Source organism: Zootoca vivipara, chromosome 1 (genome assembly GCF_965207765.1).
Source record: "Zootoca vivipara chromosome 1, rZooViv2.hap1.1, whole genome shotgun sequence".
NCBI lineage: Eukaryota > Metazoa > Chordata > Lepidosauria > Squamata > Lacertidae > Zootoca > Zootoca vivipara.
In genome coordinates, this window is record NC_142582.1 from 24,945,012 (window position 1) to 25,182,680 (window position 237,669).

At 42.9% G+C, this 237,669-nt stretch overlaps 3 protein-coding genes across 6 annotated transcripts; 1 reads left to right on the plus strand and 2 right to left on the minus strand.

Moving 5' to 3' along the window:
• Positions 1-6,962: 6,962 nt before the first annotated feature.
• LOC118083386 (uncharacterized) lies at positions 6,963-47,568 on the minus strand. The gene is made up of 36 exons (XM_035111758.3): positions 47,412-47,568; positions 45,812-46,380; positions 44,035-44,055; positions 42,592-42,651; positions 40,896-40,949; positions 40,294-40,338; positions 38,907-38,933; positions 38,672-38,716; positions 37,977-38,021; positions 36,102-36,155; positions 34,070-34,138; positions 33,606-33,674; positions 31,660-31,728; positions 28,028-28,096; positions 27,381-27,449; positions 27,220-27,288; positions 25,944-26,012; positions 25,481-25,552; positions 24,654-24,722; positions 24,473-24,544; positions 23,034-23,102; positions 22,513-22,581; positions 22,316-22,384; positions 22,117-22,185; positions 21,386-21,454; positions 20,793-20,861; positions 19,696-19,764; positions 18,501-18,581; positions 17,600-17,635; positions 16,031-16,067; positions 14,743-15,300; positions 11,888-12,129; positions 10,531-10,609; positions 10,127-10,258; positions 8,552-8,743; positions 6,963-7,500 (listed from the first exon to the last, which is right to left on the minus strand). The coding sequence occupies exons 1-35, from the start codon at positions 47,566-47,568 to the stop codon at positions 8,553-8,555; spliced, it is 3,612 nt and encodes a 1,203-aa protein (XP_034967649.3). The 3' UTR covers positions 6,963-7,500; position 8,552.
• Positions 47,569-77,370: 29,802 nt separating this feature from the next.
• On the plus strand, positions 77,371-216,658 carry LRP2 (LDL receptor related protein 2). Of its 2 annotated transcripts, none has more exons than XM_035133370.3 (79): positions 77,371-77,724; positions 106,663-106,770; positions 108,606-108,728; positions 110,673-110,789; positions 117,150-117,260; positions 117,374-117,487; positions 118,326-118,442; positions 119,814-119,957; positions 120,612-120,731; positions 122,984-123,112; positions 125,053-125,222; positions 126,439-126,662; positions 127,551-127,757; positions 129,972-130,174; positions 132,223-132,363; positions 133,082-133,285; positions 134,341-134,533; positions 136,142-136,267; positions 137,175-137,305; positions 138,314-138,451; positions 138,694-138,975; positions 139,530-139,769; positions 140,528-140,647; positions 140,884-141,000; positions 142,377-142,754; positions 145,703-145,951; positions 147,240-147,451; positions 148,479-148,663; positions 150,078-150,306; positions 151,469-151,646; positions 152,569-152,697; positions 154,375-154,541; positions 155,395-155,538; positions 155,701-155,810; positions 156,547-156,724; positions 157,221-157,434; positions 158,292-158,531; positions 159,544-159,732; positions 160,527-161,447; positions 162,596-162,761; positions 163,232-163,390; positions 164,671-164,960; positions 166,608-166,811; positions 168,008-168,250; positions 171,513-171,638; positions 172,327-172,446; positions 173,357-173,488; positions 173,701-173,902; positions 175,524-175,819; positions 176,623-177,139; positions 178,267-178,419; positions 179,032-179,202; positions 181,504-181,727; positions 183,291-183,468; positions 185,679-185,875; positions 187,127-187,372; positions 188,176-188,304; positions 190,147-190,266; positions 191,133-191,249; positions 192,364-192,480; positions 193,118-193,255; positions 194,618-194,740; positions 195,994-196,122; positions 196,807-196,938; positions 197,852-197,983; positions 199,961-200,104; positions 200,707-200,872; positions 202,147-202,275; positions 203,829-204,049; positions 205,172-205,348; positions 207,034-207,153; positions 207,249-207,339; positions 208,731-208,798; positions 208,945-209,065; positions 210,052-210,181; positions 212,916-213,026; positions 214,089-214,196; positions 214,837-214,908; positions 215,153-216,658. In XM_035133370.3, the coding sequence occupies exons 1-79, from the start codon at positions 77,631-77,633 to the stop codon at positions 215,312-215,314; spliced, it is 13,977 nt and encodes a 4,658-aa protein (XP_034989261.3). In that variant the 5' UTR covers positions 77,371-77,630; the 3' UTR covers positions 215,315-216,658. The 2 variants fall into 2 exon arrangements, with proteins under 2 accessions (XP_034989261.3, XP_060136353.2); XM_060280370.2 differs by having other exon boundaries at positions 208,948-209,065.
• Positions 216,659-218,672: 2,014 nt separating this feature from the next.
• On the minus strand, positions 218,673-228,814 carry LOC118093706 (retinol dehydrogenase 5-like). 3 transcript variants are annotated; one of them, XM_088660761.1, is made up of 5 exons: positions 228,460-228,814; positions 222,908-223,225; positions 221,681-221,939; positions 220,470-220,633; positions 218,673-219,369 (listed from the first exon to the last, which is right to left on the minus strand). In XM_088660761.1, exons 1-5 carry the CDS (start codon positions 228,485-228,487, stop codon positions 219,119-219,121), a joined length of 1,020 nt encoding a protein of 339 aa, XP_088516887.1. In that variant the 5' UTR covers positions 228,488-228,814; the 3' UTR covers positions 218,673-219,118. The 3 variants fall into 3 exon arrangements, with proteins under 3 accessions (XP_088516887.1, XP_088516885.1, XP_034989226.3); XM_088660759.1 differs by having other exon boundaries at positions 218,673-219,372; positions 228,460-228,640; XM_035133335.3 differs by lacking the exon at positions 228,460-228,814 and having other exon boundaries at positions 222,908-223,388.
• Between the last annotated feature and the right edge of the window lie 8,855 nt (positions 228,815-237,669).

The window sequence follows — 237,669 nt, forward strand, 5'->3', positions numbered from 1 at the left end:
ATAGCTGTCAAGTTCTCCCTTTTTTTTTTAAGGGAAATTCTCTTATGCTGAATAGGCTTCCTCGCAAGAAAAGGGAAAACTTGACAGCTATGGTCAATAATAAACGTTCCATTGAGCCCCGTCTCAAGCAGGGGTGGGATTTGTGCGCGTTGCTTTCTAACAAGATTTCAAAACGTCCTCAGAAATTATGCCTGACTGGGAGGGACTAGGGATGACGCCCCTTTCGGAAGCTTCGTCCTAAGGGAGGGAGGCTTATCTCCCAACAGCCAGCCGGATGGTCAAAACCAGGGCCCTCTTAAGCATACCCGGCACCGTGGTGCAAATATCCTTCCGCCGCCTCCCCCCCCTTTCCCATAGTTGTCGACCTTTTGGCTGGGGGGGTGGCATGATGTGGGCCCAGGACTCCCGTGGTGCAGGGGGCAATAACCAGAGGCGTAGTAAGGTCAGGTGCAGGGCCTTCTTAAGCTGGGGTACAAAGATCCCTCTAGCGCCCCCCCCCCAATTTCCCACATCATACATTCAACACACATTTAAAACTGTAGCTTCCCACTCACAGAGCTACAGTTCCCAGGATTCTAGAGGAAGTCACGTGCTTTAAATGTGTGGTCTACTCTAGAACTGGTGTCAGCGGCTGAACACAGAAGGTCCCTGGTTCAGTCCCTAGCATCTCCAGGTATGCTGGGATAGGACCGTGTAACAATCCCAGAGGGCTGTTGTAAGTCAGTGTAGACACTTTGGAGTTAGGTAGGCCAGTGATCCAACTCTGGTTAAGTTATCCCTCTATAAAAGGAATATTTCATTTCCTCAGGTCATGTGTCCCCTGTTAAACTGGCATTTTGGAGGAGGTTGTCCCATATAATGGATGGGGGGAGGGGGGAGGATTCTCCTTTATGGAAAAAGAATAGGATTAAGCAAATAAGAGAGCCAGGGAAGTATAGCAGTTAAGAATGTTGGTCTAGGACCTGAGACCCAGGTTCAAATCCCCACTCAGCCAAGAAGCTCATTGCATGACCTCGGACCAGTTGTTCTCTCTCTTCAGAAGTTAGTCCTGTGGATGAGGACTGTATACTATGGGTTGCAGCTCCTACAAATCCTGCTCAGAGTAAACCCACTGAAGTTAATGGGCATGATTAATTTAGGCCCATTAATTTCAGTGGGTCTGTTCTGACTGGAATTTGGTTGGATACAACCCTAGGGCCTCTGCAATCCTAACCCCCCTTTCCTGCGAATAAACCCAGCTGAATGAAATGAGGTTTACCTCTGCAAAGATGTGGTTAGAATCTCCCTATAAGGCTGGCTTCAGTCTAATATCACAAATCCATATCCTGGGTTTGCATCATGAGGCACATGCCTAGGGTTGCCAGACGCAATAGAGGACAGGACTTCTGTGCCTTTAATTGCCCTGCTCTCTTTTGAGTCTGGAAACCTTAAAGAGAAGCCAGCAGACCCTTTGCTTGGAAATTAAACAAAGGGTCTTCTGGTTTCTCTTCAAGGTTTCCAGACTCAAAAGAGAGCAGGGCAATTAAAGGCACAGAAGTCCTGTCCACTATTGAGTCTGGCAACCCTACACATGCCAAACAGGGACTTCTTGATTCACAGAGCAATATTTTAGCCGCTGAATTGCACCAATATATACAACGATATGCTACCAAATTATTTTTTCTTTTGCAGGGAGAACCAGGATTACCTGGCCCCCGTGGTTCAGAAGGTGCTCCTGGAATTGGAATACAGGGTGAAAAGGCAAGAATTTATTTATAATTGGTCATGGAATTATGTGTGCTTTTTATTATCTTCTATGAGAAGCTTCTGGTTCCAGGTGAGCTCGCCAGCATCTCTCCTGTGAACACAGCTGCTCCCCAGAAGTCAACAGTGGCAAAACCTGGAGCCATCAATGAGACAGTCATCCCAGGTATTTCGTTTGTCAAGGAAAAACGAAGGAAGGAGAAGATGCCACAATTTGATGTATCACAGCTGGATGAATGGGGAGCCCAGATGAATGCGGAGTTTGAAGAAGCGGAGAGATTCAACCTCCTTGTGGAATAAAGGCTCCTCTTTCACTGGAGCACTGCCTGTCTGCTCCTTGAGTGCTCTTTGTTCACAGATTTTGGACTTGTCCTGTGGAGCACTTCCGGTTCTCCAAACCCAGAAAGCAGTACGTCTCTTTGCTGCCAGGTGGACTTGGTGGCAAGTTGCAAATTGGGTAATGATGTACAGGTCCAGCTGCTGGGTGATGACTTTCTCTTGAGTTTTGACAGTGGCGGAGGCAAGGACGACAGCTTCCGGCTGCATCCCATGTAATGCTTGCTAAATAGCCTGTCTTGTGCATTTGAAACATCACATCTGCGTGATCTGCCTGTGTTCATTCTGTTTTCATTCTGTATTTTTAAAAGGCTGTTTATCCTTTTCTTCATGGGTTGGCAGGTGAATAATAATTACTTGGACTATTCAAAATGTGCTAAGGTATCATTGCACCACTAGAACTTTGCTGTATTTAAAAATTCAGGGTCCCCCCCTAAAAACATATACCAGTATATTCTGTGTTGGCTTTCTAGACTCTAGATATTTGCAATTCCTACTTTGGAGCACAGAGTGAAATACCAGCTCTTCTTGATTTTTAGGGGCTGTACATTTTATTACTTTTTTTTTTTGCAGTGAAATGTCACCAACAGAGTGACATTAGTCCATGGTTGGTAATTCGCACCATGTACTTGTTAATGGTAAGCTGGGGTGGTTGTCTGTAGCTCTTTCACTGGTTTTCTCTGGCTGTTTTTCTGTTTCTCAGTGCACTTGTTTAAGAGGAAGTACAGAAGAAATAATGGCATTCCCTCACTTCATGCTGACATTTCCCTGTTGGAAAAAGAACTCCGCCATGTACACCTGCTCCATTGGTTGGTTCGGAGAGTTTCTTCATGTGTTGTATAAGCTAGCAGAAATATCGAAAAACACAAATTACTTGGAAGGTTGGGCAGTGAGGGAATCATGCCACGTTTGGGTTCAAAACATTTTATAGGAATAATATGTTGAATAATAAAAAAAATACTTCCATGTTCATCCTTTCCTGGGTTTCTTCTGTAGTTCTGCTGGCTGGCCTTGTCCAGAATGTTTATATTGATGTACCCATAATAAATGACTTAAATCATGAAGAAGAGGAAAATCGACCTCCTGACCTTGGACATGCTCAACGACCCCGACATGTTCCTCACTAACCCTCCCACAGTGGACACTTTCCAGATGGACCAGCTGTCGGGGAGAGGGGAAGAGGGGGTGCGTTGCCGAGAGTGAGAGAGCGCATGCCAAATCATAAACATAAGGTGTCCCATGTCTTGGCGCCGGCAGAGGCAGGGACCGGCCCACCTCAGTTCCGTCGCACCTGAGAGCCGGGCTCGTTCCACCCTCACAGAGCATTAACCTTACTTATAGGAAGGATTCTGGTGGTCCCTAAATGAATATTCCTTTATTGAAATGATTAAAAATGCTTTGCTTATATTTTTCTACGGTAATTGCATTTTTCTTCTTTTTGTTTTAGTGTTTGGTGGTTTTGTGGGTTTGGTTTCTTTTTAACTGTCAAGTTTATAAAATATTTTAATATGCTTTAAGCTCCCTTAGGCTACTTGAGGAAAGGCAGGGTATTAAATCTATATAATTAAAATTAATTAGATTCCATAGATGTCACACCTGTGACAGGTAAAAACATTTTTTTGAAAAAACAGCGTCATCTGTTGGATGTCAAAGCAACACGCACTATACTAAATACTTTACTCCCAGGATGCCTTGGGGTGTCGTCCTTCCAATGTGAGCGTGCAGAGACTGCTGGGAGTGGCTGGTCTGCGGCTCCTTCTGGGAGGGCAGGGTCCGGATCCTGCCCCTTCGTCACCTCGCCTCTCCCTGCCGCCCTCCCCATATCTGCCTTGGAGAAGCAACTGCAGCTGGCCACCTGCCCCCTCGCCAGGGGAAACCGCCAGGCCCTCCCCAAGATACGCATGGGGTATGTGAGGGAGAGACAGAGGGGTCGGGGTGGCAGATTACATCACTCGGGAGGAAGATGACGTCACACATCGGGGGGACCAAAGAGGGGTGTTGTGACGTCATGCTGCTGCCCTGGGAAATGGGGGCACTGAGTGGAGGAGGAGCATGCCTTTGGGGAGGAAGAATGGGGTGGGGTGGGGTTCTTCCACGGTTTATTTTGGGGGTGGGGGGATTTTCCAGAACACCTGTGGGTGGGGGAGTCTTTTTTGGGGGGAATAATTGTCTGCAAAATGAAGGGGACTCTGAAGGTGTGTGTGGGGGGTCCTCCCTGCTTTCAATGGAAGCCACAACAACGCGTGGCCAGGTACAGCTAGTGTGTTGAATAAAATTAAAAATGGTTAGGCTTTCAGAAATTACAGTGGTGCCTCGCAAGACGAATTTAATTCGTTCCGCAAGTCAATTTGTTTTGCGAAAAATTCATCTTGCAAATCGCGGTTTCCCATAGGAATGCATTGAAATTTCTTCTCTTTTTTTCCCCATAGGAACGCATTAATTAAATTTCAATGCATTCCTATGGGAAACCACGATTCGCAAGACTAATTTTTCGCAAAACGAATTCGTCTTGCGAGTCACCATCAGATCGCCGGACGCATTCGTCTTGCGGAAAATTCGTCTTGCAGGGCATTCGTCTTGCGAACTACCACTGTATTATCACTATGAAACATCACTATTTCATACCTATGAAATATCACTAAATACCAAAATTGTGACAACCAGTGTTCTGTTAGTTGGTGGAAAGGTGAGCATGCACATGAAATACAAGTCTGAGATGCCAGCAACTAAAATAACTTTAGACACATTGTACATAATTAAAAAATAAGATTTTTGTTAACCCCTTGTGTGCGTGGTTGATCAGAAATCCCACAGACTTCAAAAGGATTTACCTTAAGCATGCATAGATTGCAACAGTAACATTAAATCCACAAGGCACTTGAAAAAACCAAATAAATTTATGAATTGGACAGAGACAACAGCCTGTATATAAATCTATTTCGAAAGAAGAATATTATTTATTCTTGGTTACATTTTTCACAGAAGCAAACATTCAGTTCTAAATGTCTTCCTCATATGAAGTGATTGAAAGAAACAATGTGACTTTTAATTAACATAGTGAGATGAGAAGTTAGTTTTGCATCACCACTCAAATTTTCCCAATTAGCACAGAAATATACTTAGTGCAAAAAGTATTTTAGTATATTTTATGCATAAAGTACCTCTTGCACGTTTAATGCTGATATATGTATGCTAGTAAAAAACAACAACGAAAACAAACTGGAATGCAAATATTTATGGGCATATGCTGACAGAGGTAACAAATTACCAAACAACCCACTTTGAAACATGTATACCAGGCATAGGCAAACTCGGCCCGCCATTTGTTTTGGGACTACAACTCCCATCATCCCTAGCTAACAGGACCAGTGGTCAGGGATGATGGGAGTTGTAGTCCCAAAACATCTGGAGGGCTGAGTTTGCCTATGCCTGATGTAAACTGATCTATCTACCTGCAGTGCCAGTATTCTATTGAGCAAGCAGTAGTTTTGTGACGCCAGCATGGCATAGTGTTTGATATCCACCTTCTAATCCAGGCATGTCAAACATGCGGCCCTCCAGATGTTTTGGCCTACAACTCCCATGATCCCTAGCTAGCAGGACCAGTGGTTGGGGAAGATGGGAATTGTAGTCCAAAACATCTGGAGGGCCGCAAGTTTGACATGCCTGTATCTAATCTGTTATATTTTGGCTCAGCAGGTTTTAGGACTGAGCCATATTCACAATTTCTTTGGACACAATTTAATGTAGCTTTTACAGGTAATTTTGCCATGCTGCCTGCTTGTCAATATTCACTTTCAGCAGTATAATTGGAACGCTATGAGCTAGTTTGCATGTAACAATCTTAACTATGCTCTCCTGCTATATGCGCGAGCTGGAACCAACCATAGCAAAAGCCTCACACTTGTGTGCTCCCTACTCTCACACAGTCAGAAAAAAAAGACTTGTAACAGTTACTTTCACTTTTCACAAATCTTGGCTTATCATATATGAAGCAGAGATTGTGGCTTTCACCAAACAGGTTAAATAAACCAGCTCTGTAGCCTATGGTTTGAGGTTGGCTTGTTTAAAAACTAAGGAAGAGAGGAGGCTTCGATGAGGTTATTTCCCTGACTTAGCATTACATGTGAACTAGTCCAATGGGTGAAAAACCTCTAGCACATCATGAGACAAGTATAGTATCTGGAAGACATGATTTGAGGCAAAAAAGGGTCATGTATCAAGCCCAAAGTTACATAACTAGTTTATCAAGTGAAGCAAATGACCAAGGCATTTGTTACTGTAAAATAATGTTTTTAGGATTAACTTGTGCAACCCTAACCTGTGCAGGACTCCTTTCTCAGAAGTACGCTTCTATTTTGGGGTTAATTGCAAATAATTGTGCATAGGGTTGCAGTCTTAAAGAAGTATCTAATTTCTACCCCTGAGTAACATTTACCTGCAGATTCCAACAGATGGAAATCCTCATTTATTCCGGAATAGTCCACAGGCAAACTGAAAATTGTGGAGCAAGAATGTGTGTGTATAAGGAAAGGGGTAACCACTGGTTATAGTTCTGCTGGCCCTATTAGGTTCTTGGCTGCTAGCTCTTGGGAAAGTCCTATAAAGAGCCCTTATACAGGAATTCATAACATATCTTGGCAAATGTAGTACCATACAGCTTTCTAGGATTCTAAAAGTGAAACTACATATTACCAGGAAAAGAAAGAGTTCTTAACATCATGTTTCTACCATGAGTTAAATGAGACCCTTTTGAATTGGTAAATCACTCCTCTCCATTGTTTCCTGGTTATTTATTGCCTCGGCTGAGTTCCTAAATTAAAAGCAAACGTGGCAGGGTAAAATCAGCCCCAGTAGGACAGTTGGGAAGTTTATGTTCACAATATAAGACACAACCTTTATTTTTGTTTCGTTACTGTTTTACAATCTACAAAGCATGCACGATCATTTCAGATGTGAAGGGTGTTATCCATTGGTATGGTTTCTGTGACTAGAACAGAAAAGGAAGCAGCTTTCAGCAATCTCCCCTCCCCCAAACCGCCTAAATCAGCTCCAAATCCAACCATCTAAAGCAGATTTAAAGGCTGTTTTCTTTCCCATTCCCATGACACAAGGCCTTACTGTCAGCTGAGCAATGTGATGATACAATCTGAACATCTCTGTGGCCTCAGTATGTGTCTTAACATTGCACCTGCACATAAGCTCTGTTTTGGAAATAGAAGATAGACTGCTCCATTGACTTCAGTAGGACTACAGTGGAATAAGTGATTTGAGGATACCGGTTATCTTTCCTCTTGTTAATCAAGTACAAAATACAAAAAAGATCTTAATACATTTGCACAACATCTCCTCTCTCTTGGCTATCAATCTTTTCTGTTGAATTCTGCTCGGTGAGCGTCTCTGTTAATATCCTTCAGCCATCTGTAAAATAGGACAAGTGATATAATTTGTACTGATAAATAAGAATTTCTCTATTAAAGCAAAATTTCCAGTTATACTGTTTTCCCAGTGTAACCAAGTTGCTCATCAGAGCATCATCATTTATATCACATTGGAAAATATTCTGTGTACACATCATCCATCTAAAGCACATCCTCTCCAAGATCCTGGGAACTGTAGTTTGTTAACAGTGCTGGGAACTGTAGCCAGGATTTGTTCCCAGGATTCTTTGGCGGGGCTGTGCTTTAAATGTACTGTATGGTGGGTACACAGCAGACTGCGGTTCTCTTCTTTGCTAGAAGGTAAGGAGCTAGGACTTCTCCCTTGCTTGGAGAATCTGGTAAATAGGAAAGTGAAAGAGCTATTTATCCAGGCAGATGTGTGGGACAGGATTAGAAGAATGAAACAACACAGCTTCAGGATGCTGAAGCCTTTGATCTGAGAGGATGTGGCAGAACAGCTTCTTCCTCTAGCAGACTTGGAATTCATAGAGGGAGAAAGAAAAGAGAGACCCCCCTGAGACGCAGTGATCCCCAGCCGCTGCTTGCCTTCTGGCTAGGTCTAAGAGTCACAACCTTCCTCCACCCTCTTACAAATATTTTGCAGCTGATTTTTTTTGGGGGGGGGGGAGTGGGGTCCTGCCATGCAGTTTGAGAACATCAGGTTTAAGCCCACAAACCAGTGGGACTACTAACAGTATGGTATTGACAATGTGTGGCACAGGTCACACAATCTGTATTATGTTGAGAATTACTTTTTCATGTGCAACCTTGACTTTTCATATTTTATTTCTGAAGCTCTGATCTTGGGTGAGAGTCAAAGGACACACAAGTGTAACATGAACCTCTCCGTGATCATGAAACCCTTGATCCTATACAAGTCTATTCATAAGTAAATTCCAGTTTGTTCACTGAGGTTCCCTCGCACAGAAGCATGCATAGGAAAGCAGCATTCTTTGAAATGTTGGGGCAGTGTCAGCGCAGGCTCCTCCCAGAACTACAAGAGTCTGTAGAAAAGCCTTGTTGGTTCCTACCTCAAGAGGACAATACGCAGGTCTTTTTACAGTCTTCCTCGATATCAAAGCGGTTAGCATTTCCATCGCAGCCACCGTACCAAAACTGAGCACAAGAATTGGCTTGCTTATCGTAATACCATTTTATAATATACACCCGGCATGGTCCTTGATCTAATCTTAATTTACATTGTGGAGGGCGAAGGAGATTTTCTTTAAAAAAACGAAACAAAAACAAAACATAATTATTCTCGGCATAGTGCTTCACAAAAGTAATTGTGGTAATAAAGTTTAAATATTATTTACCATGTAAGAAGTTAAATTTATGAAGGTTGTGCCAATATACACTACCCTCTCACATGATGGATGGATAAATGGATAGCGTTCCTTCTTCTCAGTATTTCTCCAATCTTGCTTTATTCGCATCTCTGCTATTGTTTAAAACTTTTCCTCTTAATTTCTCTCTACCCTTATTAACACACACACACACACACACACACACACACACACACACACACACCTCTTTTCAGTGTCAATCCCTTTCTATATTCAAAGCTGTCCCTGCTCATTTTCTCAGCTGCCTCATGTGAGAGAAATAAAAGACGCGGAGCCCTCAAATATTCCACAGGACAGGTGTCTCCCCCACTCATGTGAAGGTGGCATTTCTGGGTACCACGTGTATACGTGAAATCACATATAAAAATCCTGTAATCACCCTCTAAACCTCTGGAAACCCACAAAAATCCATTGAGCTCCACCACAATTGCTCCCTCCAAACCTCCTTTCTCAAACCCCAACTCTCCACGGGCCTCAAAAGTCGGTGTAAAGACTCATGGGATTGCAGTTACAAAGGCTCATGGGATGGCCGTTTCCCCACTTTTTGCACCGTTTTTGCTGTTTTCTCTCTTTTTGCCCCTTTCACGCCCTTTTACAGTTTAAACGGGTTTATTTACTTTCAGGCGTCGCGTGTATGCGCAGTTGCGTGTAAGCCGAATGCATGTAAGCGGGGAGGTGCCTGTACCTTCGTTATATTTTACTCTTAACTTCAGCCATTGTTCAATAACCCAGTTTTCCTTGCAGCTCCCTCTCCCCCTGCTTTACTCAAACGTCTGCCTTCATTTTCCACACCCGCTGCCGCTTCATGTAATCCCGGATTGCGACGAGGCACAATGAGGGTTGCACAACGACATCCTTACATTTTTATTATATACTAGCTGGCCCTGCCATGCGTTGCTGTGGCTCAGTCTGTTAAATGGAGCCTCAGAGTCCCCCTTCATACTCCCCTCACCTTCAGAGTCCCTCTGTTTTACATCCCGGCCCCTCCTCCCCCACCCCCGGCTCATCCCTGTGATTGGCCCCACCCTGTCCCGACCCATTACCTATCCCACCCCTCCTCCCCCCACCACCACCCAGGCGAGCCCCCACCTCCACTCGGCCCAGTCTGTAAAGCCGAGCCAAGATGCAAAATTTCACCTCAATCGGCCAAGCGGATTTGGTGAAAAGTGGAGACACACCCACACCCCCTTTTTACATTTATATACATATATAGATAGGGGGGAAATGGAAGAATGTTAAAACTTTGATATATGTAACGACCTGGTTTGGGTGTAGGTGGCATGGAGGAAGTTGATGAATGAGGAGGTGGGAGCATTTTCTCTGTTGTTAGCGATGCCAACGGCGGTGATGACGATGGTGATGATGGCAAAGATGGCAGTGCTGAAGTAACTGCTGCAGAATATAATGTTATACACACACACACACACACACACACACACACACACACACACACACACAAAAACATTCAAGAGATGGGATGACATGTCATGTAGCTGATGAAGTAGATTTTAGTCCCTGAAGGTTTATGCCATAATAATACCTGCAGCGTCACAATTTATTCATTTTTTGCTGCAGCAGATTAAAATGGCTACCCCTCTAGGAAACTGTTTTTGTTTTGCCTATGAGACATATCCTGCTAAGATCTTGATTGCAAAAAGAATTACCTTTAACAGGAGACAAAGATGAGAGATCCTCAGGTTCCACATCGTAGTTCTCATGAGATGACCTGTGCAATTCTTTGGTCTGAAACAAATTCAGTTTTGTTAATTTTAAAATTTAGAGGGGACTTATCACCAGTGAACTTACATTTGCTGCCCTCAAATAACTTAGGCCCCAAATATCTGAAAGGCCACATCCTTCCCTCCAAACTCTCTTAAGTCTTATGATTAGCAAAGAAACTTCTTGGTACCGTTAGTTCCACCGCCTTCAAAAGTTCAGAGAGTGTTGGCCCCAGAGAGGACACTCTCTGTGCCCTAAGCTGAAGAATTCCCTCCCCACAAAGCTTCAACTGTCACTTGCATTGTTCAGTATTGTCATATGCTGAAGATGCAACTCTGGTCTTTTGATATCTGAGATATATATTTTTAGAACTCCACCTATTCTTCTGATTGTAAATTGTTTTAACTGATTTTAATATTGTATTTTTACATTGTTGTAACCCACCATGTCACCTTATAGGGAACAGCAGCTTAGATAGATAGATAGACAGACAGACAAACAAACAAATATTTGTTCAGTGATACAGAGAAGCCTAGTTAAACCACTGAGCCCAGGGCTTGCTGATCAGAAGGTCAGCGGTTTGAATCCCTGTGACGGGGTGAGCTCCCGTTGCTCGGTCCCAGCTCCTGCCAACCTAGCAGTTCGAAAGCACGTCAAAATGCAAGTAGATAAATAGGAACCACTACAGTGGGAAGGTAAACGACGTTTCCGTGTGCTGCTCTGGTTCGCCAGAAGCGGCTTTGTCATGCTGGCCACATGACCTGGAAGCTATACGCCGGCTCCCTCGGCCAATAATGCGAGATGAGCGCGCAACCCCAGAGTCCCTTTACCTTTTACAGAGAAGCCTAATAGAGACCAGCTTCATTTTACTTCTGACCACAAAGAACCACTTTTGTTGGTTCTTTGCACATGAAAGTCATATATACTTCAGGTTCAAGACTAAAAAGTAGGTTCTAGAGCCTTCAAATAGTCTTTTCCTGATTTATGGAAACATGAAGCATCAATCAGGTGACTGCAGGCTTATAGATAAAATTACCTTTGAATTAAAAGCATTGGAATTAGATCCTTCACTGAAATAACTTAATGGCTAACTAAGCTACTTATTGAAAATAAGTATTCAGGTATTCAAAATACTGAGCTGCAAAGGCAGTTCTTTACAATTAATTTTTAAAGACAACCTTAAGATTTTGTATTTTTCAGCTGTGAACTGTCCTGGGATTCGCATGAAGGGTGATATACAAATTTAATAAGTAATAATAATCACTACAAGTAAAAAGAGAGAATCCAGTAGCCAATGAGTACCGGGATTAATGGTTGAGAAGGCTGGCCAAGATTTATAGAACTCTCTTTTCCTGGTGTTTCATATTCATTTGATAAAACTGACTGTCCATTATTACTGTTTGTGTGCAATATGTATTGTGAAGAACGAGAAGATACTGAGTGGATAGATGGTCCATTTATGCTTCCTCCAGCTCCAATCCGATTATATATTAAGGCTCCATGTTCATCTTCACAAAACTGGTTAACAAGTTTGGACTCCAAAGCTTGAAACAGAAGAAAATAAAAACTCATTTGAAAATCCCAAATGTTGAAAAACAAACAAAAACATTTTGGTCAAGAAATAAGATTACTCATGTAATTTTCACCATGTTGAAACAATTTCTTTTTTAAAAAAAGAAGTAATTGTTTCTTAAGTCTTGGGATAGCCGTTGGAACATTATTTTCTTCACATATCGCAACCCCCAAAGCATAGCCATTTATGTCAAAGTAAATGGGTTGTGTCCACCTAAATTTTACTCAGCAAACCCATAAAAAAGCCCATTAATTTCAATGATTGTGCTCTGAGTATAAGCCTTTTCCTCTGATGGGACTCAAGGCAGCTTACAGATGTTAATAAGAACCACTAAAAACATAGAAAAAAACAAACCCCCCCCTAAAAACCATACAAATAATTACAATAAAAACAGCACCCCTCTGCAAAGCAAGAATTTGCACATCATATTTTATGTTTTTGTGCTTGCACAAGAGTTGGTATATTTTGCCCTAAGCATTTATTAACTGGTGCAGCAAACTATTAAGATAGGTCCACAATATGGAATTCTTATTTGTGTAATTTTAGGGAAATACATAAGAAAGTATACCTGAAGGAGTGTCTCCACCCCCATTGTTCTACCCGGACACTGAGGTCCAGCGCCGAGGGCCTTCTGGCAGTTCCCTCGCTACGAGAAGCCAAGTTACAGGGAACCAGGCAGAGGGCCTTCTTGGTAGTGGCGCCCGCCCTGTGGAATGCCCTCCCACTAGAGGTCAAAGAGAACAACAATTACCAGACCTTTAGAAGGCATCTTAAGGCAGCCCTGTTTAGGGAAGCTTTTAATGTTTGATGGATTTCTGTATTTTAATGTTTTGTTGGAAGCCGCCCAGAGTGGCTGGGAGAACCCAGCCAGATGGGCGGGGTATAAATTATTATTATTATTATTATTATTATTATTATTATTATTATTATTATTATTCCTACCCCCTTGCCCTGAGTGGAGAACAACAGAGGTCTTAGCAGAGTTCTCCCTTTGAGAACCTCAGCTTCTCATTCCTGTTTACTTATGTCCTGGGTCACAAAGGGACAAGAGAAAGATGGGTGATCAATTCTATTTCTGGTCCATGTTAGTGTTGTCTATATTCTTTCTTAAGTCTTTTCTGTCCTGTTTCCTTAGTGTGTGTGTGTGTGGTTTTTTTTATAAAAAAACCACCTATATATTACCCTTCAATTATGCATGCTTCAGCTATGGCCACACTTCAGCTATGGCCACTCTGACATGCAGACCCCAGAGCATTGAATGTGGGTCAATGCAGCCCTTGGCCTGAGAAAAGTTATCTATCTCTATAGCTTTGGGATAGAAAATCTATGGATGAACATAAGATTCCTACATGGCATGCTCTACATCCACACTGTTGTTCCAAGACCTTTAGTGAGGGATGTAGAGGGTATATAATAATAATAATTTATTATTTATACCCCACCCATCTGGCTGCTGAGTTTCCTCAGCCACTCTGGGCGGCTCCCAATCAAGTGTTAAAAACAATACAACATTAAATATTAAAAAACTTCCCTAAACAGGGCTGCCTTCAGATGTCTTCTAAAAGTCTGGTAGATGTTTTTCTCTTTGACATCTGGTGGGTGGGTGTTCCACAGGGCGGGCGCCACTACTGAAAAGGCCCTCTGGCTCCTTGTAACCTCACTTGTCACAATGAGGGAAACGACAAAAGGCCTTTGGAGCTGGATCTCAATATCCAGGCTGAACAATGGGGGGTGGGGGTGGAGATGCTTCTTCAGGTATACAGACCTTTAGGGCTTTAAAGGTCAGCACCAACACTTTGAATTGTGCTCAGAAATGTACTGGGAGCCAATGTAGATCTCTCAGGACCGGTGTTATGTGGTCCCTGTGGCCACTCCCAGTCACCAGTCTAGCTGCCGCATTCTGGATTAATTGCAGTTTCCTTCAAAGGTAGCCCCACGTAGAGCACACTGCAGTAGTCCAAGCAGGAGATAACTAGAGCATGCACCACTCTGGCGAGATAGTCTGTAGGCAGGTAGGGTCTCAGCCTGCCTACCAGATGGAGCTGGTAGACAGCCGCCCTGGACACAGAATTAACCTGCACCCCCATGGAAGTCCAAAATGACTCCCAGGCTGCACACCTGGTCCTTCAGGGGCACAGTTACCCTATTCAGGGCCAGGGAGTCCCCCACACCTGCCCACCCCGTTCCCCCAAAACAGTACTTCAGTCTTGTCATGATTCAACCTCAATCTGTTTGCCACCATCCATCCTCCAACTGCCTCCAGGCACTCACACAGGACCTTCACCGCCTTCACTGCTTCTGATTTGAAAGAGAGGTAGAGCTGGGTGTCATCTGCATACTGATTAACACCCAGCCCAAACCCCCTGATGATCTCTCCCAACGGCTGCATATAGATATTAATGGGGGAGAGGATGGAACCCTGAGGCACCCCAGAAGTGAGAGCCCAGGGGCCTGAACACTCATCCCCGAACACTACCTTCTCCAGGAGAAAGGAGCGGAACGACTGTATAATATTGATTGGAGGCACCCAAAAGCTTGAAGATGATCTGTGGGGACCAGTAATTCTTTTAAGAGCCATGCTCACCTGGAAGAGTATTAAAGTCATCAATGAGGTACATATGTTCTCTGTCAGGGTCTGATGCAATGAGATTCAGCTCCCGCAAGAATTCAACTTGCGTTGGGTCTGAAGTGTTCACAATTCCAATGGCATACATTTCAATGTTAGCTGCATGAGCCTCTCGGACAGCAATATCCAACTTGACGGCTTCTCTCTTATCTGCTTGGCCATCTGTGAGGACTATGGCAACTTTCCTCACGCCAGTTCGAGCCCCAAAAAATCCTTCCTGTGTTGCTTTACGGATGGCTGTGCCTGTGTAAGTACCTTCTCCCATATATAACATCTTCCTGATTGCTTGTTTCACATCCTGTTGAGTTGTGTACCTATTAAGTCCAAATTCTAGCCGAACCTCCAGGCTGTAGAGGACAAGGCCAATTCTGGTGGCATTTCTCCCTACGGTTACTCTGTCTACCAAAGCAGTGACAAAATCTTTGATTATTTCAAAGTTCTCTGGGCCCACACTTTCAGAGCTGTCAATCACAAACACAAGCTCCATAGGTATCTCCTTGCATTTGATACCGCAACCTGCAAAAAAAGAAAAACAACAAACCAAATCCATTCAGATAGACCATATGGCTTGCTTTAATTATATACTATATTCCCGATGTGTGATGTGTATGAGGATAAGTGCATTTTTTAATTTAAAAAGGGCAAACAATTGCAGCCTGCTATGAATTGACTTAACGGTTACACTTCTTCTTAGGATAGAAGTAAGATTGCAGATGAAACAGAACCAATTTAAATTACTTGATGGCTTTAATGGAGACCTTAGTATGACCGAGGTTTTCAAATTATCTATTGCTAATGTGAGATTCACAGTGCTCACAGTGATAGATGGAATCACAAGAACCTTCCCCCAGTGACAAACTCCCCATTAGGTCAGAATCTGGCCACTCCCCATTAGGCCAGAATCTAAGATTAGCCACAATAAGGCTGTGGACCGAGCACTGCTAATATTTGGGGACTGACTGAACACTTTCTCCTTTTGACTTAGACAAGCTATGTAGGCTAAATTTTAAATTGCCTGCCAAAGGCAGACATCTGTCAGTGTTCTAATTCTCACGGCTCTTTTTGGGTGCTAAACTATTTAAATGTGAATTTTTAAATATTAAATTGACATATCAAATTATTGGGCGACCTTTTCATTTTCCCTTGGAGTTGCAGATGTTTTGATAATCATTTTCTGGGAGGAGGAAATGATCTAAACAAACAAACAGGCATAGGATTGTAATGAGAAGGCTTGTTGAAAACTTACCACATATCTCTTTAATCAATTTAATTATATCTTCTCTCTAGGTTAGAAAAGACAAGAGGCACATATATATTATCTGACGTCTGCTTTATTCCGGCATACCTCAGATATCAGGCATTTTTCATTATCAGAGTTGTTGCCAATATTGTTCATGCAATGAAGCTTAAGCACTTAAGTACCGGACCGTTCAGTCAATGCTTAAGTGCTGCAATGCATTGTGTGGCGATACCCCGATCCTTCCCGGAATAAATAAAGACGGAGGACACATGGCATAAGGTTAATGGGCGTAAAAAGGCCACAACTTTATTGATTACGGATGTAGAGAGGTATTGGCTTAGGCATTGGATCTAACCGTCTATATCCGACTCCAGTCAGCTCTGCTGGCAGTCTGTGAAGGGTTAACCACCGTTGGGTGAGCCCTGCGATGCAGCTCAACTAGGAACTCACTCTGGGGCCACCGCCAGGGGGCGTGCCTTAGGCCCTCACCTACCACGGCTTCGGACATGGCCACGACCCCGAACTCCTTAAGGGAGTACCCTTCAGCATTTTGGGGGAGGTGATGGCAGCAACCCCCACACCCGTACCCTTTCAGAGATAATCCAATGCCTACTGCCAAAAACCAAAGTTGTGACGAGTTGCTACGAGGTAGGCGAAAACCACAAGGCCAGAGCCAATTTGCCAAGTGGGAAAATTCCTATCAGGCCCCTCAACGGCGACCGACCGAGTTCCATAGCAATGTCAAAAGGAGAGCCCTGCCTAAAGGGAGGGTGGGAGGTAAAACGAAGTGGCTGGGGGGGTCAAGGAAAGAGAGGCAGACTCCTGGCTGCGCTTGCTTAAATCAGCGAGCCACGCCCCCTTGGAATGTCTGGATTGGACGCACCAAGGGAGCGCCACGTCCGGGAGCCGGCCAATTGGGCTGGGGGGAATGGCAACCATTCCCCCAGCATGTGAATGCCTCAGGGTGCCCACAACCCCCCCTCCTTCTACGGCGGAAGGGGCTTTGTGGCTTAAGGAGCTTTAGCAGTAGACGTGAATGCCCTTGGAAGTTCATAGACTGCCTTTTGTGTGTGCAGGGGAATATTGTAATCCCAATCTGATGCTGCAGCACATTTCTTAAAATACAGGATTTATTTCCATCTACTCTCTGGAGAGAGCTCCAGAGACACCAACATCAGCACACCTGGAACTGAGATCTGCACCTCCTTCAGCCCAGGTCAGTTCACTCTACAGCACCACTTGGACAAATACACATTTAAAAGTTGGTAAGTTTCCTGCGAAAACACTCCTTTATTTTTGTGACTACTTCTTCTAGTGTTGTATGGCTACATTTAAAAAATATGTCTACAATGTCGTTTTTATTTCATTTGGCCTCCTTTATCCCCCTTTTCCTATTAGCCAGGAAATTATAAAGAAATACTCTGAACAACATTGGGTATTCAGTGAGCTTTCTCTATATATGCCTTCTTCAAATAAAGCATTAAAAAAAATCTTTCACAGCTGCTCAGTGACACATACAGAGATTGAGATAATATTGCATAAATGAATTTTCTTTCCAAAATATTAATTGCTTACTGTTAGACCTTGCTCGCCCTTCGCTCCGGTTCTGCCCTAAAAAGACAATCATTCATTAAATAACAATAGCATATTATTATTTATGCGCCATCCATCTGGCTAGATTTCCCCAGCCACTCTGGGCTGCTTACATCATATCTAAAAACATAAAGCGTTAAAAACCTCCCGATACAGGGCTGCCTTCAGATGTCTTCTGAAAGTTGACATCTGAAGGGAGGGCATTCCCCAGGGTGGGTGCCACTACCAAGAAGGCCCTCTGCCTGGTTCCCCGTAACTTTGCTTCTCACAGTGAGGGACCCAGCAGAAGACCCTTGGAGGAGGACCTCATGCTGAACGATGGGAGTGGAGACGCTCCTTCAGGTACACAGGGCCAAGGCTGTTTAGGGCTTTAAAGTTCAGCACCAACACTTTGAATTCTGCTCGGAAACGTACTAGGAGCCAGTGAAGATCCTTTAGGACTGGTGTTATATGGTCCCAGCGGCCACTCCCAGTCACCAGTCTCTTAGAACAATCTGTGGGATGATTTCCTTGCTACTGTTTTAAGGTTGAAAATGTTTTATGGTTTTTATTTTGCTGTGTTAAGTAAGTCACAGCATGATTATGAACAGTTCTGAGATTTTTTTAAAAATCAAGAGCAGTATATAAATGATTTTAATTTTTAACTAGCAAACAGCATAAGGAGAAAAGAAAAGAACCAGCAACAAATACTTGTGTGGGGAAAGTAATTTGGAGAGGAGAAATCTCCTGGGAGAAAGGAGTATTTAATGCTTTCCCTGCTCTAAATTGTTCACCTTCATGCCACTCCTCCCACTCCCATGGAGTTCAAACGTGTGTCATTTGTAGTTAGATGATTTTTTAAGTGAAAAAGTATCAATGATTTCTTATGCATATTATTACATACAGGTTCTCCAGCTGAACCAGGGTCACCCATGTTGCCCTTCTCTCCTTTTCTTCCTCTTTCACCAGCAGCTCCACGATCACCCTTGGAATTAATTACACAACGTCCGTAAGGCATCACATTAATCACCTCTGTTTGAAATAACATGCACTGATAGGAAGGACTAGATAGTATTATGTCGAAGTTCCCTACATTTTGCAGCAGAAACGGACTCTGCCATAGGAATTCCAAATGCATACATTAAAAATAATGATGCATGACTTGATAGGCCTGATCCATCCTAATTTCTTGACCGCTTAGCACATCAAGACATAATTAAAGACCCCAAACTAGCCTATCCACCAAACCAACTCCCCCCTCCACCCCCAGCAGACTTGGGTGTGGAAGGGAGAGTACTCTGGCACTTAGAGCATGATATTGTAGTCAGTGGCTGTATAACCGAGGTGATTTTCTGGAATAATCACAACCATTCTAAGTGGTCAAGGTATGAAGAAGCTCCTTTTGAGTGAATTGATTGGTGGAACCCGTCATGCAGGCAAAGAGGCAGCAGATGGTAGGGAGCCTAGATCTCTTTTGCTCACCAGCAACAGGGGTTCGGAGACAGACTGCCCCTGATATTAGAGCGGGTGGCGCTGTGGTCTAAACCACTGAGCCTCTTGGGCTTGTTGATCGGAAGGTCGGGGTGAGCGCCTGTTGCTCTGTCCCAGCTCCTGCCGACCTAGCAGTTCGAAAGCACACCAGTGCAAGGAGGTAATTAGATACTGCTGTGGCGGGAAGGTAAACGGTGTTTCCGTGCACTCTGGCTTCCGTGACAGTATTCCTTTGTGCCAGAAGCAGTTTAGTTATGCTGGCCACATGACCTAGAAAGCTGACTGTGGACAAACACCAGCTCCCTCAGCCTGAAGCAAGATGAGAGCCACAACCCCATAGTTGCCTTTGACTGGACTTAACCATCCAGGGGTCCTTTACCCTTTTACCTTAGAGGTAGTAAATAGTCATCATGACCCATAGCCATTAATGACTATATTTAATCCCTTTAATTTAAAATTGTGTAATCTTCTCATACTGTATAATATAATTCAAAATGCCCATAACATTAATTCCACTGCTTTTTTTTGTTTTAAATAGATTACGAGTAACTTCAAACAGCTAAACTGGGTAACAGGTAGAAACCTTTCTGCAGATTTTGATACCATACCTTGGGTCCAAGAAGCCCTTCTCCAGGAGCCCCACGGGGTCCTGGCATTCCTTGAATTCCTTGCTCACCCTGAAGGCAAGGCAGAATCGTTGACATTTATTGTCTACCCTAAATCAACCTTCATTGCTTACACCAATTTGATTAAAATTTTAGGAAATTGATTTTTATTTGAGCTGTCTGTTCATAAATAAGCTTACACTGAAAGACATTCCAGCAAATGTAGCACTTCACGCAGACTGAATTCTGCATATGTTCTCCTTCGTGCCACATATTAATATTTTCATCACTATGTATGTTAGTAGTGCAGATCCTGTGACCCACCTTGGATCATGACTCAGTAGTGAGCAGCAACCCACCAGCTGAAAACCAATGGAGTAGGCAGTGGCAAAGGGCTACAGCACCTTGTGGCCTTCAGTATGTTTTTGGATACTCAGGACCCATCAGCTCCACCTTCCATGATCAAAGATCAGAGATGATGCAGCTCCACAGATTCCTCACCATTAAACTGCAGGTTCCTCGCTCCTAAATCTCAGGTAGCTGAATGTCACTTGTCTGTGTAAGGTTCTGGATGCTGACGCTCAGGGGTTTGCATAACTAGTTGGCATGACAGAGTCTTCTCATTCATTATCAGAATTAACCAGACAAATTGTTCCACCACCATGCACCCCAGTCCCACAGAACAGGGAAAGAGATATCAATCTGTCAAACCTTTTCTGTATCAGGGCTGCGTCAAATTGGGTCAAATTAAGCCACAAGCTCCACTCCTGGTAGTGCCCTTCCATAAATTCCTTTTAGTTTCAGCTTTGCGATCATACTCCCCCTGGAACCCAAAGGCTGCCCAGTGGTTCATGGGAATGATGCCACCAGATTGCTAGTCATCATCATTTGTGGTTGGAACTATGATGGTATCTGATTGTCTTCAAACCTCTGATTTTCAGACTTGATTAACGACAACCTTCTTGGCAAATGCTTTTGGTCTGGTTTGTCTTTCCAGTCTATTTCAACCCATAACGAAGTTTTTAACTTCTCTAAATTGCCAAAAACTGAGCCCAACCACCCAAATTGCATGCAAAACTGAATGCAAGAAATGTTGATACCTTTGGTCCTTGGATACCTTCACCTGGAGGTCCCAAGGCTCCAGGTGGTCCTTGTTGCCCAACATTGCCCTGAATAGAGAAACAGCATAGCATCCTTAAACGTCTGCAAAATGTGATAATCATTGCTACATTTCACACCACTTCTACTTAAAATGTTTATGAGATACAAGTGGGTTCTTGAGAGTCCATGGCTGGCTGTCAATGTATGGTGCAGCTCGATCCTAACCATATATCTGCTAAGAAGTATCACTATCACTTGATTTCAGTGGTATTTACTTCCAAATAAATATGTTTAATGGTTGTCTTAAACGACAATCCATACACCACATATCCCAAATTACTCTAAATGGTCAATGGATGATGTGGTTTGTGAACTATTGACTTTGACCTGTGTTGATGATGATGTAAATTGGCAAATTAATTTAATTAGGACTTTGGATTAACTTTTTGTCTCTGTCAATGCCTGTTATTTATTATTATTTATTCCTAAATTAATGCAAAGATTATCACAGCTGCAGAGAGACAGGGAAAGAAGACAGTAATAATTATTCCTGAAAATATATGTTTCAATTTACGAAGTAATTATAACTTACTTTAGGCCCTGGTAGGCCTTCTCCTGCTGGACCTGGGGGACCAGCTGGTCCTCTGATACCGGGATCACCCTAAAAAAATTTTTTAATATAAATTTTCCCATTGTCCAGTTTTACTTTTTCATCCTTATTATTACTTCTATCATGCTAAGCAATCAATGTGGGAAGGGAACATTAAGGAGAACAAATTAAGCAGAATAAAAAATTCAAGGCTCGAAAAGGTTTAAAAGGCACCACAGAGGGAAAGGTAGATAGATGATAGAGAGAGAGAGAGAGAGAGAGATGGAAATGTGAAGTTTATATATCAGGGCAGTAATATTTAGCTAAGAACAATAATATACATTTTCCAACAGTATTAGATAAAAACACTACAATCATTTTTAATAGAATACAGTGGAACCTCGGTTTATGCCTACCTCCGTTTACAAACGCCTCCGTTTATGAACGCCGTGGACCCGGAAGTGTTTACTTCCAGGTTCCGCGGCATCGGATGCACAGAAGTGATCTGCACAGCTCACACATGCGCAGAAGCAATCTGCGCAGCGTGTGCAGAAGCGCTCTATCGGCACTTCACGCATGTGCAGAAGCATGTCTTTGGCGAGCGAACGCCTCCGCGGAATGGATTGCGTTCACAAACTGAGGTACCACTGTAAACCAAACTCCTGTTAAGAAGCCTTACAGCCTAACTGGGAAACTGTAATTTTATAATTTTACTTTAAATTACCAGATTTTACCTTTGGTCCAGGTAACCCAATCCCTTCAGGGCCTTGATCTCCTTGAGGTCCTGGAAGACCTGGAAGACCCTGAAATCAGAAAGTAAATCGGTTAACTATTAATTGCTTTGCAATGAAAAATGCCCCATATTCCCCAATATGGTGGCACACATTATTGAAAAATGTCCACAAGTAGTTTGTCAAAATGGCATTTGCTTACAGGTGGGCCAGGGTACCCATCTCCCTTTGGTCCAAATGGTCCTGGTGGTCCTGGATGTCCACGATCGCCCTATTTGCAAAAAAGAAGAACATATTCACATTTATCAACACTTATTATTGCCAGATGCTTATTTTCTATTTTTTAATTTGTTTGTGTTTTTTAAAAAATTTAAATGAGTATACCAATTTGGTTATTACCTTAGCCCCAGGAATCCCTATTCCCTGTTCTCCAACTGGGCCAGGAGGTCCTGGTAATCCAAAATCACCCTTCAATTAAAAAAAATTACACATATAACCAAAAATATACATATGCAACTGCAGAAGTGATTTTTGAATTTTATGTACTATCATTTTTAAAAATGAATTTAAGGGCTGCTACAAATGTCACAAAATTCCTATATGAAATAGATTACAAGTCATGCACAGGTGATGCTTGTAAACACACATTAATTCTATGATGTGGAGATGGTCTTTCGTTTGGCCAGCTCTGATTGGCTTTTTCCCCAGTGCATACACAGACCTGTGTATGTTCACGCATGATGATCCACATTCAGATTTTGCAACGGTTTTGACCAGACAGCGTTTTTCCAGTAGAAATCTTGCCATACTTGGTGCTCAGTAATATCTCTGATTCAAGGACTGTTGTAATTGCAACCGTTACTAGGCTCATTACTATATCCAGACTGAACATTATGAAGCAACAGAAATGAGGCTGTTACCTTTGGTCCCATAATGGCTCGTCCAGGGAGACCTGGCATTCCAAGACGCCCAGGTGTACCGGGTTCACCCTACCAATATAAAACAACAACAACAATAACAATGACTTTGTAAAGGAACAAAACAAAATTAATAGAAGATCACCGAGATGTGAAGCTTTTTTCAAAGCCTCACTCCTAAGAGCTCACCCACCCTTACTTTTTTGCCGTGCATGTTCTTGATGCAGGTCTGAGCTTTAAAGCTCTGTATCCAAGAGCTCTCACCTCCCTCCTGTTGCATTCCCCAGGAAAACCCATTCTTTAACCCCAATCAGAACAAACAGCAAATCAGGTTTTCTGCAGATTGCCATTAGTTCAATTCAGCAGTAAAGAGCAAGTTTTCCCAGGGGACGCATCAGGGTGGGGTGGGGGTGGGGCGAAGCACTCAGGCACAGAGCTTTAAAGAGCAGACCTATGCCTTGAAATGCCACATAAAATGAAGTCAGGATGAGTCCTTGGTTTAGTGAGGGCTGTGTTTTTACTGTGGGCCTTTCTAGATTGGTGGGTTATTTTTGTGAGTCTCTTCTGAAACTTCTCTTATTGGCACAATAATCCTGCATTAATGGCGGATTGATACTGAATCATCCACACACCATACCACTTAATCAGCTGTTCAGCAATGCTTCCCCAAGCCACACCACTGTTGCTTTCTTGCGGGGCATTTTTGCATTACAGTCCGACAAAAGCAGGATGAAAAAAAACAAGAAAACCCTGCATAACATTTGTAGTATGAAAAGTTGCAGAATTTTGCCTTCACCCCAGTGCAGTTCCCCTTTATTACATACACAGCACAACAGAACAATGATCTATCCCCTCCAACAGCATAGAAATCAATATGGCTCACCTGACCCAACAACCTAGCTCACCCCCCTCACACAAATCAGCCACACCGCAATCAACTAAACAGAACCAACCAACCAAGCTCAGGAACCCCTAACCTCTCGCAATATCAATAAAAATAAATAAATACATAAACAAAGAACTTACCCATGTGATGCTGACACCCCTCTCCCGCTACACTAAGAATAGGCAAAAGAGTGAAAGACCAATATCCCCATCTTTCTCCCCTCTATAGATGTACCATTCCCTGTTTGTCTGTTTGCTTTGTAACACAAACCCCCCAATAAAAAGTATTTTTATTTTTTATAAAAAAGAAAACTATGGAACAAGTACTGATAAAAAAGGAAGCACCACAAAACATTTGCAGTAGCAAACAGTACTGAAAGTGGCATCGTGGATGGCCATCCAGGTACTTTCATGAGCACAGATAATCACAAATGCATAATAAAAAGGACTTCTGGAGGGGCTGTTGCCTTTCCTCCCTTGGCAACTGCTCCACCACACCAACCTCTGACACCAGACATGGTAATAAATTAAATTAATAGGAATAAGAATAAGAATACTTTAGCCCCTGCAGGTCCTGGCACTCCAGTTGGTCCTGATAATCCACGTATACCTCTTTGACCTTGATCACCCTAGGAAAAAGTTGTAAAAGCTGCTTTATACAGAAGCTACTTTAACTTTCTCATAGAAGGTAATAAAAAGCACACATAATTCCATGACCAATTATAATTAAATCCTTGCCTTTTCACCCTGTATTCCAATTCCAGGAGCACCTTCTGAACCACGGGGGCCAGGTAATCCTGGTTCTCCCTGCAAAAGAAAAAATAATTTGGTAGCATATCGTTGTATATATTGGTGCAATTCAGCGGCTAAAATATTGCTCTGTGAATCAAGAAGTCCCTGTTTGGAATTCCCCCCTTCACCCAGGACTCATTGAAGGCCCCTCCAGACTGGTGGGTTTTTGTGTGTGGGTTTTTGCAGGTGTATTCTGCAATGTGTCATTCAAGCAATAATAGAGAATTAGCAGTGAATTTATACTGGGCCATTCACATATCATTCCATTTTATCTGCTGTTCTTCAATGCTTCCCCAGTGTTACCGCATTTTTGCTGTCAGGAGGGGCACTTTTGCACCACAGCGCAACAAAAGCAGGACGACAACAACAACAACTCTGCATATTATTAGGAGAATGTATATGTTAGGGAAACTAGCATACCAAAATTATTTATACGAAGAAAATTGCTTGCAAAAATTTGAGTGTTTTGCAAAATTGCATAAAAATGTGTCAATTAGGAGAAATTCACATTAAATGCTGAGGATTTTTGAAAATAATAATTTCACATTGCTGCAGGAATCTGGACAAGGGAATTGAAAATTGGAGGGGAAAAAAGAGGAAGTGAGAGAACTGAAATTGGCAAATACTTCCATCCCTATCTCTGTGTCCAACACATCACATCACACAAAACTAATCCCTTGGCTATAGATGAAACCAGCCTAGATTTGCCAAATGGCATTTACAGTAATTCTTTTAATTTTAGAAACAGACATGCTCAATTAAAAAAAGCAAACCTTTTGGCCTGGTGCTCCATCTTCTCCTGGCAGGCCAGGTAGACCTGCTAGTCCTGAAGAACCTGGTTCCCCCTAATGTCAATGAGAAATGGAAAGTTAAGAATCACAAATAGAGCCCAACTGGATCAGACCAAAGGCCCATCTAGTCCAGCCTTTTGCTTTCTCAGTGGCCAACCAGATGCCTCTTGGAAGCTCACGAGTAAGACACAAGCACAGCAGCATTCTCCTCACTTGTGATTCCCAGCAAATGTTGCCTCTGATATTTGAGGCAATATATAGCCATCATGACCAGTAGTTCTTGAAAGCCTTTCCCTCTCTCTCAGTTCTCCTAAACATACAATAGAATTAAGTCCTCGAACTTTAAATACACAGGGCTACTAATGCAATGCAACAATAATTAAATGCCTTTTTATAATGCAGTTTTATACAGTTTTAATATACAACTTTTAGAATGCTACTTTACCTTTGCTCCAGGTTCTCCAAGCCCTCTTTCTCCCGGAGCTCCAGTTTCTCCCGGTAAACCTTGATCACCCTTAAACAAAACAAAATGATTTGAAATGCTTGAGCAACATAAAAAAAAACATCTGCTCCAGGGGCGTACCCAGGATCAAAATGGGGGGGGGGCAAGCCATGGTCGTTCAGGGGTGAGGCTAAGGCACGGGGGGAGGGGCCATGAAGTGGGAACATGGGCGGGGCTACAGAGTCCAGTTGAAACAGACTCCAGGAAGAAGTTTCATCCTGGGCGCCACCCCGGGGGAGAGCACACATGTGCGGCGGTTTCTGTTCCCGAATGCCTCGGGCGTGTGCAGCCGTGGTGGGGCTGGGGAGGAGATAAGCTTGGCGAGCTGCTGCCTTGCAGGATTCAGCCAGGGAGGGAGGGGGCGGGGGAGCCACTTTGCAGGGAGCTGGCAGGACTCGCTGGGGCGCCCCCTAGAGGCCAGGCACCCTGGTAACCCCAAAGGAAATGACAGCTCTGCGATGTGTCTCCAGCTCTTCAAGGGCTTCATCAACTCCATGGCCACCGTGAAGCAGGATGATTTAATTATTATTATTTGTTTCTGGGGGGCAGCTGCCCCCCTGCCCCTCGCTGGGTACGCCCATGATCTGCTCGGCTTATTTCATCTTCAGAGAGAGACGGTGCGAGTTCATCAATAGAGAGCAGCACCATTTCAACCACTATATACTTGGCAAAATTGAAATGATAAAAACAAAATCCTGAACACCTTGACAGGGCTTCAATATCACACCAAGCTATGGTTTAGTTTTATGTGCATGAGCCCAGCATGGCTGAGAAGAGGAAAATCAGAGGCTACCACTTCGGTTTTCAAGTTTCTGTGGTTTCTTATTATGCCCAAACTCAACTCCCAACCACATTTGTTGTTGATTACACTGCCCACATGTGAGAAGTTTGCTTGGTGGGTATTTCTGCCAAAATCCCACATAGTTATTTAAAAATCAAGCAGTTGCAGTTCTGGTTGTCAGCAGAGTGACTGAAATAAAGAATACGGAACCTGGTGAGAAAAGAAACTGGAAACGCTCAATAATACATTATAGAAGGAGAAATAAAACACAGGGGGAACTCCTTCAGAGCTACTTTTTCCTTCAGCTTCTCCAGTTGTCAAATTTCAACTATCTTGCTCATCACAGCCAGCTCCCAGCTGACTAGAGTCTCCAGCCAATCAGAGTCTGCTGTCATGCAGACCAATCACAGGATCAAACCCAACACTGACTTGGCTCACCTTTGGTCCGGGCAATCCCTGTCCAGGTGGCCCTCTTGGCCCTGGTGGTCCTTTGGGGCCTTCCACTCCCTAGAGAAGATGTCAGAAAATGAATCCTGCAGAAAGAGTTCTCTCAGCAAGGCATAAGCAATTTTTAAATACCCGCAAGCACCAAAACTCACCTTCTCTCCTTGAAGTCCAACACCAGGTAATCCAAGAGGCCCAGGCAAACCAGGCGGGCCAATTTCACCCTTATAAACAAAGCATTGTTACTTAATACAAAATATAAATGCACGGAAGCCCTTACAAATTACTTAGGCTGCAATCCGATTCCCAGGAGTAAGCCCCACTGAACTACCGTAATTGAAACTTAGTTATAATAGACACATATGGGATTGTGCTGTAAATATTCACTGGGTACAATTTGAAGCAGCTCCTTCGAAGCCAATGGCATAGTCTCAGTACAGAGACGTTGACAAATGTATGCTATATTTTCTTAGGATGCATTAAATGCCAGCCTTTTATAGATGCTGTCTCAGGCACAGTAAGGAACATGTACAGTCTTTTCTTTTTGCACCCCAGAACTTAACTTTCCCACAGAATGAAACCCTTCTTATTTCATCTCACACTTTACTATGAAGAGATGTTAAAATGGGCTTTGGGTAGTTTATTGGGCATAAATCTATCTGCGAACTACAGTATTGTTCAATCGCCATTGAAAAAGCAAATTCTTTGTTTTGCTTCATTACACTCTTTGTGACTAGTATCAGTCACAGGTCATTCAGGTTTATTTAGACTTTGCAAATCCCCTGGCATATTTACTGCTCACCTTTTCACCCTTTATGCCAATGCCTGGTTGGCCCCGGGGTCCCTTTGGGCCGTCAAAGCCACGATCTCCCTGTATGGAAAGACAAAATTGCATAGAGGTTAGATAATGTGATCTGCGCTTTATCCTTAAAGTCCTGTTTAGTACAAATGGACTGATTGCTGGCAATGTAAGGATATAATTCTAACATACTAAGAATGCAAAAGGCAGTGCTTGAAGTTGATTTTCTCTTGTGCATCAAAGAGAGTTCCCCGCCCACCTGATGAGATCACTGTTGAATTTGAAAGTCATTACAAAGAGATGAATAAAATGATTTATCTTCTTTCCATTTCAAATGTTTATGTTCCGGTCTTGAATACTCCATATTGATGGGAAGAATTCAGCGCTTGCCATATAACAAATATGGCTTTCTTAATGTACATGATTCATCTACATAAAGATTCACCTATTGCACACTTTTTGGCAATGTTATGCTCTCTTATAGTGGAAAATATTGTTATTTATTTAAGGTGCTTAGACTCACCATTTTTGTGTGAAACCAGGGTGGTTTCCAGTAATTTAAAACTGCAGATGGCCAACAGCACTATCACCTGCCTAGGGAGGGGAGGAGCCTGAATTTTCTTCCGCTTCGACACCCTCCATAAGGGAGAAGAGTTAAAAGGTTTCAGACAGGTGATTAGTGCTGCTAAAACTGAAAGTACCAACTCTCTGTTAAGCATTGTGTATTGCAGACCCATGTGCAATGTGCTCCTGGGGAACAGGTGGAACAAATTGGCACAAAAACATTTTGGAGTTGAGAATTAGCCACAACTTTAGGCTTTGGCTTCAGATGTTGGGTGTGTATTCTGTATCAGCCTCCTACCAGATGGCTGGAGTTTTGAACAGGGTCACACCACCTCAAGATGCAGGTCAACTAAGCTGCCCCATTCCCAGGCCGCCATTGGAAGTTCTAAGGCCCGTCCACTCTCCATATGGCTTCAGGACATAAACTTCCACTCAGATCCATTTACCAGGGTACCCTGAGATATTGAACCTGCTCAAGGGCAGGGGTGATGTACCAACTCACCCCACCCCTGGAAACAGACTCAGGATTCAACCCAATGCCTCATCTACCACACAAGCCACTGGATACAGAGATCCACCACCGGGGAGTCCATCTTCCTATTCCTTTGCACACTGTGTTCTTGATGTAGCCAGAGATGCGGGTGGAGAAACCCCCTTTTTTTCTCAACCACATTACCGCAGCCGGATCAGGCTATTGGTATCGACAAGGAACAATCTTTTGCTTCTAATATTTCTTATATGCATTTTGAAACTTCTTGTTTTAAAATAGTACCCGTCAATCTTGAAAACAGGCCAGGTTCCTCCTTTTGATAGGTTTGATTTTGTTTAAAAACGGGAAATTATATAACGGTAACATTATAATTTCCCTAGATAAGAAAACACTTGAATGTACAAAGATGGATGAGAAGCCTTACATATATCTGTTGACATGTCATCCTTGCTTTTCTGAAGAATTAAGTTCTATTAACAGTGGAGTTCTGGCTAAATGCCAGATTGGTTAATTACATTTGTTCTGCCTGTTTAAATCTCCTTTTTGTAGTTTCAGTTTGTTAATGCATTCTTTACTTCACTAAGCTGTTGTGAAGTGTTGCTGTGCGTTCTCAGGGAAGCAATTGCTTCATGTCATCCCAGGAATGGTTTGATTTCTATAGGCATGTTCAGCTTTATATATAAAAAGAGAGATGAGCTGAATTTTTCTTTCTTCCTGCTACTGGCTGCATTCCTAATCATATTGATTTGAAAAAGTAATTGTTGGTTCTGGCTTTATACACTTTACTTGTGGTTTTAATGTGCAAGTGTACCCTGGCTTGGGACTTTGGGATGGAGGATGGGTCATAAATAGTTGACAAAAATAAAAACATACCAAAGATGCTATAAGATATGATAATAAAACCATTAGGGATGTGAGCATTCCTGCGGAACCACAGCACTCATGCAAAGGAAGGTTCCCATGGGTGGGCAAAAGGTAAAGGGACCCCTGACCATTAAGTCCAGTCGCGGACGACTCTGGGGTTGTGCGCTCATCTCGCTTTACTGGCCGAGGGAGCCGGCGGTTGTCCGCAGACAGTTTCCGGGTCATGTGGCCAGCATGACTAAGCTGCTTCTGGTGAACCAGAGCTGCACACAGAAACGCCGTTTACCTTCCCGCTGTAGCGGTACCTATTTATCTACTTGCACTTTGACGTGCTTTTGAACTGCTAGGTGGGCAGGAGCTGGGACCGAACAATGGGAGATCACCCCGTCGTGGGGATTTGAATTGCCGACCTTCTGATCAGCAAGCATAAAGCTCTGTGGTTTAGACCACAGCACCACCTGTGTCCTGGGCAAAAGGTAGATAGATCCTAATCTACTGGGGAATCTCAGGGTGATTTGTAACAGATCACTAGGAATTATAGTCTAACAATAGCAACAGGAAAAGAAAAAACCCAACTTCTCCCCACTGCCTAAATTAGGCTATGAAGATGAAGAAAGCTTGAAGGGGAAACCAGGACTAGATTGGGGGGGGGGGCAGGATTGTGAGCCCAGACTCAGCACTGAAAACAAATTCCTGGGTTGAACATGTGTTCCGAGGCACCTTGTTCCTTAATTCTATGTCCTCAAAGCCTCCACTCCAAACCACTACTTTGCACCCAGGTCTGATTGGTGGACCTTGAGGTTGTAGTAAAAAAACAAAGTAGATCCGTCAAGTCTGAAGACTGCCCAGCCTTACCATAATGCTCTTACCCTATCCTTGGAGCATGCCCCAGGCAGTGCACCAGGTCGTTCTAGGGAGTGGGGAGCTTGCAACTCTATCTTTTCATCCAGCTTCCTCCCTCCACTTTGTTAAGAAATGTAAGTCCAGATTGTTGTAACAATCTCAAAATTTATCTCCTGTACCATGAAAATAAATAAAAACAGTTGAAAAAGAAAAGATAAGAAATATAAGCCCAGAGCTGATGCAGCTTGACTGAATGGAGTGGGATGGCTCTTTTTTTTACTGTGGCTAATGTCTTGTGCAAGGGACCCAGGTGGCGAAGTGGTTAAACCACTGAGCCTAGGGCTTGCTGATCAGAAGGTCGGCGGTTCGAATCCCTGTGACGGGGTGAGCTCCCGTTGCTTGGCCCAGCTCCTGCCAACCTAGCAGTTCGAAAGCACGTCAAAATGCAAGTAGATAAATAGGAACCGCTACAGCGGGAAGGTAAACGGCGTTTCCATGTGCTGCTCTGGTTTGCCAGAAGCGGCTTTGTCATGCTGGCCACATGACCTGGAAGCTATACGCCGGCTCCCTCGGCCAATAATGCGAGATGAGCGTGCAACCCCAGAGTCGGTCACGACTGGACCTAATGGTCAGGGGTCCCTTTACCTTTACCTTTAATGTCTTGTGCACACGGCTTCCCAAAACTGTGGCGGGAGAGCACTGAATGCAGAATAAATGGGAGTGTGTCCACACCCTAAGTGCTAAAGTTGCTATTGATGTTGAACAGGTCTCCAGCCACAGTGTGCAGGTTCTGAGGACTGGGCTACAATGAAAAGCAACACATTTCTTTGTATGTTTTGATAATTCCAAGTTTGAAAGCAAAACTCTTTTGTACCTTTGGTCCTGGAAGCCCTTCTCCTGGAGACCCCCTTTCTCCCTGAATACCTTGTGGTCCTTGAGGCCCCTGTAAAAATGTTTTTGAAAGCAAAATTCTGTAAATCAATAGCAAATCAATCAAAGTAGGATCTTCATACATCTTTGTGGTTTGGAGCCTAGTCTCAACCTGCCCTAAATTGCTAAAGTAATGCTATATTTATGAAAAGCAAAAGTAGCTTTTTTCATGATACATCAAACAGCAGACAGCTATGAACTCCAGGTATAACAAGTTATACTGGATTATGCTAGGAGTTCCACCCCCACTCCCACCCCACTCCTGGCACCAGTAAAGAAAAGGCTTAAACATGTGAGCCTGCAAGGTTTACCCTGTAATAGCCTGAAAATGCAGTCAAGTATAAGCTCAACTTTAATAATACAGTAGATTCTTTATGGGCTCACTCAAGCTTAAAGTTAAGCAAGTCTTTTAAAACAGATGCAGTGGTTTGCACACATTCTAGGGAATTCTTTCCATATTGTCTTGTTTGCTGAGGAGATTGTGTGTGTGTTTGGCAGAACCCCTAGAGCAGGGTTTCCCAAACTTGTGTCTCCAGCTGTCTTGGGAGACTACAATTCCCATCATCCCTGACCACTGGTCCTGCTAGCTAGGGATGATGGGAGTTATAGCCTCAAAACAGATGGACACCCAAGTACGGGAAAACCTGCTCTAGATGCATTGCAGAGGATGCTAATGACATAGGCCTACACATGTTCTATGGTGGAAACTCACACAGAGTGTAGGCCAGATCTAGGAGGAAATATTATAGTTTTGCATAAGTTGAGACGAACCCCCTTCCTGAAACAAACTCAGTATTTCCCTGCAGATGAATGTTTAAAATTTATTTCATAAAATGTATATACTGTGTTGATTGTAAACAACACCCCCCCACCCCCACAAGTGGTATACAAAATGGGCGGTTGGCACTGCCATTATAACTAAAGAACTATCAGGATCCTTTTGCTAATTAGTATGTTTCATTCTCACTTCCAAAGTTATGTTTGTATTTACTGTGGCAAGTTAGAAAATATCTCAGAATGAAGCAGATAAGTCGATGTATAAATATGAACAAGAAATTTGGGGGTTGCCAATGTGGTGACCTCTGATATTGTTGGGAGTCCAGCTCCCATCAGCCTGTGTGGCCAATAATCAAGGGTGATGGGACTTGGAGACCAGCAGTATCTGGAGGTCCACATATTGGCTACTCCAGAAACTGGATGAGTAGAATGTAAACATTTGTAGACCACCCCACCCCCACCCCCCAAACAGGAGTTGAAAATGAACATGCTATAGAAAAAGAGAACAAACAAGACAAGAAGCAGAAGGTGGGAGGCAGGAAGCCACAACAGAGGGATCATCATAGTCAAAGAGACGTGATAGAAATAACACAGTGGTCATAGTTTCCATAGATGGAAGACAAAAACACAAATGGAAGATGGAAGGAAAGAACACAGCTCAGAGACATCAAGGACAAGAGGTGGTAGTTGCTTGGATAAAAGAATGAAAAGACCAAGAGGTATCTCTTATTCTTCTACAATCACACTCCCATTCCACCTGAGCCAAAGAAAGAGATGGAGGGATAATAGAAGGAAGACCACTAGCCAGAAACACAAATGGGGTGAGATTACACAGCGCAGAAGAAACAAGAAAGCAATCAGAAAGAGAACGAGGTGAAAGATCTGGAACAAAGAGTTGCAGATCATCTCCATTAAAGTGATAACTACTTTGAAAAGAACTTGTAAGAGAAGCTGAATAAGAAAGGCTGAAAAAAAGTAAAGAACCAGGAACCAAACCTTGAGTGGATCAGAGCCACTCTTTCTTTTTATGTGCATTGGTTTTTGCATATAAAGGTGCAATTATTTGTTACTAAGGGATTTCCCCCATGTGATCTCCCCTTGCACAGTACATACCGGTAAACCTGGTTCTCCAAATCCAGGTGGCCCAACAGGGCCTGGTCTTCCTGTTAAACCAATGTCACCCTTCAGAAAAAGATACACGTTGTTTGGATTTGAACAAAATTATAGACACTGAAATGAAGCAGCATTCTTTGATTTAATACAATGATATTAAGAAGACTAGAGGGAAGCAAAACAAATCTGATACCTGTGATAATAACTTCATTTGCCCCTCTGTCTCTCTATATATGTCAAATTTTATTACCAATAAACTACTGAGAGTTACACCATTCTTTGCGTTGCCTCCCCCCTTTTAATGGTATGAATGTATTTGAACTGCATCCAGAATACCTTTCAGGTATTACAAAGACATCATTTATCCTTGTTTTAAGTTGTTTTGGTTTCTTTTTTTAATCCAGCCATATATTATTTCAGCAGCTGTCCTTCTGCACAGCAGGCTATATGATTGGCATTTTTACCTTGGGGCCAGGCAACCCTACTCCCGTTTCTCCAGTCAGTCCAGCAGGGCCAGGCAGGCCTCTTTCACCCTTTAGAAAATTGCAAAACAAAAGAACTGATTTAAACTTTTTGATAGGGTTTCAGAGAGAAGAAAACCTGCTCCTCCTCTTCCCTCCTGCCCTTAAACTAAGGTAAAATAAGCACACAACTTATGCGGGGGTTACGTCCCAAAGCCAAAATTGTATATGGTCAATTGGGGTTCAATGTAAACTGGGATTGCCAAATTCATTTTTCCTGGAACCTCACCCCCTTTAAATTTTTTACCACACGTGTAAAGCTGAATGTGCGCAAGTTAAATGCTCGTAAGTTGCGGGGGCATCGTTTTCCCAATATATATATCATAATGCTTCTGCCATGATAAAACTAGCAGATTGCTTGGAGTGGGAGTAATAAATGAAACAAGACTGGGAAACACATCCCAACATAGAAGGAATTGGCAGAAGTAGAAAAGATGGGTGGATTGTCCCTGTTGTGCCCCTGCATTGAACATTGGTTTGCGCCGCCCTGTCTTGCCCTGCTTGTGAATTCCAGTTTAACAAGGTTAATTTCTAAAATCAATTTTGGAATCAGAGCGTGCCCACTATGTTGCAGCTTTCAGTTCCTTTGCATCTTTTGCCCCTTGAACAATGCCATGGCCACACTGATACACTGCCAAATAAAGAAAAAGAAAAGCAGTCTTGATGTGACTGAGGATATGATTGCACCAATATTTTTTTAGTGTGCTATTTCATCAATGCACAGCAGTGCTTTTCGGGGTAGGACTGCTCACAGTGGGAGGTGTTGCAGCTGGGCATCCTGGCCCTTGTGGTGATCCGGCTTGGGGGGGGGGAATTGATGCCCCCCTCATGCCAACTCTGGCCACATCAGAATATGACACTAAAATTTAATTGGGGATGAAAGTAATAGATGCAAAATTGGAAATTGCCCACATGGAAATTGACCCAACCACATGTGCCCAACTTGAAGAGGATTTTACAATCAATCCCCCTCTCCGTGAGACTCTCAAGAAAAGCACTTTCGAAAGAGTCTAATGTGATCTTCTGGGTTGCTACATGCACAGTAACCGGCTTGAAAGCCAAACGCAAGCTGAATTGCTATGAAGACTGTTTTCCTCACGGAATACAAAACAGCATGGTAACAAAAAATAATCTCAAAGTGGAAGAAAGCAGTTGCGTGTGGATCTATTTCTTACTAATTAATACTCATGTACTGTCCCATTGTTGGGAGAGATGGCCTGGAGAAAAAAATAGCTTTCTCTTTCTTTTGAGAATAAATTCAAGTGTCATAAAAAGCCTCAACAAGGTGTTATTTATGAGCTGTGCTTTAATGGTTCCCTGCGGCTTAAAGCCATACAAAGCTTTGAATGAGCTGAAGTGCCTTGAAGGGGATTTTTTGTGTGTGATGTGGAATGTCATATGACATCTCACTGTTAAACAACAACGGAGCTGATTCCTGCTTCTTAGATGTTCCATTTGGTGGTTTTGCAGACACGGCCGGAAAAGTCAGTTTCAGCACAGCTAAGATGGATAGAATTCATAGCAGAGGAAATATCTGAATAGTAGCAACTTTTCCCTCAGGGATGGGGAGCATGTGAGCCTTTCCAGATGTTACCAGATTACAATTCCTGTCATCCTTGATCATTGGCCATGGTGACTGAGGTTGATGGGAACTGGGAGTCCAACCACACCTGGAAGGCAATGGGTTTCCAAGCCATGGTTTACAGGGGTAGCCAGTGTGGAAACCTCCATTGGTTGTTGACCAACAATTCCCATCATCCCTGACCATTTGTCATGATGGCCGGGGCTGACAGGAGATGGAGTCCAACAACATCTGCAGGGTACCATGTTTCTTTTTAATAGTTTTTGGTTTTCCAGTTTCATATGACGCGTGAACTGGGCCAACATGAGTGAAAGCAAAAGTGGGCCCCAAAATTGCAAAGGAAGAGGCAATCTCTAACAGCATTTAGAATTAAATTAATGTTAAGAGTCCTGCCTTTGATCCTTGCATTCCTTCAGGTCCTTGGTCTCCAGGCTGTCCTTGGGAACCCTGTTAAACAGGAAGGCATTTTTTTAAATAATAAAAAAAGACCTTGGATGAGTGCATCGTTAAATAGGAACATGACTGCTTTACTTCAATCCACACAAAATTGTTTATTCAGTGTTCAAATAATTGTGATATTTGCCTATTACGTTCACTTACCATCTGTTTATCCTGGTTTGTTTTGCATTGGTAATGATTACACTGCCTTTTGTTTCATGGCCTTCAAAAACCTGTATCATATGCATTTATTTTTCCATTTGAAGCACTGATCCGTAAGTTTCTTTCAATCTGTTGTGCTTTTAGCTCATAAAACCTATTACTAGCAGACTGGCAACCCACAAGAAAGGTATTTCAGCCTGCTGGAGAATCCTGACTTGCTGGAGAATCCTGACTTGGGCAAGAAAATGGCTGTGAAAAGGCTTTCCCTTCTCTGTGTCACAAAAAAAGTCCTATGTGCCCCCCCCCCGGTTAAAGGTATGTGAGGACTATAGAGACTAGATCTCTAAATACAGGAAGAAACAGAAGGAGGTCAGTCATTCATCAGCTTGTTAACCATGGGTTACTGATTTATTTCATTTATTAAGCACATCCCATAAAACATCCTGAAGTGATTTAACTATGAGAACACCAACAATAAAAACATATTTCGAGTCCAATACAAACACAGAGAGACATAAAAATCTCCACTTAAAAGCCTTGTTGGAAAAGGAAGGTCTTCAATAGCCGCCTTAAAAACGTAATACTAGAGATGGTACCTGTCTGATACGTAACAGGAGGTAGTTTCAAAGGGTAGGTGCCACCACACTAAAGGTCTGATTCCTACACTGTGCAGAACAGACTTCTGGATAAGTATCTACAGGAAGTCCTCACCTGCAGAGTGCAGTGACCAGTTGGATATAGATAACCCACAGTTCCAGGGACACAAAAAGTGATGGGATGGGGAGTTGGCATCAGTGACTGACAGCCAAAATATAATTCAGAGGAGGGACAAAACCACTTCCGCGCCTGCGTCGGAGGTGGAGTTGTGGGCGTCACGACCCAATCACGCACACAGGGGCTGAGCTCCCATAGCAATTGGGGGTTCCCACCCACATCATTCGAGGGCTGACCAATCCTGTCGGCCGGGGGGGGCATGTCCTGCTTCCTTTAAGCAGGTGAAGGGCAGGAACCTGCCCTCTTTCACCCTACTCACCAGCTGCATCGGTTCACCCGCCCACTCACCCTTTCGGATAGCTTTGACCTTGCTATGGACTTCGGTTGGTTGCCTTGGTTGGCCAAGGGGCCTGGTAGGACTTTTTCCACTTGGGCTAGCCAAGGTGTTTTTTTTTTTTTGCCTACCTCGTAGCAATTCGTCACAACTATTGGTTTTAGGTTTGGCATTGGAAATTGCATTAGAGCTGAGGAGGGCAGGTAGCGCCATTACCTGCCCTGCAAATGGAGGAGTATTCCGTTAAAGGATTCCGGGGGTGTGGTCTGGTCCGAAGCCTAGGGAGGTTAGGGCCATAAGGCACGCCCCTAATAGTGATCACAGGAGGAGTTCCGGTTGATGTACATCACTGGGCTCCTTACTGGTGGTTAACTCTTCCCAGACGTCCAACACATGGGTTGGCGTCGGATATAGACGGTTAGGGTCCAATGCCTAAGCCAATACCGCTCAACATCCATATCCAATAAAGTTGAGGCCTTTTTGCCCCTTTAAATCTATCTGATGTGTTGTGTGTCTTTATTCTCACGGGGAGGGAGGGACATTGCCACACAATTTAGCTTCAGAAAGATGGCAGCTAGTAAAGTCTTGAAGCAAAGCACTTCCACTCTCTGTTCATTTACCTGAAGACCTCGGAGGCCTCTTGGTCCACCTGGGCCTTCTGGACCCTGAGTGATAAGAGGAGAAATTATATGTGAGCCCATATACAGTGCAAAATATTACAAATCATGCAGTGAATCGCCAGCAAGGGAAAAACAAAATGATTCAAATATGGTAAGGATAATTGAAACATGGGCAGAAATGCTAATGTCAAACTAGATATTTAAAAATTCAGTTTGTATTCTCATGCTCTCTGCAAATATGTACCTAGCATTTCAGGACTATTTTCTCTCCAGTAAGTCTCTCTTTCTCCACGCCCCTACCCATGACACCCAGTGTGGTGTAGTGGTTAGAATGCCAGACATGGACCTAGAAGAATAGGGTTCATATCCCCACTCAGACATGAAACTCACTGGGCGACCTTGGGCTAGTCCCAGCCTCTCAGCTTATCCTACCTCAAAGGGTTGTTGTGGGGATTAAATGAGGTGAGGGATAACCAAGTATGCTACCTTGAGTTCCTTGGAGGAAAAGGTGGGCTATAAGGGCTAATTATTATTATAATGGTGATGTTTACAGTACACATTGCTCACACTACTATTGCAGCACTGGGCCTAGAATTTCTATGAGGCCTAGAAGTTCTATGAGCGGTACAGTTTCTGATTATACAATACAGATTACATTGCAATCTGATGTAGTTGACCATCAGATAGTTACTTACTCTGTCTCCTTTTATTCCTGGTGTTCCACATTCGCCTCTTTCACCCTTAGATTGAGAAAAGCGCAATCATTAATCTCAGAACTTTTGAAATATGTGTCATATTCTTGTCAGTGCTTTATCCCCCACCCATTCCCATTCTATTTCAGATGCCAGATTCTTTGTCCTCAAATCCAGTAAATCAATATGGCTGTATTGGTCTTTAGCATGCAGCACCAAGAAGGCGAAAAATCCGTACCTTTTCTCCTTTGTATCCAGACTTTCCCTGATGGGAAAAAGAAGAAGAGCAGAATGCATATTGATTAATTACAGTGGTACCTCGCTAGACGAATGCCTCACAAGACGAAAAACTCGCAAAACGAAAGCGTTTTGCGATTTCAATGGAGACTCGCAAGGCGAAGTTTCCTATGGCGCGCTTCGCAAGATGAATTTTTTCCGTCCCATAGGGTGCCTCGCAAGATGAAATCTCCCCCCCCCATCTTGCGAGGCACCCTATGGGAAACTGCACTTCAATGCGTTCCTATGGGAGCCGCTTCACAAAATGAATTTTTCGCTATACGAAGCGACTCACGGAACGAATTAAATTTGTCTTGTGAGGCACCACTGTACTACTGACACTAAACAATAATTACTAATTCTGGTTCCTGCCCCCTCTCCGCCCACGCTATGTTTTTAGCTGCTCTTATTTTATCTGTAAGCCGCGTTGAGTCCCTGTCAAGGGAAAAGGTGGGGTATATATACCGGTACATATATCAGCAGCAGCAGCAAAATTTATGGGAAGTACTAGGAAAATAAATCTTACTTATTAGTCCAAAGTTTTAGAATGGGTAACAGAAATGACAAATTTATTGGCTGGCTCCATCCAGACTGCTTTGCTTGCATTTGGTGATTAGGGTCTCTTTGCCTTTGGGGTGGGGTGGGGAGGCACTGCCCTCTCCCTCTGTTTCATTAGAAATCAAACCCCTAGTAATGCTTCAGAAGTTGCTCTGCAAATTTCAGAAGGGCCGCTGCTTTCCATCACTAGAGCTGTGTGATGAAAAACACTCCAGAAACAGCCCAATGAGCTGTTGTGTGTAGAATGAGTATTGTTTTGATTTATGCTTCAGATAGGAAAATATGTAATAAGAGCTGGTACTGCAAATGCCATTGCGTAGCATTGTGAGTGCCAACCGCCAGCCATTTCCCGTGTCATTCTAGTCCTGGAAATACGGCAGAAATATTGCTGACATGATTTGGAAGCACATGGGCAACCTGAATCACATGGCAGAGGTTTTATGTGAGACTTTAGGACTTGGGCGTAGCAATGGCTCACATGTTGCGAAGTTATTGTTCAAATTGGATCTTACATAACCATGAGCAGAATGAGCAGTATTATTATTATTTTCCTTTTTTTGCCCTTTGACATTGCTGCTTGCAAATTATTTTCTTCACACCCTTCTTTATATTCTCTTGCATTTTAAGAAGGCATACCCAAAAAGTAAAAAGGAGATCAATATATCTAATATATTGTAATATATATGGGGCAGATGTGTTTTTAAATAACATTGGAGTTTCCCTCAAAGCAAATAAATGCATAATAGAATATATACTGTATATATATACACACATATATAATTTTTTTTTACCTCTGTTCCATCTCTTCCTGGAATTCCATTTAAGCCTGGCTCCCCCTAGAAGCATCAGGGTGTTGGGTTATTACTTTGCTTAACATTCTGTAGTCAGTGAAAATGTTGTCCATTTAAGTTAAGTTTACATTATCTATTGCTGAACACAGATAGGAAAAATGTACCCTGCTGTTCAAACTAGCTCCATCTTCAATGCGAAACATAATTCATATTCAGAAATGTGGATGTTTTAGAACCGTGGTTCCCACCGTGGGGCAAACACCCCACAGGGGGGCAATTTGATTTTTAAGGGGGGAAATTCGAGAATGAGTTATTCACAGTTAATGGCCCTTTAGGCTTCCTCCACATGAATAGGAGTTCAGTTTTTGAATAATAAGAATTATATGTCACGGGGCCCAGGGTGCATCAGGATTTCAGAGATGCTTAGGTGGGACATGGCAAAAAAAAAAAAAGATTGGGAACCACTGATTTAGAATGATTTATACCCCCTCAGTTGTAAACTGCCATGTGGTGACTGAGCATGCTTTTATTTCAACATGTGCGCGTCTTAAATTACTAATGTTAACCAATGAGCATTTCAATTAAATCAAATGTCATGTCACCTTCACGCCCTTTGGACCAGGGGCTCCATCATCACCAGGACGACCCTTTTTACCCTGGAAGCAGAAAAACAACAGAGGGATGTTAAATGGAAAGCCTTGTGTTTAAACTTCATTGGTTAATTGCATTTTTAAACATGCAAAGAAAGGGGGAGACCCCTCAGTCCAGTATACCTGAAGGAGCGTCTCCACCCCCATCGTTCTGCCCGGACACTGAGGTCCAGCGCCGAGGGCCTTCTGGTGGTTCCCTCGTTGCGAGAAGCCAAGTTACAGGGAACCAGGCAGAGGGCCTTCTCGGTAGTGGCACCCGCCCTGTGGAACGCCCTCCAACCAGATGTCAAAGAGAAAAACAACTACCAGATTTTTAGAAGACATCTGAAGGCAGCCCTGTTTAGGGAGGCTTTTAATGTTTAATAGATTATTGTATTGTGTTTTTCTGTTGGAAGCCACCCAGAGTTACTATTAAGAAAATGATTCTATGATTGCAGGAAATAAGTAAAGTTCTAACGATTTCCCTCTCACCTGAAGCTTAAAAGCAACTCATGCTCCAATCAGTGCAAGAGCTACATTGGTCAGAATGCATTTTTCCGGGTCATTCTCAGCTTTCAGACAGCTCACTGGCAGATAATAATGTTTTTATGAACATATGTTTTCTATTAGGGTGTTTCCAGGTGCCCCTTTTTAAAAAATTAAGCATTCGCCCTGGGCAATTAGATGATGTTATGCTAAAGCAAGTGTTGTTGTTGTTGATGTTAATTACATTCATATACCACCCTTCATCTGAGGATCACAGGGTGGTTTACAGTATAAAAGCACAAAAATACATAACAAAACCCTACACTTTCCAGTGCATTTTCCCACTACTTGTTACAAATGAATAAATAAATAAATACATCCAATCTTTTGGGGAAGCAAATTTGTTGCACAAGACCTCCCAAGCCACTTACAACTGCACAACATGAGACTGAACCCCATCCCAAAGAGTCTAAGAGCTGGAAGTGCTCTTAGACTCTTTAAGGGGGAGACGACGACCATGATTTGATTCTAAGGGTGCTTCAACACTTGGCATTTAGCGTGGAATTGTCATGCTTTGCTCAATTGCTTTTTGTTGGGCATCTTCATGGCACCATCATCCAATCACTGCCATGCTATATTTTTCCTGTGGTTCTTCTGTCTTTTGTCAGACCACAAAGCAGTCCCTTCCAGACAGGTGTTTATTGTGAGAATGGTGATTCTCACGCACACAGGGTTTCTGTAACGTTCACACATCATTGGCACCAACATGCCAGCTTATATGCACCCCATCATATACTGCTGATTTTCCCTTTCCAGCGGCAATCTCTTCATCGAAAGCCCTTACATTTTCACATTCACACTAAACCATGGTTTGGCTCAGCATTACATTTCATTATAGCTGTTATGTAGGTAGCCCTCATCTGTACAGTTGAATGTGAAGGCTCTCCACACAATCAAGGATCCTATCATTTATGAATGAACATCTTGTTCTCTCTGGATACTCAGCTGTTGTCTCTGAATATGTATTTAATGAAATAGATACTACTGGTAATTAATAAAATAATGCCACCGCAATGAAAAAATAAGCAGTTTTTGTAAACCACTCTGGGGTTGTTTACAATCAAGTGGTGCGTAATTTTTTAATAAAATTAGAAGAAAGTAAATGGGGGTGGAAGATACTTACAGCAGGGCCAGGAAGACCCCTTTCTCCCTTTTCACAGTTACATATTGGAGGCTGGGGACACTTTGAATAGAAATAACCATACAAATTAATCATCAGCTTCCACCTAAGCAGAAAATTCTACAGCTCTTTTATTTTCCTATAACTTATTTATTTAACCACAAGTAGGAAAGATCTAATCTTGAAACAGTACTGAAAATGGATGCTGCTTTACGGTACTGTTTTCTAATCAATATTTTCACAGTTCCCCCACAACATAGTCAAAAAATACATTTCTCATTTCATTATTCAACCCATGCTTCTTGTTCATGTTTCAGCTGGTGCTGAATTTTGCGTTCCCTATTGAAGTGATAAATTTACAAATATCTCCATTTCAGATTCTTCTAGTAGTCCTGGGTGAACTATAGCTGGACGGAATCTCAAACGTCTGTGTGGTATAGAAGTTCTCTGACAACTGTGATTCATTTCTTTTTCATATACAGCAGAGTTAAACCTTGGTCTTTGCTACCACAAGATGTTGTGACTGCCACCACCTTGGATGGCTTTTTTTTAAAAAAAGGGATGAGACAAACCCCTCTTTCAAGACTATCCATGTCTACTAGTCACGATGACTGTATTACATCCAGGATCGGAGGCAGCATGGTTTGGAAAGCCAATTTCTTGGCACCACAAGCAGGACATTATAATTGTGATTGTGTCCAGCTTGTACGTTTTTCATACGCATCTGGTTATCCACTGTGAGAAGACAATACTGGACTAAAAAAACCTAAAATGGCCTCTGGCATGATGGAGGAAGGATCTTCTTATTTTCTTATGTGACACCCTTGGGTGTTAGTATTAGGTATTTTCACTTATAGATTATAAAGGTAAAGGTAAAGGGACCCATGACCATTAGGTCCAGTCGCAGACGACTCTGGGGTTGTGGCGCTCATCTCGCTTTACTAGCCGAGGGAGCCGACGTACAGCTTCCAGGTCATGTGGCCAGCATGACAAAGCCACTTCCGGCGAACCAGAGCAGCGCACGGAAACGCCGTTTACCTTCCAGCTGGAGCGGTCCCTATTTATCTACTTGCACTTTGACGTGCTTTCGAACTGCTAGGTTGGCAGGAGCAGGGACCGAGCATCGGGAGCTCACCCCATTGTGGGGATTCGAACCGCCGACCTTCTGATAGGCAAGCCCTAGGCTCTGTGGTTTAACCCACAGCGCCACCTGCGCTATAGATTATAGCTATATTCAAACTATTGCTGGAACAAGAAACTACAAGATGCATCAAAGATGCATCAAAGACCAAACCAGATGCATCAAAGACCAAACAAATTTACATTTTCTTATTCTAATAATGAACATAGTTTTGGCAAGATAGTTTGTTGTTTCACCACCACTCTACAGTGATTTAAAATGTTGTAGATGTAATCCATCATCCCAAGTCTACAGTTAAGACTTACCCCTTCTTCTGCCAGTTCTTTCTGGGGAGACAAATAAGTGCAAACAAAATTAATTATTTTATAAGTAATAAGGCACACTGTGAGAAAAATGAAAAAGGGGACTTTGCTGGCTGGGAAGGTGCTGACATAGGGCCAGCATATACCTATGTCTTGTACACAAACACAACAAATCATAGGAAGAAGCAGAGTACTAGGTATTGCTGGTTGTTCACGGCCCAGGGAACAGGGCATAGATATGTGCTCCCTAGGGATTCAATTAAAACCCACAAATTAGGAATGCAGTGTAAAATGCCACTGTATAAAAGCCTATCGTCATGTAAGGAATGTGTCCCCCAGAGTTCAAGCACTGGGGAGAAGGATGCTTAATCCAAATTGGAGCATCCTATGCTGCAAACCAATTAATTTTGACGGGATTCTTTTATTGTGAATATTGATTATGAATGTTTACATGTAAATGTTTGTGTAACTGGTTTTGTACTTTGCAAACTACAGGAAGCCCGTAACTTAAGCGCAGTTATCTTGTGCGCATTGAGCTTTACAGGCATGACAATAGATAGATCGATACTGGAGAGAGAAAGAGAGAGATCTGGAGAAAACGGCTTTGGCAATCCCACCCGCCATTGAACCCAATGAGTTTTGACTGGACACAATATTGGCTTTAGGCAGGATCCTCGAAACATGACCCTTGTGTACGCTGTGGGCTTACCGTACTTAGAAGCAGTGATATTAAGTATATAAAATGAATTAATGACTGAATAAATGCCATGATAGAAAATATTGCTTCCACCCCCTAAACTAGCCTGCTGCCCTCAGGAGGATGTTTTCTTATGGTCAGTGTCCAATCCAGTCACCTTCTGTATATGAAATGCAAAGGGGTACATGCTCCATCTTGTCACTTACTTCGGGCAGCAAAATGCCTTGGGCTCAGTCCTAGTCAGCACCCATTAATATTGAATTGACGAACCTTTAAAGTTCAGAATTGATTATGTGGCCTTGTGAATAAAAGTTAAACCAAGTTGTGCAGCAGCAGCAACAACAAAATCCAGTAGAGTGTGTGTGTGTGTGTGTGTGTGTGTGTGTGTGTTTAATAAACTACCACAGCTGAGATAATGTTATGGCCCTCTTCAGTCATTCTTGTCCATGTGGAAAGGAGGGGAGAGGAAAGATATGTTGTGTGAGGGTGTGGCCTTCTGCTCATGCCAGCTTTTGGATACAACTCATTTGTGAAAGGACTGAGACAGATGCTGTCACTTCCTGCTTGAGCTCGAGAAACGCTGCAGTTGAGGCAACACACACAGTTGAGGAGCGGGATCTGGAAGTGGTGGTGGGGATCCTTCAAGAGATAAAAGGGGTCACAGCAGGGAGGAGGGGTATGGGAGAAACAGAGGAGAAACAGAGAAGAGAGATTTACGAGTAGGTAGAAGGAAAAGAGACGAACTGCAAGAGAGGCAATGAGGAGGGAATAGACGAAGAATAACAGGCAGGAGTGGACACTGTACAGGGGGTGTCAGGAGGAGAATAATGCAAGTGAAGATGGGCAAGAAAACACTGCATATAAAGCAAAACACAGCAGAGTCCTGTGATGATGAAAGGCAGGTAACAGAACTCTTTGAGTACGTTCCCCACCAGGGGCCTCTTTGAGAACAAGGACTCCTGGGGCGAAAAGCAGGGATAGAGGCGACACCATTATTACAACACTAGAAGTGCAGAGTACACTTATATTCTGATAAGTATAGTATATGCTTTATATAGGCCCCACTGAAATCTTTGTCCCTACCATTTCTTTGAGAATTCTCTCCACAACTCCTTTCTCTTGCAGATTGAAGACAAACCTGGATGCCGGGACACTGGCCAGGAGCCGAAGCTTGGCGGCATTGGCCACCTCCTCGGCCACTCTGGTCATCCCCACTGTGAAGAACACGATGCCTTGGTGTTTAGCATCGGCAGTGGCTGAGAAAATATCTGGGTTTCTCGGGTGGTCCACTCCGTCCGTCAGGAGCACAGCTACTTTCACGCTCCCGTGAGTCCCCTCGGTCATGTAGAGCTGCGTGAGGTTGGTGATGGCGTAAGTGGTGTAGGTGCCGTGGCCGATGTAGGTGATGGGGGCGATGCGGGATTTAAAGGCATCTGGGCCCTTCCAATCTCTGAAGGTTTGCTCTATGAGGACGGTGCTGCTGTACTGCAGCAAGGCCGTCCTCCAGCTGAGGGAACGTCCGGAGCTGAGCTGCAGCCCTTTCATCCTGTCCACTATCTCCAAGATAAACTTCTTCTGTTGTTCGTGATTGAAGTTTTTTGCACTCTCCGAACTGTCCAGAAGGAAAGCCATTTCCAGAATGCAGTCTTCATCTAGAAATAACACGTCGCCAGATAAATAGTTTACATTACAGCCACATTACGGGAGCTATGATTTGCTACAATTCTCAAAAGGGTCTACCCCATCAAACCCTCTCCATAGAAAATTGGGGCTCTGGGGCGGCAGGGGGGTGGGGTGGGGGAGAAGGACCTCCTAACAACTCTCTCAGCATTATTCACAAACCACAGCTACCAGAATTCGTTGGGGGGGGGGAGGCATGACTGTTTAAAATGGTACTGTAGTGCTTTATATATATATGGTGTGAAAGTGGCCTAGGTTAATCACTCATAGCTGCCAAGTTCCGGCCTGAGAAATAAGGGACTGGACCGGAAGTAGCAGACCGGAAGTAGCGCTGCCGCCATTTTGGAACTGGGCGGAGCATGCTCGGAAGCTACATTTGATGCTGCTCTGCCCTGTTCCAAAATGGCCGCCGCACCAGAAGTCGTGCTGCAGCCATTTTGGAACTGGGCAAAGCAGCATCAAAAGTTGCTTCTGAGCATGCTCCGCCCAGTTCCAAAATGGCTGCCGCGCCAGAATAAACCGGGGAAAAACAAAAAATCCATTTTTTTTGGCTGGGAACAGCTGGAAAAACGGGGGTTTCCCGGGGAATACGGGAGACTTGGCAGCTATGCATCACTTGATAAATGTAGAGAATGTTACTCCCATTAGAGTTGGGCTGAAGTGGCAAGAACAATTTCTCAGCAGTCCCACCTACATTGAAATCAACATTTTGCCAATATTTCTGGGGTGAGGTGAAATACAGTTTGGGGGAAAGTGAATCTGAGCAGCTGCCATTTTGTTGTGTTTTTTACCCCTGCCCCCATCCCAGTAAGTAGCAGCAACACCACTGTTGGGAAGTGGCCCCAACCCCATCACACTGGCCACTCCTGCCTGCCTACTTCACCAAGGTCCTTCCTCGCAGGTGTGTTCAGACTTTAATACATTTCAAAGCAATCCCATCCAGATAAACTTTGGGATCAGAACCGACCATTTCACAGAATCTATTAAAATTCAAAGTAGTCACCTTGGTCACTTGGACTGGGATACTTTTCTACTGCATTTGAGAGGAATGGTTTGGGCTTCTGTTTTCTCATTCCATTTCTTTTTTCTTCGTTGGTGTTTTGTGCCAAAAAGACTTGGTGGTCCAGCAGGAACAAAAGCCACCATAACCTAGAGGACATGGTTTGCTTTGTTGGCCAAAAAGACACAAGAAATTGTGATTGCGAAAGCAAAACAAAGCACACAATACAAAAATGGAAAGCAAACAAAGCTAGCTTTCTACATGCAAAATGGAGGTCACCTTGTTACCATCTTAGCGAAAAGATTTTATGGTGATTTTTAATTGTTCTTTGATGGCTTTTTATAATGCACCATAATGTAATTAATGTACATTGCTTACAAATGTCAATGATTTAACAGTACAGTATATAAATACCTCAAATAAACAAATAAAAGCACATGATCCATTCATCTAACATTTCCTAGGAAATGTCACTTGCAATGATACCACTGCATGCAGTAACAGGTTTTGCCATATTTACTATGTCTAAAAAAATACTATTTGGCAAATTTATATCTTCTCCTTCCTCCAAGGAATTCAAGCAACTTATAGTATTAAGTTATATTTCATTTCCACACATACACTAATAGTCTGTAGACTGCAAACATGTGGACAGATTGTTTATTTTAAATTCTATAATACTACAGCATCTAGATTAGAGGCACCGAATAGTCATAAGCAACAACAACAATAATCTAGAAAGTACTTTGCAGTAGCTCTTCAAGGTAGGCTGATTGATAATGACTTGCACTAGACCACCTGGAATGCTTTCTGGCAGATCAAGGATTTGAATTCCTACTCCAATGAGTACATTTTTTTTCTAGCCACTATGCCATATTGGGTTATTTCCATAGGTTTTATACCACTCCGCTCCAAGCAGTCAAAAGGTCTAGAGTGGAGCTGAAGGACAGGTAGGCAGCTTGCCTTCCATAGGCTGAGGTTGTGGCACAGCTTGAAACTTGAACAACTACAACAAAGAATGTGGCAGATTGTGCATCTACACTCACAAATTAATTTTTACCCGTATGTTTCTATTTAAGAGGGATGCATTACATATAGATCAGTATGTCTCATTCAGGAGGAATATGTTGCATAAAAACAGCTGCCCAAAGGCCTGGTGTTTGATGCCAAAATCAATGTCAAGTACCTGATTCTATAATAACTCGCATGCTGCAACAATTTCAATCCCCCCCCCGCCCCCAGAGCTGTTTCCAAACATGAAATTGGGATTTAAAAAGGAATAATACCCAAACCAGAGATAAAAACAAGCCCCTGTGCCTCTGTCCTTCAGTTAGTTTTACAGTTTCCTTTGCTGTCTCTTTTATGGCTTGCTGGTGGCAAAAACTGCCTTGATAAGAGCTTGTTGGGGAGTTTCAGCCTTCCTTGCAGAGATTTCACCGCCTGTATTCTACACACATAGTCCCAGCATAAACACAGAGAAAGTGCCAGTCACATGAATTTTTTTTTTGAGCGGTGATAAAGATCTCCCGACACATAAATCTACTTCATGTACCTTTTGTGTATTGGTTTCACACCGTCTGATCTCAAGGGTGAGAGGAACGAGCAAAAAAACAGCCTACAGCGATCCAACTCCCTGCTAAAAGGCTGGTGCCTATAAAAAATATATTAATCTCGCATGGTTTGTCCTTGCACAACACTGCAGTCGGCTGGGGGCGGGCAGGCAGGAGAGGATTCTTACCTCTGTCTTGTGGGATGCACCAAGTTCTGTGGTGATGAGTGCTGTGTCTGGGAGAAGAGACTTCTGCCTGATGTTGCTGCCTAGGCTATTACCGGCTCAGAGCCTTCCACTCTTGAAGTGAATTGCAGAGGGAGCAGGAGGGGGGAGCAGGAGGAGAAGAAGAAAGTTTGACAAAGGAAAGGGACCACTCCCCCAATCATCTAGTTCCACCGAAAGCTACAGCCACACTGACTCAAATTCCATCCAGGACACATTTATTCGCACTTGTTTATTCATCCCCAGGCTAAGTGCTGGTAAATCCATGTGTGGTAGTATGGTGAAGTTTATATCCCACCTACGTACTCACACACCTGGACTCAACAAAGTTGTTTAACACATTGGGGGCAAATGGTTTTCATTTTTTCCTTTCAGCTGCGGAGAAGAAACTGTTTCTCTGTGTGCGGTACCGTGGAAACCTCATTTATACAAATGCAATTGTCAAACATGCCTGCGTCTAGGTCTCATTATTCTGAGAAATATTTGTTCCATAGTTCAGGTTAATATGAGAGGCATCATAGCTCAGTTTTCATGAGATCTGGAAACTGGACATGAGTCTTGGGGGCAACACCAATTAATGTGGCCTCATGTGTCATCTACATAACTCATATTTTCCTTAATTGTTTTGTCAAAGTAGCTTACTTGCTTAGAATACACACTCACACTCACTCACTCACTCACTTATAGGCCCTGATGGGTAAACCCAGAATTGCTTCATCTACCTAACAGTAGAGCAAATATTTTAAAAATCTTAACATGCACCTGTATCAGGGCTAAAATAAATGTGATGTTATTCACATCTTTAGTCCATGTTTATTATCCCCCAATAATTAGCCAGTGTATCACCCCATTTCCCTTGAAATGTTGAGAGAGGAGTTTTCTGAGATAGCAAAATTACTGCAAAAATCACAGTTCAGTAGTCTATCTGGATCTGGGTTCAAGCCTAGGACAACCTTTAAAAAAACAAAAGAAAAATGGCACGACTGAATCCTTAAAGTTTTCAAAAGAAGTGCGCTTCTAAAAAGAGATCGATAGATACAGTGGTACCTCGGTTTATGAACACAATTGGTTCCGGAAGTCTGTTCATAAACTGAAGCGTTCATAAACTGAAGCGAACTTTCCCATTGAAAGTAATGGAAAGTGGATTAATCTGTTCCAGACAGTCCGCGGAGTACTTAAACTGAAGCGTTCATAAACTGAAGCGAACTTTCCCATTGAAAGTAATGGAAAATGGATTAATCCATTCCAGACGGGTCCGCGGAGTACACAACCTGAAGCGTACTTAACCCAAAGCATGGGTGTAATTGGTTCTGGAAGTCTGTTCATAAACTGAAGCGTTCATAAACTGAAGCGAACTTTCCCATTGAAAGTAATGGAAAGTGAATTAATCCGTTCCAGGTGGGTCCACGGCGTTCGTAAACCAAAAATTAGTAAAGCGAGGTGTTCATAAACCGAGGTTCCACTGTATAGAGAAATAAGTTCTGTTGCTGGCTAAAGAGGCACCAGACAGAACAAAGCAGCAACACTTTCCCCAAAAAGAAACATGTTAAACTCAAATACAGATCTGTAAGAAGCAAGAAATCCCCCCACCCAAATTATCATTTGTTACTCAAGCTTTTGTATGTGTGTGCGCGCGCATATTTCTTTAGTAGCAAATTCTTAGCTCATGGTGTTCTTATTATGAAGCAGTTCTGTTTTGCTTCGGGACAAAATTTTATTTTGCCCAGGTGCTTTCTTGCCTGGGTGGCTTAGCAGATTTCTCGCAAGCTTTATGGCCAACTGCGCATGACACATGACAACATTCTCACTAGAATTCTTGGTATGTGACATGTTGCATGCTACATCGGGCACTTACAGACTTGTAGCTGTCTGAAATGATAATATATAACCCACAACTCGAAATATATTTTTAAGTGCTGAAGTAAGGGGAATGCATGTGTAATTTTAAGATTTTCTGTAGTTACACAGAAAATTAAGTTGATATTTTTTTATTTGACCTAATGACTTCTTTTTACTTGTATCATTAATAGTAGTAGTAGTAGTAGTAGTAGTAATCATTTTAAATAGAGATTTTTATTCCAGTCTGCCTCTGTATTGAATTAAAAATGGGTTTTATATGAATTTGTTTTCATCGTTCTCTGAGACCATCCTATACATATATTTTGTTTACATTTTTATTCAAAAATCGCCTTGGGATTTTGATAGGAAGCAAATTAATGGAAATAAAATTGACAACGACGACGATGATAAAAAACACAGCACAATAAGGAAAAATCATAAAGAATGTCAGTTAGTTCCACACTGTGGACTCAACTTTTATTGGTGTTTGGCATCCATTTATTTATGTATTTATTTCATTCCGTCCTCTTCAATGGAAAGATTCGCAGAGCAGCTCATAATATAATGCTAAAACAAAACAAAAACAAAAAAATTAAACAACCCAGAACAGAAAGTTTGACAAAACACAACACAGAAACATTGGAAGATGCTATATATAACAAGGCAGACCATTGTTCCATCTAGCTCAGTACTGTCTACACTGACTGGCAGCCACTTTTCAGGATTTTCAGACTCAAGTTTCTCCCAGCTCTACTTGAAGAGGCTGGTTGATTGAAACTGGGACATTCTGCATGCAGCTCAGACGCTCTACCACTGAGTTGCAGCCAGAGCTTTTTTTCAGCCAGAATCCACCAGAACTCAGTCCCAGCACCTCTCAGGTGGGCACCATTGCCATTATATATATTTTTACCTATTTTTAAGAGAACAAGGAAGGCATTCATGATGAGTTCTGGCATTTCCTTTTCTAGAAAAACTAAACTGGTTGCAGCCTTTCCCCAGAAGCATCATAGGCAGATGAAAAAAAGAAATAAATCCACTGGTGAAAAACAACTGGAGAAACAAAAAGGATTTCAAGAAACTTGGTGCCAGATGGACGTCTCTGGGGATGAGCATGCTGTGAACTGTAAGCAAACAAAATGCTATTTGTAGTATTTCCTACCCTCGAGACAGTTTTTTGACCATTGATCCTGGCAATGATTTGCAGGGCAGATGGCAAAAAAATAATGACCCAGCCATGGCATTAAGTGTGCATTTTTTGTCCCTGCAGGCTGAGGTTAAAGCGTGCATGCAGTCGCTTGCCTTGCCCTCAGTGTTAACATACTTTGGAAATGATGTCTGGTGATTTAAATGGAGCAGGCTTCCAGGTAAGAATGATTGGAACGGTGGCCCAAGGCACACCTTTTTCGAACAACTCCTGTAACATGTACGTAACAGGCTATGCTGTTAAGGAATTTACATAAGAAGATCTCTGTTGGATCTGACCATGGGCCCATCCAGTACAGGGCTAGGCCAATATGGTGGCCTCCAGAAATCACTGGACTACAGCCCACATTGTTCCTGACCACTGGAATGCTTATTCTTGAATTGACTTTAGCTCTCCTATCTATATTTAGACTGGGTGTACTGTACCTAACTACTATAAACCGCTGGTCATGAAGTTCCTTGTGGCGATACGGCTAGAAATTCCCGGGAATTGGAGAGGAACAGAATGTCTCTCCCTTAAGTAAGAATAAGAATAAGAATTTTATTTATATGCGACCCATCTGACTGGGTTCCCCAGCCACACTGGGGGAGGCTCCCAACAAAATATTAAAAACACAATACAACATCAGCCATTAAAAAACTTCCAGAAACAAAACTGCCTCCAGATGTCTTCTAAAAGTCAAATAGTTGTTTATCTGCATACAATGGGGGTGTGGATCCGCTGCCTGATTGGTTTCCGCTGGAGGGAATCCTTGCCATTAGTTCTCGCCAAAATGTATCTTTCCCTTGCTAGTTCTCTGTTACTATATAAGCCCCAGTTTTCCCCAATCCCTGCGTTCTGGCTCTTACCTGTTCTTTGAAGTAAAGAGATTTTGAACCAGATCCTTGCCTCCTGTTTCTTATTTGCACTGAGCTGAAATCACTGAAGACCCACTACACAACAGGGGGAATCTGCTGTCGGCTCAGCAAAGCCCCACTGATGTGTGGGGAAGGAGCTCAATGATGTTTTCAGACCACCTCCTTAACTTTTGTTGCTTTTTGAATAATTATTATTAATAGTAATAATAATAATAATACCCCGCCCATCTGGCTGGGTTTTCCCAGCCACTCAGGGCGGCCCCCAACAGAATATTAAAAACACGATAAAACACCAAACATTAAAAACTTCCCCAAGCAGGGCTTCCTTCATATGTCTTCTAAAAGTCAGATAGTTGTTTATTTCCTTGACATCTGATGGGAGGGCGTTTCACAGGGCGGGCTCCACTGCTGAGAAGGCTCTCTGCCTGGTTCCCTGTAGCTTCACGTCTCACAGTGAGGGAACCACGAGAAAGCGCTTGGAGCCTCGGTGTCCAGGCTGGACAGTGGTAGTGGGATGCTCTTTCAGGTATACAGCTATAATATTGGAACAAAAGAGTTTGTCAACTAGCTTTGCATGAAAAGCTGACCCAGGAAAGGAGAAAGGCATGGGAGGAAATCGAAACTGGTAAATTGATGATGATTTGGTATCCTTTTATCCCATTTATTAACAAAAGTGATTCAATTGAACGATGCCCCCCCCCCGGTGCCCCAAGCTTCCTCTCTCTCTCTGTCTAGCCTAAGGTTGTGCCCTCCCCTATTTATTCCTCTGACATCCCACCTTAAAGTTTCTTTATACCGTTTTCATTCATTTCTTCTACTACTGTAAAAAGGGACACACTGCGGTAAATGACTCCTCTGATTGCTGAAAATGACTAGCTAGCTAGCTATCTTCCTAGGATACCCACCAATGCAGAATTGAGTAAGCACAGAAGTATTCATGAATGACTGCTGGTATGCAGCCATCAAGATTCAGAGCTTCATGGGGTCAAAAACTCTTCAGGTCTATAGGCTTTTTCTTACTCACACAGATGTGTTTACTCAACACAACCAAAGCGTTTGCGAAGAATATGCCGGTGGACCTGCAAAGGCCTGGAGCCTTTCCAAGCTACTCATCCATCTCTAATGATGTTGGGGAAAAACAAAAAAAATCAGGAATGCCAGAAGTCTGACATACTGATATGTTGCTACATGAAATGCATAATTCAACTGTAAGCAGCCTAAGGCATTGCTTCATAGTGAGGCACTCGATTAAATAACATTATAGCTAAAGCTAGGCAGCTATCCAAGCATTAGCAGCTATTCATATATGTGTATCTGCTGTCTTTTAATCATGTTGTACTTTCCGCACTGTTGCATTAAACACAGCAAATAATTCATTTTAATCGTTTTAACGCAAAATGAAGTACTGTATCAGAAAAGTCGCAGGGTGCACTGTAATTATTAGTCGTTTCACCCAAGCTTCCAGTGACAAGTGTTGAATCCAGGAGCACTCCCAAACCACTCCTTCCAAGGGGGTGCAATCCCATCCAGGGCAGAAGCACCATGACCAACTTGTGTATTTGGCAACCTAGAAAGGCAATTCTTGCTCGAGATATTTATGCTTACGATATACACATTGGTGTTTTTTTGTTGTTGTTGTTTTGCTTTTTTTACGTATAATGCTTTTAAAACACATCAAACTTCTTGTTACATCCCATCCTTTCATATTTTTTTTAAATTTAAGCATCTTTAACCCAACTCGCGTGAGACCTTTGTATAATAAAGCCTTGCAATTATGCTGGCAGTAACCTTGGAGATAACAGTTCAAGCCTTAGCAACTGCATGGCAACCCATACTGCAGAACTGATACTTTTGTATGTGTGTGCATGGGGGGGATGAATAGGCTTTTTGCTTACAGATTCTGGCAGCAAAGAAGCAGGTTGGAGCTAGTGGATGTGAGGTGTAAAAAAAGGCTGAAAACTATGATGTAAGAGGAAGTGGTGGGAATAAGGTGGGGGTGGAGTACCACTGAGGGGGGAAATGTGTGTGTGTGTGTGTGTGTGTGTGTGTGTGTGTTTTAAAAGGCAGAAGTTTGAGTAAAAAGGGACTGAGGGACACTTCAGTGTTGTTTTTAAAACACAAACAAACTAGTTTTAACATGGAGAAATAATAATAATAATAATAATAATAATAATAATAATATGCCGCCCATCTGACTGGGTTGCCCTAACTAAGCCTTTCCAAAATCCTTTCTTCCTGTACTCAAATCTTGTTTTAGTTGCCACTCCCCTCTTACCAATCATTGCTCGTTTTACTCCGAAGCCTGCCATTGTTTAAAACAGGCATGTTTCAGTGTCCAATCCTTCTCGTTATACTCTTAACTTCTCCCTCTTCCATTGCTCAGTTGCTTCATGTGTGAGATAAAGGATGCATAGCTCTCAAATACTTGTAGTACTTTACTCAAACGTCTGCCATTGTTTAAAACTGCCATACAGTATTCCTCTCAGTTCCTTCCATCCCTGCTTTATTCAACATACTCTTGTTAACTTTTGCTCTCCTAGCCTGCCCTGACTTCATGCAAATCAAAGATTGGGACGTGGCTCTACAAATACTCCAATGGGGGCTGTGCGATGACATCCTTATGTTTTTGTTATATAGATTCACATGAAGTAAATCCAGCCCTGACAATGAGGAAATATGCGGAAAGTAGGAATTTCTGCATCCATTTGAGTTTCTGTCAGAATTCTCCAACATTCCTAAAAGAGGGAGTTGGGTACGTTTAGCCTGGGAAAGAAGAGAACGAGAGGAGATACGGTAGCCATCTTCAAATATCTCAAGGGCTGACATGTGGAAGATGAGGCAAACTTGCTTTCTCCTGCTCTGGAGAGTGGGACATGAACTAAGGAATTCATTCAAGTTACAAGAAAGGAAATTCCGACTAAAAACCAGGAGTAACTTTCTGACAGAGTTGTTTGACATTGGAACAGGCTCCCTTGGGAGGTTGTAGACTCTCCTTTCTTGGAGGTTTTTAAACAAAGATTGGATGACACCTGTCATGGATACTTTAGTTGAGATACCTGCATTGCAGGGGGTCGGACTAGATCAGGGGTCCCCAGACTACGGTCCGGGGGCCAGATACGGCCCGAAGGCCTCATTTATCTGGCCCCGCTGCCCGCTCTTACCGCCGTGGTGCGGTGTGGCTGCCCACTTCCGGGTCGAAGGAGGACCGGAAATCATAGAATCATAGAATCATAGAGTTGGAAGAGTCCACAAGGGCCATCCAGTCCAACCCCCTGCCAAGCAGGAAACACCATCAAAGCATTCTTGACATATGCCTGTCAAGCCTCTGCTTAAAGACCTCCAAAGAAGGAGACTCCACCACACTCCTTGGTAGCAAATTCCACTGCTGAACAGCTCTTACTGTCAGGAAGTTCTTCCTAATGTTTAGGTGGAATCTTCTTTCTTGTAGTTTGAATCCATTGCTCTGTGTCCGCTTCTCTGGAGCAGCAGAAAACAACCTTTCTCCCTCCTCTATATGACATCCTTTGATATATTTGAACATGGCTATCATATCACCTCTTAACCTTCTCTTCTCCAGGCTAAACATACCCAGCTCCCTAAGCCGTTCCTCATAAGGCATCGTTTCCAGGCCTTTGACCATTTTGGTTGCCCTCTTCTGGACACGTTCCAGCTTGTCAGTATCCTTCTTGAACTGTGGTGCCCAGAACTGGACACAGTACTCCAGGTGAGGTCTGACCAGAGCAGAATACAGTGGTAGCTTGCAAGCATGTGCAAGTGTAATTTCTGGAGCACTTTTGGGTCAGAGGAGGCCCGTGCGCTATTTCTGGTGCTCCTGTGACCTGGAAGTGTGCCAGAAATAGCGTGTGCGCACACATTCCCACGCGCTCCCCCGCCCTCTGGCCCGCTGCACAATCGGTGCTTGAGGCACCGGCCCGAAGCGCGGTAAGTTTGGGTACCCCTGGACTAGATGACCCTCAAATTCCCTTCCAACTCTACAGTTCTGTGATTTTATGAGACCATAGCGCCATGAAGGACTCCATTAATTTCTTAACATCTCTGAAATGTATACATTTTATTATTTTTCCCGCTTTGCTTTGTCTCCGTTTTTTGTTTTGTTTGCAAACCTGTCAAAAGGGTTCCTCTCCTTTCCTTCAGTGTTTGGAACAAATGGGATTACAAAAAAACTCAGGTGGATAAGCAGTGATCCATTGGTAACTCTCCCCTTCCCAAAATGCCTTTTGCCCAGCTAAGATCACAACTGTTATCTAAGCTTAGGTGGGCGGGGAGTAAACTACTTGTAGAAAGAAGCTGTAGTGAAATAACAGAGAGTTCTGCACTCCTCACCTCTTCGTGCTTTTAAATCAAATCCCCTCGCTCCACACACCCCTTCATTTTCTAATCTACGTGATTTATGTGGAACTGCAAACAACACATCTAGTTTGGTCCTCTAACTGAGATAGCATTTTCCACATGTGGCCACTAGGTGCCAGACTTGATTCAAATTTAGATGATTTTAAGAAGGCTCTGACTGCAGCCAAGACAAGCAGTAGTCCTTTACACTAGCTTTGAGATGTCAAGAATAGCAGCTAGCAACCCAAGCTGTTCATGTGCTTTGCATTTTTGCATTTTTCCACCTCAGAAAAGGATAATATTAAGTGCTAGAAATCCCTCAGTTTGGTATATATTAAAAAATGTGCTTGTTCGGTCAGTTATGGAAACTGCGTTAGCTTGTGATTTAGGGTATATCCAAGGTGTAGCACAGGCATCCCCAAACTGCGGCCCTCCAGATATTTTGGCCTACAACTCCCATGATCCCTAGCTAACAGGAACAGTGGTCAGGGATGATGGGAATTGTAGTCCAAAACATCTGGAGGGCCAAAGTTTGGGGATGCCTGTAGCAGCTTTCTGCTGATTTCTTTTGATAAGCAACATGTCCTTTTCTAACGGATACAGCTCAGGACTGCAATACCTCAAGAACCGCCTCTCCCCATATGAACTGCCCCAGATTTCAGAATCATCATCTGAGGCACTTCTTCATGTGCCTCCTCTACAATAGGTCCAGAGAGCAGCAACACAATAACTGGCCTTTTCTGTGGTGGCTCCTTGCTTGTGGAATGCTCTCCCCAGGGAGGCTCCCCTGGCACCTTTGTTACATATCTTTAGGTGCCAGGCAAATACATTCCTCTTCTCCCAGGCCTTTGGCTAATTTAAAAATCTATGGTCTTTTAAACTGTGTGAGTGGGAGGAGTATTCTTTTTGTTTGTTACTATGGCATGTATTTTTGGGGTTTTGTTTTGTAAATTGCCCTGTGATCCTCAGATGAAGGGCAGTATAGAAATTTGATAAATAATCATAATGATATTCTGGAGTAGAATTGGTTCAGAGAGGGTACAAATGCCAGCCATCTTCTATTAGATCCACCTTACCTGGCTTACTTCAAAATTGCCTCAGCAAGTTAGTTATCCAGTCTCTCCAGCATAATGATGAGCCTGTGAGTCTATGATTTCTTTGGTCTTGTAATCCTTTAATTAAACTTTCAATCTATCCCCATTGAGTTATTCTTCTCCATTATCCCAATGTATCATTAGGTAACAACAAATGCCTTTTGTTTACAAGGCGTTTTTTTCTGTTGGAATTAAGTATCACAAGAAGCAGCTCATGTCTTGTGGCACTTTTACAGACTGGAACGTGAAGCAGCGAGATTATAGGCTGCTGAAGAATGGAGAGAAATCAATGTCTGTACTTGTGTGTTTGAGCCAGAATGTCACCCTTTCCCATTTCATATAAAGTGGGAGGAAAGGTTGGTAGCTCTCCATCCTTCATTTCTTCAAATTTCTTCCAGCCATGTTGTAATGAATCAGAGCAGGTTATTTTAAATGTTACATTTTAAAAAAATATTAAAATCTCCTTGCATTTCTTCAGATCAAGAAGGAGCAACAGGTGGCCTTCCAACTGTGTCTGGACTACAACTCCCATCAGCCAGAGCCAATATGACCGGCTGTAGTCAAACGAAATCTGTTTTGGGAAGGGGCTAAACTTCCCCATCCCTGGTTTAGATATTCATATGTGAAGACCAACATGAAATAATTACGGTAGTCTAGGACTTTCCTCCACAGCATGATGGTGGTGATCTCAGTATTGGATCAAAATTAATTTTATTTATATATGTACTGCAGCTGCTGTTGTTTCTCAATGGGTTTTATATATCTCGTTGCTTTTATAAATGCAGTTGTTCTGTAGGGGAGGTTTATTTATTTATGAATAAATAGTTATCTATTTTTTTTAATAAAGCACCTAATAAATATGCGCCAGACCCTGTACAGAAAATTTAAAAAATACAATCAAATTAGGCTTTTTATTATAGATTGCCTCCAGTGGCCTTCACCAACCTTGCCCCCTCAAAATGTTTTGGACAACTCCCCCCACCAGATGCAGTCAGCAGTGCCATTGCAATCCAAGTGAGAGTTGTAATCCAAAATATGTTGGCACCTGCAGGCTCACCTTCTAAAATTCACAAGATGGGGGAAAAGTAAGGGGAGTACAATATCAAACCAGGAGAGACTTTAAAAGTAAAGAAGGCAAGTTAAAGAATACAATAAGTAACCCAGGAATTTGGGAGAGGCTACCAAGTAAACAAAAAACCCAAGATGATTATCCAGAGAAAACAAGCGGAGGGGAATATGAGTTTTGAATAAGTTCCTTAAGTGAGACAAAGAAGAGGCCAGCCAATTATTTCAAGGAACAGAGTTTCATACTTCAGGGGCCCCAAGGATGGAGACAAGAAATAGCAGAGGAGAAGATTAGTGTTTGATCAGCAGAGGGACAGAAGAGGAGAGCAGAGAGAAAGCAATGGAGATTATAGATAAGAAGGGGATAAGGTCATGAAGAGATGTAAAGGTTAAGAGAAGAAATGTTTAACTTGATCCAAAGCAAGGGAGGAAAGCAGTGAAGGGAAACAGGTGTATATGCTTTACCTCCAACAACATACTTGCAAATGCAGTTGTGCTTCTTTGTGTGCATGGGATGGAAGATGGAAAGGGAGAAATTCCCCACCTGTGGAAGAATAATAATAATAAAAAGGACTGGATTGTACATAGACTTGGAAGGGACCCGAGGGCCATCTAGTCCAACCCCCTGCAATGCAGGAATCTCAGCTAAAGCATCCATGACAGATGGCCATCCAACCTCTGTTTAAAAACCTCCAAGTCCAGCACCCCTTGTGGGAGTCTTTTCACCTAAGACACAAATACAATAAAGCAATGCACAAATTCAAAACATACAAAAGTGAATGTTGCAACAGGCAATCAAAAATTGTATATAAGAGCTGAGAGATGCAATCTAATTCTTCTTCTTTTTTATTCTTAATAAAAGCACCTTCAACAGGCTTTTGCTTTTCAGCTAATACCCTCCGCTTTGAGAAATGTGGGCTTCATACACCTCACACATTGAAAGCATCCCCTCCCCGAATCCTGGTCACTGCAGTTTATAAAGGGTGCTAGGAATTATAGCTCTGCGACAGAGTAACTGCAGTTCCCAGGATTCTCTAGGGGAAGTCATGTGCTTTATGGTGTGCACATTCCCTAAAACTTTGCAGATGCAATTGTAACAGGCCTCCATTGACTTATTACAAAATCCCCAGAGAGCCACAAGTTGTAGGCAGAATCTAAAAATTGAAGAGCTGGACACTGGGGGCGGGAGTCAACTGAGTTGCTGTGTGTGTGGAACAATGTCAACTTGCACAATGGGACTTCCCGCTGCCTTCGCTCTGAGATTTCTCCAAGTGTACTTCAAGTCCCAGAACAAGTTTATAGGAAGTACAGGTAGAGGAGGGAGGGGGAAATCATGTTGTGAAAGGACACCTTGTACTCCATGCACATACTACACTTAGCACAATGTTGAATTCCACTCTGGGTTTCAAAATTTGCCCCTTGGAACCCTCTGGAATTGACTGATTTAGACCCACGCATGTTTTCAGAAGCTGCCTTTTTTTTCATTCATCTTTTCATTCCTTCCTTCATTTTCAGCCTTTCTACCCTGTACTTTCCACCTCAGCGAAGCTCTCATAGAAATGAGACAATGGAAAGGAAGAGAAAATTTAGCTGCCAACATTGTAATGCTGTTATACAAATCTATGGTGCCAAACCCTACGCCAAAGGATAAGGTAAAGGTAAAGGGACCCCTGACCATTAGGTCCAGTCGTGACCGACTCTGGGGTTGCGCGCTCATCTCGCATTATTGGCCGAGGGAGCCAGCGTATAGTTTCCAGGTCATGTGGCCAGCATGACAAAACCGCTTCTGGCAAACCAGAGCAGCACACGGAAACGCCGTTTACCTTCCCGCTGTAGCGGTTCCTATTTATCTACTTGCATTTTGACATGCTTTCGAACTGCTAGGTTGGCAGGAGCTGGGACCAAGCAACGGGAGCTCACCCCGTCACAGGGATTTGAACCGCCGACCTTCTGATCAGCAAGCCCTAGGCTCAGTGGTTTAACCACAGCGCCACCTGGATAAATGGACATAAATCTGACATCAGGAATCACAAGACAGAGAAACCAGTAGAACACTTCAATCTCCCAGGACACTTCAATCTCCCAGGACATTCTATACAAGATCTCAAAGTAGCTGTCTTATTACAGAAAATTTTCAGAAACAGACTGGAAAGAGAAGTTGCTGAATTGCAACTCATTACCAAGCTTAAAACCATGGAGAGACCTGGTCTGAATAAGGACATTGGATTCTTATCTCATTATACATGATAAAGCTTTCTTTAGCCATCTCACCCCTTGCTTTTTCCTGCAAGACCAATTGCAGTCGTTAACAGTCGTCAACAGGTTTACCACTCCTATCAGCAAATCACCATTCCCACCACCCTTCTGAGTAATACCCCTCTCCACCCTCTGTCTATACATAAGGGTCTGGTGACTTCTGTTTCAGTGTATCTGAAGAAGTGTGCATGCACACGAAAGCTCATACCTATGACAAACTTGGTCTCTAATATGTTACTGGAAGGAATTTTTTTTCTTTTTCTTTGCACTACTCATACGGTAGTTAAACGATGGAACTCGCTCCCAAGGGGAATGGGCAAACTCATGGAGGATCAGCCTGTCAATGTCTACTTAGGAAAAAAGGTAAAGGACCCTTGAATCGTTAATTCCAGTCAAAGGTGACTCTGGGGTTGCGCCGCTCATCTCGCTTTCAGGCCGAGGGAGCTGGCGTTTGTCCACAGACATCTTTCCGGGTCATGTGGCCAGCATGACTAAACTGCTTCTGGTGCAACAGAACACCGTGACGGAAACCAGAGCGCATGGAAATGCCGTTTAACTTCTTGCCGCAGCGGTACCTATGTATCTACTTGCACTGGTGTGCTCTCGGACTGCTAGGTTCGCAGGAGCTGGGACAGAGCAACGGGAACTCACCCTGTCGTGGGGATTCGAATTGCCGAGCTTCTGGTCGGCAAGCCCAAGAGGCTCAGTGGTTTAGACCACAGCACATCTTGCGATGTCTACTAGCCATGATGGGGCTATGCTCTTCTTCTGAATACCAGTTGCTGGAAACTGCAAGAGCAGAGAGAGTGCCCTTGCACTCAGATACTGCTTGCTGGGTTCCCATAGGCAGCTGCTTGGCTGCTGTGAGAACTGGATATTGAGTTAGAAGGATCAATGGCCTGATCCAGTAGGTTCTTCTTATGTTCCGACAAGTCCAACAACATCTGGAGGGCTTCCCACCACCATGCTCCGACAGACCTGTGTATAAGTCTAAAATTCTCCCCATGAACCTGCCCAGTTCCAGAAGCTCTATTCTTCTGGCAAAGCAAGGGATTCAATATACTACCAAAGGCACTTTTTTAAAAAATAAAATAAATCAAAAGAATCTCCAAAGAAGTTAATGCAATGGCTTCGGTGTAAGTGCAGTGTGAAAACAGAAATGGTACCTGTCTCCTTCCTGACAGTGCAGCTTTTAAGATAAGAGATTTTCTATTTATCAGCAGGTTCCCACCCACCCAGACATGATAAGCATAAAAGAACCAGACTCTCTTCTCTCAAGCACCATGTGGAGTAATCCATTAAGGGAAGGATGACCTCTACCTTCATTTAGGGAACTAAGTCACTTCCCCCCCCCTTTTAGATAACAAGATCTTCCACCAGCAAATCCTGCAAAACCCAGCTTTTTTTCCTGAGAAGACAAAAAAAAGAAGGTTTCAGGCAAATAAATGCCATTATCTCTTCCACCTTGAGATAATTAGGATGGTTTCTTAAAGGTCAACACATCCTTTTTTTTTTATCCAGTTGCTGGTGCAGGGGCTGAGGTTGGGGATTTTGTGTATGTGAGAGATAAATATTAAATATGTGTCCCTCAGACAAGGACACATATTTGAAGTACTTACCCATGAAGTACAATAGGTAATTTAAGCAAACAGACCTATAAACCTAGACCTAGTACTATCCTAGTACTATAGACCTAGTATCTGAAGAAGTGTGCATGCACACAAAAGCTCATACCAATGACAAACTTAGTTGGTCTCTAAGGTGCTACTGGAAGGATTTTTTAAAAAATTTTTAGACCTATAAACCTTCCTCTTCAAGATGGGAGAAATATCTTTCGAAACAAAGTGGGCTAGCTTCCCAATGAAATATTAACCTTTCTGGCATGGAGGCAGACATATAAGCTACGACATAAATATAGCCATTCTTTTGTGGTTAAATAGGAGCTGAGTTTACTCCCCATTTGTATTCTCGTATATTTTCAGCCTCCTATGTGAGCAAATAAAAATGTGAGTATCAATCACGTGTTGTAGGCACACACAATTTCCTAAACACTTTCTAAGGCATGCTTTACTCTAGCGGAGAGGCATGAATTAGTTACTGATGTAATAAATTGTTTGAATGGGTTTTCCAATCTGACAAATGTTTTCTTTCTTTCTTGCTGGCTCACACATTGCTAATAACCCTTTTTAAAGCATCATCATTTTTGAGCACTTTGACAGTAGTGGATTAAAATTACCATGCTATAGTAAGTGTTGTGATAGCAGAACAGCTCTGTCATAAATCTAAACAAGCAGATGTAAGAATATTAACTTTCCCCCACTTTTGCTTAATGTCTTCAGCAAAGATAGAGAGTAGCATCTTCACAAGCCCCACAAAAATCTTTGGAATATCTGCTATCTAATTTGGTGCCTTCCTCAAAATGGCAACAAATTAATGAGCCCTACAGTAATTATTCGTCTGCTTGATAGGAAACTAAGGCACACCCTTAATTTCCGTGTCAGGATTGGGTCTCATTTAAATATTTTGTCTGACTAGGCCCCAAGGAACAGCTCCAGTTCACTACATCCATCCTTCAATTTCAACCTTTCCTTCATAGCAGTGCTACGCCAATACTGCCCATAATAAGAATATAAGAAAAGCCTGCCGGATCAGGCCAATGGCCCATCTAGTGCCGCATCCTGTTCTCACAGTGGCCAACCAGAAACCTATGGGATGTGCATAAACAGGACCAAAGCGCAACAAAACTCTTCCTTCCTGTGGTTTCCAGCAACTGGAATTCAGAAGGCTATGTTTGTCATGTTTGGATGATAGAGAAAATGTGGTTTGAGACAAACCAGGAACAGAAGTGTCAAATCTTTCCTAGGGGTGTGCGGGTGGGTTTGAGGAATGCGGGGATTTGATTAAATGATTTGTGCCAGGAAGGGTGCCATATGACATGAACGTTAACTTCACCCTCCGAAAGAACCATAGAGATTCATGAAGGATATGAATATTCGTTGTGGGGAACTGAGTCTGGTCTTCAGATTTATCGTGCCCCTAAACAAGGGGTCGGCAACCTAAGGCCCATGGGCCACAAGCGGCCCATGGGGGTCGTTTAACTGGCCCATAGACCCCCACCGCCCGCTCGGGGACCCCCGCCACCCACTCGGTCGGCTCCCATGCGCCACGCTAAAAAGACACGGAACAGAGCAGGGACCGCCTTCCACGACGCTGTTTGGCTTCCTATTGGCTGCAGGAAGCTCCTGCACCCAATGGGAAGATGCGCACGTCTCCTCTGCACTGGAAGGAGCACCGGAAATAGCGTTTGCGCGTGCGCACACTGGCCCACTGCGGCGCCTGTGGGACCATGAACCGTCCCAAGCCACAAAAACTTTGCTGACCCCTGCCCTAAACTTTAGGCCAGACTTCCTCAAACTCAGCCCTCCATATGTTTTGAGACTACAGTTCCCATCATCCCTGACTACTGGTCCTGCTAGCTAGGGATCATGGGAGTTGTAGGCCAAAACATCTGGAGGGCCGCAGTTTGGGGATGCCTGCTCTAAGCTTAGTTAAAGCTGGACAATATATGGGATTGCGCCATTATTTACGGGTTGCACTGTCGTTTTTTGATTTGTGAAAACCTTCAGAACTGCAATGGGGCAAAGAACCTCCTTTTCCACCTTACTGTCATAGGAATGTAACGTTAACTATTTTATTGTTGTTGTTGTTGTTGTCGTTTACTCGTTTAGTCGTGTCCGACTCTTCGTGACCCCATGGACCAGAGCACGCCAGGCACTCCTGGCTTGCACTGCCTCCCGCAGTTTGGTCAGACTCATGTTCTTAGCTTTGAGAACACTGTCCAACCATCTCATCCTCTGTCGTCCCCTTCTCCTTGTGCCCTCAATCTTTACCAACATCAGGGTCTTTTCCAGGCAGTCTTCTCTTCTCATGAGGTGGCCAAAGTATTGGAGCCTCAGCTTCACGATCTGTCCTTCTAGTGAGCACTCAGGGCTGATTTCCTTCAGAATGGATGGGTTTGATCTTCTTGCAGTCCATGGGACTCTCAAAAGTCTCCTCCAGCACCATAATTCAAAAGCATCAATTCTTCGGCGATCAGCCTTATTTATGGTCCAGCTCTCACTTCCATACATCATTACTGGGAAAACCATAGCTTTAACTATACGGACCTTTGTTGGCAAGGTGATGTCTCTGCTTTTTAAGATGCTGTCAAGGTTTGTCATTGCTTTACTCCCAAGAAGCAGGCGTCTTTTAATTTCATGACTGCTGTCACCATCTGCAGTAATCATGGAACCCAAAAAAGTAAAATCTCTCACTGCCTCCATTTCTTCCCCTTCTATTTTTTTGATTTTTTTTTCTATTTTTTTGATGTTGAGCTTCAGACCATATTTTGCGCTCTCCTCTTTCACCCTCATTGAAAGGTTATTTAATTCCTCCTCACTTTCTGCCATCAAGGTTGTGTCATCAGCATATCTGAGGTTGTTGACATTTCTTCTGGCAATCTTAATTCTGTCTTGGGATTCATCCAGTCCAGCCTTTTGCATGATGAACTCAGTATGTTTTTTAATTATGTTTTTAAAATTGATGTTCTGTAATGAGGTTTTAATGTTGTACACTGCCCTGGGATCTTTTGATAAAGTGTGGTATATAAATTGAAATAATGATAATGATAATAACAATAATAGCAACAATAACAATAACAATTATTATTATTATTATTATTATTATTATTATTATTATTATTAATTTCATAGCCTGTATAATGTGAACAGCACCTGCAACAATTACCTCTGCTGCAATAGTTGGAATATCCAAATGAACTAGACAGATTATCACTGACAGGACAGGCAAGTTCAGAGAATCAAGATTACATAGTCTTACTTTTTTTTACCATTTCCTGAATGAAATAACCATAAATCATAGCGTAATCTGAAGCCTCCACTTCATGAACTTTGGACTAATATAACAGATCTACTGCACCTAGTCATTAACAAAGGATTATGGGGAACAGGGCTATTTTCAATGGTGCCCCTTATAAACTGCCTGATACTTTGAGTTAGGGTTACAAAGAAATGTTCACCGCTCAGGATTAAAGTCATGCTGAATGGGGCAGAGTGGAGTGCACGTTGCCTGCGACTTGCTTCAGCCTGGGCACTTCACGGTTCCAACTTCTGCACCAGCGGCTCTAGAGAGGGCGTGTTTGCCTTTCTCTGCTCTTGCTCCCCATGAATCTTAAAAGCATCTTTCCAAGTGGAGTTCAATCAGAGAGAATGTGGTGGAGCACGTGGCTTGCGTGAATAGCTTGGCTTCGATCCCTGGCGCCTCCCGTTATAAAGGGTCAGGCGGCAGGTACAAAGCCCTCAGCCAGAGACACCCTGGAAGGCTTCTGTCACTCCCAGGGCACGATGTTGCTGAGCTACGGTGCCCAACAGAACACATTACAAGGTGAACAGAGGGCTTCCAACACTGTGCCGGCCTTGTAGGGCTGAAGTAGGAAACGATCAACAACATGGGGTGCTTCTCTTTGCCCCTCGCCCACGGATTCCCCTGGGCAAGTCTCATCTCCAAAGGTCACACCTCCAAATTTCAGAACCTGGTCAGAGGATCCCCTGCTCCAACTGTACCTCTCCTGCTTGGAGCTGCAGTGGGAGGCAAGGACGGACCACCTCTGCAGTTGTGCCCTAGGATCTCCAGGCATTCCTCAAGCATAGAACAAGTGCTGGGGAGATCCCCTATTCCCTCTGCAGCCCCAGGCTTGAGAGGGAAGCCTGTCACATTGTGCTACTCAGAAGCACGAGTGCTGGTTCCCCCATCCCATCAATGTCTTCATGTTCCTCCAGCAAGTGAATGTTGGAGTTATGAGCATAAGTAAATAAGGGAATAGCCCCTTTGTGGCTTTCTTTATCTATTTTCTGCCCAGTATTCCGGAATTCCAACTCTGTGGGAGTAGAGGAGATTAGAAGGGGTACCCTGTGTCTGTCTGAGCTCTGGCAAACCTGGTTATTGTGATGGAAGTTTGTCGGTAGCTAATGATTGCTGTCATGGCCAGAACTTTGACTCAGTACCCGTGTCTCTATCTGTCATCTCTCTCCTGTGAAGTGAGCTCGCAAACTGACAGCTCACACCTGTCAGGGGAAAGTGGAGCAAAACAGATGTCTCTCAAGCCATACCCAAACCCAAACCCCTCCACACAGAAAGAATATTGAGGGTCCTTTCCAGATCTTTCACAAGTCACCATTTTTCTACCATAATAAAAAGGTTTTCTTTTCCTCTTTTTTTTAAGTACGTGATTTCAGAAAACTAACTGAATAATCATGATGGATAATAATAATAATAATAATAATAATAATAATAATAATAATAATAAAAAGCAATTATACCACTATAAATTGTAAGTGTCAGAAAGGTCACTTTAAGGCAGAGCATTGTGTGGGACTGTTCAGAAATCCAACCGCAAATGCAAATTGTCAATGGCATGTTGCATTACATATAGGGGGGGAACGACAATCTGAAGGGACCCCCCAGTAGTTTGCAACTGATACAAAAATGTACTGCTTCCTAACACCAGATGAAATGGTATTGGGTTCACAGATGTTTTATCTGCCGCTATTATTCCGCACATAAAATAATTACTTAGAAAATACATTATAAAAGTACAGTGGTACCTCGACTTACGAATTTAATCCGTTCTGAACGGACCTTCGTAAGTCGAAAAATTCATAAGTCGAAGCCAATGGGGGAATTTTTTTTTTAAAAAAATCGGAAGTCGAAAAAATCTAAAAATTTGTAAGTCGAAAAAATCCTATCTAAACCGCATGCAAAATGGCGAATGTTTGTAACTCGAAACATTCGTAAGTTGAGTCATTTGTAAGTCGAGGTACCACTGTAATAGGAAAATAATACTAGCCATGCCTCAGTGCTCAAATGGACTGCCGCACAAGGTTTTGTTGCACTCAGTAATCCTGAAATGGGAGTGCATGATATTAATGAGAAAATTCCCTGATATGTTAGCATCATTACATCATCAATATATGTGACGCTTTACAAAGTAACGTAAGCAAAACAGAACATTGTTTGGGTGGCCATTCTGTGAGTTTGCAATGGAGAGAAATAAAGCTTGGGCACTGCTGCTAATTGGCAGCAAACCATATTGTGCATTTTTACATGAGAGCGTCTGGTCAAACCAGGGTCCCAAATGACAGTCTGCTCCAGGTTTGGGGTCCTGGCTTTTGGATAAACAATAGCCCTCTTCTGAAGTATTGCTCACACATTGATACAATGCAGGATATGGGCCACACAAATTACCTTGTCCCCCCGTGTTGCATACTTCACTTTCCCCTACTACCCAGGGAATAGTGCGAGGACTTCCCTGGGGCAAATTTTTGTACTATAGCTACAGGTGCCGAGGGGGAAGCTGGAGGGTGCAATGTTAATGAGTCTAACTGGCACAACCCCACTCCCACACTGTATCATTTATTGATTTATTGCATCTATATCCCACTTTTTCCCGCCAAGGAACTCAAAGTCCTAGTCCGACACATTAACCTCTGAAGGGAGACTTGTAGTTTCCCCAAACCAATATTTGAATGAGAGAGAAAATGTGGTTTGAGACAAACAGAAGCATCAAATCTTTCCTAGGGCATAAAGGAAAGGGAGGAGGGCATAAAGGAAAGGCCAAGGCTTGCTGCTGCTTATTCTCATTATGGCAAAGGACCACTGTGCATTCCCAAAGAAAAATTTTGGGGAGAAATATGCACTGTTGTGTGGCACTGATTCTTTGCTATAGAAAAATGGATGAATAACTCTTCAGCTACTCTGTTGCATTGTCAGGCCACCAGTTGTGTTAATGGTTCAGGATGCTGCCTCTACTTTATCTTTGAACTTTCTGTATTTCGAATCATAGGAGCACAGAGAGTTGCCTCATACTGAGCAAGACTGCTGTTCTATCTAGTTCAGAACTATCTGTACTGCCTGGCAGCACCGCTCTGGGATTTCAGAGAGCAGAATTTTAATTTATACAGCCTTACCTAGGGTGCTAGTGGGCAGCTCAGTAGGTTAGAGTGTGGTGCTGATAATGCCAAGGTTGCAGGTTTGATCCCCATTTGGGAGAGCTGCATATTCCTGCGTTGCAGGGGGTTGGACTAGATGATCCTTGAGGTCCCTTCCAACTCTACAATTCTACGATTCTATGAAATGGTGGGGATTGAACCTGGGATCTTTTGTGTCCAAAGCTGGTGTTGTACCACTAAGTGAAGGTTTATGTTAGCGGTCAGGTAAGGTGCTCAAAAAAAGTTTCATTATCATAAAAGCTTTGAGTTTTCCCAAGACTAGACTGTGGATGCAGTTTATTGCAACAAGTAACAATTATCTCCACCACCACCCCCTTTTCCATTTGTACAGTTTACCTATTTAGGAAACTGGAGTTTGGCTTTTGCCATAAGTTTCTGTCCCTCTTTAATCATTTATCCTCTCTGAATTTCAAGACACCTCTATCTCAAGAGTTTGATTCGTTTTGACACACAAAGTGAACTCTGGTCCGAATTCAAATTTTTAAACTTAGTGGCCAGGTCAAGTGTTTGATTTACCAGCAGACTGCGCAACTCCTCTGAACAGGAAGGCACTATCAGCTTTTCTGATAACTAACGAAGTGCAAAAACAAACATTTCCCAATCTGGGAAAACAGTTCAAATCATTTCACATCTTCTCAAATTATCAGAAGCATCATTTCCCTTCCCAATACACTTCACTGAGGTCAGATTTTTGGCAAAGGTCCGTTGACCCCACAGAACAATTGGGGCAATACATTTATCGGACCAATTCATGTTCACCATGGTATTAAAGGTGAAGATGCTATTAAATTATTTGAGGTTGTGTGTTTTTTTTAATGATGAATTAAGACCCAGATTGTTGTTAACTTAATGTTGAATGTTTCTTCTTCTTTTTTTTTTATAAAGAAAGAAGTAAGAAAATTGTAAGTAGCCATGTATCCATTAATTTTGTAGCTGGTGTCTTCATTAAATAGATTATAGTGTGTTTTAATGCACAGGTATATATATTTTAAATTTTTATTTTATCAAATTGTATACTACCCTATGCAATATAATGTTGCTTGTTCTCTCAAAGAGGTACCCTGAATCACAGTTCCATCCCTGTTCCCTTCCAATACAGGTTTATTCCAGAAGACAGGAGCGATTGGTATCTGGATAAAATCATTCCTAGAAAACCATCCTCTTCTTGACTGTACTAACAAGCTATTTTCATACAATTATAGAACTGTAGAATTGGAAGGGACCCTGAGGGTCATCTAATCCAATAGATGTGTTCGCCTGCTGAAATAAAACTGGAGCACATTTTCTGCATCTTTCTACTGCGAAAAAATGGCATTACACTTGTATGCTTATTTGATTACCGCCAAAGAATATTTACACTGCCTTTTAATTTGCCTTTGAGTGACATAAGCTCAGAGGAAGCCACACAGTACAGGGCCAGGGAACATTCCATTTCCTTTCAACAGCCTGCAAAGGAGAAGGGGGAGAAATCTTTTTTCCTTTTTCAACGTGGCCTTCAGATGTTGCAGAAAAGCTAGCAAGCAGGCATCACATTCCTAAACACACAGCATGCTCCTCAATGGAAAAGATGGCTCTCACTACCGTCTTCGGAATCCTGGGCACCTCTCTTGTCCTAAAAAGGTAAAGGTAAAGGGACCCCTGACCGTTAAGTCCAGTCGCAAACGACTCTGAGGTTGTGGCGTTCATCTCGCTTTACAGGCCGAGGGAGCCGACGTTTGTCCACAGACAGTTTTTCTAGGTCACCTAAAGACAGCCTTCCCCATTTCCCAGGTAAGTTCACCAGCTCCCATAGAGGCTTCAATGGCTTCAAGTTACATCGAAAGGATATTCTGGGATATTCTGACTAAACACCAGGAAAAACTTTCTGACAGCAAGAGCTGTTTGACACTGGAAAGGTCTCCCTAGGAAGGTTGTGCATTCTCCTTCCTTGGAGGTTTTAAAGCAGAGGTTGGATAGCACCTGTCACAGATAATTTAGTTGGGATTCCTGCATTGCAGGGGGTTGGACTAGATGACCCTCAGGGTCCCTTCCAACTCTACAGTTCTTTGATTTTATGAGACTATACTGGCATAAAATTATATGATTCTTAATGGCGAGTCTTTCAAGACTTCAGGTCTTCAATTTCCCAGGTCGTGTCAAAATAATAATAACCCCTTTCTTAAAACCCACATGCTTGTGCAAAGTGGGCAACTCGGGACACGTCTGGCCATGCTCACCTGCCGGTCTCCACGTAGCCAACCTGTGACTATTGCAACTTTTTTCTGTGGGGGTCAGAGGGGTGGGCCAGATCAGCTGCTGTCAATGGATTCCTGCCTCTCCCCACCCCTGATTTAGGGGTTTGTTCCCCCCCCCCGTTAAGACTCGCATTGCAGCTGGTTTGGTCTGGCCAGCTTACTCCTCCAGCCGCCTGTGCCTTGCTGTGAAACCATGACAAGAATTCCAGTGGCAACCCTGCAAGACACAGCAAAGAACAATAGCAGGGAGAATAAAGCCCTTCGGGGCAGAAAGGAATGTTTCAGGAGCTGTTCGCCTGTAGAGAATGGAGACAGGCTGGCAGGCAGGCAGAAAGAGAGAGAGAGAGATTTGGAGAGCCCCTCCCTCCTCCTCCCCTCTCAGCTGCTCTAGATCTTGTGATGGAGAGATCTGATCCCTTCTTTGTGATTCAGAGGTGCCAGGAAGCTCATTGAATATTCTGATCTGCCCCCAGTGTTTCTTGTGGCTTGACCCCGGTGCTGTGTCGTACCACTACCCAAGCAGCCCTAAACCTGCATAAATCACAACCCCCTGCCGAAACCTTGCACACTCTTGCTCTCTTCCCTTCTGCTTTCCCTTCTCCCTGCTGCAACTCTAATGGAAACGCCTGAGAGGTTATTTAGAGAGCCCTTGAGTGTGTGATCAAGGCAGAAAGAAGAGGGAGCCTGGGGGTTTGAGAGACAAGGGCCCTCCAGTAAATAACCAACAGTTCCCAGCTGTCTGACATTGGAAAGGGTATAATTTCGCATGGGCTCTTCCTTGCGGTTGGGATCTTTGACATCCAGAAGGGAAGTTCGATCTGTGAACCTTCCCCCCCCCCCACCGCACAATTTAACAGCCCTGGATATGGCCCGAGAGCATAAGGAATCATAAAAAGTAATATAACCATGTACGTATTACTCTTTGGAGCACATATTAGCAGAGGCATCCTATTTCAGGCAAGGAGTTATCAGATTTAGGTTAAAAATGCACAAAACTCAGCAATTTTTAAGGTTTCAGCAAGTTTGAGTCGCTGTAAAGGCGGCATTGTTGTTGTTGATTAATAAATATACCACTTATGTGCCAAAATTTATGCATACCCAAATTGTGACGTTCTAGAACACATCTGCCCTTTATTTTCCTGGGGTAGGAGGTCTGTCTTCCACGTGGCGACATCATCTGCAACGGTTTCCTTCATAGAACAGACCTTATTCCTGTGCATTGAACTGCAGGTTTGGAGTGTCCAGCTCAGTTAACCAAAATACAAAACAAAAACTCCTAAATTGTATATGCATTTAACCAGAAGAATTAAGAATGTTTAAATAATATTTACCATCCAAGGCTTCTGTATTTAGATGTGCATGTAAAAAAGGAAGAGAAATAATTAACTGTCTTGTGCTTCGCTGAATATGGGCAGGTTCACACATGCGTGCTAATCACTTGATAGGCTGGAACCAGACTAGGTTAGTTGAATGAGGTTAGTAACAACTAGGTCAAGTCCTATAGATTTCAACCAGAACTAAATTCAGTTCAGTTTTATTTATTGTGTTTAGCGAGCAGCCAGTACACACACAATAATAATAATAATAATAATAATACTGCTAATAATAGAAAACTTGATGCCTCAGCTGATGAGCATTTCTACTCCCTGACCTTTACAGAATAAATCATTTCCCATTTCCCCTTTAAGTTTTATTACATGAATTTTTAAAGCCTTGGTAAGAAATTTGGATGCTCTAAAGCAGGCATCCCCAAACTGCGGCCCTCCAGATGTTTTGGCCTACAACTCCCATTATCCCTAGCTAAGAGGACCAGTGGTCAGGGATGATGGGAATTGTAGTCCAAAACATCTGGAGAGCCGAAGTTTGGGGGTGCCTGCTCTAAAGAATATATACCTCTCTACATCAGACAACAAAAAGCAGGTCTTGGCAACAGACGCCCTTCCCTTCTGCGATCTTAACCATGGGAAAACGTAATTGTTTAAGAACTAAATTCAGCTAAGATTAGATGCAACCTGATAGCTGTGACATTGCATGTATAGATGGGTCACCAAAGAAGAGCAACATTTGTCATGCTTGTGGCTGGGGCTGGCAGGTATAAAGAGCTTTATGGAGGGTGGGAGTGTATAGAAAACTTGATGCCTCAGCTGATGAACATGCCTTTCTCCTGCAACTAGTGGGATAAGAAGAGATGGGGCAGGGCAGGGGGGACGGACGGACGGAAAAAACACACAGCAGAGTTGTGCAGAACTTTCCTAATGCTGCACATAGGATAGAGCTGCCAATCAACAAGCGTACAGTAATCATGCAGAGAAGAACTAGGCATGAACCAGGTTGACAGCCATAATATAGATCTCATCCACTTGCTCATCCTAGCTGCAGTCTAGGTAAAGGTAAAGGGACCCCTGACAGTTAAGTCCAGTCGCGAACGACTCTGGGGTTGCAGCGCTTATCTAGCTTTACTGGCCGAGGGAGCCGACGTTTATCCGCAGACAGCTTCCGGGTCATGTGGCCAGCATGACTAAGCCGCTTCTGGCGAAACCAGAGCAGCGCACGGAAACGCCGTTTACCTTCCCGCCAGAGCGGTACCTACTTGCACTTTGACATGCTTTCAAACTGCTAGGTGGGCAGGAGCAGGGACCGAACAACGGGAGCTCGCCCCGTTGCGGGGATTCGAACTGGCAATCTTCTGATCGGCAAGCCCTAGGCTCTGTGGTTTAGACCACAGCGCCACCCACTGCAGTCTACGATCTACTTAATTTGGGTGTGATTTTGGAGTAATCTAATGAGTAACAAACTCCAGGGGAAAGGGTTTCTGGGCTGGAAATTAGTTTCTAGTTTTCACACCTTGTATTAACTGGAAACACCTGAGACTCGAAAGGAATGTTTTCCATTGTGTTTGATACTCTGTGGGTGATGCACACTCTGTTGTATCACACCCTTCTTCACAAGCGAGCCCAGGGTGGCTAACAAGCTCCATAAATTACAACATACAAGCACCACTGACATTACAATTCTAAAATCACGACAACACATTACAGTACAATAGCAAAAACAGCCAGCAATAAGAGTTCGGTAAGACCATTTCCATTATGTTCTGAAGACCTGCATAAATCATTAAGATTTTAACTGATGGCTGCAGGGGGGGGACGCCGACAACCAAATATCCACTGAGACAGAGATCCATTTTTAATGACTGTAGTTATTTGTTTTATTTACATAGTAAACTAATCTGATTTAGTAGTAGTTATCAGGGTGCATTCATTCTTTTGATGTGCTACCGTATATATTAAGTATGGGCCACAATCTACAATTGAGAGTTTAGAATCCTACCCTCTGGGTTGATGTATATCAGCTAAGCCTCTAAAAGTGTCTGACAGAGGTCTCTCTGGAAGTGCAAGGGATTGAACCTTGAACCATCTGCAGACAAAGCACTGTTCTACCACTAAGCTCCATCCCCACCCTCCACAGTAATCCCTGAATTTTTTTGCAAACACCTGAGGATCACTAATGAAAAACTGTCAGTGACATGAGCATAGTGAAGGGGGGGCAGTTGCCCCCCAATCAATAAAATCAATATAAATCTGAGGTTCTGCCCCCCCAAAGCCTGCTCCCCCTAACAAAAATCCTGGCTACACCCATGGTCAGTGACACCAATTGTTGCAACCATCTTTCCCAACAATAACTTATAACTACAGTGGAACCTCGGTTTATGAACACCTCGGTTTATGAATTTTCGGTTTACGAACGCCGCGGACCCATCTGGAACGGATTAATTCATTTTCCATTACTTTCAATGGGAAAGTTCGCTTCAGTTTATGAACGCTTCAGTTTATGAACAGACTTCCAGAACCAATTACACCCATGCTTCAGTTTATGAACGCTTCAGTTTAAGTACCCCGCGGACCGTCTGGAACAGATTAATCCACTTTCCATTACTTTCAATGGGAAAGTTCGCTTCAGTTTATGAACGCTTCAGTTTACGAACAGACTTCCGGAACCAATTGTGTTCATAAACCGAGGTACCTCTGTACTGCAGTACAGTCCTGGAGAGCTCTTTCCTTAAAACAAGAATAGCATCAGAGTATGTAATCCTATCTGTTAATGAAGATGTACATTCTGAATTCACAAGAAGCAGCATTCTCCATACTGTACTTGGTTTATTAAAACTGCTTTGCTTCAGCTACCCTTTCTTCCATAGCTCTAGGGCTATTTAATTATTCCCTATTCATCATGTTGGGGTGTGTGTGTGTGTTTGTGTGTGTGCAGGGGGAGAGAGATGGAAAATGGAGGGGGGGGGAGAGAAATGGCACAGGTCATACCAGGACAGATTTGGGAATAATACAGCTGGTTTGAAAATGTGCAGGTGGGCATAACCAAAGCAAATACTATATAATCATGTGAAGGCAATGTACGTTGGGAAAACATGTCACTGAACCAATAGATGAAGGTCCACTGAAACAATAACATTAACATAACAGTACTTTGTATGGGGCATTAGTGTTGGAGCAGCATCACACGCTTTAAGCACCCCTGTATTGCCGGCTTCTCTTACACGTTTATATGAAAGATGCCGTTACTACCGTAGCTGCCACTTGGGAACCATTTAGAAAGCATCTCATACTTTTAAAAGAAAACTCTCCAATTTCTTTTTATAATTTTTAAAATTAATTTTCAATTATAATCCAATAATAGCCTTATTATAACAACACCAATTTATAATGCAATCAATCATTCAAATACCAAATTATATAATTTAGAATTATGCGAAAATTGACGGTTTTCTTTATTTCTGTGTTCCAAAATCTTACTGATACAGTTTGAGATCCTCACCTGCAGTTTTATAAATCATTTAACGAACAGAATATTGCAGCTATTGTATAAGGAATTATGATGATTGGAATGTAATTGAAACTCTCCCATTTTTACCGACCGCCCCCCCCCCCCAAATCTTGCCTTCACCCCCACCCTTGACAAGCTTTCTTTGAGAAGCACAGTAGGGGAGCAGCTCCTCGCGAGAAAGTCCCACTCGAAACTTGCTCAATATTGTTGGGTCGTGATTCTTGCTTCCCAACATTGCTCCTGCTGCAAAGGCCAGGGACCCTGCAGGAAGCGACTTGGAAGTTTCGCTTGCAAAGTTGCATCTCCGCACGCCCCGGCTGCAAAGTGCAAATGAAGAGAGGGAGGGGCAAGCGCTGCCCGGGCTTCCCGGGCCTGGAGCAAATGCCTCATGCTAGTTCCGGGGCCGGCGGGTATAAAGAGCTTTATGCAATGTCTGGAGGGTGGGAGCGTCGAGGCCAAGCGATGCCTCAGCTGGCGAGCGCGCCTTTCTTCTGCAACTAGCGGGATCAGGAAAGACAGGGCGGGCGGGGAGAGAGAGAGAGAGAGAGAGGGCAGCCCGAGAGGTGCTTGTAGAAGCGCGCCTTCCTCGCCAAGCCCGGCCAGCTGCGTGGCTGCGAGGGCTCCCTGCAAGCATCCCCGCGCAGATGGGACCTCGACGGCGCCTGGACGGCGGAGCAGCCGTTGCATGCCAAGTGCTCGCCTTGCTCGCTGCCTGCATCTTGCAAGCTGCCTGCCAAGGTAAGCCCTTCTCAGCTCCAGGAAGCTCTGCTCGGGAACCCCACAACTTTTAAGTGTTTTTTTTTGTGGAGGAGAGAAAGAGGACTGGGGTGGGGGAGGGGGCTGCTCTCCTTTAGTTTTCCCACCTAGCGGGTCCTCTGCACGCAGCATCTGTGGAGAATAACTTTCCCTCCCGACAGTGGACGCGCTTGATAAGCGACAAAGAAGCGGGCTCGGCTTGTTCCATCGGCCGGTGAGGGATTTTCTCACAAACGCGCTCGCTCAAAGGCGCTCCGAATTCGCACCCGGACCCTCCCCCTCCCCGCGCGCTCTCAGGCAGCCCGCCGCGTTTGTGTTCGCGACTTAATTCTCTCATGCGAACAGTTTTGTAACTGTTGCGGGCCGAGCTGGTGCTAGTTGGATGGCTTTGCAATTTCTAAAATATATATACTTTGGGCATAGATTCATTGCAACTGTAAATGGCGCGCGCACGAGGGCCGTGAGGGTGGTTTTGTTTTTGGCTGCTGCAAGGTGCATCCGCTTACTGTGGTGGCTTTGAACCGGTGCGCGCGCGCGATTTTTAATTGCAATGAATATATATGTATATGTCTTGGAGGGGAATTTGTGCAAATTTGTACGCTGGAGGGATTTAGTGTGTGTGTTTCTTTTTGACAAAGCAAAGAACGGTTGTTGTTTTTTGTCCAAAGCAAGAATAATAAGACCCCCTTCACATCGGTCAGGCTCTCCCTGGCAGATTTCAAGTTGGAGGAGAGAACTTTTTCTCTGAGCTTTGCTGTTGCTAGGCAACGCTGGGAAGCATGTGACTGGCAGAGCCTTTGGCCGCATCACCTCCTCCTCCTCCTCCTCCTCATCCCCTGGTACTAATCTGGCTGTTGAGGATGGAGGAGCTCTATCTCCCACAGCCTCATTCCCACCTTGTAATGGCAGCCCCTTCCTCTCTGCCCCTCTCCCTCTCTGGCCCTCCACACAAGCAAAGTGTAATTACCCTACAATTATAATGAAAACCCCATTGTTGAAGCAGGATTAGGGCTAGATTTCCTGGGGCACATCTGTAGGCTTGGGGAGTGCCCCCCTCTAGCCACCAGTGTGTGTGTGTGTGTGTTGGTTGTGTGGGTGCATTCAAATTGTTAATCTGCTTTCTTTGCTCAACTCTTAGCCTAAGCTCCTTAGAAGGAATCAAGTAAGTAATTATACAGCAACTGCTGCTAACAGCACCCTCTTTCCGAGGGGGGGAAGCAGATACCTGCAAAATGTCCCACTGAGAAGGTCAGCATGGGCAGGAAGCTAATTCCTTTGCAGTTATTATTTTCATTAGTGTCTGAAGCCAAGGAAGGGCTGGCATGTCTTTGAATTTTCAGGGTTTCCCCCCTCTCTCTCCCCCTAACACTGCTGAGAGGGCATTTTCAGTCCCAAACCTTACTTGTGTGGAAAATTCTGGGCTCTGAGCATCACATCAGGCCCCAGAGACACATTTTGTAGGTTTAAGTCATGTTAATATATTGTAGCAAATGCAACAATCTTGGTATGTGCATGTGTGATTTTTTTTTGGGGGGGTACTAAGTCTGTGATATTTATCACCAGTATGGTGTAGTGGTTAGAGTGCTGGATTTAGACCAGTGATGATGATGATGATAATTATTATTTATACCCTACCCATCTGGCTGGGTTTCCCCAGCCACTCTGGGTGGCTCCCAACAGAATTTTAAAAACACAATAAAACATCAAACATTAAAAACTTCCCTAAACAGGGCTGCCTTCACTGGTTGTCTAAAAGTCAGATACTTGTTTATTAACTTGACATCTGATAGGAAGGTGTTCCACAGGGCGGGTATCACTACCGAGAAGACCCTTTGCCCGGTTCCCTATAACCTTACTTCTTGCAGTGAGGGAACCACCAGAAGGCCATCGGAGCTGGACCTCAGTGTCCGGGCTGGAGTGGGGGTGGAGATGCTCCTTCAGAGGCCTGGGTTCACATTCCTGCTCAACCACAAAGTTTGCTGAGTAAACTAGGAACATAGGAAACATTGGTTTATGGATCTGTTCATGTTTACTTGAACATGAAATGCTTATAACAGAGATTTTCAACCTTTTTGAGCCCATGGCTCCCTTGATTATTTCTGTACATTATTTCTGCGGTACCTCTGTGGGGGATCACTTTTTAGATTAGATTAGAGTTTGGATTTGATATCCTGCTTTGTCACTACCTGAAGGAGTCTCAAAAGCGGCTAACAACAATCTCCTTTCCCCTCCTCCCCCACAACAGACACCCTGTGAGGTAGGTGGGGCTGAGAGACTTCAGAGAAGTGTGACTAGCCCAAGGTCACCCAGCAGCTGCATGTGGAGGAGTGGAGCCGCGAACCCGGTTCCCCAGATTACGAGTCTACCGCTCTACAGCTGGCAGCCTCTCACCCTTTTTAGAAACATCTTCCCTTGTGGAGTGTTCCCTCAGTCTCCTCTCCTCACCTCTCACCTCTCCTTGGGAGCCCTCTGGGAGGTGGCTCCTCACAGTGCCCCACAGAGGCCTAGGACTTGTCTGTCCATTCCCAACAGCAAGGGCTGGTGGACTGGCTGGCTGGGCTCCCTCACCTGCTTGCTTGCTTATTCTGAGGCTGCCTCAGCTCCTGGCAACCAGCAGCACCCCATGGCCAGCCCCAGAGGTACCATTCCCCTGGGGAGCTTGTAGCTTGGGCTGCTGCAACAAATACAGTAGTTGTGCAAGCCTTTGGGAGGCAGAGACATGAGAGGGCATCAGAGGAGGGAGGGAAGGAAGGAAAGAGGCTCCACTGTATTATTATTATTTAAGGGTAAAGGGACCCCTGACCATTAGGTCCTGTCATGACCGACTCTGGGGTTGCAGCGCTCATCTCACGTTATTGGTTGAGGGAGCCAGCGTACAGCTTCCGGGTCATGTGGCCAGCATGACAAAGCTGCTTCTGGCGAACCAGAGCAGCACATGGAAACGCCGTTTACCTTCCTGCCGGAGCGGTACCTATTTATCTACTTGCACTTTGACATGCTTTTGAACTGCTAGGTTGGCAGGAGCTGGGACCGAGCAACGGGAGCTCACCCCGTCGCAGGGATTCGAACTGCTGACTTTTTGATTGGCAACCCCTAGGCTCTGTGGTTTAACCCACAGCACCACCTGTGTCCCATTATTACTATCCATTATTAACCAAAGGCGCTTGTTGTTGTTGTTGTTGTTTAGTCGTTTAGTCGTGTCCGACTCTTCGTGACCCCATGGACCAGAGCACGCCAGGCACTCCTGTCTTGCACTGCCTCCCGCAGTTTGGTCAAACTCATGTTCGTAGCTTCGAGAACACTGTCCAACCATCTTGTCCTCTGTCGTCCCCTTCTCCTAGTGCCCTCAATCTTTCCCAACATCAGGGTCTTTTCCAAGGATTCTTCTCTTCTCATGAGGTGGCCAAAGTATTGGAGCCTCAGCTTCACGATCTGTCCTTCCAGGGAGCACTCAGGGCTGATTTCCTTAAGAATGGATAGGTTTGATCTTCTTGCAGTCCATGGGACTCTCAAGAGTCTCCTCCAGCACCATAATTCAAAAGCATCAATTCTTCGGTGATCAGCCTTCTTTATGGTCCAACTCTCACTTCCATACATCACTACTGGGAAAACCATAGCTTTAACTATACGGACCTTTGTCGGCAAGGTGATGTCTCTGCTTTTTAAGATGCTGTCTAGGTTTGTCATTGCTTTTCTCCCAAGAAGCAGGCGTCTTTTAATTTCGTGACTGCTGTCACCATCTGCAGTGATCAAGGAGCCCAAGAAAGTAAAATCTCTCACTGCCTCCATTTCTTCCCCTTCTATTTGCCAGGAGGTGATGGGACCAGTGGCCATGATCTTGGTTTTTTTGATGTTGAGCTTCAGACCATATTTTGCGCTCTCCTCTTTCACCCTCATTAAAAGGTTCTTTAATTCCTCCTCGCTTTCTGCCATCAAGGTTGTGTCATCTGCATATCTGAGGTTGTTGATATTTCTTCCAGCAATCTTAATTCCGGCTTGGGATTCATGTAGTCCAGCCTTTCGCATGATGAATTCTGCATATAAGTTAAATAAGCAGGGAGACAATATACAACCTTGTCGTACCCCTTTCCCAATTTTGAACCAATCAGTTGTTCCATATCCAGTTCTAACTGTAACCAAAGGCGCTATAACATTACAAAATGCCAAACTGTGAACCGTAACATACCACGTACAATCAATTACATAAATCAAGGGAGTCAGAGTTCATAAGTATCATCTGCTAGCTTATACTGTACCTAGCTTAATTTAAGGGATTTTTTTATTTTGTTTCGACTACGTCAGACCAACACTGCTACCTACCTGTAACTTGCTTAACTTCTGTTAGACCTTTGAATCTCCAGTGCAAGTTGCTGCATTGCAATATTCTCTCTCTCTCTTTCTGTGTGACCATTCAAGGGGTTAGACTAGATAAACCTCATGGTCCCGTCCATCTCTATGATTGTACAATTCTTTCTTGCAGCCAGAGCATAAAGCACCACTTTTATGTGTCACAGATCTGTTGGCGTCACTCAAAATAAAGGGAACCACATCTGCCTTAGTAAGCCTTACTTGTAGGAATTAGCAAAGGTTTCCGAAATCAGTCTCTTAATCCCTGTAAAAAGGGGAGATTAACAAGTAATGCATGGTGTCTTCCACCTGTGGCTGGCCCGCATATGCAGAGTCTATCATATGGGAACCTATTGTCCGAGACCCCCATGGACATCGCCTGGAATCTGACCTCTGACCTCCTTAAAGGCATTTCTTTAAACCAGCAGGCATGAGTTAGGTATAACATGCTCTGAAAAAATGCTCCATTTTTAGAAATGGGAACCATGGCAAGTATCTGGAATTCTTAATTACAATGCAAATCCCTTCTGGATTCTGTCCAGAAGAGCTAGTCCCAAAGTTGTCTCTTATTCATGGTTAAGAGCAGAATTAAACTCTGAGAAGTATAACTATATATAAGCTTTTGTCGTATAGACGCCAGGTATTGGATATTACACCATTCTGTATAACGCATAGCAGGAAAACATTCTGCTGAATTACACATATGGTACCGTAGAGCAGGACCTGTAGTTGTTGTTGTTTTTTTTACAATAAATGTAGTGTAGTATATATACTTTACTCCCCTCCTTTCTTTTTAATTTGAACTGTTTCTGGCAAGTTATTAAAAGAAGAAAACAAAAATATGTAAAACCAAATCACTTGACATGCTTATAATGTTACTTACCTGTGTTTGCCAGTCTAAATGCTACGTGTAACTAAAACTGTTATTGTAACTGTTCCTTCTCTTTTTTTCTCTCGATCCAGTTTATAAAACTTAGGACTTTGGTTTCATTTTTTCTTTTGTTTATGTTGTTACGCAATTTAAGTTTGTATATTTTGCAAGTGGAATATCAATAAAAAACTAAGAAAAAATAGTAGGGAGGATACATATGGATACAGAAGTAAGTTTGTGAATTAAAAGGAAAACAAAATGTTAGACTTTCTAAGAGGTTCCCGTGACCTGTGAGTTTGCAGGATGCTCATAATGTTGCGGCAATCGAGAGAGAAAGTTTTGTTTAGTCGTGTCCGACTCTTCGTGACCCCATGGACCATAGCACGCCAGGCACTCCTGTCTTCCACTGCCTCCCACAGTTTGGTCAAACTCATGTTCGTAGCTTCAAGAACACTGTCCAACCATCTCGTCCTCTGTCGTCCCCTTCTCCTAGTTGCCCTCAATCTTTCCCAACATCAGGGTCTTTTCCAGGGAGTCTTCTCTTCTCATGAGGTGGCCAAAGTATTGGAGCCTCAGCTTCAGGATCTGTCCTTCCAGTGAGTACTCAGGGCTGATTTCCTTCAGAATGGACAGGTTTGATCTTCCATGGGACTCTCAAGGGTCTCCTCCAGCACCATAATTCAAAAGCATCAATTGATGCTTTTGAGAGAGAAAGTAGTAGTAGTAAATAAAAAGAGGAAATTAGCCGGGCTCCTAACAACTTATCTTGGGAAAGGGGAGGTTAGCATTGGTCGTGGTGGGGAAAGTATGTTCTTTAGAACCAATCTCTTTGTGCTGTGCAGGGATGTTTTAGAAGGGAGGAAAAGAACAGGGTACCTTTCCTCTCTCTGGACCTTCTTCCCAGCTATGTAAGTATAGTTCAAAACTCTCAGACTCAAGGCTGCCAGCCCTGAGTCCTCTTCATGCTACTGAATCTTCTCATCTCCTCCCCTCCACCCCAGGCAACCGTTGCACTCAGAGTAGACCCATTGTAATGAATGAACATGGCTAACGCAAATCCATTAATTTCAGTGGGCCTACTCATAAAACATAATTGATTACCACCTAGAAGGCCCACACAAAAATCCACTCCTGAACCCCTCCCTCAAATCAGGAAAGCTTTTGTGTTGTTAATGTTAAATAATTGGAAATCAGAAATTTGTACATGATCTACCCAGAAAGCTACCAAGAGATCCCAGTACTATCTACCAACATCTGGTATACAAGGTTAAAAAACAGATGGACCTATTCACAATGGCATTCTCAATAGCAATGTTAAACATTTAGCTGTCCTATCCTAATTCAACAGCTGTTGTGAACTATAATTTTGAATGATCCATCTAGGCTAGAACTTCCTGACAAATTCTAGTTCAGCAGTTCTAAATGTGAGCCATCCTTTCTGGGGAGACTGAAGTATTCTCCTTCTGGAAGACAGAAGCTCTTAATGAAGTCATTTCTGATGTCAGAATTGTGCCCATTTATTAGCTTGTGTTGAAACATTGGTTTGTTTTATGTAGGCATCATGGCAGGTGATTGCATATGTGAACACATTGGGTGTTGAGCAGGTGAATGAACCTTGTGATAGTATGGCGGATGTTGCCATGTCATAGGGTCACCTGAATAAATATGGGAGCAAAGTCTGCCTCTTGAATTTGTTCCAGAGCTTAGTTCCTGGGTTTGCATCTTTGTTAAACAGTTTCAGGTCAGTAGCCATTTTAGAATAGGGGCCAGTCTGTAAATGAGAGCTGGTCTCTTACCCAAAGCATTTGAAGTTGAAGTATCACTCTGAATGGGCTGTAGTTACGTTTTGGCTGGGGCCTGTGGTTGACAAGAAATGCTTTGTCAATTTCTCTTCTGGACCTGTCATAGGTTTTTTATTCAGCACCAGTCTGAGCTTCTCAATCTGAGTCTTAACTTAATTGGGCAACTACTGCAGTTTTAAGACACCCTGTTGTTCTAATCCTAGCTCTTGCCTGATGAGCTGTAACAAATGTAGTTGTGTTGTAGAGCATGACTGTAGTTGATGGATTGTGTGGTGCGCATATGAGTTAGTTGAAAACAAGCTGATGTACGGTGGTTAGCAGTGCTCTCCCCCCCCCCTAGAAAAATAGGTGCAAGTACTCACCATGAAGTCATTACAGTAAGTGCCACACAACATAAAAAGGTGCCCTTGAGTACCCCCTGAAAAAACAACACTGGTGGTTAGTAAGTTTATGGTACTAGGTGATGGTTGTCCTCATAACTGCATCATGGTGCTTGAAAAATTAACTTGCTGAATGGATTGTTCCCAGCTCAGGTTGAGGGTGGGTTGAAGTCTGGTGGAACCCAGGTGATGATGATGCCAAGCATATCTCAGGTAAACATGAGGTCCTGGGAAATGAATTGTTGCCATGGTGGAACCATGTTTGGTGCCAATTGCAATGCATTTAACTTAAAACATAGCCTGCTAGCCAGATGTGCTGTGGCAGCATCAAGGCTAGCTAGCATCCCTAGTTTATAGCCCATCTTTGTGGGGGATGTTAGTGTACAGAAACTTGGCATCTAAGGTTGCTGGAATAGCATTCTGTGGAAGATACCGTAGTTAATGGGCTATTGTTATCTCAGGTATGCTTATCTTAATAAATAACTAGGGATAGTAGCACATGGCTTGTAAATTAAGTCTGTAACTAAAAATCCCTACTGTGATAGTGCCAGTGCCCCAGACAACAAGACAACCAGGGTTGTCTGGTTTGTATTTACTTAGATGATAGAACATCTCCTGAATCTCTGAATGAGTAGCCACCACTTCCAGCTGTAAACTATTCACAGCCCCTCCTTGCATCCAAATGAGTTGAACTGTAGTTTGCTTAATCTATGGGTTTGTGAACAAGCTGGAATCCAAAACCATGTTTTGATCCTGGCTTGGTCATGGTTTGATAAAATTGGAAGCAGATGCTTTCAATTTCGTCTTCTGGTGTGGGGGCATTCATGAGTCCACAACTCTTTCACAAAGCAGAAAGCCATAGTTTCCACTTCTGTTTGAACCAGCCCATTATGTTCTCTGGAGTTGTGCTGTTCCATTCTAGTATGGGAAAAATCTATATTATAAAGGACTTTTGGTAAGCCTTGAGCAAAATAAACTGCTATGCACTGGGCTATGCCCTGTACTCTTGTGGAAAGTATGTAATGGAGATTTGATTTTGATCAAGGATGCAGGATCTAACTCACAGGGGGAAAGGATATAAAGGATCTTAAATATTTAAATTTACTGTATTGTTTTGTATCTTGCTAACTTTTAGTTGTGATGTATCATTTTGATTTCTCCCACCTTTTAGGAAATTAGATTGAATGTTGTATTTTTACAGTTTTTATGCAAGTGTCTTAGATAATTTTTTTATATTAAGCAGTATAAAATTTTAATAAATACTACCGGTTTGTGTTGAATAAATGCAGTCATTTTTACAATTTGCTCTCATTGTAGTGATAGCAATTTTGTATTTGCTTTATTCAAGAGTATTGAGTACTAGGCTAATATTTTTTTTATTAATACAGTGGTACCTCGGTTTATGAACACAATTGGTTCCGGAAGTCTGTTCATAAACTGAAGCGAACTTTCCCATTGAAAGTAATGGAAAGTGCATTAATCTGTTCCAGACGGTCCGCGGGGTACTTAAACTGAAGCGTTCATAAACTGAAGCATGGGTGTAATTTGTTCCGGAAGTCTGTTCATAAACTGAAGCGTTCATAAACTGAAGCGAACTTTCCCATTGAAAGTAATGGAAAATGAATTAATCCGTTCCAGATGGGTCCGCGGTGTTCATAAACTGAAAATTCATAAACCGAGGTGTTCATAAACCGAGGTTCCACTGTAGTCAGTATTGTTTAGATTACTCCTTAATTATTTTTAAATTGTTTAGAACATTGGTGGGTGTTAAGAATATCAGTTCAGATTCCCTCTTACTCAAAATAAGTATAGCAAAAGGTTATAAACTATTTGTCTAATTTTATGGGGTTTTTTTCCAGAAGAAGATCAAGAAGCTGTTTGCAAGTCTTTTAATAGGTTGACAGCAAATTAAACATCATTTAACTAGAAAATCTTTATCAGTGATGTATTTTTAAATCGGTTTTTGTACTTCCCTTAATCTTTCTTTAATAATTTACTCTTTTTCTATGTCCCAAGCAGTGAAGTGTATCAGGAATTTGCTAAGTAATCACTTAAAGTGGAGAATAGGACAAGAATAGGACAATTTCAGTTACACGTTGAAAGCAGTAACTAGATGACACCTGGTTAGACTTAAAATCCACTTTGCCAGTGGTTAGAGTTACAGCCAATTATTAAGCTGCAAAACTGAAGACTAACAGGTACTGCACATCTAAGGAGACTTAAGCTAAGATAGATGTGCAATCTATTTAACACTTCCAGGTCCATGAAAGACTTCCGTTCTTTTGTATATTGAGCTAACTAGAAATTTGAGTAACACAATTCCAGTTTAATCCAGATTTACTTTCCATGTGTTCTGCAGGAAATGACAAGTCATTTGAGGGGAGACAGCAAATAGCAATACCACAAAGCCTTTCCTTCTGGGCTTTGTGACCTGAAGTAGTATTGTTCTGAGCTTTCCCCTCATATTTGTCTTCTTGCAGTGTTAGGTTTTTGGCAGATCAAAGACCAATAGTGTTTATTTTTCTTTTAGATAATGAAGAGCTAAACCTGCTGGCCTTTAGCTCAAGGGTTTTTTCCCATCTTAAGTTTTTTCCTTATTAAAGTGCTTACTCCTGCAAAATTCTACCAAATGCAGTGGACTGAGGAAAGCCTTTCAGAATTTGACCCCGAATCATTTGCATTACTTTAGCTGACACAACCTGAATGTAAGATTAACCCAAAGGAAACTTGTATTTCTTGTCATTTAAGAAGAAACTACAGTAAGTTTTAGGGCGGTTGGAGTAGTTCCATACTGGTCTAAAGATGCATGTTAAAACGAATTAGGCATTTTTCTGGTCAGTGCCCAGATACAAGACTTCTTGGAAAACCTACACAGCCCTTGAATTAAATGAAGACAGGATATACATTTACCTAAATAGATTCTTTATGTGCTGGGGTGGGGAAGGGACAGGATTTCCTCATATAGTCATCACCTCCACAGTTTTCATATTTTGCCAAACAGTGCAATGGCAGTCCAAGGTGTTTTGATTAAAAATACTTGGCAAAACTTCTAGCAATTTTCTTGTAAATTTAGAAGATTCTTAATAAACTACAGATATGGGGTGGGGGCAATGAAGGTTATCTCCTTGATGAAAATGTGTAGTATAGGATTTCAGCCTAAATATGGCATTTTTTAAATGACATCAGCACCCTGACCTGAGCTTTACTCCCATGGCTCTCATGAGTATGTGGGATGCCCCATTGCTTTATAGAAAGCGAAAATCCAGTTGTGTACACGAAGCCACAATCGGATCTGGAATAAATTGTTACAGCCGAACAAAGTAGCTCAGGACCACGTGCCCGTAGGAAATTGTGGCTTAGGTGAGGGGTGAAAGGTTCTGTTGTTCTTTTTCTCGTCCCGAATCCAGAACTGTCCATTTCAGGACAGCGAAAGGCACCAAAAGAAAGGTACAGTGATTAGACTCTTTTGGAATACAGGCAACTCCCAATTTATGCGGGGGTTACATTGCAAGGCACATGTATTTGAAACACCATTGAGAAAGCCTGCAAAGACCCCGTTCTGGCCCAGCCTTGTTCCACCCCTTTTTGTGACATTTTTGGGTCGCTTCCGGGTTTGGTGCGATGTGTGTGTGCGCAGTTGCGCCCATATCATATGCGCCGAAAACGGTTGCTGCCTGTATGTTCTGAAGATGATGATAAAAAAACCCCTCCTTGGAAGTTGTTACTGTGAGGCACAGTACAGGCAACTTCCGATTTGTTGGGGGGGCGGGGCGGTTGCGTTCCGGGTCATTGCACACTTGCATGAAATCGTGCAATTGAAACACTCTGTTCTGCGCCTGCCACACCCTTTTAGTGACATATTTTATGACGTTTTCAGGTCAGTTCCAGTCGATCAAGTTGATCCAGTTTCAGTTGATCAAGATGACACTGGCAGCTAAAGAAAACTTTGCTTATGTTCTGCGTTGGCTTTACTGACTATATCATAAGCCACATTTATAGCAGATAAGCCATCACTGGCACTCAGTATTTGGTACTGACATTTCGCTTGGCTTTTCTCCCCACTTTTAACTCCATCATGAAGCACCCTGGGTTACCTGAACTATAAAATATCCAAGTAAGTCTTACAGTCCTATCATGGGAGTCATTTCAAGGCAGGTGATCACTGGCCTCATTCCTTTTAAAGAGCACTGGAATGTTCTTATCTAGCTTGACCACCAAAGAGAGAAGAAGACTGTTCTCTCTACTGCAAAGAATTTCAGACATTGTTGAATGTGCTTCATTGTGGTTGACTGCACCTGTCTGGCCACTTTTGACATACCTGTATGTTTGAGGGGAAAACACGTTACTATCAATTTATATACCCCTTAATTGTCAAGATTGTTTCTAAGCTATTTGCAAGTTTAAAACAATTATAAAGCACACAATATTAATGAAATATACTCTTGAGTCGAGAGTGAATTTCATGCTCTTTATTCAGCTCGTAGTAGTCAAAGGAGAAGAAGAGAAGAATGGCTCTTTCCCCCAAAACGTCTGCTTATATACATTATTTACACAATGGGCCTTGCGTGATTGGCTACTTCAGGGCTGCACCTTTAGGCCAATCAGGTTGTGGATTTACTTCTGTCAGCAGCCTGACTGGCTGCTCCTGCAGGCCAATCAGGTTGCGGATTCACTTCCACCTGGAGCTGGATTGGGTGGCTCCTGGATCCTATTGTTCTAGGATTCAGCTCGGTACATAACAATTAACATTCACAATATGTGCATGAAAACGTGTGGTATCCATATTCAGAAGGTCTGGGTCAGGGATTTTGTGGCTCAGAATCTTTTATCTGGTTATGGCCATTGTTCAGTGTGTTGTATTCTGTGTATGCTTACTCGGAAATAAGTTTCACTTTATTTAGTGGAATTTACTTGCAGGTAGATGTGCATGGGATTATAGCCAGAGTTAATTGGAGCATGAACAGCCAGCCAATACATTAAATCTTAAAGTCTATTCCTTGTGATGTGCTGGTGGTGTTTCTCAGGTTTCCTAGTATGATCAAATTCTGCTTGAACAATTGAGTGCACCTTTTCACTTCATTGGTTTTCAGGTGTTATTTTAGGGGCATAGCAACCTTAACTGCCCAGGAGTTATTCAGAGTGGTGGAACCGCCACTGCACTCAAAAGTCCTGCCAACTTAAAGCTGCTGACAGGATGGAAATGGTGGTTCTTGTCTGGTTTGGCTGTGTCAACTTCAGGTTAGTGCAACTGAGGGGTTTAGATCAAGCCCCTCTCTAGCAAATGGTTTGGCTTAGGATTCAGGAACTGCACTGTTCCAGGACTTTGAGTCAGCTAATGCCAGCAGCTGCATTGCTAGTCGTGGTTCCAAAGCAGCCTGCTCCTTTGGCAGACGGAACGGGGGTCTTCCCATCTCAGTAATATGGATTGGCTGTTAGTATTGTTGAAGCTAACTTGCCCAGGGGACAGTCAATATATCAGACTTAAAAGTTAGGAGCAGTTACTACACAAACCTTTCAGTAGTTTTACCATTTTTGGGGAAATCTTTTGAAATCAAATCCTTTTTGCACCTTTAGTCCAGCATAGTTATTTCATAATAAGCCAGTGTTGGATGGCCATCTGTCGTGGATGCTCTTTAGTTGAGTTTCCTGCATTGCAGGGGGTTGGACTAGATTGGCTCCTGGGGTCCCTTGCAACTCTGCAATTCTGTGATTCTGTATTGTTTCAAGAACTCAACTTGCAAATGCCAAAGTAAGTGGCTGTCCTTTCATTTGACTTACCATAGCCCTTTTGATGTTTGATTGGTTTTCCTGTTCTTACAAGAGACTGAAGGATTAGCGCTCTTCTGTATCTGTAAAAATGATGTAGAAGTGTCGGGGTATGTCTTTACTAGCAAAATGCTAAGACAACAAGCTGCTGGGCAGCTTTGAATAAGTACGTTGGTTTACACCTTTAGTTTGTGTGAAGGTGAGACAATACGCCGACATAAGATCCATTTGACTTAAATATACATGCATTTCACAATAATATAATGAAAGTCTCCAGGCCATAGCTCTGTGGCTTGTGCTAACCAGGCTGGAAGGCATGGAAGGGGTAGAGGCGTATCTAGGGGATGGTGAAAGCAACCCCCACCAGGGGTGCAGACCTGCCTCCCCCAAAATCCCCTATTGGACTATAGAGTGTATGACATATATGTGTGTTGCGACGCCCCATCAAGCTGCCAAGTCTCCCGTTTTCCCTGGGAAATCCCCGTTTTTCCAGCTGTTCCTAGCTGAAAAAATGGATTTTTTTGTTTTTCCCTGGTTTATTCTGGTGCGGCGGCCATTTTGGAACTGGGTGGAGCATGCTCAGAAGCGACTTTTGATGCTGCTTTGCCCAGTTCCAAAATGGCTGCAGTGCGACTTCTGGCGCGACGGCCATTTTGGAACTGGGCAAAGCAGCATCAAAAGTCACTTCTGAGCATGCTCCGCCCAGTTCCAAAATGACGGCAGCGCTACTTCCGGTCTGCTATTTCCGCCCGGTCCCTTATTTCTCTGACAGCAACTTGGCAGGTATGCGCCCCATCATTGTCATGGCAAGATCAAATGTGGGAGGAGCTTCCCATCCTTCTCGCACCATAACACAAAGGTGTATAGTAAAGTATTTTTTTTGGGTGGTGGTCGTGGTTGGGCAATACAGCTCCTTACCAAGGGCGCAAGGTATCCTTGGCACGCCTCTGAGGGAGGGGAGAGAGAAAAAATGTCCCTTTGCTGTGCTAGCTCCTAGGCTGGCACAGTGAAGAGGTCTGAACTGTGTCCTACACATGATAACTGCAGAGATGGCTCAGGATCCAGCACATTGTTTGCTGGGTGGGCCTCTCCCCGCCCCCGGGACAAGGGGTGCCTTTGCCAGGGATGCTGCCACCACCAGTTTCTACCCACCCACTGTTTGGAAACATTGGGGTGCCTCTTTCCAGGGTGTGGGGGGGTCTTTCCTGCCAACTACAGTGGATTGGAGGTTTGGGTTGCTCTGCCTATTTTGTACATGTTTTGTACTGCTGAAAAAGCCTTGGGAGAGATGTGCACCAGGGTGGCAAGACAACAACAACACTCCGTACTTTGCAGAGTTGCTGCTGGCACCCGCCCGTCTCGGGAGACAATGGAGGAATTGCGCCTTTGGGGGGTGAAGTTAAAACCTGATGGAAGGTTGGAAGCAGATCCTTCTTCAGATTAGCAATTGTGGCATTCACTGGAAACCTTTGGCAGCTGCCGTACTATTTGTTGAAATGCAGTCAGCCATTTTTTGTATTCTGTAGTATTGATTTATACCAGACCTTCAAAAGTTGCAAACTGCCAAACTGAACACAACCTACCAGCTATGTATGTTGATTGATTGGGGGGGGGCGCGTGGGGGGGCAGGTTTGCAAAAGCAGGAGGAGGTGACAAATCACCTGCTGGCCACAATATGTGGCTGGTGGGCTACATTAGTCTTGGTGGTCCCAAGGTGTGTTAGCGACTGGATCTCTCTTATCCACCCCCGCTCAGAGTAAATAACAGATGAATGCATTTTGACAGTTCAAATGCCTCAAGAGAGTCAATAGTACAAACATATTTACCAAGCTATTTTCGGCAGATTGGTATGAATACTTAGTGATAATATTTGATGTGAATTGTAATTAATAATCATTTTAGATAAGGCAAAATTTTGCTGCACTGAATGTTGTGAGTCCTGCCATCAGTATGGCAAGCAGGAAGTGCAGCAGAGGAGCTCTGATATTTTCTAGGATGCCTACCAAAGGTATAAAAATTGATTAATTGGTAGGTGCTAAGAGAGGGCCATAAGTTAAATGTGATATTTGAAAACAACCTTAATGTCTGGGGTGACAAATGTCTCAATCTCAGCTTGAAGTCTCCTCTTCCTCTCCCCCCTCCCCTGTGTGTGTGTGTGCGTGCTTTTGGAATCGATTCAGTATTTTTGTTAGCACTAGGCAGTAAAAAAACTTAATACCTGCATAATCTATAAACAAATTAACATACACATTTTAATGGTAACTGAGTACTTCCTGTGGGAGAGAAGTGACAACCACCTCAGGAAGGATTGATAGCTTCTGCCACTCTGATCATCAGTGAATTGTTTCAGATAAATTTTAACAGACTGATGGGTGAAACAATGTTAGCTGAGATGCACAGCCTTTTTGTAAAACTTCACTAGTTTTGTAGAATTTTATTTCAGTTCGATGACTCGCATGGTTGCTTTCAACGGGTTGCATCTCAGCGTGACATTAAATAAAATAATATAGTTGAGATATTTAAAACCACAACAGACTGCTTATGAATACCGCTGTATATTTTTTCTGGACATTATGTATTGGCTTGCATAAAGGCCCATTCATGCATCATTTTTTTTTGTCATTGTGAATCATAATAGTTTTCAAAACTATTGCCCTTAGAAGTGAATGGAACAACACACTTGTCTGAAATTAGCAACAGTGCTTCTAGCGTTGTGAGTGTGAATGGCTTTCTTTGTTGGCTATTCAGGTTTTGCCTCTTCCTTTCAAGTTAGCGATGGGGTGCACTTTAAATATATGTCTGGTTCCACAGTTGGAACTCCCTTCTTCTCCTCACCATGTGTGAGGGTACCAAAGAGACAGATTCTTTTCATTTCTTCTGTGCTTATGTGTTAGTGATTAATCTTGGGTTTTGAAAAGTATGGATTGGGCTGATTTCAGGACATTTTGCTTTATCTTTCAAAGGCTTCCAAAGGCAGGCACATTAGATTTTTTTTTTTTGCAAGCGAGGAGGTGGACATGTTGATAAACGAGTAATGCTCAAGATCACACTGTGTTTCTTCAGGAAGAATTTTACCCCACCTCCATTCTGTCTTTGAGACCATCAAAGTTTCAGCATTGCTTGGACTATTTCCCATCCTTGTTTTGTTTGAACTGGTAACAACAAAGACAAGTATAGTTGTTTGATGGCAGCACGTCTACAAATAAATAATGACTAGCTAAGCTTTGGGAGAATCTCCACGCTGTTGAACATAGCCCCTAAGTCCCAGGGTGGACAGTTGGGACTTTTGAAGGCTACTGTGTGCAAGATGTTGAGCCAAGTCTCTGTGATCTGCTGGTAAAACAAGCTCCTCCGTACCCTACCCTTGTTCCATCTCTGAATTGTACTGTAGGCTGCATCCAGAGAGCACAGGGTATTTGAATGCTAGCAGTATTCTGAGCCCCATGCCCATTCTCTTCCTCCTGTATGAGAAGGTGAAAGAGGCAGGTGAACACAAGGAGAGATCTGCAGTGCAACAATTGAGTGTTGACCTTCAATATAAAACTCCTCAGCAAACTTGGTAGTAGCCCCTGGGAGAGATACTATAGCCCTCCGCAGGTATCCTAAAGCCAGGGCTTCTTTTCAGTCGGAACTCACCAGAACTCAGTTCCGGCACCTCTCAGGTAGGCGCCATTGCCATTCTGAGAGAATAAGGGTGGGGTTCATGGTACGTTCTGGCAGACTCTTTTTCTAGAAAAATAACATTGGTTTTCTCCATCCGGAGGGATACTGGCTCAATCAGGGCCACTCCTCGTATTGGGGCGTTCTATTCACCTACATTAGTAGGTGAGGAGAGCCCTTCCCCACACTGTCTGAATATGTGGGCAGCGGGAAAGTGTTTCTGCCACAGATGACAATGGAGGTAGACCAGTGGGACCAATCCTTTCAGCCATATGGGAGCGGGGTCTTTGCTAACCTCCCGTCAGTCTTTCCTGCTGTACGTCACGAGGGGGCTCTGGACTGGGGAGAACAGATGGTGTATTGCCTTCCCGCTTCTTCCACTTGTACCTTTGCACCGGGACTTTTCTCCAGATATAGCATGGGGTTTTGTTAACAGTTGAATTCTGTCCTGCCTGCAGATTGAAGGTCATTTTGTCCTCAAATCTATCCGTTTCTTCCCTTATTCCTCTGAAACGCTTGCATCACTTGCCAGGAACAGTGAAGTATAAGCATTGTCCATATTTGAGCAACTATCAGCCAGTATATAGATCAGGGTTAGCCAACATTAAGCCCTCCATATATAGATTTCAGTACCCATCATCTCTGACCATTGGCAATGCTGGCTGGGGCTGATAAGACTTCTAGTGGAGGCAGCCACATTGGCAAGCTGCAGTATAGATAGTTCTGAGCCAGTTGAACTATTTGTCTAACTTAAGTTTTGACTAAAATGAACACTGCCTTCCCCCTGTCTGAATCAAGTAATTAGTGAAAATTAGTGTCCCCTCAAAGCACTTTGGCGGTATTTATATTTGATTATGAATGAATGGATATGATGCTCATTGAAGCACGATATTTAAATGCCTTGTGAGTGTTGATTCAGATTTAAGAAGATTTTGTGGATTTCTCAGTTGGCGAGGAGGTGTGGATCCATGACATTTTTCAGTAGTCCTTATTTTTTCAGTGGGCCTTATTTTTGAAAGCATACATTGTGTTGTGCACATCTGCAATACACCTTGGTTCGTTTTGGATGGAAATCAGTTGCTCCAAGGTTTGGATGCCCCTTTTAAAAATTCCAGTTGATACCTGGTGAAATTGTCTGAACACGTGCACTGTATTCAGCACTTTCTGGAGTTGTAGCACCGACTCTCTCACCTTGCTCAGTTGTAATTCTGGGGCAATGTCGGAACCATGTTCTTTTACTAAAACGTTTGGGATACCTCCTTTGATCAGGAGCTAGGCTTCTGCCATTCTTGAACAATATGGTTTGTTGTCAGGATATTGGGCTTGTCAGAATAAGCTTTCACTTGTTTAATATGATTCACAATCCATCCAAGAACCAGGACCCCCCAGGCTCATTCCAGCAGGCGCTACTAATTCAAGGTACTCTTTCAGCAGGGCATGGGCAGAATGTGGCAGGACTTACACATGTGTGTGTCCGCAATAATGGATATGGGGAACATTGGGAAAGAAATAGCAGCTTTTCCTTGCTTCTTCCCAAACCAGCTTGGGATGATGAGAATATGGTCATTGAGTGGAGCTGTTGTCCCAATATCTGTGTCACTGCAGCATACGTGAACAGGACTTGATTAGATTGGGGCGGAGGTGATGCCAGGCCTTTGAAGCTCCAAGGGGGATGCAGCCCCCTGTATGGACAGAGGCACCACCAACCTGCAGAGCTCCAACCTTACCACCCCCCCCCCAGCCCTGTCTAGGTAAGCTGCAACAACAAAGTCTCGGGAGGGTGAGTCTAATCTGCCACACCTGCTGCCACAGGCCCTACGCATCTGTGAATCGGTGAAAGCTTTCTACCAGAAGACATTCAATCTATCCAGATTTTGGCCGGTTGGGGAGGAAGAGACTACTTGCTTCAGGATGCAGCCCTACACTGGAACTTTGGTTTGGTCCCTCCCTGCAAGGACCTGCTCCACAGTGTGCATCTGGTAGAACATTGCTCTGACTCAGTGATACGTTGGAAAAACTGAATGTTTAGTGGCGTGTATGATTTTCCCAGTGTATACCTCTTAATGTTATCTAGTTATTGCAGCAACAGCAACACCATCATCATAGGGACCACCTTTATACAAACCATTTAGTTAGTTATTATCAAGGCTGATTTAAACAATAAGTTATTTCATGTGATGTTGAGGCAGGTAGGAAATTTTATACAGCCCGTCATCTCCAGTTCATCTGCTGGAATGGTAAAGATCTGGCTCTGTGTTTCTAGAAATGTTGCAGTATAGTTTCAGGACTAATTAATGTAAACTTTGTGGCATAAGAACATGTGTCAGCCCTATCAATGGGAAACAAATCTGAGGCCATTTGTTACAGATATATCCGGAAGAAATGCTTCCTTCAGGCTTCAGGAGATCATTGATGCCAATCTTTAAAATCTCCTTCCCCCTTTGTATAATCCTTAGCGGAATGTGTCTTCCACACTCGGGCTGCTGTTAAAAATACACTTGGGTAGATAATTAGATTATAATACTATGGTTATGATTTGATAGATAGAAGATAGGCTGCAGCAGAAGGAGAAGAACCAGCTGTAGAAAAAGAGGTGGGAAGTCGACAAAAATAAAAGACGAAATTGTGTTTTGACTACAGGTAGGTAGCCGTGTTGGTCTGAGTCGAAGCAAAATAAAAAAATTCCTTCAGTAGCACCTTAAAGACCAACTAAGTTTTTATTTTGGTATGAGCTTTCGTGTGCATGCACACTGTGTATCTAAAGTGTGCATGCACACGAAAGCTCATACCAAAATAAAAACTTAGTTGGTCTTTAAGGTGCTACTGAAGGAATTTTTTTATTGTGTTTTGACTGTATGTGTTAAAAGTGTTGAAACTTAATAAAATTTAATTGCAAAACAATTACAGTGGTACCTTGGGTTAAGAACTTAATTCGTTTTGGAGGTCCGTTCTTAACCTGAAACTGTTCTTAACCTGAGGTACCACTTTAGTTAATGGGGGCCTTCCGCTGCCGCCGCACGATTTCTGTTCTCATCCTGAAGCAAAGTTCTTAACCTGAGGTACTCTTTCTGGGTTAGCGGAGTCTGTAACCTGAAGCGTCTGTAACCTGAAGCATCTGTAACCCGAGGTGCCACTGTACACTTAAGAAGGTAGGAAGCTCCTCTGGGCACAGTGGGACTTACTTCCAGGTAAACATGCATAGGTTCACACAACATATGTACTTGCAGCTTGGCACAGCCACTATTGCCACACCTCTCTGCAAATTAATCTTTCACTCCTGTACATGGTAATTTTACACAAGCATCTAATAACATATGAAATTGGGCTAATGGTGAGCTTTTGGTTGTTTTAATGTTCGAGGAAGATTTGCAACAGCAATTGCATGGTAGTAGAAGAGGCTTGGTGTTCGTATATGAAGATAAGTCAAGTCTGCTGGCTTATCATGGTTTTTTATTGAGAGCAAGCATTGTGCTAATGTGTGTTGCCCAATCTGTCTTGCTGGTGTGGGCAGGAGAAACCAGCTATGAAGCCGCACTTAACACTGGCTTCCCATGACATCTGAACCTGAGATTGTGGTTTGTTTTCCCAGTGGATTGCTAGCTAGCCATAAACTAGGGTTTGTTGTTGGCTTGTGAATCCTGCCATGTTGGGAGAAACAGCCTGTGATTCTGCATTTGGATGTCCTAGGACAGTGTTTCTCAACCTTTTTTGGGCCAAGGCACACTTGTTCCATGAAAAAAATCACGAGGCACACCACCATTAAAAAAGTTTAAAAAATTAACTCTGTGCCGCCCTATATTGACTATATAATTATGACTGTAAGAAACACTTGCCAATTGCTGTGTTGGTTGCAATCTCCTGTAATAAGGCTTCACAAGCCGCTGATTTCTCTGCCAGCACAATCCTTTGCTCAGCAAGTTTCAGGTTGAGCTCATCCAGCCAGCTTCTTTAAGTTTGTCTAAAACCACCCTCCTGTGGTGGTGGCTGTTGAGAGCTGTGCTCGCCCCGCGTCGTGACAATGCAAATCGCCCTTCTCGTCGCGGCACACCAGCCAGCGTCTCGTGGCACACTAGTGTGCTGCGGAATAGCGGTTGAGAAGCGCTGCAGGAAGCCAAGTTCTCCTGCTTGTGCTGTGGGAGAAGTGGAAGTAGGAGCCATGAGTTGCTGGGGGAGGGTGCCACTGCGGACCTGGACCTCCAACACTGATGTCACTGCTATGTTCTGGGCTGGACTGGGAAGGGGGGCGGGGATGGTGGATGGCAACATGGGAGCAGTTAAGGTGCACCAGTGGAAGTGCTGAGTTGGCTTTTCTGATGTGCCAGAACCGTGGATCTTGCTGCTGACCTAACCAGCCCTCACACCATCCTGGTATGTTGTTGTGACAGCACAGCTGGGAAGCCAGATCCACAGTGCTGCCCTTCCCCATCAGCCACACCTGGCAGGAATGATGGGGCAGCATGTACCAGCATGTAGCTCATACACAGTAAACTACTGCAAGCCAGCATACCTAGCTTGCCATCGTGGGAGAACTAGCTATAGTGATTTGCTTTTATAATTGGTGATAACCTTTGTAAAACTGACTAATTTTGTTCCCAACTAAACCAGTTTTGCATCTGAAGATGAATATTAAGTAACCATAAAAAAGCGAGAAATAAATTGTATCTTTAGCAGACTATTTTCATTTATAGCGGCGTTTAAAAATGCTAATTGAAAGTAGCACGTGAGGCTTATGAATTTCTTTTAATTCATTTACCATGTGGGCTCTTTTGAACTTCATGCCTGCAGGAGACTTTTAACTTTTATTTCCTTTGAAGACAAAAAGCTTTCCTGCTTAGTTTCAGCAGATTAGAGCTCTGAATTTCTTAAATTCTGGGGTTTATGCAGAGGAATTAATAGCCATGAATCTATAGGCCTTTTATGACTGTAATAAACTGGGGGAACGGGGTAGGGGAGTGGAAATAGCACGTTTGCAAACATAGTAAATGGCATTTGCTGTTGAGCTATGGAAGGGATTTGATACTGAGCTTTCCTCCCCAGTGCAAATGACTGGCATGGGCGTCCCCCGTCCCCTGATATGGATTGGGCCCACAGTGTGGAAAAAAGAGTTACAGCCCACCTATGCCCCATGCCAGATCCCCCTCCAGACCATTCCCGCATCCCCTGCAATTTACATTTAGAAATTAACAGTTGTGTGAACGGCATCGGGTTCAATTTGGCCCTTTGAGATGATTGCTATGACTGCGGTGTGGCATTCTCCCCCCTCAGCATTTCTGAAGTTTCTCTTCCAGTGAACTTCTCTCTTGAATTATTTGTGATAAGTGAAATAGATTTCTGTTGCATTTGAACTGCCCAGGGTCTTCTTTTGTGCTTTGGACAGACGTTCCCCTTTCCACCTTGCAATACAGTTTATGTGGCGTTGACCACGGTAGCAAACATTAGAGCTTATTTGCAAACATCCAATGTTTTAAATAGTTGTTTTTACTGATAATGTCATTGTTTTATCCTTTTGTAAACCTCTTCAAGGATTTGTTTTGTATTTGCAGTCAAGCAGTTTATAAATGCTATGGAATAAGCAATTCAGTTGCAAAAGAGTTGCAGTAATATGTATACCACTCTACTGTTGTAGTCCTGATTTCAATTTACATTGATAAACTGTGTGCAAAGTCTTCAGATTTGCATGTAAAGTGGTACCTTGGTTTACAACCATAATCCGTTCTGGAGGTCCGTTTGTAAACCGAAACAGGTTGTAACCCAAGGTGCACTTTTGCCAATGGGGCCTCCATTTTTTTTTTGTAATCCAAAAAAAATGGGTTGTAATAAAAAAAATGGTTGTAAACTGGGACACGCACTTCCAGGTTTGACGTGTTTGTAATCTAAAACCTATGCAAACCAAGACGTATGCAAACCAAGGTACCACTGTATTTAAGGTAAAGGGACCCCTGACCATTAGGTCCAGTCGTGACCGACTCTGGGGTTGCGGCGCTCATCTTGCTTTATTGGCCGGCGTACAGTTTCCAGGTCATGTGGCCAGCATGACAAAGCCGCTTCTGGCGAACCAGAGCAGCACACGGAAACACTGTTTACCTTCCCGCTGTAGCGGTACCTATTTATCTACTTGGGACCTCGTGGTGAAGGATGGCTAGAAATTCAATATAATTATACTGTAATTATAATTATTACGTAGCAGTTACATTTTCACAAATCACTATGAGCACATACATTTAGTCGTGATCGGGATGCATGACGACGGTGGGTAATTTGTCACTGAAAAGGACGAACCTCGTTTCCATGTGCATTTTAAAAGTTGTGGATGTGGTGTAAAAGAATTAATGCCTGAAAGAAGGAAAAATGGAATGTGGTTTGTTTTTTTGGGTGTGTGCGCACGGATGAATGATAATCCATCCATTCCACCACCCCCTTTTCACTAATGTTTTGTGCTACCTGAATTTTTTAAATAATCATGCACATAAATATGGTGCCAAAGTTATTTAGAATAAAATGACAATTCATCACCATTAAACAAACAATCTTCTACCCCCTAACAGTGTAGGAAAAGCTCCAGAGGAACTTTATTTTAAGGGATACCTTCAGTTTCAGGAATTGTGTTCTGTGTTTTTAATCTCGAAACAGCCTCATGCTCTGGTCCATTGACTAGGTCAGCTCTGGTCTTCAGATATCTCTTTTATTTTTGGAATGTTGACCTGCCTCGTATTGCAACCTTCAGTGCAGGGGCAAAAGAATTCCAAAGAACTGCTAAAAAGATAAGGAAAGATCTTGTCACTTAGCTATCTTTTTGGAGAATGTATATGGCACTTGTAAGTGATTGATGCAGTCAGTGTTAGCATTGGGCTTCAAAGCCACTGGGTTTTGATGACTGGTCTGCTAGATGGAAAAGGTAAGGTGCCTTAAAGAATTCCTTCGGGCAGAAATCTTCTGTCACAGCATCGTTGTCGTCATCATCATCATCATCATCATCATCTAAGAAAGGTGTGGCTAAAGTATTTGAAGTCCACATGTTTGTTGTAGAGATTTGGAATATTTTTTTTCAACCAAACCATTGGGAAACGAAGATGCCGGATTTGTGATAAAACTCTCTTTTTTAAAAATTGCACCACAAATCTAAGCACACTTACTTTGAAATAGGTGGAATATTTAATCTGGTTTGGAACTCTGGTATGGGATTTTAACACTTTGCCTCCTGCTTCAATTCTGGTCTAGCAGCTTGCATTGGGAAAGAAATCTCCAACTTGAGAAAATGGGAGCTATTACCCAGTACAAATTGTAGGCAATGACAGCAAAAACATTTTTTTTTGTAAACTTATCTATCCACACAGAGTCATCCAGTGAACGTTTTCTGAGTTATGACATGTTTGTTACACCAAGGATTGGTAAAAGTTGATAAAGGAGACTTGGTTGCCCACTCAGATCTGGCTGTTTGGCTGTCTAAATCTGTGGTGTGTATAGTGAGGTTTGGGTACTACTTTCCTAATGTTTGGATAAGTGAATTTTCAGATAGTGAAACTTGTGTGTATGTACACTGATTAAGGCAAATGGGAGAGATCTGGTTGAGTGGGCACAGAGAGGGCTAAAACCATCTTTGGAAGAAGTAATGCCTTAGTTACATCTAAGATGGAAGAAGTTGGCAAATTCCTTAGTTACATCTAGATTGATTTATTGCAATGCACTCTATATAGGACTGTTTTGAAGTGTCTTTGGAAACTGCAGTAGGTCCAGAATGCAGTAGTGAGAATGGTTGTGGGTGCTTGCCTACGGGATCATACAACATTTGTCCTGCATGGGCTGTACTGGTTGCCAAATTCTTTCCAGGCACAATTCAGACCCCGAAATGGGTTAGGCTTGAGGGCTGAGATAGACACCTGCCTGAAACCCAGACATTGGAGAGACAGGTCACTGTAAACAATACTGAGCTAGATGGACCCAATGGTCTGCCCAGTAGAAGACAACTTCCTATGTTCCTATTCTGTACAAGAATATATGCTGTGAACAGGGCTGGCCCACACATGAGGCAAGATGAGACGACTGCCTCAGGTAGAAGGATTTACCGGGGCAGCAGATCCTGAGGTCAATCTTTCTTCCTCCCTTGTTTCTGATGCAGATGTTCCCTCACCCCTTCTTCCCTGGTGGGGAAGGTTGGGAGCGCCATTTTGGGGTCTGCCTCAGGTGCCAAAATGTCTTGGACTGGCCCTGACTGTGAAAATATACTCTCAATAAAGCACAGGAACAGGGAAACCCTCCTTTTTCAACTGTCTCCCCCCCTCATAACTCCACAGTGCGGCTTTAACCACACCTGGAGAAATAAGTCCTATTGAATTCAGCGGCGTGTATTCCCAAGTAGGTGAGGCGAGGACTTCAGCCTTACTTTTTCATAGACACATGTTGTGGATGGTTTCAAAACAACCTTTGATTTAATTGCTTTATTGTGTATATGAAACATACTGGTAATTTCTTTCAGATGTCCTGCATACCCCGTCGTTAGCCCGGAAGAAGTGCCTGGTTCTATCAGCATCTGTCAAAATAAATCAGAATTTCAGTGAAAATTAGCTCATTAGTATAACTTTTTTTGGCAGCCTTCAGGTGATTCCTTCCCTGCCATTTTTTAAAAAGGGCTTATTAGGAAGTAAATATTGCCCGTGAAATAAGTGTCAATAATTTGCCTTCTTCTTGTGAGCCCAATTCCCCCCCCCCTTAATGCTGAGACTCTTGTCCGCCAGGTTACACTTGCAGTTACAAGTGTTCTGTGGATTTTGAAAGCTTGGTCTGTGCATTTGGTTGCTGTTTAAATGTAACTTAAAAGACAAAATGATAATGCTTAATACCGTTTTCAGCATGAGGGGAGGCAGATCAAAGGGAAAAGGGAGGCTGTAGGCCCACAAGGAACCTCAACATTAATTAAAATCCCCAGTGGAATGACCCAAGCAAGCAAAAACATTGTGGGGGGCGAGATCCCCCCCCATTGACCCCCTACCATGACTCTGACAATCAACATGGCAGGGAGGAGGTTCATAGCTTTCCAAATGTCACATACCAATTGGATTTGCCTTAGCTTGGCACTCTGTCTCATGGTAGGAGCAAGCACTGGGCCAAATTCTCATGATTATATTATTTGAAAGCTCAGGGCAGGCACAAAGAGGGAACCAAATGGTTAAAAGACTAATTGCTCTTTAGTGATTATAGAGGTTAAGAATGAGCCCTTAATTATGTAGGAATTCTTTATCCTCCTTTGAGCTCATCTCAGTCTTATAGGGCCAAACTATAGATGGCATGGCAGTAGCTCCCTATCCCTAGGTGAAGGTAGATACATATATAATACATATATAAACAAGGGATGTGGGGAGTTCCGGTGTAAAGACCTAAGCTACTTCAGAGGTTGGTTCAAAATATGAGAAAATGTTATTAATTATATTCTCAACTACCAAGGACAGATCAAGAAGGTCACCAGTTTTTGTTGTAGGGAAAATGATTTTTACCACAGTGTCAGTTTTTGTATTAATTTTATTTGTATTTATGAAAAGATTGCTGTGGTGTCTTTCGTGTGCAACAACAAGGCAGTGTGCAGAAAATAGATTAATTATGGATTATAATTACAATGCAGATATATATCTGCACTATCTAGGTTAGTTGTACTGAGGTTTTGAGTATATCATAGCCATAAATGGTTGTGGTTGCTAAATTGCATTTTGACTGCAATTTATTGCTCATTTGTTCACAGGTGAAACATGTATTTAAGCCTGTTTGTGATAAAAAGCCTTTAAACTATTGATTACTAGCCTTCATTTCTCACCTTAAAGGACCCTTACCAGCTTACCGGAATACTTTTTTCTTTGTAGGTGACTACTAAGTGAATAGAAAGCATAAAATCACCCATGTGCCAGGCTGTTTTGCTTTTGTGCAATCATAGTTTGAGGCTGCAGCATTCATGGAATAAGCCAGCAGAGAAGATTACGTTTGGAAAGACTCATGCTATAATTAAATGAATTATAGTAGGTCTGCTGATGACTTGTGCAAGTGGGCATTGCTACAACACCCACTGTGTGTAGATATGGCTGGGTTTTTTATTTTTGGGTAATGTTAGAATGAATGTAAGGGTTACCACCATTCTATTAAGCTTTAGTAATTAATCCTGCTGTTTTTCACTTTGAAAAAACGGCAATGTTATTCTTTAAATGGAATTGTGCGACACATACATTGTAGGGCAGTGTGCTTCCTAAAATTGCAATGCATACACAATACCTGTGCAGGCCTTTCTGTGCTATTAAATGAGTATATGCGGTGTTTCGTTTGCTTGTTTCACGTACGCACCATTTACTGTGTAATTTTCTTTCTTTCTTTCTTTCTTTCTTTCTTTCTTTCTTTCTTTCTTTCTTTCTTTCTTTCTTTCTTTCTTTCTTTGTTAACAGCTCAGGTTTGTTTGTTTTTTTAACTAGCCCCAAGATTCTCTCATTTGCAGGACAGAATTCAATCAAAGGGCGAGAGATTCCAGCATGCATTTATACATTCCTTCAGGGCATTTTTTGCAAGCGAGGTTGTTGTGCTTTTAAAGGTACTTGATAAGAGACCTGCACCACCAACCCCAGACCTGCACCACCAACCACCATCATGCATTAGTCTAGAAGGTATTTGGGTGTACATGTTCCTGTACCACCCGGTACCACCATTTATCCAAGCGAAATATCTGACCATTTGTAGGATACATTATAAATCAGGATGTCACTACCAGACAATCAGATTTGAACATTCCTCACGTAAAGCCGTTTGCCTACGGTATACACCAAAGAAGTGCATCGCTTAGCTGTGTTTATGAGCGGTGATATGCCTGGTTTTACTGTCGGAGCTCGGATAATCTGTTGTCTGTTTATCTCATTGTGAGTTCAAGGATTTACTGGCACTGCCTGTTTCTCATGAGTTACTTTCCGATGAGTTGTAATTGGAAATAAGTAATTTTTTAACACTTGGTTAATAAGAGGAGACAAGATTTTGTTTGGTTCGACAGACGACGGGAGAGGTTATTTTTTGCTGCTGCTTTTTGCCCTTTGAACCGTCATCCTTTCTGAAACTTCATGAAACACCACTTGATTGAACGTGTTTATAGGGAAAAGCTATCTAGTTGCCCGTCATTTTCACTGCCTTGTTAATTTAGAACAAATCTCTCCTACAACAGCATTGCTTACCCACCTTGTGATGTTACCAAAGTATTATCCTGCTGCCTTAGCAATAATCCAGCACACAAAACCCTTCTCAAAAAACGAATTGCAACTTTTAGATTTGCACCAGTATTCTGCCCATTCCAGTTGCCAAATTTGACATATCATTTCCTTTCATTATGTTACTAATAGATTTTTTTTTAAAAAAAGAATGCATTTCTAAAAATGGAAATATTTCCATGGAAAAATATTTGTTTGAATTTTTATCTACACATCACTGGATAGAATGATTTCCCATGTTGTTATACCATATAATGGCATTTTCCTAACAGATAAATGGAATAGTGGTGTTTTGAAATACCGGCTTCTTCTGTACCTGGATAAATGCATGTGAAGAGATAAAAATTGCCAACTTTGGACTGTGCATTCCTATAGCAGCTTTACAACCATCTGTATGGACAGAGTTCCGACCAAGGAAGGGCTCTCCAACCACAGAAAACCATTCCCAATGTCACTGGTAGATAAATTCCTAGATCTCCTCTCTCTGCATTGCATAACTGCAAGAAGATCTAAAGGCATGATCCAAACCCATCTCACGAATGTGCCATTACATTTTAAAATAGAAGTATATGGATTATTTGTGACAAATGGGTTCAACGCTTGCTGAAATGTTAGCTTTGTCACGGTGCTTTTTGGCTTCTTAACACCGCAATAATGGGCGTCATTATTTAAAAAAATACGAGCAGGCAGATAACTTCTGGTTTGGTGTTTACAAGGTTTGACTTGTGGCTGCCTCGTGTGAAATCACATTGGTCTACTACTGAAAGCAGAATTCGGCCTTTTCATGTAAGACTGTGTTTGAAGACAGCCATATTGTCGACTTGCTGTTTGATAACAAAAGTAAGGACACAAACTGTATTGCTTGCTTGCAGGGTGTGAAAGTGGACAGTTTCGTTGTGGAAATGGACGCTGTATCCCCGCAGACTGGAGATGTGATGGGGCAAGGGACTGTTCAGATGACTCCGATGAAGCTGGCTGCCGTAAGTGAAATTAAGCGCATTCAAAATGTGTGTGTACCCATGCCCTGTGCTAAAAAATAAAATAAAATCTAGCCGTTCCTGTTAGCCTGATGGCCACTAGCTTAGATGATTTAGAAAAAAGAAGATGAATTCATGCAGGATAGATCTACCAGTGGCTGTTAAGCCACAATACGGTAATTAAATGGTTTTTTTTTCTCTGCCCAGAGACTGTTGTTCTTGTGCTCTGCTTGTGTATAGTCAGGTCTAGTCAGGCTAGTCATGTTTAGAAGCAGAATGGTGGACCAGGTGGACCTTTGGTCTGACCCAGCCAAGGCTGTTTTTACATTTGTGTGGAAGGCACCACCCCTACCCTTGTAGCCTCTCAGACCTTCTGCCTTCTCCCAGCATGTGGCACAATGAGCATTGCCACACTTCTAAAACTATGCTGAGATTTGCAAGGAAGCAGAGAGTGCTTACTGAATGGCTGGAGACTATGGAGGACCTCAGCACAGTGTTTGTAGAGGAGCTGCATAGAAAAAAGGAGATTGGATTGGTGGCTGGTTGTGGAATCTCTCAGATGTCTAATAAATGGACTCTGCAGTTGCCCCATGATGTCATCATACTGCTTTATAGATTTGATTTAGCTTGTGGATTTTATTTAGCTTGTGGATTGAAGCTGGTGGCCTGACATGCCTCCTTTTGGGCTGAGATAAGGGGGAAAGACTATTAATTCAAGGAGCAAAACAGTACATCGAATTTGTCATGTTAGAGTACTGGTTGATAAGTGCTACTATATAGAAGTCAACACCCACATGGGAGCATCCTTCTCCTCCTCGTCTCTCTCTTATTTCAGAGAACTGAGGGTGCTGAGGGAGGAAGAGGAGCCCTTGTTTCCTTAACCCTAGTAGGGGGATGACAGATAAAAGCTATGTAATGGAATAGCCATAACTCCCACCATTTGTAAGAAGTAGCTGTGGACTGAATGGCAGAGCTGAGTTGGGAGAGGGAGGAGAGATAGTTTTATCTGAGATACAGAGATGTGTGTCTTCTGTTTATCGACAGAACTTAGAAGTTTCAAGCTAAGACTTTATACAAATAAATGTAACTATGTTTATCCTCCTGTCAGTAGAGTTATCTGATCTTATAATGGATGTATAGGTCTTATTGTGAGGTCTGTTGACTGGTTGAATCCACTGAGTGATTAAGTCTGTTATATATGTTTCCTTCTGGGTCTGTTTTGCTTTGGCTTTCTCTTACAGTCTCCCATGTCTCTTGGATTATGAAACATTGCCAGCAATGAGGGCTAGGTGTAACATGAAGTGTTAATTGATAAGAGGTGCAATATGAAGCCAGTTAAAGTCAGAATAAGACAGGAATAGTGAATGTGGAGGTGTTTAAGGTTTAAGAAGAGAAGAAAGTTGCTTTCCATCCCTTCACGGTATGTTTAGGGAATTGGTATTCGTAGGACTCTCTGGAACTGGGTATTCTAGGACTCTGGGACACACATCTGTTGACTATGATGTCTGCTCTCTCATGCACCTGTTTGACTTACAGAATGGTATGTTGGCATTGACAGTGTGGCTCTATTTCCTTATTAGAGATCATCACTGGTTTATAAGATAAACGGAGGATAAAACTGAGGAACTTTGTCAGAGGCAAATTAAAGTTGTTGTCTCCGTTGCTGTGACATCGGAAAGGTGTCTTCCAGTCTAGCCCAGCCAAATGGCACGGCAAAGCTAGCATGCTTGCACCAAAAGCATAGCGTTAAGACTTGAAGCCATTTTAGTAGCTGAATCTCTTTATTTACCTAACATCCAAGCCGGTGATTTCAAACATTATTTGCTTACCCTCACTAGCACATCCCACCTGTGAAGGAAATCAGTTTCAGTGCCACAGCGACGGAGAGTGCATTCCTCGGTCATGGGTATGTGATGATGAAGAAGACTGTGAAGATGGCTCTGATGAACGTCAACAATGTCGTAAGTTATGAACTAGCAGTGACCCCTATAGCTCAGTTGTACAGCATGGATGTTTTGTACACAGAAGGTTCCAGGTTCAATCCCTGTTGTCTCCAGGTACAGCTGGGAAAGACTCCAGTCCGAACCTTGGAGAGCTCCTGCCAATCAGAGTAGACAATAGTGAATTAGATGGACTAGTGGTCCAATCTGATAGAAGGTAGCATCCTATTTTACCCATTAAGTGACCTTTCAAGCCTTTGTTGATGGGTGGGTTGTGTGTTTCTATCTTTGTAAGTTGCTTTAAGACTTTTTGTGGAAAGAAGCTAACCTCTGGACTTCGTTTTAGGGACCTTAACAGTGCAATCATAAATTCAATCCAAAACTTAAGTGAAATGGGAAGAAGAGCAACTAATCTCACAAGAGTTGCTAGGATGCATTTGGATGGATAAAGAAGTGCAATTTGCTTGCCCTGAAGTTTAGGGTCCAGGAGGGCTTGTTGTGGATTTATGTTCAGACAATGTTCAAATTTTTCCTGTGCTTGTGTTATTTACGGGAATTGCTAAGCCAAATTCTGCTCAGTTACTCACTTTCTGGGAACTAATTTCCTCAGTTGTGCTGCAGATCAAGATTTGGACTATTGACCAAGGATAAGACTTTCAGATTATTATGATTTTTAGCACGCTCTAAAAGAGAAAGACAAGCTCACCTTGTTCTTTGTCCTCATCACCCTTTGGCTAGGGGCTACTGCCACAAATAGTTACACATCTACTAAGGAATCTGTAAAGGGCAAAATCCAGGCATTTCTAAGCCATCACTGGATTAAATCATGACACTTGCTTTAGTTTTACACGTCTACACATTAACTTAAGACCTTTTGGAAGTGGCTGTAAAGCAAAGTCCTGCTTCTGTTTTCGAGTCATTTTCAGGAAGAGGCACTTGCCGCTTGCTGTGTGTGGTCACCTACCTACTGCTCCATACTAGAGAGCAAGCCACACTTTGGATACTCATAGAAGGTAGCCCAGCATTACTCTTTCCATCCACCCACAGAGCCATAAATGTTAAAAATGATCTCTAAAGACCATCTAGGCCAACCTTCTTCTGATACAGGAAACCTACTGTAACAGCAGCATATCTCTCAGCTGGCCATTGCACCACAGCGAACAGGGGCTGTTCATTCTTCTCCTTCAGGCTGATGTTCAGCAGGTTCCTATGACTGAAGGATTTTATCAGTAATAGTTGATAAGTAATGGTCACAGCCAATGGCACCTTGTTCGGATTTGTTCATGAGAAATATGGCTGCAAATCCCTTCTAAGGCTCTGAAATGTTCCAAGTGAATCCACCTGCATACAACAGAACCATAGTGGCAGCCATGTTTTTTCTTGTTCAGTTTTTGTCCTGAGAGCGAGGGCACATAATTCAAGTATTCGCAGGTCATCCTTTGCAATAGGCGTGGTGGTAGCAGGTGCTCCTCCAGCTGGTGTTTTATCTTTTGTGATAAAACTGAGGAGGGAAGTGACTGATAAGTCCTTGGACCACCTCATAAAGGAATCGAGTTTGCAAGCATAACACGAAATTGGGCAACAGTGCATCTTCAGAGGCATCCGGATTGGCGCAGTTTGGAATCATCACACCAGATTTGGCAACAATATCTTCAGAGCCTTCCAAATCTGTGCCATTTGGAATGCCTTGATCTGCCATCTTGTTCAAAATGGCACCCAATATCAAATGTTGATGAAAACTGACTCCTCCACCTCAGAAACCATTGTGTCAATATCTCAAGAGGTATCCACACGCATAGAGAAGAGATAGACAGACAAACCATTTTACAAAATACATAGTAGAAAGAAAATAGAATAAAGTAAAAAAAAAGATACACAGAGATAGGAAACGGCTTCAAACAGAAAAAATAACATCTTTTTCTCTCTGTATAAGTGATGCACTTCTAAGCAAACTGTTTTTTGCAGCTGGGCGAACATGCTCCAGTCAGCAGTTTACATGTACAAATGGACAGTGTATCTCAGGAGAATACAGGTGCGATCGAGTCAAAGACTGCACAGATGAAACAGACGAGAGAGGCTGCCGTGAGTACTTTTCAATCTTTAGCACTAGATTTGGTTTCATCCCCTGTCTCGCTGGCATTTTAATCAATTTGTAAGATTAAGAGGTTTGTTGATGGACAGAAATGGCCACAATATGCTTCTTGTTATCAAAATTTCATTGCAGATTCTTTCATGGATTAGTGTTGATGCTCTTATAACAGCTACATTGTTTTAAGACTTATTACCTGAATTATTGCTATGTTGTGGGGTATGGTTTGTAAGAATATCTCTCCCTCTCCCTCTCCCTCCCTTCTTTTTTTCTGATGCTAAGCAAAGAGATCACAGCCCAAAGTTAGCATAAGCAGTTTGGTTTGGAAAAAAAGTATATGCAGAGAGGTACAGTTGGTGACACCTGCATATTTGCCAGAGGTGGTGCCCACCATATAGTCTTGAACTCTAGCTCCCATCAACTGCAACCAGCAATGCCCAGAGGTCAGGGATGATGGGAATTGTAGTCAAGCAACATATTCTGGAGGGGCACAGTTTCCCCATCCTTGACATAATCTATGGACCTTGAAATTTGGGTGTAAAACAAACATGTCAAAGAACCCCATTATTCAAATGAAGATCAGGTACCTTTTATTTGGGCTACAGAAAGCGAAATGCTTCTCTCCCAGTTTGATACAGAAATTGAGAGAAGGCACTGGGAGTCATAGAAGTGTTAAAGCACTAGGTGTATAGGAGCCAGAAAGTAGAGACTCTGGGTTTCAGGAGTAAAACCAGCCTGCTGTGTCTGCTGTCACTGTCCTTCTTGAAGGGTCCTTGTTGAATGATATTGTGTTGTAAGAAAAGGCTAATTATAACACAGGACAGAAGCTGCATTTTTCAAAGGGATGCTTATTGTACTTTTAAGCTACTCTTAGTTTGCTTTTCTGGCATAGCTGACAGATACTGAGAGCGAATTAGTTTTGCCATGAAACAGATTGTGAGGCAGGTGCCCGCCACCTGCCTAGGACATAACCCCATTTTGTTTTCTCCGGAAGTAGGTAACAAAATCTAGGCCAAAGTAAACATAGGATGCTGGAACCTGTGTTTGTCAGGTGGTGAGCCACCAGCCACATCAACCTGCCATTCCTGTTTTGATACCCACTTTTGTAGTGTTTGGTGATAGTACAGTGGTACCTCTACTTACGAATGTTTCTACTTACGAATGGAGCTCAGTCCGCCATCTTGGATGCGGTTTAGATAGGATTTTTTTCTACTTACGAATTTTTAGGTAGGGTTGCTTCTACTTACGAATTTTTTCTCCCAATGCATTCCTATGGGATTCGACTTACAATTTTTTTTTACTTGTGTGTTCGGAACGCATTAAATTAGTAAGTAGAGGTACCAGTGTACTTCAGACATAGAAGATGGAGTTTGCCATGAGTTCTGCATCTGTAGCAAGTGATATCCATAAAATAGCTGAAGCTAGACGTTGAAACTCAGCTGCGGGGGTATTTAATATATGTATATTTTTAGAACCACTGTGAACATATAGCCTGGCCTCAGTACTTGGGGAGGGCAAGCTAGAAAGGAAAGTAGCCCTCTTCATCCCCTTAGCTCAGCATTTTCAAACCTTGGGTCTCCAGCTGTTGTTGGACTACAACCCCCATCATCCTCAGCCAAAGCTCAGAGATGGTGTTAGTTGTAGCCCAATAACATCAGCAGACCCAGGGCTGGGTAAGGCTGCCTTAGCCAACTCCCTAGCGGCTTGCAATATTCTGCAACTTTATCTATGAGGCAAGAATCATTTGAATGGCTCACAAGAAAAGATGGCATTTATGATGAGCCAACAGCCTTTTATCCCTTTCATTCGCTAAAATCAACGACGTCTCCAAAACGGTAAGCGGTTCAGACGCAAACTGGAATAAATGACATCCGAGACAAGCCGGCTTGGAATTTTCCCATGTAACAGAACCACAGACAACTTCAAAGTCCGTAAGCAGAGCTAAAGACAATGAGTATGCCAGTGGTTTAAGGAGTGAAGTACTAGGGCTGGAAAGAAGTTTCATATCTTGGCAAGTGTGACCTTTATAGGAGAAAATAGTTTTTAATTTGCCTTTAGTACAGGAAAACTTGATTACTTGAAAGCGTGCTTTTGTTTCTTCTTTTCTTAATGATCAAGTCTCTGGGTGGATGTGTCCAAACTAACTTCTTTCCCATTGTTTCCACACCACCTATGATTTCCACCCTTTTGATTGACAAATGAGGGTCAGCCCAGCTAGTCGTGACAAGAGTAGGCTAAAAAGAAACGAGCAGCAGAGAGCTTATGGGGATTACAGTGTAATCGTGGGCATCTGCTTGCATCATTTGCTTATTAAACAAGGGCTCTGAGTACCATGCCTTATTGCCTATTGTTCATTATAGCCCCGTGTTATCCTACGCAACAGTGTAAACTACCAGAGTGGGTATGACAAACAACAACAACAACAATATTGTGTGTCGTATTTCTGTGAAACAATTTACGTACGTACATTAGACCTTAAGGATGTGAGTTTGGACAAACCACTCTGTGTTTCCCAAAACTGTAGACAAAGGTAGTCTATAAGAACATAACTATTAATTGTAGAACTTCTGAAAGATTCATTATGAATGGGTGGCATCTCTACTGCCTTCCTTACCACTTTCTGCTTCCTGCCCTGGTATTCTCATAGCCCTGTGCTAAAGGTTTTTCTTCCCTCTGGTCAATAATGAATCTCCTCAAGATTTCCATTCACCATTTCCGTGAGTTCTGAGAACAATTTCTCATCAACGTGCCTTAGAGACAGTTCATTTGCCCAGCAGAATTAGGCCACTGTGGTTCCCTCCAGGTGTTTTGGACTGCAATTCTCATCAGCCCCAGCCAGCATGGACTATGGTGAGGTATGATGGGAGTTGTAGCATAGCTGCCAAGTTATCCCTTTTTTAAAGGGATTTTCCCTTATGCTGAATAGGCTTCCTCGCGAGAAAAGGGAAAACTTGGCAGCTATGGTTGTAGTCCAGCAGCATATGAAGGGCACCGGGTTGGCTATGCTTCAGTCAGTGGATTTAATTGAATTCTGTAGTTTTTGCTTAACTTTGTCAGTGAAGCCCGAAAATTAAAGCGTAAAAGTTCAAAAGTACTCTGTTTAATTTTAAAGCCCGCTCCCAGTCAAATCAGTTAAGTGGGCCTGTCATTGCTGTAAGGTGATTAGTGTTCCGCACAGCAGTGTGGGAGACCCAGGGTTAATGCCTGATCTTCGTTTAGTAATCCTTGGACCAATAAATCCTGGGGTTGCTACAGAGTGGTAGACTCAGCCTTGGGCTGAGGGAAGGCTTCATATCTTTCAACGGCAGTCATTACGACTAATTAAAGGGTTGGTGTTGACAAACCTTCTTAATCGACAGAAGGGAGGTGCCTGTTAGTGTGGGGTCTTAAAGATAGGAGCGTTGCGCTGATTATGGGAAACCTAATGGCAGCAAATAGCAAAAGTGTGCTAATGTTTTGGAGGGCATACAATGTGGATAAAGTGACAAACAATATGAGCCCCTCATAGCTCTCTCTTTTACCACACTCAGTTCAAAGAATCTTTCATGTGGCAGGATCTTCAGCTCTGGAAAGAACTGTCAGTACACAGATTTATTGATGCATCAAGGCCATTTAATAGGGTTCAGTAACAGAGCAATGTACACCTCTTCTGCAAAATCTTTGCAGAAAAATGTTCCCAATGTCATCGAGGCATGTGACTTCCTGTGACTAGCTTCTGTATAAAATTCTCCTGCAAAAGCCAATGGACTGGATTCTGCTATAATGTTCGGTAGCAGTGAAGATAAATAGTGCTTTGAAGTCAGAATTAAAGAATGGGACCCATGAACGAAAATACGGTCAGCCAATAAAGACGAGGAGAGCTTTGGATTAAAACTTTTAAGGCAACGAGCTGCTGTTAAAACCACTCTGAAAATAAAGACATACAGTACAGAATTTGGTTTAACTGTGTAGGAGTCTAACAATGTTTCTGAATGACGTATAATATTTAAGAGAGTGATCAAATGTACAATGCTCTGCAGTTACACACCAAGTAAAATGGAACAAGCAGATTGAAGGCCACAGCCCATTTTACTGTTAATGGGATTAACAGCAAGAAAAAACTACCCATGCAAAGGCTAAGATAAACATCAGACCAGTGTTTCAGCTCCAGTCCATTTAATTATTGTTTCTGCTTCATAAAAATAATGGTTTTCTCCACTTACATAAATGCATTGCTCTGATTTAGAATCCTGGCTTGCTTCTCTTTCAAGAACATTTCAGTTAAAACCATTGTGAAGAATGTAGAAGGAAAGCATGCAGAAGAATATATAAAGGGTGGCTCTAATTGCCTTACACTTAAGTTTCCCATACTTTTATAGGAGCCATTTTTAATCCCATCTTTCTTTCATGCTTTCCTATTAACAAAATGTTACCAAGCTTCAACCCTATTCCCCACCCCAGCTGAAGCCCTGAAACTCTAAAAACACCAGGTCTTTTGAACAGGACTATTATTACAGTCCTGTTCAGACTTACCTTACATGCATCCTACTAGCTCAGGAAAGAACACATTCTCCTCCATACAACCCAACCCTAAGCTGATTTCTTGACACCTGTAATTTGCCATTTTTATGGGCAAGCATTTAATGCACCTACTATGCACCAACTGTGACTTACTATTTTGCTTCTGTGCTGTGCTGCTAAACTGTAGGGAAACTGTGGTTGGGCCAACCCATTTTTGCTATGTGAATCAGAACGCGAACTGATGCCCAAATAAACTATGGCCGACACATAGTGTGCTGGTGCATGCTGCTGAAATCGTGGATGTTTCGTTCCTCCTCCTTTGCTGCTGTTGTAGATGGTCTCTAGGACCAGGCACAAATCCAAGCATCATCAATGGCAAAGGAATATCACTGCTGGCATTTTCCACTTTTGGGGCATGTTGAGCATTCCCGGTGGCTTTCATGCTGTAGTAGCTGGAGCCCTCAGCTACACCAGGTTGAAGATTGGCCAAAGAATGTGTTAATGAAGCATTTCAACTGCACTGTCTACAACACCACGTATATGTGCCACTGTCTCTGGAGCAGCTAGCAGCTGTTAACAATATTGTCAAGATTAATCCCATTAGCCCCTAATGACCAGCTGTCCCCGATGATTATCCTGCCCTGGGCTCATAAGGTTTTACTACTGTTGCTTCATTTAGACAATGATTTAGAAACACAATAGGAAACGTTGCAGCAAAAAACTGTGCTTTAAAAATAAATCTGAAATAAAAATCTTCAAATGAATTAAAATAATAACAGTTAATGAACTATAGGAAAGATTATGGGAAAACAATGCTATCGTAGTTATAGGTCTAGAGGTTCTGCAGCTCTGCAGTTGCAGGTACCTTTTGTTTGCAAAGCTTGAACCAGAAATAAGAAGTGAATGACAACATCTGAATTCCCTCAGTCATCTGAACATGGGGAGCTGTATTTAAAGAAATTTTAATCTTGTTGGTGAGAGGAGATCCTACACTGTGAGATCTTCCATTTGGTCAATCACATTTCCTTGTAGTGCTGAGAGAAGTGGAAGTGAGTGCGTGAATTAGCACTTTCCCCCAAACTCTTCCTACGATTGTTTTGGGTAGGGCCAGTCCTACCATTAGGCAGAGTGAGGAGTCTGCCTCGGGCAGCTGATTTTGAGCATTGTAAAATTTTGCTGTTCGTTAGCAAATCACTAGTTATTTAATGTATTGCTGCTCTATTTCTGCTGCTAGGGAGGAAAAGAAGTGCTTGGGTGATTTTCTGCCATAAGTGTTAGAATAACTTGACTGGCCTTGGATACCATACACCTTGACCTCGGTTGCCATTTGCTGCTCCGTCATAGATAGTGAAATGTCTTGGGTTGGTTTTGGTTCTGGGGAAGAAGTAAATAATGCCCAAGCGGACTGCATAGATTGCTTGCAGTCTTGGGAAAACTGGCGGATGATTCAAGAGCTCAGTGTCAAAAAAGGATGAAGACGGATGTTTCATAAAGCAACAATGAAAACAAAATTAAGTGACATAATGAACAGCTGGGAGGGGAATAGATCAGGCATAGGCAACCTTTGGCCCACCAGATGTTTTGGCCTGCAATTCCCATGATCCCTAGCTAAGAGGACCAGTGGTCAGGGATGATGGGAATTATAGTCCAAAACATGTGGAGGGCCGAAGGTTGCCTATGCCTGCTTTAGATGATGATGGACCACAACTCCCAAAGATCTCTGATCATAGGCCATGGTGATTGAAGCTGATGGAAGCTGGAGTCCATCTGAAGAGCCACAGTTTCCACCGTTGCAGATGTATAGCCTAACTGCTTCTCTGATGTATTAGAGTAAAGCATCTTTCCCCTTGCAGAGTACCCAACGTGTGATCAGCTATCGTGTTCCAATGGAGCATGCTTTAATGCAAGCCAACGCTGTGATGGCAATGTGGACTGCAGAGACGCCTCTGATGAAACCAACTGCAGTAAGTACTGTGTATGCACACCATGGAGGATTCAACTGGTGTGCTTGATCATAATAACCAAAATGCTGGCATTTCTTTCTAGGCTACGTTCACGTGTTTTTCCTTCTTTTCAGCTCGTGGATGCTCCAATGCCCAGTTTCAGTGTGGAAATGGAGAATGTATCCCCCGAGCCTTTGTTTGTGACCACGATGATGATTGTGGAGACAGGAGCGATGAAAACTCTTGCAGTACGTCAGTTTTCACTTGGGCTTCTTTCACTACTTTACAGCTCAGAGATAGATAGGGAACTTGTGGCTTGTCAATTGCTGTTGGACCACAACTCCCATCATCCTTGATAATTGGCCAATGCCATGCTGGGTGGGGCTGATGGGAATTTGAGTTCAACAGCATCTGGAGGACCACAGCTTCCCCTTCCCTGACCTAGAGGCTGAGCTTGATTAAGTATGAAATGTACTGTTTAGAATATTGGACAGTGTACCTGTGAGTTTTACCAGCAGTGGAGCAGGTTCACTCAAACCTGGACCATTTCAAACTTGTGTGTGCGCGTGTACACTGAAGATTGATGTCTCGCAACTGAAATCCGTGGATGGGACATATCTCTGTCAACATAGCTAAGCTCAGTAACATGGGACAAAAATTCTTCTTATTTGTTGCTTTACGGTAGGTCAGAAATACTGGGGATGCTTTCCACTCTTTGCTCTTGGAGGTAGATTCTTTGAAGGAAGATTTGTTTGGGGGCTGGAATAGAAGGCACTTCTGCTTCTTTCCTAAAGCCAGTCTGTCTTTCTCCTGCCTTTGTAATGTGTGGTTGTGGGTCCCCTCCTAGTCTGCTCTGCTCTACTGCTTCCATCCAGTTCAGGTGTCTGTGCTCCTGCTTGCAGGCCTGGTAGAAAAGAAAGAAGTTAAGACGGCAGCAGAAGCATTGGGCACCAAACCTTAGTGGTCTGAGCTTGCTCCAGCAAGTTTTATTTCCATGTACATATGTCTAGAGTCCAGGGAGGTAGTGTGAAAAGTTTGGCATGTGGGGAATTCTTTATTATTATTTTTTGCTGTTTTCTTCCTCAGCATATGCAGCTTGTAAAGGGAATTTCTACACTTGCCCAAGTGGTCGCTGTATTCATCAGAGCTGGGTATGTGATGGAGATGATGACTGCGAAGATAACGAAGATGAAATAGGATGTGGTAAGCAATGAAATAAACTGGCTTCAGAAGTAGTGACATTTGCAAATATGACTTTCCTGCCCCTTCTGGGTGACGATTTATACAAATGCAGGTAGAAGATAACTTGCCATATTTTTGTACCCTCTTTTACAGCGTTCCATTTTTAAAGCAATATGTAGCTTTTGTTACCAAGTTCAGTCCAGAACATTAGACTATGACATAGCAATCCTCAACTGTACTTTGGTGCTCAAGATGTAATATCAGAGGTTTTGTTTAAACTCAGGGTGCCTTAGTATGTGGTAAGTGATGAAATCATTTAAGGGACTTGAGGGACAAGATCCTTTAAAAAAAATCTATCTGCCACAAAATGCATGATACATACCAGAAAGGTCTAATTCCTAGTTAGAAAGATATGTATGTGAAACCCAAGACATATTTGTCAAAATGGTGTGACCGTAGGCTGTCTTAAAGCAGAAGTGCCACCCCATTTACTTATTCCTTGCTCAACCTGACAGATGTTTCTGAAATCAGTAAGAGTTCCACCATCACACACACATCATACCTGCCAAGTTGCTGTCGGAGAAATAAGGGACCGGGCCGGAAGTAGCAGACCAGAAGTAGCGCTGCTGCCATTTTGGAACTGGGCGGAGCATGCTCAGAAGTGACTTTTGATGCTGCTTTGTCCAGTTCCAAAATGGCTGCCGCGCCTGAAGTCACACTGCAGCCATTTTGGAACTGGGCAGAGCAGCGTCAAAAGTCGCTTCTGAGCATGCTCCGCCCAGTTCCAAAATGGCCGCCGCGCCAGAATAAACCGGGGAAAAACAAAAAAATCCGTTTTTTCAGCTAGGAACAGCTGGAAAAATGGGGATTTCCCGGGGAATACGGGAGACTTGGCAGCTATGCACATACATTCTCAGTCTTTTTAAAATTCAGCCTGTATTCTGCCATACTGTCCCCCCGCCCCCGAAGAAACAGAAGCCACTTCATCCATTTGATTTGTTAGCTGTGCATTTACAGTGTTTTAAGTTTACATTTCAACATACAATGTGTGATTATGAGTAATAACGATTTGCAAACATGGAATATCTTACAAGCGGGCATGTCAAGGAGATGTGATTGGAGGCAGCCATTTCCTTGTTGGCAAACCCAGGTTCATTTCTGCGCAATGTGTGAATTGGTCGCTGGAAATAGTAGAAAAGTTTTTTTTCCTTGAGTACCTTGAAGCTGAAAGAGAGAGGCAGACAGAAGTAGAAGATTGGCTGATGGAGGCTTTTCTAGTTATGCTGCACTTCAGATAGCTTACGACAACCCCACCCCTCAAAATAACAAATGCTTCTTCAAACCTGAAATACTATTTGATATTGTGTAATGATTCTCTCTTCTGTTCCTTAGAGAGCGGGCATCGAGATTGCTACCCTGGTGAATGGGCCTGCCCTCTGTCAGGACAGTGTATTCCAATTGGCAAAGTCTGCGATGGGACTCCGGACTGCCCAGGCAGAGAAGATGAAACAAACATAACTGCAGGCAGACACTGCAGTGAGTAAATAGCACGTGCAAAAGTGTATGGAGGATCAGTCTTGCCATCTAGGCAACTATGGTTCATCTCTGAGAACCCAGTATTGGAAAGAAGAGAAGGGAGCAAGACTTTGTTTAACTTGCATTCACAAAGTCTGGGACACCCTTTCTGATTTTTTTGCAATGCTTCTTCCACATAAAAGTTTCCTCATTAATTTTAAGTATGGTTTGTCTACAGAGATCAGTGGCAGTCCCCTAAGATGAATGCTTACCTGGAATCATCAAACACATAACTACTGGGGTGCAATTCCTAAGCTTGCATCGCACAGTAGTAGTCATCTGTTTGACGGGGCCTGTGAACATAGCTGTTGGTTGAGCTCATGGTGCAAAATGGCCCCATTTCTCAAGTGATGTCTTTGCATTGTGCACACATTGGCTTATAGTTAAGGTTTCCCATTTGTTCCCTGTTTGCTGAAACAGTGTGTTTGTTTGTGTGTGTGTGTGTGAGAGAGAGAGAGAGAGAGAGAGAGACAGACAGACAGACAGACAGACAGACAGACAGACAGACAGACAGACAGACAGACAAACAAGATACCTGTACAATTCAGTCTGCAGAACCAAGCTGCTCATACTTTGTCTTAAGGGTGATATTCAAAATGATTTTGTTTTTGGCAGACATATCTCGCTGTGCGGCGTTGAGCTGCCAGTACCGCTGTCACTCTTCCCCTTCTGGAGGAACATGCTATTGTCCTGCAGGATACATAATCAGCAGCAATGACAGCCGCACCTGCATTGGTAAGTGAATAATGTTGAGATACTGATCGTTCATCTCTAAACTCCCTCCCCACAATTGTCATGGATGTTAAGAACTCTCAATCTTCTAAAGCTATTGTCACCACCCTTTTGTTTTGTTTTGTTGTGGTGACCCACGGGTTCAGATTTGCTTGATATTGTACCCCATTGATTGATTGCCTGATAGCAATCAGTTTCATGCATTTTAACTTCAAGTTTGCCTGTTTTATAACCGTTACTTGACACATCTCAGCAAAAAGTTGCTTAACACCCCTATTAACGTGGAACCTGTTGAGATGCTTATAATGCTTTCCAAGTTATTCATAGTTTTGTTGATGGGAATGTAAGAACACCAATGACCATCTGATTGCAGGATATTTCTTCATAATCTATAGAAATGTTTTCCAAAAACAAACAGGTACACAAGCTGTGTTAGATGTCGTGAAGCATGAATAGTTTTAATCATTTTATTCCCAATAAAGGCCATTTTGACAAGTATCAATGGGGTGGTTGAGCTTGCATTTTGCTAAATAGTAGCTCAATGCATTTCGGGTGCTGTGAATTTCTGTTGGATAGGCATGCTGTGCCCCATATCTGGACTTTAATGGGGCTTTACTTCTAATGCAGCGGAGGAAAAATGGTAGCTTGCTTTCCAATGTATAGCACAGCCAGTGCTTTTTTACTTGCCTTTTTCACTTGTTGTGGTATTCTTGTCATCAGTTTTATATATACGGTGATGTCCCAGTGAATGCAGTGGGCTTTTTGCATGCGTGACAAGGCAGAGTATTGCAGTGTGTGGTGCTTAAAGGTGTAAGTTAGTACAATAAGGTTGTGTAATCCTCCCCATTACCTTTTGACCTAGTTCTCTTAAGGTGCATATTGACAGTACCACTTCAGACTATAGATGGCAGAAGGAGGGCTGCTCAGCTGAATTTTCTCCCATATAATACATTTCCACCATTCAGAAAACTAACTAGCAGAGAAGAAGGTCCAGTCTTCTTCCTGTCAGGCTATTTTTCCTATGTGTGGATAATTTTGTTTGTTTGTTTGAAAGAGTGTGCAAATTTGGGAGCCCCGTCTGAAGTGGTACAAGCCATCCTCCCTGAGGACTAGATCTTTGTCTGTTGGTTTGTTCTTCATTCTGGTTCACTCAGATAGCAAACGAAAAGCCATTCACCTGCTAAGTAATCCAATTTCAGTTGTCCTTACAGTTTTTGAGATGGAGGAGTTTAAGCTTCTAATGCTGAAAGTCGAGTTCAAATTAGTGTCAATAATCTGGTTCTTGCTTGCTCCTGTTATAAATGTTGTGAGATGAGAGAATAAGAGGCAAGTCTGACTTCAAGGTGATATCTGAAATGTCAGAAGACAAAACTTAGATGATTTGCTTTATTGTTAAGATTTTAGTGCAGCTGAGAAACCCCTAATAAAAACGCACAATTGTTTTTTTAAAAAATTGGTTATACATATCCCTTCTGCTAAAGCATGATTTTGTGAAGTTTCCCGTAGATACTGGCATTGCAGTCCCCATCATTTTAAGAAAGGCGGTTTCCCCAAATCACAGAGCAAGTTAACTTCCCTCTGATTTAATTTAGAGTTGCTGTGAGTTTTTATCGTGAAATAAGTGGACCGAGTGCTCGGGATTGGTTTGAATAAGCATTTGAGCATATAAATTGATTTATCTAAATTTATCTCTCTTTCATTTTGATCAGGGTAGACTGAGCACTGAGGAGTTGTGATTGACAATAGGGCACCCAGTTTGTTCCATGGCTGGGCAGCAAAAGCCGGTGTTTGAACTTGAAACCTGGGTTCAAACCCAATGTCCTACCTGTTGCATTACATGCTGTGTGTTACTGTGTGTCATCTTTATTAAATGGCAGCCCACATTTTAGCCAAGGCAGCAGTTTTTCCAAAGATGGGCATCAGTCGGGTGAGTTTAAGGAGAATGGAAACTTAATGCAACCACATAGAGGAGCTGGGTGTTGTGGTTGCTGCTGCTGCTGCTGCTGCTGCTGTATCCTGTGGACCCCTTACTCAAAATATTCTCAGAAGTCTTGGGTATTTTTAGATCCTAAGTTCCTGGAAAATATGGAAGAGGCATGCATTTATAACATCTGAATCTGATGGGCATGTTTCTGTTAGTAAGCAAGCAAGTGCATCTGTGTAAGAGAGGACTCCTGCAAATAGGCAGAAAGAAAGTGATGGATTCTGTGGACAGAATGTGCTTGGCAATGTTTGCAACCTTGTCTGTGTCACAGACTTCGACGACTGCAAGACGTGGGGCATTTGTGACCAAGTGTGCGAAGACCGCGTTGGCCACCATCGGTGTCACTGTGCAGAAGGTTACGTCTTGGAGCATCACCGCCACTGCCGAGCCAACACCTCATGTAAGCCAGGAGCTCTGGGAGTTGATCTTTCTCCCTTGAGCGATGCTTTGAAAGCGAACATTATCTTGTCATCTCACAGGTGCTTGAATGGAAAGCCGATTATATGCTTGTGATAAATGGAATGCCCTTGAGTGTAATGCAAGGATGCTTAAAGTTTTGCAAGGCCTCCCAGCACTTTGCTGTCACCATCTATTTACCTATTAGCCAGTTGTTGCTGGAAGACCAGGCGGCAAGTCCCCCCAGGGTCCTTCACCAAGCAATGAAAACAAAGACACCCCACTCTGCCACGAAGGATTTCTAAGTGCCATTGATTTAGATGGGAGAGGTTTAAACAAGACCATAGCTCAGCGGCCGAACTCATGGTTTGCATGCAGAAGGTTTCACATTCCATCATTATATCTCCAGAAAGAAATCCCAGCCTGAGCTAGGTGGACCAGTTGTCCGGCTCAGCATGTGGCAGCTTTCTTAAATGTGCATTTATCTCCACAGCATAAATCAGTGATGCTGAAAAGTGCTTTAAATTGGGCAGGTTTGCACACAATGCACATATTTGTAAAGTATGAAAGTCGTGAAAGAGGAACGAATAATTTTCGCCTGGCGCTTAAAATGTGTGCACTAGGGTGATGACTTTTTTACAACCTCATTTCCCTGTATCATAATTTGATGAGCTTTCATTAAAGATTAGATAAAATCTTACTTTCAAAGAGATTTGATTTTTAAAAAAACCTCATGCACAAAATGATTTAAAAATTTTTATTTATCAGTTTTTTGACCATTTTTGAAGTCACTGTAAGCAGATATAAAATTGAACCCAAGCTTTAGAGTCACATATATACAACATTATATAGGGTCATCAAACACACAATGAAGCTTTTTTTTAGCTGCAGTAACAGTATAGACGCCGCTAGAGGACAATGTTTTGCTACCTCTCCTGTAGGTTCTTTTCCCAGGATGCCCGGCAGGGTCTGCTGGCTGAGTTTTGAGGTCCCCAAAAGGGGCTTTTACCTTGCGCGGGTGTGACATTTGTATACCCTATGTTGCTAAGAACACTCCCCATTGTGGAATGTGGTGTTGTGTCCAAATTTGATACGAAATATATATAGAATTGTTCATACAATTTTATGAAATGGTAAAACGGCATACAAAAAAATTAAAAACTGTTTGTGCGTAACCATTTTAAATATTTCAATGAAATATACCTCATTTTAGTCATTAATAGGCAAAAGTTCATCCATTTGTGCTACAGGAAATAATTTTTGAGGGAAAAAAAATGAAAAAGTCATCACCCTAATGTGCACTAGTTCAGTGTTTCCCAACCTTGTGCCTCCAGATGTTTTTGGACTACAACTCCCACCATCCCTAGCTAGCAAGACCAGTGGTCAGGAATGATGGGAATTGTAGTCTGAAAAACATCTGGAGGCACAAGGTTGGGAAACACTGCACTAGTTCATCTTCTCCCAGAGAATGAGACCCAATTTACATGGTACACCAGGTATGTGGCTTCTTCCACAATGTGTAACCATATGGGCACTTCTGCAATATAGTTAGTTACCTGTATGAATTGGTGGTGGTGGGTCTTGGTTATATATTGACCTAAGAAGCAATAGAAAATGAAAAAAATGTTCTGAATAGGGCTATGATATGAACCGCATAATACCTGTTCATTCAAGCAGATAACTGTATAGACCATTAACCAGATAATCTGGGAATCATGACCCTCTGTTTCATGTGTAAATTGAGCCTTAATACTGGGGTTGCCGTAGAGAATCAGATTCTAGAAAATTTATAGAATAGGTATGCCCGTAAGGTGATTTTTTATAGACTGGTGGTACACACAGTTGTCACAGTTAACTGTTGGTTGTTACCCATCCTTTCTGTAGTTTTCTAGCTAATGCCCAACTGCACAATAAATGTCACATTAATGCCGTCTGTTCTTTCAGCCGGAGTTGCCTCAGTTATTTTTTCTAATGGCCGTGATTTGCTGGTTGGAGATCTTCATGGACGCAGTTTTCAGACTCTAGTCAGATCCCGGAACCGTGGAGTCGCTGTCGGTGTGGACTTTCATTTTCAGCTGCGTAGAGTATTTTGGACAGATACAGTGCAAGATAAGGTAGGTTGAAATGCCGAGCAAAATGGCATTTTTGGAGCAGAGGGATCCAAGAGCAGGATGTGTTGATAACTTTTCATTTCTCGGAACAGATGCAGGGCCCTCCTTTGTTTCCCAACAAAAACGAACTTTGAGATGGTTTTATGATAATGACCGCACTTGCAGGCTGTGCTCTTACATGTGATATATCAAACAAAGCACGCTATTATGCTATGGTACTATCTTGAGCAACTCTTAATATGATTGAAAATGGAGTCCAAAAACCTAATTAAGAGAAATAGTAGACATTCTTTCAAAATTGAGCGTATTTTTTTTCCTTTGCAAATTCTTGAAACTTGATCATTTAAAATGTGAAAGTACTGTGTTCTCTGAGGAGATAAAAATCAAATATTCCTCAAGTATATTACAGATAATTGAGCTCTAGGTAAGAAATATTGACAGTGTGTTGTACTATGGGCCAATATTTTATTTCATTGCTTTTATGCATTGCTTATATTAAGTTCATGTAATCTAAAAGGTGTATTCAGCTTCAAATCCAAATGGTTCAAGAATAATTACTTTAAAAAGATTGGGAATATGAGTTAAGAAGAACAAGTTGCTTTTTCTCTTGCCTTGCAAATGCCATTAAAAATATTCTGCTGTCCACTAAAAACAAAAAACAAAAAAATATATATTGGGGAGCAGGAAGGATTTTTCTCTCAGAACAAATTGGTTAGTGGTGATGTGGATAACATTTGCCTTCATCTCTAGCCCATTCTCTGCATCAAGGGCTCCCAATCTGTGGTCCACAAACTTCGCTCAGATGGTCCATGACATGTCTGTGGATTTGTGGTTGAAGATGGGAGATGGCACATCCATCACATTCGGTCTTCATATTTATTTTTAATTGTATTTTTATTCTTTTATTTTTTTATATTGTATTTTATTCTGTTCTTGTATTGAATTCTATGGAATTCAAATTGCATTACAATAAAATACAGTATACAAGAAATAAAGGAAACATAGAGTGAAATACAGTGAAAACCACATGCCATCTAATGCGGCACATTACAATTGCTACAGCAGGCAGAAAAATAATTTAAGGGATCTGCCAAGACTCAACAAATTTCAAGTGGTCAGTGCAGACTGAAGTTTGGGAATCGCTGATCCTAGACCTGTATTCAGAGGGGGCTCTAAATGTCCAAAGACCTCACCATTGTAATTCAAACTTTACTTTCAGGTTTTTTCAGTTGGTATTGATGGCTCAGAAATCCATGAAGTTCTAAACGTTTCAGTCGACACACCTGAAAACCTAGCTGTGGACTGGATTAACAACAAGCTCTATATAGTAGAAACCAGTGTCAACAGAATTGATATGGTAAATTTGGATGGAACTAACAGAGTAACTCTTATTGCTGAAAGCTTGGGAAACCCTAGAGGAATAGCTCTCGATCCTACTGTTGGGTAAGTTATAATGCTGAATTAAACAGAATCCCTTCCGTTTGTAAACTGTATAAAGTTTTTGAAATATCACGGACTATAGAATAAATATAGGAACAGATGATGGTATAGAGTAGGGATGTCCAACCGGTCAACTGTGATCGACAGGTTGATCCCCCGATGCTAGCGGACGATCATGGGCTCATTTTCCTCCGCGGGGGAAAAAAAGATCATCTGGCCTTGCTCCCTCGCTCTGTCCTTCATTCGTACATGATCGCAAAGACGGAAGAGCGAGTTATCGCTGCCGGGTATAGTACTCCCCCTAAAAAAGCTCAAAAACTTTGGCTGGCTAGACCGCTGCTAGTTTCCCCCCCGGGAGTAGATCGCAGTCTCTTGGGAGTTGGACGTCCCTGGTATAGAGCTTTCAGCTCTTTGTTCTCTTCCTCTTGCAGAATTGCATACTTTTGCTTTACATTTCTTTGTTCGCTTCTGTAACAACTGTGTTCAGGAGCAGCAGTACAAGAGTCGTGATAGGAACGTTTTGCTGAATCCAAGAGAAGAGGAAGGAGTATGGTGCAATTCACTGTGTTTATGTCTGTGGCAGGAGATGGCAGGCCACTCTATACATTAAATAAGCTGGCATAAGATGCTGGGAATTGTCTTCTCATTGCAATGGTTCTGCATGGGACAGAGGGCATTACTGGCGAGCTCCTCCATGCAGTTTGAGGGACTGATGTGATAAGAATTTGCATTTCTTGATGGCTTGATGTACATACGTATGTACATTACCCCTAGTTCCTCCTGTGTCCGTTCTTGGCCAGTGTGCAGAGTGGCTGGTCTGGTGCCACAAGACTATTTCTAGTATTTCTATGAAGACTGAGAGGATTTTTCTTTTCTTCTTTCCTTTTATAGTTATTTATTTTTCTCAGACTGGGATAGTCTCTCTGGTGATCCGAAAGTGGAAAGAGCCTTCATGGATGGAACAAACCGCCTAGACTTGGTTAAAACAAAATTAGGCTGGCCTGCTGGGATAACTTTGGATATTGTATCGAAGAGACTTTACTGGGTGGATAGCCGGTTTGATTACATCGAAACTGTAACTTACGATGGACTGCAGAGGTGGGAAGAGGTTTAATCAATATTTTTAGTTGTTAATTTATTTGTACTATCGCTTGTTCCAATTTATGAGAGTTGTGTGTTATAAAAGGTAAAGGGACCCCTGATCATTAGGTCCAGTCGTGACCAACTCTGGGGTTGCAGCACTCATCTCGCGTTATTGGCCAAAGGAGCTGGCAAAACCAGAGCAGCGCACAGAAATGTCGTTTACCTTCCCGCCGGAGCGGTACCTATTTATCTACTTGCACTTTGATGTGCTTTCGAACTGCTAGGTTGGCAGGAGCTGGTACAGAGGAACGGGAGCTCACCCTGTTGCGGGGATTCGAACCGCCGACCTTCTAATCAGCAAGCCCTAGGCTCTGCGCCACCCCCGTTGTGTGTTATAGATTTCCATTAAATCCACACAGGATTATAAAGCAGATGGGTAGATATTTGAAGCTATATTATGAAACATCTGGTTTTTTAAAAGATATTCACCACTGTCCCTGGATCTGTGAGCAGTAACAGTCCAGGGGTAGCTAACCTCTTCAGATGTTCTTTGGCTGCAACTCCCATAATTCCTTACAATTAGCCATGCTAGCTTGGTCTGATGAGAGCTGTGGTCAACCAACATCTGAAGGACTCTGCTGGCAACTCCTGGGCTAAATTATTAACAGAAAAGTGGTAGGCTCTCCTTGTTGCATGCATTGATTGGATAGGATAAGGATAAGAATATTGTGTTGATCCCTAGTATTTGTAGGAGTGGAGAAGGTTATTTCATTGTCCATGTTGATTTGTATATCCTTGGGTACGGGAAGCGAATGGTTTTGGGGCTTCAAATGTTGATCCTGAGATGATTGGTAGGGGAGGGGAAGGGATCCCTCCTGGAAACGACAATCCCTAAATACACAACTCTGCACAACTCTGGATGCCAGGGAGTTGGCACCCACACAGCCCCTTCCGTCCCATTTGCTCCTTTTGTTTACAGTGGAGAACTTAATTTTAAAGTCCTATCTTTGTTTTTCCTTGTAATCTGGACTTTTCAAGGTAATTTCCACTGTCTAGTGAACCAAGAACGCAAATAGAATACTCTCCCCCACCTTTAAGATAAAAAAGCTTGTTACTTCTTGATGCCTGGAGCTTCAGATGTAACATTCCTTCCAGAGAGGAACAGTTGCTAGTTTATTAATATAAAATCAGCATACTCAGTCTAAGATAACATTAAAAAATGCACTTTTTAAGCAAAAGTTTCAATTCGTTTGGCTGTAGTACAGCAGCAGTTCTTCTGACACATACATTTAAAGCACACACCCAAATGCACATTTAAAGCACACGGCTCCTCCCCCCAAAGAATTCTGGGAACTGTAGTTTAGTAAGGACGCTGGGAGATTTACCTCTGTGAGGGAGAAACTACACTCCCCAGGATCCTTTGGGGGAAGTCATATATTTCAAATGTATGGTGGATCTGCTTTAAATGTTTGGTGTGGATCTGCCAATAGCCTTGCTTCATAATGAATGCCACAATCAATTCCAAAGTCCATTAAGGCTATCAGTAGCTACTAGTCCTGATGGTTGTGTTCAGTGTCATCAGATGTCAAGGAAATAAACTAACTCTCTGACTTTTAGAAGACATCTGAAGACAGACCTGTATTGGGAAATTTTTAACATCTGATGTTTCAAATTTTTTTAAAATATGTGCTGTAAGCCACCCAGAGTGGCTGGGGAAACCCAGCCAGATGGGCTGGGTATAAATAATAAAAGTATTATTATTATGAACAGTTGCTGAGAATTGTAGATATAGAGAATGCCATTGTGTGCAGGTTCTGCTTGTGGGTTTCCCATAGTCTTCTATTTCGACATTGTGAGAACAGGATGCAGAACTACACGAGCCTTTAATCTGATCCAGTAAAGCAGTTAAATTGGTTTTATTGGTTGGAGCCCTTTAATTTCTTTTTTTTTATAAAAAAAGCTCATGTAGCTGACCTCCCTTATAACCCTTCCTTGATGTCCTGTTCACAGGCTTCTCAATTTTACATTATTCCAATAGTTTTCTCCTCTATGATTTTTCTTCTTTGACCCTCACTGCACATATTTGTTTATGATTCCACAGGTCAGTTGCTAAATCCCTTGTGAAGCCACCTTAACCAGAGATTGAATGTAATATTGATCTTGCCTGACTACAAGTCTTCGTTTTCAGATTTTGTTAATGAAAAATAATTCTTTCTGACTCACAAACAGGAGAACAATAGCTCACGGAGGCTCATTGATTCCTCATCCTTACGGAATAAGCCTTTTTGAGCACAATGTGTATTTTACCGACTGGACAAAGATGGCGGTGATGAAAGCTAATAAATTTGAGGATTCTAACCCACAAGTTATTTATCAGTCTTCCTTGCGTCCGTACGGAGTGGCGGTCTATCATGCTCTCAGGCAGCCCTATGGTAAGTCAAATGAGGGAGCCAAAGGGAAGTAGCCTCTTTAAAATGGCTGAAGGTGCGATTGGATGCCGTGGGATTTGGCTATTAGTTGTGATAACTGTGTTGCACGAAGGCTTGGCATGGGTGATGTTCATTCAGTGCCTTATTCCCTTGAAGCTTTCAAAGAATAAAATACAACCAAACGGATGTAAGGCATGTCTGGCTAAACTGCAGCCTTACCGTCGACCATGCCATCTGTGACGGATAGGACTTGGAAGCCCTTGGGCTCCCCATCTCCAACGTAACGGAATCTTTGCACTTGTAAGGGAAGACGGAGCCCAATGGATATGACAACAGCATGCAGGGCAAGGGATACTTCGTGCATCTAGCAGTTTGGGCTGCTCTCCTTGTTGGTTTGGTCACATCCTTGATGTCGAAGGTAGCAGTACTGTCAGCTCTGACATCACTGCACACTTGAGGGACTGTGGTGGTAGATCGCCAGCATACATACACATCGCAGCATACTTATTTACAGGTTGGCAGCTGGGATATTAATTCTAAGCACCCTGCCCTATCTTCCAAGTGATAAGTGCTGTTAAAGCTGGCAGTGCTGATCATCTTTTTGGAAGGTCTGTGTATGGCATATCCCTTTACAAGAGGATTTCTAGGCCTCAGCCAGCCTCTGAAGTATATTGGCATGGAGGGAGGGGGAGAGAGAGAGAGTGAGAGAGTGAGTGAGAGAGAGTGTTATATTTCTCTGATGAAAATAGGGACATCCTATTCCATAGTAATAATCTGATCATTTATAGTCTGCCCATCTGACTGGGCAGCTCCCAACATATATAAAGGTAAAGGTAAAGGGACCCCTGACCATTAGGTCCAGTCGTGACCGACTCTGGGGTTGTGCGCTCATCTCGCATTATTGGCCGAGGGAGCCGGCGTATAGTTTCCAGGACATGTGGCCAGCATGACAAAGCCGCTTCTGGCAAACCAGAGCAGCACATGGAAACGCCGTTTACCTTCCCGCTGTAGCGGTTCCTATTTATCTACTTGCATTTTGACATGCTTTTGAACTGCTAGGTTGGCAGGAGCTGGGACCAAGCAACGGGAGCTCACCCCGTCACAGGGATTCGAACCGCCGACCTTCTGATCAGCAAGCCCTAGGCTCAGTGGTTTAACCACAGCGCCACCTGGGTCCCAACATATATAAAAACATAATAAAATATTAAACAATTAAAAACTTCCCTAAACAGGGCTGGTTTCAGATGTCTTCTAAAGGTTGTATAAGTTACTTATCTCTATACCCTCCAACATTTTTCCAATGAAAATAGGGACATCCTAAGGAAAACCGGGACATTTCAGGATCAAATCAGAAACTGGGGCAGCTTCTGTAAATTCGGGACTGTCCCTGGAAAATATGGACACTTGGAGGGTCTGGTGTGTGTGTGTCATAGCTGCCAAGTTATCCCTTTTTTAAAGGGATTTTCCCTTATGCTGAATAGGCTTCCTCGCGAGAAAAGGGAAAACTTGGCAGCTATGGTGTGTGTGTGTGTAATTTTCTTTTTTTAAAGCATACTGTTCTAACTACTCTTAAAGGGGAGAGCGGCATTTCCTTATTAGCTGGAATGAATGAATGAATGTGTTTCAGGTGAATTAGGTGTGAGACAGCCTCTGATCCAAGATGTTAAGCAATTCAAGTCCCATTGTTTTCAATAGGAGAGAGGAATGCTTTTAGCTTTCTCTTTTAAATCAGTGGGATTTAAATGTACTTGATATGTAGAAAGAAAAACTACTTTTGGAAAAAATAAATAAACCAAAATCTGTGAGTCTGCAATATGCTGAGAATCTATTCAGAAATGCTTAGACGGTTGGGAAATTTGAACGGATTTAACAGGAGTTGACCATGTAAAATGTGTTATAGGAGGCACTCAACATGAGTAGAGGAAAGCTGATATTTCGTCCCTAATGTTCTGCATGCACTTAGGTAAAAAGTACCAATGAATTTTAAAGCATCATGAAAACCTAACATTTGATTTAATTTGGTAAGGCTGTACCCATATTATTTTTTCCAGTAAGAAATCCTTGTGGTAGCAATAATGGAGGGTGTGAGCAGATCTGTGTTCTCAGTCACAAAACAGATAATGATGGTCTTGGCTATCGTTGCAAATGCATGTTGGGCTTTGACTTGCATGCTGACGGACGACGTTGCATTGGTAAGGACTCATGCTGACTCTCTTAAGTAATGCTTCTATGGATGGCTGTATTGCTAGCTGGCTTTTCAGTTTCAGTGTGTGCAATCCTCACAGCTGCTGTGCACCATTATGTAGCAGAGTGCATGTGGGACCACTCACATCTCCCCATAGGGGTGTTATGCATGTTTCCTGCGTTTGCCCCAAAAGTATTCCATGTGGTGGGAACTGTTGTGTTGCAGCCCATCCCAGTTCTTTGGCTTGCATCCACTACATGTACTTCTCATTTCAGAAATGATTTGGGCGTGGGATTGGGTTCTGTTGTGATCCAGAGCAGGCAGAGTTCTATTGCTGGGTTTAGCCCTTATTTATTTATCACATTTATATTCCATCTTTCTTCCATCACAAATCTCACAACATAGGTTTTTTAGACAGTGTCTCATGGAGGTATTGGCCAGATGAAGGCCTGATTAGTTTCAGCAAGTTGACAACATCATACACCACACCTTTAGATTGGGCACTTGTTTAAGTTTGTATATAAGTTTGTTGTAATTTTCTGTTCTCCACTTTTCATTTTTAATTGAATTAGTCTTTTCTGGTAGATGTTCTTGCAAGGATATATTCTCCTCCTCTCAGTTATGTTTTTAAAAGCATTAATTAACTTCAACTAACTATTATTTTAGGATCATTGGAGCCTTGAAGTAATGAAGCTGATTTTCCCCCCTGTTCTTTCTCCTTAAAGCTGTGCAGCAGTTTCTGCTCTTCTCATCCCAGCTAGCTGTGCGTGGAATCCCATTCAATCTTTCCACCCAGGAAGATGTGATCATCCCTGTGACAGGGACCCCTTCCTATTTTGTTGGGATTGACTTCTACGCCCAGGAGGATACTATCTTCTATTCTGATACCATTAAGGACATAATTTATAAACAAAAAACAGATGGGACAGGTAAGATGCAAATCTCTCTGTTTTTATTTCCTCCTTTGCCTATCTTAGCATCTTGAACTGAGCAGGAAAAAATGGGTAATAATTGCTATTGATCCCATTGATTCAGACTACAAAGCAAAACTGCTGTTTTCAACTCTATAGACTGTATTATATAGAATAAAACTGCTGGCCCATATAGCTCCGTACTGTCTGCATTGATTGGGAGCTGCTTTTCAAGGCTCTTAGGCAGGGGTCAGCAAACTTTTTCAGCAGGGGGCCAGTCCACTGTCCCTCAGAGACCTTGTGGGAGGCCGGTCTATATTTTGAAAAAAAAATATGAACAAATACCTGTGCCCCACATATAACTCAGAGATGCATTTTAAATAAAAGCACACACTCTACTCATGTGAAAACACGCTGATTCCCGGATCGTCTGCAGGCTGGATTTAGGAGGCGATTGGGCTCTTAGGCATGGGTAGGCAAACTAAGGCCCAGGGGCCAGATCTGGCCCAATCACCTTCTAAATCTAAAATGCAGGCCTGAGATGTTTCCCAACTATGGTTCCTCAGTTCCTTTTAACAGCAAATTGAACCTGGGATCTTTTGCATACAGAGAATGTTTTCTACCACTTAGCTATAGATAGGGATTCCATAGAATTCCTATGGAAATGGGAGTAGAAGTTGCCGTAATTCGCATGTTCAACCTACGTCAGGAATGGAGCAGTATTCGCTATCATTATTATTAGTCTGCAAATGCTATGCTGTAGTCTGCATTGGTTTTGATGTTGCCCTTTCACTGGAATTAATTAATTAGGTTCTGGCCATAGCAAATAGGTTTTATAACATAGGTTTTAGTGGAAATCAAACTGTAGCGGAACGGAAGCAGCGTTGATTGCAATGAACACAGGATGAGATAGAAATCTACTGCTTACTTCCCCATCCACTGGCCACTCACTTTGGGGATTGCAGAGGGGAAGTGGTTAAACAAATAGCTAAGTATTTATCATATAACACTTAAATCGAAAGATCCCCATTCCCCTTTTGATAAATTTTATGTCCCTTTTATATGAACACTAGGCAGGGAAATCCTTGTAGCCAACAGAGTGGAAGGAGTTGAAGACTTGGCTTTTGATTGGATCTCCAAGAATATCTACTGGACGGACCCTCCATATAGGAGCATTAGTGTCATGAGATTGGCTGATAAATCGAGAAGAGCTATAGTTCAGAATCTGAATAACCCTCGTTCAATAGTGGTTCATCCTGTTATTGGGTAAGTCTCAGCACCCAAATGTGTGTTCAGAAATATAATGAGGTAAAGCCCCTCTGCGATGCTGCTGTGTTATAATGCAGGCAGTGCATCATGTGCTAGAATGCTCCTCTGTGTCAATAGTCTGGAAAGCTTGAATGCTATAGAAACGATTTCTACTGTAACCTGTTTTTCCACATGCAGGTTTGCTATTAAAAATGTGTGTATTCAACCATGCCATTCCACCGCCTCCATTCTGAAGTGAAACCAGGTCCAGGAGGGGTGTACCACATGATATTTCTGAAACTGTAGATTGACTCCAACTTTTTTTTTAATACTGTTTGTGTGTGTTTTAAGGGCCATATGGTTTTGTATTTCAAAAATACTTCTTGCTGTTTTCAGTCCAGGAGCCTCCTTTTCCCATCTCAGTTCTTCTCCCCTTGCTCAGGCATCCCTCCCCCTCTGCCTTGTTCTCCTGGCACCAGTTACAACACCCAGAGCAAAAAGCAAGGTGGTACAAAATCAACACAAAAGGGGTATTCAGCAGAATTATCTATTAAAAAACCAAGAAGTGTTTGAACTGTTCTCTTTCTTTGGATTGGAACAGAACTCACTGCAGCATAAGAGCTCCTGTTATCTCCACAGTGTTATCTGTATAAATAACTCTCTTGGAGGAGTGTTGGAGCATGTCTTTCGCTTACCTAGTCTCTGATTCTCCGTTCTGAGGGCCAAATCCCAGCCTGATGTTTTTGCTCTGTAGAGGGAAAAGAAGTTATTACAGAATGCAAAGTCCATGCTGAGGTTATTACCATGGTTAGGCGTACTGCCTCTGATGGCTGGGGCTCCCTCTCCTGGCACTTGGTTACGCAGCTGGAGTCAGTTCCCATTATCTCTTGGCGAGAGGCCAATTTAAACCTTCTATGAATGTCTTGTAACTTTGATTATACTATGGAAAAATCTTCCTCCTATCTATTTCCTTATTTCCATATTGTTAACTGTTGACAGATCTTTAACAAGATCATAATGCTTTTATTTATTGCTGTTTATCCATCATGGATTGGGAGGGAATGCTCCAGTTCTTAGCAATATGGCTGACACTTTCTTCTCTATTGAGTTAAACTTTTGTTTTGGTGAAAACTGGTCACTACTATTACTATTACTATTATTATTTAGGGTCAAGTTATCCCTAGGTAATTTTCCATGGATTTCCCCTTGCAGCCCCCTGCACTTCCCTCCCAAAATACTCTGCAGGGTCACAGTGCCCCTTGGAACATCATGGGAAATGGCACTGTGGGGGGCATAAGGGGAAAGAGGAATAGATGAAAATTGCCTGCCAGTCCCTTCCTTCAGTGTAGTGCCCCGTGAAATCCACTCAAGGGAAATCTGAATCCAATCCATTATTATCCTTTTATTTAGTGAATGAGTGTGTGTTGAGCTCAGTTGAGTTTGCTTTTAAAATTTGTTTCCGCTGTAAGCGATAGCAAGAACAAGTGTTAGAACTTAGGTAAGCACTATGTCTAAAAGACGGTTTTTAGTTTGGTTTTTATTGCACTGCAGGGTGACCGGCTGAGGAGAAATATCAACATTTTGATGACTATTTGTAGTTTCAGTGCATTTTATTTTTATTTCCAGATACATATTTTGGACGGACTGGTTCCGGCCTGCTAAGATCATGAGAGCATGGAGTGATGGATCACATGCCTTACCAATTGTGAACACAACACTTGGCTGGCCTAACGGCTTAGCTATTGATTGGAGGTAACAAATCAAATCAAAACAAGGATTTTTTAAAAGCAGATATATTCTACAACCAGCGGACATGGCAGAAATAATCTCTACACTACAGCAAATGCAGCATCAAAATGACCCAATAGTCAAGTCATTTTCTTGCAAACTACAGATGCTTTTAGTTTGCCACCAAAAGTTGAAATACTTTAGATGGTAGGGAAGTAAGTTATGAAATACCATTCCGAACAACAGATTTAAGTTTTCAGTTATGGCTGGGCTGAAAGGGTGGGAGAGGGCACCTTAACCAAAGCTTTGATCTGTAGTGATAGGCACCTTTTTTTTCAGTGTCCTCCCTGCCTCATGGTGTGCTTTGAAAGGAGATTGAAACGGTTCACACCTCTGAAGTGAGGGCATTGCTGAGCCAGAAAGCATTGCCCTCATTCTGAATTGGCTTATGCAACGGATCCAACTCTGAATGGCTATATTGAATCATAATAATTTTATAATTTTTTATTAAATTTGTACACCGCCCTTTATCTGAAGATCTCAGGGCAGTTCACAGCATAAAAATGCAAAGTAAAAACACAAAATACATACTAAAAAACAAGACCAAAACAAACCCATATCCCCCCCCAAAAAAAACACTTTTAAAGGACATTTGTTGTGTGGGCCCCAACTGACAGGGAAGGCTTTCCAGGAAGAAGCCTAATTTGAAAGGGGTGCAGCGAAAACAGTGAGGGACTTGTGGAAGGCAGATTTTGGAACATTTCATCAAAATACTAATTTTGCACTGGATGTTTATGGTGCAGAAACCTCCATTGAGTTGAAAAGCAGTTAGATGGGAATTATTTACAAAGGAATATACGTTCCACCTGCATGTCTCCACAGGCAAACTACCTTTCTGTAAAAATTCAAATAAAACTGTCATTCCTTTCAGTTCTTTAAGGCTTTACTGGGTGGATGCCTTCTTTGATAAGATTGAACACAGTACCTTTGATGGGCTGGACAGGAAGACGCTGGAACGAATTAATCAGATGACACATCCGTTTGGTCTCGCTATCTTTGGAGGTCAGTATCTATGTTGAGCCCTCACAGTCTCTCACGGTATGAAAGCCTTTTGGAATATAGTAGGTTGCAGTGCTTTGAAATGCAGGATTTCTTGCAAAAGGATTGTTTACAACAGGGCTGGGGGACTGGTGGCCTTGCAGGTGTTGTTGTGACTCCGACTTCCACCAGCCCCAGTCAGCATGTCCCAGAGTGTAAGGGATGGTGGGAGTTGCAGCCCAACAACATCTGGGTGGCTTCAGGTTCCCTTATCTCCGGTTTATGAGGTTTCACTTCTTCCTTTGCTTTTGTAATACACACGCAAACAGAAAATGCAGGTTTCAGCCTTGTATCTGACACTCTTGATGCTGCAAGTGCAGCTTTGGCCAGTTTTCTGTCTGGTTTCCAGTATGATGTTGTTGGTTGGTTGGGTTTGTTTGTTTTTAACGAGGGAAATAATGTTGGTGCTGAAACTCCATGCTGTAAAAGCTGTTGTTGTCGCTTGCTCATATCACCAAATTCACCATGCCATTCACCATGGCCTCTTTCTGGAGCAAGTATGTGGAGGAATAGGCTGAACCTCACACCACACATTCATTTTCGTGCTGCATCGCCCAACTCCCCATGTGAAATTCTACAATCGTCCAGAGATCACTTCTGCAGTATGGATACACACTAATTCTGAGGAAGAGTTGAGAATTGACTAGCACCCTAACGTCCCTAAGTGGAGATCGGCTTAATGGAACAAGACTTTCTTGCCTCCCTCTTCTCTGTACTGCACTTCCAGTTTGTTCCAGTTTGTTCCTTCCAGTTGGGGGAACCTCTAGAACAGCAGGTGGTGGTGGGTGGGGCTGCAGCAGAAAAAGTGGAATCCATAAAAACCCCACCCACCCCACAAACATGGCTCATGGCGGGCACCTTTGGATGCAAACCAGTACATGTGCCCAGTCAGCTTTGGGACATGAACATCCCTGTTGTTCATATATAATAATAACCTCTTTAATGTTTTGGTTTTTGGGTGGGGTATTGCAGGCTATGCATATTTCACTGACTGGAGACTTGGTGGAATAGTTCGGGTCCGAAAGTCTGATGGAGGAGAAATGACTATTATTAGGAGGGGAATCAATAATATCATGCACGTGAAAGCATATAATGCTCAGTCTCAAATAGGTAAGCTTATCTATTGTACTTTTTCAAGGATGCATGTCGAAGCATCTTGATTTGCAGTAGCATTATGTAACTCCTTTAAACATTTTCACAGATTCCCAAGTTTTTGCCCTTCCACTTTCACTTTTCAACCTTTACCTTTCGTTCCTCAGAAATCTTTTCCTTCTTCGGGAAAGGGGGTGTTTTGTAAATGTTCCCATGGTGTTGCAAATCTTCCAAATTAATCTTTCATTGTGTTTTCAAAGGCAATAACTACTGTAACAGAGCAACAAATCCCAATGGAGACTGCAGCCACTTCTGTTTCCCAGTGCCCAATTTTCAGCGGGTTTGTGGCTGCCCCTATGGAATGAAACTGAGCTCTAACCAGTTGACCTGTGTGGAAGACCCATCCAACGAGCCTCCCACTTTACAGTGTGGTTCATACTCCTTTTCCTGTGGCAATGGCAGGTGTGTACCCAGGTACTATCGATGTGATGGTGTGGACGATTGCCACGACAACAGCGATGAACAGAACTGTGGGTCCCTCAGTAAGTATCGTTTGTAAACCCCATCCCCCCGAAGTCACTTCTTTTGTTCAAAAAATGACTCAGTTGCAGTCCACCTATTGCAACAAATCAGAGAACATAGTGTAAGCCTTCAATACCATTTATTATTATTATTTTTAAAAATTAGTTTAATGATTTTTTTTGTGTGTAACAAAACAAACAGATAAACGGGGAAAGGTGCACCTATTGTCTCCACTTTCGATCCATCGTCTTTTTGTTTACATTTAGTGAGAGACAATTTTGTCATAGACATCTTGCAGTTGGGGGAAAAGAGAGCTCGCATTCTCAGTAAAAATAAATAAATACATAAACAAAGGGCCTACCTACATGATGCTGACACAAACCCCTACACCAGTAATAGGCAATAGAATGAAAAACCATTTATGTTACTCAGACCTAATGACTTTTCTCCCCCTCATTCCCCCCCCACAATTGTGATTTTACATTGAGTGGAACAACTTTGTGTGGTAGCCAGGAAGGCTGGTTTTGGTGGCATTCTAACTCAAATCTTCTCAACGTTTTGTTTTCTTGTTTAGACAATTCTTGTGCTTCGTCGGCCTTTACCTGCAGAAACGGCCAGTGCATTCCTAACCGGTGGCGTTGTGATAAGCACAATGACTGTCTCGATAGTAGCGATGAGCTCCACTGCCCTACGCAGGGCCCCACTTCATGCCCGGAGGCCTTGTTCACCTGTGACAACAGCAAGTGCATTCCCAGAATCTGGCTGTGCGATACAGACAATGACTGCGGTGACGGATCAGATGAAAAAAACTGCAGTAAGCATTCAAATAGGGAGGATACAGCGCTACAGCCCTAAACCTCTCCTGCTTTTTTTAAAACCCAAAGCAGTGTCCATCTGATCCCCATCTAGGCCCTGAACAGTCCCAGGTAGTTTGGCTTCAGGGTACCCTAAGCCCCCTCTTCAAAGTAGTTGCTTTTCTTTCTCTGCGGCTCAGCTTCTACACAGCTCTGGCTACTGTTGTAAGCATGCTTAGTAGGAATAAGCCGCAGGTAGGGTTGGGAATGACTCCCCCCTGAAAGCCTAGAGACCACACTGAGCTAGGAGGACCAGTGGTCTCCTAAGGCAGATTCCTATGTTGGTTCTAGACTAAACTAGTCACACTTAACATTGAAATAGGTGGAGAAATCCAGGGAGATTTTCCTTCTTGGAAAATACATTTCAGATGGTGCTGCACAAAGTGTAGCTCATAATATTCTGCATAGTGTGTTAATGCAAAATAGGGCTATAGGAAAATAGGTACAATGGTACCTCAATTCTCAAACATCTCCACTGACGAACATTTTGGAACGTGAACGCTGAAAACCCGGAAGTAAATGCTTCCGTTTTCGAACGCACCTCGGAAGCCAAACGGCTTCCGCTGTGTGTTTTTCAATTTTCTCAATTGAATTTGCAGGCCGCCCTTTGCGCCTCGGTTTTCAAATGTTTCAGAACTTGAAAGGTCTTCCAGGACGGATTACGTTTGAGATCCGAGGTACCACTGCATTCTGTTAATTGGTGTTTTGTCTTTTTTAGCTTTCACAGAGACATGTGAGCCTGGTCAGTTCCAGTGTCCTGATCACAGGTGCATCGATCTGTTTTATGTGTGTGATGGTGACAGGGATTGTGTAGATGGAGCGGATGAACATGATTGCAGTTAAGTATCAACCTGCCTCCTCCTTACACTTGACATTTTCGTCTTCAGGGGGGTGTTGTGCTTCAGGGAAATGGGCGATGCAAGCATGCCTCCTGTTCTCCAGAATCCCCAGGGATATGTATTTAGTCGTAATCACTGCCTGCCATGTTCTCGCTCTTAGTACATCGGCAGAGAAACTGTCCAAAATTTTGACACCGAGTGAAACCTGAGATGATCTTTCTTTTTTTCATTTTAGTTTACAACTGTACTTCCAGTGAGTTTAAATGTGCAAGTGGAGACCAGTGTATCAGCAATTATTATCAATGCGATGGTGTCTTTGACTGCAACGATCACTCAGATGAGGCTGGTTGTCGTAAGTACAGAACTGACCCAAGACATTTGGCTGCCTGAGGCAGAAGAGCAGATGCCCGTCCTCCCAAGACAAATTACTTATTACCCAAGTACTTGAGGGAGAAAAATCCCACGTGCGCCTCCTGTCCTCCTTGGCAGTAAAAATACATCTATAATTGATTGAGCAACTAGCAATTTGCTGCCCTTTCATGACATCCAAAGTATGCTGTCCGAGGCAGCTGCCTCACTCTCCTTAATGACAGGACTGGTCCTGACTATAAGAAATGATAAGGTTCCCTGTTACTAGCGAAATATTATAAAAAATTGAACACACTGGCTGCAAACAAGTTGAGATGTCTGCAATAACTCAGCTTGAGGCGCATAATAAAGTGGCATTCTCCAATAATAACATGACATAGGTTAGATCTCACATGTCTTCTGAATCCAAATTTGAGTCAAGATTTTGTTATACTGAACTGAACTGCTTTGTGTATAGTTTTAGAAAGAATTCACACATTGAAATCAACAAGAGTTTTCCTAATGGCTTCATTGAGATGTGTACTAAATTCCTTTTTAAAAATACAGAAAGAAGAAGAAATATCAACACTATAATGGCAGCAAGAGGGAATGATGTTTGAACAAATGAAAACTCTTTTTATATGACTACAAAGTATCCATACCGCTTTATATTTTTAAGTGAAAAAAATCTTAAATCAATTTACAACCTGCATCAAAACAATCAAAGAGAACATTCCAAAATAAAACATTATAGAAGAAAACAAGATACAAAATACACATTCAGAGCAACATAATTAACAGGAAACTTAAAATATTTTCTGAAACATTTCAAGATAAAACAGTACTAAAAGGAAGTGAAATACAGAATGCACATTTAAAACAGCATGGTTAGCAAAGGAATAAAATTAGCAATAGAAAAACGTCCCACACTTCAGGCAAAGGCTGGGGGGGGGGGTAGGTGCAAGCTTTCATATTAAAGCATATCCAAAACGTTTGGTTATATTTTCATACATATAAGTAAAATTGCTGCTGTCCACAGACATTAAATGGAATGTGTAGCTACTAGTCTCTGATATCTGTGTCTGAAGAAGTGTGCGTGCACACGAAAGCTTAAACCCAGAACAAACTTAATTGGTCTCTAAGGTGCTACTGGACAATTTTTATTTATTTTTATTTTGACTGCGTCAGACCAACATGGCTACCTACCTGAATCTAGTCTCTGATATGTCATTCTGTCGTGTCAAGGGTGGTCCTTTTGCAATTCCTCTTAATTTCTAAAAATTTGCCGCCCCTTGTGTCTGAAATGTATGCAACAGCTCTGTTTGCTTTCCCACCAACGCGTGGACCCTCTCCCACATGCTTCGTATGACTCTGTTCCAGCCACGAGGCCACCTGGGATGTGCCATCAGAATGAGTTCCAGTGTCAGTCGGATGGCAACTGTGTCCCTGCCAACTGGGAATGTGATGGGCACCCCGACTGCGTGGATGGCTCAGATGAGCATCACCGATGCCCACCGAGGACCTGCCCTCCTTCCCTTTTCCACTGTGACAATGGGAACTGCATCTACCGTGCTTGGGTCTGCGATGGTGACAACGACTGCCGCGATATGAGTGACGAGAGGGACTGTCCCACTCAGCCTTTCCGGTGCCCCAGCTGGCAGTGGCAATGTCCTGGCCACAGCATGTGTGTAAACCTCAGCAGAGTATGTGACAATCTTGCTGACTGCCCTAATGGAGCTGATGAATCGCCCTTGTGCAGTAAGTTAACTTTTTTTTAAGGGCAAATGCAGGATGGACGTGCAAGATGCCTGGATATTGGATGGGGCAGGAAAATCCTAGGTTCAGCCTATTCTATTTTACAGGGTCAATGTGGAAGGTAAAATGGGAACAGCTATATATGGAATCCTGAGCTTCTTGAAGGAAGAGTGGGATACCAACATAATAAATTTTAAAATGCATAGAGGTCACAATGAAGTATAATATACTTGTTTGTACGGTAAACCTGCAACTTAATGTGGGGGGTTACGTTCCAGGGATCATGCCTAAAGCCAAAATTGAATATAGACAAAGCACATTGGGTTCAGTGGCAAGTGGGATTGCCACTGTCTGTCTGCTTTTTAATTTTATTTTTTTTGCTATGCACATAAAGTTGATGTGCACAAGTTAAATGTGCATAAATTGTGGGCTGACTGTATATCAATTGCAATACCTGGAGCCCGCAGTTGCATGGCCCCACCATAATTTGCAGGCCTTTTGCAACTGTGCAAGACTGTGAGTATGCTCCTTATTTGCCGCAGTGCTTCGGTTAAGTTTAATATGTTAAATGTGTTTCAAACTTTGCTTATATCTTCAAATACTTGTTAAATTCACTGTCTATGAGATTGGGACATAATCAGTAGTTTCTTTCAATTAAAATTAAATTTCATCCGGTCTTTAATATTTTCTGTACAATTTCTAACTTTTATCTGATGATAATCTCAAAAAATGGCAAGCGGCCAGAAGTTGTGTTTGTGATGATTGCTGTCAGTGTTGATTTACACTTAATCGTAACTTCTTTCTTTCTTTCCTCCTTTTCTCTCTCTAATCAATGCACATTCTCAGATGAGCCTCAGCCAGGTATGAGTCTAAAGCATACTAGATTAATATTTTGACACCAAATTTCATTTGTTAATGAAGGGCTTGTTTACAGAAACAGGTATTCCTGAGAAGGTTTCAAAGACTGTGGATTTGGATTTGTGTTTTTTCCCTGAACCGACAAACTTTATTGAGGGTTGTTAAGTTGAGGAGGAAACTCCAGAATGTTACAGCCATATATTCATCCTCAATAGCTCAGCGGACTTTATTTATTTCAGATAAATCTCCACTCTGCTCACTTGGGCATCTTCAGAATTCTATGTGTGCATGCAAAGGAAGTGCTTTCACATGTGCACATGAAACCAGCTGATTTTTCATTCTAACTATAGGCTCTTCTGTCACATCACGTATCTCTGTGGGGATTCCCCCAACTTTCAGGATCATTTTGTGGGTTGTTGGTTTTTTTTTTTTGGGGGGGGGGGAGACATTTAACAGGCTGAGGTAGAAAGCAATTGCAGAAAACCCTTGTTACATGTTCACCATACCCCATCCTCTCTGTCACAGGCACAGTCACTTAAAAGGGTTCAATGGGGAGCCGAAAGTTCTGTACTATCCATATGTTCTTGTCCTCACTTCACGTTATCTTCAAATTGACACCTTGAGCTTGTGGGGGGATAGAAAGAACCAGCAACTCAGATTTAAACTACACCGAACCTGTATTCTTCTCTCTGCATACCTGATTATGTAAAAATAAGCCTGATTATACCTGATTATGTAAAAATAATTCCTAATTCTGGCATTAAACCATTCCTTTTTATGTGCTATTGGTGGGAGAGGGTGGGCAATCCAGGTTCCTTTTGAGCTTCTTGCAGCCTACATTTAGACTCCTAAACGGATCCATATTTGTGTTTTTGTTAAATAGCGGTGGGGAAACTGTGTCCCTTCAGATGTTGCCGGACTCCCCAGCTCTCATCAGCCTCAGCCCAAGATAGCCGATGCTTACGAATGATGGGATTTGTAGTCGATCAACATCTGAAGGTCCACAGGTTCACCACCTTTGCTGCTAAAGAAAAAATGTAGGTTCTAGACATCACGCTAGCAAGAGGGAAGTAACCTGCTAGAGTATATGAGTGTGTTTGAAAGGATCATGAAGTAAAAAGCGAAATATTTTGACTTTGCATCTCATCATAACATCCATATTCACCTCAATTAGTTTGTGGGGAGTGGTAGGTGGGGAGAACTCGTTTAGGCAGCAAAGGATTTGTGGTTCATATGTGGAAACCATAGCTGGGACTTTGAAGTAATGTTTTTGTCATTTATTAATTTTTTTAAATAAAAAAAACCAACCCCCCACCCCACAACAACAAAACCAGGATGGCTTTCTGTTTATCAGTTTTCTTGCTATGCCATTTGAGGATTCGGAGTACCGGCTGTAATTTTCAGGTGCCTGCTAGCTGACGATAATCTTTCAAAATCTTTTACTGCTTCTGGTACTACGTGGATGGCATTTCAGCAATGACAGCCCACAGGAAAAGCAGGCCTTCCGTGCTGGCTATAAATGTTAATACAGTGGTGCCTCGACTCACGAATTTAATCCGTTCCGAAGGCACCTTTGTAGGTCAAAAAATTCGTAAGTTGAAAAGCGCCATTGGAAACGCGATTTCCCATAGGAATGCATTGGAAACGGAAAAATCCGTAAGTCGAAAAAACCCTATCTAAAACTGCCATGGTTTCCGTTCGGATGTCGAGAAATTCGTAAGCGTGCAGCCATTTGCCCCGCTCGTAAGTTGAAAAATTCGGTTGTCGGGTCGTTCGTAAGTCAAGGTACCACTGTACCTGCCAAATTGGCTCAGAATTTACCTCAAACATGTTAGTTATATGTATACATATCAGTATACATTCCTTTTACTTATAACTTATTTAGTGCAGATATTGTTGAATTCCCAACCTGCCCAGCCAGGGAAGATGGGAGTTGGGAATCTAATTGTAATATATGGAGGCCCCTACTCCTACTCCTACATGAGAGCAGGCACTGTTGCTTTGCATTTGTTACAACTCCCTTTTATATATTTTAGGGGAATTGAGAGGCTCCCATGTCTGCTGGTTTATGTCCCTCTCCCATTTATTTGCAGACCAGGAGAGCTGTACGGATAATAATGCCGGGTGCACACACGACTGTATCCAAGGCCCCTTTGGCGCTCAGTGTTCGTGTCCCTTTGGGTACCAGCTGGCCAACGACTCCAAAACCTGCGAAGACATCAACGAATGTGACCCTCCAGGGTTTTGCAGCCAGCACTGCTACAACGAACGAGGGTCTTCCAGATGTTACTGTGATGAAGGTTATGTGTTAGAACCCAATGGGAGGACTTGCAAAGTAGCAGGTGAGGAAGGCAACGATGAGCCCGTAAAGGCAAGCGCACATGTAGATCCCCATGTCCCTAGCTATCCTTTGGCTTTGGCAAAAGTTTGCCCGCTGTTAAGTCACTTGAAACATATTAATTAATAAAAGGGGTGGGGTGTGTGGTTGAGCTGATGAAACTTGCAGCTGTTTCGTTTGGTTGCTCAGCGTTTTCTATTTAAATTCAGTTGTTAAAAATTAGCATACAGTCAGGGGCCGTATTTAAATTGGCACGCAGTCAATGGTTACATTTATTTGCACAGAAGTAGTGACTGGAAGCCCTCCCTCTGTGCCTCACTGTGAATTACAGCATTTTTCAGGAGCGCCCCCCCTAAACCCTTTCTGTCCAGATGGCAAAGAGGAACTGCTGCCAGCTGGAAAGTACTGTATATAACATTTTTATTTTTTCTTAAATTTGCATACCACCCTATACCCACAGGTCTCAGGGTGGAACAACCAAATAACACCTCCCCCCCCAAAAAAAACCACATTTAAAAAGGGTATTGAAGGCCAATCAACCAAAGGCCTGGTTAAAGGGGAATGTTTTTTGCCTGGTGCCTAAAGGTGTATAATGAAGGTGCCGAGCGAACCTCCCTGGGGAGAGCATGCCACAAGCAGAGAGCCACTTTCTTCATGGACAAAGCATTCCCATTCCTGTTTGTGGAGCAGAGGAAGCTGTCTTATACAGAGTCAAGACTCTTGGACCCATCTAACATAGCATTGTCTAGGCCAGGGGTAGTCAACCTTTTTATACCATACCTATCGCCCACTAATGAATCTTTATTGATGGTAAAATTTCGTTTCCGCCCACCAGTGCTCGATGGAAGGAGGATTCAGCTTGTGCCGTAGAACCCCCTACCACCCACCTAGAATCCTGAAATGCCCACTAGTGGGCGGTCGGGACCAGGTTGGCAATCCCTGGTCAAGACTGACTGGCAACAGGTATTCACGTTTCAGTTAGGGGATTTCCCCAGCCCGAGTAATAGAATTGTAGAGTTGAAAGGCACCATGAGGATCTTTTAGTTCAACTTCCTGCAATGCAGGAATCTTTTGCCCAACATGGGGTGCAAACCCAAGCCCTTGAGATTAAGCCTCGTGCTTTACTGACTGAGCTATCCCTTAGAGGACTCTGTAGCATGTGCTCTGCCGCTGAGTTCCTGTCACGAAATGAGTCTAGGGGTGGCAATTTTCTGACTGGCTTTTCCTCCAGCAGGTTTTTGTTTTTTTAAAAAAACTTTGGCAGAATTTACTTGACTTTTTTGTTTTTGCAGAATTTGGGAATCTCCTCTTGTTGGTGGCAAGCCGTAACCAAATTGTTGTCGACAACATCACTTCCCACACGCAGCACATTTATTCCTTGGTTCGCGATGGAAGGAACATTGTTGCGGTTGATTTTGATTCGGCTACGGATCGAATCTTTTGGTCTGACACCACACAGGACAAGATTTGGACTGCCTACCAGAATGGGACAGACAGGAAAGTAGTAAGTCTCTCATGGAATGCAGACGCTGGTCGCATGTCCCAACTGCATGGCGCTCCTGTGTGTGTGTGTGTGTTCACTTCTTCACTTGTGCTGTAGCTAACTTCTTTACAGATGTTCGTGCAATGCACAGATGTTGAAATGTTGGAGCCAGCAATTTTCATTTGTGTAATGCATGAAGGGACTTATTCCCATGGCAAACGTTGTTGTTTGCATTCCTTGACCCAGTGGAGTGAAAATTGCTGCACAAAGGCATGTTCTGACCCCTGCGATTTCCCCAGATGTGGGAAATTTGACGGCATAATTTGTGGTAGACCCATCTCTCACAATGCCCTGCTTTAGTGCTTGTTACGTACATATGCTGTTGGGAAAGGGAGTAGAAAACAGAGCTGTGTTATGCACTGTGGGGATAAGCCTGCATGACTGCTAAATGTTGCAGACTGGGTAGAGGATTTGCTTGTTTTATTTGATGTCTGCCCCTTGTTTCAAACCACAAGGGTCCCAAAGGCAGGTTTCATTTTCTTGATGCTTGCAAGTTTTTGAATGAATCCGTCTCTAAGGGTTTTGTACAGCAGTTTTACTTCCAGCACACTGCTGGGTAGATTCTTTCCGTAATAAAGGAAACAAGCTAAAAATGCACAGGGCATTATATTTCCTAGTAAGTAATTGATAGTACTTGTGACTTTTGTTTAACCCTTTGCTACTGCAGAGCCAAGTCATCTTGCTTTTACTTGAGCTAATTAATGTATCTTTAACATCACTCAAATACTATCCCGATATGAGACCAGCCCAACCGCTTCCAGCCATAAGCCATTTGTTTGTAGGAGTAGTTTTAGAATAGCAATGAATCGTTTCATTGCGGTGAATTAGTCCCTTTGAGAACATGAGTTACACAGCATAGCTCTCTTTTTGCTGTCAAGAAGAACGAAGGTGCTCCTTTTCTTTTCCATAGTCTGTTCATTAATTTTCACTCATTTTGGCTGTAGCAAACTGCAAGAGCACTAACTTGTTCCTTCATGGTTTCCGGCAGGTATTTGACAGTGGTGTTACCGTAACAGAAAGCATCGCAGTGGACTGGGTAGGCCGCAATCTTTACTGGACAGACTTCGTTCTTGAGACAATCGAGGTCTCCAGACTTGATGGGAGTCACAGGACTGTGCTGATCAGTGAAAATGTAACAAACCCAAGGGGACTAGTGTTAGATCCCAGGACAGAGTAAGGTTTTCTCCTTTTTTTCAAAAGGCACCTTTGGACAATGGGATACTTGCTTCCTTGGGAAGGGCAATTTGGCAAAGAATTATTGAATGAACGAGCTGTAGTGTTATATCATCATTTGCTGGTATTTGTATGAGGTGTAGTAGTCAAGTCACTTGACCACATTCCCAGAAGTTGTTGTTGAGTTCTTCTAGAAGTGTTGTCCAAAGCTTAACCTAAGCAAAGTATGCAGATTGAAATCTGTGGATTTTGGATCAGACTGGCTGTCTTATGCCACTTGGCCACTTCCAGTTCATCCCATTGTTAAGCAGCCCCTTATACAGGGAATGTGAAATTCATAGGACATTAGGTGTAGTTCTGGCTACGTTCTATGGTCCTCCTATTCCATAGGCCGTAGGAGATGGTCTGACCCAATCATGCCAGCCCAATAAATTCAACTCTTTGGCCAGCTTCAGTTAGCCATCATAGATACATTTAGCAAACACTTTTTATTGTTTGCATGGTATATTTGAAAATGCACCAGCCACTTATTTACAGAAGAGATTATTTGAAGAGTTGAGGGGCTTTACAATCCCAACTTTATATATTCACCATGAACTAGGTTGTGTTAGTTCAATTTTAGAAACAGTGGAGCATTCTGGAGAGTTAGCAGCTTGCTGTGCCTGCTCCGAGAGCAGAGATGCTTTTTTGCTTCAACCTGGGTGCTATTTTTTTTTGCTCCTTGTTTTCCATAGGCAGTAAGTTTTGAGAAAATGGGTCAAGGGACATAAAGGAACATGGACTGAGGCACCTTGCTCTGCATGTATTTTTTGAAAGAGTATATGATTCTCTCTTTTTTTGCAAATGCAGGATCTTTTCCTCCTTTGCACATTTTATATATTTACTGGCAACTGAGGTTTATACGTCTTTGACTCCTTTGTTTAGAAGCAGTCAGCTCCACTTCTTTCAAGTCTGGAGTTCTTCTGTATTAAATCAGCTTGGTGTCAGAACCACAGCAAGCATCTAGTTTAATTAATGTGGTTGCTTATTACATTTCTGAAGCCCTGACAAGGCTGGTTTCAAGGCTGAAACTAGGGGCAACGTGTGATGACAAGTGTTTCTAGGTAGGGCTGTCAGACCTCTGCCCTAAAAATAGAGAAATAAGGCTGAAAATAGCCCCATTTGGGCCCCAAGGAAAGCTGGGCAGGGGACTAAGGCCGAGGGAGTGGCTTGCCTTAAGGCCACCTAAGTGAGCTCTTGGCAGAGGCAAGATTCAAACCAGGGACTTCTTGGCCCTTGGTTCTCTCGCTTAGCCGTCACACTATACACCTTTCAATACACCAAAAGCAGCTTTTGTGAATGAGGTCCTTTGACATTTCCGACTGTACCAAGGGTACCCTTGTTCCTGCGATTGTTAATCCGTTGTTTCCCACAGTGCTCACGTGATGTTCTGGACAGACTGGGGCCGGAATCCCCGAATTGAAAGAGCAAGCATGGATGGCACGCTACGAACCACCATCGTCAGTAAGAAGATCTATTGGCCCAATGGACTTTCCATTGATTACCCAAACAAGCTGCTGTATTTTGCCGACGCCTATCTCGACTACATTGATTTCTGTGATTACAATGGAAACAACAGGCACCAGGTGGTGGCAAGTGACTTGGTACGAAAAGGGAAAAAAAACAACAAGAAAAGGGGCCGGGGGTGCAGGGTGTGACCGTGGACGACTGTATGGCGCTAATGGCTTCCAAAACTCTTCCGTCCAAGTCCATCACCTGTCCACTGCACTATTGACAGATTTCTGAAGCTATTAGCTTACAATATATTGCTTAAAAGGCACATTTAAAAAAGTCCTGTGGCTTGCTGTCTAGTTCCTGTATGTGATACAGTGCTTGGAGGGGAAGAATATAGGGCCACTTGGTATTGTAGGTGTTGGCTTAAGGCTGACAAAGCCTATTGGACTTAAAAAGACTAACACATTTGCAGAATTCAGACATCCCACCATATCATGATTTGTGCATATCGTAGTTTAGGACCCCAATACATGGCTTTCATGAGAAGAGAACGATTCAATCTAAGCACAAGAGAGCAAAACTGAGGAGTGAGGCTTATGTGATTTATTTCTTTTTCTTTTCGTAATAAATTTGATTAGGGTTTATAGAGAAAACTAGCAAAACAATATCAAATATAGTTTCCTCTGTTTTGTCCAAACTAAGTCTTTGATCTAAATACAGTAAAAACATAAAGAAAAAGGAGGGGAAGAGAAAGAAATAAGGAGAAAGAGAGAAATATAGACATAGAAAAGAGGTTAAAAGAGAGAGTGGGGAATAAAATCCTGATTCTTCGTCCATCCACTATTAACAATATTCACTTCATCCCCTCCAATATAAGACCCAACAAAGCCACTTTCTATAAACAAACATAGTCTTCAATCCTCAAATCCAAATGCCATTATTTCTTTTTCTTTTTCACTCAAAAGTTCAATGAGAGGTTTCCAATCTTTAACAAATGTTAACAATGGCTTTTCTCTGATTAAAAATGTCAATTAAACATGTCAACATCTCCCAGCTAAGTCCGTTAATTTTAACAGCCATTCTTCCATTGTTGGCAATAATGGGTCCTTCCATCTTTGTGCATAGAGTACAAAAGTCCCGCAGCCTGGAGCAAGGCTTACATTATTTCTCATATTTTATTGGGTCGTAGGAGAAATGACACTTGAGAGTAGATATAAAGATTTCTGTGCTGTGCCACTTACTCTGGATACCACTAACAACTGTAATAGCAACAGTGTTGAAATGAAAGTGAGTCCTTTGCCCTTTTTTTAGGTGTTGCGGCATCCTCACGCGCTGACCCTTTTTGAAGATTTTGTATACTGGACAGACCGATACACCCACCGAGTACTTCGAGCCAACAAGTGGCATGGAAGAAATCAAACCGTGATGGTTTATAATATCCACCAGCCTCTGGGCATTGTTGCAGTTCATCCTGTGAAGCAGCCGGCCGGTAAGCTCAGACAGTTACGGTTTTGCAACAGAAAAAGCAAAACCATCCAGTGTAAATATTAGTAAACATCAAGAATATTTTGGACACTTCCAGCTATGATGATGGGCAAACTCTCCAGGGCCACAGCGCTAAAGCAGGGGTGGGAAAGAGGGTCTAGCCCCTGCAGGCCATTTTGACATGTGGGTGGGATTGTCCATCTGTCAGTCCCCTGATGTCACAATGATGTCAGGTCAGCTATTTTTTTTTTTTTAAGTACAGGCCCAGCTCCAACTATTAGGAGACCCTTAGAAAACTACTGTTCCCAGCATTCTTTGGGGGAAGCCACGATTGTTAAAGCGCTATAAGGATGCTTTGAATGATTGCTGTGGATGAGGTGCACAAGTACAAGGAGTTAAGAGAAAGGAGACCTATTTAAAGGGCCTCATGAGCAGCTTGCCTCCCAAATCCCTACTGTTGTTCTAAAAGTATAGGTTTTCTTTCCTTTTTTAAAAAAAGGTTTATATTAGGGTTTATAAAGAAAAATGCAAAGATTGTTGTCAAATATCTTTTTTTTTGTCCAAACTAAAATGGGAAAGGAAGGAAGGGGAAGAGATCGAGAAAAAGAATAAAAAATATTTAAGAGTGAGAGAGAGGAGTTTAGAAGCTAAAGAACTTCCAATTTTTCGTCTCTTTTGCTGTAGATAAACATTATTCACTCCATCCACTCAAGTATAACCTAAAAATATAGGTTTTCAATGCAGACCAAGATTCTGGGACATAGTACCGAGGCACCATCAATAACTAGTCTTAGCTTGATGTTAAATCCAGATGTGACAAACCAGTGGTCTTTCCTAATTCCCTCATTTCATTTCATTTCATGCCACGCTACTTCTCTGCTTTTTTTCCAATTTACCCTATCAATGCTTTTATTTCTCTCTCTCAGGTATCAATTTTTGCAGCTCATCCCCCTGCAGCCACCTGTGCTTGCTTTCTGCATCGGGACCACGATTTTATTCCTGCGCCTGCCCGTCTGGCTGGACTCTCTCCCCTGATCATGTGAACTGCATGAGAGGTGGGGTCACGAGAACTGTAGTCAGAGAGAAAATGAAAAACCATAAAACATGCCACCAGTCCCCATCTGGTATTTCAGCAGAGTTTAGGGAAGCAAATCTCCCAAATTTTGTTGTTTTCGTTTTCAGGAAACACTGTGCATAACCCTGCAAAGATGCAGTTTATAGAATTAGATCACCAAACTGAATCAGTAGGCATGTATTTTGAAAACATTTCAGACTTTGCGTTACATGCATTTAATATGTGTAGGACTCCACATTCTGTAGACTTTTCTGCTTTAGCAAATGTTAAAGAGTTTAGTCAATTGGACTTGATAATGCACAAGCATACCTAACTTCATTTGGGATGCTCTTGCAGGCTGTGGGTCATGAGACTTCAATACGATAGATTCCCATGGGATTTGAGCATCCTTACTAGATGCTTAACACTGCAATCATGCCTCCATACCTGGGAGTAAACATCTCTGGAAGCAGTGGTTTGGAGCCTAAGGTTCCCTTTTCTCTGGGAGAACGAGCTTCCTCAATGGAAGAAGCAATAGAAGGACTTCTTTCCACTGATGGAAAGAACCTTTTGGATCCAGCCCAGCAGTACTCAGCTTCTGAGTTAACATGCACTGCGCAGTGGTTTTAACAGAGAAGAGCAGATCTTAGCAAACACAGGTATTATACATTCTCATTCAGGATTTGGATAGAATGGGGGACTTGACCTTTTCCCCCTGCAGAGATTGATTGGGGCTCTAATCCTTGCTGACATAGTTTAGCTCAGCTTGCCAACAAGAAACTTTCAGCAACGGCGCTGAGTCGCGTTTTGCTTGCATTGTTTTCTTTTCACCACAGTGATATTGTTTAACTCTGCAGAGCTAATTGGTGGAGACAATATTGCAAACCGTCACGATGACAGAAAAGCACAAAGTCCCAAGCACCACTGTTTTCTTGTTTTTTTAATCATTGCATGGCAGTTTGATCCATGATATGCAACCCTGGAATATTTTTGTGTTTCCCTCCATTCACTGTGAAGCTGTTAAAAGCAATTTTTTGCTCCCACCCCCCCCTTTTTTTAAGTAGTAGAGCTGTGTAGTAATACGGTGGTCCAGGTCTCTTAATATGCAAGCAGTTCAGAATTTCAGGACATTTTGAACATTAGGCCTCTGTGATTGGCCACACTTTGATCTTTGAAGGGCTGTGTGGGGAGAGGAAAGTATCTGCTATTGGAGTTGACTTCGTGCTTGCAAGTCAAAAAAAATAGGGCAACAGCTGCTGAAACGCAGAGTAGCTGCAAAGGTGACAAAGACTTGAGTCTCTCTTGGGCGCCGATTTCAAGTGGACCGCTCCAAAATTAGTGCTTTGAGGACATGGATGCCTTATAGGAAGGGGCCAAAGCTCAGTGGTGGAGAGACACACCTTTTATGTTAAAGGTTTCAGGTTTGATCCTGGGCATCTCCATTAAAATTAAATAAAAATACCTCTGCTGCAGAGCTTGGAAAGCCGCTGTTAGAGTCAATAATACTGGGCTGGATGCACAAATAATCTGACCTGGTATAAAACGTTCTACTGTGTTCATACATGTGTTTCAATGAGCTGAAATTTCCCCAAAAATTAACAAGCCAGAGAATTACATTTTCTAATTTTTAGGAAATACAGTAGAGTAAAATTTTGTTGCTTGTGATGCTGTTTTGCAGTCGAAGAGCCGTTCCTTATAGCTGTAAGAGATAACATAATTTACGGTATTTCTCTGAACCCCGAGGAGAAGACCAACGATGCAATGGTTCCAATAGCAGGAGTGCAGAATGGATATGATGTCGACTTTGACGACTCGGAACAGATGATATATTGGGTTGAAAATCCAGTAAGTAAAATGCAGTTGCTTTGTATAGCTGTTGGTTGGAAACGCTCTGCTTTGTAAAACTGGTGTAAGGAATTGATGCTTTTTAGCCTGTTGGTAGGCATCCTGACTTTTACCTGTGGGTAGCCCCAAATGGCTTATTGTACTTTGCCTGTTTTGCCACCCTGTGCTTGGCAGGTAGGGAAAAACCATCTTGTGAAGCAGATCATTCATTGCAATCTATTACGAATGCCTAATTCATTATTTGGCTTGCTTGGAAGAGCTGCCAAATGTCAGGCTTGCAATCCCCCCCCCAAATATTTTATTATTAACTGCACTTGTAACTCATATTTTAGCTGAAAGAGCCCCCTATGGTGGCAAACTATATTAAGGTTTCACTGGACTCACTGGAATTAATGAACCCAAATTAGATGTGTCCATAAGCTTCAGCGGGTCTATGCAGAGTAGGACTAGCATTTAAACCACATGGCTTCCCCCAAAGAATCCTGGGAACTATAGTTTGTGTAGCTCTGTGAGGGGTAAACTGCGGTTCTCAGGATTCTTTGCATTCGGAGCCTCCTTTTCTCTCTACCCCTGATTCTTTACCATATCACTGTTTAGGACCAGCACATTTATTTTCATTTATCAAGACAGTAGCTGCCATCCTAAATACACTTCCTTGGGAGTTTGTGCAGTGGGACAAACTTCTGTGTATAGAAAGTGTCTAATTTGAGGGCTTTATTTTATTTGGTTCTTTTGTACATTCAAGTTATAGTAGACCCAAATATTCCTCCTTAGAGCTTGTAACACTCACGATATACATGTGCAAGACGTTCATGCTTATTTTACTCTTAGCATTTGTTTTTTCTATCTTCAGGGTGAAATTCATAGAGTGAAGTCAGATGGTACAAACAGGACAATATTTGCCCCAGCATCTATTGTTGGTTCGCCTATAGGCCTAGCTTTAGACTGGATATCTGGAAATCTGTACTACAATAACCCTGGCACACAATCTATTGAGGTAAGCCATTATATCTTCAGGATAACAATTTTAGGATCAAAAAAATATTTGGTTTAACACCTCAGCTAAGTTGCTTACAAGTTCACTGCTGTGCCAACAAGTGTGCAAATTGTGATTTAAAGTGCCTTCCTTAATTTCTGCGCCATACGGTTCGTTTGGTAGGTACTGACGCTCCACAGAGAAATAATTTATCGAAAAACGCTAATCACCAATGATGGTACTGCTGCAGGATCTGGAAGGCCAGTTGGTATAACCTTGGATCCCATTCACGGGTAAGTTCAATAAATTGTTTCTGGCTCTATCAAGGTTTTATATTCCTGGCTACCTGGAATCCCTAAGACATTTGGATCGCGCATTGTACGTCCCCTTCTGGAAACGCCTGCAGCCAAGTTGGTGCTGAATGTATTGCTCTGCTTTCCTTTGGACCGCATCAGTAAACCTGAGAGGGGGTTCTTGTCATCTGGGCAATCCAGGACCTCCATACACACTGCCCAGGCTTGTGTCCCAGGGAGGTCACTTTCCTGTTTTCCTGAGGAAAGCAGAGACAAACCAACTCCAAAGCACAGTTTATGAAGCTGGCTTCTTTCAACTAACCGTACCACAGGTTTGAACAACACATTAAACTGAGGAAGCTTCTGGTCTCTTTGTGGCCAAGAGAGGGAAGCGGAAGCCAACAAGCCTGAGGGTTACTGAGGTTCGTAATTGTTGTAGCACTAAGCCATTCAGTTTAGCTTTATGTCCAAACACCACCTGTAGTAAAACACGTCTTTTTGTGCTAACATAAAATGAGGAGTGTTGTTATACACGCTTCAATAAGAAGCCCACAAAGCAATTCTATGAAGGCCTGCTCAGAAGAAAGTCTGAGGCCATAGGAGCCTGCTGTTAGGTTGGTGTGCATAGGATTGCAACCGCAACGCCAAATCTCTAAATGCGCGCACACACACACTTTGGTTACTGAAAACCCTCGTTTCCTGCTTTCTTGATGGTTGAAAAAACATTACGTTGCAGGAAGCTGTATTGGACGGACCATGGAACTGACAGTGGGGTCCCAGCCAAGATTGGCAGTGCAAATATGGATGGCTCAGGTATCCAAACCCTCTTCACTGGTAATCTGGACCATGTGGAGTTTATCACCATTGATATCAAGGAACAAAAGCTGTACTGGCCAGTCACAAGCACCGGAGTGGTATGTATGCACATATAAACTTGGGTATCTTGGTGTGCCTGACTTCTGCTGCTTATCACAGCCAAAGAGTTATGAGCTTTAAAACAGAAATGATTGGGCGGTTAACGTTGAGCAGGGAAGAGATGGATCCATCACAAAGCATTTAGTGCGTAGCTTGGGGTAGCTCTGGAATAAATTCTGCATTGCAATTTTTTAGCAGATGATTAATTTCCAGAGTCAGTAGGAATGCTTAGCAGAGCAATTCTGTGAATGTCTATCCATGGAATTAAGTCCCATGGTATCCAGTGGAGCTCACACTTCTGTTTATATGATCCAAATGGTTTTTATTTGGGATGACTTTTGGGTGTTTCTGAAAACCGTTCAGTCGTAACTGGGAGGGAGGAGGAAAATTAAGTGCCAGACCTAGATATACTTTAATTTCAGGCATGGAATTCTTGTGGACAGAGATCTGACTTCACTGGCAGTTGTAATACAGTCCGTGACCTTTACCTCCTAGATTGAACGAGGAAACGTGGATGGCACTAATCGGATAACGCTGGTTGTTCACCTCTCTCACCCGTGGGGAGTGGCGGTCTATGGTTCTTTCCTGTACTACACGGACCGGGATTATGAGGTCATTGAGCGGGTTGACAAGTCCACAGGAGCAAACAAAGTGGTGTTGAGAGACAATGTTTCAGGACTGAAATGCCTCCGGGTGTATTATCGAGACAGTGAGTATAAGATGTCACCCGTGAGAAGGTTTCACGAATTCCTAATTTTGAATTACCATTGTGCTTGTTCCTCAGCACCAAGTACAGTGCTTTAAATAATAGCTAAATAAACAAAAATTGAGAGGGAACAAGTTTTAACTACAGGTTGTTGTTTTTTAACCTGTGCAGGTAAAAGCATCAGATTACTGGATTGGGGTTGGATTAGCTATCCAAATTGAGCTGGGGCAGTTGGAAGGAAGAACTTTTCATTTCAGCTGTACATTTATTGTCGTTTGTTGGTTTATTTTAAAAGCTTTTATCAAACCAAACCAGCCAGTTTTGACTCTTGTGGAACCTTACAATTTTATTTCATTTCTAAAACACCCTATCAAATCCAGTAAAGTTATCCCAGTAAATAATAAATAAATCTCACTTGCTTAAAATGTAGCAGCCTCAAGCAACACTCCTGCAGCCCATTGAGCCGTGGTCACAGACAGCAAGCCCACCTGACAAGCTATGCTTCCAACTTTTCACTAAGGACAGGTAGAGAGACTTCCAAGTGGGCTTCCCCGAGAAGAGAGCTCCACAACCATGGCGCTAGATCTTACAAATTGCCAAATATAATTCTTCTCTCATATATGTTTATTGTGAACAAGTTGGTCCATACAGTGGGAGTTTAATTCACTTTGTGGAAATCTGTTGTTACTGTTGGATTTCTTTAAAGATACATTTTCTTTTTTTTACTAGTAGCTTGGGAAAGTTCTTATTTCATTTACAATCCAAGATGTCTGTCCCCTTTTTTGTTCCTGCTTCAGGGTGCTCATGACTTGCTGTTCAATGTTGGTTCCTATGTCTTCTTTTCTCTCTCTGCTTTATAGATTCTGCTGGTTCTTCAAACGGCTGCAGCAACAACCATGGGACTTGTCAGCAGCTGTGCCTCCCTGTGCCCGGCGGGCTTTTCTCTTGTGCCTGTGCTACTGGGTTCCGGTTAAATCCGGACAACAGGACCTGCTCCCTTTACAGCTCCTTTGTCGTCGTTTCCATGTTGTCTGCAATTAAAGGCTTTAGCTTAGAGGCATCTGACCATTCTGAAGCCATGGTCCCCATGGCAGGAAGGGGTAGGTTGAGATTACAGGAGACGAGCAAAATCCTTTTATGCTTAATGCCATAATCTACTGTTGCAGATGGATAATGCCTCCAGTGTCTTTCCTGTAAAACGTGTGTATTTAATGTCCTGAGACTAAAAGTCAGGTGCACAAACCAGCTAAGCAGAAGCGTTTTGATTTAAGCCGATTTACCTTCCAATGAAAATAGGCTGGAATCTACAACATGGGAACAGGGGGTAGATTCAAATTCTAGTAATTGTATAGCAGTGCTTCACAGAGAGACCATAATAACACAGGGATGCTGCTGGACTCCCAACTGCCTTCCTCCTTGACCATTGGCCATGCTGGTTGGGGTTGTATTCCAACAATATTTGAAGAGCCACAGGGTCTTCCTCCCTACTGTAGCATTTTAAACGTCCTCACCATGTACCCAATCTTATGCATAGTTTCTACACAATTGCTACAGAGGCCACAAGTATTGGAGTGGACGTTGTCCATGTTATTGGGACAAAACACATTGATAAGTGGTTTCAGGTGTTAAATGCTCTCCGTGGAACATCACGCCAGCATGTCTGTAAAGGGTACAAACTCAGGTGCTGACTGAATACAAGGAAGACTTCCAGAAGAGAGCCCCAGGGGAGTTGGTACACCAGGAATGACCTAGACTGAGATCTTATTAAACAGGATCTAGGCCAGTGTTTCCCAAACTTGGGTCTCCAGCTTGTTTGACCAGCTGGGCACTTTTCTGGTGCCTCAGGAGTTCCTGTCTGGCTCATTGTTTCTTCTGCTCTTGTATTCCTGAGATTTTCCACCCTGTGGTCTGTGATGTAGCTGGAAGTTCAGGCAATCAGTATGGAGTCCTCTGGTGCCACGACTGGAGTGCTGGCACCCAGAGGCTCTGCATGAACGGTGGGAGTTGTTGACAGTGTCAGGGTTCGCTGGGATCTTAGCTTTTCAATTACCTAAGCAGTGCATTTTAATACAATGAATTAAACAACCTGCTTCCTTACTCGCTATTTTTCAGGGAGAAACGCACTACATGTGGATGTCCACATGCCGTCTGGTTTCATTTACTGGTGTGACTTCAGCAGCAGAACTCCGTCTCAGAATGCAATACGCAAAATCAAGCCAGACGGTTCTTATTTTAGGAATGTCATCACAAATGGCATAGGACTCAATGGAATCCGTGGTATTGCAATTGATTGGGTAGCTGGTCAGTATTACTATTTCTTAACAAACTTGTTTCTATTACTTATCTTTCAGAGGCACTTATGCCAAGAATCAAGTAACACGAAGAATAATTATAATGGCCCATTAAAGCAGGGATGGGAAACCTCCAGCTTAAGGGTCAAATGTAGCCTGGCAAAGGTTTCAGTTTGAACCATGAGGCTATTTCACCCAAACTGTGTCCTGCCCGCCTGTAAAAAGTTGGCCCACAGTGGTGGGGACAAATAAGGATCCAGCCTACAGAGGAGAAGGGGGAGGGGAGCCTGAGACTCACTGGTGCTTGTTCCTGTAATGTTAAAAAATGGTTTAGCATTACATATGAATGCGGGCAATTGGAAATTAAAGTGAAACAATGTGAAATCTGTGAATCTAAGGCTGGCCCTGGAAGGATGTGTGTAGGAAGACACAAGTACAGCTGCTTGTAACGCTGCAGGAAGTGCCAGAGAAACTGCCTTTACCATGGTTTGCTGAGTGAAGATGTAAAATTTAATCATGCAAACCACAGAGTTTGCAAATCCAGTTCAAATCCAACTGATTTGTGGGCATCTGTTAACCATGGTTTAGGTATTCAGATGTAACACCTCTTTTTAGTATGTTGGAAACTGATGTAAGAGTTTGACCCTAAAAAGTGGTTGAAATAAACACCTTAAATAAATTATGATTAAGAAAAATCTGATTAAAATCAAGAACATTACAGGACCATCCTGAAAAATTACATACTTTCTGTGTACTAGGGTATCATACTAGACTTTAGTGTTTGTTTTATTTCATTGCACATAGGAAATCTCTATTTTACCAATGCATTCCTGACTGAGACATTTGTAGAAGTTCTTCGTTTAAATACGTCTTATCGCCGCGTTCTGCTTAAAACCACTGTGGATAGGCCAAGGCATATTGTAGTCGACCCCAAAAACAGATTCCTCTTTTGGGCAGACTATGGACAGAACCCCAAAATAGAACGTGCCCTTCTTGACTGCACTAACAGGACTGTGCTGGTCTCTGAAGGCATTGTGACCCCACGTGGCTTAGCAGTAGATCACAGCAACGGATACGTTTATTGGGTGGACGATTCTTTAGACATGATTGCAAGAATCCCACATGACGGTGGAGAGCCTGAGATCGTCCGCTATGGCAGCCGTTACCCAACTCCCTACGGCATTACTATTTTTGAAAATTCTATGATTTGGGTGGATAGAAACTTGAAGAAAATCTTCCAAGCCAGCAAAGAGCCAGGCAATAGCGAGCCGCCAACAGTTATAAGAGACAACATTGATTGGCTGAGGGATGTTACCATTTACAACAGCCATTATCAGTCTCTGTCGCCTGCCGACATCAATAACAACCCCTGCCTAGAGAACAATGGAGGCTGTTCTCACCTGTGCTTTGCACTACCTGATTTGCAAGCGCCAAGATGTGGGTGTGCGTTTGGATTCCTAGAAAGCGATGGCAAGAGGTGTTCTGTCTCGACGGACAACTACCTGATCTTTGCTTTGGAAAACGCCATTAGCAGCATCCACCTGGACCCTGAGAATCACAGCCCTCCGTTTCGTACAATGAACGTATTGAGAACTGCAGTAGCTCTGGACTACGACAGTGTGAACAACGTGATCTACTTTACTCAGAGCTCTCCTGCAGGCACAGGAAAAATCAGTTATGTTAGTATCTTCTCAGGAACGGGTAACCCCACTGTAGTGGCATCAGGTAAATATGATTAAACATCAGAAACCAGGAGAGTTATTGCGGCGTAGTCTTATAAATATTTACTCAGGTGAAAGTTCAAAGTGATCCAGAGTGATCTGGTGAACATTGTATACAGTACTTGACACTCTAAAAGCTTTCGATAAGACTCCTAAGTAAGCTAAGTAAGTGGCACTATGGTCTAAACCACAGAGCCTAGGGCTTGCTGATCAGAAGGTTGGTGGTTCGAATCCCCGCGATGGGGTGAGCTCCTGTTGCTTGGTCCCTGCTCCTGCCAACCTAGCAGTTCGAAAGCACGTCAAAGTGCAAGTAGATAAATAGGTACCACTCCGGCAGGAAGGTAAACGGCGTTTCTGTGTGCAGCTCTGGTTTGCCAGAAGCGGCTTTGTCATGCTGGCCACATGACCCAGAAGCTGTCTGCGAACAAACGCCGGCTCCCTCGGCCTATAGAGTGAAATGAGCATGCAACCCCAGAGTCGTCTGCGACTGGACCTAACGGTCAGGGGTACCTTTACATTTAAGCTTTAGTAGTCATGGGATAAGAGGACATGTCTTCTTATGGATCAGTAACTGTTTAACTTAAAGGAAGCATAGAAGAGGAATAAATGGATGGTGTAGATCAGAGCTTTCCAAACTGTGTCGCGACGCATTAGTGCGCCGACTGCAGTGTGTAGGTGTGTCACACGAACACTCCCCATGCTTCTCCTGGAGCTGGAAAGGGTTAGTTGAACCTCTGGTTTGTTAGTAAAACTGAATTACTGCATCATGAGATGATGCAAAACTGAATTACTGTGTCACGAAATGATGCTTATCCAAAAAGTGTGTCACCAAGTTGAAAAGTTTGGAAAGCTCTGGTTTAGATGATCTAGTGGTAGGGGTTAGTGTGAGGTAGCTAAATTTGGTGATGGCACCAAATTGTTTGTGGTGGTAAAAATCAAGAGGTGGTTGCAATGAGCAGTCTTCCCAGATATAGTAATGGGGCCTGAACTGTCAATGACTGACCAGGAAAAATATCTGGAGGTGAATAGCTTAACGCAAGTCCCATTAAAGACTGTTGAAGCTCGAATAAGAGCAGTTTTGGTGCATCTTATGGTGGTTTTCACACAGGGATTTATTTGTTTCCTCTATTGTATTGCTCTTTGCGTCTTAAGATTTGGGAACTCCGGATGGCATCGCCTTTGACTGGATCAACAACAGGCTTTATTACAGTGACTATCTAAATCAGACTATCAGTTCAATGGCTGTGAATGGCTCTAATCGCTCTGTGGTGGCCCGTGTTCCACGACCAAGGGCCATCGTCTTGGATCCTTGCCGAGGGTAAATTACAATTTTTATGTGATGAAAAAAGGGATGCCCATTTCTGTATAGCTTGTTGTCTCTCCAGCTAGCATTAATATGGGAGTTTAAAAATATATATATCCAGTTCTTCTTTGTGATCTGCTCCTTTCTCAAGGATTGCTTAGGGCCTCCTTCCCTTAACTGGTGATTTTCCAACTTCTAACCTCCGTCACCTCCAGCAGGGCCAGTTGCCAAGGATGATGGGACTTGTAGTCTAAAACATTTTCTCAGAACCAGATTGGTGGAAGCTGGTTTACGACTTTTCCAGCAAAGGCACTGGCATAGTCCTCCAAGCCAAGGCACAGAAGAAGATGCAATTTAATCCACCCCCCTTAAACTCTTCCCATTTCCTTTTCTTACTTATTAGATGTCTTACTGTTTCAGGTGAAAATGAATTTCTTTACTGTCTATGACTCCTTTTTCCAATTGTCAACTGTATTGTCAATTAGGTACATGTACTGGACGGACTGGAGTTCCAGTGCTAAGATAGAGCGAGCCACACTTGGAGGGAACTTCAGGACTGCCATTGTAAGCACCAACTTAGTATGGCCAAATGGACTTACCCTTGACTATGAGGAACAGCAGCTGTATTGGGCTGACGCAAGCTTGTACGTATTTTGTGTTCCATTTGCTGCATGTTTTACTGTTAGGCTTTCTCAGCTTCTGTCAGATGTCTGTGTGGGGTCCTTGGTTTAAATAATATGCAACTGTTTATTAATGACCACATCCAGAGTAAATGCTAATGATTCCAAGTGTTTTAGAAATGTTAATAATGTGAATTAGGGCTCGGCAATATCTGGTTTTCAACATCACGATCAGCTAAACAGCACGATATACGGCTACATCACAATGTCTGAAATAGGGATGTAACCATGTAGAGATGAACGGGGTAATGATCTGACAGCGGCTGCTACATAGGCATCTAAAATGGATATATTTTTAATTACTTTTAGCATATTGTTACAGCTGTTATTTTATAGTACGGAGCGAAAGGGGCAGCAGGAATAATGAGAGAAGTGATGAGCCACTTCACGGTTTCCCCCCGATATCACAATTTTTTTTACATAGCACACAAATGTTGTGATTTGCTACATATCGCCATGTCAAATATTATGAAACCATTATGCGGACTACAAACCGATTTTGGATGATGTATCGATACGTCGCCCAGCCCTAATGTAACTATGGCTCCCAAACTAGGGTCCATTAGGGTCATTTGGGTGACGCATGGCATTGCTGTAAATTTGTGGTTGAAGGTGAGAGACAGAACATTTAATATTAATTAAATGTTCATATTGCTTTTTAATTGCATTTTTGTGGCTTATCTAACTTCTTACATTTTATCACATTGTATTACAATTTGCAGTCTGTGGAATTTGAAGTACAGTACAAGATAGAAGAAATAAAAGAAGCCATAAAATACTTTTTAAAAACCACCCAGAATTTAGTGCAGCTCATTGCAATTCCCACAGCAGGCAGGAAAAAAACATTTAGAGAGTCTCAGCGACTTTCAAGTGGTCTGTGGGGAAGAGAGATTGGAGACCACTGAATATAGGTTGCAGGAGAGTCCTGAAACTAACAATGGATAGTTACAGGTGTTGGTCTGATGTAGGGAAAAAAAAATCCTTCCAGTAGCACCTTAGAGACCAAATAAGTGTGCATGCACACGAAAGCTCATACCTATGACAAACTTAGTTGGTCTCTAAGGTGCTACTGGAACGATTTTTATTTATTTATTTTTTTAACAATCTTAAAGACTGAGAGATTTAACAAAGACCTGGGCTGTCTCTTTCAACATCCCAATGGGGTCTGTAGACACTTACAGCCACATGGAATGTTAGAGGCTCATGGTTTGTGAGGAAACGCTAACATATCCTACTTGTTTTAGGCAGAGGATTGAGCGTAGCTCCACTACAGGTGCGGATCGTGAAATTATTATTAGCACTGCCCTGTATCCATTTGCGATGACCCTCTTTGATCAGCACATTTACTGGACAGACTGGAATACCCGAAGCATTTACCGCGCCAACAAATACGACGGGTCAGATCAGATGGTTATGATCTCGAACCTCCCCTACAAACCAATGGACATTCATGTTTGGGCCAAAAGCAAGCAACAGCAGTGCACCAATCCTTGTAATCAGTTCAGTGGCGGTTGTAGTCACATCTGTGTACCAGGTAAGATATTTCATGGTGCATTTAATTAAAATGCACATTGTAGCGGAGTACTGGGTTTCAGCAAAACATCCAATTAGCGGAAGGAATTATTATTATTTTAAAGGCTTGCACGCTAATGGAATTTTGGCTTGGCCACCTTACCACTTGGCACAAACAAAGCTAAGCCACGGCAAAACCCAACCATACTCGAGGCTGAAATAATAAACTAGACATACTGAATCAGCCCGTTTATTACGGTATTGCCTGCTCTGACTTGCAGCATCTCTCCAGCACAGCAGGCAAAGATCTTTCTCAGCATCTGCTACCTGATCCTTTTAATATCCATGGAGGTGTCATGGATTGAACCTGCATACTGTCTATCACTGAGAATAAAATCATAGAATTGTAGAGTTGGAAGGGACCCTGAGGGTCATCTCGTCCAACCCCCCGAAATGCAGGAATCTCAGCTAAAGCATCCATGACAGATGGCCATCCAACCTCTGCTTAAAAACCTCCAAGGAAGGAGACTCCACAACCTCCGGAGGGAGTCCATTCACTGTCGAACAGCTGTTACTGTTAGAAAGCGCTTCCTGATGTTTAGTCAGAATCTACTTCCTTGTAACTCGGAGCCATTGGTTCGAGTCCTGCCCTGCAGAGCAGGAGAAAACAAGCTTGCTCCATCTTCCATGTGACAAGCCTTTTAGATATTAGATATCCTAGCTTCTCCCAGTCTCCTATTTCCAGGCAATGCTTACTGCATTGTCAGGGGAACATGCAGCATTCACTTAGGCTTGGCACACAGTACACCTTTAATTCTGGGCACTGCAGTTCATTAAGGATAGCTGGGAATTGTAACTCCGTGAGGGGTAAACTGCACTGCCCAAAATTCTTTGAGGGAAACAATGTGCCTCAAAGATACAGCGTGCACTGAGACTGCTGGAATGCCTCAAAGCAGTTGTAATACATCCACACAACAGATGCAAGTCACTAATACCTTCCTCTTCTCATGATGACTGGCCATAGGAACCCACTGTGGAGAGTTGGGGGCAGGCAGGAACCATTTTTCAGGTGCACTGGGTGACAGTGGTGGGTAGGTATGAACACAATCCTCTGTGCTTTACAGCCCCGAGCAGCTCAAAATGTCATTGGTCTGAAGAGGTATTGACTGTTAATACGGGAATGCTATTTTCCTCGAAATTGTACTCCAGTTTCACCATTGTGGGTGAGGACATCCATGTGGTCATAAGCCCACGACATCAACATTTACCCATTTTTTTCCATTTTTCAAAATTGCCGTCTTGTGTATGTCTGCTTTGAAGGCAGTGATTAAATTCCCACTGGTGCCAAATGGGGGAGAACTCAGTGCTAAGCAGATTTGAAAACTTAACTTGGCACAGCTGCCATGTTACGTTCAGCAGCAAAAGACCTGAAGAGACCCTTCTTATATGCCGACATAAACTAATATTTATAGACCTGAAACCCCTAACTCTGCAGTGGACTCATTATCAGAAAAGTGGCTTTGTACTTCAGGGTACAAAGTTAATGGATCGAGTCCCTTGTGCTGTAAAGGAAGCTACAGTGTGGGTGTGGGTGTAAACTAACATTCTGGGGGAAGTCTTATGTAGAGATGTTGACCTGTTATCATTTTCTTGCTGTAATTAAATACAGGTCCAACTGGTGCCGAGTGTCAGTGCCCTTCTGAAGGACACTGGTATTTAGCCAATAACAACAAGCATTGTATAATGGACAATGGCACCAGGTGTGGAGAAGGGCTCTTCACCTGTCTGAATGGCCGGTGCATCTCCGAACGCTGGAAGTGTGACAACGATAATGACTGTGGAGATGGCAGTGACGAACTGGAAAGTGTGTGTGGTAAGCACTTCAATAATCAAATCAAGCTCTTACCCAGTTGCTGTTGATTTTGGTGTGGGAGTTGGAAACATTTTGGGAAAAGTTCGAGAGATAACCAATATGCGTTTGATCAGAGAACCATTGGGCTTGTGAACAGGGCTGTGTACAAGAGCTGATCTCATTCAGAATGTAATTCTTTTAGTGTAAAAACGAACAATTAAAACTCTTCTTTGGTTACTATGAAGGACACGACAGCAATGTTGAAACTAAATTACCGTGTTCAATTTGAACAGTGTAGAGAAAAATAACTGATTTCCAGAAGTGCTGGGAAGTATCTGCCCAATTGAGAAAAAAGTCTACAATGTGTGAGACTTGGGGATGAGAAGCTCTTTGGAGTAGAAGATGTCCTTAAATAATTGACTAACAATTAAACATTTCTTAAGACTGTTTCTTCCTCTAAGATTTTGCAAAGTTAGGACTCTAAGCTACCATTCCCCTCTATGAAATCCATTGGGTGCATAAATCCATTCTGGTAGGATGGTTCTCCTTGCTGAGCAGGCAAGGAGGGAGAAAAATGGGAGGGGAGGCTGCATCTGAAGGCCCCTTTCTCATAACACTCAGTTATAGAATTGGGAGTAGATCTATGAAGTGAAATAAAAGTCGTGTTTTCCATTGACTTTTTAATGGCAATGCGGCCTTGTAACTTTAGGGCAGTGTCTTACATAGGAGCCCCAAATAAAATATTTGAGAACCCCCCCCCCTCCCCAAGTTGATGGGCATTCAAATGGTGTGGGTGCACTGTGTCATGTGATTGATTATTTGGGGTGGGTCTTGCTCCCTCCCCATATTTTATTCAAGTTTGCACCCCTGGTGTCTTAGCTACAGGACTCTAATCTACTCCCTCCACGCCCTTCCATTTGAACTTCTTTCTGGCTCATTACGTTTTCATTTAGGGCAAAAAGGGGTTCACAGGGGTTTGAAATGTCTGGAAATTTATTATTCATGTAGAAATGAAAAGAAACGCATTGCCTTCTATATCTGACTGATTCAAGGTGTGTATTTTATTTTACATGCAGTCCGTTTTGCAGCCGTGTTTGCCCTGGCAGGTAAAACAAACTGAGTGCTGTGTGTGCCTGTATTTCTTTGATGTGTTTGTCAAGGCCTTCTGGTTCTCTTCTGTCAGTGACATTGCTTTGTCGCCTCCTGTCTCCCTTCAGCTTTTCATACCTGTCAGCCAACAGCTTTCACCTGCGGCAATGGGCGGTGTGTACCCTACGCTTATCGCTGTGATCACTACAATGACTGTGGAGACAACAGTGATGAGGTGGGCTGCTTGTTCCGAACTTGTGACTCCCACACAGAATTTACTTGCAGTAATGGAAGGTGTATATCTCTTGAATACGTCTGCAATGGTGTAAACAACTGTTATGATAATGGCACGTCAGATGAGAGAAACTGCCGTAAGTTGATTACAAACTATGTATTGTCCTTTAGGATCTCACTCGTTAGGCTACAGAAGAAGAAACGTCTTTTTAAATGAATCAATCAGTAAATATTCTGTAGAAGAAAAGAAAGCATTTTGCAAAAACTGTCAATTTTTTTTGACACAATGGCATCATTTGCATGTAACGCTAAACCAAGCTGTGACATAGCAAGAATGAGCAAATATGTAGGTACCCAGTGAGAAAATCATGGCAACTTCCCTTTTCTGCTGGTCCTCCTGATGCTATGCAAACCTGGGATCTGTCTTCTGCAAACTGTTGAGTTGTAAAACAAGAACAAACCTTGGTTACCACTTATGGGTTTTTGTGAGAAGCTTCATACTTAATGCCAAGCCAAACTATAGTTTCACTTTGGCAGTATGGCAACAGCAGGGCTGAGGGAAGAGTGAAATAGCCATGATTTTCTCCTGGGTATTTGCAAGCTTGCTTGTTCTCACTAAGCCATAGTTTGAAGTAGTGTTTTGTGGAAACCAGACCACTGTCAAATCTACAAGGAACATTGAAAAACTGAATGGCTGCTGTTTGATTGTCTGTTGGCACCTGAGAAATGTTAGAATAATATATAAAGCGAGCTGGTTCTCACATCACATTAGCTGAACTATACTTTTTGAAAACAATGATTTAAGGTGAACAAGCAGTTTGCTCACACTTGATGGCTCAGGTGAGGGTGAGCAGATGTAAAAAAAGGGAAAGGCAGTTTTAGTGAAGACTGGGTTTCCTTTATTGCATATATCAACATGACTGATTTATTGCATTTGCCACCATGGAACATTATGGCAAGGACTTGAGTCAATATTTCATGGTGCCATTTGTTGTGCAATTCTCGGGGCACGAGGAGAGGGCAAATTGGTTTGGTTTGGATTTGTATGATTCAAGAATGAAAAATAAGCATATATGATCCCAATTGCTTCCTTTTCTGTTCTTGCTGCTGGGCCAGAGAACAAACAAAATAGGGGCTGGTTTCATGTTATTTGTGAACCAGTGACTGTGGTTTGTTTCCTAAGACAAACCATAGCAGGGAAATCAAGGACAAACTTTAAGAACATAAGGAGAGCCCTGCCAATGGTAATCTAGTCCAGCGGCCGGCCTATGGGAAACTTGTAAGAAGGACCTGAGAGCAAAAGCGCTCTCTCAACTTCTGATTCCCAGCAACTGCTATCCAGAAACATTCTCGCTTCAGACAGTGGAGGTTGGAAGCAGTGTGGCTCTGCATACCAGTTGCAGTGGATCACCTTGGCTTCTCAGCTGTGGGTTTGTTTGAGAGTTGTAATGAAAAGCCAGCCTCTGGTGTGCTTCCTTCAGGGCACGGCAGGAGTGGGGAGGGAGCAATTTGAGAGCTTTAGAGAAGTGTGCACCAACACTGCTCGTTCAAATCGAATCGTGTTTTAAAATAGGCTAGTTTAATGTGAAGTGAACCAGGCCAGTTAAGGATAATGTGTCCCAGACTGAATTATATAGCGTATCATTAGTGCATATTTTATAACCACCCCAATTTGTTAGTTCTTTGAAATTAATGGGGATGTTGGCATTTCCTCCATGGAAATGATTAATATACCCAATGTACCTAGTCCCATAGCTTTTTTTAGACCAAGTGCTTAAGATGTGGGTTTTCCTTATGTCTTCCGTCTCTGGTTGGTTGCTGATGGAGCAATAGCCAGCAATGTTCCTGTGCATGCAATGGCCCCGACGCCATCTTTGGTTGGCTGTACAGTACAGTTTTTGCATAGGACTGAAATGAACAGAGAATGAGTTTTGTGGTCTCCAGTCTTCCTTTCTCTACTTATATCGCAAGACCAGCAGAGAGAGTTTCCATCAGTGAAACCTTTGACACATGTTTTCAATAACAATTCCTACTAGATGGAGGTGGGACTGTCAAGAAACAGGAGATTACACTGTCTCGTTTGCCAGAGAAACAAATAGTGCCTTGGTAGCTACGGTGGCTTATGCCAATTTTCTTGGAACCTAGAGATCAGTGGACTGATAGGAGGAAGGTGAATAAGGCCCTTGTCATGAAGCCCACCCCTTGCTAGCAGCTGTCTCTCAGGTGCATTGCAATAGTGTGCCCATTCAGTCAGAAGGAAATCCTGTTATGTTCCATGCATGAACTTTGCATATGATGTCTAGGATTGCAGTCTAGATAGACCCCTTAAAACTTTCAACCCAAAATGTGCAGTGCTTACCAGTCCTGAAGGTTGGGCTACGAGGGGCTCTCTGGACCTTTTATTGTTGCATGCCTCTGGCCATGATACACTGCTCGAAGGTTGTTTGCGACTTGGTGAGTCGCAGGATGAGCAGGTCTTAACAGTAAATACTAAACCGGGGGCTTTGTTGTGACTCTGGATTAACATTTGTTGCTTGGTTGTTCCAAGGCATTTCTGTAGAGCAGTTGGCTATAGCTGATGGAAGAATATATGTTTTGAATCAAGAGGCAGATGCTGTTTAGGAAGACAGAATGTCCTTAGACGAACAGATTCACACATACAAGGGAAAGCTGACTCAAGCCTTAACTACTCACACAGCCGTTTTAAATACTTGCATTGAAAATCCATAGTTAAATTTGGCAAATAATTTAGAAAGGATTGTGATGTTACATACGTGTGTGTGTGTGTGTGTGTGTGTGTGTGTGTGTGTATAACTGTTCTATACAAATATTATAGACTGATGACAAATGTTGCTAGGTTCACTTAAAGTTGTCCAGCTATGACTAAATATGCCATGTGAGTTAGTTAGTTAGTTTCTGTCTCTCATGTTATGAGGCACAACCTGTTTATTCTGTCTAACAGATAGAAATCTGCTCCGTGGATATGCAGTTTGAAAAGTGCTTTTTACCACATTTTGGATAATTCTCCGAAATGACTGCAGAAAGCAGAAAGGCAGGAGAAAGCTGCAATCATGGTTCAAAAGAATGTATATCTGATTTAAATAATGAGCATATATATCAATGGATAAAATAGTTATTTTGAACATCCAGATAATGAGATTGAGCATGAGATAGTTAAACTACTACCCTCAGAGTGAATATATTAGCTCAGTCTTGGAGAAGGCATATTAGGCATATCTGGGATTGATTACTAGATACATAAGGGTACCTTTTGAAATTTCATCCCAGAACAATGCTAATAGGGCTGTGTGCAATTACTTTTTGAAAAAACAGAAGCGTGTTATTTTTTTAAGAAATTGAAAACTCTTTTAATTTTATTTATTTTTTTGCCCTTTAAAGCTGACCGTACTTGTCAACCTGGTTATACAAAATGTCAGAGCACAAACATATGCATTCCTCGAACATATCTTTGTGATGGGGATAATGACTGTGGAGACATGAGTGATGAGAGCCCAACTCACTGCGGTAAGCTAATGGCTCCCCCCAATTACCCTCCTCCATTTCCTTTGACTCTGGCTTGATTTCTGGTAAAAAGCCAAACATTCTTGTAGCTTCTCTTCTTTGTTTTTGCTTTTTAGGATTGCCTTGCAAAAGACACAGTTGACGTGGGGGGGGGAGGGAGGGTGGAGATGGCTATACACCATAACTTCTAGAATTTTAATAAAAGACAGAAGCTCCTTAAATAAGAGAATCATGGACACTATTGGAATACTGTATGTAGAAGTGGCGAAACTCACTAGAAGAATAAGGAATCAAGATGATAGAGTCTTTAACTTAAGAATGGAAATTGTTTATTGATTTTTTTTAAAAAATTGTAAACAAATGCAATCATTAGCAGGATTAACGTAAAGATGTGCAGTGAGATAAAATCAGTTTTTTAATATATATGGGATCATTAATAAGCTTAAATTAGGAGATTCAGTGAAGATACTATACATTTAAGCAACCGCAGAAAGGGAAGTCAGTCGGAATGGGATATTGAAATTTGATGTGAAACAATATCTTTTTTATTTGATGTAAAATGATAAATAATTAAAAAAAAGAGAGAGAGAGAATCATGGACAAAAAAGGCATACAACTCCGCACAATTGGGAATCAAAAGGAAAAGGATAAGACAAAACATAGAAGTTGTGTTTTTTCTTTACCCTTGCAGTTTCACTGACTTGCAGCAGCAGCGAGTTCCGCTGCTCCTCTGGGCGTTGCATTCCTGCTCATTGGTACTGTGATCAAGCAGTAGACTGCGCTGACGGCTCAGATGAGCCTACCTCTTGTGGTAAGTGAGAAGTTAAAAACAGAGCCGTTTGCAAAGGTGTGCCCTGAGTAGAGAAGGAGATGAATTAATTGATTGGCCAATCTTACTGTCAGGTGTTGGCAAGTCAAATCCAAAGAACGAGACAGTGCTGCTCTGCACTCCCACTCTGCACCCCTCTCCTTCAGCTTAAGAGGCAGTGGGAAGATGGAGAGGGACATCGTCTACCCCTCCAGCCCTGTCAGCCACTAGAGGCAACTCCCTATTAACATGGGGGTTGCGTTCTGAGGCACTATGCATTTAAGTGAAATCATGTATATTGGGAACACCGTTGAAAAGGTCTGCAAACACCCTCTGAACCACCTGGAAGCCCTTGAAAAACCCTTAAAAACCCCACCAGCACTTGCCAGATGCCCTCTAAACCTCCTTGCTCAAATGCCAACTCTCCACAGGCCTCAAAGGTCAGTGCAAAGGCTCTTGGGATTGCACTCGCATAGGCTCGTGATATTGCTGGGTGCTGTTTTTGTGCCATTTTTTTGCACATTTGGGGGGGGGCGTTTTTGCCCCTTCAAGCGCCACTTCCAGATTTGTGGTGATGCATGTGCACACAGGCACTCGTGACTTGAATGTGCATAAATGGGGAGTTGCCTGTACTGGATACAAAACTTAGATCTGCCTCTTTGCACAACCGAGCTGGTGTGTTCACATTCCAACATAGGAGTGCCACAAATTCCTTTTGCCTGCGCCACCTAATGCGTCTGTTGGCTACAGGTTAGCTAGCACTGGCCAAGAGAAAACAATCACTTATACCTTTTGAGGTTTTAGTTTTGCCATAGTTAGTGTTCCGTCTGAATGTGGCCGTCACATGGAACATGACTTTCAATGTGCTAGTAGGACTAATCCAAACAGAGCAACACTGTTCTTCTTCTTCCAGTTTTCCCTGTGCGGAGCTGTTCAAGTGAACAGTTCAGATGTGACGATGGCAGGTGCATCCCAGCATCGTGGATCTGCGATGGTGATAATGACTGCGGTGACATGAGCGACGAGGACCAAAGACACAATTGTGGTAAGTACCTATCGGACATAAAGCTTTACAGTTGCGACATTATAATGTTGCTTCTTTGCCCCCTAGACATCTTTCTTGGCAAACGCAGGGCTGCAGAAGACTTCAGGGGGGTCAAAGAGGTGTTGAGGGCCAGGGACAAGAGACTTGTGTAAATGACTAATAGGGCAAGTTTAAACCAGCTGCTGAAATATTGTGCTTTTCTTCCCCCCCAGCAAACCGCAGCTGCTCAGCCACTGAGTTCACGTGTGTGAACAATGCGCCCCCGCTAAGAAGGTGCATCCCTAGAGCGTGGGTCTGTGATGGTGATGCTGACTGCAGCGATGCTTACGACGAGCACCAGAACTGCACAAGGAGATCATGCATGGGCAATGAATTCGCTTGCAGCAATGGGCTATGCATCCGTAACGCTTACAGGTTTGTTTATGATGGGTTGGGCAGTTTCAGCAAAGAAAGTACAGCTAATAGTAAAGGACCTCAGCCTGAACGTAAAAGTCCCATTTTAGCCTAGAGCTCACCGTCTAACCAAATACAGGTCACTTAACTCTCAGCCCCAGTGCCCTGTCATTAAGCTTGCATCTAGTGAAAAATGATGTCTACCTACTAGGTGCCAGGTGAAAACGTTCCTCTTCAACCAAACCTTTGGCTGTTAAACAGTCTTAAGGCAGAGCTTTCCAAACGGTGTGTCATGACACATTAGTGTGTCGGCCGCAGTGTGTAGGTGTGTCGCACGAATGCTCCCCGTGCTCCTGGGGCTGGAAAGAGTTAGTTTAATCTTTGGTTTACTAGTAAAACTGAATTACTATGTCACGAAATGATGCAAAACTGAATTACTGTGTCGTGGATTGTGTCCAAAAAGTGTGTCACCAGCTTGAAAAGCTTGAAAAACTCTGGTCTAAGGCCTTTTAAATGTGTGTGCATGTCTGTGTGAGAGATGTGTTGTTGTTGTTGTGGTGGTGGTGGTGTTGTAAACTGCTCTGTAATCTTTGGGTGAAGGGAGGTATATAATTTAATAATAATATTAATAAACTTTTTCTCTTTCTAAAAACCTATGCTGGAATGCTGGAAAAAGTCTGTGATGCTTGACCACTATTGTTTGATGCTATAACATTGAACCTAGAGCAGTGGAAGGTGGATTTCTATGGTCACAAGTGAGACAGGGGAAAATATGTCTATGGAGGAGTTTCTCTGCCTATTTGCTTACTGTGCTGAAATGCCCTGTCCAGCCCAACCAGAATACTCCTCCAGAATTTGCCTGATCAGAAGTCGCATATACTGCAGTTTTGTGTGATATTATTGCCATCCTGTTCAGCATCTATTATGATCAACAAAACATTTGTGAAGCTTTCCCTGAAATCTTTTTGTATGCAATCGTTTTGAAGCAGAGCTTCTTCAATGGAATAGTTTCTTGAGTCTGTTTGAATAAGGAGCAATCCTTCTGCCAGAATTTTCAGATCAGGCCATTTCACCATACCAGAGCAGTGTGCAAAAGACCTCTCAAAATTCTCTACCTTATTTGCTGGCAGAGAGAATATTGTGGACATACTATTATACTGAATTTCTCCAGGGAAAGCAGATATTCTTCAATAGTTTCTCAAGGGTTGGGGGGGGGGGTCACCACTAGCAGTGGCACGGCTTCTTTCCTCCCCTCCAATTTTTAACATTCAAACTTGTTGGGAGCCTGGGCACCGTTTTGTTTCCTCCACAATGCCCAGACTTAGGGTTAGTTTGAGGCATTATGGGTGGGGTTGGGATAGGGAATGGTAACTGCTACAGAGAAATGGTAGATAATATTCAGAGAAAGATATGCAAGGAGGTATTTTTCTAGAGGAGTGTAAGCAAAGAGCAATCTGATACATTGCAGCTCAGCGCTTGCAACAGATAGACTTCTCCAGTGGTGGAAGAAATGAGAGCTTCAGCTGTTGTATTGTATACTAGCATTTCCCCCCCTGGTTCGTATTAACCAGAACTTACCTTTCTGCCTGGCTGGCAGTTTCCATCTGTTTTGTAACGTTCCAAACCTGGATTTCTTTTCCAGGTGTGACCGACGTAATGACTGTGGCGACAGCAGCGACGAGAGGGCTTGCATCTATCAGACCTGTGCACAATATCAGTTTACCTGTCAAAATGGCCGTTGCATCTCCAAAGCCTATATCTGCGACGGGGACAACGACTGTGGTGATGAATCAGATGAACTGGAGCACCTCTGCGCTACACCAGAGGCAACCTGTTCTCCCCATCATTTTAAGTGTGACAATGGGAACTGCCTTGAATTGGTCAAAGTCTGTAACCGAGTGGATGACTGCTCTGATAACAGCGATGAGAAAGGATGTGGTATGTATAGAACCTTTTTGACGTAGCCGGTTTTTATATAGTGTTCACATTCAGCTTGAGAAATTGTGTGGTTTATCTTACCATTTTGTTAACACCCACTGCATATAATAACCCAATGTTCTTAGAAGAGCAAATTCATGCAGTAGATTCATCTTACCACATGGCCAGGAGTGATTGGTTAGGTGATCTAGCAGAGGCAACTCCTAGTGAAGGAGGATTGGGAAGCAGTTTGCTTATAGTTCCCTAAAGACAAAGGTGACAGAATCTACATTTTACTGGTCCACCAGGACTGATGAGGATAAGAAACCATTGCGTTCTGTGAAACCAACTATGACCATTCTGTGCAGCCCGGATGTTTGCTGCCGTGTTGTAGTTGATTCAACAGTTGATGCAATCCGTCACTATATAATTGTGGCACACGCAAGGTGAACATTTCCAGTGAAATCCAATGCTGCCATTGAGCTTGTGAAACAGCAGAGGGAACTCCTAGCGAAAGAGGGCTGGCAAGCAGTTTTCTCTTATTCCCCCTACACCACCTTCCATGCAGTTCTGAAAGGTCACCTAACCATCTGGACCAGATTAGTGGTATTAGTGGCGTGGGGGGCTGCAGCAGGAAGGAGAAATGGGAAGGAATATCTCTCCTTGTCTTGCATTACTGGGCTTCTCAGCTTATCAAAACCCATTCCAAGAGCAGAATGGCAGCTCTTTAAATGTACAAGCAAAGACCAGTGCAGAAATGCCACCGCTGCATTATTTCCGGATGAAAGTTGAATGATCTATTCTGTTCTGTTTTCTGGCTATAGGTATAAACGAATGCAATGACACTTCAATCAGCGGCTGCGACCACGACTGCACAGACACCCAGACCAGTTTCTATTGCTCATGTCGTCCTGGATATAGGCTCATGTCCAATAAAAGGTCTTGTGATGACATTGATGAGTGCAGCGAGACACCATCCGTGTGTAGCCAGATTTGTGAGAATACCATTGGATCCTATATCTGCAAGTGCGCGCCAGGCTACATCCGGGAGCCGGATGGGAAAAGCTGCCGGCAAAATAGCGACATCTCGCCATACCTCATCTTCAGCAACCGCTACTATCTGAGAAATCTCACGACGGATGGCCAGTCTTACTCCCTCATTTTGCAAGGACTCCAAAACGTGGTGGCGCTGGACTTCGACAGGGTGGAGAAAAGGCTGTACTGGATTGATGTGGGCAGGAAGGTCATTGAAAGAATGTTTTTCAATGGGACAAGCAAGGAAGTAATCATTAATGATGGCGTGCCCAGTGGGGAAGGCATTGCTGTTGACTGGGTTGGCAGGTAAATCTCAGTACGTTGCAATAGTCATTGCCAAGGTGGGGGGGGGGAACACTGATTGTTTTAATATGGACTAATCTTTCAACCCACCTTTTCCAAAATTTGCCAGGCTTTCTTCTAAATGTGAGTTAGAAGGACCATTGTGGTGTAGTGGTTAGAGTGTTGTACCTGTGAGACCAGGGTTCAAATTCCTGCTCAGCCATGAAACTCAACCGATGGCCTTGGGCTAGTCATATTCTCCCAGCTTAACTTGACTCACAGGGTTGTTGTGAGGATGAAATGGAGAAAAGGAGGGGATATAAATGCACTCAATCAACAGAGAAGGTGGGCTATAAGGGCAATCAATCAATCAATCAATCAATCAATGAAAGCCATGCATATCTCACTTGTGCCTGCTATTCACAGTCCTTTGCATGCAATCCTCAACGACAGCTCTATAGTCAGCATTACAGTGGTACTTCGGGTTACAAACACCTGGGGTTTCAAACTCCGCTAACCCGGAAGTAGTACCTCGGGTTGAGAACTTTGCCCCAGGATGAGAACGGAAATTGCGTGCCGGCAGCAGGAGGCCCCATTAGTGAAAGCACGCCTTAGGTTAAGAACGGTTTCGGGTTAAGAACAGACCTCCGGAACGAATTAAGTTCGTAACCCGAGGTACCACTGTATTGCAATTACAGATGGAGGACTACATCAGTAGCAGTGTGCGTGGTGGGGCTTAGGTTAAGTCTATTGTATTGGCTTTTCCCAAGATCCCTTGGGAAAGCAAAGTGGGTTGCCAAGCAGTGTCTCTCTTTCTGTCGTTTGGGTGGGGAGGGACTTATCTGAGGGATGGGGAAGAGAAGTGACCAGAGACTGGGTGATGGCTGTCCAATAACCCAATATGTCCATAGGCTAAGGTTACCAGACGTCCCCGTTTCCCGGAGACAGTCCCCATATTTACGAATCCGTCCCCTGACAAAATCCATCTGTTTAGTAGGAAATTGAAAAGTGTCCCCGCATTCATTGAAAAAAATCTGGTAACCTTACCATAGGCCTAAAAAGGTCAGCAACCCTTAAGGAAAAATGACAGTTGATTTAAAATAAATAAAACGAGGAGGACTCTGTAACAGGCGCCATGTAAAATATTTCAGAAAACTCTACTGGGTAGATGCCTCCAAGGACTGCCTCTATGTGTCAGAGCTTGATGGTCGGTTCCGGAAAAAACTAGCTGATCGGTGTTTGGACCCCAACAACACCTTCTGTTTTCAGCACCCTAGAGCTATTGTTGTTCACCCCAAATATGGGTAAGCTATTTCCATGATTATTTCTTTTTAGTACAATTGTTTTATGGTATCCTGACTGTGGAAAACCATTAGGATAAAGGCTAATAAGGGCATTTTTAAAATCTATGATGAGACGCACAGATTCTGAATGCATTTAACGTACTTGCTTGGAGATCATCCTTATCTACCTCTTTCAGAGGTAAGGCTGAAAGCATTATCTACTACTCGCGCTATTGCTCATTTCTTCTGATTTAGCAGTGCTGCAATTAAAGAGGCAAAGTTTAGAACTGAAAGAACGAAGCTGATATTCACCAGAACCTGAATATTACAGAAATACATTGTGGGGAAGTATATATACCGTATATATATGAGAAAGCCACCAAGTCTACAGATTTGGGGAGGGGAGGAAGAGGAAGTCCTGTTGTAGAAGTCTGTTCCACTCACACAAGGGCACCATTGGATTTCACCCAATTTTACTTATAACTAATGAAATAAAAGTATACATTAGCTGATGGGTTCCCTGCCTCCTCCCACACGTTGTTCCTTTCCAACCACCAGATTTTTATGTTGGTGCATGTGCTATTGCATTACAAATGAAGACTAGATTAATTTATGTTGTGTCTGTTTAACCAGGCAGGTCTATTGGACAGATTGGGGAGAACGAGCATATATTGGACGCTTGGGAATGGATGGCAAGAACAAGACCGTGATTATCTCTACCAAGTTAGAGTGGCCTAATGGACTCACCATAGATTACACCAATGACAAGCTCTACTGGGCGGATGCCCACCTAAACTACATTGAGTACGTACATAGAGAAGAATAAAGCAACTGGGTAACTCTTCATACCAAATTTTGGGGGTTGCCAAATTAGCCTGCTTCAGCTTTATTAAAAGGACACAACCATGATTACCCATTTAGACTATATGTTAGTTCAGTTGCATCGCTGTAACGATTTATGGGTGTTTGCCACTAACATCAAAATGTTTTGGAGAGATATACTTCTGTTTATGCTTTATAACAAGTATGAAAATTATGAGCAAACCGTTTTGCTTCTCTCAGAATGTCTTCATCAGTTTCTCTTCTGCGTTGCAGAAAATCTGTAGTCTGTCACCAAAGTAGTCTGTCGGCAGATTTGGTAGTTTAGCATTCTGCATTATGCCATCAACAAGAAAGGTCTGTGAATAACAGGGAACAGATTTAAAGCTATTTAAAACATATCAAAGTATAGAGCGCAAACAGCAGGAAGGAATTTGGGACGTTTGAAATTCAGCAGAAAATATAAATGCATATCAGACGTGAGGAAACTTTCACAGCCTGAGTGCTGCCTTCCTTTTGGGACTACTTTCCAATGGTCACATGTCAGCAGAGGGTGGGGCAAGAAGCAGCAAATATTAATCCTACCTTTGTTCTGCTGGCTAGTTTCTACACACACTCCCCCCCCTCCATCCTCCATCCAGGCGAGCAAGAAACATTAGCCATAGCTGCCAAGTTATCCCTTTTTTAAAGGGATTTTCCCTTATGCTGAATAGGCTTCCTCGCGAGAAAAGGGAAAACTTGGCAGCTATGACATTAGCTGAGTTCAGAGGCATCAGACTAAAACACTCACAGCTGGTACATAGAACAGACAGTGAGGGGTGTGGCCTGGGAGAGTTTTGAGGGCCAGATAAATAGGGCAGGGGGGCCACACCAATCCTGTGGTTCCCTAGCCCTGCTGTACATAGCATATCGCTCAGTCTATAGTTTTAATTAATAATATTTTATTTTTTGGGGGAAAATTTGTACCCTGCCCATCTGGCTGGGTTTCCCCAGCCACTGTAGTGTTCCAAACTAAAAACAGAATAAACCTTCAAACATTAAAAACTTCCCTAAACAGGGCTGCTTTCAGATGTCTTCTGAAAGTCAGATAGTTGTTTATTTAATTATATGAATATGCTGTTTACATTCTTAATGGTGAAGAAGCCTATGGAAAGCACTCTTTGAAATCCCAAAGGCTGGGAACAGATAATATGGAAGTGTTCTTCTTTCCATCAGCAGCTATGGGAATACTAAAATAATAATAATAATAATAATAATAATAATAATAATAATAATAATTTATTATTTATATCCCACCTCTGGGCGGCTTCCAACAGAAGTTTTAAAATACAATAATTTATTAAACATGAGACTTGTGGTTTTAGGGATTGTGACTGTTATGTCCCCTATGCCAGTCTATGGGTAGGTAAACCCCGTCTTTTTGGGGCCTCTGTACCCAGGGGCATGCCTTGGAACCCTTGGAAAGACAGAGAGGAAGTTTCATTTCCCAGTCTCGTTTTTCTGAGGGCTCCAAGCATACGTTCCAGCCACTTGTTTACTAGCCAAATGGCTCGATGGGAGTGGACAAGAATGGAGATCAGAGTAGCTCCCAGATCAGGCCCAGAGGAGCTAAAGTCTCAAAGGCCTGCCTTCTTCCCCTCCTTCCTGACCTCTCTAGAATCCCAAGTGAGGAAGTCAAAATACTACAATTGCAGATCTGACTGGAGGCCAAGAGGTTGGAGGTTGGGTTCCACCAGTGATTCTTACGCTCAATACTTCACTCAGCAACCCAATATTTTTTCATGCCCCTGATTTTTAAAGATGTCTTTAGTCACATAGACAGTGAAAGGTAAGCAACATAGAAAGTTGGAGGTAACAGGTCATTCTTTCTCTATAAGGTAGTGAGAGGTAACTTGGGAATACAGGAAGGTGCCTTTTACCAAGTCCCTCTAGCTCAAAATTGTCTACATTGACTGGCAGTGGCTCTCCAGGGTTTCCGCAGGGAGTCTTCGCAAGCTCCACCAGCAGAGACCAAGGAATGAACCTTGGGACCATCTGCATGCAGAGCAGATGTTCTCCCACTTCCGAACTTGAACCTTCATCTTACTAACATCTTCTGGAAAGAATGCTTAGGGAGGCGTTGTTTTACAACACAGGAGGTGGAACTGAGTGGAGGTAATCAGTTGTGTGAACAGAATGTCTGGGATTCCATTTGGGGATCCTTGGAAGAACATAGTTGGTTACGTTTCTTTTTCACTCTGAAGCAATAGAGAAAAAGTTCAGCATCACCCTGCTTATTTCCTGCAGGTACTCCGATTTAGATGGCCAACACCGTCACGCAGTGTACGATGGGACATTATCTCACCCATTCGCAATTACCATTTTTGAGGACACCATCTACTGGACTGACTGGAACACGAGGACAGTTGAAAAGGCAAATAAGTACAATGGGTCAGGCAGGGCGGTCCTGGTAAACACCACTCACAGACCTTTTGATATCCATGTCTATCACCCATACAGGCAGCCGCTTGGTAAGCAATCCATTCTACTGATGTGGGTGTTTTGTTTCTTATTCAAAGTTTAATCCTCTGAATTCTGCATGTAACTCAGACAGAAGTAAGGTGTGAGACAACACAGGCATTTTTCAGGGGTCTGGTTCTTATTAAATGTTTCGCCCTCTCTTGGATGTAAATATTATGACTGCATTTGGATGTAATGCAAAACCATGGTTTAGCGGCTCAGAAATAGGCTTAACTTCCTTCTGAGCTTGTGCATGCCACTTCCCTCTCCTGTTCCCACTCAGATGAGAGGAGGAATTCAGAAGCTTTTAGTTAATCACAATTTGCTGTTTCTTATATATTGGGACCCAGTGGCAACTGGTACTCATTGGGACCAGTATGGGAAAAGTCAGGGAGCCCAAGAGTAGGTGGAGACAGAGTCAATGATAGGTAGAACCAAATAATTTTTGTTTCGTCCCCGTCATCCCCCCTGTTGAGTTTTACAAGGGCAACACTGAAACCAAGGAGGAGGGAGCTGACAAGTAGTGACACCCGCAATTGGATGGATTGTAAGAAAGAAGGGAAGTGGGGGGGCAGGCTGAAGTTGGTGGGGTAGTGCCCCATCTGTCCTAATGAACCAGACTCCACTGCTGGGACCTGTGGTTAACATTAACTGTGGTTAGTTTAAACAAGCCAGCATCATAAACCATAGTTTGAAGTTGCCTTGTTTTGAAACTGATCATCTATAGTCACAATTCCCAGTTTGGACCAAACAGCCAACCATGATTAATTAAAAGTTAAAAATGCTTCTTACTCACATGGAAAGGAGAGAGGGGAAAGGGATCGTGCAAGTTCTAAACTATGGTTTAGTGTTTTCCCTGAATATAGCCAATGTTGTCATCTGGAATCCTTGCCTGCCCATGCACTGTTGCACTTATTCTAAAAGGGTAATTGAATTAATTAAACTTGGAAGTTTCTTGTCTGTTTTGATCCCAGCAGCCCTGTAACAGGGACTAGAAAAAAATCTGCTGGCAGGTTGGTTGTTGTGTTTCTACTGACGCCAGTCCCTTGCACCTAACTTACTATACATTGTTATACTTGGCTCAATTTCTTGCTTGACCCTGGATTTGAATCAGCAGTGCTTTCTCTTGATAGCATGTTTTAAACTAAACTCCTTCATTGGGCTGAGCCTTGGTTTGCTCAGACTCAAGCCCATACTTGTTCTCAAGCTCTTCAGAGCCCATGGGGATCTCGCCTTCCTTATAATGAAATATTGGGCACAATCCATAGTCCAACCCCAGATAACATAGCCAGGGTACATCTGTCCAATACATGTTGCAGGATTACCTTTTGGTACATTGAATTTGTTGCAAATATGAATCGATAGGAAACAATCCCAGTATTGTTCATGGTTGCAAGTTGACATGTGCAACTGACCCAGGTCCTGGTCTATAAACCTGGGCTGTCAGGTCACATCACACCAAAGATATTAAAGCATTCTTTGTGATTTAAGTGGCAATAGTTTCATTTGTGGGTTGTTCTTTGCCAGGGAATAATTATATTTTCTTCCTCCCGCCCCCCGTCTTCTTTTGCTAGTAAGTAATCCTTGCGGGACCAACAATGGTGGTTGTTCTCATCTGTGCCTAATAAAAAGTGGTGGTTACGGTTATTCCTGTGAGTGTCCAGATAACTTCATGGCATTACAGTTTGGAAACAGAGCTTACTGCCTCCCGATGTGTTCCAGCACTCAGTTCCTTTGTGTAGACAGTGAAAGGTATGCATATAAATCACACACCATTGTTTTACTTGCTTATTTATAGCAAAATAAAAAAATTCCTTCAGTAGCACCTTAAAGACCAACTAAGTTTTTATTTTGGTATGAGCTTTTGTGTGCATGCACACTTCTTCAGTGTATCTGAAGAAGTGTGCATGCACACGAAAGCTCATACCAAAATAAAAACTTAGTTGGTCTTTAAGGTATCTGAAGAAGTGTGCATGCACACGAAAGCTCATACCAAAATAAAAACTTAGTTGGTCTTTAAGGTGCTACTGAAGGAATTTTTTTATTTTGCTTCGACTCAGACCAACACGGCTACCTACCTGTTGCTTACTTATGTCGCACATGAATATTTCCTACATATACATGTCCTACCTCCAAGGACTCAAATATGGCATTGTTCCTCGCTCTCATTTTATCTTCATCATTTGGCTGGGAATGGGAGGTGCAGTGAAACTCCCCAGTTCAGGAATCTGATTCCACCCCATCACAATTTAGGCAGCAGTGGCTGTATATTAATTAGGACACAACAACAGGTGAGCGAAGCCCAGAGCCTTAAAAGAGATGAAGATTGCCTCGCCCCTGGTCATCAGACCAATTGAGCAGAGAAGAGGGTAACAACCCCCTCAGCTGATTGGTACAGAGAGTGTGGAGTGGCCACACCCATCATTGGCATGTGCCCCATCCTCCCTAGGACTGGCCAAGACTGGACGTGGCTTCCAGCCCAAGACAGCTTAGCTATTCCTGCTATGAGGAAAGAGAGGCTGAGAGGGAAGAGTGACTGGCCCAAGGTCACCAGCAGAGCTTCAGGGCTTAGTGGGGATTTATATCTGGGTGTCCAATCACTATGCTGCACTAGCTCTCTCAGGTCTTGGTGGCACTTGGAAGCATAGAATTGGTGAAAAGAGGTAACAGACAATGATACAGGTAGGTAGCCGTGTTCATCTGGTGTAGTCGAAACAAAATTTAAAAAAATTCCTTCCAGTAGCACCTTAGAGACCAACTAAGTTTCTCATAGGCATGCACACGAAAGCTCATACCAATGAGAAACTTAGTTGGTCTCTAAGGTGCTACTGGAAGGAATTTTTTAAAAATTTTGTTTAGACAATGATACATCACTTCTACTTCTCCAGGTTTGTGCCCCATTGCTGCACTTGGCCTTAATACTTCCTTCCTTTTGTCGCTCCTTTGTCACACCATGGCACTGCCATGTTTAGGGAGGTTTTTAATGTTTGATGTTTTATCGTGTTTTTAATATTCTGTTGGGAGCCACCCAGATGGGCGGGGTACAAATAAATAAATAAATATTATTATTGTTATCATCATCATCATGCAGCTCACAGCCTGCTATGCTTCTGACAGCCTCCCTCTATCTCTTGTAGTCGTGGCTGTGGCTGGAGAGAGAGAAATGAGGGTGGAGTGGCACAGTTGTTTGTTGTGCCTCTGCACTTGCTTTTGGGGCACTATACAGTGGTACCTTGGTGCTTGAACTTAATCCGGTCTGGGAGTCCGTTCGACGCCCGAAACCGTTCGAAAACCAAGGCGTGGCTTCCGATTGGCTGCAGGAGCTTCCTGCGCTCAAGCAGAAGCCACGCCGGACGTTCCGAAACACTTACTTCTGGGTTTGTGGCGTTCGGGAGCTGATTGTTTCAGCAACTAAGCCGTTTGGGAAGCAAGGTACCACTGTGTAAGCAGCTGAGTAGTCCAATTCCTTAATCATTAATGGTGCCCTCAAACCCTGCATCCCCGGGGAACACATTCCTGATCAAAAGACTCTGTACATATAGCTCTTTGAAGAGTGGCCCTATTCACTGAGCATTGCAGCCTTAGCAGTACTTAGGAGAAAAGTACCTGGAAGAAAGATACATGACACTGATAAATTTAATACCTCTGAAATCACCCACAATCTAAATATACATGCCCAAACTTGCTGATTGGCTCAAATGCAGTATTTTCTAGGACAGGCTCAGTTATGTGGAAGGGGCAACCAAATGCATGCATGAAGCCTTGGGACACGAAAACACACTGATTCTTCACGATGGGAATCATCCCAAAGGCTCTTGTGTTTGCAATCCTAAGCGTTCTTGCCAGGAAGCGAGTCCCATTGAGCTGAAGTGAGACTTGCTTCCAAATAAACATGACTATAGAATATGTCAAAGGCATTGCCTCCTTGAAACAAACATTACGGCGTGTCTCTGTTTTTGTAGGTGTATTCCCATATGGTGGAAATGTGATGGTCAGAGAGATTGCCGGGATGGCTCCGATGAACCCCCCACGTGTCCACACAGGTACTGCCAAGTCGGGCAGTTCCAGTGCAATGATGGCAACTGTACGAGCTCCCATTACTTGTGCAATGCCCTGGCAGACTGCCCTGATGGATCAGATGAAGACCATGTGCTTTGTGGTATGTTGCAAGTGCTAAGTCTTTAAATCAGGAGTCAGCAAACTTTTTCAGCAGGGGGCCAGTCCACTGTCCCTCAGACCTTGTGGGGGGCTGGGCTATATATTTTTTTTGGGGGGGGGAAATGAACAAATTCCTGTGCCCCACAAATAACCCAGAGATGCTTTTTAAATAAAAGCACACATTCTCCTCATGTAAAAACACCAGGCAGGCCCACAAATAACCCAGAGATGCATTTTAAATAAAAGGACATATTCTACTCATGTAAAAACACGCTGATTTACGAACCGTCCGCAGGCCAGATTTGGAAGGCGATTGGGCCGGATCTGGCCCCCGGGCCTTAGTTTGCCTACCCATGCTCTAAATTAACCTGTTGTTCTGTACAAGCAATAACAGGGGTCTAGACATTACTTGTTCCATGAAGAGGAAACTAGTGTGGTTAAATAGCCTAATTACAAGGCACTCCCGCTAACAAAATTTTTGTTGTCTTGATGTGTAGTTTATAGGGGTAGGTGATATATTGATATATCGTCCAAAAATGGTTTGAAGTCCATATTGTGATATCAGTTTCATAATTTTTGATCTTGCAATATATTGTGAATCATGATGTATGTTAGGGCTAATTTGATCAGTAGAATATGCGAAACTGCAATCAGTCCGATTAACACACAGAATCTGCGCTCTGGTCTTCAGTACATTACTGTTGAACTCTTGAACCCGGTGACATTGAATAGTACCCTGTAAGATTGTATATATCTCTTCAAAATTGATTTGAGATTGTATATATATTCTTTAAGCTCACATTATTTTGAGTTATAATACGTGTTGCATTGAGATATGCAGTGCACAATATAGTCTTATTTCGTATACAGAGTCGTGCTTGATGAGGTATATTAGGGCTATGCAAAAATCACAATGTGGGAAAAACCATTAAGCCAGCCAATACCTCTGCGTAGCTCCACCCTTATTTCAGATATCATTACATATCAGCCTATCGTGATGTTTAGCTGGTGATATATCAGAATGTTGAAAACCAGATATCATCCAGTCGTAGTAGTTTACCCAACATATATTATTTCCATGTCAGTCTTTTCTCTGTATATATAGCACTCCCATTTAGCTAAACAGCAGCACTGCTCAAAATAGGGTGTGTTTGTTTTTATCCCTGCAGCAGTTTGGATAAGTGAGACTATACCGCAATTTCATTTCATTTTAAAGTAATCTACTAATACCGCAATTACGTTTGCCTTCTAGCCAATCACCAGTGTGAGTCTCATCAGTGGCAATGCGCCAACAAGCGATGCATCCCAGAAGCCTGGCAGTGCGACCGAGAGGATGACTGTGGTGATAACTCGGATGAAGATGCTTCTCATTGTGCCAGCAGGACCTGCCCTCCGGGCCAATTTAAATGTAACAATGGCCGCTGCATCCCCCAGTCCTGGAAATGCGACGTGGACGATGACTGTGGGGATAACTCGGACGAGCCGATTCATGAATGCAGTAAGTAGAGCAAAGCTTGTGTTGATTGGCTGATGGATTGCTCTTATAGCTCGTCCTTCCTCCTTATTGGAAACCAGGGTGGCTAACAAGAAGACAAATGGCAAATTGTCAGTTGTTTGCAGAAGAAGACGAAGAAGAAGTTTATTATTTGTACCCTGTCCATCTGACTGGGTTGCCCCAGCCACGCTGGGTGGCTTCCAACAAATATTAAAGCATAATAAAACATCAAGCATTAAAAATTTCCCTATCCAGGACTGCCTTTAGTTGTCTTCTAAAACACAGTCCATAAGGGCGCCACTCTCGATGCACCGTTCATACAGGCTTCCGCGCGTGCATGGCAGCCCATACGGCCACTGTGCAAGTCGCAGCCCGTACAGCCGCCGTGCAAGTCGCAGCCCGTATGGACGCTGTGCGGAACGACAGCCCATACGGAGTGCGCATGTGCAGCATTCCATACAGTGTGCACATGCGCGGGATGGTGCACATGCACGGTCAGTACAACCTGCGGCACCCCGGGTGCTGGAGAGGGTTCCTCCGCCACTGATAACCAGGGCTGCCGTATACATTTTCTGCCTCACGCACCAAAACATGTTTATAATGTTAACTTTTTCTGTGGTGGTTGAGGGGTTTTAGGAATAAAAGTCCTTTATACATTTAAATATTAATAAATCTGGGGTAGGCCATGGTGTCTGTACATTGTCTATCCCATATAACACATTCTCTGAGAAGTATTTGGCAGCAGTGTGCAGCAGCTGTCATAAAAAGGCAAAGTATTCAAATGTTGACTCTTCCTTTTATTTCAGTGGGCCCTGCCTATCGTTGTGATAACCACACAGAATTCAGCTGCAGAACAAATTACCGTTGCATCCCGTTCTGGGCTGTATGCAATGGTCATAATGATTGCAGAGACAACAGTGATGAACAAGGCTGTGGTACGTTTATGGGCTGCAAAATATACCTGTAAAATCATCATGTACTTCAGACGCCGTTCAAGATGTGAAGCAATGACTATGACCTTGGCCAGAATTCATGCACTTGCGTTTGTTTATACTTGCTTCACAAATTAGGCCGCAAATGAAGGTGCAATGAAAACCCTGTTAGCAGCATGTCACTCTAATTGATGCTTGTCATTTGATGTAACCTTGGAGGTCACTTACTATAATTACAGTCTTGGCTATACCTGATGAGAATGTCTTGAGTTATCTGAAGCAGTTTTTTGGTCACTGGGTCACACTGTCCAGGCAATTAGTGTTATCTATATTTGTGAATGGGAAGTGTTTTCTGCATTATTACCTTTGCTGTCTTTTCCTTGGACTTCATCAGGGGCATGATGGCTGCACCTAGAGGTGAAAGGATGGCCAGATAATTTTAAACTAAATAAAGTTTCCCTTTTAGTTAAATCAAACCATTATACCACCTCTCATTGCATCTGTTTTGGATGCTTCAAAGGCATCAGAAGAAGGAAAAACTGTGATCATAGCAATGCGGTAAACCCTTCCCTGTTAAATAGGTGTATATCAGGCATCCCCAAACTTCTGCCCTCCAGATGTTTTGGGCTACAATTTCCATCTTCCCCGCCCACTGGTCCTGTTAGCTAGGGATCATGGGAGTTGTAGGCCAAAACATCTGGAGGGCCGCAGTTTGGGGATGCCTGGTGTATATTCTGATTCATAGCTGATGAGGCTCAGATATGTTTTCATGCTCGGCTTGCAACAGATCATAATGCTTTGTCTGGGAGACAAATTTGCTCCCCACTCACCCCATGCTTGTTGGCTGTTGCCTTCACCTGTAGTCCAAGCCGCCTGGATTCGCTGTTGCCATAATTATTTCTTCTCCTTCAGTGGTTTATATTTTGCTTTCAGCAATCTTTAATGTAGTGTTTGTGGATGAATGCTGCAGGTAGCTAGACACTGACTGTATTTGCATGTCACATTGTCGCACTAAAGCATGGCTTGGTGAGATATGCAAAAACTGGAAGGACAAGCCTCAGACTAATGTGCTTCTTTTCCCTATCTCCTTTCCCTGCACTGCCAGGAGGAGGATTCAGGCAGTTTTTACTTTTCGTGTTCCTCAGTTTGTTATGTGGTCCAGAGATTGTGGTTTGTCTATAATTGTGGTCAGTTTAAACAAGCCAGCCTCGTAATCCAAGGTTTGAGGATGGCTTGTTTTTAAACTGAAGGTAAATAAATACTGCTAAAGTTAAGCCTTCTTGCTTCACCGGGGCAGGGGGGCAGAGGCTGAAACTCATGGCAGCACCTTCCTCCTCTTGTGCATTTTAACAAACCATGGTTTAGTGTGACAAGAAAATGCAGCCAAAAACTGAGTTGTGCTTAGCAATTGTTTCCAAAATCTAGGTGGTGCTCTTTACAGCTTCTCCAGCATTTCTTTTTAAAAAAATCATTTATTATGATAAGATGTGGTGATTGAGAGGTTTGATCAGCTGAGTATACCGAAGGTTTGCTCAGCCTGAAGCATGATTTTGTAATTTTGGGAAGTCAAACTCTTCCACTTTGTGATAGTTACGTATATCACGCATTGCAGTGAAAAGCACTCTGTTTACCTTTTGCAAAAGCTAGATAGAGAGAGAATACTTTTATGGGACACTTTTTCTCCTCTTCCACAAAGTATATATTTTAAGAAGCCACTCTGAAAACCTACCTAAATTGCTTGACATTTCATTGTGCCATGCCTGCTGTACCTGTTTTCATATTTGAGAATAGCATGTTAGCCTGTTGGGTTTATTGACAAATATAAACTGTGTATGTGTCTTGCAGAGGAGATTACTTGCAATCCTTTGGGAGATTTCCGCTGTGATAACCATCGCTGTATCCCACTGCGGTGGAAGTGTGATGGAGATAATGACTGTGGAGATGAATCTGATGAACAAAACTGCAGTAAGATATTTCCTTTATTTCCGACTATAGCTTTGCAGCCAAAGGCTGCCTGTTTGAATGGTGCATTTTGCATTAAGTTCGACCTGAGATACATGTTAAATATTTTAAAATCTTCATGCTTGTACAGTTTTCTCAGGATCAAGGTATGAAGTTAAGTATCACTATTGGATATTGCTTCATTGCGGGAATCTAGGATTCACCCGTAACATTTAATGGATACCTTTAGATGTGCATGTGTATGAAGTTTCACTGCTTACCTATCAGTTGTTCTTGTTTTTTTTAAAAAAATCCACAATATAAAATCACTCATTACAGAAATAAAACAAATACTCCTTTAACTTAGGGTAGAGATAGATATATAGTGGTTATTTCAGCATTTCCCAAACTTGTGTCTCCAGCTGTTCTTTGACTACAACTCCCATAATCCCTAACTAGCAAGACCAGTGGTCAAGGATGATGGAAATTGTAGGGGAGGGGGACAACAGCTGGAGACCCAAATTTGGGGAACACTGTTTCAGCATATCGCTAAAGATAGCCATCTCTGTGACAAATAATCCCCTTTGCAAAATCCATTTCACCTAAGCAGCAAATAATAAATTTATAGGGCAGTCCTCAACACACTAAAGATAATTAGATGCAGTGCCAAGGAGATGGCATTTCCAACATTGAAACTGCTACTTTTATACTCTTACATACCAATTCTCTTAACTAGAATTCGGCAAGGATAGCTTATTTCTTAGGCTGCAATCAAACCCTTAGCCTCCGCTGGGAGTGGGTAAATTGGCGCAGGGTTGAGTTGCTTGTGAAACATCTCAGCATACAAACGCACCACACGGTTCATGTATGCTGCATCTCTTTATCGCAAGGTCCTCGTGAGTGCACAGAAAGTGAATATCGGTGTGATAACCTGCGTTGCATTCCTTCTCGGTGGATATGCGACCATGACAACGACTGTGAGGACAATTCAGATGAACGGGACTGTGGTGGGTATTGCAATTTGAGCATGTTTGTTTGTTTTGTTTTGTTTGTTTGTTTGTTTGTTTTAATCCAACTTGCCCTCACTTTTACAAATAAAATTTCAAAACACACAATTCCTAAAAATGGGCATAAAAATCATGAAAATACCACAGTTCTTTTAAAAAACAGTAATGACCGTGCAGTATGTATTTCCCTGGGGATAGAATTTGAAACATGTTGGGGTCACCACCAAAAAGCCCTGTCTGTGGTCCTAAAGGATTATGCAATAAATTTAATGTCATATTGAAAAAATATTGTCTTGGGATTCTACTTAATATTGATCCAGAGTAGAACGCCAATGTATAGGGTGTAAACTTAAGCACGTTGCAGGAGTCCCAAAAAACGGACCAGAGGCAATTGTATTTCATCTAGCAGAGCTTTACTGCTACTGAAGGCAAAAGAGCATAATGTTCACAAATCCAATACATTCAGGATTGGCACTGTCCATAAGAAATCCAGTTGCAGCAGACTTAACTTGCAATAACTTATAATAAGACTAAACCGTAACAGTAAGCATTCTATGTACGGAACACCACACCAGAAGGAAAAGAGAGAGAAAGAGAAAGTGAAACTCAGACTCCTTCTGGCCTTACCTTTATAATCAGCATGGCAGAAGAGATAACAGAACCAGTTTAAGCCAGCTGTACTCAGCCAGCGTGGTGTAGTGGTTAAGAGCCGTGGACTCGTAATCTGGTGAACCGGGTTCGCTCCTTCACATGCAGCTGCTGGGTGACCTTGGGCTAGTCACACTTCTCTGAAGTCTCTCAGCCTCACTCACCTCACAGAGTGATTGTTGTGGGGGAGGAAGGGAAAGGAGAATGTTAGCCGCTTTGAGACTCCTTAAGGGGAGTGAAAGGTGGGATATCAAGTCCAAACTCTTCCTCTTCTCTGAAGGAATAACCCAAACATCTGCTTGTTTCTTTCACACAGAGAAGCTTCCTGAACCCTCTTGAATTCATTAGAATAGTAAAGATCACATCAATACTTTCTGCACTAAGAAATGCAAGCTGACAAATATGACATTGCAAAAGCACTTTTTGTAAAAGAGACATTTTGACGCCAGTCTACTTTACTTTGTAGAACTAAGGACCTGCCACCCAGGTTATTTCCAGTGCGACAGTGGGCATTGCATTGCAGAACGTTTTCGGTGTGATGGAAGCGCCGATTGTCTGGATTTCTCTGATGAAGCAACTTGTCGTGAGTGCCTAGATCTGGGGCAGAAACTTACTGAAATCCCTTATGAACCTCTCCTTTCTGTGGGGTGGGACAAATAAAACATCGTAGTATTTTTTTCCTCTTCTGCCATTAGAAAGATTCCAAGAAATGCTGAATGCTCTCAAGCAGAACTTAAATAATGATACAGGGTTTGTACCCAACTAAGGTATATACAGATTGGACCCATTGAAATTAATGGCCATGCCTAAGTCCATTTATTTCAATGGGTCAGAGACTGGTTGCTTGCTGCCTCCTGAACTGTTTTTGCTGCATTAGCAGCACCAAAGTGACCTTCCCGGGGTGCAAGCCTGGGCAGTGTGAATGTAGGTCCTGGGCTACTCTGACGACAGCTCACCTCTTGGCCTCACTGATGTGGTCCAAAGGGAAGCAGAGCAATACGTTTGACACCAGCTTGGCTGCAGAAGTTGCCAGAAAGCGACATAAAAGGCACCATCCAATCATCTTAGGGGTGCCACTCTGGATTTGTGTAGGGTTTTTTTACTCCTTCTTAGCCTTTTCTTCTCCTGAAGATGCCCCACAAAGTAGTGGGTACAGGTCTACATAGCATTATGAGGACAAGTAGATTGTGATAGTAAAAGAAGGTGTTTCTGTTTTCCAGCCACCCGCTATCCTAATGGCTCGTACTGCCCTCGCACAATGTTTGAGTGCAGAAACCATGTATGTATTCAGCCATACTGGAAGTGTGACGGTGACGACGACTGCGGAGATGGCTCAGACGAAGAACTTAACTTATGCTGTAAGCCAGAGTAAAAATTGTAAAGCCTGAATCGACCCCACCTTGAACCCCACCCCCTACAACTCTCTTAGCTCATGCCAAAGGGCTGGGCATATCCAGCAGGATGCGTTTGAAACAGGCTCTTGGTACCCAATTGCTGTGCCGTGTCAAAAGATCTTTTTAAAAATTCCCCTCTGCTTTCAAAAGCAGTTTGTTATGGGCTGCCCAAAGAGAAACACAAGCCTTTAGGATTCTGGTCTGTAAATTCAGTGCATGTCTAAAGTCCTAACACAGCCAGTGAAAAGTAGGCATTTCTTGCACGTGAAGACTCTTTTTGCCTCTTCCTGGTTTGTCTTGTTTCCCCTTTGGAAACTCAAAACGTTTCTGGGCCAGAAGAACCTCAAGAGTTTGCCTATCTTGTGACTGGATCAGTGGGCCCAGTGTGGATGTAACGGAACATGATTATTATATTTGGCCTTTTAGCTAGAATTCAGGGATCAGGAATGAGCTCTGGACCCGTGTATTTGCCACACATCATTTTACATTAGTCAGATGATATCGAGAGAACCAAGGTACCAAAAGGGAGATACCGGTAGGAGGAGCTATGGGAGAGTGCAGGATCTTTCAGTCCTCTTGCCTTGATGAAGGCCAGTGCAACACTGGCATTGGTTTGATCATCACAATAAATCATGGCTAAAATAAACAAATGGTTTGATGTCAATGAGTAGTGTGCTCAAATCGCACATGCTTCAGCCGTCACCTGCTCCTGCTGTTGGTACACTGCAAGGAAACAAGCCTGGCCTGTCCGAAACTGGGCTTGTTTTCCCCAAACATGGGCTGCCTCTTGTGGTTTGCTTGGAGAGAAACAAACCGCAAGCCTGGGTTCAGATGACACAAAAAGCCAGACCTTGCCTTCTTCCCTGGCAGTGCTCCTAGCATTTTGAGCATGTTTTAAAATAAGCTTTTATATTTGTATCCTATAAACCAAGTTAAAGGGACCCAGGTGGCTCTGTGGATTAAACCACTGAGCCTATGGCTTGCTGATCAGAAGGTCGGCGGTTCGAATCCCTGTGACGGGGTGAGCTCCCGTTGCTTGGTCCCAGCTCCTGCCAACCTAGCAGTTCGAAAGCACATCAAAATGCAAGTAGATAAATAGGAACCGCTACAGTGGGAAGGTAAATGGCGTTTCCGTGTGCTGCTCTGGTTCGCCAGAAGTGGCTTTGTCATGCTGGCCACATGACCTGGAAGCTATACGCCGGCTCCCTCGGCCAATAATGCGAGATGAGCGCGCAACCCCAGAGTCGGTCACAACTGGACCTAATGGTCAGGGGTCCCGTTACCTTTATAAACCAAGTTAGAAATCACTGGCCTGTTCTATTTCAGTGGACATTGCGTGTGAACAACCGTTCCGTTTTCGCTGTGGGAACAACCGCTGCATCTACAGCCATGAGCTATGCAACCAAAAGGACGACTGTGGAGATGGAAGCGATGAGAAAGAAGAGCACTGTAGGTCTATCAATGTGCATAACATTTAGGAATTAAGAGATGAATGTGTCTAGTGATGATCGACAGTAATTCTAGGTTAAGGCTGCTCTTAGATCCTACTGTTTTAATGTTTAATTCACAAACATGTTAGCTAGATAAAAAGGAACACTCAGTTGCTTGTGCTTTTCAAGAAATATGTCATTATTCCCCAATTACAGTGGTACCTTGGTTTAAGAACAACTTAGTTTATGAACAACTTGGATTAAGAACACTGCAAATCCATAAGTAGGTATTTTGGTTTGTGAACTTTGCCTTGGAAGCAGAACATGTTTCGCTTCCTGTTGAGTGTGTTCCATTTGTAAATTGAGTCCCCCGCTGCTATGGGAAAGCACGCCTTGGTTTAAGAACGGACTTCCAGAATGGATTAAGTTCGTAAACCAAGGTACCACTGTATTCACTACCAGTAGTATGAATATACTGTAGACCTTTATATCCATGAATGAAACATGGGCTTATCCATTCTGTCATTCAGTGTGGATAGTACCTCCATGAATTCTCCGTCGTCTGTATGAAATTCTCCTCTAGTTCACTACTTTCTCATACTTTCTGCTCCCTCAGTGTGGGTTTTCACATAACCTCTCATTTTCTGAGTATTCCTGATATGGAAAAAAAAATCTGGATCAAAGGAGGGGAAAGTGTGGGAAGGCAGTGATTTCAGATACAGACATTATGGATGTGTGTGATATGAGTAAGTAAGCTACAGGGATGCTGTTGAAGTTCTGCAAGCTGAGCTCCGAGAGAGGAACTGAAACAAAAGACAAGCTTTGACAGCCCCTGGATTCTTTAGTGGTTCAGATTAAATCTGAGCTGGGGAAGAACTGACTGATTCTCAGGCTAACAGATGCTTTGCCACAACCATGAGAGAAATACCTCCCGGATGAGCAAAGGCTTTGTAAGCCAGGGATCCGGGGGGGGGGGGGGGGTTAGCAGCCAGAGATTGAGCACACACTGAGCTCTGGCAGCATGCATGCTCTTCAGCCTAACAGTAAATCAAGCCCAGCTCTGGAGTTTCCCTGTGAGTGTCTCCCAAGACTGGACAGGTAGCTTTAACGGTATTGGAAAGACAAAAGCTGAGATGTGTGTGGGAGCCCACCGCAGGGGACCAGGCAAAGTTGCCCTAACACAGTTTGTATAGCAACGTCTGTAATATGCATGCTATGAAACGGGATATATGTTTGCGTGAGGAGGTATGTGTGTGCATTATCTCCATGCAGGCAGAGAACCCACTCCTAAACCTTGCACTACTGAGGAATTCAAATGTGGCAATGGAAACTGCATCCCGCTACACTACGTATGTGATAATTATGACGATTGCGGGGACCACTTTGATGAAGTAGGCTGCAGTAAGTACCACAGTAGCTTGCACGGAGTTCAAACTGTACGTTGGTTATGGGGAGGAAAAGGAATGTTGAGGTGAGAGCTTTGCGCGTGCCCGTGTTATTGGGAAATGTTGAGAAATCCTCTGGAACAGAATAAATCCTGGAATGCAAACCAAGCCCTCTTCCTCACCCAGTCCTCCGTACTTGATACCAGGTGTGCATGCCTCCCTTGCTCCCTCCACCTTGCATCCCTCTTCACCGATGTGGACTGCAATGATGGTCCTAATGTAGCGAAGGGCTGGGTAAGCCCCTTCCATCCACAACACAACTCAAAGAACATGTGAGATAAAACCCACATGATCCCACAGAAGAAAAGGATGCCAGCAGCATCCCTACATTACTGGCACATTTTGCTTAGGCCAGCTGTGAAGGAGGAGAGGTCCTATGGGCCTCTTTAACTATTGTTCTAAACTATTTGTAAAGAATTTTAAACAGTACAGGAAATCATGCCTCCAGAACGTTCCTTATTGGTGCCAAACAACAACAAAAAGCAAAAAGCCCAGCAACCTTCAAGAGATTTCAGGAGTTCAATAGATGCATTTTGAGGATCTGAATCTTTTTTTTTTTTTCATTGAGGACCAGAGATGAGGGAGAAAATTGTTTCAGTTTCTCATTAAAATGCAACCTATGTTTTGTTTTGTTGTTTAGATTCTGGAACGGGTAGGACCTGTGCTGAAAATATCTGTGAACACAACTGTACCAACTTAAGTGAAGGGGGATTTATATGTACCTGCAGACCTGGATACAGCCCCAGTGAACTGAACAGAAATACCTGTGATGGTACCTTTCATCTTGAAATAGATTTCTATCTCCAAATTGCTCAGCTTTAATAAACACTCTCGTCATTTTCATTATGGCACTAATAAAACATTCTGTGCTAGCTCCCTAAGCATCTCATCACACTGAGATGTTTTGTTTATTTATGTGGAATCCTGTTTTTCTCACAGCATTTAGATGCAGGTTCCTAAAACATTTTAGATAACTTAACCACCTTCCTGTCTTGGATCTCGTTTTTCTCTCTCTCTTCATTGAGTTGCTCTTTAGAGCCTAACCAGTTAGGGTGGTACTTCTTTGTGTGATGGATTGCTAGTGCATGTTTCCCCTTCAAACATGTGAAGACTCATTTTCTTTGGAATGGCTACTGTAGTTTCTCATTGAAAAGCAGTGTCTGCTTGCAAGAGTGCATTGGATTGAATCCAAAGAACAATGAATGGAATAAAATATCTGTGCACATACTTCTTTACAGGCTCGCACAGTATGGCTACTGCTGCTGCCATTATTCTTAACGTTGCGTTATGCACAAAAAGATAAAACAGGTTCCATTCTTGTAAGCTCATAGTCTGAATATTCATAAAATGAGAGAGAGAGAAAAGAGGAAGGGAAGATAAAGGAAATAAGAAAGATGAGAATTGGAAGGGACCCGGGGGGGGGGGGGGAGAGAGAGAGATAGAAAAGGCAAGACAGAGAAAATGAGTTGAATATTGGGCGGAGGTGGACCCAGAACTTGGGTGCCAGGGCTTAAAAAGAAAATGACCTGAGCAAAGCAAAGGAGACGAGAGTCAAGAGAAGCCAAAGAGGCCCATTCCTGTGATAAAAGAGTGGTGTATTATATAGGCCTTTGCTGCGACAACAAGGCAATCATTTTATCATTAAGCAAATGCTAAAGCTCATAATACTTTCTCTTTGCCTTCAGACATCGATGAGTGTGAGATCTTTGGAACATGCCCCCAGATTTGTAAGAATACCAAAGGAAGCTACGAGTGTTTCTGTGCAGAGGGATTTAGATCTGTTGGGGATCAGCAGGGAGACCAGTGCGCTGCCAGTGGTAAGCTCAGCCAGCATTTCCATTTGACCCGAATTAAATTAAAACTAAGCACCATGAACTGTCTTCTGAAACAAGTCGTTCTTCTTTTCTTGGCCACCATGCCGCATTGCACTGCTCTCTGCTGTCTTCTGCTCACTTCTTCCCAACCCATTTGTGTAGAATCATGATTGTAAGGCTCAGTAAAACCATTTGACTGCTGTTACACCGCTGAATCTGAAAACAAACCAAAACTTATCCGTGACATCTTCAGTGTCCTGTCTCTTGCCCCCGCAGACAGCCCTGCATGTTTCCAGAGAACAGAAGGGCTGTTCATGGTGTAGCTGGTTGTCATCAAGAGAAAATTAGCTGTAGTAATTTCTCTAAGGGCAGATTATATTGATAGAAATCAAAGACACTTTGCTGACAGACCGTCATGTGTGGTTCACGGACTGTTGAGCATAGATAGGCAAAAGATAAACCCTTTATAAGACCGGTCGGTTGAATTCCATCATAAAAGAGAATCACTAGGGAATGCATTTGCATGACCGCAGAAAGGGTTAAACTGTGGGTGGGGCAGGGTTGTGCATGTAAGCCCCGCCCCTAATGTCCCCCCCCCCCCCGTGTTGCTTTTCAGATTGTCACACTGTTTAGTGTGGAGGTCTGAAGAGGGTTTTCGCGTGAAAAGGTGCTGAGAAATCTCCCCGTGAGTAGCAGGAACCCTGATTTATGAGGGTTCTTGATCATGGGGCAAGTTTCTAAGCACATTCAATCAAAGCAGGCTCAAAAACCACCTTCTGGACTTGAGTGCATGTTCCTCCTCTGCCCATGGTTTAACCCTTTGTAAGTTTAGGTGAGTGCCAAAACAAAGCTAGTGAATCTCTTGCGCAGGCATAGGCAACCTTGGCTCTCCAGCTGTTTTGGAACTACAACTCCCATGATCCCTAGCCTAGCTAACAGGGCCAGTGGTCAGATCATGGGAGTTGTAGTTCCAACACATCTAGAGAGCCAAGGTTGCCTATGCCTGCTCTTGCGTGATAGAATCTTGCCTCGAACAAAGAGAAAGAAAAGGAAGCAGGGGGGGACAAGTTAACACACATGATAAATAGTTCTCGACCTCGTTGTGTGTTAAAACAGATTTATTTATTTTAATAACTTCTCCACCCAGATTATTTTTATATCTTTTCCGCCCAGAATTGCAATCAAGAAAAAAAGCAGAAGGCTTATATATCAGGTCCGTTAAGACAAACACGAGGGATTTTTCATAATTGATGAAAAGGATAATTTGGGAAAGAAAATCCTTCTAAGCACATCCCAGGAAACACAAAAACGATGCTAAAAAACCCCCAGCTTAAAACCAGGAAAGAGGGGGGATATGCTGCCTTGCCCTGATCTACAGTACTACTGTACTTAAATAGATAAATAAAGTTAACAGGTATTCAACTGGTGTCTAAAAGACCACAATATACAGTAGGTGCCAGCCAGCTTTTCTTCAGAGGGTATTCTACTGGCAGGGCATCACCACGCAAAAAATGCCCTGTCTATATATAGCGCCCTGTTTTTCAAGCATCTTTGTTGCGTGTGGCAAGGTACTTTTGAAACTGAGGCAACTTTTGAAAGCTGTTTGTGTTACTGTACAGGGGACTGCTATTCTAAGATAAAATGGGGCATCCAATTCCATTAGGTCTGCACAAGTGACTGATATAAAGCAATGTTTTGGATCCTGACAATCCTTCACCTTTGAAGAAGGTTTGCAGAAACTTGCTACCAAGTATAACTAAGGGATAGCAAGGATTTAAAATCCATAGATGGGGAAAACATTGAATATTTGCAGAACAGCCTCTAAATTTTACAGTCCAAAGTGGTCCAAGGGTTTCAGAATAAATGTTTTCCTCAAAATGGAAGCAGAAACTTTGACACATCAGTTATTTACCCTGAATTCCCCGATGGAAATAATTGCTAAACGCAAGAGTGACGAAATGTATTAACTTGTCTTTTCAGGTAACCCACCAATATTACTCCTGCCTGACAACGTCCGCATTCGAAGGTATAATATGTCATCTGAGCAGTATTCTGATTATATTGAAAATGAGGAGCACATCCAAGCCATAGACTATCACTGGGATCCTGAGGGGATAGGCCTCAGTGAGTATATTTGAATTTATTTATTTATTACAGCTATCCCTCAGCTAACTAAAAAGGAAGGTTCTTTTTTTAATCTGGCCACAGGAACAAAAGTAACGGGTGGAATTCAACAGAACACTAATTGGGGTATGCTAGCAGGGGCTGAGGTCCACTTGTGCAACAAGAATCCCCTCTCTCTTTCCCCTGAATGCCCCCCTCCTATGCCCCCCTAAACCTAGGTTTCCCCCTAACCTTCCAGAGCAGATTTAGGGGGCACACATGAGAAGGGGAGGAAAGTCCTGTTATGCGAGCAGATGTTGTTCCACACACACAGCAACTTCGTTAATTAAATATTTTGAGGGGATTCAACTTTACATATAACCATCTTCCTGTTACCTGTTTCTGAGTCTCCTCCTTTTGGGGTCTCTAGGGCGCTATGGGGTTCCCCTCATTAAAAATGCCCGTTTTAGGTGCTAGTCAGGATTTGGAGTAATTGACTTATATTTTGCCTTATAGCAGCAACAGAAGCACTGAGTGACCTTAGGGTCCGATCTTGACCTGAGTAAATGATGAATTGTTTCTAATGGCAGAAAAAAGGAAAGTGATCTCTGAACTTTCCACAGGTGTCATATACTACAGCGTTATGGGGCGTGGTTCAGAGTTTGGCTCCATCAAACGTGCCTATATCCCCACATTTGAAAGCAGCGGAAATAATCCCGTGAAAGAAGTTGACTTGAACCTGAGATACCTGGTCAGTCCTGTTGGTTTAGCTGTGGATTGGGTTGGGAGGTAAGCGCAAAAAGCTGAATAAAAATGGTTCGGAAAACCTTATTCATCTTTGAACACACTCACACACACATATACATATATGAATGTTTTTCCCCAGCCTGGTACCCACCAGATGTTGGGACTACAATACCCATCATCCTTGAGCTTTGGCAATGCAGCTTGGGGCTGATAGGCATTGGAGTCAAAGACCAGGCTGGAAAAGCTTGATAATAGAGTAACCTTTTTGGTTAAAAGTCCTGGACTCATTCAAAACATATATGTCCCAAACATCAGTGCAGGTGCTGATCTAGGATACTCTACCTGTTTTGAAACAATGAAGGATTGATTTCTGACCTTTAGCTTCTTTTAATCATTTCTTTTTAAAAAAAAACAACCTGCATTTTTAGCATTAATTCCATGAATGATTATCAATGCCCTTTTGTCCAGTGCTAGGGAACCACTGATTAACATTTCCCAGACCTCAGAGGTTGCCATGTTGGGCAATCCATGTGCACCTTACCAGGCGTACATCATTAAGCATGAGAAAGTTGAGGCCATGGCAAAAAAGAAGAGTCAGGAGCACAACTCTCTCCCCCCCCCCCCGGCATCTAAATGGCAGTACATTTGGAATTTGCCATCTTTTTCTTTAACCTTCCACTATGCCAAATTCACAAAAAAGGTGGCACATTAAAATTTTTAAAAAACACAGTGACTTTTTGATGAAAAGGAAGAATCGGGAGCACACTCTATAGCTCCAGCTTAAAATCAGACACAGCTTGAATTAGCACTCCCTGAGTTTTTTCCTTTGAAGTTGGGCCATTGTGTACATCGGATGATTGACAGATGAACCAGTCTGTACCCACAAGTGGTCTGCAGGGGGGAGAATCCCATCAATCAGATCCTATTCCCCACGTCTGCTTTAGATCTGATATCTCTTCCAGATCTAATATCAGTTCTTTTGTGAGCTCCGGAAACCAGGTTTTGAATCCAACAGTGTAGTTTAATGAGTGAAACAACTTTAGCTCATGAAGTGGGACTTCTCCCTGACTATCCAAATTTGCTCCAGGGGACTGAGAGGGAAACCAGGAGCAAATAGGGGGATTAGAACAAGGGGATTTACATCTCTCACACAGCAACCATAAACTCGTGTGCATTTTATCACATTCATTGTCTCTGAATTTTTGGCATTTTACTGCTGAATATTTTTTAAAGGCCTTTCGCATACACTGTAGTTGATGTTGACAAAATACAGAGTTCATTTTTTATTTTTAAAAATGTGTTTGGATCTCAACTAGGCACCTTTACTGGACTGATTCTGGGACAAATCGAATAGAGGTGGCAAAGCTTGATGGCAGATACCGAAAGTGGCTCGTCTACTCTTCGCTGGACCAGCCAGCAGCTATTGCTGTCAACCCCAAACTCGGGTAGGCATTTTGGCAGCTTAAAGCATGAATATAAACGAAAGGAGAGGCTGCATGAACTGTCTAAAATATCTAATGAATAGGAAATACCTAATGCATCATAATATCTATATTCTATATGTTACCTGAAATACTTTGAATAACTAACAGAGGTTGCGATGGGCAAATGTCACAAGACTTCTCGTGGTTGTTTTTATGTCACGACTGGAAGCAGAGGCAGACCTCAGTAACGCGGGGCAGATGGTTTCCCTCCCCTCTGTTGTTGAGACCCTTGCGCTGAATTCTGCTGTTTTCTCTTACGACTGAACTGATAAATACCTAAAGTCACCAGTTACACTCCAATTACATATAACAAGCAGTACATCAGTTCAGGGTTAACTGTGTTGCACAGTAATTGTTTCATCAGCAGATGGTCGTAAAAATGGGCATAAAAAGCAAGCAGCATGCAAACAAACAAAATAGGCCACAATGAACCCTTACATTGTGGGAAAGTTTCAAAGGCAAATCATCCTCATATTGATGAGCATTAATAGCTTTTTACTTTGCCTAGGTATTGGGCTCCACTGTCTATGCATTGGCTAAGTCAGGGGTCCCCAGACTACGGCCCCCGGGCCGGATGCGGCCCAATTAGCCTCCCAATCCGGCCCGCGACGACCCCCCGCCGCCCGCTCTTACGGCGCGGCGGCGATCTTCAAAATCGGCAAAAAAATCGCCGAAAATCCTTTGTGCGCATGCGTATGGGCCTCTCCCGACCCAGAAGAGGTCATTTCCGATGCACTTCCGGGTCGGGGGAGGCCCATACGCATGCGCACAAGCGATTTTCGGCGATTTTTTCCCGACCGTGTGCGCATGCGCACGGGCGCGCCCTCCCCCGCCCTCCGGCCTGCTGCGCGCGCACTCCCCTGCTCTCCGGCCCGAAGCCCGGTAAGTCTGGGGACCCCTGGGCTAAGTCCACATAGCTTAGAAACAGCAAGCATAATTAGTGTCTGTCTGTGAGTTATTGGCGCCAATCCCCTCTGATGGGAGTCACTGTTATCATTTTAAATGGAATATTTATCAACGTAACATGAAATAGCACATTGTAAAGAAATCGTTTAACAGGGACTTATTGGTGGAAAACACAAAAGAGAGAAAAAGAGAATGGTTCTTAGAAACAAAATAATTTCATGACGCAGCAGAGAGACAATAGTTTGGGATATTTTGCTGTGAAAACCATTGTCTTGATTTTAGGTACATCGTAATCTCTCGATCTTACTTACAAGGTTGCAGAAAGGATAAAAGAGACAAAGGAATACTGTAGGAATAATCAATAAAATGAAATGCAGCATGAACAGATAAACAGAGCCTTGTGCACACAATATGAAATAAAGTTGGATAGCTACAAAAGGACTCTGGAGTACATTTCTCTGAGGGGGGAAAGTGGTCAGCCATGAACTCCCAAGTTCCTACCAACTTGATTCTCATTTCATGGAGGTTTCTCTCTTTTTCTGCATGGCGTTTGTGTGCTTTGCTATGTTGTATCTAACCATTTAAAATACTGGTTCTGCTTTCCTCAGGCTAATGTATTGGACTGACTGGGGAAGGCAACCCAAAATTGAAAGCTCCTGGATGGATGGGCAGCAGAGGCAGACATTGGTCTTTGAAGACCTTGGCTGGCCAACTGGCCTTTCAGTTGATTATTTGAACAATGACAGAATCTACTGGAGTGATATGAAGGAAAACCTAATTGAATCGATGAGATTTGATGGAACAGACAGGAAGACTGTTCTGCATGGACGTATGTATATGAACATGGACTGAGGCAATTTTAATCAAAGTTTTCCCCAAGATACTCGGAGGCTATCTATGGTGGCAGATGGCTGGGGGCAGAGTGGTTATTATTGATGAAGTGAGGGACAAGGGACTTGCACTATTAGAGTTCCTCAAACTGGGGACCTTGGGCCGCTTTCAAGTGGGCCTCTGTCATAGCCTGCTCAGTGCCACCACACTTGACAACACCACTCCCTAACCATTAGTGCTTTTGGTTCAACCATTGCCAGTACCAATAACTTCTTGTAAAGGGGTGGCCAAAAAACAGAGAAGTTCAGGACGGGGGGGGGGGAGGTCTCTCCACTGAGGGAAAGTTGCCAAAGGAGGTGAGGTGTTGAAGGAAATGGGGTATTAGTAGTAGTGTAAATTGGGGGTAGAAAGCAAGAGTATAAGAAGGGAAAACTTTTATGTAAGGAAGAAGTGAATGTAAAAGGGACCAGGGAGGAGGGATGAATGAAACATGCAGTTTGCAGGGAGTGTATGGGAACAGGTCCAGGTTGAACATTGAAAGGAGACTATGAGAAGAAATGGCAGGAGATGGGCAAAATGCCTCCAGAGCAAATGTCTGCATTTATCTTGAGGAAAGTAAAGCTGTGCAATCTCTTGTCGCAAGCAAAATGCTGCAACAAATAATTCGGCAATTTTCAAAGATGGATTAGAATTCAGTAGAAAAGCATGTCAGTAATTGCCTGTGGATTATGCCAAGCTCTGCTTCTGTTTGCCACCATTTTGTTTGCCTCGGTAATTTTCAGCCAGAGTAGAAAGTCTGAGAATACCCTGCAATACTGGATAATGCATACATAAACAGTATAGATTTGGCAAGTAGTGCAGATTCTGTACACATGAGCAGAGTTTCTTCTGCTCTTTTCATTTGTGAGAAAAATCTTGAAAGTGCTTCTGGTTTACTTGTGAAATTCCCACAGGTCACTGTGATTTTGCTTCCAAAGCATACATTAATAGGAAAGCTTAGGAAATGGCCATAATATGATGTGGAGGAAGGTATACTTTGGTTTCAAGCATGTTCGTTAGACCAACAACGTTGCTCGCCTTTTGCATGTTAACTTACCTGCTGTTTTATTTCACCGAGAAGTTAGCAGCCCGTACAGCCTTGATGTCTTCGAGGGTCACCTATACTGGATATCTAAGGAAAGAGGGGAAGTCTGGAAAGAAGACAAATTCGGGAAAGGAGAGAAAGTAAAAATGCTGACTATAAACCCTTGGCTTACTCAAGTCCGTATCTATCACCAGCACAGATGCAATCAGTCAGGTAATGACCAGCCTTGTATATTGCCTCCATAGTGATTCATAGCTTTGCTTTTTAAAATATTTATATTTTATTAAGGTGATTTAAATTCAAAGAAATAAAGTGATACAGAAAAAAAGAAGGAAAAGTGAGAGGGAGCAAACAACAACAAAGATACATATAAAAGCGAAAATATGCAGAAAAAAACAATATACGATAGTCCCATACATTCTTGTATACATTGGTATAGTTTTATTGCCCTAGTGCTTATGTAAATGTTAATAGCCTACAACTTCTCTCCGTGCATGATATCAATGTTTTTGAAAGCATAGAACTGGTGCTGACCAGAGTCCTCATCGAGTGAGCTGTTGAATAAGCCTTTCTGGTTGAACTGTGAATTATGACTTCTTCCTTTTTCTGTTTCCACTGTACACAATTTTCTCCCCTTTGTGATATGGTGTTGTTATGGTTCTTCATGGCTCAAACGGAGAATAGGAAGGAGAGATGGAGTTCAATAAAGAAGGGGCTATTTCCTCTGGGTGAGGCAATTCTGTTTCTCCTGTGGCCCCTGGAAAGCTGCCCACCATAGAATGCGGCCCTTCAGATGAGAGAGATTCCATGTGCCCCAAAGAGAAGGTTGTTACTGTCCATTTTAAGAGTTTCTGATCACCTGTCTGGGGAGAAAGGGCATGTTAGGAATTTGCCTCTGCCCACAAAATGAATGATGGGCGCAGTTGAAGCTGACAGCACCAGCCATCTTTCAGTGGTGTGTGCATGCATGGGCACAGTGCATGAGTACTGAGTACACATCTGCATGTGTTGGACAGAGGCTTCCCACCTGTGCAGCACCATTTTGGAAGGGTGCTCTGCATACAAAGCTTCTTGCGATTCAGTCATTAGACCAACAACTGAAGAGAATAATGGCATCATATTTCTTAAAACATCCAAGAAAGCTGGTTGTGAGCCAGAGAGGGAGCATGTTGTTCCCATTTTATTACTGCAATATATCATTTGTACATCATGTTCATCTCAGAGGCAGTAATGAATTCACCTGCCTGCCTGCATCGCCCATCTCAGGCATGGACAATTTTGTAGCTGTCCTTGCCATTTGGGGTTCTGTAGGGGAGGTCAGGAAATAGCATGTGTTAGGAGTGTAATTAAAACAGCAAGACACTACCTGAGGTGTATGCCATGGATAGAAATGGGGCAAAACACTCAAGATGCTCTTCAGAGACATTTATCTTGTAGTGCCTGCTTCTGTCCCAGGAGGTTGGTGCCAATTTAATTATTCTAGGAAATTAAGCTTGCCTGCTGCTCCCTGTTCCTTTCACTTCCCCTCTTATGCGGCCATCCTTTCCTTCCTAGGAGCTTTGTAACTAACTGCAGTTTGCATTATGACTGTGTTTTCACTAACCACTGTTAGTGAAATACCTGTTTCTGGTCATCGCTGCAAACTGTGGCTTGGCGCTAATTGCGAATGACAGAAATGCCAATGCAGAGATAACGTGACCGATTGGTTCAAAAACTGACAGGGAGGGACAATGTCTGTGTGAAAGGAGGAGAGACAAGTCTGCAAGCCTATGGAGCAGCACGGTGTCTCCACCGAGTCTACAGCTTCCACATTCCCAACCTATTTCCCTTGTCTGGTTGGAAGGATCCCATTAGCTCTCCTAAAAGATCTTCAGGTGTGTCTTTGTTTATCATTACAGTGTCCAATCCATGCAAGGATGTCTGCAGCCACCTCTGCTTGCTGAGACCAGGAGGATACACCTGTGCCTGCCCACAAGGAGCTCGTTTTGCGGAAGGCAGTTCGACAGAATGCGATGCAGGTAAAGAAATGGTGGAAATAATTGGAGGTTGATAAGATGCTTTATGTTTTGCAGAGTACATAAAGACTATTAACCCATGCTTTCCATTTTTATAGCCATTGAATCTCCTCCTACGATGCCTCCTGCCTGTAGGTGCATGTACGGAGGGACATGCTACATTGATGAAAGTGGGCTTCCTAAATGCAAGTAAGTTTACATGGAAGGGCCAGGTGAGATTTGGCAAGGTGTGTGGAGCACATGAAGATCTGCACTTTGTAACATCGCCAACGTCTGCAAGCGAAAAGAGGTGCTCGTTACAAAATTTCCCTACCCTGCCTTTCTTCAATATGCACTCTAGATGACTCACGGAACAATGTACACCAGTCACTACTCGCATCCTGCTGACACATGAAGAGCATTAGTCTGATGGGCGAGCTATACAGAGATGCATGCATGTCACATAGTGCTTCCTCCATGGGAGCAGGAACCCTGGTCACCCAGAGCTTCTGTTTCTTTGGAATTCTATTGGGTGCCCATTAACAAAGTCCTCTGTGCAGATTCCATCACCATAGAGGGAACCCCACGCATCTACCTATGCTCAAGACTGGCCCCAATCTTGTATCGGCCAGGGCGCGTCATGGCCAGCATGTATGTCAGTGGCCTAGCGAGCAGGGCTAGTCAGTGCTTTCTTCATAGCCTCTTCATGTATTCAGTGCTCATGGGTACCGAAAGCCAGAATACGGCTACCAATGAGTATCAGTCCCACTGATAAGCTGTATCCATTGCTGGGTTGTGCCATTTCAAGCTGCAGGTGGAAGGGGTGTGTGGAATGTTTGAATGCTTCCTCATCCCACAGCACACATTCAAAACTTAGCACGTTGGGGCGAAAGCCGTAGGGTACCCTTTTCTAGCTTTGAATTTGCATGGGGTGAATTATATGAGGGGAAGCAGTCTGAAATGGTACAGCCCAAGAACAGCTACCTCACCTCAAATGAGGCTTTTGCTCATTGTAGCTCTTAAGACCTCCTTCTAAAGGTGTTTGTAAAGCTGAATATCTGCTGCCTCGGAAATGAGGAAATGGCAAGCAAAGACTCTTCCTTGAAGATGGACAATTTTAAATGCAGCAAGTATTTTTATTTTTAAGAGAAATAAACTTGTCAGAGGACAAGTTACTCAGATGCCTGTTCTGCCAATTAAAGGAATATCTCTTAAGAACAGCAAAAAAAGAAACACACACACACACACACTTGCATTCAGTTGAGCCTCTAGGGGCCACTGGTACTCCACTGAAACCAAATCTTCTTTAATGTTTACAAAGCCTAATTCTTTCATTTGTGACTCAGCATCCCTACATGCTCATTTCCAAGTGAATAGTCAGCAGAGCTCTCTCTCTCTCTCTCTCTCTCTCTCTCTCTCTCTCTCTCTCTCTCTCTCTCTCTGTGTGTGTGTGTGTGTGTGTGTGCACCCATTGAAACATGTAATTACTAAGGAATGAGTTTGAAAAACCATGCCATGCCGATGTACCTCACAGAGGGCAATAAATAGAGCCCATGTTTTAGTAGTCAATTCCAGTTAGGCATCTCGCTTCCCTTTTACAGATGTCCGTATGGCTATACTGGAAATTACTGCGAAGCGGGATTGTCGAGGGGTGTGCCTCCTGGGACAAGTAAGCTTTGAACTATACTTTTATCCAGAATAACCAATCACAGGCCTGAAAGCATTTGCATGAGAGAGCCAGTTATTCTTGAGGCAGTGTTGACATCTGAGCGGTATCTTCCATATCATTCGCTTACCCTTTGTCTTCTCTGGTAGCAGCATTGGCCGTGTTGTTGACCATCATTCTGACGATCATCATTGGCTCTCTGGCTGTGGGAGGCTTTTTAAATTACAGACGGACGGGCTCTCTCTTACCTTCGCTTCCCAAATTTCCAAGGTAGGTGTTGCAAGGTCTAAATGTCTCAATATATTGTTGTGTACACATTAAAGGTGTTAAAAGGGGTTCACAATAGGCTCTGCTGATAACGAGCAACAAAACCATACGTGTTTTGAAGCGTCATTTTCTTGAAGCTGCAAGTCCTATATATATATATATATATATATATGCTTACCTGTAAGTCCCACTGTGTTCAATGTGGTTCACTTGCAAGAAAAATATGCTTAGAGTTGCTTTGAATTGGAGGAAGAGCAAGAATTTATTGACACTCTTAGAAAAATGAAGTCACAGTAGACACAACTCTATGTGCATTTTCTGGTTCATGTCTGTGGGATTTCAGATTTAGCTACTGATCTCTTGTGAATGCTGGACTCCAGTGCCTAGATTGCTTTCCTCTTGTCTCTGCATACCCATAATCGATAGCATTGTCCTTCACAAAGTCTTCGTCGAGAACTGAAGGCGTCATCCAGCTGTCACTCAACTGTTCATCCCAGATAACAAATAAAAATGGTTTTAGTTATGTTGGCTATCTGCCATGTCTTTGGAGAGCCCTATTTCCCCTTCCAACACTTACCCAGACGTTCTTCATGAGTCAGCTTATAGAAGGGACAGGACAAGGAACATGGGTACAGGGGCTGTCTGTGTTCAAGACTGGAGGTGCCATGTGCAGCTTTCGCAGTGAACCCATATATCTTGCCATATCAACAAATCCACACTTTCTAGCCCTTACCCCCAAGGACATTTGGCTCACAGGAGAGATATGTTGAAGTGTCTCAGCTTAAGTAGCAATGGAGACTTCTGCATGCGGTGTTAGAAATGCTTTTCTTCGAAAAATAGTTTGACTTTTCTTTTTTAATCATATGAGTTATTATTACCACATCAGTTCCAAACAATTAAAACTTGATTTTAAAAAAAGACACAATGAGAAGGTAATGTTTATTAAGCCATCTTCTGCTGTTTTTTTTAAAATGTTCTTATTTTCAAAGCCTAAGCATTCTTGTAAAATCCACGGAAAATGGCAGTGGGGTAACATTCCGCCCTGGAGCTGATGTGACCATGGACATTGGTGTGCCTGGCTTTGGAGCAGAATCTGCTATTGACAGAGCAATGCAAATGGTAAGAATTGCCTCCCCCCCCCACTTCCATATGAAGTTCCTCATTTTGCCCCCTCGCTGTAGTATTGTGATGGGGAAATGCTTTGCCTACCAAAAATGGGCATACTTTCTAAAATGAGGGTCACACTTCCAGAACAATCCTATCTATTGGTGCGTGTTTTCCCCAATCTAAACATTTAGAGAAATTTAGCTTACTCCATCCTTTTCCCCCGGGCTGAGTTTCACCAGGTTGCTAGGTCACGTGTCTGAGCTGAAAGGGGTTTGGAGTAGGTGTGTAAGTCTTTCCTTGTTCTCGTGATTCCCCTGCCACACCACTTTTGGCATAAGTAACACTGACTTGAGTTCCACCAGCTAAACCAGGGTGCAGAACTTATGCTGGCATATCTCCAGTTCAGCCAGGGTGAGAACTTAAAAGCAGCTTTGGCCCACTGAGCCCAGAAAGCCTCAGATCTACTGGATCCAAACTGTCCCACCCTGGTGGATCTTGGATTTCAACCACCCTGTTCACATGGAACTTCCCTTGCACATGTTCAGTTGAAATAAATGTGTGTGTGTTTAAGAGCCAGTTGTGTTTTCAGAGGCGGTTGTGCTGTCTCTGAATATTATATCGAAGATCCTGTAACAATGCCAAAAAAATCGCACCAGCAAATTCTCTAGAAGTGGAGTTGTTGGGGAATGTTGTACACTGGAATGCTAGTTGATCTGGAAACTGTAGGAGATCTTTCACCACCCCCCCATGTGGCGGAATGGTGCCTGATGATGATTCCGGTTCATCGTGGGTTAATCTATCACTCCCATTATAGGCCGGTGTTCCTTGGGAGGCGGCGCTAGATGGCATTCTAAAAGGCAGTTGGGAGTTGGCAGTTGGGAATTGGCAGTTGGGAGAGTAGAGTGTTAGAGAGGGATGCAGGAGCTGTATTAACAAGTCTGTGTTATATGAAAAGAAGATGATGAACTAAGAGTTTAAACAAATGAAACCATAAAGAAATATACATGTTCTCCAGTTAAATAAAGCTTTCATCTATGTTGTGTCAAATTGGATGTTCCTCCTTATTCCAGCAACGTATCTAAACTCAAAAGGGTGGGGACTGAAGAGGGGAGATAAAACTAAGCCTGAGGAGCAGGTGGATAGTTTGCATCCCAAAGTCATGCACAGAGGAGGCAAGTGGAGGGGAAAGAGTGACTTTGCAGAGGCTAAAGTGCTGAGGCAATAGCTGCTGAGGTGAACCTGAGTTGAGAGGGAAACCTTACTGAGGGCACAAGATTGTTCCTGTAACATTTGCCTGGAGTTTTTAAGGATACAGAGCCACGTTATTTGGAAAGCTGGAACTGTACTCTATGTACTAGCAAACCCATATAAAAAACAGGGAGTTTATTTGGGAGAAAGAAGGAATAGTGGGTTGTTTGAACAATAACTGAATTCCTTCAGTACACTGTTAGTAATAGAGAAGGGAGGATCGTCACACCTAACCTGACCCTAGAATACATTTCCAGTCAAATATAGGATATGGTAAATATTATTTTCCCAGTGCAGTTTGCTCCAGGCCAGAGTGGAATTGACATTACTATCAATTGGCACTATTGGGGTTTCACATCCTAAAATGCACCGCCTTTCAACCTCCTTGTGCAGGCTGATCTTCTGCCATTGAGAGGAAAAACAGACTCTGGCTCTCCTCTGTCCATTTCTGTTCCTTCAAAACAGGAAGGCAGCTGGCTGTGCCTTTGACACAGAGCAGTTTCATGCCCTACCTTTCCTGCCTCATAGAGGCGTAGAGGAAGGGAGCTCAGTTCCCTCTGTTTCCATAATTTTCTTGCCGGCTTTTAGACTGCACATTTGCAGTGTTCTTATTGTTAGTTCCTTAAAATGGGTTTGGGTTTTTTTGCCGTATTCACCTAGGAGGTGAGTGGACATCTCCTTTCTTGTCAGATACTCATTTGAAGTTTCAGCCTACCCTTCGGTATGCCAACTAGCCTTCTGTCCTCAAGGAGAACATAAATTCCCAGTGTAAAACAAAGATTAATGCACATGCCCTCCAAAAGTAGCCATTTTCCCACCATGAAAAATAAATAAATCCTCCTGATTTTGAGAGGGAGTTTGCAGCCTTCCAGTGATTGTTGGACTCCGAAGCCCAACAGCCCCAGCCAGTACAGGATGATGAGAGTTGTAGTCCAACCGTATCTGGAGGGCCACAGGTATCTATTTGGAAATTAGGGTCTGGGGGGTATTTTCTTGCAATATGTTTGATTTCTAGAACCTTGCCTTCTATTGTGTGGCATTTTTGAGTGGCAGATGGGAAAATGCTTTTATTTTTACCAGCTGAAATGATTTATGGAGCACCATCCTTCAGCCACACTTAGGAGAATTGGCTTGATTTGATAATCTCATACACTCTTCTTTTCATATGTCACTGGAAACAATAATGTATAGTAAATTCCATGCTGGGTTGAATATATTCTAGAGCATACAATGCTTATATTTTGGTTTTTTTTAAAAAAAGAGAGAGAATATTTATCCCAGAAGAATTAAAATTACATGGAATTCTTATGTTACTGTTACGTTTTGCTTTAAGAATTTATAAAATTAATGGGTGGTATTCAGCTATATTTTACTCAGAGGAGACCCAGTGAAATTAATGGCCATGACTAGGTTGGGTTCATTAATTCCACTCTGCTTAAAACTTATTTGAAAAGCACACAATATTATTTGGAAGTGAGCATCTCACTGTTGTTCTCAGAATGAAAACTTTGCTGTTGAAACTGGGAAGCAGCCAATCACATTTGAGAACCCGATGTATACGACGAAAGACGGAGGAGCTGGGGACATGAACGTAGTCCCTCCCACACAAGTAAGGGACAAACATAATAGGTGGTCTTTAATTCTTCTTAGCCTATTTCATACTTCTTAGCCTATTTGATCATTTGATACTGCTTTCGCCAATCTTCCTTCTTCTGAAAGTACATCTGTAGGTTTGAAGATGTTTGAGAGCAAGGCAGGCAGCCCAAGGGCCTGCTCTGCTCAGATTGTCCCATTTCACACACTCAGCGCCCAACAGACACCATCTTTTTCTGTGAGGAGGAGGAGGAAGAGAACAAGGGAGGCAGGCAGAGAAGACACCAAGGGGCTCCTTCAGTTAGACTGCCCCCTCCTTCCCAACCCTGGTGGGTAAGCTGGCCAGTAAATAGCACAGTTCAAAGAAACACAATCTTCACAGACTTGGCTGAGTTTCTGGCCTAGTGGAACACAGCAGCTCATGCCCTGTAGGTCCCCACTCCATGAAATCTGTTGCCAAGACTAAAAGTCTCTGCCTCCCAGCAGCCATATTCATGTCTCCTGCTCTCCAGAGTTTCTTGCAAGCAATTGGAGACTGTGCCTGTGTGGCACTAATCTCACCTCCTCTCTCTTCATGCTTTTCCTGGTTCTGGGAGACCAGTGAGGAGAGGAGCTTGTCACAGCAGCAGCAGCAGGAGACACCTGTGCCTCTTCACCAGCCTGACTCGTATCTGTCTCTTGACCTCCCTCTTCCTACTCTCCTGCTTCAGCATCTGCCTCTGCCCCTGATTCTTTACTTCCCTCTGCCACAGACTCTCCCTGCTCACTAAGCCCTGTTACTTCTTCATCTTCCAACACCTCCTCCCAGCCTTCTCCCTCTTCTCTCTGTGATCACTCATCATTCCCGCCACCACTCCCTTGGTGGTTCCCCAGCTGGTTCCTCCCACCATTCCTTTGTGTCCAACCAGTCTCATGACACCTGGTCAATGTTACATTTTATATTATTTGCTTTAGTATTTATTTTTTTAATTAAAACCTCCTTGAGTGCTTTGGCAGGCAGGTAGTATATAAATGCAATGAATAAATGAAATAGCTCCCATGTTTTTGCTGTTTTTCTCAAACAGTTTTGTGTCAACAGGTAACAGCTTCCAGCAGCGAAGGGAATGAAAACTTCGAGAACCCAGTATATGCCACACCAGTATCTCCCAGTGCTCCTCAGCCTCCTACAAGTACAGATGCAACACTGGTAATAGAAGGCTGTTCCGCAAAATGTGCCAGGATTGAATATGGAGAATGAGGCATCCTGCTTAGTAGAGCCCTTGGATGTCAAGCTCTGTGCCCTACAGTGCTTGATTCATGAATGTGGGATGTCCAATTTTAATCATACTCAGAGCCAGACCCATTGAAATCAATGGCATCAGTAACTTAAGTGCATTGATTACAATGGGTCTGCTCTAAGTATTGCCTTCCATGATGCTGCAAATAATTTAGATATGCACCAAGAATGCTTTGTTTATCAAAACCAAAGGTGGTCATCACTTGTAAATGTCTGCATCTTTATGCCTGTTTATTTCTCCTCTTACACCCATTCTTGCCCTCTGTGTTTCACTTTATGCACACTTTGGCCTGGTTCAGATCTGATAAGTAAAAGCTGTGCCTGTTTAACTCCACCATGCATCTTGTTTTAGTCTTTCCTCTTCACCTTTGCCTCAGTCTGTGCTGCAAGAACAGTGATCATCCTTGACATTTGGTTAAACCAGGTGCTAAATAGTCAGACTTTTTTTTGTTTCTTGGAATAATTCCGTTTTTCAGCTTGTGTTTGTTGAATCACCATTGATCTAAAAATAAGTGCACAGTTTTAAACTTCTTCTTTTTTACACTTCCAGGAGTCAAAGTGGAGCTTCTTTAAAAGAAAACTGAAGCAGAGTACCAACTTTGAAAATCCAATTTATTCAGAGGTAAAGTCAATTTGCTCCAATTCATTCTCCCCCCCCCCAAAAAAAAGGCAGTGCTGGGTGACATCTGTCTATCTGTCTCTTGGTCTGTCATTATGACAGATGGATTAAAACGTAAAACTGGCATGGACCACTAAAATGCTGATGAATGGGTAATAAACCACACAACTTTGGAGACATCTATATTGCAACAATGCAATGCATCAGCTTTAAGATCTCAGTTGTGCAATACATTTTGTCGTTTCAGATGGACAAGGAACACAGGGGAGATGCTGAAAGTGTCCCTCCCCCATCTCCATCGCTGCCTCAGAAGATTACTCTCAAAAGAGATCAACCGTTAGCCTATACAGCAACTGAGGATTCATTCAAAGACACCGCCAATCTCGTCAAAGAGGACTCTGTTGTATAACTAGCTCAAATAGGGAATAATTAGGCACACTCGTTTGCACATATATTTTTGTAAACAGAAGGAGGAAAAAATGGTTCACATCTCTTTATAAAGAAATATATTTAGCCTTTAGCTGGAGACATCTGTTGAAACCATGCCTTGTTGTTATTATTTTTTACACATGTCAATGCCTATTTTTATGAGCAATTATCACGGTGTACTATATGTATATCTTTGCACTGACACTCTCTGAAAGTAATGTTATAAATATACTGTACATTTGTAAATTTCTGAAAGATTATCTGGATGTCAATGTTTTCGTATGAATCTATTCTGAAACTGCATCATGAGGGGTGCACCCCCTATGTAATTAAATATACTAAATAATATAGAGGAGAAGGTGGTGGCCCTCTGCTGAGTTGCAACAACCTTCAGAGCATATATTTATAGGCAGCGCTCTGCTAAGTCTGCACTGGTTCTTCTTCTGTCCATCTCTGTTTTACATACCAGAGCATATGAAAAATAGGTGCCTCTTCGTATGAACTTTCCTCCACTCTTTTCTTGGGCAACAAAAGAATTACAAGTGGCACAGAATGTTTTTCTCGAGCTAATATTTTTCCTGCTGGAAATAGAATCCTTCTTTCCCTCATAAAAAGGTCCCAGTTTTATACACTGTCATTCCAAATGTCTGTAGGAAGCTGGGGTGTGCTTTACATTTTTGCTGCATCCACATTTAATTTAGCAACTTGTTTTTCTGGTCATCAATGGAAGAGTTCTATTCTCAGCTGAAGTCTCTGCAAGTCATTTGTGTATGGTTAAAACCAATTTTAGTCCGCTATCCAAAATGCTTGATTTCTGTGCCATAGCAATATGAACAATGCTGGTACGCTTTAAAATGAGCCGTCTCCGATGTTTTTCATGTGAACATTTTTGATATTTGTCAACTATTTATTTCCTGAGCTGGGCAACAATAGAAAGGGAAACCATTTTTACTGATACAGCCTTGTACTATACATCTTGTTAGTTTTTACTACTGATCAAGAGTGCTTTGTAGCCATAATTTGAAACCCTTCAGGAAAATCGTATGTGCCACTCCAGGAATAGTCTGAGCTGCCATTTAGTGTTCCTGACCTAGCTACTGAGAATAACACCAGGATTCGTAATTCATAACAGACATCTGCTCTCTGGAGCATATATATATATATATATATATATATATATATATATATATATATATACCTGAATTCTCAAAGCCAAGTGCTATCCCTCTTTTAATATGCTTGGTTTTATTACCTTGATACGTACTTTGATTAGAAAACTGGAAAATGCTGCTGCTGCTGAATAAATCTAATGTGTGTTTTATCATTGCCTGTGTTATCATTGATTGACTGTAGAGCATTGAGCCATCTACTGGGTAGAGTTCAGAAGTCAGAAATAACCATAATTTCCCTAAGGCTAGATATGCTTATACATAGAAGAAGAAGAAGAGTTTGGATTTGATATCCCGCTTTATCACTACCCGAAAGAGTCTCAAAGCGGCTAACAATCTCCTTTCCCCTCCTCCCCCACAACAGACACCCTGTGAGGTGGGTGGGGCTGAGAGACTTCAGAGAAGTGTGACTAGCCCAAGGTCACCCAGCAGCTGCATGTGGAGGAGCGGAGACGCAAACCCAGTTCCCCAGATTACAAGTCTGCTGCTCTTAACCACTACACCATACTGGCTCTCAAATAGTGTGGAGTTCAAAAGAAAATTGCAGAAAAGGGACTTGCAGCACAATCTCATGCATATCGGAAAGATTTGAAGCGGTCATTCATGGTGGAATGACCTTACTTTATTTTTTAAAGAGGTGGGAACTCCCCAAATCATTTTTTTTAAAAAAAGCACAGATAAGTTCAGAAATCTGGAATGAGAAAACTCTTCAACTTAAAAAAAAATCCTTATGAATGCTTTATGAAAACTCTTGTTGATTAAGCAATATATAAATCTTATCAAATAAGATTAAATAAATGTAGACTGTTCAGGTTCATGGGGTTGTTGGCAGCCAAATGCAAGTAAGTGGCAAGCTGCAGAAAAGGTCCGCAGAGGGTGATGGTGGTGGAAATGCTTCGTGGTTAAATCAAGGTGTTTTCCTCTCTTAAGGACATGGCTGTCATTTATTGTGAGATAGATCTAGTGATTGGCCACGGTGCCCCTCCCTGGTATTGTGGTGGCTTCAAACGCACTTAGTCCAAGCACAGAAATGTCAATAGCCACATCCATAATCACATAGACGACCTATTCAGGTAGCTTTTCAGCAAACGGGTCAGTTGCAAAGTTGCATGGCATGAGGAGTAAAGATCTGTTGCTGCTAAGAATGGAGAAGTTTGATTCAGTACTGTACATATTTAAAGCTGAATCTATCAGATTCACACTTTCCCAAATGATATGTGAACTAAAATAGTTAGCCAGTGCGTCTTCACCTCCATCGCTCTGCCCGGACACTGAGGTCCAGTGCCAAGGGTCTTCTGGCGGTTCCCTCGCTGCGAGAAGCCAAGTTACAGGGAACCAGGCAGAGGGCCTTCTCGGTAGTGGCACCCGCCCCGTGGAACGCCCTCCCACCAGATGTCAAAAAGAAAAATAATTACCAGACTTTTAGAGGACATCTGAAGGCAGCCCTGTTTAGGGAAGCTTTTAATCTTTAATAAATTAGTGTATTTTAATATTTCTGTTGGAAGCCGCCCAGAGTGGCTGGGGAAACCCAGCCAGATGGGCGGGGTATAAATAAAAAATTATTATTATATGTGTGTGTGTATTGAAAAGTTTTCAATTTTAAATAAAGTGATGCAAAGGGGAAAAATGAGAAAGCTAGCCTTGGAAATTTGCATGTACCTGGATTTTGTGGTATAGTTCTCCAGATGTTTATCAAAGTGTATATATTATGGGAACGGCATAATATATAATAACGATGTTGTTAGTGAAAATAACATCCCAAGTGCATTATATTAGGATAAATGGCTTGCAAAAATGTACATTAGTCAAAACTGCACATTAAAATGTGCTTATTAGAAATTTGCACTAAAATGCTGATGAATGGGTAATAAACTCTGGAGACATCTATATTGCAACAATGCTCTTAAATCAGCTTTAAGATCTCAGTTCTTTCATTGGTGATAACCTGCGCCTGTCACAAGGACAAACAACATTTTCTGATTAGAAGCCGTTTCTTGAAGGGAAGTTCCATTTAGGTCTCTTTCAAGGCATTTAACAGAAATCTAATTTCAATATCTTGAGCCCTGCTTGGCATTCGCACAAAGTAGCGTGGAAGAAAATGTGGGATTATCTTTTCTTTTCTTGAGCTGCTGTCCTGTCCTGTTGTGTGGCTTTCCCTCTTTCTGGTGAACGGAGGTAAACTTAATTGAGCTAGTTTTTAATGATTAATCAGAAAACCTTAAGCAAACAAAACCTTTATCCTGTCCCTTTTCCAAGACCATTGTGCACATCAAATCATGTACTGAACCAATAATTTCCTAGTAGAAAAAATTCTAAGAAGCTCAACATTGTAAACTCTTGGGGCTTAATTTGTGCCAAGACTCAGTTCCAGCATCTGTTTTTAATGCCAGGGCATTGAAATATGAAACAAGCAAAAATGAACATGCACATTTCCCCACAACACTGAGCAGTTGCATTTTATTTCATTTAGATTTGTGTCTCTTCCACCTCTACAATCCTATGATTCTGTGATTTGAGATTTCAGAGAAGTTCTATTCACCAGGCAAGATAGAAGACTCCATAAGAGCACCATGGAGACAACAGTTTGCTTCAAAACGTTGGCACCTTCACCTGCCTTAAACGTCTATTTGATATCTTTTTGCTGGATTACTGTCGCCTGCTGGAAGTGGGAAAAGCATTCTCAGCATCGCGTCAGAGAGGAATGTGGGGGCATAGGAGAGCGGGAGCCACAAGAACTTTGCATCCCATCCAACTCCATAGCGCGTCCTTGGATACTTGGCAGTCAAGGCGTGCTCCATACACTTTGTGACCTTAGAAACATCAGGATCACACAGCCTTCTCATGGATAGCCTCTGCAGCCTTAAATCTGCTAGGAAGATAAAATACCCCATCAAATCAAGTGAGAATCCAGATTTTTAAAGCTAAGGGAACAGAGATCAAAACACAACTGTAGTTCTAAAGCAGCAGTGCAAACACTTTCACCCCACTAGTCAATGCTGCGCATAAAACTCAGCAACTCCTAATTCAACAGCAGCCAAGTCTGCATAAAATACAGCGTGAAACCTCATTACCTGCAGCTAACACAATTTCAATTAGTCATCTGAGCACCTGTTTTTCTAAATGTGTCCCATGGGGTGTCTTTGTGCCAGTCTTGTCCTAGAAGTACCATTGTGAAGTTGCATTTTGCCAGTTTCTGTTTGTAGCAGCACATTATAGTTTGGACAAGATGGGAGCACTTTCAGCACTGAAGATTCTGATTCAGTAAGGCTCGGCACAGCAGCTTGTTGGATCTTGCCTGCCTCACAATTCACCAAGATTATTTTACATTCACAAGGTGCCCTCCTGTTTCCCTTGTCAATGCAATCCAGTTTAAGAGACTAGTGCATATACATACAGCAAGATGTTTTGGATGCGACCTGTAATGTTTGACTATATCGGGATCTATGAGACCTCCCTAGCTCCTGTGAAAGCTTGGTTGAAGAGCAAAGGTGAACTTATGGCAGGTGAGGTTATTTGCCTATCTAGTTGTGTATCATCTAATCTGACTCTCCAAGGTCTCAGGAAGAGGTCCTACCTACTGCCTGTTACCTGGTTCTTGCAATTAGAGATGCCAAGGATTAAATCCAGGGCCTCTGGTATGCAAAGCTAGGCACTCCCATTGAGCTATGGGTTGGTCCTCCAAATAATAATTCCCCATGGTCACTTTTCTCCGCTTTCATGGAGTGTGATCTTTTGAAAACGCATGTATCTCCCAATGCATTTGATCAATGGCATTCCAACTCAGGAAATGTTTCAGGGTCCCCTCCCACCCCGCACCATACCTCCCTATCAAAAATGAAGCTCTTTCCCATCACAGTCAACAAAATGATTCAAAGCCAAAAATTATTCATTTTCACGACATTAAGTTCGGTATAACGCCAGGCATTAAAACCACCCCAAAGTTTTGTACTGGACATTTGCACTTACAATCAAAGACGTATTTCTCCCCATATGAGTCTCTGGCCTCAGGAGTCAGCTGGTTCCACAGTCTGTGTAGGTCTCTCTCAATGTCCCCTATATTAGTTACTCCTGTCTTAAAGAATCCTGGCTCGATAATGCTCACCTTTACTCCGAAATGATGCATATCCCTCCTAATAGAAAAAATTTAAAAACTGCCATCAGTTTGGGGTGGGTTTTACCAATCCAATTAATGGTGCAATCTTAAGGCTGTGGGGCAGGTGAAACTGAAGAGGATCTACACGGCATATGCAATGTCCTGCTGGATGTTAATAAAAGAATGGTGAAAGTTAGGGCACATGACACCTGGACATCTGAAGACAGCCCTGTTTAGGGAAGCTTTTAATGTTTAATAAATTATTGTATTTTAATATTTCTGTTGGAAACAGCCCAGAGTGCCTGGGGAGGCCCGGCCAGATGGGTGGGCTATAAATAAATTATTATTATTATTATTATTATTATTATTATTATTATTATTATGAGTCTTATTTGTTTGCTTATGGTTCCCTTCCCATTGGAATAAATGGGATCAAGCTATGCCAGGCAGAGATTAAGATCACCTGCTGCTACCCAAGATCTTCTTAGCCAGAGATGTTGAAGATTGACAATGGGACCTTATGCATGTCAAGCGGACAATGCTGACGTCTGGCTTCTCACCCACAATGGGGTCCTGTAGGTGGAATCTGTGCCTGGGTATTGCCTCCTGCAAATCCAAGATGGTGCCACCCATGGAGGAAGCAAGTGCTCCCGACTTTGCTTTTTCCATGCTGTAGCCCTGATGCATCCTCTTCCACAGTAATCCTACAACTGGCTATTATAAATGGTTGGTGTGACAAATGAGTTTTGGCCTTCCTGTTTTCTTTTCCACGTGAACCCACAATTATACTTTTCAGTCAGTTCAGCCTGAGTTGCAGGCAGTCACAGATAGGATTGAACTTTCTGACAGTAAGAACTGTTAGACAGTGGAGCAGACTCCTTCAGGAGGTGGTGAACCCTCTTTCCATTGGAGGTTTTTAAGCAGAGGTTGGATGGTCATCTGTCACGGACGCTTTAGTTGAGATGCCTGCATTTCAGGGGTTTCAACTAGATGACCCTTGGGATCCCTTCCAACTCTACAACCCTATGATCACAGAGACAGTAGTAATCTACCATCTGTCACCCACAAGACCACAGCAACTCACCGCAAAGTGTCAGAGAATGCCTCCACTCCCCATTTCGACACACAATAGCCGCCCCCTAGGAATGCCAGGCGGCCCAGGACACTTGACACGTTGACAATCCTTCCTCTATTTTTTTTCAGGAGGGGGAGGAGCTTCAAGGTAATCCCAATCAGCCCCATTAGATTGACATCCAGAGTTTTGTAGAAATCATCCAGCTGCATCCAGTCAGTGGGGGCCATAGGTATGGATCTCCCAGCGTTATTTACCAAGCCATACAGTCCTATTGGAATATTTTAGGAATAAAAAAATAATAATGTGAAGAAGCATGGAAAGGATATCAGAGAATGAACAGGTAATGTGGGTTTGGAAACTTGTCCTGGCCTCAGATTGTTACACTATATCTGTATCTATATCTATATCTATATCTATATCTATATCTATATCTATATCTATATACAGTGGTACCTCGACTTACGAAGGCGATCCGTTCTGCGGTGCTCTTCGGATGTCGAATCCTTCGTAAGCCGAAGCGTCCATTTTGCGCATGTGCAAAGCGTGATTTTGCGCTTTGTGCATGCGCAGACAGCACACGCTACTTCTGCGCATGTGCAGAACGCACGCACGCTGAAAATACTTCTGGGTTTGTGGACCTTCGGAAGTCAAGGCATTCGTAAGTTGAGGTACCACTGTATATCTATATCTATATCTGTATCATCTATATGAAAAATTTCTGGCTATAATTTGTAACACTATGCATTCTTATACTAGCAGAAGTAAATCATATCACATGAACAATACTTTTACCTTGACATTTTGCACTGTGTATAATTGTGAACTGGAATGAATATGCAGTCATACCTCGGTTTAAGTACACTTCGGTTTGAGTACTTTCAGTTTAAGTACTCCGCGGACCCGCCTGGAACGGATTAATCCACCTTCCATTACTTTCAATGGGAAAGTTCGCTTCAGGTTAAGTACGCTTCAGGTTAAGTACAGACTTCCGGAACCAATTGTGTACTTAAACCGAGGTACCACTGTAAAATGCATATACCTAGGGAAATCTGGAGCCCCAGTGCCTCAAATCAGGCTTAATGTTCAAGAAAAAGCCTATGTCATTTAAACCCCACAGATATTGTAGACCATCTGAACAAGTTTTGAGCAAACCATTCTGAATGGGTGCTCAATTCAGGTTGCCCCGAGGTGCCCCCTGTCTTTTGAAAGCAAGGCTGTGTTCTATGGGCTGCTTACCTACACCCTCAGTTTCTGCCCGCACAAACTCCACAGCCTTGTCAATACTGCCAGGGTCCGTTAGATCAAGCTCTACAGTTTGCAATGACAAGGAAGTGTTGGCCAGTAGCTCCTGGCTCCCTTCCTTTGAGAAACATGCAGCAATGATGCGGAATCCTTTCTGGTCGAGGTACTTAGCCAGGGCATGGCCAAAGCCACTATCACATCCAGTGATGACGATATACTTCCCCCTCAGGCCTTCCACTTTTAGGCAGTCTCTGATGAACCAGCAAACAGCGATGGAAAGGACGAGAGCCACCATCCCTATCTGTCCGCCATCTGAAACAAAATCAGGACAGCAGTGTGTGGACCTATCTGCCACAAGTGCTCGCCATTCCCGTCAACTTGGGCACTTCACAGAGGCTTTTGTTTCCCGTTCCAGTTTCATTGAATCTTCCCGTCAGTATAAGTTGGCAGCTAGAGACTTCTGGCACAACCCAAATAGTATCCAAGAGTAACATGCTTTGGAGGAGCAGATTTCTCCACAGCAATTTCTCAATAGCTCTCTGCTGCTTTCAAGATGGCATCTGCTCTATATTGGCCACTAACTCCCGTCTGAAAAACCCTTCGACTTGAAGAAAGGGAGCTCAGTTAGCAGTTGGGGCAGTGCCCATTATGGTGAACATTCATTAGTATTCAAGGCAATGATGAACACAGGATAGTGAAGAGAGAGGGGAGGGAAGTTTGATGGCTCTCAAGTGATGCAGAGGACTATGTTCTTTGTGTTACTTCCCACAATGCCATTCTGCAATGGAAACGGATCGCAACCCTGAGCAAACCGCAAACTTTGGGCTCTCTTTGGTGAGTGTAATGACCCCTCTGCTTTGTGTTTTGTATGCTGATACTAGTGCTGACAATCTATATTCTGGTCCAGGGGTTCCCAACAAAATTTTCTCGAGGACCCCTCATCGAGCCGCTATTGTGACAAGGACCCCCATTAAACCGTAAAACCGATTTCCAAGTAATCAGAGTTATATTTTCTAATTTTTCCAGTAAGCTTAACACTGATCTTGGAAGGGTTAGGTTCAAGGGACGCCGACGATTTAGGTTCAATGGACACTGACAAGATCGGTTCGAGAGTCACTGACTTACTTGCTTGAACATCAAATGCATTATCTTCCTCTTCATCTGTAGGCCTTTGTCGTTTTAACGAACCACTTTTTAACCAACGGTCCATTTTTAACTACGCGAACTGTAGCTTCCGCGAAAAACAACGCTTTGTTTACAAACACTACTGTTTTGCAAAGAGGCAGCGCGCGCCAGGGAGGAGAGAGGGGAATGGAGAAGACAGGGTACCTGCGCAGTAGCGCACAAATGAAGCCGACGCGCGCAAAGCATCTTGGGGAGGTGAGCGTTAGTAGAATGTGCGCACTGCCTCTTTGCAAAACAGTAGTGTTTGTAAAGCGCCACCTAACGGCATACAGCAGAACTACTGCCTCTATCTAATTCTAGTTTTGTGCTAGACTCTGCTCATGCAGGAAGCGGCCAAAACAAAAAATCTGTTATCATACGAAATATATTTAATATATTATTTATTCTAATAGCATCTTGCGGACCCCTCTGGCATAGCTCGCGGACCCCTGTTGGGAACCACTGTATCTGGTCTATCAGCAAGATAGACTAGATTTAGCATGGTGTGATAGTGCCTCTCTTTCTTTCTTGACTGCCTTTCACTAGCCTGACCATTGTAACAAAAATGTGTCACAGTGTTTATTCAGCAAGTGATGCCAATGAAGTTCTCTATCTGCACATCTTTGTGTACGAAGCATGCAAAGCACATGTTTGCGTGGGCAAATGAATGCTCTTAATTGTGAGGCGATGTAATGATGATATCTTGGCATGTTGTTAGAGTTACACAGGGAAGTTGTAGGCAATAAAGTTAGCAAATATAGCCAGAAATATTGGATGGCGGCTAACAGATTGAGGTTGAATCCTGACAAGACAGAAGTACTGTTGTTGGGGGACAGGAGGCAGGCAGGTGTGGAGGATTCCCTGGTTCTGAATGGGGTAACTGTGCCCCTGAAGGACCAGGTGCGCAGCCTGGGAGTCATTTTGGACTCACAGCTGTCCATGGAGGCGCAGGTCAAGTCTGTGTCCAGGGCAGCTGTCTATCAGCTCCATCTGGTACGCAGGCTGAGACCCTACCTGCCTGCAGACTGTCTAGCCAGAGTGTAGCATGTTTTAGTTATCTCCCGCTTGGACTACTGCAATGCGCTCCACGTGGGGCTTCCTTTGAAGGTGACTCGGAAACTACAACTAATCCAGAATGCGGCAGCTAGACTGGTGACTGGGAGCGGCCGCCGAGACCACTTAACACCAGTCTTGAAAGATCTACATTGGCTCCCAGTATGTTTCCGAGCACAATTCAAAGTGTTGGTGTTGACCTTTAAAGCCCTAAATGGCCTCGGTCCGGTATACCTGAAGGAGCATCTCCACCTCCATCATTCTGCCCGGACACTGAGGTCCAGCACCGAGGGCCTTCTGGCGGTTCCCTCCTTGCGAGAAGCCAAGTTGCAGGGAACTAGGCAGGGGGCCTTCTCAGTGGTGGCGCCTGCCCTGTGGAATGTCCTCCCAACAGATGACTTTTAGAAGACATCTGAAGGCAGCCCTGTTCAGGGAGGCTTTTAATGTTTAATAGATTATTGTGTTTTATTTTTCTGTTGGAAGCCGCCCAGAGAGGCTGGGGAAACCCAGCCAGATGGGCGGGGTATAAATAATATATTATTATTATTATTATTATTATTATTATTATTATTGTTATTGTTATTGTTATTATTGTTATTGTTATTGTTATTATTGTTATTATTATTATTATTACAGCAGTGCTATTTCTCTAGAGAAATCGGTGCCGGAACTCACCATGAATGCCTTCCTTATCCTATATAATAATGTCCAAGTTGTCCCTGCGTCCAAGCTGTCCCGTGTGTCCCTGGGTCACTGCACATGTCCCCCAGGGACACAGGGATTGGACAGCAGAGACAACCAGGGACACAGGGATTGGACGCGCGCGCTCTCCCCACCCCCCACCCCTCTGCCAACCGCTGCTCCCGGCCGGACAAGCACCTCACTGCAGTTGCGCTAAAGCGTGAGGAGGAGAAGGCTGCTTTCCCCCCCTCCTACCCTCCCCGGCCACCGGCGACTAGCAGCAAGTCCCCCCACCCCTCTGCCTACCATTTCGTCGGCGGAACTTCCTCCGTCAAGGGACGGTGCCCCCACCCACCCACTCAGCCAGCCCAGCCGCCCAACACCATGCGCTCCTCGGGACGCAGATCGCTGTGCCTCTGACAAAGCCGTCTTGAAGGCAGGGAGGGTCGCCGTGGATGTAGTCGGGATGGTGCCGCCGCCCGCCGGGTTCACAATGGGGCGAAAGCGGGTGACTGCTCCTGGGAAAGTCAGCGTCTCAGGGTGTGAAGGAGGGAGGGAGGCTCATCCCCCCAAGACAAAACAAACTTCGCCGTCGTACTGGAGGTGGGGGAAGAGAGACACCTTTCTCCCATGAGCGCGGCTCCCCTCAAGTGCAGAAAAGATACCCGCTCCGTTGCCACCGTCCCAGAAAGCCCCTGTTTGCCTTTGTAATTGTTATCGCCACTCATTATGGTAGTACCTTACAGTATTTGTCTCAAGCTTCACACACTGACGAGGTGTGGAAGCCCCGCCTAGGAGCAGGCAGGACCCTGCCCGCTTCTCCCCTGCCCTCTGCCCCGCCCAACCCTCTCTTGATTTCAACCTCCCAACCAGCACCCGCGCGCGCACGCTCCCGTGTCCTGCTCCAAGATTTCAAGTAAGGATTCAGTGAGATGGGTTACGGAGCAGCGTGCGCGCCTGCGCGGAAACGCCGATTCCCTCCGCTCTCACTCTTCCCCCAACCTCCCAACCAGCAGCCGCGCGCGCACGCTCTCACATATCCTCTAGCGCCCGTTTTCTAAACGGGCTGAACAACACTAGTTCTTTTATAATGGCAATGGCGCCCACCTGAGAACTGAGTTCAGGCTGAAAAAAAGCCCTGATTTACAGTAATTATTTAAACCCTCCCAAGGTGTCATACAATTAAAATACAGTACAGTACAAAAACAATTAAAAATTTAGAGCCGGTAAAAATAAATCACAAACATTCACCCTAAAAAAACAACACAGCACACAAACCATCAGCAGAACAAAACTCAAGAAGAAAGAGACAGTAACATGTGGTTCTTCGGTGCTTCCCTAAGCACTTTCTGTCAGAAGTGAGGAACCTTTCTCAGCCTGAAAACCACTTTCTGAGTGGCACATGCTAGTGATAAGTGGGACCAGAAAAAAAGCTTTACTTTAAAGCGATACCCACATTGATACTTTTGTAGAAATGCTTGATAAATTCTTTAAGGAGCACCACAGGCATCTCCACTTATCCTCCCACCAGGAAATTCAGGTTCTAGAGATGTAAATCGTTCACATGGGGTGTCATCAGCATAAGATACTAGTAAGGCACTGCAATTGAGTACCTATGGATCTTTCTCCATGAGGTTTTTATCTCTTAAATCTCTGTCAGATAGAAAACTAATTATACCCTGCAGGCTCAAGGAGAGCACCAATTACAGCAGCCACATGAAATGCAGGCCAAAGATAAAGGGGAATTTAAATCAGGACTGCCCATTTCATTGACCCACTGAGCCAGACATAGCTCACCCAGCAGCCATTGACGGTGGTATACCAGGTCCTTGACAACCTGTCTATGCCACCCCAGGCAGGCCACCCCATTACCAAGCTCTTGGTAGAATTAACTTGCTGGGTCACCAACTGAGCAGACCTGCTTGAAGTGATGGGGGAGGGAGCTCAGGCAGAATCATTAAGGCACATCCATAATTGTTTTGGTAAGGATTTCAGCCCTATGTGTGCTTACTTGTGAGTAGGTCTCACTGGACTGAGGATTGCTTCCTTGAAAGAGCAAAACACCGAGCCTAAATACACATATTTTAGCAATCACCAATGAACAAATCCCAGGGGCTGGTCTGACGATATCTGAGGCCACCACTTTCCTGAGTGGTGTCTAAGAAAGACATCTACATTGCCCTGGGTTCCATGGTAGAGGAGAGACTGGATATTAATGTAACATCAGCAACAGCAACAACAACAACAACAACAACAACAAATTAAATAAAATGAAGATCACAATCATCTATACAATACTCATAGAGTGGGACCTATTTTTTGAATATTTAGCCTATATATGATAGTCACCTGTGAATACACTGACTGCGATATCTTCTGAACCATTTTGCCACGGCGTTGGTTTTGTTCTGTGACTATGGTTGCCAGACTCAATAGAGGACAGGACTTCTGTGCCTTTAATTGCCCTGCTCTCTTTTGAGTCGGGAAACCTTAAAGAGAAACCAGCAGACCCTTTGTTTAATTTCCAAGCAAAGGGTCTGCTGGTTTCTCTTTAAGGTTTACAGACTCAGAAGAGAGCAGGGCAGTTAAAGGGACAGAAGTCCCGTCCTCTATTGAGTCTGGCAACTCTATCTGTGACTTGTACTTACACTCTGCAGAGATGTCTCTCCAGCTCATTGCAGGGTCAGAACACTCAATTCTCGGGTTTTATGCTGGTTTCAGAATGGATGGCAGTTGGGATTTCCACTCATGAGGCTTCTCAGTAGCATCTGCACAATTAGATCTTTCTGGCAGTCTAAACGAATATACAAGTATTAAGCTGTGATTTTCTTGCAGGCATTTACTGGCACTACTCAGGTCCTTGAGACGGTGGAGATCTTAATGCCAATGACCCCAGCTGACCCTTTCACTCAGGCTTAGCCTGATTTATATCCTCAATGCGTGCTTCTCCCACCTCAGGTGCCAACAGAAGGAATGCCAATTCAAATTAGAATAACTTTTTGAAATCTGAAAGCTGCCCCCTGCTCATTTGTGTGCAGATATCCTCCCTGCACTGTTCAAAGAATAAATAGACTAAGAAATGATTTGAGGTACTTGCCGTCTTGTGGGTGTTAACTGCACAGCATCCCCAGTAAACTATTTCATTCATTATCTGGCAGGCAGGACTTGAATAGTAGAACCTGGCTACATATTTGAAAATTTGAGAAACAGTACATGTAGTGGGGTCACGAAGTGAACAGTACATGGGGTCACGAAGAGTCGGACACGACTAAATGACTAAACAACAACAACATGTAGTGTATCATTACTTCTCTCTTTGTCTTTGGCGATCACTCATAGTCTAGTAAGATTGTCTTCCATAAACACGGTTTTAACAATGAGTCCGTAAGTGACTGTGGAGGCCAATTCTGGACCCACACGTCCTTCCACAGTGGGGACATCCGGGCAGGAGTTGAACACGGTGTGGATTTGCCAAGCATGTCTTCCTCTTAGCACGTTTCTCCCTTGAGTTCTGAGTTCAAGTGTCTTCAAAGTCCATGACACCTTTGGTAAAGGGTGTTCTCCAACTGGAGCACTTGCAGGCCAGTGTTTCCCAGTTGTCAGTGTTTATACTACATTTATTAAGATTTGCCTTGAGACAGTCTTTAAACCTCTTTTGTTGACCACCAGAATTACACTTTCCATTTTTAAGTTTGGAATAGAGTTGTTACTTTGGAAGACAATAATCAGGTATCTGCACAACATTAATTATAGCCAAGGCACCAATGGCAATTTGAAATTCTGAGTCCAACTCTCAATCTGCATGTGAAGCTCTGGATAAGAGTGGAGAGTGAGTATGGGGGAAGCTAGTTCTATTGAGTGTGTTGGGCTCTGAAATGACCAAGCAAGTATGTCTGCCTCTCTTTGAGGAAGAGGTGGGAATTGCTCCACCAGGCAAGCAGAAATGGTCACACTGATAAGGAGATCTCATTAGTGTCACGTTGAATTCTTCCCATGGTGATTTACTTGTTATGCAGTAAATATGCGTATTTATCCTGCTTTGTTCCCTGTTGCAGCAAAAAATAAAATAAAAATTAAGTAATTTTTAAAAAAAAATTGAGTGAGGATTTTGAACCAAATGTCAGTGGTTTGTCAAAGTGATTCATTCATTTCAGCAGGCTAAACCTAACAGCAACCTCAGGAAGTTTCAGAGTTCATTTTAATTTTGATTGTCTTTTAAACAGATAGTATATTTAGCTATGTCATGTCTCTGCTAGTAGGCATTTTACTGCTTTTGCAATGTTTTATAGCTACTAGCAATACAGATTTACAAAGGACTTCATTTGTTAGTCAAAAGAAAACTCCCAAAACAGACTCACATCTCACCTGTGCCTGAGATAACATTCTGGTTTCTTCAGAGCTCGGGAAAAAAATTCAACGGAACTGAAATGACTGAAGCAATAATGGAAATTGCTTAAGCAGAGTGTGGGCTGGTGTCGCAACGTTTATTCAGCAAGAACGAAAAGTCTGTCAGCTTCTCATCTATAGCAGGGATTGTGGCTCTCCAGATGTTGTGGACTACAACTCCCATCAGCACCAAAATGGTCAATGGTCAGGTGTGATGAGAGCCGTAGTCTAACAAAATCTGGAACGTCACATCTTTCCCATCCCTACAGAGAGCAGTTCTTGAAAAGTCAACATTTCTCAATGATTCCGTAAGTCCTATCTGATTTTGGAACTCTGTCTACAGCTCCTGGAATGTCTGTGAATAACACATTAAAGTATTTACCTCAGGAACATTCTTACCTATGAATTTTAACATGGAAACACGAGACACTTGGCAATCAAAGGTATTGTGCATGTGCAGGGCTGCTAAATGGTTTAGGATGAAATTAGCTGCAGATGAAAGATACAAGTGCAGCATGAAGGATTTGCTATGCATGCTGCAAACATATATTCTATGGGCCTCGAAGTTTTTTTTGTAGTTTTTCATGAGTCCATCGTATAATGAATGAGAGATTTATTATATAAACATACTCACTGCTGTGGGGGAATGACTAAAATTAGTGTTTAGTTACACTGCACTTTCTGTTTTGCCTTCTTATCGCTGGTGGTCAAGTTTGGGTCACACCCATGAAGATTGGATCTTGAATTCATAGAATTGGCTTACATAATCAGTTGACTAGATATTGTGCTCATTTATGCTCTGCCACATAGGAATGTGACTCACCTACTGCTTGGTCTCACTTTGTCAAAATACGTCTTGTGAGGTAAGTGTCATCTTATGGCGAAGAAATAGGTGTGTGATTTCTGTGGAACTCCCAAAGTACTTCTGAACCGTGAAGTGGTTAGATAATTTAAGACTCTGAACTAAATGACCTTATGGAGGCCCACCTCTTTCGATGGGAATGCGTGCTAATGCACACAGCTTCAACTATCAAGGCTGCCATATTTTGGAGAGCAAAATGGAGGCCACATTTGCCGACTTCTACTTTTAGCTATGTCATAGCTGCCAAGTTTTCGCTTTTCTCGCGAGGAAGCCTATTCAGCATAAGGGAAAATCCCTGTAAAAAAGGGATAACTTGGCAGCTATGTGTCGCTATGACAACTCTCATTTTACATACTCCTGAAAAAGGCAGTGTGTCCTGGAAAAAGAGGACATATGGCAAGCCCACATAAGGAGACTCTTTTGACCAGCTGTGGGGAAACTTTGGCCCTTTAGATGTCACAGAACTACAACTGCTATCATCCCGGGCCATTTGCCATGCTTGCTGAGGCTGATGGGAGTTGTAGTTCAGCAACATCTGGAGGGCCAAAGGTTTCCCATACCTGCTTTTTTATTTTTTGGTAAGATGCCATTGTTTCATAATGTGGTAATAATGATGCCCAGCTGAGTGGGGCCTGGACCTTTGCCTCGAAGTAGGCCATGACAGCATCACTCTTTCTGGACATAGGATATTCCCAGCGGCTGGGATTCAGAGGCATAATATATCTGACAGTAGAAGCAGCTGTTGATAATCCTGACCTCTGTCTATAAGAATTTATCATCTTTACTCAGAATAGAGAATTAAATATCTCTTGAAAACAAACAGTTATTCACTGATTCTTTGGCTAAGAACACGTCACAGCTTTAAAGCACATATCCATAGTTTGTTATGGGTGCTGGGAGTTATAGCTATTTGTGAGGTAAACTACAGTTCCCATTATTATTGGGGGCAGTGTGTGTGTGCTTTGAAAGTACTTTTAAAAATATAGTGTGTATTCAGCCTTCATTGTACAGATAAAAAAACTTCACTAATTTGCAGTCATTAATGAAAGATAATGTCCTTTTATTCAACATATACGGTAGTTCCAGGAAGACAGTCAGGGGAAAGAACCTCTCTCTGTTTGTCTGTCTGTCTCTGTTGAGACCTACATTCCCTCAGGGATAATCCATCGGGAGCCTCATGCTAATAGCGGCACAGTCAGGCTGATAATGTGTAGAACCAGTGACAAAAGTGTTCTGGATTAACTAATCTAGAATAAAGGCTGCCCTGTTTTGATTTTCACCACGGCTACATCAGATTAGACTTTCCAGTCCTATGCAGGTGTCCAGAAAAGCAAGCCCCACAACATTTTATTGGGTTACTTTGAAAAAAATGCAACTTTTATACTGAATAATCATATATACTGAATAATCATATAAATAGATCTATGTGGTATAACCAGGGCTTTTTAAGCCGGAACTCACCAGAACTCAGTTCCAGCACCTCTCAAGTGGCCGCCATTACCATTCTGAATGAGGGAGAATGAGGGAGGTGTTCATGGCGAGTTCCAGCTAGGCTTGCCATACGTCTGGAAAATTCCTGACATGTCCTGATTTTCGGATATAAAAATGGTGTCAGGGGGGCCTTTGCACTGTTGACTGAACACCCCCTGCTGTGCAGATAATGAATTTTATTCTTACTGTCACAGACCAGCCACAATGTGCAGATGATGGAGAAAGCTCGTAAATTGTATCCCTTCTGGCATCCTGGCCAACTCTATTACGCTGGTGTAAACCCTGGTGCACCAGAAGCCCAGAATAGCAGCAAATGAAATCCACTCATACTGATAAGACTTGTCAACCAGTTCTTCCAAAGTCTTCCTAAATTATAAAGCTCCAAAATCCAGGGTGGCAACAGAAAGCAAACTAAAAATGGTTTTGCAGTTCATCAAAACTATCCAGCAATATCAAGTTATAGGAGAACTTGTGCTATTAACAGTAATCCTTCTAGTTGGTTAATTGGTTTGGCAACTTCCATGCACATGATGTGTGATGCTAATTATTTCCCCCAAGAGTTAAATAATAACTAATCAGAGGCAGCTCCAGGAGAGCTATGAGATTCAGGTGAGGGTGAGATGCCTTGTCAATCCCAACAGGTATATAAGAGGACGGCCCGGCCTGCCCCGGCCCCCGGCAGATTTTTTTGAGGCCGTATTTCTTAATTCATGATTTAAAAAAACAGTTCTATTTCCACCTCCAAACCTTTCAGGGGAGAATCTGCTAGAGATTGGCACCATTTTTGAGTGAATTGGATAATGTCAGATTTTTGGTGAAACTGTGACCGCGCGGGTTAGGGATTTTTTCCCCCAACAAAATGTTTTTCCGAAGGCGTAGGCGTCGAGACCTGATTTCTTGGTTTACTACAAAAACCCTTCTATTTCCACCGCCAAAGCTCTCAGGGGAGAATTTGCAACAGATTGGCACCATTTTTTAGTGAAGTGGATAACTTCAGATTTTTTTCTGACCCGAGGGATGGAAAAAGCAGCGGAAACAGCTCCAAAAGCTTAAAATCACATTGGGGGGGAGGTTTCCCTCAACAATGTGGGTTTGTTCTCCAAAAAGGTTCAACAATTTTGCGGGTGTCAGGAATTTTACTTTTTTAGATATAGTAGCCCTAATTCTGTTACCTCTTTTTCTAGAAAGATAGTACTGGGCATAACGAACAAACTTTTTAAACCACTGAGATAACGTAGTCAAATCTGGATCTAGGAGCACACGAAGTTGCCGATCTGTTCCTTTAGTGGGAATGTATCCTCATCCCAAACAGGCAACTGGCACATCTCTTCATCTACAGCAGTTCCATCTTGAAAGGATTGAAACTCTGTTTATTGGCCCGCATCCAGCCCTCTGTTTCATCCAGTGTTTACATAGCCACACCTGACTCAGATATTATCGAGAAATGAAGCTGGGCGTCATCAGCATAATGATCGGCACCTTGTCCCGAAACTCCTAATGACTGCTCCCAATGGGTTTACATAGATGTAAAAAAAACCACAAGAGCCCTGGTGGATCAGACCAAAGGCCCACCTAGTCCAGCATCTTGTACTCACCAACCACTTGCTTATTGGAAAGCCACTAAAGGGGGGGGGGGCTGAGTGCCGCAGCATTGAGATTTTGGTACTCAGTGGCACCCCATACTGCAAATACCAGGGGGCCAGGACGGGGGGGGGGGAACTGATGGGATGGAAGAATTGGCTAGCTTTGGAAGGTGCTGGCAGCGGGGGGAGGGTGCCATGTAAAGTGAAGCACAAGTCACATGTGACCCCTTATAACAGGTTGCCAACCTGTGTTATTCACACATATACCTAGAAGAAAATCCCATTGAATTCAGGGAAGTTACTTCCCAGTAGACATGCATAGGACAGTGATCCTGGGGTTTAAATTTCTAAGCTTTTTTTTTTAGGAAGCTTCCTTAATCCAAGGGAGTGCCAGATTCAATGCACAGATACATGCAAATTACTTCCACCCAGGGCAGTGTGAGGTCTGGGCAGTTCTCCTGTCCTATCAAACAAAGGGTTGTTACTATCAGAACTGATAGAACATAAAACCTGAAGGAGCATCTCCACCCCTGTCCACACTGCAGTCCAGCTTTGAGGGCCTTCTGGCAGTTCCCTCACTATGAGAAGAGAAGTTAGAGGGAACTAGGCACAGGGCCTTCTCGGTAGTGGCACCCACCCTGTGGAATGCCCTCCCATCAGATGTCAAGGAGACAAACAACTTCACAGTACAACTTTCAGAAAACATCTGAAGGCAGCCCTGTATCAGGACGTTTTTAATGTTTGACATTTTATTATGTTTTTATATGTGTTGAGAGCTGCCCAGAGTGACTGGGGCAACCCAGCCAGATGGGTGGGGTATAATAAAAATATTTTTTATTATTATATGCGGGGAGGGCTGTCGGAAATCAGGTACTTGTTTCCTTTGTAAAGGAAAAACAAGTTTTCAGTGTTGTCAGAATAGCAGTCCTTAGTGGTGAATTGCCCATGAGGAGATAACAGACTAATGTTATTACACAACAGGATCACTAGTTACTGACTGGAGTTTTTCAAAAGAGAGGAAATGTGTGCTTGGTCATTAATCTCTAGCTCCTTTTTAAATACTGTTTGTCCTGCCTTAAACAACCCAAAACACCACCAAAGGCAGACAGATGGACTAGAGTTCTTTACTCCGTGGGCAGCATAACACATTGCAAATGGGATGCTTGTAAGTTACTTATTAACTGTGAAAAGGGACACTTGCTTTATTTTCACCAGCCTGAGCAATGGAAAAATGCTCGAAAGACATTTTTATTCTGAGGCCTATTATCAGATGCTTAAAATTATTTCCAGCAAAGGTAATAATGAAGGTAATAATGAGTAGGACCGGCCCAGGGCATTTTGGCACCTGAGGCAAACCACAAAATGGAATCCCTCCTTGCCAGGGAAAAAGGTGTGAGTGAAGATTTACATCAGGAACAAGGGGGAAATAAAGATCTACACTGGAATCTGCTGCCCCTGTGGATCCTGTTACCTGAGGAAGTCTCCTCCCCTTGCCTCATAGGTGGGCTGTCCCTGATAATAAGGCTATATAGGATCTAAACATAGGCACATGGAAAGCGAATTGGGTGAATTCCTTGAGAATTTCCCCAATTACTTGCTCTTTATTTCCACAGATCTCTGTTTCTCAAATAGAGTAATGAATGAAGTAGCCTAATAAGAATAGTTAAGTACTTTGTGTACTACATAACGTGATTTCCTGAAGGTAGGCATAGGATCTCCAACTTTGGGGCTAAACTGAAAGCGATCAGGTCACCATTAAAAGGTCATGAAACCAACCAGTGGCAAGTAAGTTCATGGGGCCATCCCATGATTAAATCACACACCCTGGGACTTGTAGTTCCATCAGCCCAAGGACTTGGTTGACATGACAACTGACTGGCCTTGATTTTCAAAATAGATCAAAAGGAAGTTTATATTAACTGGACATTCTGTTATTCCACAAGAAACCATTGCATATCAGTGTTACAGAAACATTAATTTAAGGCTTTATTTTAGAGAGAGAGTAAATTAAACCACTGTTTATATTGGCCTGTTTTGGGATTATCCTCTCCATTTATTTTTGCAAATTTTTGCGAATTGGGTGAATTCCTTGAGAATTTCCCCAATTACTTGCTCTTTATTTCCACAGATCTCTGTTTCTCAAATAGAGTAATGAATGAAGTAGCCTAATAGGAATAGTTAAGTACTTTGTGTACTACATAACGTGATTTCCTGAAGGTAGGCATAGGATCTCCAACTTTGGGGCTAAACTGAAAGCGATCAGGTCACCATTAAAAGGTCATGAAACCAACCAGTGGCAAGTAAGTTCATGGGGCCAAGTGTGCTGAATAGATACCTCCCCTCTTCTGTGGGGATGGTACTGTTTTGGCCATATAAGGACAAGCACTTATAGAACGGACTTCACTATTAGTATGCCCATGTTTCCCCTATTTTAAGACACCGTCTTATACCGGTATTTATTTTTTCCTCAAAAAACAACAACACTATCGCTTATTTTCAGGGGATGTCTTATTCCCCCCCCCCCCTCCTGCTGCCGCAGCCGGCATTACTGCTGCGCCTATCACTATGTCTTATTTTCGGGGTATGGCTTATATTCCTTGAATGCTTAAAAATCCTGCCATGGCTTATTTTATGACTGTGTCTTAAAATAGGGGAAACAGGGTATATAGGATGATTCCTCAGGGAGAAAGGTATGTTTATTTAAACTGCACTAAACAGTTAAGAATCATAAGCTTTTTGCATGTAAACCTGGCAAAGGCTTTCAATGAATGACAGAGGAAGCAAGCAAACACAACTGCCCATTGCATGGAAAGTGCTGACCAAGGGGGAAAAGAAATACATAGCTTCAGTGGTTTTGCCATGCCTAAACTGAGATAGAACTATTAACAAGACACAGAAGTAAAATTTCATAAAGCCCACTCCAAAATCCATTAGTCTGTAACCCTACTCAGAGTAAACACATTGAAATTAATAGAAATGGCTAACTTGGGTCCATTTATTTCAGTGGGTCTACTCTGTGGACTAACATTGGATAAACCTATTGCACTTCAGGCACATTACTCTGATAGTCTTCAAGTATTTATTTTATGAATGCCCTTATGTCCATTGGAAGGAACAATTATAAACATGGCAAGTTAGCATACATTTTACCATTGTGTGGGACATGTACCTATGTTGCTTCTAACAAAACGTTACAAATATTTACAATGTACAAATAACGTAAAATTGAAATACAGAACAGTATAGCTTGTAACACACAATAAATTAATGACTTATGCATGTAAATAATAATAATACAATACATATGGTAATTTTCTGAGATGCACTAAAATGGCTATTTTAGCTTTAACAGACTCTAAAAATTAGACTGGACAGATGTTTTTATACTGGCTGCTATTTGAGGAGTTTTTCTCAAACAATTCAAAGTTGTCCGCCGTTCTGAATTTACTCTACCTTGCAAGCCCTCCTAATGCAACACTAATCATCTGTTTCAAATATCAACACACAGAGCTTTTCGTGTTCTACAGTCATGATCA

What these genes read in the sequence shown, in the direction of transcription:
- LOC118083386 (XM_035111758.3), bottom strand. Translation starts at nt 47,568, where the DNA reads ATGTCCTCTAGGTTATGGTGGCTTTTGTTCCTGCTGGACCACCAAGTC. An exon ending in AGGGATTGCCCGGACCAAAG is followed by an intron (nt 26,013 to 27,219) that starts GTGAGCCAAGTC and finishes GTTTTGTTTAAG; the next exon opens with GGTGATCAAGGTTTACCGGG. An exon ending in AAGGTATCCAAGGACCAAAG is followed by an intron (nt 19,765 to 20,792) that starts GTATCAACATTT and finishes CCTTGCCTTCAG; the next exon opens with GGTGAGCAAGGAATTCAAGG.
- LRP2 (XM_035133370.3), top strand. Translation starts at nt 77,631, where the DNA reads ATGGGACCTCGACGGCGCCTGGACGGCGGAGCAGCCGTTGCATGCCAA. An exon ending in TGCAATTGATTGGGTAGCTG is followed by an intron (nt 159,733 to 160,526) that starts GTCAGTATTACT and finishes CATTGCACATAG; the next exon opens with GAAATCTCTATTTTACCAAT. An exon ending in CCCATACAGGCAGCCGCTTG is followed by an intron (nt 181,728 to 183,290) that starts GTAAGCAATCCA and finishes TTCTTTTGCTAG; the next exon opens with TAAGTAATCCTTGCGGGACC.
- LOC118093706 (XM_088660759.1), bottom strand. Translation starts at nt 228,487, where the DNA reads ATGAGCTGGAGAGACATCTCTGCAGAGT. An exon ending in GAGAGACATCTCTGCAGAGT is followed by an intron (nt 223,226 to 228,459) that starts GTAAGTACAAGT and finishes ATTTTGTTTCAG; the next exon opens with ATGGCGGACAGATAGGGATG. An exon ending in GCATTCTCTGACACTTTGCG is followed by an intron (nt 220,634 to 221,680) that starts GTGAGTTGCTGT and finishes TTTTTCTATTAG; the next exon opens with GAGGGATATGCATCATTTCG.